At 54.5% G+C, this 286,665-nt stretch overlaps 1 protein-coding gene across 1 annotated transcript; it reads right to left on the bottom strand.

Annotated features, from left to right (window-relative positions):
* Nucleotides 1-42,510: 42,510 nt before the first annotated feature.
* On the bottom strand, nt 42,511-201,560 carry HDAC4 (histone deacetylase 4). The gene is made up of 27 exons (XM_065880195.1): nt 201,217-201,560; nt 190,126-190,253; nt 187,974-188,045; nt 149,898-150,142; nt 135,547-135,697; nt 126,774-126,894; nt 120,682-120,803; nt 113,405-113,536; nt 109,608-109,720; nt 105,638-105,754; nt 105,350-105,548; nt 100,973-101,196; nt 91,961-92,200; nt 88,981-89,167; nt 85,638-85,771; nt 82,881-82,986; nt 75,486-75,532; nt 71,568-71,675; nt 69,435-69,490; nt 67,749-67,836; nt 65,963-66,082; nt 65,141-65,238; nt 55,838-55,956; nt 54,272-54,405; nt 44,189-44,273; nt 43,049-43,190; nt 42,511-42,550 (listed from the first exon to the last, which is right to left on the bottom strand). The coding sequence occupies exons 1-27, from the start codon at nt 201,558-201,560 to the stop codon at nt 42,511-42,513; spliced, it is 3,672 nt and encodes a 1,223-aa protein (XP_065736267.1).
* Between the last annotated feature and the right edge of the window lie 85,105 nt (nt 201,561-286,665).

The raw sequence follows: 286,665 nt of genomic DNA on the forward strand, positions 1-286,665 counted from the left end.
CTGAGGCTTGGTGCTTAGTGAGGACCCGTAGGTATGGCCAAGTACTTGTAGGTACTGCCAGCTGCTGCGGGGTAGGTTGGGCGCAGCTGGGGACTTGTGGGGACCGCCGGGTACAGGTGGGTACTGCCCGCGGCCATTCGCGGGGGCGGCTTCCAAGATGATTGTAAAGGCAGCGCACTTGTCAGGAGGCCAAGCTTGGTCCCCGTAGAAGCAGCTTCGTTCACCCTGTCAGGGAGCCGGTGCTGGGCAGGCACCTGAGGCGTCAGCCCCCGGCATCATGCATCTTCTCAAAGTGATGTATCTGAGCATCACCCAGGGTATTTCAGACCCTCTCCTCTACACCAGATGCCACATGGAGCACAGTTCTGGTGGACGTTCCCCTAAAAGCAGGGGAGGTCAGTCCTTGTTCAGAAGTGCAGGGCAAGCCTTATGCTGCATCCCTGGGAGGCTGTCCCGGCTCACCACGGGGCACCAAAGGTTCTGAGAAGCCCTTCAACCAGTACCATAAACCCCTTCAGTGAGCAAACCTGTGTGAGTAAGAAAACTGTTAACCACCCAGTGGACCAGTGTTTCAGGGAACCCCAGTTTGAGAAGCCCTGGTCTGGATCATCTACCTTTCTCAGGGGAGAACAAATCATTTCATATGTTTGGGGAAATTCTTTAGAAGACCAGGCAGTGGAGGGTGATAAGTAGATTCACAATTACAGTGGGCATGACGTCATCTGACCAATGGCTCCTTCCCCGAGCTTAGTGCCTTCCTCTAGTATATACATCCGTTCACAATGATTTCACCCATAAAGAGAGCAGGGAGGAGGCAGAGAGAGAGAAGACGCTGTTGAGAAGGTGAGATTGCACGTCCTCGTGGAGAGACCTGATAGCCACGGGAGGGTCGACGGTTCTCTCAAGCCCCGTGTCTTCTCCGGCAACGTCTTCCTCAGGCCCCACCTGCCCGAGTCACACAGGTACCCACGCCAGTTACACAGTCTCGTGTACTCAGTGAGAACCTCACCGTTGCTCTCCCCTCCGCTGGGAAATCTGCCCTCTCCTCTAGTAAAATTCCACATTCAGATTGTTCTCAGGGACCAGAATCAAGTCGGATCTGCCCCCCAGGTCCCCACTCATCCAGCTGCCCCTACCGCTGCCCCGAGCCCAAGGCCTGCCCTCCAGCTGGCTGTCTGGTAGGTGGGGAGTCAGGACGTGTACACCCAGAACATCAACGCCAAGTTCATCACCGTGCAAGACAAAAGGAAATCTGGGGAGGCTGGAGGGAGGATGCCCAGGTGAGCCTGGGATGAGGCGGCCTTGGGCTGGGCCTGGGCTGTGGCCCTTTGGAGATGGCCGTTCCGGGCAGAGGGAAGAGGCCCAGCCTGAGGTGGAAGGAGGGTCCCGGGGAGGGGCGGGGGTGGGGAGCCCATGGCAGGGTGGCTGCCGGCTGGAGGACCAATGAAGTTGGAAAGGAGGTTGATGTCCTGGTGATGGTCAGCCAGGCTCAGAACCCACAGCCCCTAGGCTTCCGACCAGGGGGTGACCTGAGGCTGCCCCGGGTTACCCCCCTGGGTCACAGGTTCCTTAAGGTGCTGAGCCTGGTGTGGCGGTGCTCACAGAGCCCCAGCTCCTCCATGTGTCAGGGAAGGACCTTGGGATGGAGAGCGGCCGATCCTCGCTACTCCTGGGGATGACCACCTTGGGCCGGGGCAAGCCAGCAGGGAGTTGGGGGTCCAGGGAAACCGGGGGGGAGTTGGGAGGCTGGAGCAAGCCAGGGGGGAGTTAGGGGTCCAGGGAAACAGGTGAATTGAGTTGGGGGGAGTCCGGGGAAACTGGGGGGAGTCGGGGCCCCAGCTCAGAGGTTCTGCGTGACCCATCTGGCCACCCTGCGTTTCCTGATGACGAGGTGAGCCAGCCGCAGACGAGGCTCTGAAGTGACCCCTTTGCCATTTCCTCGCAGGAGCGGCTCTTCCCAGCCAACGCAGGTTAGTTAATCTTGAATCATTTTAATGTGCTCAGTGAAGTATTTCCACCTTTGGGATTTGGACGATTCATAAGAGACAGAACTCTCCCCTCTACAAAGAAGAGCTGTGCATTAAGCATTTGACTTATGGGGGCAAATCCAAACATACATAATTTTTCTGCTAAAATTGGGGATGGAGGAGGAACATACGTGACCTCAAAGTTGCTTTATTTTCTTCCTCAAGGACAGACATTTATTTGGCTTTTTTTAAAGTCTCTTTTAAAAACTGATGGGAAATGTGTATGTATGTAAAGCTTCAATGAAAAGTTGAAAAAGGTCGGGGGGTGAGGCATGGAAACAACTCAGATCTCCAGCACTAAAGGAAATTTTACACAGCTTGTAGTGTATGCGTGCAAAGGTGTGCCACGCAGTCCTTAAAAAGGACCAGGGTGTTTACTAGAACCGGATAAACAGCGTCACGAAATAAGGGTGAACACAAACATACCATACATAGCAGTATAGCCTGGGGCTCTTCAGTCCCTGTGCCGGGACCACAGCGGGTCCTCGGCATGACCTCAGGGATGACCTTTCTAGTGGGGGCGGGGCACGACACGTGGCTGCGGCTGCCTGTCCCCTGCCGCCCTCAGCAGCTTGTGTGCGTTGATCCTCTCAAGGCTTCTCTTTAAGAAATGTGTCCCTCCCTGGGGGAAATGATTTTCAGCCCCTGCTGCTTGGCAGAGAAGCACTGGGCTTGTGTGCAGAGACCCGAGCTCCAATGTCATGTGACCCGTGACATGGGCTGGGTCACTGCCCCAAGGAGCCTCTGTTCTGGCGTGGCAGTGGGAAATGGTGTTGAGTGCAGGGTCCCAGGGGTAGGGACATGTCGCAACCATAGACCGAGGAACCCCTTCATACTGACAGCAGCTTGAAGAATTGGGGATGGGGCAGCTTGGAGACTGAGGAGACAGGAAGGGTGTCTCCGAGTGGGAGCAGAGGGGCAGATCCGGGCTGTGTCTGGTGCAGAGGGACAAAATGGGTCGAAGGTACCAGACAGAGGCTCGTCGAACTGAACCACACTGGCAGCCGGCGCTCTCCAGTGACGGCGTGGGGCCCAGGAAGCACGTGGACCTGCTGCTGGGAGTGTGGACTCGGGGATTCAACAAGGCAGAACGGCCATCTCTGTGGATTTGAACTCCGTCCCTCCGGTGAGCATGGCAGGCCTCCAAGCCCTGGCCCTCGGGTTACCGTGATAACCCCGGAAACGGATGTGCGGGGAGGGGACAACTTGTGTCATCTCTGTGCACAGCACCTGCCACACGTGGATGGACGGTAGTGATGCTGTGTCTAGTCCTTAGAGGAAGAGAGACCACAGGCGAGGTGCGTCCTGGGAGGGGCGAGGGTCACCGGTGGCGAAGGGGCGAAGGTGAGTGCTGTCCCCCTTTACCTCTCCCTGCATGGGGCCCCGCACATTCCTCCTCCTGGCACAAGGCTACAGCGCGCTTGCAAGCTGACAAGGGTTTTTGTGACCACCTAGAGGGGTGGGATAGGGAGGGTGGGAGGGAGACGCGAGAGGGCGGGGATATGGGGATATATGTATACGTATAGCTGATTCACTTTGTTATACAGCAGAAACTAACACACCATCGTAAAGCAATTATACTCCAATAAAGATGTTAAACAAAATAAAATCAAACAAACCCTGAAACTTCTTTTCCCCCCTCCTCCCTCCCAGCGGAAGAGCCCAGGGCCCTCGCTGAGTCCCTGCAGCCTCCCGCCCACCCTCCACCTGCCACACGTTGTCTCCCATGCCTTCCTGTGCTTCTCCCCCATCCTCCCTCCCCAAGGGGGCGTCTTGGCCCTGGCCTGGCCTGTTGCTTTTCTGAGAGGATGTCAGAAATCTGGCCCCAGGTCCCGGCAGCCTCCCTTGTTGCCTGCCCTGCCGACGCCAGCATCCCTCCCCGTCGCGAACATCTGGCTGTATCTGCAGGGCTGAGTGCGGGCTAGCTTGCATTCCAGGCGACTACCGCCCCAGCCAGGGTGGACCCCAGCCCCCAGTACTTGGCCTGACCCTGAAGTTCAGCCGTGGGAGACGCTGCTGCCCACACGCCCACCTCGCCCCATTTATCCCCATCCTGCACGGTTCCCATCCAATCAGACAGCTGCCCTCGACTCTCCAGAGCTGTTGCAGGGCGCCGGAGTCTGTTCGGGCCGTGAGGTAATCGCTTGGACGGCAGATCCAAGTCTGATGCTTGCCAGTATCGACCCTGCAAACAGGTCAGGACATTGCAAGGCTCCCTCGGGAAGCCATCCCTCTGCAGGAGGACTTCCCAGGAGCAAAGGGTGCGGTGGTGGGGGCCCTGCAGAGGCCCTGGGATAGGCCTGAGCTGCGACGGTCACCGGTTGCCCTCCGACGGGCCCCCCTGAGCATTCCGGGAGGGCGCTGGGCCTCAGGGCCTTGGACAGCTCCTGCTGCCCCTCCGGGGTGACCGGGCTGCCCCCGCACCCAGGCTCCCAGAAGGATGTGACCCCGAGCTGAATGGGCCCCCATGGTCGACAGCTTGACCCTCTAAGGGGAGACGTGAGCGTCCATCGGAGATGAGTGAATCACCGCACAGGAGAGGCCAGGGGCCAGATTCAAAACCGGACCGCATCTGCCCCCATGCACCACGTGGGGAGGGGTCAGAGCACCAAGTGTCTGTCCGAGCTCTTCCCGGGTCCTGCCTCTCCTAAGGGCACTCCCAGCCCACAAGGAGAAGAAACAGAGACTCAGACAGACCACCGACCCAGGGATGCTTCCCCAACCAGCAGCCAGGTGAGGCTGGCAGGGTGTGCTTCTGCTGTAGACAGGGTGGGGCTGGGCAGCGAGAGGAGGGCGCGCAGGTGGGCGAGGGGATGGAGAGGACAGTGCAGGTCTGGACACACAGCTGTCCTTCCTTGGGGACCCCCACACGGACCCCTCCCTGGGGACAAGCCACCTCCAAAGGCCCAGGATAGGGCTGGGGGACCTGAGGGACCCCTCGCTGTGGATGTGGGTGAAGGCAGCGCTCACCCCTCCCAGGGAAGCTGAGTAACCTTTTGGGGATGCCCCCAATCCCCCCTGCCAAGCTCCATGGGCTTTGATGCAAACATGCATCTCCTGCTGGGAAGGTCACAGCCTCACAGGCACACACGTGCAGTCACACACATGCACACGTGCATACGCGTGCAGCACTGCCACGTACAACCACATGCATGCACACGTGCTCACACAAGCACGCTCTTCAGAACGGTACCCTTCCCAGAGAGCAAACCTTTTCAAGTCAAAGCCCCACGCCCACCCCGTCCTCCCACCTTCCTGCCTCCTTCCCACTCTGATTTACCGCCCCCAAGACGGCTCCCCGCAGAGTGTGAGGAAGCCCAGACTCCCCAGATTTCCTCGTGGATTTCACTTCCTTGCCAGCAAAGTTCAGGGTTGGGTCAGATGCTTCCCCTCGGCACCGTGAGCTGAGTTTTCCCAGCCCCCTACCCATCCAGGTCTGGGTGTCCCTCTGGGGGAGGCACAGCCTACTAGGGGAGGGTCCCAGTGCTGAGGGCAGTGGTGGCACACCCTGAGTGGTGGCCTCTGTACAGTGCCACATCCCCTGCATAGATTGCAGTGGAGTCCCGCGTCCTCACGTGTGGTGCGCCCCGGCGGACGCCGAGTGTAGTGGGCAGGGAAGGTGGGGGGCTGTCCATCGGTGAGTCATTCAGCAAACGTTTCTGGAGCCTCTTCTGTGTCAGCCCAGGCTGGATACTGGGCATGAAGATGGACAGGACAGCATGGCCCTGACCTCGTGGGGCGTGAGGTCTCTGCCTGGACCGCCCGTGCCGGCCCCTGCCTGCCTTTCTCCACAGGGCGGCCGCCCGGGCTCTGTTCTTCCCGCAGCCGGTGGCTCCTTGGGCTGGACGTGTCGTGAGGGCAGGCCCCGCGTCCGCCTCTGCACAGATGTTTGTGGCCCCCAGTGCGCTCTGGTCTCAGCAAGCACTGCCATTCCCGGTGGGAGATTTTTTCCCAGAAAAGTCCTCGGAGGTAGAATCTGAGAGCTCTTTGGTGACAGAGACGATCTCCAGCTGGTTGTGGGTCAGTTGGATTTTGCAGGTGAACTTGGTCAAGCACTATTTAGGGTCTAGCCCCAGCCCTGCCATCACCTCAGCTTACCAGCCGTGCCATCACCTCAGCTTACCAGCCCTGCCATCACCTCAGCTTACCAGCCCTGCCATCACCTCAGCTTAACACTGGTTGTTTTGAATGAACAACATTTTTTCTTATTAAAAAGCAAGATGCATTTATTGTAGAAATTTTAAGAAGCACGATTAGATAAGCAAAAATGAAAACACTCAAATATACTAATAAACTCACCATGCAGAGGTAAACAATGGTAACTTAAAAATAATTTTTTCTTAATGGTAACTTTTTTTTTTTTTTTTTTTTTTTCTTTTGCGGTACGCGGGCCTCTCACTGTTGTGGCCTCTGCCGTTGCGGAGCACAGGCTCCGGACGCACAGGCTCAGTGGCCATGGCTCATGGGCCCAGCCGCTCCACGGCATATGGGATCTTCCCGGACCGGGGCACGAACCCGTGTCCCCTGCATCGGCAGGCGGACTCTCAACCACTGCGCCACCAGGGAAGCCCAATGGTAACATTTTGATGATTACACTTTCAAACTTTTGTCAATATGGAAATCACTAGCTATCTTGACACTCCCTCCATATCATATATTTCTGTAAAACTGACATTTTGTTGGATATTTAACCTGCTTTGTTTTTTTACTAATAGAAGCAAACTTCCTTGTAAGTGGATTGTAGTCCACGTCCTCCGTTATTTCCTTGAGTAATATTCTAGGTGTTGGCGTCACTGGGCTTCTGGTGCCCTTTTCTGTAAACGTCTGGCGTCGCACCATATGCCCCCCAGCCTCGCATTCACGAGAGGAGGCTGGAACACCTTCGTAAGGTGGGAGGATTATTTTTCCTTATTTTTCAAGAGCTGAGGACTGTATTTCCACAATACAAGGCTCATGGCCAAGGCCCTGGTGGGTGATACACCCAGGAAGAGAACCCCTGTTTCCCCAAGAGCAGAGGAAAGAGCGTCCCCTAGAGACAGTGGGCTGTGTCCACGTGTCCACTGCCTCCTCCCCGAACCCCAGTGAAATGACGGAAGAGTGCTCGAAATAAGAGCCAGCCCATGGCTAGGCTGGGAAAATCTCCCCTCCCAGGGTTGGAGAGGGGAAACAAGAGTGGATGAGACCCACCTGGAAAAGAATTGATCCAAGTTGACCAGCTGACGGTGCCTGGAAGGCAGCTTCTCCGTGAGGCCCAGGAGCCCCAGGAACTACTCTGCAGGGCCACCCCCTGAGCATGGGAGATGCAGGGCTCAGCGGTCAGACCACACGGGCTGGAATATGGCACTTGGGGAGGCAGGGTAGGTGTGGGGTTTGCACCCCCGGGAGGGCCCTGAGGCTGAGAGCAGAGGGGAGCTGAGCCCCAGGGACTCGAGGACCACCCACCAGCAGGAAGAGGTGGGCCCACCAGGGGCTGCCTCTCAGAGACCCTCTTTCTGCCTCCATCCCAGGGCCCTCCTCCTATGTCTCAAGGCCGGGGGACGCCCCTCCCTTCTGCCTAATCCGGGGCCTGGTCTCTTCTGGCCCTTGGACAGCTTTTCAGCTTAGACATGGTTTTCTCTGCCGTCGATGGCTGTACTTTTTACAAGCTTATAAAAGTCCTCCAGGATTGCTAGTGCACACAGAGATGTGTAGAGAACAACGAGCTGTGAGGACACGTGGGTGTCGGGCCCAGTTTGGCTCCCGCCCCGGCCCAGTGACTCATGTAGAGCATCGCTGGACCACCCGGAATCTGGTCTCGTCACCGAGGCGACAGCTTCCTGCCTGCCTCCGCGATCGCATGGGAGGGGCGAGGGGGGATGGAGGGGTGCAGCCCTGGGGCCCCACCCGCTGCCCTCCAGGACCCAGGGACTGACCTATGGTTTGGGGGTTCGTTCCTGCTGCCCACTTTCCTCTCTCTCCTGAAAATATTCCGAATGCAGATGTCCTACGTTTGTGTGCATGTCTTACAAACACAAAAAGCCAAACTTGGGAAGGAAAAACGTTTGAAATCCTACCATTTACAGTTCAACTTTGCCTTTTTCATTCACAGACTTTGCTTGAAGCACGTCAGCACCACCAAATCAACCTGTTTCGGCCGATGAGGTCTCCCCAAAATAACCGAGTGTGCCCAGCGTTCACCGAGGGAGGCGGGGGGCGGGGCCGTGGAGACTCACCATCTACTTCCAGCCCGTTCCCTGGGTCAACAAGGGACCGTCACTCGTGGCCAGCCGACGGTGTTATGGGGGGTGGGGAGCACAGCCCTTGGTCCAGAGGCCCCAGTACTGCCCACAGAGTCAGGAGCCCCGCTCCCCAGAGCCCCACAGCCGTGGCCATGAGCCGTTCACCCTGAGGTTGGACAAAACGAAGAGTAAGCCGTGGGTGCTTTGTCAGCTTTTGTTCTGACTGTGATATTTCGGTCCCCAGGGGATTGGCGATTTTAAAATGCTGGGGGCTTCCCTGGTGGCACGGTGGTTGAGAGTCCGCCTGCCGATGCAGGGGACGCGAGTTCGTGCCCCGGTCCAGGAGGATCCCACAGGCTGTGGAGCGACTGGGCCCATGAGCCATAGTCGCTGAGCCTGTGCGTCCGGAGCCTGTGCTCCGCAACAGGAGAGGCTGCAACAGTGAGGTGCCCGCGTACCGCAAAAAAAAAAAAAAAAAAAAAAAAAACAGAACAAAAAAAAATATGCTGGTCTTTCATCATATACAGTTTGAGAAGCACTCGTTTGAAATACGGTAAATAATAACAGAATCAACCCCAGTAACAGTAATAGTATCCTGTGCACTTGAGATGCCCATCTTTGGCAGAGCATCTACCTCGGTGGGCATAGCGGGTGAAGAAATCCATCTAGCTTATTTCTCGTAGCGTCGTGGAGACGTTGCCCTGAATCCACTGATTCACCAGTAGATAATGCCCCTTCTTGGTTTTATCAATGATGATTTATAAAGACAAATTCGACACTTGGATAAAAAATAATTTTTACATTTCAAAGAACAAGATGACAAACCAGTAGACACGAGCTCTCGAGGGGTACTGGGCGCCTCCTGCCGGGGGGCTCCCCTCTGCATGTTCTCCTGTGGTGGGGGTCAAGGCTTCCCTTCTAGGAAGGAGGTGCACTCGCTGTCTGCACCATCTTCCCCTCTTCCCCAAATCTTGTGGCAAAATGGCTGTGGAAAGCTGTCAGGTTGGTGCTAAAATATTGGATGGTTCGGATAAGTTGTCTGAGCTGAGACCTGGGTGGCAGGACACTGCAGCCGTGCACTGTGTGGGGAAGCGAGGTCCCTGCGGGGCGTCTGGGCAGTGCAAGCAGACAAGGGGAGGCCACTTAGGAGATGGGGGCAGACACACTGCTGATGGGGGAGGCTGGCTTGGACAAGGGCACTGGCGGAGATGGAGAGAAAATCTACTTCCAGAAACATTTATGAATCACTCCCCAGTTGTGCAACCCTGTGCTGTGACTCTGGGGGGTACAAGATAATTACAAAATGCCAAGAGTATTAGTCTTGTTTCTACGTTAAGTAATTTCTTTCCTTTCCCTCTTTCTTGTTTTAAACCCAAAGCCCAAGAACAATGAACTAAGACCTTAAGGTCTCTGTGGGTCATCCTGGAGGCTTCCAGGGAAAAGGGGCAAAGCTAGTTTCCCTTTTTGCTTTGACTGCTAGGAAGCTCAGGCCAAAATCTGCAACCTCCACCCTCACCCCCAGCAACTGTACAGGGACACAAAGTGTTCATTCTGGACTCTGTTTGGACTCTTGTCTTCGTCCTTTTCTCTTATTTATTCCCTTCACCCCGATTTCACTCCCAGCATCCATGTTCTTGGCTTGCAGTGTCAATACAGTCCGGGGAGGGAGGTGGAGACATTGCTCAGGACCCCGTGGCAGCCTTGGCTTCCCTCCCTCACTGCATGAGGATGTGGTGCCGAGTTCAATTCAAGGGCCAGGGTGCTCGATGTTTGAATCCTGTGAACTGTCACCTAGTTTCGTCCAAATGGTGATTGGCGCCAAGTCTGAAGGGCGGTGGGGGCAGGAAAATCCCACCTTTTCTCAACTCCAGCAGCCGTACCTGTGCGGCCAGCGTGGGCCCCGAGGGGAGCCCAGTCCTGGGGGCCCCTGTCTGGGCAGGGTTCCTCATCCTCCGTGGAGCAACCAGAGCTCAGAGCAGGGGCGCGGCTGCGCTGTCTTCTCTCAACCCCAAACCCATCCCGGCTGCCGGGCAGGGTCGGGGAACCACCTCTGCATCTGTGCATTGGGACAGGGCATATATATATATATATATTTTTTGGCAGTATGTGGGCCTCTCACCGTTGCGGCCTCTCCCATTGCAGAGCACAGGCTCCGGACGCGCAGGTTCAGCGGCCGTGGCTCACGGGCCCAGCCGCTCTGCGGCATGTGGGATCTTCCCGGACCGGGGCACGAACCTGTGTCCCCTGCATCGGCAGGTGGACTCTCAACCACTGTGCCACCAGGGAAGCCCCAAGACAGGGCATACTGATGACTATGAGCTCTTGTCCCTCAGCTCAAATGGAGTCCTGAGGGGAACCCCAGCTCCGGGTGAGGGGACTTTCACCACCAGCGCAGTTTCATCAGAAAACTGATCTGGCCACCCAGAGCCCGCGGGAAGGATGCTCGGCCGCTTCCAGCCCTCGGAGATTGTGCGAGGGACAGACACCCTCATCTTTCCCCATCACCGGGTCCTGCTTCATGGTCCCAGCAGTGCCTGGTGGCCGGCAGAGAGCGTAGGCTGCCCGGGGTGTCCACAAAGCTGGCCTGCCGTTTAAAGCCTTTCACCTCCGTGCGACTATGCCTGGGAGACGGCCGTGTGCATGCATGAGTCTGTCCCTGACCTTGAGTGACTGGGCCTTCCCGCCTGCTCTGGCCCCACTGGTCCTGGCCACGGAACACGGCTGCAGCCTCGGCTACACAGGCTAATTTTTGGTCACAGGATCTGAGATAAGAATACATCCTGTAAGATTGTGAAGCTCAGTTCTATAAAGCTTCAGAGTATTTGCTGTCTTGTGTGTTATTTGGGAACTGGTTTTGTCTCACCCCCTAACTGAAGCTTTGTAAATGCCCAGGAATTCCTTGGGGTCTTGCTAAGATGCTGTGTCTGTGTGAGGTGTGGTCCCCAATCTCTTGCTGCAGACACACCTATTACAGCTATTAATCTCCACGCCCTGAGGGTACGTTATGTGAGAAGAAATGGGTCCTTAACTTTGGCACAAACCTATAACCTATCGAATAGAAAGAAACCCACGTCTCTAAGTTAATTGCTGGTCATAAAATCTTATCTTAAGAATTATGTTTATGATCCACACTTATAATCATCTCAGATAAATAGAGCAAGTTTTACACAAATAAATGGAGCCATTTCACTGAGAAGTTTAATGACTTTTCTCCCTCAACGTTTCCACAGTGAGTCATGTGATGGCAAACTGAGTCAAGAGGAATTTTGCTGAATCAAGGCTTTACCCAGATAATATTCATCATGATACAGACCTGTTAACACTCTCAGGCATTCCCAAAACAAGAATTTACAGGCAGCTGTAAAAGGCGGGCGGGAAACCCAGACCCCCTGTTTGCAGCGTCATTCACAGCCACATTCTGAAAGACCTGCTGGTTCCCCCGCTGGTGTTGCTCAGTACCTGCCCCTGCAACGGCAGCACCCGGGCCTGCCTGCTCCACGGCCCAGCAGGGAGACGGCTTAGAGGGCCCGGAGCTGCTGCCCAGGGCAGCGGCCCAGCCAGGGTGGCCCACCACCTAGCACCAGGAACCCCAAGGGCACCGCCTCTCACAGCTGGCGTCGTGGCCGTGTGAGGTCTGCCCCGCAGTGTCCTGCCGTTGGGCAAAGACAGAGGCTCTTCCCGTTGCCCTCTTTGACTTCGTCTCGCCGCAGATGGAGAAAGAGACAGGAGGGTTCCGTTGACCAGCTCTGCTCGGGAAACCTGCCGATTTCAGAGCCCCCCGCCCGGCCAGGCCTTATCAGCTGATCTTCCATGAAGTGAGGTCCTCCGAGGTCTCCCGGCTCATCTGGAGGGGAGCGGGGAGGGGAAGGACACAGCAGCTTTACGCAGCTTCCTGTGCTTTTCATAAAAGAAAAAAATCATCTCCATCTCCATCTGTTTTCTTTTTCAGATAAAATCTATTTTAGGACAGAAGTATGCGCTCCACTTTACCACGCTCGCCTCCCCAGCGTTTGGACGTGGCCTCCTCTGTGGGTGGCTGCAGCTGTGGCCCGTCTGTCCCTCCAGCGCGCTCAGAGCCGGGCAGGGGGTCAGTCCCAGGGAGCGCGGCCCGCGCAGGCGAGCCCAGGAACGGTCATAAATAAAAGTGCGAGAGCCCTCACAGGTGGCCTGCGCTGTCCAGGGCCCCTGCCCCCAAATCCCCACGGACTCCGGGACCCCCGTGAGCTCCCAGGGCTTTGTCTGGACTGATGAATCCCCCAGCAGGGGTGTCCCACGGGGCGGCGCCCTGAGGCTGGGGGCGGCACCGGGAGCTTCCGATGGGCACCACTTCCTGCACCAGCACATTCACCTCGTGACTCCAGAGCAGAGGAGGTCAGGGGTCAGGGCCTCTGGTGAAACAGAATCTAAGTCGCGTCACTGTCTTAGGGCTTCTCAACAAGAGCGATGGGGTCCCTGTCATTCCAGGCCTGAGGTCTGGTGGTTCTTCTGGCCCACGATTCTCAGACAGAGGCTGGTCACACACGCAGAGCTTCAGGACACGTTTGCCTACAGCTGAGGTGGTCACACATCCCTGGGGGCTGCAAGAGAGCTCTGTGTGTGACCAGCCCGGGTGCTCTTCACTGGTGCACCAGGCCCTTTCCCAGTTACACCATCCTGTCCCCACCACCATGGCCTCGGAGCATCATAGCACAGCAAACCCTGTCTGCTGGGCTGCCGTGAACTGAAATCAGCCGCAACCCCTCCGGGTAGCGTGGCCTGAAATCCAGCTGCCCTGAGTAGAGGGGCTTAAAGCAAATGTTAAGTCAACGTTGGCGATAGGAAGAAAAATATATAGCTAAATACATGAGAAAAGAAAAAAAATTCTTCCAGCCCATTTCTAGCAATAAGGACACACATTTTCTCAGACAGTATATTAAGGCATTTCTGGGGTCTTCCCTGGAGGTCGTCAGCCCGCAGGAACTCTGGTGTGGGAACAGGAGGGCTGGAGGCCCCGGTGCAAACCCTCCTGGGGAGGCCCCTCTGTCCATTTCTATTCTCGCCCGGAACACACGGAGCCTGACGGCGCCTCACCGAGTTCAAGTGTGATTCGAGGTGGTGTGTTTTGAAATATTGGCAGGATTTTTAGGGCACTAGGAAAAACCAGGAAAAGTAAAAATAACAAAGGGTTTAGAATAAGTTACAGAGAGAAAAGAAAGAAGTGGCCTGAGCTACCCAGAATAAGTGTCTCTCTCTGATAATGGAAAGAGCTGGAATGCCCCGCCCTGTAGCCCCCGCCAGGCCAGCCTGGGTCTTGGTCTCCGCACAGACGCCCAGAGGGCCGGTCACGGGCTAGAAGTTCTCAGCATCGTCAGGATGACCTTCCCCGGGGGTGAGAAGAGAATTTTCTCCTGTAGGAAACTGATTCAATTCAGGACCCACTTCTAGGCCTCAGTGTCAGGAGCCACGTCAGCCCCACCCTGGCTGCCATCGTCAGTACCTCTGGGTCTGAGTTTCCCGGCAAACTTGGCATTTCTCGACTTCTCAGCCTTGCGTGCCGCCCCACCGCGCCCTGCCCAGCTCCCCACGCGGCCACCGCATGCAGTGAGGTCCTGCCGGCCAGGTGGCCGCACAGCGGGTCCCTGCAGGTGGCCCTCGGCGGGCCTGGCAGGCCCTGGCTGCACATGGTGAGGACGCCAGGCCACCAGGCCACCAGGCCCAGCCCTCCTCGTCACCCCAGGAGAGTTTTCGTCTTCTAGGATGACAGTTGGAAGCAGATGCTTCTCCAAACGGGGGAAGGGCCACGGCAGGCCCTGTGTGCCACGCCCCTGTTCTTGTCGGGGGTGGGGGGACCCTGCAGGGCCCAGGGCTGCACTCAGGCGGGCCCAGGGGCACAGACTCCCAGGTGGGCACAGGCTTGCACGCGGCGGGGCCCGCGGCTCCACCCTCAGGTGTCTTCTCCTGGCCTCTGGGCTCTGTCCCTCCCTGTCCCCTCCCTGGTCCCAGTGTGTCTGGAGCCTCCCAGCTCCAAGCCGGCCTCATGATCGCTCCGCGTGGCTTTTTCAGTGCCTGACTCAGCCCTCGGCTCTCCATTGCCAAACTCTGCCGCTCGTCACCGCGAGCCAGGCTGGGGAAGTCACGGGGACAGGGCTGCTGGTCAGGGCATCAGAAGACTGTCCTCAGGACGCGGGAGCGCGGTGTGCAGGACCTGCAGACTCCGGGCAAGCGGCAGGAGGCGGCCCCAGAGACAGCGAGCAAGGTCCCCACGCAGCCCAGCCTGTGCTCCTTGCTCATCGCCACCCGCCCCCAGGCTCCTCTCAAGCCACAGCTGCTGCCTGCTGGCCCAGAGCCCGCTTGCCCACATCGACAATTCTCAGCGCCCCTGCCTTCCCCAGCCAACGGCCCTCCAACCACCCCTTCCTTTGGGAATCATGGGCAAGGGCTTGCCCGGCGCCCACCAAAGTAAGACACACTCACCGTCCTCCAGGAAGTTGTTTCTCAAAGAGAAATGAGCAAATAATTGCAGAGGCTGAATAACTGCCAACGTAATGCCACGTGAGCAGGGAAACCTATCATTTGGAGCAGTACTGTCCACAGACCCCTCCGTGTCCTGTCCCTGTAGCGTCCAGTGTGGCCGCCACTAGCCACATGCCGCGGGGGGCTGAGATGTGGCCTGTGTGACCGAGGAGCTGGGTCTTCCAGTTAATTTGGATTTAAATTAAGTGTCACTCCAGTTAATTTGGATTTAAATTAAATAGCCTCATGTAGCCAGTGGCCACCATATGGGACAAAGCAAGCCCTAGGGGATCCACGGACAATGCCACCAAAACGTCAGAATCAAGACATTTTCAAATACGAGATTGTTTAAAAAGCGACCAGCTGTTAAGATGCTGGGAATGCCGCTCTTGGAGAGTGCGGCATTCCTCTTGTCCACACTGCCGGGGTGACCTCACTGAGAGGAAACCTGTCAGATGGGGGTGCCGCTGTGGGAGTGGGCCTTTGCCCCAGACAGGCAAAACCTTCCAGCCAGTGATTAAAGACGGAGCCCCAAACCACTCCAAGGAAGCACCGCACACCTCGAATTTGGAAACCTAAGCACAGACACTCACCCCAATATTATGAAGGGTGTGCGACCATGCCCCGGCCCATCTGGGTGATCTGAAGGTGGAGGAGACCAGATCGAGAGCTGAGAGCTGCCTTCCCTTCATCCTGGCCACGCTGCTCCAGGAGGTCCAAGGTGCTGATCACAGAGGTTTGAGACTGCAGGGTTCAGGAATGCATATCACAGGGGTTTGGGATGCGAGGTGCAGGGTGTGGCCACCATTTGGGGCAGGGAGGCATTTGTTTAACGCGTAAATACTTGGTTAATGTTTCCCGGAAGCATTGTTCTGCATAGAATGACTTTGTCAATAAACTCTCATCACCAACCCCACTTTCTGAAGAGCCACAGCGCAGAGGATGAGATCGAGACCCCTGGGCTCAGAGGTTTTGCCAGGTGCCAGTGTAACCTCGGGCTGTGCTTCCAAAGTCTCACCTGTGAAACGGGGTGGTGACGGTGACACCTGCTCCAGGACAGGTGACAGCACAGGACGAGGGGGTGCTGGACAGCTCCCCGAGCGTGGTGAACAGGGGTGGGGTGGGGAAGGTCTCCATGAGCCGCCTGTGCCGTGGTGTTTCTACACTGGGGTGGTGCTGAGCCAACAGCAAAGGAAGGGGGTGGTCCCCACGCCTGGATGAGGGATGTTGCACTGCCAGCAGAGGCCCCCGGGGAGGGGCTCCATCCCCTGCGAGCCTCCACATCTCCCTGGGCAGACCGGGGTTGGGGTGAGATTCCCCTGGGGAGTGAGGCCTGGGCTGTGAGCCCAGCACCTGGGTTTGGAAGTGCCAGACCCTTGTGTTACAGCACCTCGCATGTGTTCTCTGCTTCCTGGGTCAGGGGTCCCGGCTGGGCAGCCTCCTGGGACCCAGGCCACTTGAGGATGGACTCAGAGCCGGTGAGCCTGAGGTCCAGCTTGGAACATGAGACTTGAGCCATAAGCATCTCATTCTTAGTATGGGCTTTCTTCCTCCTGGAAAGACCCAAGCGGTTTTGGTCCCCGCCTTGAACTCTGACAGACTCCCCAGTAACACGAAATCCCCCGTCACCATGAAAAATGAGACTGGATCTTCTAATTAACTGAAGTAAGCATTCACTCAGCGACAGAGTCTAGAAAAACTAAAACAGAGGTTCTGTTCTGATGTTGATCTTACGGAGTTTTCTTTTATAGTGTGATTTATTTTCATTGAGGTATACTTTTTGCACCATAGAATTCGTAAGTGTACAGTTCAATAATTTTCAGTAAATTTATAGAGCTGTGCAACCATCGCCACAATCCAATTTTAAAACATTTCCATCACCCCAGACCACAACGTTCTCCCATGCCTGTTGGCAGCCAATCTCTGCCCCAACACCTAGCTCCAGGCAAATACTGTTACGTGCTCTGTCACCATAGACTTGCCTCTCTGACATTTTATATGAATGGACTCATACAATGCTTTTTAATATAATTTTTATTGGATCTATAATTGATTTACAATGTTGTGTTAGTTTCAGGTGTACAGCAAAGTGAATCAGTTATACATACACATATACCCACCCTTTTTTAGATTCTTTTCCCATAGAAGTCATTACAGAGTATCGAGTAGAGTTCCCTGTGCTATGCGCCGGGCCTTATTATTACCTATTTTATATACGGTAGTGTGAATATGCCAACCCCTCACGCAATGCTTTTACCAAGCCTAGTGGTCTTGACATTCATCTATGCTCTCATGTATCAGTACTTTGTTCCTTTTATTCCATTGTACGAATACACCACATTTCGTTTGTTCAGTCGCCAGCTAGTGGACACTTGGATCCTTTTCAGTCTCTTATGAATAATGCCATTTTGAACATTCTCATACAAGTTCTTGTGAGGACCTGCGTTTTCATTTCTTTGGGGTGTTGTATTAGCCTGCTTTGGCTGTTATAACAAATACCACAGACCGGTTGGCTTGCAAACAACAAACATTTATTTCTCACAGTTCTGGAGGCTGGAAGTCCAAGTTCAGGGTGCAGGCAGATTCAGTGTCTGGTGGGGGCCTGCTTCCTGGTGCATAGACGGCTGTCTTCTCGCTGTGTCCACACATGGTGGAGGGGGCCAGGGAGCTCTCTGGGGTCCCTTTTGAAAAGGCACTAATCTCATTCATGACCTACCCACTTCCCAAAGCCCCAACTCCTAATACCATCACCTTGGGAGTTAGGATTGCAACATATGAATTTTGCGGGGACTCGAACTTTCAGGAGATAGCGGGTAGATACCTACGGAGACTCAATTCTCAACATTTTGGAGAGCTGCCAACCTGTTTTCCATAGTGGAAACATTTGGCATTCCCACAGGCCATGAACTAGGCTCCCAGTTCCTCCACATTCCGCTCATCACTTAGCATGGTCTGTCCCTTTGACGGCAGCCGTTCTAGCAGATGTGAAGGGACCATCACTGTGGTTTGGTTGCATTAACCTTCACGTCTAATGAGTCCGAGCATCTCTTCATGGGCTTCTTAGCCATTTGTACGTCTTCTTTGGTGAAATAGCTATTTATGTTTTTCACCCATCTTTAATTGAAGTCTTTATCTTCTTAGTGAATTGTAAAAGTTCTTTATATATCCTGCAGACAAGTCCTTTACCAGATACATAATTTCTAAGTAATTTTTCCCTGTCCGCGGCTTGTCTCTTCCTTTTCGTGATGATGTCTTATGACCTGCAAAAGTTTTTAATCTTGATGAAGTTCAATTTATCACTTTATTTCATAGATCATGCTTTTAGCATCGAGATTAAGAATGCTTTGCCTAAGCGAAACTCCCAAAGATTTTCTCCTGTGTTTCCCTCCCGGAGTTTTAAGTCAGGTCTACGATCCACTTGGAGTTAATTTTTGTGGATGTTGAGTGATAAGGGCCTAAATTCATCTTTTTTGCCTATGGATATCCAATTGCCCCAGCGCTTTTGTTGAGAAGACTCTTTTCCCTATTGATTTTCCTTAGCGCTTTTGATGAAAATGAAGTGACCATAAGTGTAAGCATTTATTCATGAACTCTTAATTTTTGTTCCATTGATCTATGTCCACCCTATGCCAATAGCATATAGCCATGATTACTGTGGCTTTAGAGAAAGCTTTAAAATCCTCCTTTAAATATAAACTCTCCTTTTGTTCTTCTGTTTCAAAATTGTTTTGGATATTCTGAGTCCTTTGCATTTCCAAGTAAATTTTATGGTCATATGGTCAGTTTGCCAATTTCTACCAAAAAATTCTGCTGGGATATCTATAAGGTTTAATTGACTATAAATCAATTTAGGGAGAAGTAAAATCTTGAGGATCTTGAGTCTTCCAATCCCTAAATATGGAATATTTCTCCAATTATCTAGATCTTCTTTAATTTCTTTCAGCAATATTTTAGTTTACAATGTAAAAGACTTGCCCTTCCTTTGTTGAATTCATTCCTAAATGTCCGTATTCCTTTTTGACACAATTGTGAATGGAATTATTTTCTTTACTTCATTTTTTATTGTTTGTTGCTAGTATATAGAAATAAAAATATTTTTGTATGTTGATCTTATATCCAATAACCTTACTGAACTCACTGATCAGATTTATTAGTTTTTGTGGATTCAGTAGGATTTTCTACCATGTCATCTTGAATAAAGACAGTTTTACTTCTTCCTTTTAATCTAGATGCATTCAATTTTTTTTCTAGCCTTATTTCATAAGCTAGAACCTCTAGGAAAGGTTAAATAAGCATAGAGTGAGTGGACATCCTTGCTTTTTTCCCAATCCTGTGTGGAAAGCATTCAGTCTCCCACCATTAAGTATAATATTTGCTGTAGGATTTTTTAGTATCCTGTCTAGGAATGAGGGAGTTTCTTTCTATTCCTTGTTTGTTGAGAATTTTTATCATAAACGGCTATTGGATTGTGTCAAAGGTTTTGTCTGTGTATATTGAGATGACCATGTGTTTTTTCCCCTTTGTTAATGTGATATATTACTGTGTTGGAAAAACTCACTGCTTCCCTTTACATACTCACACAGAACACTTCTGTGACTAGATGTGTAGGTTTTCCACACTTCAAGCAGTTCTGTGACACTAGCTGGGTGCCCTACAACTTAATTCAATTCTGACACTAACCTGAATTAGACCCCACAGGTCAAGGGCTCAGTCCTGAAAGACTGACTGCCCCCCCCCCACTTCACATTCCAACTGCAAGTCCAGGTTGTCACCTGTGCTTCTGACCGACTGGCTGTAAATCGGGGCTCACACGACATCCTCCTCAGATACAATAACTTGCTGGAACAGCTCATGGAACTCAGGGAAACACTTATGTTCACCAGTTTATTATAAAGAATGTGATAAAGGATACAGGTGAATATCCAGAGAGTAGAGATGCACAGGGCGAGATATGGGGCCTCCACGCCCTCTCCAGGTGGGCCACCCTCCCCATATCTCCACGTGTTCAGCAGGATTTGCAGGGAGCCTTCATGAACACAGGCACGATCGCTTATTAATGCAATTTCCAGCCCCTCTTCCCTCTCCAGAGAATGGGGCAGGGAGCAGAAAGTAATAAACTTCTGACATGGCTTGGTCTTTCTGGTGACCGACCCCCATTCAAGAGCTACCTCATTAAAACAAAAGATGTGCCTATCATCCAGGAAATTCCAAGGGATTTAAGAGCTCTGTGTCAGACACTTCTATCGCTTAGGAAATGACAAGGGTTTGAGGAGCTGTGTGTCAGGAAGTAGGGTCAAAGATCAAAAATTAGCAGGAACCGAGGGTGAAGACCAATTTATGTATTTCTTACATTCCGCAATTACGTTAATTGATCTTCAAATGTGAAACCAACCTTGCATTCTTGGGATAAATGTCACTTGGTCATGGTGCAGAATCCTTTCTACATGTTGCTGGATACAGTTTGCTGATGTCTTGTTAAAGATCTCGGTATCTATGTCAGTGAATGTTATTGGTCTATAGTCTCCTTTTCTTGTGATATCTTTGCTTGGTTTCTATACGAGAGTAATACTGGCCTCATTTCCCAACAGAGTCTATGAGGAATTCGTACGTTTCTTTGTTCAATATTTGATGAGATTCACCAGTGAAGCCATGAGTTTGGGCTTTTTTGTGGGAAGCTCTGTAATTACTAATTCTTTTAAAGAATTTTGCTATAGGATTATTCAGTATGAGTGAATTTTAACTTTTTGGGGGGTAACTTCCTTTAAGGTTTTAATGTTGGTGGTATGAAGTGGGGTGTTTTTGAGAAATTATAAACGTACAGTAAATAAGTAAATAAATATGACAAATATTCTTTCCCATTAACCAGAATATTATACTGTTAACATTTATTCATATTTGTTTCCAATAAAAACCAGGAGAGAAAAGAATTTCAACAATACGCTAATTATGTTGATAAATGAAGGTAAGCATACAAAATAATGCTGAGTCAGTTAAACTAAACACAAAAAAAGCACATATGCACTTCTGGGAATCACTCAAAATATACGTACCACAGGGATACAAAAGAGTGCTGGGGGGTGTTACCAGGAGAAGAGAAACAGAAAAGCCTTCACAGGAGGTGGAGCAACAATTTAAAAATATCAGGAACCCTAAAGATGAGACAGACATATTTTTTGCATGGCTGATTGGCTGAATCCCAAGACTGTCTGGACGGTTAGGGGATTTTCAAAAGGCAGACTGCACATTCCTGTATTTTGAAGTGCATGGAAGCAAAGCCCTGCTCTAGGAAGGAGCCCTGCTTCAAATGTGTCACTGGTTTGCTCCTCAAGACTTCTGCCAAAGTTTGAAAGTAGTCGGGCAAGAGATTGTAGTATAAAACCTCCAACTGTGGAGGATAGGCTGAATTCCATGTCCACCCCCAAGTCTCTCTGGGCAGGGAAACGGGTTTGTTATTCTCATAGTCCAAAGCTCAGAAGCATCGCCTCTCAAAACACTGCAACCAGAGGTAAACTGAAGCTACCTAAAGCTGTAGTCTAGCCCTGACCCACCTCGATTCTTAAGGACATATGGTGAACAGAGAAAAGGAGGCGCTCTCTCGGGAGAAAAAAAACACCGATCTCAAATTCTGTGGTTCTTTGACATACAGTGTCCAGAAACAATCACAGCTTAGGAAACAGATAAAGAAACAGGAAAATGGCATCACAATCAAGAGAACAAACAGCCAATAGAAGCAGACCCTCAGGCAATCTAAAATCAATGGTAGAATTTAGACAAGAAATTTAGTATAACTACATTCAAGAAAATAGATGGACAAATGTATAGAAAATATTGAGAAACTTGAGAAAGGAATTTTCCAAAGCCACAGCAAACTGGGAGGCAAGGAATGGTGAAAAGAGTCAGGATAAAAAAGTTCCAAGGAAACCAACAGTTGCTTGCCTTTCTCCTGCAGCTGGACCTGTGGAACTCTACCCCAGTCCTGTTGACGCCCCTGCTTCTGGATGTGAGTGAGGCCTGTCTCCACACTCCTAGAAGCCCTTTGGTTCCCAGGATGCTGCAGGTACACTCACTGCCCCGCTTGTGCCTGACCCACCAGGGCTGACCCATTACCTCTGCCGCGTCCCATCCTGCAACTGAAACAGTCTGCGACCTGGGACTGGGGACCCTTTGCTGCAGGGCTTGCACCTGGACAAATGTCCCCTCTCCTCCAGCAACAAAATACAAAGAGACTATAAGGGACTAAAACTAAATGCACACATGAGCAGTGGGGACAAATTATGGACGAGAAGATACAAGAAGACCGAAAACCCAACTGCTACTTCTGAAGAGCCAGGAGCAAAAATAAGGTACTGGGAGCAAAAATGGTTCTACGCATGCACCCTGCACTCAACACCACCGAAGGGGTGGGCAAACCACCTAAGCTGCCCCTCCCACCTCTACCCTCGCCCCATATAAGGAACCAGCTCACGCCCCCCTCCTCCCAGGGAGCAGCAAGGGAACCTGTTACTTGTTTTCTCTCCCCCTCTGCTGCAGCAGGGGCCCCAATAAAGCCTTGCCTGAATTTCCCATCTGACCTCTGATCAATTTCTATTGATTAAGGAGGCCAAGAACCCGGGTCAGTAATATAATCACATCCATGCCTTCCCCCGGCCAGAGGCTCTTTCCACGGGGCATCTGTGTCCTTCCCTTTTCCTCTTCTTGGCTGAATCCGTCTCCCAGAGAACCAAACTCCTATTTCATAACAAGCCCGAACTGTATTTCCCATATGGTTACCACCATGCCCTGGAAAACTGCCCTTCCCAGAGTCCCTTACAGCTGGCGTTCTGGACTCAGTTTAGACGCAGCTCGATTCAAGGGCTCTGGTTGGACTGCGAAGGCAGATGTGGCCACTGCAGGCAAGGCTGGCAAACGTGTGTGTCCTGGTGGCCGGATCCCACGTCCTGGTGTCTGGAGACCAGCTTTGTGGGCACAAAAGGCAAACATGGTGAGGGTCGTAGCAAATGGCGGTGGGTTCCTGGACTCTGGGTCTTGGCTTCAGTGGTGGGACACCTATATCGCCTGTGTGAGCAGACGCCCACATTCACTGCTCCAGCCCTCGGTGATTTTTAAATCCTTACAGCCTAGGCTGAATCCCTTTCTGCTCCAAATGCCGGAAGCGATTTATTTGAACCTGCCGGTTGCTGCATCCCCTGTGAAGAATTGTCTGGAAAATCCCACGCTCATTTCTGCTTACCTACCATCGACCAAACTTAGTCTCAGGGCCACAGCTATCTGGTGGGAAATGGGTATCTGTGGCCCTGAATACAGTCAAGGTTCTGTTTCTAAGGAGGGGATGGGGGCAGATGATTTTAAAATAGGCAACAAGCCTTGGCCACCGAGTCCCAGCTGGTTCACCCCCTTCCGAGTCTGGTCAGCAGACCCGCGGCTGAGGGCATCTCTGAGGTCAACCTCAAGGTTTGTCCTCTTGCCTATTCTGTTTTTTTTGGGTTTTTTTTTTTAAATCAAAACCTTGAATGAAGACATTCAAAAAGCTGTTTACTAAATGTCCAGGTGGCAAGATCAGTAACAGTTGGAAAATGGAATTGAGAGTCCGGAAAGTGTTGACTGACCGCCATGGGGGCCTGTAACCAGAAGCTGAAACCTTAGGGGATGTGGAGTAGATCCCGCATTTAGTCAATCTCCCAGCAGAGCAGGGTCTGTGGTCGCGGGCTCTCCCTCTGCTGGCTGCTTGGGGACCCGGGCTGGCCAGCAACCCCTTGGGGGTCAGTTTCCTCACAGCTGCAGGGAGGGGTTTATTGGTTTCGGGAGCTGCCGTAACAAATGGCCACAGACTTAGTGGCTTACAGCAATAGGAATTTACTCTCTCACAGTTCTGGAGGCCAGAGGTCCTAAATCAAGCTGTCACAGGGCCACACGTGTGTGAAAACTCTGAGGGAGGGTCCTTCCTTCCTCTTCAGTTTCTGGTGGCTCCAGGTGGCCACCTTGCTCCAGTCTCTGCCCGTCTACATGTGGCCTCCCTGGGTGCTTTCTCTGTGAGTCTCTTATAGGGACACCTGTCATCGGATTTAGGGCCCACCCAGTTAATCCGGAATGAGTTCATGTTGAGATCCTTAATTTAGTTACATCTACAAAGACTGTTTTCTCAAACAGTGTCACATCTACTGGTTCCATGGAGTACCTTTTTGCTAGCAGCTCACGAAAAGGGGTGTAGACAATAGAGTCTGCAGCTGAAGAGGAAAACGTGTCAAGCGCCTGACACAATATGTACTTGTGCCTAGGACTCCCCCCACCAAGCCTCCACAGCTCTGTAAAGACTGACTGATCCCCACTATTTGGGGGGCGCCAGTGATACAAAGTTCCACCGTATAAAGTTCTATTTGAAGTTTAGGACTTATTAATAATCGGTGTCAAGAAGCTGTGAGGATTTTAAAGTCTTCTGGCTCCAAAGGAGCTGATGGGGAGCTGCGAGCATCCAGATGGGGCAGAGTCGGCGTCCCCTGCTCTGGAGCCAGCGGGCAGCCCTGGGACCGGAAGCAGCTCTGCGGCTGAAAACCGGGCGCTGGAATTCAGTCTCCCAGCCTCTTGGAGGCCCAGTTTGTCCTTCTGTAAAGACGAACGCCCACTTCTTCGGGCCCTTGCTACTTTTAATTGAGTCAAATATCAAAATGGGTAGTGTAGTTCCTGGAGTATTGTAAACCCCCAATAAACAGCAGCTCTTACTACAATCATCGGGTTGAAATCATAGACACACAGGGTCCCCGAGGGAAGGCCCGCTTGGGGTCAGGTGTGCAGGGACCAGGCTATTTGCGGATTCTGGGCGCTGGGCATTCGTCTCCCAGGATGGCGGCCCCGGGGGACCCGTGGGCACGGTGCTCATGCCTCTCGCCGACCTCCCCGGGCTTCCGGCCGCCAGCCTCCTGGTTCCCTTACTCCCTGAGCTGACTGGGCACTGGCCCGGGATCGCGCCCTCCTGCTTGCTGTCCCCAGGGCTCCTGGAGCCCGAGGCTCTGTGGGTGCCTGACTCTGCCCTTCTTTTTCTCACTCCGAGCACATCTCACCCTCCGGCACACAGACAGGTACCTTTTTAGGTGTTGTGTCTGCCTTCCCGTCCCCGCCGGCATGTGAGCCCTGCCATGCCCGTCTCTCCTGTCCACGCGACAGGGCCCGGCATGCGGCCGGCACCCGGTACCTTCATACAGAGCGAGGGAAGGCAGAATTCATGGCTGAGCTGCGGGGCGACCGGCAACAGAGCCGTTATGGGGGCCGGGGCCACTGTCAGCCCTGCGTCTGGAAGAGCGCCTGGGGGGTCTTGCTGCCCGGAACTCAACGGCTGCTCCCTTGGGTGGTGGGCTCTACCTGGGTCTCCCAGCAGAGCAGGGGACGTTAGGAGAACCCCACCAAAGCACCCTAAGCCTCCCCACCAGGGAGAAGCGTGTCACTTTTTAAGTTGGCTTTTTCCCTGGGATATCGGGGGTGGCTTGTGATGTCTCGCAAGCTGCTCCACTGTCACGTCCAGCATCTAACCAGGGTCAGGGCTCAGGCCTGGGGGGCGAGGTGGGGCGGGGCGGGGCGGGGCGGGCCGTCTGGGTGGTGCTGCAGTTCCGGGAATCACCACCAGGTGGCGCTGGAAATGGCAAGGCTCCCCACCCCACCCCACCCCCACGCAGCCTGGGCTGCTGGGAGGGGGTCCCTGCAAGCCACAACTCTCCTCACTGCCCCGTGCACCGCAGCCTCCTCTCCTTTGCGGTGCCCTTTGGTGGTGATGCCTCCCCAAATCTCAGAAAGCCTCCCCTGTTGCCGCCCTCTTGCCCCACGGCCCCCAGCCCCTGGGGGGAGAGAAGCCTTGAGAAAACAGCCCCTCCCCGCCGGCTCCTGGCTGGGACTTCTGCACATCCAGCAGATTACGTTAACAGCGTGCGAAAGTGTCTTTCACACTCGGTCAAAGAGACTGGACACAGTTAATTACGGAAACCTGTCTGGGGTCGACCTTAATCTCCACGTCCCCAAGGCCCCAGGACTGCTCTGCTTCCGCAGGCACGCGTTCCGGGGCGGGGGAGGGCGAGGGTCGGGTGGGAGCTGGAGGTCAGCAGAGCCCGACCCAGGGAGGGGCTGTGGCTTCCGGGGGAAGCAGCGGAGAGGGGGCTCCGTCCCTCCAGCACTGGACGGGCCCGGGGGTGTCTTGTAGGCCCCCGTGCCACGCGGTCCGGAAAGGGCCCAACAGACGGCGGCATCGCGTTGCCCCCCAGGAAGGCCTCCTCTCCTCGTGCACCGGTGTTTGCAGGACTCTCTACAGGGCCTTGCGGGGGTCAGCGTGCCCGTTCCTCTCCTGGCGGCACAGACACGTGCATCGCTGGCGACCCGGCAGCATCCCGGGTCCTGGATCTCTGCCTGGTTTCCCTGTCTGACCCACAGCAGGGGCTGAGGCACACCCATCCCCGAGGACGGGGCGGGGTGTCCAGGGGCGGCCCCCCACCTGCCTCCCGGTGGTGTCTCGTCAGTACACACTCCTCTGGCTCACCTCTGGTTTCCCCTTCGTGTCACACAGGCCCAGCCCTCGTCCAGGGGACGTTATCTGACACCCCGCCCCACCCCGGGGCTTGGCGCTCCAAGGCACAGGGCGGCACCCACCTGTTCCCACCATCAGTCCAATCCAGCAGGCCCCCCGCAGGCTGCAGCTGGGTGGCCGTGCTGACCACGCAGGACGATGCGGGGCAGAGGGTCCCAGGCCGGGTGGGGAGGTGACACTTGTCTTCTGTGCCCCAAATACTCTGTGAACCCCTCCCACCTGTTGCATTCTGCTTGGATCTGGGGACATAGACCCATGGCCCAGCCCTGTACCCAGGCGCCCCTGGAGGGGTGGAGGACGGTCATCACCCTTCCTGTGGGGCCTCCAAGGAGGGGGACAGAGGCTTAGAATCGTCCTGAGATGCGGGGGGCTGCTGAAAGCCCCTTGCCCTCCCCCCAGAGAACACTGCACAAAATGTCAAGGGGGTCCCAAAGCTCCGAAGCCCCCAGACTCCCCGGGGGGACTCCAGGTCAAGAGCCCTGATGTAATGGACCCCCTCAGACGCTAACCCAGCTGTGCCAGTGGCCCCGGCTCTCCCACGAAGGCTCTGCCTGAGTCTCCCGGGGCTATGGTAACAAACTACCAGAAAACTGGGGGCTTCAAACAACCGACATTTATTCCCTCACAGTTTGTAAAGCAGAGAAGCCGGAAATCGAGGTGCCGGCAGGGCCACACTCCCTCCAAGGCTCTGGGGAGCGTCCTTCCTGCCTCTTCAGCGTCTGGGTCCCGAGCATCCCTTGGCTTGCGGCCGCATCACCCCAGTCTCTGCCTCTGTCTCCACGTGGCTTCTCCTCTGTCTCTGTGCACCTGTCATTGGGTTTAGAGCCACCTGAACGATCTGGGATGATCTTGTCTTGAGATCACTGGTACCAGGAATTAGGAGGTGGGCATCTCTTTCAGGGACCACCACTCACCCCACTGCTGCCTGTCTCAGGTCAGAAGGGGCTGCCCGCCAGGAATGAGTGTCTCCTGGCAAGTGCCGGGCAGTGTCCCAGCCCCACCCAGCTCAGGGCAGGGAGGGGCTGAAAGATGCTTAAGACTTGTGTGGAGCATTAGGGCTCAGCCTCAGGCCCGGGGGAAGCCGAGCCCAGCCTTCTGGGGCTGCCACGCCAAGAACCTGAGCGTCCAGTCCCCTCCCCAGAGGGTCTGGTGCAAGGTCTCCAGGGGAAATCAGAGGGCAGGACTCGGCCAGGGGTCACTGTCCCGACAGAGGAAGAAACGCCACCCTGAGGCTGGCGAACAGCCCCGCCCTCCCAGCCACCTCTGTGTCTCAGGAGAGTATTGGGGGAGGGGAAGGGAAGGCTTCGCAGAGGAAGCTCCACTTAAACTGGGGTTCAGGGGGAGAAGAGGGGTCACGGGAAGGTGGGGGAGGGGACGGCCATTCCTGGCGGAGGGCATAGCAGGGGCCATGAAGCAGAGCTTGCGCGGTGCCTTCCCGGAGGCCTTCCCGCAAGAGGGGGCAAGGTCCCGGGCTGATGGTCAGGGCAAGCTGGTGCCTGAGATTTTAGTGCGGCTCGTGTGTGAAAGCTTGTTCTGTGCTCAGGGACAGCCAACCAGGCCCCGGGCAGGATCCTCATTCTTCGGGGCTGCGTGGGCACTTGGACGGGACTCAGGAGGCCCTTCGGCCCAGGCAGCTGACAGCAAGCAGGGTGCCACTCGATGAAGCAGGAGGGCGAGCAGAGGTGCGGGCCGCCTCCCCCGGGCTCAGCTCACCTGTGTGTGCGTGCATGGGACGCCGGGGATGCCCGTTCTCGGTTCAGCACGCCCTCCTCACCGGCCCCTGCGCGGGCGATTCTGTCCTTCCTACCTGAGAGGCTTGACCGAGAGCAAGCGTCTTTCTGCTCTTGTTCTAAGATGTGCATTTGCCTTATTTCCACCTTCCTAAAATGCATCCTCCAGTTGGTACCACACCATGTGGCAGTGGCAACGTGGGTTCCCCAGAAAGCAGACCGGCGAGGCTGGATGTATGGGGAGGCGTGGGTGCCTGCACAGAGGGAGGGAGGGAAGGGGCGGCGCAGGGCCGGGCAGAGGGGGGACCCCAAGCTGTGATGAGGCCTCGACAAAGGCCTCAGCCACCCTCCAGCTCTGCGGCTGGACGGCCCTCTGCCCTGCCGGCCACTGGGCGAGGGGCTGCCTTCCATGGTCCCCCACAAACGGCCCCTGGTGCGGGCTGCGGGCTGCTGCAGGGCATGGGGACATGGTCCTTCCGTCCCGCAGGTGTCCGGGCGGCACCCATGTCACCTCCCCTCCAAGAACTGAGTTTAACCCCTTTAACCGTGTTGAGCAGCTTGTGAAAAAATGATGCTGCAGGACAGAGAAAATACTATGGGACAGAAACAACATTGGCGCCAGCCTCTTATTGCCGGTCTGTGCTCAGAGCTTTTACACCTCATCGAAGGTGGTCCTTACAGCGGTCTGCGCAACGGTCAGGCTGCCCCTCCCTGGACCTTGCGGCTGGGCGCCCTGATGCTCCCCGACAGCTGGCTTCTCTGGGGGGGTGGGCCCCAGGGTGGGCCCCTCCAGGGGCCTTCTGCACACAGGAGGGTGGGACGGGGATGCCCTTCTGGGCTTGGGGCGGAGCTTAGCGGAACGTGCTAAAAAATACTTTCCCTGCATTTTACGTTTTTCTCCGAACAGCTATCTCATTCCTTGAGGAAACTGCTCTGTGGGACAGAAGTTGGGAAAGATGGCTTTCAAATCAACCTTCATTCATGTAAATGAGGTGAATTCAGAGCACTGTGTACTCCTTTCCATCACAAAAGGGAAAAAGAACCATCCTCAGTGCACTGCTGGAGATGACCCCCTCCCTGTCCTCTTTGGATGCCAAGTTCAAAGGCACAGCTTGGCTTTCTTCATTAGGTTTATGCCAAATACAATGCTTTTTCCTTGCTTTTTCCACTCTCCAGCCCCAAAAGGCGCGCTCCTCGCGGTGGCCAGCAGTGACGGTCAGCCCAGCCCCGGTGGACGCCACCCACATGCCCAGCACCTAGGTACCAACCGGCTCCCAACTGTTAAATATTTCCAGGTGTTTCCAACTTTTCACTAAATAATGCTGAAGTGAGCATCTCCACACAGAAAACATTTTCTGTAATTAGATTTATGTCCCCGGGACCGAGTCCCAGGGTGAAATTACCAGGTCAAGGCGAGGTTCTGAGTAAATATTCTCCCGTTTGTCTGTAGCCGTGACCTTCCACCAGCAGCAGCCCGTGACCGGCCCAGGTCCACACACCCTCCTTTGAATGGACACACGCAGCCCACTCGCACCCACCTCCCGCCAGTGACGCTTCTCTTTCAGTGGGTTTTTAGGTTACTCACGGGGCTTCCTAGTTTTCTGTGTGGTTATTGAACAATTGTGTCTCATCTTCTGGGACTCGTCTGTTCATGATTTTTAAAAGAAAATTTGTATGAGTTCGCATAGATTGTAAACATTGAACCTTTGTTGTATTGGCTTCCTGGTTTGTTTGGTAAGTTCAGTGTCATTGGACTGGAAGGTTTTGTATTTTCTTTAGTCGCATTTATCAACGTTCTTCCTTTGTGATTTCTCATTTCTATCACTTCTTTTCATTACAGAAAAATTCAAAGAGACACGAGAGGAGAGTATAATGGGGACACCCATACTCCTGGCTGATCTCCCTTGACCCTCTCACCCACCTGGTCCCCTACACGTGGTGGGGTAACCGTGCAGACGGCCCTCGTCCTGAGAATCCCACGCTCTGGCTTACGTCCCCAGCCCTGCTTCCAACGAGCACACTCAGTGACTTTCAAACACGTTCAGTCCCGCCATCACTGCAGAGATGAAGATACACACCTGAACCTTCTTTCAAAACAGGTTTACGGCTCCATGTGGCAAATTTGATGCACCTGGATTTATTTTTAATCATTATTTTTTTAATACATTTATTTATTTATTTTTGGCTGCATTGGGTCTTCGTTGCTGTGTGCGGGCTTTCTCTAGTTGCGGCGAGCGGGGGCTACTCTTCGTCGTGGTGCACGAGCTTCTCATTGCGGTGGCTTCTCTTGTTGCGGAGCACGGGCTCTAGCCGCGTGGGCTTCAGTAGTTGTGGCTTGTGGACTCAGTAGCTGCGGCTCGCAGGCTCTAGAGCTCAGGCTCAGTAGTTGTGGTGCACGGGCTTACTTGCTCCGCGGCACGTGGGATCTTCCCGGACCAGGGCTCGAACCCGTGTCCCCTGCATTGGCAGGCGGATTCTTAACCACTGCGCACCATGGAAGTCCTATTTAGATATATTGATACAAAATGGAAAAGTGGTTTTTCTCTGGGCAGCATAAGTAGTAACTCCAATCCAGTGCATTCACTACATTCGCTAATCTTTTTATTTTGAATTCATAAGAAATAGTTTGCACTTCTACCGCGGGATGGTCCTGAGTTCACACGTCTTATAACATATATTCCTGGACCTTGGCGGGTCTTGCCTCCTACTTGCCTTTCTCCAAGCTTTTTTTAAAATTTCTACTGGAGTGTAGTTGATTTACAGTGTTGTGTTAGTTTCAGGGGTACAGCAAAGTGAATCAGTTCTACATGCACATGTATCCAGTCCTTTTCAGATTCTTTTCCCATATAGGTCATTACAGAGGATTGAGTAGAGTTCCCTGTGCTGTACAGTAGGTCCTTATTAGTTATCTATTTTATATATAGCAGTGTGTATGTGTCAATCCCAATCTCCCACTTTATCCCTCCCCTCCCCTTCCCCCCCTGATATCCATAAGTTTGTTTTCTACATCTGTGACTCTATTTGTTTTGTAAATAAGTTCATTTGTACCATTTTTTTTAGATCCCACATATAAGCGACATCATACGATACTTGTCCTTCTCTGTCTGACTGACTTCTCTCAGTGTGACAGTCTCTAGGTCCCTCCATGTTGCTGCAAATGGCACTATTGCATTCTTTTTTATGGCTGAGTGATATTCCACTGCATCTATGGACCACATCTTCTTTATCCATTCCTCTGCCTTCTCCAAGTTTTGACTGCCATTCCTGGCTGTGAACTGCTCAGGGACTTGTAACCCCAGCTCTACCCCAGGCCACTTGAACTTACTGAGTCCCCACATGAAGGCAGGTGGGGCTGGCATCTTTCTATCAGGGTCTTGGCTTATTTAGGGGGTCCCGGCCTCTTCATTGTCAAAGCCCTTCTTCCAGGGGGAATCACAGGAGTGGAGGGGGAGGGGGAGGGATGGGAGTGGGGGAGGAGGGTCGGGGTTACAGCAGGAGGTGGGAGGAGGGCAGACGGAGGAGGAAAGAGGGAGAGGTGTGGATCCCACCCTCCCCATCAGTGCTGGGGGTCAGGCCTGCAAGTCAGAGCTGACCCCTCCCTGCCCGGGCAGCCCCCAGCCCCCAGGCCCACCCCCTCCCTGCCAGGGGACACTTTCAGCTCCTCCTCTCGGGGCCTCTGAACCCCATCCCTCTGCATCTCCAGTACCTGCCTCCAATGTCGTTGAGATCTTGACCTGAAGCCACATTAGCAATTGTGCTGTTAGGAAAGTACCGTGCGGCCGTAATTCCAGGTGTGGGCACAACTGCTGCTCTGAGAGCAGCGACTGAGAATCAGAAACAAGCCAGTTTCTCCTCACACGTCAGGAGCCGCCCCTTGACTGTGCGGACACAGAGCACTTGAGGGGCCACCTGCACACCTGCTCCTTTTACAGAGGAAACTGAGGTCCCGTGAGGTCAAAGGTCACACCCCCGTTCAAGGCCATCTCTGCCTGACCCCCCTTCCAGGCAAGAGATCTGGGAAGGTCAGCCGGGAAGGGGGAGGCCTAGAGGGACGTTCTCCTGGGAGGGATGGTGGGCTTTGCCCACACCTGGTCTGCACAAGAACACCTGGGCGCCTAGCATGGGCTCCACACGTGGGGCCTCGTGGGTAGATGACCTGAGCCCCCGGGGCCCCATGAGGAGGAAGGGTCTTCTCCTGGCTGGGCTTGTCCAGCAGGGAAACGGGGCACCTGGAGGTGGTGAGGTCTGTCCTTGGAGGCTCCGTGCAGAGGCTGGAGCTGTGGAGTTTCTGGTTCTGAGCTGAGCTGGGAGGCTGGACCCAGGGCGCTCTGTCTCTGGGGATTCTGTCCCTGATCCAATTTCAGCGAGGATGGCTGGGTGGGGGAAGGGGGAAGCCCAGGGCCCCATCCTTTCCCACTGGGGAGGGCAGAGAGTGCAAGGAGGAGTTTGGAGGCATCTGGGGGTGGAGGCCAGGACCCTTCCCTACACCCCACGGTGCCTCCCCTGCAGGGCGCTCCCACGGAGAACGACCGGCCCCAGACGTCCTCGCAACGAGTGTACAAGCCCTGGTCGAGACGCCGCAGTCAACGGTCCCCGTGGCGTCCATCCTGCTCCAAAGTCAGCTGTGGCCTGCGCGCCAGAGTGTGGTCCGGGGAGCAGAAAATGGGGATTCACACAAGAGGCTTGACGTGAGGACCGTCCTGCGTCCAGGTCCTCATGCTGCCTCTCGTGGATGTGCAAACTTGGGCAAAGTATTTGAACTTTCTGAGTCTCAGTTTCCTCGTGTGTACCCACCCAATGGTTCCTGGGGGATTAAGTCAATGCAGGCCCTGATCCGTGAGCCCTCGGTGAGGCGGGACCACCACCGAGGGTCCCATGTTGTGTGGGACCCATCGTCTCCAGGCTCAGGGACTCAGGGACTCCGGAGGGTGCTCTCTGTTAGAATAACTCACACCTTCACCTCCTAACTCCTTACATTTGGATTTCAGACTTTGTCATGACACCGTCTGGGTGGATGTTCGTCTGAAGTGGGCCAGCCTGGGGGGCGACGGTGACAACTCAGGTCACGCCCGTTGGCTCGGCGCTCAGGACGTCACAACGCCAAGCCCCGCACTGCGCTCTGGAGATAACCAGCCACCACGTTTTCCACGGAAATAATGCCTTTCACTTGGCAGAACTGTGCGGTCAGCCACATTCCTCCTTTGAGTGAAGTTGAGATGCCATGAGTTCGTGAGAGCTCGCGCTTCAAGCCTCGCGATGGCTGCTTCCCCGGAGCACCTCCCACTGCAAATGTCTGCGCGGCTGCAGCCAGCAGTTCTTGGAACTGTCAGAACAAGCCTCCTGATACTGTGGGAACCTCCTTCTCACCGGACTTGGCCCTGGCTAACCCACTTTCACGATGAGACCCAGAGTGAGAGCAGACAGAAAATACAGTGACCGCCCATGGTTCCTCTCTAAGCCTCTCCTGGTCTCTAACCACACGCCTGGCCGCTGCCCCTCACTCACTTCCCCCTCCCAGGCTGGCGGCTTCTCCTCCCCACCAGCCCCGCGGGGGTCGAAACAAAGACGGGGGTGTAGACCCCTTTTGTGTTGCCTCTTCGTCAGCACATCACCCTGAAACCGTGTGAGAGTCAACGATTCCCATGCTCTGGATGATTTTTCTTCATCGGTGACGACCCTGGAGAGCCCTGGTCTAACGGCTCTTTGAAACGCCCTTTGTGTTTCTGTGGTGATTTGGTCTAAGCAGCCTCCATCGGCATCATTGCTCCACGTGAGCAAATTCCCAGGAGGCTTTCCGTCCTGCTCCGTCTCGTCCTCGAGTCCCCAGTCCCTGGCCGGCAGGAGCCCACAGCCCTAGCTCTTGGCATCACCTGGTGGCTTCCTTTAGGGTCTGAGTACCTCTCTGCCCATCAGTATTGGGTGCCACGTCCTCTTCTGGGGATGGAACACGCCGGAGTGATTCCGGAAAGGGTGAGCGCCTCCGATTTGTTAGGGCATGGTGGTGACCGCCGCCCTCCTGTTGTCCTTGGTGGGCTGTGCCCACGCAGCCCCCAGCGGCCCCACACCTGACCTCGTACCTTTCCACCGACACAGAGGTCTCTCAGGTAGAGATACTAACCTTGTAGAAAAGCCCCCAGTGCCATGAGGTCGAGGGTACGGTGGTCCTGGCGAGGTTTATGGAGACTGGCCTGGGCTCCGTGGCAGAGGTGCAGTGTCTGTCAACACCCCTTCTCCCCCTGTAAAAACAGAGCCCGCCTTTCCAGGTTCACCTGCAGGGAAGACTGCGCTTCCCAGCCTACCTTGCAGCTGGGGGCAGCCACCTTCTGGCCCCGGGGATTAAGCAGAAATGGTGTGCGCGATGCCCGGGAAGTGTCCCAAGGAGCCATTCTGGGCTCTGGGGCAGGCCCTGGAAGCGCCTAGAAGCACCTGGGAGAGGTGTGGGCTGGCCCAGTGCCACCTGCCATATCCCGCCCCGGCCAGCAGGGATGCAGGGAGGGGAGAACAGGGCGATGTGGGCAGCAGCGCTTCTGGGGGTCTAAAAATGCCGCCTCTAACCTGGCCTCCCAGGTCTTGCAGGAAGGGTACTTGTCAAGAAGGGGGTTGTGGGGGGAGAAGATATTTTTATTGAATACTTTTGGAACTTGATTTATAACCTCAACTCACACATGTGAGTCTCCATTTGGACTCTTGCCTGAGGCTCTGCAAGTTACTGGTGGATGTGGTAGATCCCCAGGGATCCACCCATGCAGAGATTGGCTGTGTCGTCATGTATCACTTTGTCATGTATTCGACTGTCGGTTACTCGCCTTTGTTTCATCTCCAAGTGGCCTTTATTAATTGGGTCATTTGTAGAGACGTGGATGGATCTATAGACTGTCATACAGAGTGAAGTAAGTCAGAAAGACGAAAACAAATATTGTGTATTAACACATATATGTGGAACCTAGAAAAATGGTACAGGCACAAACAGAGACACAGATGTAGAGAACAAACGTATGGACACCAAGGGGGGAAAGTGGCTGTGGTCGGGGGTGGTGGTGGGATGAATTGGGAGATTGGGATTGACATGTATACACTAATATGTATAAAATGGACAACTAATAAAAACCTGCTGTATAAGAAAATACACAAATTCAAAAATTCAGAAAACCCCCCAAAACTTCATTAGCCTGAAGTCCCGACTCTGATTTCAGAGGGTGGCTGAATTCTTGTTGCTATTAAGGATGTGTCAGGAAATATAACACCCTAAAAGTGCACCCAAAAGGTTTAAGTGCGCCAACTTTCTTGGTCTTTTTAACTTGAAATGTTAGCTGTGTTTCACGAGAATCTGTTTAAAAGACGCTGAGTATTTAGATTAGAAAACGATTTGGTTGCAAACCCCAGTTTTTTTTACACACTCAAATATCAGATAAAGGGATTTGAATTGGCCTAAGAAACTGGGAACTCTGCACCCAGTTTAGTTTTTGTGTACAAATCCCAATACTTGCATGAATCAAAACGCACAGTTTCATCCCCGTTTTCCAAATTGGAGCTTGCACTTCCAGCAGAGAAATAAAACGTTACTTTTAAATTCAAACCAACGTAGTTTAACACATCGAAGGGTGTATTTTAAACAGGAATATTAAGTGCGTTTTAAAGTTAAACTTCAAGGCTTATACATTTATTTAAGCCACATAATATTACCCTTTAAACATTGCTTAAAATGTCCAGTATGAGTGAGGTACTGAACGGGAAAGTTTTCGTTTTGTAACTGTAACCTTTCGGTGCTTTTACTTTTTTCCTGTAAGCGCTGTAACCAACCGTAAAAAACAAGCCAGGAAACGAAACCAAAACGAGACAGTTGGAGGAGCTTCAACTTTGACGGGATCTCTGACGACATTAAGGAACGGTCCATTTTTGAAGCAGGATGTGGTATATTGTGTCCTGTTTAAGAAAACAGTCCTTATCTTCGAGGGATGTCTACTGAAATATATACAGGTGGGAGATGCGCTGTCGGGACTTGCTTCCAAGTCGCCCTGTTTGGGGGGAGAGGTACAGCCTACACGGATGTGGGAGTGTTTGCAGTGAATGAATAGGTGGGGGACACATAGGGTCTCAGTACTCTTCTTCCTGCTGCTCTCTATTTGGCCAAACTTCTGATCCAATCCATGCTGGTGGGAGTGAAAATCAGTAAACCGCTTTGGGGAGTGACTGTTCTGACTTAACAGAGCTGATACCAGGCAGGGCCAGCAACTCCTCTTGGAGAGACAGCCCCCATCGATACCCAGTGCAGTGTAGTTTGTGGAGGAGAAAAGGCAGCGGCAGCTTACACGCCTGTCACGTCAAGAGGGCTGGGTTGTGCATGTGGGGGACAGTCATGTAACGGAATAGCACGTGGCCCTTGTAATGAATGCCCTAGAGGTGTGTGCACAGAGGAGTTGAGTCCCAATAACACACTATGGGATGAAAAAGGCATTTACAGTAAATACTTGCACCATATGCACTAACTTCTACTTTTATGGAGATAAAATTATGCAGCAAAGATGCAAAAACATGGACAAGATGTCCACACACCAGTTTCAGGGAAGCGTTTACTCTGGGGAGGGAAGGGAAGGGAAGGGAAGGGAAAGGAAGGGAAGAGCACACTGGGCTGACCTTCATCCTCCATGTCTATTTGTGACGTTTACGGCAAAATGTGACCATGTGCCACGTGTGACGTGTGTCGTTCTCTCTCCTCAATGTGGTCGAGGTATTTAATGCTTTCAAAAGGCAAAAAATATCAGTGCTTTATAACACACATTAAAAAATAATTTTCAGATAAAATGATCCAAAAGATATGTTACAAAAAACCTACAGTGTGATAAAACTGAAGAAAAGCTGCCCTCAGGAATCTCCTTGCCCTAGAGCCGGAAACACTTTTTCAAGATTTCTTTTCATTTGCGTCTGTTTTAAAAAAGAGAATTCCTGTTAGAATAAGATCCTCTCATTTGGGGTAAATTAATAAATATATCCTCATAAAAATCAACTTAAGCATGAAAAGGCTCAAGTTACATTGGAGCTTCCTGTCTCTTCACATTGCCTGCATCAGTCAGCTACTGCTGCAATGATACTGCATAACAAATACCCCCAACTCATTGACTCCAACTCCTAGTTTCTTGCCCGGGGCAGCTCTGCTTGTGTCTGGAGGTGGCTGTGCTCCACAGGCCTCACGCTGGGGCTCAGGCAAGGGGGTCAGAGGCCCCTGGGCATTGCAGGCTGGGTTCCCAGAAAGCAGACCCTGGGTGGAGTCTGGTGAGCACTGTGCTTTTCAAGGCGTGTCCTTGGGGTCAACAGCTGAGAAAGGAGAGGAAGGGAACAGGACTTGACAGAGGGAGAGTCCAGCTGGGGGGCAGGCCGACCCCACCAGGAGTAGCTAGAGGGGCCCCTGAGTTGGGCCAAGGGGGCTGGACCCTTAACCCCACCCCCACCCCCATTATTAGTCACTGGACGTGGGGGCCTGGGAAGGGGTGTGAGCACCGGGGAAGTATGGTGGTCACCTGGGGGCGGCAGTGTTGCTGGGGGCCGTGTTTGCTGACTCACGGCCTCAGGGAGAGAGTGCCCGGCTGTGGGGAGGCCGGGCCTCCGGTCCCTTCCCTTCGGCCTCGTTCACCTACGAGGTCATTTCCACACCAGGATTTTGGGGAGAAAATAGTGCAAGGACTTGAATTATTGGACATTTAAGTGAAGACACTCCTGTAGGCCATCTGTACGGGTGGAGGGTGACAGGGCTGCAGATGGGCTGGGTCCCAGGAGCCACCCCCCGGGGTCCCCGGCACAGAGCCAGCGAGGATGAGAGCACACGGCAGAAACCACAGGTGGGAGGGCAATTAATGCTCTTTATTTACACCACAAGAGTGACAAGTCGTATGATGAGGTACAAACACTGGACTCCGGGTGAAGTGGAGTCGGCCGTCAGGGGAGGACACCTCAGTCGGTGAAAATCCACCCACAGAGAAGGAAACAAGAATGAGAAAACCAAGAACAAAACCTCCAACTCCACTGAGCAAAGGAAAGAACCACTGGGAGGTCCAGACAATCAGCGAACTGATTAAGTTACAGATGAGACAGGTCTCTGCTATCAGCGCGGCGCCTGCATTAGCGCCAACGGGCGTCGGGTGGGACAGGAAGTCGTCACCACTGCGTTTTCCACGACACCGTGAGGAGCTCTTGGGTGAATAGGGCCAACCCCCTCCTGTAGACATACGGTGACATGCTTGTCACTCTCGTAAATTGGAAAATAGCGCCTCCACTGTGGTGGAGCACACACACCAGAACAACAGAAACAAACACACTGTCTTTCTTTTTCCTTCAATAGGAGGCTTTTAATCGTGTCAAAGACAGAGTGGGCTGAGCTGGGAAAGCTCTGCTTCATTACGAGGAAGAAATGGTCTCCTCTCGATGCAAAGGATGATCCTAAACCGCAGCACAGCACAGTTCACGACGCTGCGTTGAAAGTGAATCTCGGCCACACGTGATCTGAAAGTCAGGAAAAGTCGGCAGCTGTGCGGAAACGGCCGCTGGGGCCTCGGGTTCCCCAGCAGAACCGACGGCCACCAGGGCTGGGGGTGGGGGGGCGGCGCTCGCCTTGCCCTGAGCAAGGAGAGAAGGGAAGACACCAAACGGAACAAATCCCTCTAAATCAACCCGAGAGAGACAGGCAGTTCACTTTGAATTCTGCGTAGTTTCCCTAAAACACTGTTTCCACATAAATACAATAAACTCTATTATTGGTATGTCACAAGTGCTAGATAAACTTTTTTCTTAATATGACAAATGTGTAAGTAGTCCTCTTTATTTTTCTTACATTAAAAAGTACAATTTCTTAAGAATAAGTTCAATAAGATGCAAACGTTCCCCCCTCCCTCACTCTCCTTCAAGGTTTTGTTTCGTTTTACAGAAAAATTCCCATCTTTTGTGTCTGCAAATGTCATGGGAGGGGAACAAAAAGGCATTTCTCTTCTTCCCCAAGCTGCCGCGTTTGGCGTGCAAAATCCGTATACAATATAAAGACATGCCGCTCGTAACAGCCCATGCAACCTCGGTGTAGGAAACTTAAAAAAATATATTCATATGTATTTATATATATATATTTATATATGTATCAATACCCATAAAACACGTGGGCCCAAAAGTCTACAAAAAGAAGAATGGAATGAACGCATGGCTGTGACCAGGAGAGAAGGAATGTTCTGATCGAAAATTAAAAACAAGGAATTCCATCGCAATGCTGCAAAAATCAGACCAGTACAAAACGGTCCTTCCTCTGGAAACAAACTTTGAAAAGAAGTAAAGAAAAACCCAAACACTTTGACAAAGTGGCCCTTCAGAACCGGAGGGGCGGCCAGTCCCAGGGGCTCGGGCACAGCCCAGGGACGGCCGCCTGCTGGTGGGGCTTGGGCGCCGCGTGGCGCGGCTGGAAGGCCCAAAGGCAGGGTGGCACCACGAGTCCCGGGGCATCACGGGGTTTCCCGCAAAGGGATATAAAGTGCTCACTTGCTGACCCCCGGCCAGTGCCCCCAAGGCCTCTGCAAAGGAACAAAAAGGCCAGAGGTCCAGGGACCACAGAGGGAAGGTGTGAGGGGCCCTCCCTGCGGCGGTGGGCCTGCGGGCACCCCAGGTGGGCCCTCCGCCATCTGCCCTGGACGGCTGGCCGTCGAGAAGGGCTGTGTCTTTAAAGAAAAGAAAAGGCTACACGGTACTGCTTTAAGCACGCCTGTGAAGCTGGAGTGAGCGGACAAATGACAACGCTCCCCCTACCGGGCCTTCTGCAGAGGAGGTCTCTGTTGAATGAGATTAGAAGTAAATCCCCCCAAAGATAACTTGGCCACCAGGGTCCGTGTTACCCACCACCTGTAAAGAATGCCAGATGAGATGTTCCTCCCCAGGAGCCACGGCTGGCGGTGGGGGTGGGGGGGGTCCCCGCAGTAAAAGGGGGCCGAGAAGGCCAGAAAAGCCGGCCGGCTGGGCCCTGCCACCGCTGTGGCCGCTGGGTGGATCCAGCTGCCCGCACGCTCCAGCACCCCCTGCCAACTTGGGCCTCAGGGCAAAAGGCCAGGAGGGGAGAGAACATCAGACATGTCCCAAGGCCTTCCTGTCCCGCTCTCAACCACTGTCCCGAGTCTGACCGACAGCAGCCGGTGGTGACCAAGCCAGTCCAAGAATCTGGATTCTCTTGGTCCAAGTCTGGCTGCGTCAGAGTCTCTTTCAGAAGCTACCCTGTAAACGTTGCCGAACTTGAGACTTGGCTGGGGGCTCCCGGCTGCGGGCAAGCTGCACTGCACTCCCTCAACTCAGAACCTGACGTACACTTTGGAATGACACTTGGTGGCTTCAGGTGCTGGAAAATAAGTTACCAGTAAAAAGTGACTTTCAGTTACTGTCAAAGAGAAAGAGCAAAGGCTGGCGGTCCCGGTCAGGAGTCTGCCGTCCCTGCGGGCCCAGGCTCCTGGCAGCCACAGGCCCCAAGATCCAGGCCTCCCGGCCGGGGCCCTACCATGTGGCTGCAGCAAGAAGAACCCAGAATGGGTGCCGGGGCCCCCCAGCCCCACACGTTGCTGACATGCTTACAAGGTCTTTGGAAAAGTGAAATGAAGATTCTATCCTGACCATGTGGTCAGAGAAGTTTAAACAAAAGCTTTGAGAATGCTGACGGCCCATGGTGTCTGGCAAGCCCCCCCAACTCAGCGCTGCGATGATTCCCGCCCCCTCCCGGGCCCACGATGCGCAGACGGCAAGAAGGGCCCTGCACTCTACGTCCAGCCGAGGGACGGGGCCAGGGGAGCAGACCTCAGACCCTGCTGCACTTTTGGTGCTCACTCTGAAAATAAACTCTGTGCTCACTGTACAAAAATAAACAGAACGAAAATAATAAAGAAAGAAAACACCTTCCAAAGTTAAAAAGAAATGTACAAGCAAAAATTCAGAAAGGAAGAAGTTTAGATGTTATTACCATTCAGAAAACCGCTAAATGGTGAGAAAAAAATGTAAAATTCACAAAACAATGCTTATTCAGGATCTTTTTGTGAAAAATTCATACAAAATCAACAGCAAATTTATATTCTTTGCTAAAAAAACTCATTAGGTACACATGTGCATGGAGGCTTGGAGTGGGAAGGGGCTGGGTCAGAAAATAATTAAAATGAAAGTACAATCTTGCAGGGTAGTTGCCCCGTGGCGAATGTGTGATTGAAAGCTCTCCAATCTGGAGTTCAGAAATACATGAGCTTCAAACTAGATCCCTTTCCATAAGCACCTTGATAGCTAATTCACAAGTCGTTCATTCGCCAGGGACCTTTACAATTTGCATTTATTATATATATATACTTTTTCTATAAATGCATTATAAATATTTTATCAAGATTTCATAAGAATCAAGTTTCTTAGCTTGGAATACATTGGAATATATATTATACATATATATATTTATTTATACCTAAAATTTAAGCAATACTTCATGCTACTTGCTTTTAATAAAAAGCATTCCGATCGTAACACTGAAAGTGTGCCTAGGACATGCTTCACAACCAAATGGAGATGCTCAATTGTTATATGATGTACGAGAAAAGAACACTTTGGATTCATTTAAAATTTGTTGGACTTCAAAACCCCCAACAGTATTTGCCACTTTTTTGGAACTACCTCCATTTTTCAACAGCAATAAAGTGAAACAGGGTGGCAGGACCTCAGCCCTCCGGAGCTGCTGGCCATGGCCGGGCTGCTCGCGGAGGGCCCGGCCAGCACGCACCGGCCTCTGGTCCCACCGGCCACAGGGAACTGTCCCACCGACTCCTGCTGTTTATTTTTTCTTAAGGCATTGTTCCTCAGACTTCAGAAAACCCAGCCACAAAAATCCATCAGAGCAATAAAAAGAAAGGCACAAACGCGCATGTTCCACCGGCTTTGAGAAACCAAAGCCAGCTCCCGCGGGCTCACGTTTCTGTCTCGTCCAGTTTTTCTCCTTAAACGCTCGCCCACTCTGTGCCCCACCCCACTGTGCACCGCGGTGTTCGGAGGCCGGCCAGAGCCGTGGCGACTTTCTCTTAAAAAGAAATAAGCTACAGGATGAGTTGAGTGGTTTACACGGAGACTGTGGAATTGTGGGGAATCACCAAACCGTAAGCACCAGTTTTAATCAAGTTTGCTTTGTGTCGTGAGAGCTTTGATTTTCATTTTCTTTTTCTCGTGTCGTCTAGATCAGCAGCTCTGCCCCGAGCCACCACAGGCTTCCTTCCTCTGCGGCTTCCCTGGGGAGCCCAGAGCGCCTGTTTCCGCGTGTCCCTGTGTCCGCGCGTCCCGGCGTCTGTCCGGGTCCTGGCAGGCAGAGGGCCGCCCGCTGCCGCCGGCCCCGCCGCACCTGCGGGGCTCGGAGAAGGCCGTGGCAGGACGCAGGGCGACAGCAACTTTTCTTGGCGGAGCTTCAAGACGGAGACAAACGAACAAGAGAACCGCAGCCTCGGGCGCACCTACAGGGGGGGCTCCTCTTCCATGGGCTCCTCGTCCGGCCTGTGGGGCGGCCCCGGGGAGGGGGAGGGGGGAGGGGAAGGAAGGGGGAGGGGGGAGGGGAAGGAAGGGGGAGGGGGAGGGGAAGGAAGGGGGAGGGGGGAGGGGAAGGAGGGGAGGGGAGGGTGCAGGTGCATGGCAGTGGAGGAGAGAAGAGCAGACGGTGGGTGGGCGGAGATCCCCACCCATCAGGGCTGCTGCCACCCCGCTGCCCACCCCCCCTTTGACTCCTAGCTACCCCTGCCACGGTAAGTGTTCTGGGTCCAGATGCCCTTCGAGTGTTTCTGAGGGTCTTGCGCTCTGGAGAGAGGTGGCCATGCCATCCGGTCCTGGACTAGGGTGGGGACACCTGCCCGCCCTCCCTCCTTCCCTCCCGGCCCTGCTGAGCTTGGCAGGGCCTATGGGGAGAAACCACGTGCATCTGATGGCGCCCAGGAGCAAAGATCTGGGGGGGTCCGCAGACCACGTCAGTGCTCACGCCAGGGCAGTGCCCACGCTCACCTCTTCTCGGGGGCCTTCACGCCCACAGACAGTGAGGCCATGGCAGTAACAGTCTCAGCCTCTTCGTTCTCGCACTTCTGGGCCTCAACCAGAGAGTAGCCGGCGGTGGAGGCGAGCCTCTGCAGGGAGCGCCAGTACTGGCCTGCGGGAGGGCACGGTTACTCGCTTACGGGGCCGGCCAGCAGCCTCCCGCGCCCAGGGGCTCAAGCAGAACCCGTCACTGGCGACTTTAAAGCACCACTCTCTCCGGAGACAGAAGCCAGGGAATCACCTGGTTACAAACTCACAGAGGCTGGGGCTCTTCGGAAAAGCTTCTGCGTGGCCCGCAGACCCAAGCCCTCCAGAGGCAGCACGTCTGGGATGGGGGGCGGCCTCCCAGGAGGGCCCCTCCCTCGGGGTGCTGTGGCTGGCCGGGGGGCACTTCCCAACTCCTACCTGGAGCCACCGAGATGACGGGGGCGGGGGGGCAGTGCTGGGAGGGCCGGGGGTCCAGGCAGCCTCTCCCCCCATTGGGGAGGCTGGGGGGGAATGACCCCGAGGCCCGGAGCTTGAGGCCGCAGCAGGGAAAACCTGGCTTCCACCCACCCACACAGACAGTCTGACGACTGGGTCACCCCGAAGACCCAGGACAAGCAGCTGTGTGATGAGGGCAGGGCAGGAGTCCCTGCTGTGTGCCGGCCTCCTGGGCCCCCAGGCCGGCTGGGAAGGGGGCTGCACCCGGTGCTGGGTCTCTGCGGGCTGAGCGTCTCTGAGCTATGGGGTGGGATCCTCTGGTCCAGGGGTAGAGGCCAGACCCGAGGACACAGGCTCACACGCAAGTCCCAGCCCTGCCAGCTGGGGACCCAGAGCAAGTGACCTCACAGACTCCTTGAGCCTCAGTTCTTTAACCCCCTAAAGCGGAGCCGATGACATGACTGTAGCAGGTTGTGGGGAAATGAATGGGGGTAAAACGAAGAGTCTCTGCCAGCTCGTTGCATTCTAGCTGAACGCAAGTCCCTGTCATGTCGGCCTGGGGAAGCAGCTGGCAGTGAGAGAGACAGAAGGCCAGGGGTGGGAGATGGGGCCACGGAGTCCTCCCTCCTCCCTTGGGTCTCTCCCCCAGGAGGGTCTCCCAGCTGAGCACCGGACCAGGCCACTTACTGTGGATTTCAATGACCTTCTCCATCGACCGGACAGCGTTCGCATTGGGTCTCTGCTGTAAAACCTTTTCTGGGAGAGGATCAAGCTGGAGAAAAAAAGAAGCATACATACTGAATTAATATCAGTATAATCCCCGCGTGTGTTAAGATGGGATGTCCAGAGTCAGCGTCTTTCTAAAGCGTACTTGCTAACTGAGTAAACAAAACAGCTTTAAGAAGCCAAATGTGGTTTTGGCATTTATTATAGAAATTTTTTACAAAAATAGATTTATTTTCCTTAAGGTATTTTTCTTAGGAGGCTGTCAGGTATATTTGTGGGTTCCTCTGTGAGCAGAACGACGGATGGTGTCCACAAGTGCCTGGTACAGAAAGGCAGCAACTTGGCCTCCACTGTTGATACCACAGCATAACATCAGGGGACACATTATTACTTTCTGGAAATATCAGTTTCATATTCCCTATAAATAAGGGTTTTACTAATAGTGCTTGAATATCCCCCATCCAGGGTTTTCTTCCAATAATGGGGAAAAAGGTAAGCGGAAGGGAGCGCGCAGCATCTCAGCGAGGGAACCTATGCTCCGAGTTCCTCCTCAAGTCCCGCAGCAGATGTTGTCAGAAGGCACGCACGCGCCCGCCCGTCAGCAGCCACAGAACCGCCCAAAACGTGGGATGAAATAGCTCACAAATATGGTAACAGTGTAAACAACAGGACAAGCCTACAAAACTGGGGGAGACCTGCTGGGTTCTGGGACAAAGCTGGGGATGCCCGGGGAGGTCAGATAACGGGGGACAGGTCCTGGGCTGTGCACGCCTGGCCGTGATGACCACCGCCCCGCCAGGGATGAGTGGACAGAGCAGGCGCGCACGGACCACAGGCCCCACCAGTGCTCGAGGGACGCGTGTATCCCCAAGCCAGGCCGCCAGTTAGCACTGCCAGTTCACTTCTAGGAAGCATGGATTCCCAATCACAAAAATCACAAGACACACAAGTAAGCGAGCATGAACTTGGGTCAGGAAGAACAGACAAGGTCTCTAATACCTCGCTCCAATAAAGGGAAGCAGGCTCCTTGGAGAAATGGCTTGCTCCAGGGCTGGGGCGGGGAAGATGCAGGGTGAGCCTGGAGCACCCTGAACGCAGAGGGTAGGGAAGGACGCGCTCAAAGACAAAACAGCGGGCGTGTCAAAGGGACACACGCGGGGCCGAGGGGAAATGAAGTACGTACAGGTATTGAATTATATCTCAGAATGTAAACTTAATATCCACTAGTCCATACTGGCGGGATAAGTGACTGAGTAAACAAACAAACAGCGAGAAGAGATGCATCTTCCTTAAGAGGGATTCCAAGTAACTTATGTGCACACCCTGCCTCTGCGAGGTGGAGCCTGCCACCTGCCACCCTGCCCCCTCCTGTCCGAGCTGAGGAGTCCATTGAAGAGTCCACGTGGGAAGAGGAAACACGGAAGCTCGCTGCAGACGCCTGACCAGCACACTCTAACTCAGCGCCCACGTCAGCTCCCGTGGAGGTGAACCACGTGGACGGCACCACGTGGACGGGAAGGGCGCCTGACCACGGGGTCTTCCTCCTCCAGCCCCTCGCTCCAGTCCAGTCACGAGGGAGAGAATCAGACATTCTACAGAACACCTGGCCAGCCTGCCTCCAAGAATAACAGAAGATTGAGAAACTGTCATGGCCCAGAGGGGACTAAGGAGAAGGACCCTGAAACAGAAAAAGGGGAAAATGAGTGAAAGCTCCCTCCGTCCTGGAGTTTACTTAACGGTAATGTGCCAGGGTTGGTTTCTCAGTTGTGAGAAACGCCCCATGCTGAGTAAGACCGCAATAACAGAGGGGATTATTTGAGGGGTCTGCAGGGGCACGGGTGCAGCTCTGCAACATTCCTGTAAATCTGAAAGTATCCCCAAGTGAAAATTTGTTTTAAAAAATGAAGATTTAGATCCTCCAAGACCATAATTATTGAAATGATCAGCTTTAAACTATAAAGTAAGCATGTTTAATATATTAAAAATAAAAATAAGATACTACTGAATGGTGAAAGGACCAGAGATCACTGAAACTGAAACGCAATATTTGAGAGAAAGCCAAATGGAACTTCTAGAAATGAAAACATAATTTCCTAGAAATTAGGAACACAGTGAGACGAGCTGGAGAGAAAACTGGTAACCTGGAAGCAACAACTGAAGAAATGAGCCTGAACGCAGCCCAGAGACAAGGGACAGAAGGTCAATGTCCCCACGAGGCTGGGGGGTGGGGAACGAACGGTGCCGACAGCCGAGGATTTTCCGTGACTAACAGAGGCACCATCCCCAGGTGCACGTAAAACACAGACGGTTGGACAGGACGCGACACATGACAGTGGAATCCAGCCTTGTGCTATTTGCCAAAGGACACACCTGGAACACTGGAAGAAGGCTAAAAACCACACGTCAGGCACACCCGATAAAGAGGACGCCGGTGCACCACCTTACGTGTTTGGTACACCAGACTTCAGGAAAAAAACCATAACCGGACATAAAGAAGGTCACTACACGGTGATAAAAATTTCAACTCATCAAAAGGATACAGGATTTAAAATTTGTATATATTTAGTAAAACTGCTTTCAAATGTATGAAGTGAAAATGGACAGAACTAAAAGGAGAGATGGATGAATGTACCATCCTAGTAGGAGATTTTGACAGGTCTTCTTAGATCACGCAGACAAGCGGACAAAAATCAATAGGGAAAACCAAAGCATGAACAGCACAGTTAGCAAGGGTGGTTTCGTGGGAGTAAATGGAACACTCTGTAAAACAGACGAAGTCTCCACCAAGGATACCTGCCACCCAGACCCCCTTTTCTTAGCACAGTGCCATCTGTTAGATACTGGAAACAAAAAGAGAGTCACGAGCCCTATGGCTGGACATTGTAAACACACCCATCGTGGGTCAAAGAAGAAATCATAATAGAAATTATGAAATGCATAGAAATAAAAAATAATGAAAATGCCACACATCACAGTGCGTGAGATGCAGCTAAACACGGTGCTGGGGGACATTTATAACCTTCAAGGTACATATTGGAAAACAAGACTGAGAACTAAGAACTGAATTTAAGAAAGGAGCACAAGAACAGAGCAGCCCCAGAGAAAGAAGATAAGAAAATACACAGAAAGGGGCAGAAATACATTTTGAAAGAAAAAAAGATACTGTAGCTGAAAGCGGATTCTTTGAAATGACTAATGAAATCGACAAGCTCTGGCAGGGCGGATCAAGAATACTAAAGAGGGGCACGAATAACACACTAGGATAAGAAGCGCCACAACTACAGGAATAGCAGAGATGAAAGACAGTGAGAGGACAATTGCCAGTAATTCTGAAAACGTGGCTGATGTGGCAAAAATTCCCGGTAAAATGTAACTTTCCAAAATTAATTCAAGAAGGGACTAAAAATGACGAAATCAGCCACTTAAAATTTGCATCCACAGGAGACCCGTAGCCCAGGAGAGCCCTCCCAGCCAAGGAACAGATTATTCTGATCCTACACTCACTCTTCCAGAGAAGAGAAAAAGAGGGGACCCCCAACCTCCACGGGTCCATCCGCCCATCCATCCACCCATCCATCCAATTCCTCCCCCCAAGAATAAATTGGAAAAAGATGGTCTAATAGAAAAATGGGCAAAAGACACAAAGAGAAAGGCTGGGTGGTCAAGAGACATGTGAAAAGGTGCTTGGCCTCCAGGGCATGAGGACGCGATCCTCTACCACACCTGGTGCCGTGCCACCCTGCAGACTGGCAGGGATCAAACGTGAGACGCCGTGTCGCTGAGGTTCGTCTTCCACTGCTGAGGGCCCGCAGGACGAAGACCCTGATGCCACCTCGTAAACGTGGGACCCACCCGTCCCTCCACCAGGATCTGCCTCAGAGATGCAGCTGCCCTCCTGTCCCAGGAGACTGCACGGGCGTGACTCTCGGACGACCCGGTGAGTCCGGGGCCAGAGAGCAGATTCAGGAATGGAGCCTCCTGCTGTCCCCCACTGCCGGGCAGCCCCGTGAAGACGGGAGTGTCCCCGAGTGCCCTGGCCACCCTAGGCTGGGGGTGATGCGGGGCAGAGCCCAGGCCCCTCACGGGCACGGAGCTGGAGCAGAAAACACACCTTTTAGGTTCGGGGTCCTCACTGCAGCATAACTTGCTGTGTCCTGACTGTTATGGCCCAACTCTAATAGTCTGCTAGAATTTTAGTTTTACCAGTTTTAAGAAAAAACAATTCTTTAAAAAGTAACTCATTCCAAAAATCACCTATCACTTCGAGGCAGAGGGGTGTGTCAGAGCGTGGCACCAGGAATTTTCTCACATTACACCCAGGTCCTGCTGTTCCCCGTCCTGGGCGGGGATCCCCACGGCTCATGTCCCCAGCAGGACCCGCACGCGGCTGGCGGCTGGCCCTCCTCCCAGCACCCTCTGCCACGGTCACGTCCAGCGAGAACCTCGAGCCCACGTCTGCCCCCTCGCATTTCCACGGCGGCCCCTCGTCTCCAGCCGGCCCCGGGGCTTCGCACGCTCCCAGCCTTGACTTACAACAAAACGTCCGGGAAGCGGGGAGAATTCACATCTCAAAATATCAAAATCCCCTATTGCCTGGGATTTTATTCTTTAATTTTATAGATATTACTGAGCAGCCCAGTAAGAACCAACAGGGAACAAAACAGACAAACCTCCCCCCCGGCCTCACAGAGCGTCTTTCTAGTGGGAAACACAGAGCAGGGTCCCGGGTCTGCGGGGCGGGCGGGGGTGGGTGGTGATGCTCATGCAGGGGCCCGAGTGGAGATGGCAGGGAAGGGGTGGGGAGAGGAGGTCAGGCGTGCTGAGCGGGGTGGGGGCCGCAGAGTGACGCGGGGCAGAGGCGGGCGGCTTGCGGGGAGATCTGAAGGACAGAGAGGCGTCCAGCAGCCCCAGACGGAGAGCAAACAGGTGGCCGCAGCCCTGCTCGGCCAGAAGGAGCTGGTGGGAAGTCTGGTCCAGGCCGCTTGAGCTCAGAGAGCCGGGCCGTGTGCCCTCGCACGCCCGCCTTTGTCTGGAAGGCGCCAAGCTGGGGAACCTTCGAGGGCCTCCCCTGGGAGAGAAGAGGGGGCCGGCTGTGGACAACGTCGTGTCCTGAGCGACAGACAGGGAGCGCTCAGCCGCCCTGTGGCACGTGTACCTCGTGTGTTGGACGTCAGAATCAGACTGGAAAGGAGGCTTATCCGAAGCTCAGCCTTGAAGAAGCCGGCCTCGGGGGAAGTGGGCAAGAAAACACTCGGGGGGAACGTCCGAGCTCCAGGGCGAGGAAGCCCTGCACCCTCGGGTCGGACACACCGTCTGGGGCTTCGCTGGTCGTAGCAGGTGTGGAGACGGTTTCCTGCTCTGTAGTTTACAAGGGCCCACACCGCAAGTGGGAAGGATCACGAGGTTACAGCACCAAAGCAAACAGTCCTTAGGATATCCTGGAGAAAGCTAGGCCAGAGTCTGTGTTTTTCAGAATACACAGAACTCCACTTTGCTGGGAGTATCCGGGCCGGCCAGGAAACTGTGGGATGATGTAGGCCCAGGGCCCTGTCCTCAGGTGCACACGCCCCATTGCCCCCTCAGAGCCCCTCGGGGCAGCCACACAGCCGCCGTCCCAGCCCAGCAGTAACCTTCCCGCATCTCACAGCCCCGCTCCAGGTTCAGGCCCCCCGCCACTCCAGCAGGTGCCCCTGCCCTCCTTTCTTCTTAAGGAGAGAGAAGATGTCTAGCAGGGCCCCCTGTGGCTCTCCAGCTGACCCACACCCACTGCCCACAGGCCGGCTCTGCTGACCTGCTCTCCTCTGTGTCCGCGGACCCTCCGGACAGACGCACCTGCAGACTCTCTCCCACGTGAGAGTCAGAGCAGACAGGACCTGTGGGCCGTCCCTACCTGCGCGCCCGCATCTCCCCTCCTCTCTGTGGCCGTTTCCGCGGTCTCACCAGGGCTGTTGCCCAAGGTCCGTTTCCGGTCCTCCTCTTCCGCCCCAGTCCTCTGCCCTCAGCCTCAGTCCCAGCCTTCCTGCTGGCTCCCCTCGGGAGCGGCCGGGGGCCCCACCTGCTCACTCCCTGTGGCTTCAGTGCCCGCCAGATGCCCGCCAGCCCGAGCTCTCCCGTGGGCGCTCAGGAAGCACAGCGCCAGCCGGGGCCCAGCGGTGACACCCTCCCCCTAGAGGCGCCCGCCTCGGGGTTCCTGCAGGGCTGGGAGGTGGGTGCGGTGCCTGTCTGCCGGCTCAGGCTCCACGGCCTCGGCACTTTGAACTGCATCTGGTGACACTGCCAGACTCGGCAATTATCTGGGACCAGCGGGCATCACGTCCTCATCGCCCTTCTAGTGAAAACGCAAAGGCTTACGGGACGGGTCAGGTTGGCTCTCAGCACAGCGTTGAAAGAGCAAAGATAAACCATAAGGGGCTAAAGGTCGCGACTCCTTTCAGTAAGAGGTGAAAGGACTGAGACTCAGCGGACAGTGGAGGGCGCGCGCCCAGGACGACATCCCCAGGGCTCGGGAGGCAGGTTCAGGCCCCTCTCCTCAGCTCCTCTGTCCCTGCAGGGGGGCTGCTGTGAGGTGGGCACCCCTCCCGGTGGGGGGGGGGCCCTCGCCTGCAGAGGGCACAGGGCAGCTTCTCAAGGGGCGAGTGCCCGTCCTGTGGGAGAGGCAGGGGAACCAACCAGGGGACAGGCGGCCCACACCCCCGATGCAGCGCAGGCTCTGGCCTGGAAACTCGACTGGCGTGGTGGGCAGCCTGCTCCGTCGTCATGCTCCGGGGAAGCCGCTGGGTGCCACGGCTGACTTAGTCTAGTAACCAAATGCTCACGACACTTTCCGGGATGCGTCAGCCCTGCCCCCATAGCTGAGGAGGACACAGGCCCGGGTTCCCTCCCCCACTGCAGAGAACATCCTCTGTGTCTTTGCACTGACCTCCGGCCAGCCCACTGCTGGCCGGAGGTCAGTCTCACTGGTATTTTTGTCGCTGCTGAAATCCTCTTGAAAGAGAACAAGGCATTAAAAAAAAAAAAAAAAAAAAACAACCACAAGGGCCAAGCACTGTGAACACAGGAGTTTCTTGATGCCCGAGCCCCATAGTGAGAGCCCGGCCGTCAGCGCTGGACAAGTGGGGACATGGGCCAGAGCTCAGCGGCCCTGAGAGCTGCCCTGCTGCTGGGCTGGGTGGTCAGCGCCTCACCCCTACTCCCCGTGACCGTGATGGCCAGCCCCCTGTGGGCCCGGCTCCCTCGACTTTTAAGGACAGGGGCTCGGGCCCAGCTTCTGAACATCGGTGAGCTTGGGTCTGGGAGACTACGCGGAGAGGGGAGGCGGCTCACTGCCCTCACCTGGGCCACGCACCTGGGCCCGTGCACCCCGCAGGCGGCCACTGGGTGAGGTGTGCGCCAGTGAGCTGGAGCGAATGAGGGAGGAGAAGCCTGGCGGGCTGGAGGCGGACCACGGGCTCCGCGGCCCCCGTCTCACATACGCAGATGCTGCCGCTGCCCTCCGCACCCTCACAGCGCATGACGACGTGACAAAGGAGAGACATTCCTGCATGAAAGCCTTTTCCCCAAGGCTGCGGGTCACCTGGCCCCCCGCCGTGACCTTCTCCACTGATCGTGAACTTGGGCTGAATGAAAGGGTGGCATTTATCCCTGAAAAGCCACACGATTAAACAGAGAACTGGCCCCAAAGAAACCTCCCCTTGGGGTGACATGTAACGGCAGAAGTGACTACCCACCTGCCCAGGGCCCCTCCCTGGGCCCTGCCCAGCGGGCTCCCCGCAGGTCTGCATGGACCACGCACTTTGAGTAAGTGACATTTCACTGTCACTGTCACCGAGGGTTGCAAACGGCTGGAAGCTCAAACTATCCAACACAGTGACTCTGGAAGCAAGGCCGACCTTCAGCCCCAGCCCCGCAGGGGCCCCTCTGCTGTCCCCCCGCGGGCGGCCGGCTCCGGGGGCGGGCACGCCCAGCACAGGCCGTCGTCCGCAGCTGGCTGCCCCGGTATCAGCATCATCAAAGGCCGCGGGGCAGAGGGGTGAAGCGCCGTCCAACTTCCTGGCATTAAAAAGATTTTTAAGAGACCTTGATAAAACTAGTGCGTCCTGCTTTTTGATGTGTCTCAGTAAAAGAACATTTTCTTGCTAGAAGTGCAGGAACAGGCCTAGTTGAAAGCCGGGTTCTCTATTGTTATTGTAAAATAACTGGCTCTAAAAATCAAAAGGCTTCAGGATGGTTTGAATATATAAACCAGTTGCCTTCTACTGGTAAAATTTACGGGGGAGATTGCTTTAAACGAAGAGAGGAAAGGTGAAAAGCCGTGGACGCTTTGGGAAGCAAACGGGTATTTGCTGGGGAATACTCATGCGTGTGGCTAACCAGCCGACCGGGAAGGAGAGATGCCACCAGGACCTTGGATCCAGGACCTGTGACTTAGGTTAAAATGAACACCATCCATGACACACAAAGGTTGTCAGGGGAAAACGGACCCATCCCGGGTGCCCGTCCACTGGAGCCCACTGCCCACACCCCCGTTGCCAGCCAGCAGCCTGTCCTAGTGGACGGCCAGGGAGCCTGTGAGCTCAGGCCCGTGTCCCCACTTGTCCAGCGCTGACGGCCAGGCTCTCACTGTGGGGCTTGGGCATCAAGAAACTCCTGTGTTCACAGTGCTTGGATCTTGTGGTTGTTTGTTTTTTTAATGCCCCGTCCTCTTTCATCGTGAGCCCGGGCTGTGGACAGCCATGGGCAGGTGGTCGCACAGGCAGTGCCTCACAGGGAGGCGGGCCTGCGACTCTGGCCGCGGGTCCTACTCTCGGCCTCCGTGCCAGGGGTCCAGCCCTCCCTGTCCGCCCCTGAGCTCGGCCATCGGCAGTGCTGTTCCAGAAAGCACACACCTGTCCTAGGGCTGGACTTGGCCACCCCCACTGGGCACCAGGTAACCCTGACCCTGCTGGGAGAGCGTCCTTGCGCTTTGCGAACTGGAGAAGCCCCGTTTCGTCTGATGGGGTGAGGGAGGTGAGTCCCAGGGGTGGCACGAGAGCAGGGCTCACAGCTGTCTCTGGGTGTCCCTGCGTGGGCCCGGAGCCCCCCACGAGGCCCTCTGTGTCTGGAGAGCTTGGGCCCCGGGCACCTCCCTGCTACAGGCTGGGCCGGTGACCCAGGGCCCTTGGCCTGCGCTGCCCGAACACCAGTGGCTTCTCTCCTTGGACCTTCGTGGTGACACCACAGCACGCAGCAAGAGAAAGCCATGCCGTGGGCGGCCGGGCGGGAACGTCCCAGCTCCTTTGATGGGGTCAGGAGGTTGGTATGTGACCCCACGTCCAAAGGCCATGGATGGATTTAAAGTTTCAGGAAGGGCACATTTCTGAAATTCAAGGTGGAACCTACAAATCAGGCCCGTCACGAACTTGAGGTTCCCAGCAGCAACCCCGGCAGCACCTCGCCCGCCCTGTCCCGTCTCCCCGCGGCTAGGGGGCTTCCTCCACCAGGAGTACCGGTGGGCGTGAGAAGCCCCGGCCGGACCGCACGGCGCTCTGGGCTGGAATGCTCCCAGTGGCCCGCCCTCCCTCGAACCCTGAGAAGTGCTCCCTCCTGGTCCAGACCCGACCCCCTGAGCCCGGGACGTCAGGCCACAGCGCCGAGTCCAGCCCTGGGCGTCGCCCAAGGGTCAGAGCAGCAGGAGAGCCACAGTGAATCGGGGCCCCATGCCCCGGCCCCCGAGATGGCGTGGTGACTCCTCCCCCAGAACTTGCCTTAGAACGCCCCAGTGACCCGACCGTCCACGAGCAGGACACCAGTGAAGGCGTACTCCCCGTACCCCACACGTGAAGCTGAGCGCCTTTGAAAGACAGATCCTGAACCGTCTTCCCAAGAGAAACGGGTTCTGCCTTTCTGCCCACCTCCTTCTGGCCACAACCAGATGGTCTGGTCAGGCGTGTGACAGGCCTCCTAGGTGTGGGTGGCAGAGAGCGCACACACCGCGGGGACAGCTGAGCAGAGCAGCCCTGGCCCTGAGCCGCGTGGGCCCCGAGCCGCCGTCTCCTGTTCTCCTACCTCGTTTCCCAGCAAAGCAGAGACGCAGGCTTCCGAGGCGTCGCAAATGGCTGTGAGGTCGTGGCCCCCCTCCAGCGCCAGAACGATCCGGCCGCCAGCCAAGCCCATCAGCTGCTTCGTCAGGTACCCGAAACCTGCAAGGGAAACGGGATCCAAGTCGAGGGCAAGGCCGGGCCGCGGCGCCGACACCTGGCAGTGGATCAAAGCGTCCAGGAGTGCATCACATCCCACTGCAGAGGCCCAGGGGCTGGCGCACGGAGACACCTAATAGAAGCCAGGCCGGACTGTAATACACTCATTGAAGAACTGGGGTTTGGGATTCTTTCTGATCTCCTTGGGAATAGGAATTACGATTTCGGAGCTTTGATTTCACGATGCCGCAAACCATCCCGTTTGGGGGCGGGGAGGACCCCGGGGGGAGCCCCTCATCTCTCTCCTGCTGGAACCGTGGAGGCCAGGAGGCAAGAGCAGAGCAGGCAGCTGCTAGGCACAGCCACGTCCACCCCGGAGCCCGGGGGCTTCTGGGCAGCCGACGTGCCAGCACATGCGTGTGAGTGAGCACCAGCTCACACATCAGCACCACGTGTGCCCCTCCAGGGCTCTCGTACATCCGCGTCTGGGACACCTGGCTTTCATCGATAGCCGCAGTCCTTCCACCGCACCCATGTCATCCTCCCCCCGCAGAAGACGCCCGATGGGTAACGGTATTACCACCCTCGGCCAGAACAGTCTGACGTTTATTAGGGAGCCAGGGAAAACGAGGCTGCGGGACTAGCCCCGTCACAGGCTGGCCGTCGGCAGAGCGGGCCCGACGTCGGGCTCTGCTCCCTGGCACTTCTGCCCTCGGCCCGGTCACCTCGTCAGCCCCTCGCCCCCCCACCCCCGGGAGGTGGACTCCGAGAGGCTGCCCTTTGTTTCCGTCGTTCTTCTCACGCTCTCCCCGTGCCGGGTGAGGGACAGGCTCTCCTTCACCATCCGCACGTCGGCCAGCACAGGGCTCCCCGGGCCTCGCGTGAGTCGCCAGCACCGCGTCTAGGAGCCCCGGAAGAGCCCCAGGCACCTGGACCGCTGCGACACCCGGGGGGCCAGGCAGTGTGGCCGGCAGGGGCGGAGCTTTCATTTCTTTACAACTTGCTGTGACAGAGCAGAAGCAGAGGCCCTCCTCCCCTCCGACTCCGAAGTAAACGGGCTGCCAGCTACGCCCATCTTCCCGGGTTTGAGGGTCTCCCTTCCCACCCCCACCCACCCCACGTGGGAGGACAGGTCTCTCAGGAGCGCTGTGGACCCGGCCGCCAGCTGACACAGCACCAGCACGCGGGCCCCGCGCTGGCAGGCTGCACGACCTCTGGGCAGAGCCTCCCGCGGCAGCTTCCCGGTCTACGTGGGCTGTTCACCCCGCGTTCTATGGGGGCGCCAGTGTCGTGCTTTTGGTGAGATGTAAAATGGAGTTTCCTTCCGCTGCCACTGAAGAGGAAGTCTGGCGTGCCCAGCGCCTCTGACGTCTGATCCCCAAAACAGCAGCATCCCCCGCCCCATGCTCTTGGGTCACCCGCAAACCTGACTTACATTTGGCGGAGAGGTTGTAGCCTCCGAGGGGCGTGGGGTGGCCCTCCACGGCGTCGAAGCCCGATGACACCAGCACCACGTCTGGGGCAAACTCGTTGGCAATCGGCATGACCACAGTTCTGCGAAGGGCGGGAGGGGGTGACACAGCGTCAGCCGAGGGCGCAGCTGGGAGGGGACTGGACGGCCACCAACGCCAGCCGTCAGGGCCTCGAGGTCACCGCCCAGCACCGGGGACGCAGGGCTGCGTGGCTGAGCAGGGGCTCCTTCCACTGCCCCCTGCCCCGCACCAGGCCACACCGCGGCTACGGACGGCTGACCAAAGACCCACTGCTCGCGGGCCAGGGGGACGTGTTAGGCTAATTAAAAGAAATCTAACACAGAATCTCTAAAGGGAAAACCGATGACCAAATTTAAGAGGACTGACCAATAAGAAATCTAAACACAGAGAAGCTCAGCGGTTAAGTCACACTTGGGAAACAAGCAGAAGGGTCTACCTGAAAAGCGGGGGGAAAACGTCGTTAACACAATGCCCCTGCGCCCCCAGCTCGCAGCCTAATTGTACCGGCTCGTCCTGTAAATCACGCTTTCGCTGACACTGGAGAGACCCACGGCAAGTCAAGCGCTCGTGTCTGTGCCCTGAGCCGGCTTCACTGCGTCTGGAAAACCATCCCTGACTTCCCGTCTCCTTCCTGCCCCGTGCGGGTGGGGTGGGCAGATCACGGCGCGCGGCCTGGGTTCCAGGGCAGGCCAAGCAGGGCCACGTGGCTGCCGGCGCTGGCAGCCTCTGCCGACTCGGCCCCCCATCCCTGGCTGGAGGAGCCTGGGTATCGCACTGCGCGTCGGAAAGCCCTGCCTGCTGCCCTGAGCCACTGCACAGAGGGACTGCCCTCGTCCCGCAGCTCCCCCGGCACGTGAGCCCAGCTCGTCACCTCTGAGGCCCCCTCCCACCCCAGGTCTTCAGAGGCCTGCGTGGGAGGGCGTCAGCGCACTGGGCACGGCTGACGGTCCCCCGCCACGTGCTGAACTCCAGAGGGCACCATGGCCACAGGGTGCAGGGCGGCCCGTGAAAGCTCCCATAGGTTCTCGTTCAGCTTTTACTAAAGGGTGAGACTGCCACTCACGTTGGCAAAGTCAACCCCAGAAGACAACTTTGACCGAAGAAACAAAATGCTCAGAAGACTGAATGTTTCTCCATCCAGGAACTATTCTGAATGCAGCCCTGTTGAGGAGTTGCTCTGATTTCAGGTGGTGGAAGGGCCGAGAGCCCCAGAGAGCCACACACAGGTGAAGACCCAGCCGTCCTTCTCTGCAGGATCCGTGGTGCGGAGCCAGGATGCCCCGGCCCGGCTCCAGGGACCATGCACCACCTAGTGCTGGGAGACCCCAGGGGCGCTTCCCAGGGAACATCTGTCCTGCAATGGGTCAGGTGCTGGGAGAGTCTGCCATGAAGACCCGCACCGACTTCACACCTGGCACTTCGCCCACCAAGAAACCCACCTCCGGAACTAGGGAGTCACGGACCAGGTGGGCCTTTCGACATCTCCCTGCTTTTATTTTTCTTTCTTCTGAGGCTGCACCCAGTTCAGTTTCCTCCAGAACTGTCTCTGCACAGCCGATAAAAGCAGCTTCAAAGGACCCAGGCTCTGTGCCTCAGGGACCACACCCCGCTTTGGGGGACCAGGAACACGGCGTGTGACTCTAGACCAGGGGCTGGAAAGCATTCCTGCCAAGAGCTAGAGAGTATTTCCATCTTTGGGCCACGTGGTCTCAACACCACCCCTGTCACGGGAAAGCAGCCTCACATGACGCGTGAGCACATCGCCGTGGCTGTGTTCCAATAAAACTTTACTTAAAACACACATGCTGGGTGGTTGAGAGTCCGCCTGCTGATGCAGGGGACGCGGGTTCGTGCCCCGGTCCGGGAAGATCCCACATGCCACGGAGAGGCTGGGCCCGTGAGCCATGGCCACTGAGCCTGCGCGTCCGGAGCCTGTGCTCCGCAACGGGAGAGGCCACAACAGTGAGAGGCCCGCGTACCGCAAAAAAAAAAAAAAAAACAAAAAACACATGCTGGGACTCGGCCCATGGGCCGCAGTTTGCCAACCTCACTCCAGACTCCTGCCATTACAACTCTGGTAAAGTTCTACCACGCATGACAACAGCCCCAGCTTTTAATGTTTCTCTGTGCCACTGGGACGCTGTCACAAACGTTCCCAGAATCTGTAAACACAAAGTAGAGAAGAGCGCTGTCTTTTAAACACAGCATCTGGGTCAGAGCAGGCCTGGAGTACGGGGGCCGGAAGTGGGGAAGTTCCTGGTCCAGGCAGGGAGGAGGGAGAGAATGCCTCGGAGATCCAGGAAGAACTGCCCTCTTTCATCTCCACGCCCAGCAGATGTGGTCTGTCTTCCCAAAGGTACAGGCCACCGTCCGCCCGTGAGGACCTGGCGGGGCTCCTCCACAAGGACTTCATCATTCCAGGGAGGTGGTTTTCAATTATTTTAATGAAGTTCTTGTCACATAAACTTTGTCTTCAGGCCAGAGACCAGTTTCAGCCGTGTCTCGGTATGGATTTTAAAGCCAAGACCGTTTTTCAATGAAAACCACAGACATCTCAATGCAGACACCAGCTCATTCACCAAGAGCTTCGGCAGCCGTTTTGAAGCAAGTTCACGTTGGGGGGGGGGGGCTTTAGTTCTCTGCTTTGAAGTGTCGCTGAGCTATTGCATCTCTAATCCCCCCACAAAATTAAAAAAACAGCCCTGTTAGAATCATCATTAAAGGAAGTTAAAACCAAGAGGGTCTCTGGTGTCTGCTTGGTGTGTGGCTTCACCGCAAAGCCAGTCATAGCGAATTGTAAAGCACAGTTGATCCCATGTGTGGGTGTGTGGTAGGGTGTGTGGGTGTGTGTGTCCGTGTGTGTGTGCAGGGTGGCAGGTGTGGGTACATCGTCAGGCACGAGTGTAGGCAGCTGAGACAGCTGATGAACGTGTACACACATGCTCACTGCATTTCCCTGATTTGGGACCCTCTAGGTTGTAACCCCAAACGCTTGCTAAAGTAAGAAAATGTGAAATGGTGCTGTATGCCAGGCGTGTGCCGAGTGGGTCTCCAGCACTGATTTTCAGTGAGCCCTGAGCCCCGACAAATGTCACCTCCCCTCGACGGGACTTGGCCTCCTCGCAGGTGAGAGGAGGGCGGACGGCGGCCCTCCTGACAATCCCACCGGCCTGCCTTCTAAACCCTGCAGCATCGTCCCACCCAGGACCCTCGTGCCGGAGGGAAGCTGAAAGTGCACCACCAGTTACTAGGCTCTGCAGAGGAAATGGGGAACTGGCCTTCCATTTTATTTCTAGAATGACATTTTAAGGAACAGCTTAGCCTGAAAATAATAAGATGTGAGTATTTGCTGGAGGCCTTCTCTCAAACCACTGCTTTAAGGTGAGTGTGTCCATGGGGTCCTCTGTGGCCTTCTGCAGGGCAACCGAGGGCAGAGAGGGGTGGGCTGGGAGCTTCCCAGGGTAGCAGACCACTGACTGCCCGCTCACAAGGAGGCGAATGCGCCGATCCCCGAGAGAAGAGGTGGCCGGGTGCAGCCCTCCAAGTGGGGAAGCGGGGCGGAGAGGCTTGTAGGGACGAGCAGCATGTGTTCCAGAGCCTCTGCGCCCCTGGGGCTCATGCCGGGGGTGGAGCTCAGGTGGGCAGAGCCGTGCAACCCACATGTGCAGCTGCGGCCCGTCGCCCTCCTGAGGCCTCCTCTGGGCCCGCTCCTGGGGCCTCTGCTCCGGACACCACACTGTACCCGCCCCTCTGTCCTTAGCTCGCTGGCCGGGCCACACCTGCGGCCAGGTTGCCACGGGGAAAAGCTGGGCTGGGCGTCCGCTGAGGGGCAGGCTGGGCGACGGGGCGGATGTCTCTGACAAGCCAGTTCCTGCTCGAACCAGCCAGGGCCGCTCCGGGAAAGTGGCAGTGCCCGGTAGTGCTATGGGGCACTTACAGCTCCCAGAATCGTTTCTTCCAAGCCACCCTATAACCTCAGGTGATCAGATTATGGGGCGTACCAACATACCATCTCCAAAACCCACAGTGGAATCTAAATGCAAGAGCTGATTCAACAGTCTGCTTCAACTTCTAGAAAGAAAGGAGCTTTCGATTCATCCCCCAACCAGGGCCCTGCACAAAAGCCACCACACCTGTGGTCCGCACGCACTGGGGGCACACAGCCTGGCGTGGCCAGCGGGCCAAGGCGCTGTCTTTGGGGGCTGTGCTCACCCACGCCAGGGCCTCCACCAGAGCTGGGGTTCAGGCCGGGTCGCTGCCCCTGGGTCCCTGCTGCCCCTCCAAGTGCCCCGGAGGCATGGTCCATACACACTGGCCCCTGGAAGCTTCACCCACACAGGCCTCCTCCCTCACTGCTGTGCTTTCGGCTGGTCTCGCAGTTAAGCATCCCCAGCCGGGAGAGCGCCCGTGAGCTGGAAGCACCAGGCAGAGGCTACCAGCTGTGGCGGAACCTGGAATCCAGACCTGGTTTTTACAGGAGGCTGTGGCCTGGGTGGCGCCTGACAACACAGTTGCTATTCTGATCACTGAGAACTTCCTTTTGCTGTACGTTGTGCAGGTTCTTGCTTTGAGGGCCAGGGCGAGGTCAGGTGTGTTCCCTCTGGGATCTGGGATCTCCACACACCTGCACGGTGGGCGTGGCCTCTGAGCCTCCCTGCTTTGGGGTCCCCCGCGTCCCTTCAAGACCCCGTCCTCTCCACCAGGACCGCCTGGCGAGTGTCTGGAGCACCTGCTCGTCCAGCAGCTGAACTCTGCTGCGTGTCAGAATCAGAACCAAGACGGTGATGACGGGAACTCGGCGGCCCCGGCCTGGCCGCCCGTACGGCGATGCCACGGCCTGTCGGGACAGAGCTGGACCTGGCGGGCAGGCTGAAACCCGTCCACAGTGGACGCCGTCCCCGCTCCTGCCCCTCTAGGCCCGGCCGCCCTTGCCCACGGCCCCCCTCCCACTCCGGAGCTGCTGCCCCACAGGCCGTGGGTCTCCTCGCACTCGGCTCGCCCCGCCTCCACCTGCTGAGGTGGGGACGCTCCTCCCCCTGTCCCTGCAGCCTCCTGGAAGGGGGGGTGCATGCCTACTCCAGACCCTAATGCACCCTTGCCCCCTCCCGCCCCTGCGCTCCAGGTCCCTCCCGTCGCCCCCCAGGAGGCCCCGTGCCTGCCGAGCCTCCCGCCACTGCCAGGCACCATCCTCGGGCCTTCACACAGGTGGCACGGGGGCTCTCAGAGCATGCAGCCCCCCCCCCGCCACTGCTCCCTTAGTCCTCCAGCACCCCTTCCCTTCGTGTGCCCCGGGAACGAATGCCAGAGGCGGTGAGCCTGCCGAGGGGCCCACGACCCACCCCAGCCTGAGGAGCGGGTCTCTGCAGGGCCGGGCGGGACCTCGACGGGGGGCGACCCACCAGGCACCTCCTGGGCCTCTCCCGCCGCCCCACGGGGATGCTCACCTGCCCGCCTGCACCCCCAGCTCCTGTTCCCCAACCAGGTGCTCGGAAGTGCAGTCTTCGCTATCTCTTCTCTCCACAACCCTTTCGCTCCCGCACCCAGCACATTCTGTCCCCGCCCCATCCCCCCACAAGGCTGTCCTTCCTGGGTTGCCAGTGGCCGCCCAGCTGCCACACTGGGAACACTTTCCAGCTTTTTGCGTGAAAATCTGCTAAGGCTGAGCGTCCCGAGCCCCACCTGGAGCCCGCTCCTCCTGGCGTGCCCACCCTCCTCCCACGCCAGTGCCCTGAGACCTCGCTGGAACCCCCGCCCTACTCCCCGTCCCGGCCAGGTGCCCTCATCGTTCCTGGGCTCGCCTAGACGACCCAGCGTGGTCCCCCCACTCCCGGGACCAAGCCTGTCACCGAGCTGCTGCAAGACTGCTGGTGACCGTGCAGGCCAGGCCCTCGAAGGCTCCAGAACCGTCAGGGTCAGACAGGCGGGTTCCACCGTCAGGCCTGCTCCTGCAGGCACGTCACCCTCCCCGACACCCCATGCCGGCTCTTCCTCCGGGGCCTGGCCAGGAAGCTCCCTGACCTGCGGGCAGGTGTGAGCCCCACTCCATCATCACATGCTCGCCTCACCTGCTCGGGGCCCTGCCACCCACGAGGACGGTACCACGTGTGCCCCCTTTTATGCAGGTACAGTGACGGCTTGCTGAACACGGGATTGCGAAACTCTGAGTTTTTAGCTAATATTTTTTTGCTTCTAAAATCACTGCAGAATGTCCTCAGACAAACTCTCTACATAGGAAAAGACGTGGATGCCCTTAAAGAGATATAGAATTGCCTCTAGCAGTTTTCGAGTCAATATCTTCATAGCAGTGAGCGCTGGGCCCTCGGGGGCCCTTCCTCACGAAGGAAGATGAAGGTCAAAGGACCTTTCTGGAACAGATATGCCATCGTGAATGCAGCCAGTGCCACCAAACTGTACACTTGCACGTGGTTCAAACAATATGTTTTTTATATATTTTAGCACAACAGAAAAAAAAATGTGAAAAAAACCCAAAACATACCTTATGGAAGAAACAAAAGAGCCTCGACCTTCGTGCCAGGCTGGAAAGGTCAGGGTAGGTGAAAGGAACCTGCCCCGCTGCTCAGTTTAAAGGCAACTCTCACTCACTAAGAGATTAAAGCTTCCACTCTCGAATATCCAGCTTCACCGCCATCTCTGATAACCTTTATGATATCGCATTTAAACCCAATCTATGACCTAAGAGCACGAACAATCCCAGCTCCATCTCTGCACTGCCGGGCGGCAGGTAAGTGAGGGGTTAAGAAAAGGGCATCATTATCTCCTGGCCCGGAGGCCTCAGCCCTGCTCAGCAAACTTCAAAGCCGCTGGCCTGGCTGGTTTGAATTAAGGTTCCCTTTTCTCCTACAAGTCTCCAAGCCCAGGAGAAAGTGCCGCTGCCTCTGGATTTCATTAGGGGCAATTTTCTTATCTCTTCTTCATCTCGGGCTTGATCTCCTGAAATGCAACGAGGCAGGCGTGGGTCTGAGCACTCGAAAGCATGAAGGCACGCATGGCCTGGGCCCCCAGGGAGCGGGGCAGAAGGAGGGAAAACGGATCCTGACCCTCCTTCCCCCATCCGATCGATGCCCAGGGAACCATAAATTGTAAACTTCAAAGTGCTACTTTACATTAAAATCAATAAAAAAAAATCCTGAAACAATTTTCCTTTTCAAAGAGGCTATCTGAGCTTCACAAAGTTCATTTGCTAGGGTGTCATCGTGTACATGCTTGGCAGAAGACTACGATGGAATGTCAACAGAGACTCAGAGCGAAAGGTCCATCTCAAAGCTGGCGGGGTGGCGGGGTGCGGGGACCTCGAGGACCCGCCTCGCCTGCCCGCTGGGCCGGGCGCACACTGAGACAGACCCTGGGGGCCGATCCGGTCGGAACCTGGCCTGAAGGAAGAGAGAACCACCGTTCTTATCGCTTTAATCCACAGTTTAAAGAAAGCCCCTCCTTCTCTGCCTTCACCAGAATTCAGCGACACTGGGTCCCCCGAGGCCCCAGAGTTCACTCGGGCTCTATCTATGCCTCTTACACGGAGTCCAGACCCTTTACCTCTAAGGAAGCCCCCTAAGAGGGCCGGTTCTCCTGGGGGAGGTGACAAAGTGCTGGTGGCCGGAGGGCATCTCAGGACAGGCAGTGACAACCCCGGCCAGTGATGGTGGGTTCAGATTTCCTGAAGCTGCTACTTAACTGTGTACACGAGCAGCTTGCAGATGTGGTGTCCGTTTGGGGGAGTCCTTCTCCCCTAAATGAGGGAGGGCAAATGTCAACATTACATTGCATCTGATCAAGAGGAAGAACAAACAAAAAATTAAACCCCTGAGATCAGAGGAAAAAGTGGTCCAGGTGATGACCGGGGCAGGCCTTCTCAGGAGGTGATGGACTCCTATTTGCACAGACCAGTTTCATCGTCGAGCCGTTATTTCTATGAACTAAGCGGTTGCGGAAGAGGCCTCGTGTCGGCCGAGCCACCCTTGGGGCCAGGCCTTTGCCTCACCAGACCCGGACACCCACCCGGAGGCCGGGGACCAGGACCCAGTTTCCAGATGAGGAAAGCAGATGCTGCGAGGGGTCACGTGACCCAGGACCTCTGCTGCCCCCCGCCCCCCAGCACGAGGCAGGGTCCTCGGCCAAACTTTTACGGGTGTGTCCTTTGCTGGAATCTCACCCGCCAGACACGACACACTTGTGCTTACACGCACACGTGCACACGCACCCCCCCCCCCCACACACAACACAGGCGCACATGTGTCCACACAGAGGCGTGTGCATCACACATACACACGCCACACACGCCTGCACGCAGGACAGGAAGAGCACGTAGTCAAAGCGAAAGGGAGAAAAGTCCTCTGGAAGCTTCATGGGATTCCGACGCCTGGTGCAGACACGGTGCTTTTAACAAAGACTGAAAGTCTGTCGGCTTCACCACCAGACAGAGCTCTCCTCCTCCCGAAGGCCCCTGGGACTCACCCTTGGGCAGGTGCTGACCCGCAGGCTACTTGCTCCTCCTCCAGCGGGAGAAGGAGACCTGTGCTCTGAGCACCCATTTCTGGCCACAGGAATCCCTTCAATCGGCCCAGATCAAAGCAGAAATCACATTTGCTGACAAAGGCAAACACTGTGCTTTACAACATCCCCAGCAGCCCGAGTCTACCGGCCCAGCGTAACGTGAAGGAACCGGGATGAATGGGGAGTCGTCTCTCGATTTTTATGTCAGTAAAGGAGGGATATTTATTTCTGTTTCCCATTATCTCACAAAAGGTTTTTTGGAAGAAAAATTAGGAGATTATGAGTCCATTCAGATTCGAGCACCCGCTTTTCATTAACCTAACACTTTCTGACACCTTGCCTCGGTCTCCATCACCTTCTTACTGTTAAGACGTGAGACAGATTCCTGTTTTTCATTTAATGCACCAAGACAGGAACACTGCAGACAGAAGGTGAGAAGACAGACTTGAAGATGCCACCTTTGGCTTAAAGAGCAAACTGGGAGAAGCCCCAGAGCCCGTTCCTCCGAAACACGGAGACAGGAAGGTTGGTCCCTGCAGGTGCGTGCTCGCGGCGCTGAGGGCCCTGCCCGGGGACCGTGTCGGGGGTGGGGCGGGGGGGCAGGGCTTGCTCACGAAGGAAGATGAAGGTCAAAGGAAAACAGTAAACCCCGCAAGAGCTGGAGCCACCGTCGCCGGGGAATTCCCGATTGTTCCCTAAATGCCCCACATGGGGCAGGGAGCCGGGACTCTTACCTGAAGGCCGCCAAGTACTCTGCGTCTCCCATGGGGGGGTCAAGGCCGCCGGTGAAAGCCATGTTGACGTTGAAGCCCACGCCGGGCCCCGTGCCCACCTGCATGGAGGAGAGAGATGGGTGTCACAGACCATGACCCCGGTGGCCCTGCCGGTGCGCCCCTAGCCCGCCCGGGTCCCCAGGGCCCCGACACACTGCCTTCTACGATAGAGCATTTTCAGAGGCAGGGCCCCCGTCCCCCTCCACGGGTGGAGCGTGTGGGGCTGCCCTGACCAGGGGAGGGGCCAGCAATGTGCGCCCACAGGGCCCTGCAAGCAAGGCTGTCCTTCCCAACTTCCTTCCCAGAAGGAGACCCAGAGGCAGACGATCCTTTTTCCTTGGGCGGGATTCCCCACTGTCGGGGCCCCCTTGTTCAGAGTGTGGGGCTCCGCTGGGGCATCAGGGTGTCCCACAGGATCCTGTCACTCCGGGGCCCACCGTGTGGCACCGGACAGGTGAGAGGACGGCCCCCGCCCAAGGGACAAGACGAAAGGCGTGGCTTGGAGATGCGCTGTGACTGCACACAGCAGCCTCTCCTGCAGGACAAGGGCACCCCACTCTCACCGGTTCATAAATCCTGCAGTCTGTCTGGATTAGAACCAGAATGCTCTCCTGTTTCCCATCTGTACTTGGACAAGATAAAGCCCACGTGGGCACACGCGATGGAATCGAGGCTGACGGCTGCCCCCCATCCCCGCTGGGAGCCCTTGCTCTGCGTTGCAGGTGTGGCCACACCTGTTCTCACGCCCCCTCCAAGGCCAGCACGGGATGGAGCCCCGCTCACCTCGTCAGGTGCCCCGCTGCCTGGGAAGAAGTTCCCATCGTCGTAGCGGTGCAGCGAGATGTACAGCACGCTGGGGTCACTGTAGAAGGCCTGCTGGGTCCCGTTCCCATGGTGCACGTCCTGGAAGGGCGGGGGGTGGTGGTCAGGGGTGGGGGCTGACTCAGCGCAGGTGCCCTCGGGCCCTGGCTGATGAGCCCCGTAGCTCTGGGCCCTTGGGGCCCTGGGAAGAGAAGGAAGAGGCCCCAGGTGGCGTCCTCCTCGCCCGCGTGGCACCCCATGGGGCAGGTTTGGCGGGTGTCTCAGCTTCCCCGGAGGCCGCGATTTTCCAGGCAAAGTCATTTGATTAATTTCTTGTCACAGCCTGGCGGGTGACGGCCGGGGAGGTCGCTGACCACGGCCGCTCACCTGCTCCGCACCAGACCCTGGGGTACACGGGAGACCATCCCCGGGGTGGAGTGATGGGGGTGCCAGGGCCCAAACAGGAACGACAAACTGCTTCTCCGAATCACAGTGACCACGTGTTGAAACGACACAAGCGGGGTGACCCACTGCATACAGCGTGCACACTTGAGGGCTGCACACGAGTCTGTGATTTTAAACCCCGGGGAACTGCTTAGAATCCTTACCCTATTTATGAGAGCTATCTGTGCTCATTATAGAAAAGTGGAAGGACAGCTGTAAGTGAGGAACCAGCTGGATCCCACTGAGGCCCACCGCCGCCGAGGGGCGCACACCAGGGCCTTGTGCGCTGTTCCACGTGACAGCGGAGACCTTACACGTGGTTCTGCGACAGCACCAGACGGATCACCCACTTTCCGCAGTGCTTCAGGCACGCCCACCTTCTCCAGCACTCAGCTGTCACACGTGCCCAGCATCTCTGACTGCTCCACAAGGGGCGCTAAGGGAAGGGCCCCCTGGGGCCAAGGCACCGGCTGTGTGAACACTGGGCTCCGCAGTCCATGCTGTACGGCCGTGGCACCCAAGGGCCCCTTGACCAGTGCCCGCCGCCCGGAGCTTGGGGGTGTCCTGGGCTGTGTTTTGGTGTTTCTTTTCCCAAAGGAGAAGGACTTCGCAGCATAAAAGATAATCCCACCCAATGTACCTGATCTTTTTAACTAAAAAAAATGATGAAATAAATCTTAAATACCAAAGAGAATGTTCCCCCTGCCCCCTCCATATACGGCTTAAAAAAGAAGAAAAAAGTGAACACCTAGAATCCCCATCTCCAGCATAAGACTCCGTATACCTATTTTTGGAGTTCAGTTATTCTATAGCGTTTTTCATAGAGTTTACCTTTGAGGCAGTGGGATTGTCAGATGCGGCCCCTCCCATGGGAAAATGGGAAGGAGGTTAAACCAGTGTAAATTGGCTCCCCTCTGCAGAAGCAGGGAGGGCCTTTACGCCGGGAGTGACAGTGATGCAAAGCTGCTGCGTTGGCTCGGGGAGGGCGGGCCACACCCTTGATCCCTGTCGAGGCCCAGGCTCGACCCCTTCCTGCACTCCCGCCTCCCAGCGAGGTTTTGCAAGGATTGACCTTCGGCTGCTGCCCTCCGGCTGCTGCCCTCAACCACGGGCCTATTTCTAGACACTTCAGGAGCCGGGTTATTGGCAGGATCGGCTGGTTGAAGCTGTCAAACAGACTCCTAACAGGTTTGGGCTTTTACTTTCTGCATCTTTGAGGTAGTTTCCAGAAAGGTAAGGCCCCCAAATCCCATGGCCAGTGGAGATGGAAAAGCTCGCCTCCGCCTCCCACTGTCCGCGGGGGAGACAAGCACGGGCCACTCACCCAGTCCACCACGAGGGTCTTGGTCACACTCAACCTCTGCTGGAGAAGCTTGGCTGCGACAGCCACGGAATTGAAGTAGCAGAACCCCCTGGCAGGTGAGGATCAGGAGAAATAGAGACAAATTCCGGGCTCTGATTAGTTTTTATTCAACGTGCGATAGAACATTCTAGAATCCCACGAGGGTCTAAGAAGGCGGTTTGGAAACGTTAACTGATGCTGATCATTGACACACACACACGGTCCCTGTGTGCAGGCCGCCAGCGCTCCCAGGGTGAGAGAGTCCATCTCACTTTATGCCCCCAGGACGTCTCCCAGAACACGCACTGACTGACCTGTAGAGGCACCGAGGCCCACAGGACACGGAAGTTACTCATTTGACTTTCTCACCGCGCGTCTTTCCAGTCTAAGATGTATAACAGTGATTCTAGAGAGCCTCTGAGAGAACGGGAAAGACGAGCTGAGAAAGTGGGTCAAGTAAAAATGAAAATCTCCTAAACCTGAATTTCCCTTTGCCTGAATCACCAAGGAAAATGAGAAGCCTGGGTGGGTCTGTTTTCGGGCCGTAGGCTGCCCGGCGGGAAGCCTCGCGTCCCAGCAGCCACCGCCTCTCTGGCCGCGCTGGCCCCAGGACCGAACTGTGCGGTCTCTAAGAGCCTCCACGGACGTGTCCCTCCATATTCCATCTCGGTCCATCTGCGCCCACCCTTCAGAATATCTGACAGCTCAGAGTCGAATTAGAAAGGTGACCTCAGTGAAATGCCACAAACAATCAGCGCCCGCCCCTCAGTCACGTGGACCGTTCCGGGCCAGGAGTGACTGCACGGTGGTGACGACAGCTCCCTTTACGGTGAAGGGTCCCTTCCTGAAGCCCAGCCCCGACGCCCTCACTGGGGATTCGAGGCGGCCGAGGGCTCCGCCGCCCGTCGGCTGAAAGCCAGGCTCCCGGTCCAGCACTGCCCCCGCGCTTCCTGCGTCTCCCCACAGCTCTGTCTGCACCATCCGTGCTTCACCAGACGACAAACCAGCGCTCCTTCCCCCAGCCACCGCCCGTCCCCTCGTCCTGACGACCCACAACACGGTGTCTGTCGTCTCGGGGCCCGAGGGCGAGCCCCAGACATCACGCTCGCTGAGGGTTTTCTGCGTCCACTCCGCGCACAACTGCCTGGGTCAAGTCCTGTGACTGCCCCCGGGCGGCTCCTCCTCGACCAGGATGGACCCTGAATCCGCACGTCAACCCCGCCACCTCGGCCAGCTTCTCACGTGCACAGTCAGGGGTGTCTACAACCCGAAACACAGGCCAGAGAGCTGACCCCTGTGGTCGTGACCTTGGGACTTCAGCCTCGCGGTGCCAAGCCGTGAGCAGGTCAGCTGGAAGGCCACACGTGAGCAGACCTGAGGCCTGACTCTTAAAGCTCTAGAACAAGGAAGCACCACGAGAACTCCTTCTGGGGCAGCTGAAGTTCCCTCTCCCAGGCCTGACAACAAGACTCGCTTCTGCACACATGGCCTCCCATTCTGCACACCTCCACACGCTGCCCCCTGCATCTCTTCACCGGGACCAACCCTAACCAACTAGAGCTGCACGTACAGTTACGCCCCGCTGGACTGGCCTCTCGGGGACCGTGCATGGGCAGGCGCGAGAATGCCACAAGTCCCCTGCCCGACAGTGACCGCGTGTGTACTTACATGGGCGTGCTCTCCTCCGCATGGTGTCCTGGGGGGCGGACCACGGCAAAGCCATTCTACGCGCGACACCAAAAAGGAGACATGGGGACAAAAGATTGGTTTCAGGTCAGTGAGAAAAGGCAGAGTGTGCGTGAGGACACGGTTTCCAGCTGCCTTGCGGGCGCACAGACGTAGGGCAGGATACAGGGCTGGCTGTGAGCACTTCAAAGACATCTAGGTCCCTTCTCTGAACGAGCCCTGCTGGTTATCACAAATTACTAAGATAAAAGGTGAGTCCATCCCCGATTTTCTATCTTTGACAGCCTGCTGGCAAGGCTGGGGGCTGCTCAGCTGGGGAAGCAGGGCAGGAGTGGAAGGGGCACCGTGGCCCCCCTCTGATCATAACCAGCATCCCCAGGAAGCAACTTGACGGGAACCCTGGACGCAGATGAAACGGAGAAGGCTCGGCCGCTGCACAGATGCCGTGCCCTAGTTTGGCCTTAACGTGAATCTCTCTGCTGTCAGTGTAGCTCAGTTCCCAGGGGACTGAGCTACGCAGAAAACAATCACTAACGCTTAGAAAGAAAATCTCAGAGGCTGGAGAGGAGCTTCAGCCCCCACCCCTGCTTAGGACCCCTGAGTCACTTATGCTTTAAAAGAACCATCTGCAAACCATCCTGCAGCCACCATAATAAAAATGGTTTAGACCGGCACCCCGGGTCTCACAAGCGCAGGAAGCTGTGCGATCGAGGTCTGTAACAGAGACCCATGGGTCGCGGACCACGCTGACCGGGCGTGGGAAGTGTACCCAGCCGGCTGCAGAGACCAGCTCGCGGGGGGACGGGGGGACACACTTAGTGGGAGCCCTGCCTTGGCACGCTTGGCGCTGCCAACTATCTCCCCTCTCCTGCACAGGACCCAGCGCTGCGGTTCTGCATGGCGACATGGGCCCCAGGGGTCCCGTGCCCTGGGGGCCTTTGCATAGCAACCCCAAGGCTCTGTGCCCTTCCCGCGGAGCTGAGAGCTGACCGGCGGCGGGCAGCGATGGCGGGTGGCCTTCGGGTACGGTAGCAGGAGGAGGCCCGGGCACACACGTTTGCAGGGAAAAGGAAGCTCCGTGTCAGTGCCCCAAAGCAGCAGTAAAACTTATCAATTTCATTAAACCTCGACGTCTTTTTAATACCCGTGCAAAGAGATGGGGAGGCGTGTAAATAACCCGCGGGGCCGTCACCTCAAAGAAAACGACAGACAGTGGCTGTTGTCAGGGGCGGGATTTGAGCTTTCCCGTGAAACCGAGAACTCTGGAAAACTTGTATTCGGCCCAGCTCTTCCCAGCACTGAGAAGACCTTCCTGATGAGATGGGTGGTGACATTCACGGTTTCAAAGATTGGTGATGCTTTGGACACCGTATAATAAAATGTGTCAAGATTTGGAAGACCAACGTGATCCAGTGAGCCCCTATTTCCAAACAACTATGCACTGTGCAAACGTCAGGATGAATGACTGGCTCCACGTGCGAGGCTGACGGAATTTCTTGTACAGGAGGACAAGCTCGCTGATGCTGTTCTAGGGTCCACACTGCAACTCATCTTCAAGAAGCTGTCACTTGTTGAATTTTGGCAAAGCATCAAAGAAGAATGCCCACGATTATCTGGAAAAGCTATTAAAATACTCCCCCTTCCCCAGTTCTGCATCTGTGCGAGGCCAGACTTTCTTTGTGTGCTTCAACTAAAACAACACGTCACCAGACACGGAAGCAGAAGCAGGTGTGAGTCCAGCTGAGCGACTAAGCTCTTCTTATTATATTTAAATTAATAAATAGTTTAAAAGCCTCAGTTTTAAACTCTAATGAGTGGTCAAGGCTGATGACACAACTCATAAAGACAGAAGCTCTTTGGGATTTTTCAGCCACTGTAAGGATGTAGCCTGGTCCCGAGATCGAATCACTACACGTGTTTTCACAAGCGTGGGAAAAGTCCCCTTGGGTTCAACAGTGGTGACAGAGCTGGGTCCGCCCGTACTCCCCATCACAGCCACCAGGTGCCTGTCCAGAGGGGGAGCGAAACGGGCGGGCTGTCCCTCCCTCCCTCCCTCCTCCTCTCCCCCCACCGGGCTGTGTCCTCCCAGGACCCCTCCCGCTGGTCCGCACTGACCTTCAGTTCCCCTGTGGCCACCTTGAAGACCAGCTCCACCACGCAGCCCACGGCCAGGCGGGCTGCCCCTGACGAGTGGACCTCGTTCCATATGGTGTCACTGTCTACCTGTGAAGACATCAGGCCCGCAGTAAGGCCGGCGTCCTTGGTCAGAGTCACCCCCCATCGCGGCCGGGTGGCCGTGCAGCCAGGGGCCCCTGTGCTCTGCCTCTAAAACCAGAGCCTGCCCTCTCTCCTTGACCAATTACAGAACGTACCCAGCTCACATTCGGGCTTTTTTTTTTTTTTTTTTTTGAAGACATGCCAAAAAATACTGAACAGAGAAAGAACAGTGAATGCACCAAAAATAGCATGCCTGCGTTTTTACCCCTTTCTGAGGTGTCACTTCTTTTCTCAATTGCTCCAAAATACTCCATGCCAGGAGTCACGAGGTCAAGGTTACCTAGTTCCCTGCTTTTTCTAACTGCAACTGCAGCTGAGTTACACTCACAATTAGCAAGAGCAAACGTGGCAAGTGTTAGAATTAGAGGTCCCTCGGAACGATGACTCTATTTCATGCTGAGCTGAAGGAGAAGCCCCGTGTGTTTGACAGGAGTCGTTAACAGGGACGGCACGTGGAAGGGTGAGGGGAGGAGAATCCAGGCTCGTGGACACACGCCAGGGGGCTCAGCCCAGGGGATGGCACACCTGCCCAGGTAGCTGTTCCCCTTCAAAGAGAAAAACCTGTGTGTGGCACAAACCTGTCAGGTAACTTGTTTGTGTGCTGGTTTATTTACTTACACATTAGATATATTTTTTAAACTCTAGCTAACGTGGGCAGGAAGGCAGACACAGACTTGACGAGTCGGTTCTGCGGAGGCTGAGTCTCCCGTGGGAGCCTGGGGGGCAGGGAGCAGGGGCCACGATAAAGCAGGAGCCCCTGGTTCCAGGTCAAGGGTGCTGCCATCCCCAGGGCAGGGCAGCTGGCGCCTCGCCCGCACACACCTGGGACTCGCGTGCCCTTCCCGTGGGTGCCTGAGCCTAGAGAGGGTTCTGGGAAGCTGTGAGGAATAAGCCCTTCCACCTGCAGCGGAGTCGGCCGGGCCTGGGTGAGACCCTCCTTCCCATGGCAACCTCTTCCAAGCGCTGAACGCTCGGGGCGCCGGACACGGAGGCTGAGCCGCAGGTGAGGGCCCGGCACCCCCTCTCCGGCCCAGCCAGGGTCAGCGCCCAGGCCCCTGCCCACCTGACAAAGGCCCTGATCGTTACGTGGCGCGGATGGATTTCTTTCCATGAAGTCTTGGGGCTTCATCTTCAAAGCGAGATCATGTAAAATACATTTACGAGCAGCTCGAGCTATTTCCTGAGGAGTGTTATTCCGTGAGGGCTCTTCTTTTCAATGACCAAACCTCTGTGTTCTTTAAATAGCTTCCAAATGTCAGCAGAACGCTCTGTACTTAGCGCACATTCAACGTTCAAAGACCGGCTTCTGCTCTAAATAGTACTGCACCGTTCTTCACTGAAGTAGCCACTCAGCTAGAATATCCTGGACCAGTTGCTGCAGCCGAAGAACCAATTCAATAAAACCAAAGCGAGAGCTGGCAGGAGGGTCCGACCGGTTGCCTGGGCCTCGCGAGAGGCCGTACCCCTGAGCACCGAAGCGGGTTTGGGCAAAACTAGGCAGATTACTCCTCCTCCAAATGCAATGATTTGGGTTTTTAGGCTAAGTAACCGGAGCCAGGTGGGGAAAGGGACTGACCCTCCGTGTGCTCTGAAGGATCTCTGTGCTCTGCTCTCCTCCCGCATGACCCCAGGGTCCACAAGGTCCTGTAACATCGTGTCCAGGGTGAGGGACAGACCCCCAGCCCCACTGCAGTGTCTCCAGAGAACCTGACGGCACTTTCCACTGCTGCGGGGTCTCAGTCCCCCAGCTTCTGGCCACCAGCTCCCCAGGGACCAATGTGGGATGGTCGGGTTGGAGCCCCGAGTTCCACAAGTACGAGGCGGCCCTGCTTGGGGCACCCCCAAATACAGAAGCAGGAAACAAGGGAAAGAGCCACGGGCTACACTCCACAATCCCTCCAGCAAAGACGGAGACCAGGTGAAGACGGGGGTGGGGAGACCCCTTACAGAGATTTCAAGTGGACGCTCGGGGTGGCCACTCTGGGTGGGCCACGGACCTTAGAAGCCATGGCACTCGGGGTCCCCAGGGCCTACCAGGGCAGGGCTGGGAGGGAAATGCAATAATCAGGAGGTGAGCAAAACAGAAGTTTCTCTTATTTGGCTTGGGAAAAAAAGGTAAAACCATTTAAAAGCTCCATTACAGAATCTAGATGTTAATTCAAGTAGCTTCGGGGGAAGCAACGCACCCTCTCCTTCCCTGCTTCACCAGCCGACCTGCACCCTCCCAGCCACACCTGGGCCCCTGGGGTCTCCTCTGCTTCCCTGACAACACCCCGGGGGGCTGGCCCCCAGCTCTGGAAGGAGATTCAGAGGCCCAAGAGGGCTGCAGCTGCACCAGCGACATGGCGAGTCCACGCTGAGCCAGGCGGGAGGGCTGGCACTGCGATTCTCTGCCCTCCTATCGGGGCAGTTATAGAAAACGACTGAAAGGGAACAATCCCTTGAGGCGCCCTATGGTTCGCACTTCCCACTAATTATTCTGATGGGCTCCTCTCTCGACCGGGTTCGACTTGGCGAGATTTTCCACGTCTCCGTGTTCCAGAGCATTTTTGTGTCTGGATGTGGAGGGGGGCGCTGGTAGCCTGCTGGGGGCTGGATCTGGACTTCACACCGGGGAGGGGCCACCTGGCTCAAGGCCCCAGGCCCAGTACCCATTGCGCTTTCATTTGCAAACTATAAATCCTGCCTCGCACAGCATGCCGCTGCAGGGCAGTGCAAAGCCAAAGCCTTTTCAAGTCTGGCCAAAAATTCGCCCCGCATTAAGAGACTGCAGCCTCTTTACAGTACAAAATGCAATAACTCTAGGAGGCCCTGGTGGTGGTATGAACAAACGCCGTTTATGCTCTTTCTGACGGGATAATTTTCAAAGCAGCGATTTTTGTAAAGACTCAGGAAGAAAACAATTTTGTTTCATTTCCATAACGGAATCCAGACCCCGAGCTTCACCCTGCGCTCTGTCGTTACGCTCACATTCGGCTGAAGCGAGCTTCCAGCCGAGACGCCTTTGTTGTCCACTAGGTCCTCCGGCCTCTCCGTGACCGAGACCGGCTGCAGCACTTCCCGGGCTGGGGAGCTCCACGGCTAGCAGACTGGCCAGGAGGGGGCTGGTCCTTGCCCTCACCCTCCCTCATCCAGAGGACAGCAGGGGGCGGGGGGACAGCCCCTCCTGATTGAAGGAGCAGCTCTGGCTGCGCTGAGGTAGGGGTGGGTGCCCAGATGGGTTCTGCGCCCCCATCCCGGGCAGGGAAAGCCCAAGTTAAATCAAGATGCTGGTTCTCCTGCGTGTCTACCTGCCCAGGTCTGCTCAAGAGCTCCATCTCCCGGAGACGCAGCTCTACCCACCTCACGTGGCCCAGAAACCTCATGGTCAGAGCTGCACTTGGGGCTTCGGGTTGGAGCTGGGATATGGGATCAACACACACCCCGTGAGGTGATGGATTCACGACCTGAGCCGGGACGAGTGGACTGTTGCTCGGTGGGTCAGACGAGACAGGCCCACACACCAGATCCCGTTTCCTAAAGCCAGCCGTGGTGCCAGACGACCTTCCCCGGAGGAAGGTGCCCCAGACCCGCCATCAAAACGCTCACAGGCTCACAGGGCCTTTGAAGCCACACGTGTGAGCGGTGGGGCAGCCCCGCCCAGCAGGCCCTGTTTATGGAAAACACCTGGCAACAATTACCTGCTCTGCGATTTCTGTGACCACCAGGACCCTGAGAACAAACAGGACATTATTTACACATTAAAGAAATACTTACCCCGACACCACCGCAGGGCAGCCTGACAAACACCGATGTTAGCGAGCCTGCAGGGAGAAGGAGAGCCGAGGTCAGGTGGGCAGGGTCAGCCGGCGCCCCAGCCTGCAGGGAGCACGGCCCGGTGGTGCCTCAACAGCGCTCTGACACTTGTGGAGGATGCACAATGCGTCCCACGTACGCAGGGGCAAACGGTCTTCAAAGGTACCACTGTATCACCGTGTGGCCGGTGGTGGGTCCTGGGCTGAGCGGGCCCAGCCCCTGCGGAGCCCTTGCATTCTCCATGGCAACAGCCCACTCCTCACGGGGTGGGGAGACCCCCACGGAGGCTTCTGCTTCCAGCCCGAGCTGTGCACCTGGCAGGGAACCACCCTGAGCTCCCTGCCCCCGACACTGGCTCTCAGCTCTGAGCTCTGGCCGCCCTCCCCAGCTGTAAGCAAGAGAAAGAGGCCTGGGGTTAAACCCCCGGGGTGAGCTCTTTAGACACGGAGGGGTCTTTGGGGATATAACAGCAGCCCTCTCCCCATGTACAAGTGTTCCAAGTTCACTGGGACGGTGCACAGCTAAGAAACCACACAGCCTTGAACCTGGCCTAGGAAGGCCTGCCCGGGGCCCACGCTGCAGACACAAGGCCCCCGTCCCACGAGGCTCAGGCCTGCCTCGGTGACAAGAACGGGAACTGTCTTCTTCCTCAGTGTGATCCGGGTGCTGGCTGATGACTAGCCTAAAACCTGCCTGTCATGCAGGACCAGAGGGCGGCGCAGCCACCCAGCCCCCCTCCCCAGGCTGGTGGAGTGTGAAGCCCAGGCTCCAGCTGGCCGACCCCCCTTCAGGAGCTGCCCCCATCCGGGAGGGACTCTCTGTGCAGCCGGGTGCTCCCTGCCCCGCCTCCACCTCGCTCCCACTGCGACCCCCAGGCCTTTCCTGGCAGGTTCCACAGCCCAGCTTGGGAGCCTGCTTTCTGGACCTGGCAGAGCTGGGCCCGGTGCTGGGAGGGCTCACTCCCAACATTGCCCTCTCCCCAGCCCGAGCACCAGCTCTGCTTGGGTGGCCATGAGCTGCTCCCGGGGCCCCAGGAAGAAAGCAGGCCTTGGGTCACAGGGTCCAGATGGCTCACCAGGGGAGCAGCCCTGGTGAGGTCTGTGCCCACCTCATACCGGCTCCTGGCCTGGACCACACACTGTGGACCCTCCCCGTCATGCCCCATCCCCTCCGAGATGCCCGGACGGTGGGTCCTGCCCCGGGCCTGCCCTGCCTGCGCCCACGGCTCTCCTTCAGGTCACACCCACCCCCGCCCCGGCCGCCTGCATCCCTGTCTTCTGACTGTGGTTCCCCTGCCGTGCCTTCTGACTTCAGTTAAACTGATTCTCGCGGAGCCACGCAGCCTCTGGCCCCATCCCCGTGAGGCTGGGGGCACGCCTGCCTTCTCCTCCTTGTGCCACGACTGCAGGGGAATCAGCGGGTGCGCAGGTGGGTGGAGGGGCCGGCGGGCAGGGAAGTGATGTCCAAGGAGAGCAGCCCTGGGAGGGGCTTGCCAGGCCTGCCCTGAGCCCCCCGTGGGAGGTCCTGGGGCCGGAGGGACAGGGTGGGCTGCAGTGCATGACGGGGGGCGGGGGAGAGGGGAGCTGGCACCACGCTGTCCTGCAACAGATTCACCCAATGGCCTGAATCAGGGAGGGTGGCACCAGCCCCCCGTGCCCCCATTGGCCCTGCCCTTGACACGCGGCAGTGGCTCTAGGTGACCACGGGCTGGGAATGGCTTCCAGATGGTTCTCGTAACACTAACTATTCCAGCACACAGGAACGTGATGCTAGGGACGTAAGAGCTTTCTCCCAAAGAATCCAAGCGCCCGTGTGTGTGCATCCATGTACATCCATCAGTGTGTGTGTAAATATGAGTGAGAGGGGCTCTGCTGAGACTGGATTCCTGTGTTTGAAATTACAGACTGATGCATTAAAACCATAAATCATCTGAATATTTTGATTTTGCTCATTATCTGGCCAGGAAAGACCACAATGATAAAAAAGGTAGAGGATACCCTGAATTTGGACACAAGCCTGTGCTCGGATGGACAGCAGGGCAACAGGGAAGCTGTCCTGGCCCAGAGCTCCGGAGCGGCCCAGCGGTGGCCTCTCTGCACAGCTGGTCTCCCCCGGGCCCCGGCCGCCTCGGCCGAGGCCCCAGTTGGTCAGCGAGTCCCTCCCCCACTGGCGTCCTGTGTTGCGGGGCCACCACTGCCTAGGCCAGGTCACAAAATGTTCAAGCCGAGACACGGGGTCTGACGCTTGAGGGGCACCCTTGCTCTCCCAGTCCTGGCAGGTTAGCTGACAGGCAGGCTGGGGTGCGGACGGGCGCGGGGAAGATGCTGGCTTTCTTCCGCCGCTCCTGCTGCTATGCTGTGAGCAGAGGGTCGCCTAGTAACCCTTCACCTGAGCTGGGAGAGGCACTCATGAGGTGCTCTGCAGCCCTGGGTCCGCACTCCTCAGCCCCCAGGCCAGGCTCCCTCCCCAGGTCGCTGCCATCAGAAGATGAACCCTGACTTCCAGGAACACCTACGGTGGTGAACAGGTAGCTCCTGCAGCCCGGCCAAGCTGTGTCACTGCCCCACACTCACTACACAGGCCTCTTTGCACAAGGCTTGGAAATTTGTGGATTCAATTAAAGAGAGGAAGGGAGATCACCCAGTAGTGTTTAAACACCACATCAGGGTACTGTTAACATCATCAACTCGTACCATGTCTGGAATAGTCAGACTGATATACTGACGTTAGAACAACCATCAGAAATGTAAATAGGTCTCAAGTGGTAGGAAGGTATCTGCTTGGGCATCCCCACGGCAACGTGAGTAGACTTCACAACACAAAACTCAGTAGGAGAGAAAAAGGGAACAGAACGGGTTATACCATTATGGTAAATGGAACACACACTCACAATATGTGTGTTTGTGACAACACACTTGGCTCATAAAAGAAACACTAAATACACTCCCATGGCTGCCTATGGGCGGAGCGGGGTCTGAGATGGTGGACGAACACTTCAACAAAGAAGCCACGAGCAGCAGAGGGGCTTCCAGGGACGGAGATGCTGGATGAACTGAGGGGGATCCCCCACGTGGTCACGGACACGGCTTGGCGGGAGGAAGGCGCCGGCTCCCGGCTCACCCACCGTTTACTCTTCCCCAAGGACTCCCGGCTCCGGCGTCTCTCTCATTTCCGATCACCCGTCTTAAGCCCAGTTTGGAACCAGACTGGAAGCCTCACCCGTCCTCCTGGCGGGGAACCCGAGCCTCCGTGCCTGCAGGGAGACCATCCTCCCGTCACCTGATCCCCTGCCCCATGGAGCAGCGCATGCCTAGGAGACGGGCTTGCAGAAGGACTCCTGGCGGGCTGACCAGGGGAGGGATATGGAGCGTGCGTGGACCCTGGGCCACACGGCGCGTTCAGGGGAGGCCGGCTGCTCTCAGGGCTGAGGCCCCCGGATGCTCCTGGAGACTGCTAAGGCGGGGGCTACCGGTCCTGGGACCCACGGGCAGCCCCTCCCGTGCGGGAGAACGGTCCAGGAGCCGGGCTCTGCGTTTCCTGGGGGATCCCGGGGCCCTGCCGGACGTGCCGGCCTGAAGACCCTGCACTTGGCCCACTCGGCCCCTCCCTCCAAGCCCGCTGATCTCCCCCATCCACACCGTCCTTGTCCTTGATGCCTCCTTTCCACAAAGCCCTGCCTGGGCCCAGGCCAGACCCCGTCCTCTGGGCCCGGCCGGCGCTCTGTCTCATTTCTGGACATTCTTGCTCCGATCCACACCCCTCCCTGTGCCTTGGGCTCAGCCTCTGGGCTCTCCCGGGTGTCACCTGTCCTCCGGAGCCCTGGGCCCCTTCCTGGGGGCAGCCGGCTTAGACCTCCCTGCCCTCCCGAGTCCATGACTCTGGGTGTGGGCCCTGGGCACTCCCAACAAGCCCTCTCAGTTCAGAGGACACAGATGCGTTTTGGGGGCACCAAGTGGAGGACGTTGTACACTCTGAAGAGTCTATTCCGTATCTGTGTCCAGTCTGCATCGTAGACACCCCTCGGCCGAGGGAGAGAAGAGAGTAGCGTGCCCCCTTCCACTGGGAATGGGGACCCCCTCCTCGGGCCAGTCGCCCCCATACACCTCCTGGTTTCCTGTGTGTTATCCTAAACCACGTGGCCGAGCTTTGGAAAACCAAACTGAGTATCAGGGACGAACCTCGCTGAGTGAGGACACAGGGCCCTTGGGGGGCAGCAGTTCCCGGGACAGGAGCCGTAGGGTCTACTTCCCTGGAGTCCACGTGTGTCTGCAGAGCAGGGCTCACAACAGCCAGGGCACCTGGCTGGGCCAGGGACCAGGCCCGGGACGTGGCCGTGGGGGGAGCAGCTCTGGAGGTCTTCCTCGGCCCACTGTGACCACACCCACTCCCGGGGGCGGGCGAAGTGAGCCCCCAGCTGACCCAGGCAGCAGAGCCCGCGTGAGGAACAGGGGCTGCACGGCCAAGACAAGAGGAGACCCTGGGCAGGCTACCGCAGGTCCGGCTCGGTGGACACTTTGGTGGAGACAGCCCAACAGGAGGCCTCTCAGCCACACTGGTCCTGGCTGTCCTGGGGGCTTCCACATGGGGAACAGGTGGCCTTCTGACCTGCCTTCACCATCCTCGGGGGGGCCTCTGTGACTGACATGGCTTCGGTGTTTTTGTCCCCCCCATCCTCGGGGGGCCCTCTGTGACTGACATGGCTTCGGTGTTTTTGTCGCCCCCAGTTCACATGTTGGAACCCTTACTCTCAACGTGATATTAGGGGGTGGGGCCTTCGGCAGGTGATTAAGCCATAAAGATGGAGCCCTCGTGAATGGGGTTAGTGCCTTTATAAAAGAGACCCGGGAGAGCTCCCTCACCCCTCCCATCATGAGGACCCAGCAAAAGGCACCAGCTGTGAACCGGCAAGAGGCCCTCACCCACCATGCTGGCACCCTGAGCTCGCATGTCCAGCCTCGGGGCAGGGAGCAAGCCTGGACGTGCCCTGATTCACCCTCATACTTGACCAAGTCTGGCTGGGTGAAAACTTCAGGCTGGAAAGAACCTTCCCCCAGAACGGGCCAGGCGCTGCACTGCTACCGAGGGGCCTGACGTCGTCCTGGTTCCTGGCAGACCTGGTCCCCTCCCTGGAACATCGCAGCACCCTTGCATCTCGTCCCTGCGCTCTGAGATTTCCCAGCGGTGCTCCCTGGCAGGGTTCTCGCGGCCGGCGGCTGGTCCTCCGGTCCTGGAACCTTCTCGTGATCACCCCAGATGCTTTCCTTTCCTTTCCGTGTCCTCCGGAAGCCCCTGCTCCCTGGGCCCTGAGTGCGAGGAACGCTCCTTGGATTTTCTTCTTGTCTCCTGTCTCCTGGTTTCCAGCTCTGGTCACCTTCCTGCTCCACTTTCCGGGACCTTGACTCACCGTTCCTTCCAGCCCCAGGACTCGATTTCCATGACCATGTTTCACTTGACTCTCTGTTCTGTTTCTTCCCTTCTCTATGGCCCTTGCTCACGTTCTGTGGATGTGGAATCGCCCTCTTTAAGGACTTTAATGCTGTTCTTGGCTCTCTCTGCAGCGCCCCCCTCCGGTCCCCGCACCCACCCAGGAGTCTGGTCTCCAAGCTACTGCTGAGCACCTTCCAAGGTGCCGATAATCCTTGGTCTTCTGTTCGTGGCCCAGAGTGAGGACGTAAAGCCGGCGGAAGGTGCGGGGACACGGCGGGGACACGGTGGGGACATGGTGGCCTTCTGAACCATCAGCACCACGTCAAGGACCTTAGGGGGCCATCTGCTGCGGGGCCCCTGATGACAGCTTCCTTTGGGCTAGTCAGTCCCTGAAGGAGGTCCCCATCTCTGCCCGGGGCTAAAGGTCAGCGTGCCGGGAGCCCAGCATGGGGCGGGGGGTGGTGGCCTCACCGTGCTCTGTGCCTGTGTCTGTCCCAGCCCAGGGACCCTGTGCCTTTCTGTCCAGGGCTGTGGGGTTGGCAGGGCGTCGGGACAGAGGCCTCTCAGGCCCCTGTGGCCCGGTCCCCTGTCTGAGCCCCGCCTGTCCTGCACCCCGGGGCCAGGGCCCCTGCGGTCACTGTCCCTGGGCTGTCCGAGTCAGCGGGCGGAGGTGGGGGTGTCCGTCCCCGTGCCGCTCTGCAGCCCACTGCCTGGCACCGGCCGTCCAGCCCCGGGTCTCCTGCTCCTTCCCTGCCTCCCAGGTGCGAGGGTTTCTGTCTTTTAAAAGCCCTGTTGCTACACACGACCCCCACTCCCCCCAGGCCAGAGCCCGAGTGTCTCCTCGCGGCCTCCGCCACCCCAGCTCCCCGCTCTAGGGGGGCTCAGCGCCTACCGGGAGCACAGCAGAGGAGAAGACGTGCTCCCCGGGCGCGTGAATGAGTGAAGGGGAGCATGAGTGCCCGGGGAGGGAGCACGGCCGCGCTGCAGGATCCCCAGGAGGGTCAAGCCGGTCCAGCGCAGGGCTGGGCACAGAGATGACCTTCGCAACACCTGGCACGGAAACCAGAGGAAACAGCGCACAGCCCACCCCTTCCCCCCGCCACATCTGGGACCCCAGCGGCTGTGATTCCTAGGCCCCTGCTGCCTGCTTTGGCTCGGCTCAGGGAGGAGCCCCAGGGGGCTTCTCTCCCCAGGGGGCAAAGGCAGGGATGGGGAAGGAAACCCACGGTTGGCGACTGCCCCAGTTCCAGGCAGGGGGAGGGAATTACCCAGCAGCGGTCCTGCCCGGAGGGGGGAGGGCGCCTGCGCCCGGGAGCCTGGGGGACCCTGCCCTTCTGTCAGACCCCCCCTGCCTTATGGGGAGACTCTCACCACCTCCCAAAGCAGAAGATGCCTGTTAGGAAGTTCCTTCCGTCAGGCCCAGATCCCGCCCCCTCATCTGGGGGGCTGCCTGCCAAAGCCGAAGCCCCTGGCCCCCGGGGAGGAGGGGCCAGGTGTGGGGCGGGGGGCTCGGGTTGCCACGGTGCCCCCCCCCGAGCCTCGAAGTACGTCCCCCACACCGACTCCAGGCCCAGTGCGGGGTGGCCGGGTGGCCTCCAGCAACCCAGCTCTACTGTTTAACATTCTGCAAAACCACTGGTTCTCAGCCCATTTTCTCCCCAAGACACCGGACACAAAGCAAGAAACCCACTGCCCACGTGAATGCCGAGCGTGGAAATCTCTCCTCCGGCCCCTCACCTGAGAGCCTGGCCCGGGCACCACGGAGAAGGGTCATCCCTGCCCCAGCTGCCCGCACAGAGCCTGGTGGGCGACACGCGCCTGTGCGGCGGGGGGCATGCAGGTGGGGCGGGGCCTCGGGCGAGGGCAGGGCTGCAAGCAGCCTCGGCGGTAAAGGGAAAGAAGGCCTTGAAATACCTAGGAGTTTCTTACTGTCCAGTTTCTGCCTGTTGAGAGGGTTCGTGCCGTAGAGCAGGGCGTGCGCCTCCGAGTGCACCGTCTGCAGCTCCTCCAGGGTGGCCTTGCGTCCGCGGATGCACTGCGGGGACAGGACAAGACAGGCTACTGCAGGGGCGGGGCTCGGCAGAGAACCGGCACCCAGGAGGAGATGAAATTCTATACGGGCACGAGCACAAAATTATTTGGTTATTGTGAAATCCAAAGCAAACATCACCTGATGCGACATTTGAAAAATATTTAAGAAATATTTTACAGGGTTTGCACTTTAATTAAAACTTAGGAAAACGTTTTAAAAAAAGATCATTCCAGCCTTCAACGCTTTAACCTTCACAGTCACACAACTGATTTGGCATCAAATTACTGCTTGGTTTTCCAACTGCCGGGGTCTGGTCTTAAAAGAGAGACGAGCTGCCTGGGGGTGGACCTGCTCTCAGGAAGCGGGGGCCAGACCCCAGCTCCTTGGGCATCTCCGAGCCTTCCCGCGAGCCTGAGACGGCCCGCAGTCGTCTGACACCCCGATCTGCGTGTCCGTACGCATTTTTCTTCGGTTTGGAAATTCCTCAAATCTGGACGCCTCAGCTATTTTCAGATGTTCTCCAGAAATTATCTTGAGCTGAGCTACATTTACTTAACCTTTGAGAAGGAGGCTGGTTTGTGAAGCGGAATTCCAGTTGACACTTCTTTATACTTTCCGAGGGCCAGAGCGACACAGGAAGAGCCAACAGGACCCTGGGGGCCCAGGGGGAGCCCGTGGGCTCGCCGGGCTGGATGCACCCCCGTGCAGGGGCAGGCCAGGAGCTGTGCTCCCCCCGGGGACCTCCAGGGAGGCCCCAGAACCGCTCCTAACGGTCCACAGGCCTCCCAGCGACGCCTGCCGACGCAGGAGCACAGGGCAGGGGAACCGGAGGCCGGCTGTGACCGAGGCTTTGCCGGCCTGGTCTCCTCCTCGTGGAGGGGCCACGAGGCCGCAGAGAAGGTTGCCCACCCCGTGGAGTGAGGGGCGCTGGCCGGGAGGCCTGGGCACCGGGCGGTCGCCTGGTCCCTCTGCTTCTCCTCTGTCAGGGGCCCCTCCGACAACCTGTGTTCCCTCGGCCGAGGGAACATGTGTCACCCTCTGGACCTGCAGGTGCCCCGCATGGTGAGCGTCCCCGCACGTCGAGGGCACGCCTGGCCCTTCACCCCGGGTCTCCTCGGTACCCGGGGGCCCCTGCGGCCATCGGCGCCGGCCCTCAGTGCCAGGGGGCTGGACGAGCAGCTCGGTCTGCTCCCCTCGCCTCCGTCTCCTGCCTTGAAACTACCCTGGAGGCCCCGGGCCCGAGGGGACCCTCCTGGGGGCGAAGGAAGCGGCGCCTGGGAAGCGGGGTGGGGCGGTGGTCCTGCAGCGTAGGAGGAGGGTGCGTCCGCCAGGGCGATGCTGCCCCCCAGTGGTGCAGCCTCACGGGATCCGGGAGCAGGTGCCCAGGGCTCCAGCCCACAACCTCGGGGTCCCCCTCCTCTCCAGAGGGACTCCAGGACAGGATTCTGGACCCAGGCCCCATGCTTTCCCCTCCAAACACCATGTACCGCCATAAACTGGCAGAGGGATGGGGTCACGCAGGACAACTGACCTCAACTCCTAAATGCTGGCTTCTGGGGAAGGGGGGCTGGATGGGGGGCAGAGTGGGGTTCGGGCCACGCCCGCCCTCCAGACGGGCTGCTCCGGGCCTGGCCCAGGTGGCGCTGGGCTGTGAAGGACGGACACGGACGTTCTGCTCATCTACGGGGCTCTAGCTTTCCAGGGCCACCACGCCACCCTGCACCCCATCCCCGGCTTCACGGGGTTCCCAGTGTGTGGGGAGACAGCAGGCCCCCACTTGGTGGGCACGTGGGGGGCCGGCTGCCACTGTCCTAGAGGGCTCCTGGGAGGGGGTGCCACCTGCCCCGCTCCACGGAGGACGACGCTGTGGCGCCCACGGCCTGGAGCTCCCCCCACCCCCCTCCCCGTGCACCCACACAAACGGTCCTCTGTGTCCTCTCACCCCAGAGCTCAAGACCCTCCTGATGGCCGCATGCCAGGAAATGTCTCTCCCCCATCGGAAGGATGGAGGAGACTCAACGGTCCTTCCGCAGAGCCTTCCTGTCCTCATGGGCCTGGGGCCACCGCAACGGTGGGTGGGCAACGTGAGTCCCAGGCCCCGACGGGCCGGAACAGAGGCAGCTCAGCCCACCTTGTCGGCAGGCAGCATGGTCCCCTTGCCAGGCGGCTGGGACAGACGTGAGGGCCCGCCGCTCAGAGGGGTAGAGGCAGAGGCAGTGCTGTGCTTGGGAACCAACGCCAAGCAGACCAGACCGGCCCGCGCACCCTCCCTGCCTCGGGGGCCAGAGGCTCCCCACACCCAGAGGCTCCCCACACCTCTCAGAAAAATTCAAGTAAGAGAACTTCCAAGGGAAAGCCAACAGGATGACGGATCCCCCGGACCCCGCCCTTGCGGCAGAGGCCCTGGGACGGCCCGGCCGGCCCGGCCGTGTGACCCGGGTGCTGACGGGGAGCCTGGCTAGGGGCTGGCTTCCCAGAGAACAGGAGCGTGCGACAGGAGGTGCAGGACAGGAGAGCTCGGCATTCCTCCGGAAGCCAGGCCCGTGCGCCCGCCTGCAGGGCCCGTGTCCTCCCCCAGGCCCTCCCCCGCTCAAGCCCTGGCTCACTCGGCCGGCATGGGCTGCCCTCCTTGCTGCCCGCAGGGCTGGCCTTACCTCACATCTGCCTCGAAGGCCGGTCTCCTGCAGCCGGGACCAGATGCTCTGGATGCGCCCGGCGTGCTCTGGGTGGCTGTTGGTGTTCCCACAGGTGCACTGGTGCTTCAGCATCAGCGTGTCGTACACGAGGCCTGGGGCAGAGGTGGAGGCGGCCGCCATCAGATGAGCCCTCGGGTTCCTGGGCAGCTGCCCCCGCCCACCGCCCGCTCACGGCACTCGCCCAACGGTCAGAGTCCCCGCCACCCAGGGTGTGGAGGGAGCTGAGCGGCCTGCGGTGCGGGGGGCAGGCGGGGCAGGAAGAACCGAGAAGGCAGGCGGCCCGCCCCCAGGTCTCTCGGCTGTGAGCCCTGTGGCACTCACGTCCAGGGGACTGCGCTGACCCAGAAACAAGTGAGATTTTGGTCCAAAACTCGAGTCTGTCTGTCAGGGGACTTCTCTCTCGAGCGGTTCAACCTTGTGGACTGAGATCCGTCCAAGGTTCTTGGGGCCCAGAGGCTCAGTTCTGCCCTCAGAACTTTGCAGAGCAGCTGGACAGGCGCGTGGAGCTCACATACGCGCTCGCACACACACACGGACGCAAGCGCATTTAAAATCACCCTAGAAATGGACGTAAATGGAGGAGTCCAGGAACTCACACTCACTCCCCAGCTCTGCACTCTCCACTTGGGACAGTGCCGGAAGCTGTTCAAGCCTGAGGGTGCCCAGCACAAAGCCGGCCCAGCGGCGGGGTCCCCCTCAGGAGGGAAGTGCGGTAGCCTCACCGGCCTGGGCTCCACCGCAGGGAAGCGGTGGCCCTTCCAGCTGATCAAAGTGACTGATGTCACTTGGCAGCTGCGTGGAAGGTGGTGGAACCTTCATGTCTGGAGAAAGGGGAGGGGGGCGGGGGCGGGGGGGTGGGTCAGCCCCTGGTGACATCTGCCAGGAGGCAGCCCTGTTGTCCCCGACACAGCACAGTCACACATCTGGCCTCCCAGGGTTGGGACAGTGGGAAGGTGGCTGGGTGAGTGGACGCCCTGGCAGCCACCGGCACCTGTCACTAACACCTGCTTGTTCAGGTGGAGAAGGGAGGGAGCGCCAGGCAAAGAGCAGGGGCCGTGGAGTCAGAGGTCCATGGCCGCTCCTTCTCCATGTCTGATGCTGCCAAGTGGAGGCATTAGCACCAGCCTCCGGGGGAACGAGCTTCAAGGTGAGCCTGTTTCTACAGGTCCAGCTGGACACGGCAGTGCCCGAGCCTCCCCGCTCAGTCTCTTAGAAGTTGAGCTAATGGGAGTCAGTCCCCTTGCATTGGAGGGATTCTGGGTCCACCAGCAAAACTGAGCGGTGGGGCGGGGGAGAGTGGGGTTGGACTTCTGGTAAAAAAGCAGTAGGACAGGGGCAGGTTTACAGTCAGTGCGCTAACGAGGGTGTGCCTGGTAGCGCGTAACAGATGCACACACACGGCTATGTGGACGGCACAGACGTATGTATGTGCACAGCCCAGGGGCCCATCAGTGCCACGACACGGCCACCCGCCCCTCCACAGCGTCGTCGTAGTGATAAAATCGCCTCCTGACGTTTACTGGCCACGAGGCCAGGAGCTTCAAGGTGATGCCACTGTCATCCCCCTTCACAGATGGGAAACGGCAGCAGAGCCGGTCTGCAGAGTGAGCGGGAAGCGGCCAGCATGCTGGGCAGACACGCGTGGGCTCGGAAGATGCCAAGAATGGCCGACAGCAGTGCAGGGCCCCCAGAGTCCTGGCTTCGTGAAATGCACAACGTCTGTGTCTACCTGTCTGTCTGGCTACGCGCAGAAACACCCCAGGAGATGTGACCTGAACGCCGACAATGGCTCCTCCGGGGGGCAGGGTTGGGGCACCCGTTAGCTTCTCAGGTTTCCATCACATGTGCTTTTTTTTTTTTTTTAAGTATTTATTTATTTATTTGGCAGCACCGGTTCTTAGTTGCGGCACGTGGGATCTTAGTTCCCTGACCGGGGATAGAACCAGGGCCCCTGCCTTGGGAGCGCGGTGTCTTAGCCACTGGACCGCCAGGGAACTCCCATGTGTGCTTTCTTACAGTGATATGCACTGTTTTATACATTAAAGAAAAACTGATAACGAAGACAAACTGAGGAGGTCCATCAACAGAGCAGGGTCCAGCGGCCGGGCCGCTGCTGGTGACGTCATGCCGGCCCGCAGGCTCCCTGGTGGGACTGCTGACCGCCCAGGGGGCACATCTGACACGGGATCGTTTCCACTGTGGTCCTGGGGTCTGTCATGGGAGCTGCGCCCTTCTAACAGTGGACCTACCTCAGCCAATGGCCAGGGACTCACACTTTTAAAGAGTCACCGCTGATTCTATTTGTGATACTTGGCAGTTTTCTGGTTTTCTTTCTGCAAAGCAAGAACTTAACTTCTGGATATACTGACTATGGACCTTTTCTCTGAATGTGAGCGGTATCCTGAGACCTGACAGAGAGAACACGGCCACGTCTGCACATCCCAGCGTGCAGAACAACAGGGCGTTTTACGAGAACTGTTTGGAGGAGGACGAAACTGTTGTGTATTTAGATAACTTTGCCTTAACGTGCCACTAAGAAGAAATATGCAATGAGATGAAAACAGTGTGAGGCGCTATCCCGGCCACCCTCCCGTCCCAGGCCGGGTGCAGCAGGGTGGAGGCTGCCCCGGGAGCAGCCTCGGCCCGACAGCGAGGCCAGTGCCTCAGACCCTGGTGGACGCCTCACTCGGCTACCGTTCTCAGCCCTGACTTGCGGGGAGCGCCTTTCAGGCGCAGGCAGAGAGTCCTGCCCGCAGACTTCTCCCCGGCCGGGCGGGGCAGCGAGGCAGCACAGGTGGAGACAGCTCGGTGCACAGAGCAAGCGTCCAAGGGCTGGCCGAGCCCTGCTCTCCCGCGATGCGCAAACACTGCACGGGGTCACCTGGGCCTCACAGGCGAGGTCCTGGCCGAGCGCTCAGTTCGAGGTCGGGAAGGATGCGAAAGGGCAAGGTCGCTGCCCTGCTGACCGCGGACAGGAAGCCGCCCGGCCCGCACAGGCCCGCGGACGGGCTGTTCTCTGGAGACTATGATTCTCCGGGGAAGAGAAGGCGGGCTTCTGGGCTCAGGACAGAGCCCCAGGGTCACAGAATGGGGTGAGGGGAGCCCCAGGGAGAGCTCCATCCGGTGCCCCCAGCCCGGGCTAAGCCGAGGGCAAAGGTCGGGCCAGGTGTGAGGGGTGTGAGCCCTGCAGGAGGCGGGGGGTGCTGAGCCGCACCCTCTGGCCCGCGCAGGCCCCGCAGTGGCGCCTCCCGCCCCCTCACGTCTGCCCAGGCCGCAGCCCCGACCCCCTGCCCCACGTTACCTGTGGTGAACCGCGGCTTGGTCGGGGGCTCCTGCACAGACATGGGGAAGGTGGCGGACGCGGGGGAGGACTGCGCTCGGGACAGAGGCCGGTGGCCGCCGAAGGACACGGGGATGCCGGCTGCCTCCATTGACGCCTGGTAGCTCCTCAGCTGGTGGACCCGTTGCTGCTCCAGGAGGAGGGCTTGCTGGGGGAGAGGAGACGAGAGCCATTTTTGTTGCCTCCAGGCAGCTCCTGCCCCTGGCTGGAGGGCTACGTGTGTCTCCTCCTCCCAAGTCGCTCATCCACCCGGCCCTTGGCCCTCGGGTGGCACCGGATGGACAGCCTGCGCTGGCCCCGACCAGACCGGACATCCCCGTGGGAAGACAGACCATCAGCGGAGACGCCCGGCGAGCCCGGTCAGGGCTGACAGGGAGGCCCGGCCCAGCCAGGGGGCTGCGGGGGGTCCCTGAGGAGGTGGCGCCCAGGGAGGCAGGGCGGCCGGGCAGAGGGTGCTCGGGGTGGGGCTCGGAGGTGTGAAGAAAGGCACTGGTGCAGGAAGCCACGCCGATGGGGCTCGACAGCACTCCCGGCCGGTCTGGTTTCGACCAGGACCACATGGTCTGCACGCCAGAAACTTGGATGAAAAGCACATCACGGCGAAAATGCGACTTCTTCTCCATCCCCAACCTCTTCCCTCTCCTGGTCTCACACGTCCTCATGCCAGGACGGGAAGGATGGCTGAGGCAGAGACGGCCAGGGCCCAGCAGTCTGGGTGTGGGTGCACCTCTCCGAGGCCTGGACCTAGAGCGCAATCCCCTGGACCCCGCTTTAGCCAAAAATAACCAGAGTAAAAGTGGGTGAGTTAAACACACACTTTACAAGCTTCTTTTTCACAGAAGGTATCTTCCATGTGAAGAACGGGCTTCTGTGAGAATGCCAAAAGGTCCGAAAGCAGGAAGTTTGCAAACCAAAGGGCCTCCGCCGGATGAGGCTCTAGGGCTCGGAAGCAGGGAAGCCACAGCCCCTCGGCTGAAGCTGGACAGGCCCCCCCATCACCCCTTCCCTGCTCTGGACTGAGCCAGCGGACAAGCACACACAGGAAGACGCCACGGGGACCGGGGGCTGGGTGGGAGAGAGGCGCTACGCCCACGGGGAGGTGGGGTGCTGGATCTGGGGTGGAGTCAGGGGAGTGGTGGAGGTGCCAGCACTGCGGGCGGCCGCCCAGCCCCTGCCAGAAGCGCGGGGAGCGGGGGGCTTCCTCCCTGGGCGGCCACGGAGGGGAGGGCAGGACACCCTGTTCAGAGGTGCTGGAGAAAGCAGGGCTCCTGGGCGACTGCAGGCTCCACGGCCAGCCCTGCCTCTGTTCCCGGGGGAAACGCTGTCCTTTGGGAAGCGCGGGCCCCGGTGAGGAGCAGATCCCCGGACGAGGGCCCAGGGCTGTGCCGCGGCCCTGGGGGCGGCCTCTGTCCGGGCTCCTGGCCTCCTGCCTTTACGAAGCAGAGTGGAGAGGAGAGAGCCCGGAGCCCCTCCCAGGCGCTTCCTCCCCTTCTGCTGACAGGGCGCCCAGTCTCTCCAGATACGAGCCGCCTACAGAACGTGGTGCCCGTCTTAAGCTGAGACCTGCATATTGTTGCGTGTGCACCAAGCTCCCCCGAGAGGGGCTCTGCTTGTGGTTCCCCAAAGCATACAGAAAGCAGGCGTTTCTGATAACTGTCTCAGGCTTGGAGTACAACGAGGATAATTTTCCTTAGTGAACGCTGGCCACTTTATCATTGACAAGACACTAGCCCTAAACAATTGTCGAAACACCTTCCAATTTCATACTAGCGTACGAACAGCAAGCTGAATTGCAGTTATAATGAGAGGCTGGCTTCCTTCAAAAACGTGCGAGGCCCACGCCCCCCAGCACTGGAACGAGGCCCCAGCTCAAGCCCCGTCACCTGCAGGAGTCTGCACAGCACAAAAGACAGCGGCTTCCTCCTGCTGGGACCTCCCTGTTTTCATTAAGTGTTGGTTCCCGTGCACTTTGCAGAGTGGTGTTTGGCGCTGAGGCTGTGGCCCGAGAGAGGAGACCGGCTGCCCTCCGAATAACAAATAAGAAAAGCAACACAGCGCCAGCCGCCTGCGGTGCCTGCCCCGGCGTGTGGAGCCGGCAGAGGGCTGAGCTGCGGCCTGTGCGGGGTCTCCAGAGAAACCTATGAGCTAATCCCGTGTGTCACCTCCTGCCCCAGTCCAGATGCCCCCGGGTGGGCAGACGAGCAGCAGAGGCGCCTGGCCTGGGCTGCCGGGCCAGAGGAGGAGCTTGGCTGGGCAGCTGGCACCAGGCCCAGCAAGGAGGGGGTGGGCAAGCCGGGGCCCTGCACCTCGGGTGCTGAGCTCCAGCATCGATGAAGGACACGATTAGATATTAGATTCCACTCCTCAGATGCCCTGGGCCGGATTCCGACTTGCTGGCCGGCCATGCTAGCGTTTCCCTGACCTGGCAGTTTTCCTTTTCGCTCAAAGTCAATGAACCATCCCTCAGATTTAGTCATCAGTCTTGTGAGTTTGCTCATTGCACGTCACTGCCAGGGAACCTGACCCGCTCTGGATACCCGCGCCAGGCTGCTGCGTAGCACCTGTAAGGCTGGTCGCTGGTGGCTTCTTGGCCCCCGAGGTCCCGGCTCCTGATCGGATGCCGCCTAGCTTTCTGATCAGTTAACGAACCAGCCTCCCTCCCCACGTGTATGCTGATCCCACCAGCACTTGCATCCGTGTTCAGCTACAGCCTGTGAACCTGAAGGAAAAGCATCCCTAAGGAGTTCAGGGCCTGTGCTTAGCCAGAAAGCAGGCGCATAAGTGCCCACAGCGGGCAAAGGGCCAGTGTCCCTGGGGGTGACCCGCTATAACACAGACGTCGCACCACACCTCCCTCCCGCATCGCCAGGCAGACGGGGCCTGGGCGGCGGTGTGGAGGAGGGCACCGCCCCCGGGGTCCGGCCCTGCTCAGCGGGGTCACCTGTCTGAACAGCAGCTCCTGCTCGGTAGGCTGCCGCTGGCCCGGTGCCACGTCGTCCTCATCGCTCTCTACGGGCTCCTGCTTCACCTGCACCCCGGCCAGCGTGTGCGCCTCCTTCGGCCCTGAGGGCCGGTCCAGGAACGGCTCCTCCAGGAGGGCCTGGTGCTCGCGCAGCTCCTCCTCAGTCTCCTCGGGGTGGCTCTCGGGCTGCCGGGCCGGCTCGCTCGCTTTGGGGATGATCTGCAACACAGAGGGTAGGGACGGAGCTCGGTGTGACATGGGCGAGGTCGCAGGACGGGAGAGGGCTGGTCACGAAGCCCACACCTCAGAGACACAGGGGCCGGCCTCTGAGGGCGCTGTAACACCCACACGCACCCACACCCACACGCATGCGCGCGCACACACACACACACACGCACCCACACCCACACGCACGCGCACACACACACACACACACACACACACACACACAGGTGCTGGGTGCTGTCCGAGGTGCTGAGAAAGGACACAGCCCGGCATTTGGTACCTGCTCTTAAGCACGTGTGTGCCTGGCACAGAGAAGTGCAATGCAAGTTACAGGTGTGGACACACGTCCACACCTGGGCGTGAAGAGGGAGGCCTCCTTCCTTCGCGGTCACAGCTGCTGGGAGAAACCTCGCCCGTGCCCCTCCCCTGCCACCTCAAGAACACGTGCGTCCCGGACGCCGTGATGACCCTGCCTGCCAGCCCCCGACGGGACACACGTGGCTCCCCTGCTCTCCCCTGGCCTCTGCGCCCACTCACGCCTCGCTGTCCGGTCTGCCCTGGGCCTGCTGCCCGGACACCACGCTCTTCAGCAGTGCAGTCCTTTCTCTGCTGAAGGTTCCACACACCGGTAACTCCCAGACGCAGGTGCCCGGCCCAGGCCTCGCTCCTCATCCCCAGACCTACCGCCCGACAGCCTGGTAAGCATCCTGGCTCAACACAGACACCCGGGGCACCGGCTCTCACTGGCCCTCCGCCTTCCGTGCCTGCCCAGCACTGCCCATCTCATGTCTCTGGAGAGCACACTTCTCTCCATCCTCACGCTCTGCTCCCGTCCTGCACTGGGCAGCCTGCATCTCCTGCTAGATCACAGACACGGCCTTCTGAGGCCCCTCTCCCGTCCACCTCCGTGTGGCGGTGACAGTGGGCTCTCAACGTGCCACCACCCTGCCTAAGCCCCTGCAACTCTTCCTCTCCTCCTTACTTTGCTCCTCTGCCGTCGGCCCCGCTCACCCTCCCCTCCAACCACGCCATGGCCATCCTGACATCACTGCAGTTTCCTCCCAACGGGCTCCCCATGGCTTCCCTCCCTCCCGGACACCCCTGGGCTGACGCCTCGACACCCCTCAGACCTCCAGTCTTCTCTGGGAGGCGTCCTTTGGCCTTCCGGGTGGGGGCTGGGTGATGCTTATCTGCGTCCGCACCCCCAGGCTTTTCCAGCCACAGGAGTCATTGCAGCTCTGCCGCTGCCGTTTACACGGCCGCCTGACCTGCAGCCTGCAGTTCAGGTGAGGGTAGGGGCCACTGCTGACTTACCCACGGGGCACGTGGTAATTATCCATTAAATGTTCACCTGAACGACTGGGTAAGTGAATGAGCCGTCCGGGGAGTGGGAGGGTCAAGGTGGAAAGTGAGCAAGGCCAGCACACCGGGGGCCGCAGGACAGCAAGGGCCGGCCCGACGGGGACGAGGCGGGGACCTGGCCCGGCGTGCGGGGGACCAGCAGACGCACAGCCCAGAAGTAGGCGCTGTGGTCGGCCAGCCCGCCAGGGCCTGGGAGGACAAGGGCCTGCCCTAGCCGCTGCGACGTGGGGGGGACAGGGCCATGCAGCAGCAAGGGGGCAGCATGTCCAGGCCCGGGACACCGCAGAGGGAGGGCCGTCCAGGATGGCGCCCTGGGTCTCGGGTGACGACGCTGCCGCCCCAGGCATGGGGGCCAGAAGACAGACAGGTGCTGGGGGCACAGAGGTCTCGGCCGTGCCCAGCCTGAGGGGAAGTGGTGAGCTGGGAGGAAGCTGAGAAAGAGGAACAGACGCGGGGGCCCCTCCTCGGACGCGGGGCCCCCTCCTCTGACGCGGGGGCCCTCCTCTGACGCGGGGCCCCCTCCTCTGACGCGGGGCCCCCTCCTCTGACGCGGGGCCCTCTCCTCTGACGCGGGGCCCCCTCCTCTGACGCGGGGCCCCCTCCTCTGACGCGGGGGCCCTCCTCTGACGCGGGGCCCCCTCCTCTGACGCGGGGCCCCCTCCTCTGACGCGGGGGCCCTCCTCTGACGCGGGGCCCCCTCCTCGGACGCGGGGGCCCTCCTCTGACGCGGGGCCCTCTCCTCTGACGCGGGGCCCTCTCCTCTGACGCGGGGCCCCCTCCTCTGACGCGGGGGCCCTCCTCTGACGCGGGGCCCCCCCCTCTGACGCGGGGGCCCTCCTCTGACGCGGGGCCCTCTCCTCTGACGCGGGGCCCCCTCCTCTGACGCGGGGCCCCCTCCTCTGACGCGGGGCCCTCTCCTCTGACGCGGGGCCCCCTCCTCTGACGCGGGGCCCCCTCCTCTGACGCGGGGGCCCTCCTCTGACGCGGGGGCCCTCCTCTGACGCGGGGCCCCCTCCTCTGACGCGGGGCCCCCTCCTCTGACGCGGGGGCCCTCCTCTGACGCGGGGCCCTCTCCTCTGACGCGGGGCCCCCTCCTCTGACGCGGGGCCCCCTCCTCGGACGCGGGGCCCCCTCCTCTGACGCGGGGCCCCCTCCTCTGACGTGGGGCCCCCTCCTCTGACGCGGGGCCCCCTCCTCTGACGCGGGGGCCCTCCTCTGACGCGGGGCCCCCTCCTCTGACGCGGGGCCCCCTCCTCTGACGCGGGGCCCCCTCCTCTGACGCGGGGCCCTCTCCTCTGACGCGGGGCCCCCTCCTCTGACGCGGGGCCCCCTCCTCTGACGCGGGGCCCCCTCCTCTGACGCGGGGCCCCCTCCTCTGACGCGGGGCCCCCTCCTCTGACGCGGGGCCCCCTCCTCTGACACGGGGACTCGGGCACAACGAATGTCTCAGAGCAAATTAATAACTGAACTGCTTGACTTTCTGTAAACTGTGAAAGAACGCGCCCCAAATTTCAAAGCCCCAAGCCTGAAGGTCGCTCTCCATGCACGATCTGTCCATTCGCTGTGGGAAAGGAGTCAATGGGGCAGATGTGACTGGTGTCGGGGCTTTAAGGAGACGTGAAGCTCTCAAAAGCCCCTGTTTAGGTCCCTGCCATGCGAGAGATCTGCCCTGCAGGGGAGAATGAATCTTGTCACCACTCCTGACTCTGTTTCTAGAAGGAAACCGAGGTCTTCAAGGAAGCCTAATGTTTTCTCGTCCTGGGCGTTTGTATTTTAAAAAGTCCTTACAGAGCCGCCTGTGCCCTCACCCACACCTGGATGCAGTGAAGCCTGGCCCATGAGGGATGGATTCGGGACACCTGTGCCAGTGCTGGTATTCCATTAGCTTGTAACCAGCCAGGGGTCAGCTGTACCCGGCGGGTACCAGGGCTCAGCCCCAGAGGAAGACTGAGCTATAGATGCCCTCCTCAGCACCTGCCTTACTTTGCTGAGAAAATAGAGTTTTGATTGGGCTAGGGGTGTCTTTGATGTGATCATCCTTTAAGTCGTTTGTAATGAACACTGTAAAAGAAAGCAACCTATGAAAGCCAAGCCGTGGGGACCCCAGGCCCTTTCTTTACATCTGCCCATGGCAGCTTCTCATCAGAAAGTTCCAGTCCAGCCGGAACAAGGTGGCCAGAGCTCCGGGAGCAGGTCAGCGCCGCTTCAGCAGAAGGCGATGGGGTGAGTGGAGAGAAAGCTGGGGTGGGAGGGTGCTGGCTGGCAGACAAGCTCAAAACTCTATTTTGAGTAAACAATCCGCCAACCTCACATCCAGGTGCTTCGACAGATTTCTCACCGTGGTTCATCAAAAAAAAAAAAGTGTTTTGAAAGTCTGTTTCTGATGATTTTGAGATCTGTCAATCCCATCTGCTTCCCACACACCTGGAGTCCGCGAGGCCCCGTGATGAACTTCGTGCCTGGACAGAGTCCACTCGGGGCCAGACTGTGCCTGCCCCCCACCTGCCCCTCCACTGGGGCTGGGTTGAGGCATGGAGGACCCATCTCTGCCGGAAGAGGGCGCTGGGCCTCTCCTGGGCCCCGGCATGTCCGCAGGTGCCTCGAAACCTCAGCAAATGGCATTGTAAGCCTTGGCTTTAGGACCCACGGGGTCAAAGCTCTCTCGTTTCCGCTGTCCCCCAGGGCCTGGCGCAGAGTCTGATAGGTAACAGGGTGGGGTTTGTGGGAGGTTTATTGAGCGTGGGGCCTGAGAAGGTGGCTGGGGAACAGACCCGGTGAGAGGACGCCACGGCAGAGGGATGGGGAGGGAAACAGGAAGGGGGGACAGCAGCCAGGATGGATATGGGAGTGGCCAAGGCCCCTTGCGATGCACTGGAGGGCAAGGGTGTGAAAGAATTGGCAACAATGGACAGTGGGGTGGAGGTCAGGGAGAGGGACCCGGGGACATGGATGGGGGCGTGGACAGCAGGGGGCGGGCATGGGGATGGGGGCTCCCAACACCATGGACTTCACCCTCCAGATGAAGGTCCCGGAGGTGCTTTCTCAGAGCGGGTGGCAACCTCCTCTCCGCTCCGTGGAAAGATCCCAAAGGGTCAGGGGACTGCCTGCGGGGAAATGACCCTTGGGGGCTCAGCCAGGAGGGGGCCGAAGGTCAGCAGAGAGTTGGGTCCTGGCACAGTGAGGGGAGGGCGGGGCAGATGGAAAACGGAAGCGGGGAGCACAGATGCTCCAGGCCAGGCTCACGGAGGGAGCCCGGGCGGCTGAGGGCCGGGGAGTGGGTACTTCGGGGGAGGTGGGGACGCCACGTAGACAGAGGGGGCAGGAGAGAGGCTCCCGCAGGGGAGGCCGAGGGGGAGGGCGGGGCCCCTGCAGGGGACTTAGAGAAGCAAGGTCTCTGTCGGGAGGGAGGCTGTGGCGCCGTGGCCCGAGGGTGGCCTGCAGGGGGGTCACCCGGAAGCTGCGCCTGGTCCTGAGGACGCCAGGCCTGCTCCAGGCCCTACGGCAGGCGGCCCCTGAGGGGGTAAGTATATCCGGGGACGCAGTGGAGGTGGAGGCCCCGGGAGCAGCGACCGAAGGGTAGAGGGTCCTCGTCGTCCGGGAGGAAACGGGGTTATGACAAAGCTGAGAACATGGTCACCGAGGAGACAAGGAGAGCAGCCACGGGAAGGTGCACTCAGTGGACAGAAGCTCAGTCCTCGCTCTCTTCCTGCACTTTCCTTTCAACTCCAAAACTACAGCACGGTTTCGAGAACAGTGCAAGATACTCCACATGCCCTTTGCCTGGACGTCAGCAGACGGCGGCCATGGAAACAGGCAGAGGCCGCCTGTCCTTCTGCTGACCTACCGCGGGCTGGCGGGCTGCCGGACCCAGCTGGCAGACGTGTCAGCACGACGCTCTCCCCAGAACCCAGGGGAAACCGTCCACCGTGGGGCTTTGAGGGACGGGCTTAGCAACCATATCTGCTGTGTATACAGATGAATACAGATGAAAAATACAGATGAATTCAGTACCTGTACCCAGCGTGTCACGTGTGAACTTGGTAACTGTGTATGATCCTGGTGACCTGTATTTAAGTTTCCTCTATTGTTCCAATAACGCCACTCGTGGCCTTTTTGGTCTGATTTGGGTCCAGCTACAGGTGAAAATTTGTCTTCAGGTGTCCTGTACAAGGCTGACATTTCGGGAGAGTCCACGTACTCTGTAAAGTGCCCTGGAGGTGGAGGAGGGCTGCCCCCTCAGGAGAGACGTGGGCGGTGCCCCCCGCGGGGCCCGCAGGGCCCTCGGGTCGGGCATGTGTCCGTCGGCGTGGAGCCGGGCCATCGGGGGTTGGGGTGGTGTGATCGTGTTGACTGTGGACGTCAGTGCAAGGTCTGTGGGCTGTGTTCTACTTCTTTCCATGAATGACGGGCATAGGGGTCCAAGGGCTGGATGTGCAAGCCTCGGAGGTTTCCACGTGCGTCCTCTGTCCCGTGTGGTGGGGTTCCTGCCCCCAGCCCAGGCACATGCACCCTCGCCTCGCAGGTCGGCCTGGGTGAGGAGTGTCCCCGCCCTTCCCCCTGCAGCTTCACTGTCAGGGATCCCAGGGGCACGACCCCCATCCCTGCAGCCCGTCCTGGCAGGGCCTGGCAGGATGCAGCACCTCTCGGGGGGCGGAAACTCCACACTGGGGTGGGGAGGAGGGCTGTCCCCATGTGGCGGCCTCCCTGTGACGCCGAGAGGCCTGCCACACACCCGCCAGGGGTCTTCTCTCAGCAGTGACGCCGGTGTGTGTGCAGCCAGTCTCCTTGGGCCACGGCCACAGACAGAGGTCTGTTTCTCTCCCTGTCCATCTGTGAAACGCAGCTCTGCATCCACAGGTTGGGCGGGTCACTCAGCAGATCTGGCTCCGTGAGAGGAAGGAAGGCTCACTGCGGGTGAGTGCGACAGCGGAGACGTTGGTGGTGATGCCGCAGCAGATGGGACAAACGCATCAGCTCTTTGCCTCCCAAAGACCCTTAGGATCTCGGGAGCACCCTCTCATCAATTAAGCGAGAACAGACGTAAGCCATGTTTATAACAAGAAGCTTCTAAAAGCCAGACTAGAGTTCAGGGCCCAGACCTAACTGGTGAGCAGGTCAGTATGTAAAGGTCATTGGATACACTCACCATTAGACACCCAAACAAACGAGGCCCAGTTTTCGTATTCACAATGGAGGCTGAACAAGCAGTGAAGCACGCAAGGAATGGCTGCAATCCCGGTGCACGCTGGCCAGGGCTGCAGGGAGCTGGCTCAGGGGCCATCAGGGTACGAGCCCCCCTGAGATGAAGGGCAGAAACGTCAGTGCTGGCGGTACTAGATATGACTGTCAGCTCCCTGAGCATCCCAGGAGAACAGCGCACAAACACTTCAGTCAACTGTCGTTCGCTACGGCAAATCGATCACAGAGCAAAATCCAGGGGGATCAGCCAGCTTCTGAATCACTCTGTGAAGAATGCAGCACACACGATAGGTGTTTCCTGTCTTCCTAAAACCTCCTACACGCCCATCACTCGGTTCATGACGTAGTGCAATTAAGAAGCCGGTTGGGGGCTTCCCTGGTGGCGCAGTGGGTGAGAGTCCGCCTGCCGATGCGGGGGACGCGGGTTCGCGCCCCGGTCCGGGAAGATCCCACATGCCACGGAGCGGCTGGGCCCGTGAGCCATGGCCGCCGAGCCTGCGCATCCGGAGCCTGCGCTCCGCAACGGGAGAGGCCACAGCAGCGAGAGGCCCGCGTACCGCAAAAAAAAAAAGAAGCCCGTCGGTATTAGGAAGGTGACGTGAAGTGCCTTTGACGCTTTTGACACTTGGTGATGCCCCGCTCGCCCACCCTGATCAGGTGCCTTTCCTGCCCGAGTGGGGGACTGGCTTCAGGGGCCCCTCCCACTACTGACACGGCCCTGTGCTGCCTGCTAGGAAAGCCCGCGCGGCCAAGGGGGCTCCGGGGCGGGGCTGGCGAGCCTGTGTCCCAGCGCCTGGCGGGCAGCAGGGGTCTGGGCTTGGCCTGCCCTGAGCGTCTGTCTGGCCTCATCCCTGGAGAGGGCGGGGTCCCTCCTCACCTCTCCACCTTGCACCTGCCGGGCACGTCCCACCTGCTGGGCACCTAAACACATGACCCTACCCTCGTCCCTAGGCCCCTCCCGTCCCTGACCCTTCCATCCCCCAGGGAAACAGACAGAGGCCTACGCACATCTGACAAGTGGAGCACAGGTGACCCACCAGAAAAGGGGAAATGACGGGTGAGCTTTCACGGGAAGCAGACACGTCCATAATCAGGGCTCGCCGCCCCCAATCTGCCAGCGTTCTCACGTTTCCTTCAGAAAATGCCCAAAGTTGCCTCCTATCACCTCAACCTCTTATTTTTTTAACAGCTTTATTGAGATGTAATTCATATAGCATAAAATTCACGCCCTTTAAATTGTATCACACAGTGGTTTTAAGTATATTTACAGAGTTATGCAACCGTCACCATAAGCTGCTTTTAGAACGTTTCCACGCTTTCATAAAGAAACGTCGCACCCCCAGCCCCTGGTGACCACCAAGCTACTTTCTGTCTGCCTGTTCTGGACGTTTCACGTGAATGCAATCACGCACCATGTGTTTATTAGTCTTTTGTGCCTGGCCCTTTTCACTCAGCACCACGTTTTGGGGTTTACCCACGTGTGGCCTGTGTCAGCGCTTCTTCCCTCTTTGTGGCTGAGCAACGTCCCGTCGTACGGACGTGCCACGCTGTTTATCACGCACCGTGCGATGGGCACGGGGGCTGCCCCCTGCCCACCCATCCGGAGCAGCGCTGCTGTGAGTGCCCGTGGCCAGGCCCTTGCCCTGAGTTCTCCCGGACAGATGCCCCTGAGCTGCCGGGCAACGTGGTCGCTCCACGGTTAACCTTCGGAGGAACCGCTGGACCACGTTCCGAAGTGGCTCGTCTCCTCTGACAGAAAGAGGCTTCACTTCGAATGTAAGCATTAGAAACGAGCCACTCAGAGCTGCTGCTCCTCCGTTTCCATAACCAGCAGGGCCCCGCTAACCTTGCCGCTGCTTCCCGCTGAAAGGGGGCCGGGAGTGACCGTCCAGACCGTGGAGGGATGCAGACCTCTGGGCAGGAGCCCTTCCGACGAGGCTGCTGCAACAGGTGGGCAGGGCACGGGTGCCGAGGGGCTCGGAACCCATGCTTTGGGGGCCCCGTGCCTCCGTTGGGGCCTCTCTGCTGCGGGTCTGCTTAAGAGGGTTAAGTGTCCTTAAGAGACCCCAGAGAGAACCGTGCGGGCCAAGTAGAATAAGCCCCCGGGAAAGAGACACTTCACGCGCACAGCGCGCTGCAGCCGCGCCCAAGCCCGCAGCCGCGCCCAAGCCCGCAGCCCCGCCCAAGCCCGCAGCCCCGCCTCACCTTGCCGAGGTGCAGCTGCGGCTGCTGCAGGTGCTGCTTGTGCTTCTCCAGGAACTGCTGATGCTGCTGCTGGACCACCAGGTGCTGCAGCGCCTGCGCGCTCTGGGGCAGCGGCGCCGACTGCGTGCGGCCCAGCGGGCGGTGCTGCCGCAGCTTGTGCACCGACGGGGACACGCGCTCCGCCCCCACCAGGGGCTGCGCGTGCAGGGGCAGCGCTCCCAGGCCTGCAAGATAGCGGTCTGAAGAGAATACAGGGGGGAGAGGCAGCAGAGGGGAGGGGAGAGGGCCGTTGAGTGACTGTCGGAGGCCGGCGGTCCGGCACCGCCTCCCTGCAGCCCGCCGGGCCTGCTCTAAGCTTGGGCTTCAGGGCAGAGGCCTTCCATCATCTGGTCCCCGGACAACCAGGTCCAGGCCGTAAACGAGAATGGTCCCGGCACAAACGCCCTCAGAGGGGGCCCAGGTCCGGCTGAGGAAGGGGCCAGGGTTCTGGTGGCTCCAGAGTGTCCTGCAAGAGCAGGCTCCTCCCCGACAGCCCACAGAACCAGGGTCTGAGGATCGGTGGTCCCTAGGGATCAAACCATCTTAAAGTTCTCTTAAAGCATAGATTTTATACACACAGAGGGCATTAACACTTTAAAAACTCCTGACGCACATTGCCAAAATCTCTTTCTATGAATTTCTGGAAAGCTTTTGCTACCAGCTGATAGGAAAAGGGCAGCTTGGCCGCACCCGTGCCTGGACTAAGTTTTTCAGTTAAGAATCTATATTGACGGGACAGGGTCTTGTTTGAATCTGTGTTTGAATCTTGTTTTAAAATGCAACCTCTTCACACAAAACCCAGGAAGGTAAACGTTTTTCCTCCTGTATTCCTTTGTATTCCAACCATCAGTATTTTTTTTTAAATGAGTTTTGATTGATTTTTATTTATTTATTTTTGGCTGCGTTGGGTCTTTGTTGCTGTGCGCGGGCTTTCTCTAGTTGCGGCGAGCGGGGTCTACTCTGTTGCGGTGCACGGGCTTCTCATTGCGGTGGCTTCTCTTGTTGCAGAGCATGGGCTCTAGGGCACGTGGGCTTCAGCAGTTGTGGCGCACGCGCTCAGTAGTTGTGGCGCACGGGCTTAGTTGCTCTGCGGCATGTGGGATCTTCCCGGACCAGGGCTCGAACCCGTGTCCCCTGCATTGGCAGGCAGATTCTTAACCACTGCGCCACCAGGGAAGTCCCAGTATTTTTTTCTTTTACAAATTGTTGGTTTAGATTAGTTTACCATTTTTCCCCGGTTCCACGGGCAAAAGGGTATAACGAACCCATCCCAGGCCACCTGAGTGTCTGTTCCCTGGCACCTGAACAACATCTAAGCATCACTCAGGCAGACTATGACCCCAGATCAGGGTGTCTGATCAGGAGAAACAGCAGGTAAACTGACACACCAGCTCTCGGCTTCCCAGAGAGGCTGGCTCCCGCGACGGGGCACCTGCCCGAGGCGGCCCTGCTGACAGGTGGGTGGCTCCTGCCCTCCCCCCAGGGTCTCCAAAGCCAGGGGGGCTGTGTTGCCATGTTTAGTCGAGCCTGAGACTCCCGGTGGGTATGGACTCTCAGTCTTTTCCTGGTCCCTTCAGGGGGGCTATTTCTGAATTAAAAATACTACTTTGTGCCAACAGGAAAAAACCCCTCAGCCCTAGCAAAACTGTCCCTTGTTACCTTTTCAAAAAGTTAATCAACCACAGTTCCCTAAGCCACCATCTCTTTTTATCCAAACCAGTAGTTTTCTGGAAAGGTAAGTTATCTTAAACTTTACCGTCTGCTTGGCTACTAAGTTAAAGTGAATAACTCAAAATGTATTCGAGATAGAATAGAATCGTTCTCTCCCCAGCTTTCTAGAAAAGTTTTTCAAAAAAGAACGGCATCATTGTAAAGAAGGTCTTTCAGAATTCATCAGTTGTTGATGTAGGTATTGTGGAGGATTAAACCATTTCACGGAGATAAGGACACCAGCCACGCAACGCTGCATTTATGGGATTAAAAGGCTACTTAGTTACTGAAAAGGTCCCTTCTTGGAAAACATCCCTTGTTGTTTTTAAAGCTCCTGTGGACCCCCAAGAATGAGGGTGTAACAGGTGATGGGACAGCAGAGCCCTGCGCTGGGGTCATCTGGGCCGACCCCACATCATATCCCGCAGAGAAGCTTCTCTCGCTTCTAGAGGAGGGAATACTAATTCCATGGAGATCTGATGTCCGGTTGGACACAGGCTCAGGAACAAGGAGCACAAGTGGGCCAGCGAGGCTGGGACTCCGGTTCCTGCTGCCGCTGCGGGTTCTCCAGGGCTCCCCTCTCTCTGATCTGGGCCTCCAGCAGCTTGACGACAGTGCAGACGCCTGCCTTCACCGGGCGACGCCTCCCAGAGGACACAGGCCGCGGTCCCCGCGGGGCTGTGGGCGTGTGCTGACGGTGGAGAGGCCTTACGCACCCCGACACGGGCGATGCTTGGGTTGGACACGGAGCTGCCCGGGGCGCAGGCCTTTCGGGCTGGAGCCCAGTTTTGTTCTGCCTCCGTTCCTCACCTGTCACCCCCATCCCACTCACCCCAAATTTGACTCCAGTGCCCCTGGAGGGTAAAACTGTGGGGCTACCATGCTCGGGGACAAGTGCAGTGATCAGCATCACTGAAAACTGGACACCCTGACCTTCCAGTAGCAAAGCCGTCAGCTGGCAGCCAGTTTCCGGTTCAGAACCTAAAGATGACCCCTTACATCATTAACGAGAGTTTCTGAGGATAACTCAAAAGCAGTTGTTTTTCAGTATATGTTGTAAAACTTTCAAGCATGAGGGCACAGTATAAATTAGGATCAAATTCTGTCCTGGATGACCAGCTGCCTGCAGAGGCCGGCTGGGTTGGGCGGGGAGAGGGCCCAGGCTGCCCCGCCCACAGGGACCTGCTTCTGAGTATTTGTGAAATGATGCGGTTCTAGCTCTGACACTGTCTGTCTGTCCATAGTGACCCCCAGCGAGCGGGCAGGTCTGTGGGCCGACCACTGGGGAACCTCAGGGAACCTGCCAGGGGCAAACCTGCAAATGACCCTTCTGCTCAGACACCCCTCCTGGCACATGGCTCCATCGCAGAAATGTCTACTGTGTACCTTCTGGCATCAAACACCGCGGGGGGTGGCAAGGTCGTAGGAAAGCCCAGCGTCTGTTCTCCGGGGGGAAGGAAGAATGCCCAGAAAATGCCCGCACAGAGTGCCCGGGAGGAGGGCCGGGGGGCACCGGAGTGGGGCCTGATGCAGAGGAAGGGCTCTGAGAAAAGGGCGGTGGGTGCGGAAGGCGCCGTGCGGGCCCTGCCAGTGCTGGGCGAGCGGCACCCCGCGTGCTGCGGGGGAGGAGAGAGGGAGGCCCACGCAGGCTGCTTCCACGCCGAGAGCTGGGGCTACGCGCCACGCCGGAGCTGTTCGACAGAGCTTCCTGGGCTGACGGAGTGTTCCGCGTTCCTACTGCCCCACAGCCAGTGGCCACGTGAGCATCGGATGAATTGCGTGTGGGACTCCCCGTCAGATCTCTCCCTCTGCTGTTAGCCTTCAGTTTCAATGTGGTGGCCACGCTGGCACAGCTCTGGACCCTGGCAGGGCTTCCCGGGCCTTCCTACGAGTGTAGGGTGACTCCAGAGATCCCAGGATCAGGGAGGGGGCGGGGAAGGGCCCACAAGACCCCCAGGAAGGACAGACAGGCCAGCAGGGAAGTGAGGGAGAGAGCGAGGTTGAAGGTTAAAAACAATGAAAGACCGAGAGTCACCACCACAACCAGAGCACCTAACAGCTGAGGAGGGAGTGAGGTCAGGGCCGCCCCGCTGATACTCAGGGCTCAGGAGGCCCCTGTAAAACCCAGGGAGGAAGCTGAACACCCCGCTGGGTGGTGCCTGGACCCGGGGTGATGACCCTACGGCAGGGCCCCCTCATTTCATGGCGAGCCCCACGCACGCCGTCACTCGGAAAGTAACACTTTTACACTGCTGTTGCTAGGCGAATTTCATAGCCAAGCTATTATTTTCTAAATATAACCACCCCTTAGATGGGGCACATTAACGAAAATGTTACTGCTAATAGAAACCCGCTGCCCGCCAGAGCCAGCCCTGGGCTTCCATCACGTGTCCGACGACCCAAAGGGCAGACCCATGAGAGGGGCCGCCAGCCCGCTCTCGGGAAATGAACCAGAAGGTGTGTCTGACGCTCCTGCTTCCACGCACCTGGCTCTGTGAGTGGACTCGGTCCATCCAGCCACAGCCCGGCATGCGAGGGGCAAGTCCAGAAGTTCTGGGGGGGACAAGCCACCCCGCCATCCCTCCCGGGAAGCCCACGACGGCCTGACGCGGCCTGCAGCACGCTCACCTGTGACGAGGGGCGTCTGCGCGGGCGGCTGCTCCAGGAGGACCACGTGCTGCAGAAGGGAGCTGGGAGTCGCCCCCGAGTCGCGCTCCAGGGGTGCGGTGCCCAGGTAGGGGGTGAGGTGGGTGCCGGGGAAGAGGGAGATGCGTTGCTGGAGGGCCGGGAGGGCCAGTCTCTCGGCCTCCTGCTGGCTGGCCGCCCCCTGGAGAGGCATAACCAGGCTCCCGGGGTCAGGGGCCTGGGACGGCCACCCCGCGCCACCGCCACCCAGACCCGTGGGCACCCACTTACCGCGGAGGGGCCGGTGGCGGGAAGTCCCAGCGTGATGTTGGGCAGGGACGGTGACGTGTACAGGGGCAGCGGGCCCACCGAGCCTTCTCGCGTCACGAGTCTGTGTGCCAGGCCGGTCTGGGAACAGAGCACACAGGGCCATCACACAGGCTCTGCACTGCCAAGCCCGGGTGACACTTGCCAAGGGAAACGACCACAGAAAACACTTTGCGGCAGACCACACCCAGTTTTGAGATCCCCGGTACAGAAATCTATTAACGAGGACAGCACGGGGGCGAACACGGCATTCAAAGCAGGCCACAAGCACTGCAGCCTGATTCACAATCCTTCACTCTCTTGTTTTGTTCTTATTCAATTCACTCATCGTTGTAAACTATCAGAATAAAATCTAGGACAATATATTTAAAAATATATTCTTAGAGTCGGGAATGTCTTTCCAAACATATCATGAGAAGTAGAAACCAGAGAAGAAAATATTGATTAAAAAAGAAATCCCGGGCTTCCCCGGTGGTGCAGTGGTTGGGAGTCTGCCTGCCGATGCAGGGGACGCGGGTTCGTGCCCCGGTCCGGGAAGATCCCACATGCCGCGGAGCGGCTGGGCCCGTGAGCCATGGCCGCTGAGCCTGCGCGTCCGGAGCCTGTGCTCCGCAACGGGAGAGGCCACAGCGGTGAGAGGCCCGCGTACCGCAAAAAAAAAAAAAAAAAAAAAAAAAGAAATCCCGTCACATAAAGGGCAAATAATGGTCACAACAAGGTTGGCAACGTATAGTAGAGACAAAGACCAATATATAAAGGACATGCAAATCAAACAAGTAGTGAGAAATGACAAAGAAGAACCCGTATGGAGAAAAAAACTCACAGAAAAGAAATACTCAACATCATCAGTAATCTAAAAACATACCTAAAAATCTAAAAACATTTAAAAACCTATCCAGTTGGCAAAGATTTTCAAATACGACTACAGCACCTTGACCCAGAGAAACAGAAACACACTGCTGGCTGGCTCATAAATTGGTGTGCTCCTTCTGCAGGACAATTTGGCAATCCGTGTCAAAAGCCTTAAAACCGGACCTAACCTTAAATCCTAAAATCCCACTCCACCCTCAGGATGCACCCTTAGGAGATAAAGCTGAACGCACACAGACTTGGCCACAGGAGCGCTCTCTGCAGCAGCGTCCACGCTGTGCTACAGCGTGTCAGAGGATAAATCCATGAGGGCATGTTTACACGTGGGGACGTTCAGGTTGGAAAAATCTTGTGGATGACTTGGGAACTTATTTATCACGTGTGGTTAAGTACCAGTCCCCGAGGACTTGAATTGCTGTCGTATTTCACATCTTTTTGCTTCTAGAATGAAGGTTCTTTGCTAAAAGGACACTGTCCTATTCACACGGTATCCTCCCTCACTAGACGCCCAGTGACGTGTGCGGGGCCAAGGGCACAGGAAGAAGAGGCCGAGAAGGTGGTTGCCGTGACGCTGGCTGGTGGTGTCATGGGAAATAACACTAGCGACGGACATCTAACCAATTCTCTCCTAGCTCTTCTTACATGGACTATATAATTAAGGATGAGAAGCATTTTGGGTGCTTTAAAATTTCATTTGCAAGGTTAAAAAAAAAAACATGAGCTGCAAGTTGTCACAAGTTATTGTAAACAAACAATGGCAGGCCACCTGTAGCCCCGGCTGGAAAGTCCGTCAGAGGACTGGGCGATTACCACCCCAGGGCATGTGCGCAGGTATTCGGTGCTTTGCAGAATTTCCTAGGTGGCTTAATGGTGTCATACTTGGTGTTACTTGGAAACACACACACGCACGTGATAAACTCCGTCCTCATGCTCTAAGGGCAGAGCAGGAAGGACCGGCGTTCTTCACCTGGGAGGGAAGTTAGTGCATCTTCCCCAGAGAGATGGCTGCGGCCACCTTTAGTTCATTCACATATTCAATTGTACAGTAATGATTAAAGGGCTACTTTAAAAAGTAGCCCTTTTTCTAGATACAAAAAAAATCAGCAAGCTATGATTTAGAGAAAGTGATTGAGATTGCCAAGGAAAGCACGATTTTGTTCCTGGATTTGTCCAGGAACAAAATAAGCAAACATTTAATGCTTGAAAGTTGTCATTTCCTCTCTATAACCAAGGCTTTTTTTTTTTTTTTTTAACCTGGTTTATTTTTAGAACTAAAGCAGCCTTCTGGGAATTGCCTGGTATGTCGATTTGTCTGCATTTCCGGTGCCAGCCATCTCCATCTGCCCTAGGACGTGCTTCTCAGCTGCCCAGCTGCCCAGAAAGGCCAGGGCCAGGGCAGCATGCCCTCTGCACGCCCCCGAATCACACCCGGCTTTCGGCATCGGCTGAATGTCTTCCCCTGGAGAGAGGCTGTCCAAGGGTCAGGGGAGCCCTGCTTCCTCCATGTAGGCGGGGCGGGGGAGGTGTGGAGGATGCTGAGAGTCCCTCAGTCAAGCAGGGAAAGGGGGCGCCGGGCCAGTGGGCCTCGCTCCCGCATGAGCACCCCTCCTCACCTCTGGACTGGAGAAGGGGAGCAGACAGAATGGAGGTCTCAGAGAGAATGTCCAGTTCTAACTATACTTGAAATCCACAAAGGACATCCATTTGTGATCAAATTTTCGAAGACTACCCCCATGATTACAATGAATATCTAATGTAAAACAGGAAAACTGCACTCTTTACGTTTCTTGTGACTCCTCTGACATCTATTAACCTGCAGTAGCTTAATTTACATTAACATGTGATTTGTAAAAATTAACACATAATTTAAACTGGCATCCGCCCAAATAAGGCATCTCTACAATATGAACCATTAGGTACATAACTGCCCGTTTTAGATAAAATCAGGATCTACGACAGCTATTGACAAGCCACACCCAGCATTCACATCTCACTCCAGGTAGCGATTTCTAGGCCAAGTTCTAAGGCTAATTACAGGTAGACCTCAGCTGTGAACTCAGTCTCACAGAGAAGCGTTGTTAAAACTTTTAATAATGTAAACAAGTATTTAAACCGGTAGGTTGAAATGCACAGGTAATAAAAGAAGTAGCACATAAAGGAAAAGAATAAAAGAAAATGGGGACTCGGCAGGCTAGAGGCAGTAACACAAAATCATTTCCAGCAGTCATCTTAGTTTCTAAAAATCTGCTTATACCTTAAGTGTCTAGAAACTGGAAATGAAAATGGAGTGGACACGTGTGCCTGTGTCCTCCAACTAAGACTTGTCAACCCTCTGGAAGGGCAGGACTCATTTCTAAATACTTAAGGAAGAAAGTAAATATCAGTATTTGATAAATTATAGCCTCCTGTACGTTGGAAGGAACGTAAAAAACCTCATGAGAACCTTGCAGTCAATAGGACTGTCTGAGCAGGAAGGACACGGCACCGCTGGCTCAGTCCAGGGAAACGAGGTGTGCAGCCGGCTCCCCAGCAGTCGCCCCCGCCCTCGGGCCCCTGATACCGGTCGGCACCTGCCCATCCCAGTGGGCACGGGAGAGACGACTGGAAGCCGGCCCTTGTGGGGGAGGGTGCCTGGCACAGGGCTGGCACAAGGCAGGAGCTCCAGAGACACTTGTGGGATGAGCCGGGGGAGAGAAAGTGAATAAGGAGGGAAATGAATGCATATGGAGCAAAGGTTCTGGAACCTCCGGCCCGGAACATGGCCCTGACCGAGGTCTGGTCAAGGGCACGACCTGCAGCCAGCCTTGGGGCCCCTCCACCTGGCCGGAGCAGCCCCCCAGAGAGAGCTCTCCCGGAACTCTCTCTGCACCCACATCCCTCTCAACCTGTAGCGCACCTGGGGTCTGACCGGCAGAGGTGAGGGTCGCTGACCCCTGTGGTCAGAGGCTCCTGGTTCCTGAGACGCTTCTGAAATGCTGCCCCTGACAGTCAAGATTGAAGGGCAGCTGGAAACTGCTCTTTGGAGCCAAAAAACCAGACGTGGACAGGAGCGCTGGGCACTGACCTCGGTCGGGATGCTGGGGACAGCAGGCGCGATCCCATTCTCCGCGCTGGCATTCCCAGAGCTGTTGTTGGGTGAGCTGGGTGCGGAGCCCGGGGCGCTGCTGCAGGCCGAGTCTGGGGGTGGGAGAGACACCTGTGAGCCTGACTCAGGTCAGGCAAGGACACAGCTTCCGAGGCCCTGAGCTGTGCTGACCGCCTGTCCTCAAAGCTGCACTTCTGCTTTGAGCTGGCTGACGGCAGAAGTCCCAGCAAGAAAGAACAGGACCACGGTCCCCAAACAAGGGCCATGGAGCTAATTCCTTGCTCTCTGTTTCGCTAGCGACCCCTTGTGAGCTTCGCAAGCCTGTGGCTCGTGGAGGCCCCACTGGCACCTTCAAAGCTGTGCACACACAACTTTATTCCCCTTTTGAAAAGTCTCAGGATGATCGTAAACCCAGAAAAAGAGGCCCTGGACACTTGCTGGTATTCTAACAACAAAAGGCAAGAAAACACAGAGGCCGAAGGACTGTGAACGGGGAAGGTCAGATTCACTGTACTTGCTTATAGAGCCCCCTCGGTCAACATTTGCTTTGAGCTAATCTTTGCATTTTTCAAACATCCAAGGAAGAGCACAGCTGGTGGCTTCTGTCATTGATCAGGGTTATCTGAAAACTCACCCCAAGACACTCTCCAGGTAGCTGTGACGGGGGGAGTGGCCCCAGCCCACGCATCGGGGCTGGGACCGAGGCGGCCGTGTGTCCCAGCCGGGTCTGCCCCTCAATCCCCAAGGAGCCACTGTTGCTGTGTGTGCAAACACGTGACGTAATGGGAGGGTCTTGTTTGGCTGAACGCTGTTTATCAATGGCAGCCTCTGGTTAAAACCTTCCAGAGGGAGCCAGCCTGAGCCACTTGCCTTTCCCTCCTGAGTACTCACTGACCACGGCACTGCTGACTTAAGACTCTGCCCTGATCTGGGCTCCCAGGCTCGAGGAGGGGAGGCCTGGGCCACCTGCCTAAGCTGGCACGCCGGGGGTGCTCAGCGGGCCACCCTCCAGCGCATGAGACCACGGAGCTGCCCGTGGGGCCTGGTGGACTCTGAAGCCTGGTTCCGGCCGAACTCAGGGTAACAGTGCGAAGCCTGAGGGTGCTGGTGTGGATGGCAGTGCCCATACCCCAGCGCCCAACCCCACAGGCCCGGCTCACTTGGGGAAGGAGACCTGACCCTAAGGGCACATGCACGACCCCCTCAACCCAGGGGACCGTGAGCGCTCTCATCCTCTCCACCGAGCAGCTGTCCCCCTGGGGACACCCTGGCAGCAAGTGGCCCTGTCCACTCGAGGGCCCGCCCCGCCCTCGGGGGCACTGATGGTGAACTCAGGCCCCGGCTCCCCTCCCTCCTCCCACCAGATCCAGAGCCTGGTCTCCGCCCAGTGAAGTCACATTCACACGCGCCCCCCTGACCGGGCTGGCAGGTGTCACACTTCACGCGTGAAGACAGGGCTTGCTTCCCCGACCCCCACGGCAGCCATCCCCCTGCCTCGGACGCCCACATGGTGAGGCCCTCCCACCTTCCTTTAAGCGGGCCTGTGTCAGCAGCTTCGGCAGATAAACTCTCCCAGGTGTGTGTGCGAAAGCACAACAACTTCCGGGGGCAATAAAAATATATATACTATCTCTCCAACCTTTCACCCGTTTTCAACTCGAGAACGTTGATTATTTTTTCATTCCACTTCAAGGAATCTGGTCTAAGAAAATAAATATAAATGCGTAACCGTCACGGTATTCTTTGTATCAGCACGATGGAATACCATTAAAGGTGCCAGAAAGTGTAGTGACTAACGTCAAGGGAGAAAGGATTCAAGTGTACACAGGGCGTGTGACAAATGCACAGAAGAAGGACTGGAAGGAAATATGCTCAGGTGTTAACGGCAATTTTCTCTGGATAGTGTTGGAGGGGCAGCTGATTCCCTCGTTTGCTTTCCCTAATGGGCACGGCTTTGACGAGGGACTGGGAACAGGCAGAGTGACGCTGCCACGTCCCAGGACCTGTCTCACCATCATCTCAGTGCCACCTCTGGCCCCCGTCTCACCGCCGTCCCCCTGTACCAGCCGGTGGAGCTGCTTCGGCGACGCTGTGCACCTCTCCTGCTCAGGAACCTTCACCACCTCCCCAGTACCCCGGGGGAGGTGCCCCCGCTCTCTCTGGGAGCCTCCCTGCCTGGAACTCCTTATTTTCCAGTCTTGGGGAAAGCCAGCTCTGCTCAGAGCATCCTGCCTCTCCAGCCGCCGGGAGGTGTGCTGGCCGGGAAATCCATCCCTCATCTCTGTGCTGCCTGCATTCACCCGTCAAGCTTCCCCGGGCCCGGCGTGGCCTCCACTGCTGCCCTGCCCCGCTGCCTTCGTGGTGCCCTCTTTGGGTAACACAGCCCAGGGCCAAGCTGGGGCCGCGTGTGGTGCGTTAGCTGCCCCGCACGTGACATCTGGGCTCTGGAGTTAGACTGGAAGCTCCCTGGAGGTGAGAACGCAGCTCACCATTTTGGTGCCCAGCCCGGTCCTGACACAGTCACAGGCTGACAGCACGGACGCCAGAGCCGGCGCTCAGAAAGAAGCCGCAGGGGACTGCGTCCCACCAGAGGCGGGACTGGAAATAGACGCAGGGGCCCGCTGTCCGCGGCCTGGCGTCCCCCAGAGAGACGAGGCCCACGTGTGGTGAGACACACGCTCTAACTCATTCGAGGCCCGAGTCTGAACAGAATCCCCCAGGCAGAGGACCTTGAGGTGACCCTTCCCTGATCTCTCTACCAGAATGAGCACGCGATGACAAAGATGGGCCCCCGGGCATGAGGCCTCAGGCTCCGCTTCACACAAACCCATGAAGTCCAGAGGCAGACCCTCGGACTAGGGGTTTCAGCCCCGGGCACTCCGGCTCTCATCCCATCCCAGACCCTGGACTCAAATCTGAGGGTGAGGTTCCCGGCCCCTCACCAGCACCAGCACCCAGGAGCCCCTCCTCCTTCCCCGGGAACTTGACCCTGAAGGACGCTGCCGAGAGCCCTGGTTTTCCCACCGAACCCTGCACTTGGTGCAAACATGGTCCCGCCCCTCCTGTTACCAGGCCGCCTGAGCAGCCCCTTTGTCCCGTGATTTTAGGGCTGGTGGATGTGCGCCCTCTGGAAGTGGGGTGCACGCCCAGGAAGTGAGGTGCGCCCTAGGGACTGGGGTGTATGTCGGGAAGTGGGGTGCATCCCAGGACGAGGCTCTGCCTGGTGGGTGTGCTCCCCCGAGTCGGCCGCTAGGTGGGGGCCGAGAGCAGTGCGTGAACGGAGACCCGGAAACTCCCAAGCTCCCTCCTCCTTCCCCCGCCCCTGTCCGTCCCACTCTTCCCAGGAAGATTCTTACGCTTTCCAGCGGTTCAGACACTGTTTAATGGGCAGTGGGGCAGGGAGGAAACGTGGCATTCACCACTGAGAGGGCAGGATCAGTTAAAACCCCACCTTCGGAGAAGCCTCCACTTAAAATTCCTGAAAGTCTCCTGTGACGTCAGGAGGTCTGACTGCTCTCACCTGCCCGGCTGGGTCAAGGTCGGCTGGGTCAAGGTCGGGAACAGGACACGCCGTACAGGGATAGGGACGGGCCTGAGACCCCCTGCTGGGGTGCCAACCGTGGCCCTGGGACTCCAGGGGCTGGCACTGCGGGCACTAGAGCCCTTGGGGCAGGGGGCGGGCGGCGATGGGGACATGCGCAGAGGCAGGTTTCGGTGCTGAAGGGACAGCGCACAGGAGAGCCTCTCAGAGGGCAGCCGGGTTTGCGCGAACATACCTGTGACATCCAAAGGACGCTTTTTCAGAGCCGTGACCACTGGCCCATCTTTCCTGCGTAACAGGGGGCTGCTCCGTCTTTCAGCCACTTTCTGCTTTAGCCTGGAGCGTAATTTCAGATTGGGTTCAGATGCTGCATGGAAAGGAGACACCATTACAAGCAGGCAGACACAACTGGGGTCACGGTTATCTCGTGGGCAGTGTAAGAATATGCTCATTGGGTAAATATTAGCTTAACACAGATGCACTGTTCCAGGCTGGAGCAAGGCGGCAACCTGAGGCCTCGGGCAGAAGACGTCCAGCCCCATCCATCAGTCCAAACACTGACGCAAATGCACCTGACGCCTTTAGCGACCTGTCTGCGGACAGAGGGTTATATACATGTTGGAGCGGCCACTGCATTTACAAGTAGCTGGGAGGAAACCCGGCCATCGGGGATGGTTTTGGGGCTCTGGGCCACGAATGTTACTATTACCCCTACATTACAGACTTTCCCGTTCACCTGAGAATAACAAATTCCTCCCTCACGTAACAGACCAGGAACCAGCTGCCCACTCGAGCTCCCGGCCACCGAGAGGGTGCTAAGGTCAACCCGTCCCGGCGAGAGGCTTAGCCATGCTGCCTGCAGGTGTTCGCCTGACCCCTGGGCACAGGTGCTTAGGCTTGGTTTGGTTTTGGTTAACAGCTCTGCTTGTGTGCGTGGAGCCCTTTGCAAACCCGCATCTTTAAGCCCACGGTGGTCCCAGCCTCTGCGCCTGGAGCCCAGACACTCCCGCCCGCGGGCCAGTCCAGTCCCACATTGGGGGTGGGCCGTCTTGGGAAGAGGGCAGCCTCACACAGCCGGGCCCTCCCGGTGGCCTCCAGACACAGGAAGGCGGCTCGGGAGTCCAGGGCAGTGGTAAGACCACCACCCAGGAGACACATGTGTTCCGAGGCTTTACTCAACTACATTCAAGCTTCTACTACTTGTGGATTTGCAAACTGGAGAGTTTTTACCTTTTGTTTTTGTTTTTAATCAGCTACCCTGCTGTTTTTAATCTTTCTGGAACAGGAAGTTTACTGCTGTCTAGAGCAACAAGCAACATAACCAAATGCCCCCCAGAATCGGACGTAAGCTGGTTTGGGTTATAAGAACCGGGCCATGTGTGTGTCTCACGGCCACTGTGACTCTGCCCTTTGTGGAGCACAGCAGGCAGGGCTGGGGGTCCCAGCTGCCGGGTGACCCTGAAGGAGGCTGGGAGGCAAAGGACGGTTGCTCTGTGGATCTTGGGAAAAGGAGAGAAGCCAGGCCCCCTAAACGACGCTCCCCAGAGAAATCAAAGATGGGCAAGGAAGGTGCCAGCCCTTCCCAGAGGCTCAACCTGCTCTGGAGGCACTGTTTCTGGGAGAGACACCCTCTGCTTTGCAGCATATTTGTGTATAAAGCAAGGTTCCCTGGCAAGACTTTCATGTCGAAAGATAGAAAGGATCCAACTACAAAGCAGCCTTCCCCACCCGCTAGAGGATCCACTTCTATTGTTTTTGATACTATTTTTACATTGTTGAGATAACTGTAGATTCACATTTCATTTGTTTCTATTTCTACACTGAGTTTCTTACTTTATCATTATTTAAAAAGAAAAAAGAAAGCCCAAACCCCACCAGATTAACAGGCAAGGAAACAACAACTCTCTTCCTACTAAGATCTCAGCTGAACCGACACAGGGTTTCCACAAACACATGTCCGGCCCGGGGACGGAAGCTGCTCCTGAGATCCAGGGCAGTGCAGCGCCCACAAAAGGGAGCGCGCGGCCCCCGGCCCCAGTGGGCGCCCCTTTCAGGGGCACTGAGGTCAGTCTGTCTGGAAGCAACACTGCCGTGTCCTGACATCACGCCCAGCAGCGAGTGAGGAAAGCAGAGGCTGAGCCACCAAGGTGCCCAGCACATGGCGGGGGCAGTGGCACAGAATTCAGAGAGTGTGTGTGCTTAGAGCTGCCCTTTTTGGAATCCTGAAAGGACAGTGAAGGACGCTTCAAACAAAGGTGAAAGAGCGGAAAGGAGATATCTGAAGGAGAAGTTGAGACATCTGAAAATTGGGAGTAAAAAGGCCCGACATCAAATTAACAGAAACACCAGGAGAGGACAGAGCAAATGGAGCAGGGAAAATCACTGGCAAAGTAACTGGAGGTGTGCTGCTCCATCAGAGGAGACCCAGTGCCCAAAAGGGGTCAGCGTGGGCTCGCTGTGGCCTGCAGCCCCTCGCTGGGGGGTGTCCGGAAAGGTTTCAGAGCTGCAGGGCCCAAGGGTCTACCTTGTGAGCAGTGTCGGGTTCTGCAGGGGCCACTCCCGGGGCGAGATGAGGACCTGAAAGTCCTGAAGGAAAGTGGCTTCTAGACCCAACACATCATGCATCACGTGGGAGCCAGAATAAGTGCATTTACCAGCATGTGAGGACTCAAAACACTCACAGTCCACGCGCCATTTCTCAGAAAGCTTGTTAGAGCTGCACAACCAAGATGAAGGAGACCACACACTAAGGAGCACGTGGAGTCCAGGGAAGAGAGGCCGAGGCTCCCAGGACACCGTGCAGCGGGGCCCAGGGGCCGCGGGGGGCCTCCGGGCTGGAGCAGAGCTGCGGACTACCTGCCCTGGAAGAGCAGCTCCCCCATCTGCCAAAGCGTGGGGGTGAATTGAAAGCAAGTACAGGGACACATGGGGAATACAGCCAACGTTTTATAGTAACGACAAACGGAATATGACCTTTAAAAACTGTCCAGTGCACAATACTGTACATCAACGGTACCTCAATTAAGAAACAACAACAACCCAGGCACACAGGAAAGTAAGCAAATGAAAGGGTTGGGGCAGGGCTGGGCAGGGTGGGTCAGCTGCTTCCCGAGTGAGCCTGTGCGGCTCTTTGATTTATGGACATTTATTTCCCTCGATAACAATAAAAAGAGAACTCTAGAAAGACAAAAGACAGACTAGAATACTAAAATTTTTTGTAGCATACATGACAGAGACAGGATTGGTATGAACGTATAAAGCAACAAGGAAAAAAAAAACCAGCTGACAGAAAAGCGATTGGGTGAGCTGCCTTTGAACACTGGACATTTAGGGCCCCTCCCTGTGTGACCGGTATGGTTGCAGACGCTGGGCACGGGGGGTGGACAAGAGAGACACGGTCTGGCCGGCACCCCTGCCGCCTGGCTCAGGGGCGTCGGCCACTCTGCACCGTGGGAGCACGGCAGAGGGGTTCTGCAACACAGCACCTAGCTTACTCCCCGGGAGGGAAGATGGAAAGTAAACAGACACCCAAACCCCACTAGCGATGACAGAACTGCTCTTTGAAACATCAGAGACATTGTGACTTCCGCACCCATCACACCTGCTCGAGTGACCCCACGAGTGACGTGGGGGAGGGGCCTCTCCTAAGCGGCTGGCAGGGCCCCGCGTGCTCGGCTCTTTACGCTACACACACTCATTTGAACTGGCAGCTCCATTTTCAGGAGTCTATCCTACAAAAACAGTGAGCAAAGGGACCTATATCTGTGGGCAAAATAAAAACTAGAAAACTGTTACAACTGCTGTAATCTTCGCATGTTGGTATAATATAGAAAAAGGTTCTGCTCTTGATACATTGAAATGGAGTGGTACCCACGATACAGTGTTAACTGAAAAATAAAGTTGCAGCCAAAGGGCAAAGCAGGTGTTTTTCTTGACAAAGAGACTGTCCGTACACACCACACACACACACACACACACAGACGCACACCCTACACACAGGCATAGACCACATCTGCGCAGAGAGATGCCGAACCCGTAACGGGAGCTGTCTCTGGGGGGTAACACGCACACGTGTGCATTCTACTTAAGTCCTAATTTGTCGTACGCATGCCTTCCTTCTGGGAGTTTTTAATTAACAAAGCACTCTACTTGATGCTTAGGACTGGTATTTTCCTACACCCTCTTTCCTACTCAGTAGTTTCAACGGCGTATTTCAGGTGGCCGTCAAGCTCAGGTATATCTGAAAAAGATTCGTTCAAGGTCTCACTTCTCAAGTGAGGAGGAGTCCAAGTTTGATAGAAATCAAAGTTTGAAGCGAGGCCCTTCTCAGCGTAAACACTGCCTAGTACGTGACCATACTCGCCATCTCTGCAAGTTTCCTCGGAAAAGCACAACAAAGCCTTTTTGAAAACCTTCTGAGCACTTTCACACCTACTGTTTAATGAGCACAAAGTTGATGGAAGACAGCCCAGTACAAAAGCCCCGTGCGGGGGCCGGAAGCGGAGGGGGCCCGGCAGGGCCAGGCACTGTGGAGTGAACCCCCTTCTCCCTGCCCGGGCAGCTCAGAAAGGGCCGATTCCCTGGCCCGGCCCTGAGCAACAGCCGCAGGGCATCTACCACCCCGTACCTGACGCATATAAAAGACACCCAGGTACAACTATGCACGGTGCGGGCGTTGCCCACCACTGCCCAGGCCACCAGGATGCCACGGGTTCCGCAAACTGCAACAGAACAACACATGGACCATGCGGCGACCGGCCCCTTCCCAAACTGCAGAGACGCCCATCACGTGTGACAAAGGCGGCCATGACCTCCTCCCTGGTGACCTCGACCCACGCTACACGTGGACGTAAAATAAACTGGTACAACGACTGTTCAGCTCACCAGGAGGCAGGGAGAGCTTCGCGTACGCACTGACACACGCGGCCACAGTGATCAGAGACACCCCGCTCTCCACCGGCTACTGCATGCCGCCTTGCCTCCGGCAGACCCTTGTCAGGCGGTGGAGGCCCTGCTGGGGTGCAGGCTGAGGAGTGGGGCCAGGGCCTCTGCTGAGACCTGAGACGGGGCCTCGGTCCACTCCATCTGTACTGGGGTGAAAACCTAGCTTTGCCCTCCACGTGCCCGGGGCCCCTCCCTGGCCGGGCCCCGCAGGCAGAACCTGACGTCCACCCTGGGCCTGGACCCTGCCGTTCACCTCCTCTGGCGGGACTGGAGGAGGCTGAGGACTGTGGCCCGTCCCCCCCGCCTGCCACACCAGCTCAGGGCCCGGCACCCAGGAAGCACCTGGCCACTGCTCGCTCACTAATCGCAGGGAAGACACAGGCGGGTTGGCAGCCGTTGCATGGGCTCGGGCACGTGGCACTGCCTTGGAGTGAGCGCACCCCCTGCAGGCTAAGTGCCAGGAACCCAGAGGACCCTGGCTTACTGTCCTGTGACCCGGCAAGGCACCCAGTGCGAGTGTCCACCCAGGGGCCACTGCCAGCCCTGGGCTGGTAACAGACACATGGCTCCTTGCAGACCTGGACTCTGTCCCCTGGGGCCATCAAGGAACCACTGGGACGGCAGTCGCTGACAGCGGGGCCGTAAAGGCTTACTGAGGGGCCTTCAGTGCCTGGATTGGGTAAAATGGGCCACAGGTATGCCCCATGCTCACTCTACAAACCGGACCCTGCCACCCCCGAGGGAATGCTGACAGGGAAGGGCTGGGGAGGGGCTGGAGGGCGTGGCTCCGTGTCCCTGGTGGCCTCACTAGAGGCTGTGCGCATAGCCCACGAGCGGCCAAATCCTCCCTTCTGCTCCTGACCCCCACCCGCCCCCCGACCTGCCCTCTGAGGCAGCAGCGCCACAACGGATACACCCCTGAAGTGGGCACTGCGGCCCCATTTCACAGATGTGCAAACTCGCTCGGCGAGGCTGTCTGCCAAGGACACTGGACGGTGAGGGCCAGGCTGACTGCAAAGCCGTCCCTCGTGAAGCAGGGCGGCTTCAGCCAGCGATGGAGAGAAACCCGTCACGTTTCCCGTATCTCAGCAACCAACCAATGTTTCCTGTGAACAGCTGCTTCCCTCGGGGAAAGGGACAGGTGTGCTCTCCAGAGAGGAAGGGCCCTGAGGGAGGTGGACGGCTCCGCCCGGCGGCCAGGAGCCCAGTTCTCCGCGTCCTCCGGAGTCTGCTGCTCCAGGGGCCGTGGGCACCACACCTGCCACGCCCAGGGCGGGAGGAAGCACGGTGCGCCCAGTGTACCCACTTTACTGATGAGAGACTGAGGCCAGGAGAGCCTCAGTTATCTGTCCTGGGGCACGGAGCTGCAAACTGGGCGGGAGAGACCCGCCAGGCTGCAGGATCACCGCCCACTCGCTCAGAGCCCTGCTACCCCGGCTGCACTCCCGCTAGGGCCAGGCTTCCTGGGGCAGGCGCGGCCTTTGTCTCCTCGCCCAGGGTCTTTCCAAGCACAGGCCCCCCGTTTTGCTGATGGGAGCGTGGCTGATCTCAGCCCCAGGCTCCAGAAGGGGGGTGTGGAGGGCAACCTGGGGGAGCCGGCCTGGGTGCCGACAGACGCCCCTTTCTACGGAGCCCGCAGGCTCTCAGGGTGAAGCCCACCACGCCCTTCTTGGGGGACCATGGGTGACAGCCATGCACTCGAACTGGAGAGAAGAGGACAGAAGCTGTGCTTTCACCTTGGATGAAACCCCGCCCACGTGGGCAGACGCCTCCCCTCTGACACGGGGGGGCGGGGTGGGGGGGCCTCTGCCGACCCACTGCACCCTGGGGCCCCTGCCCCCCACACCTGTGCTAGGGTCAAGTCCACGGAGGCTGAGCTGAACTCCCCCTCCCTTCACCTCCGGCTCCCTTTCAGGCTTTGCTACACCATGTGCTCTCCGGGGCGCAGCTCTGCCCCCCGAGAGGCCCCACGTCTTCTGTCCTTAGGACAGAGCGGCAGGGGAGCCTCCGGCCCTGCTCCCAATACCTCATCCCCAGGGTGAAGAAGCTGATTTAGAGCGTTTCTGTCCAGAATGGACCAAAATCCTTTGGAGGAAACAAAATTCGTCTTCACGAAGAAAAAGCTGTGTCGCACATTCCCATTCCGTGAAGCAGGCGCCCGGCATCTCCCACGCGGCCCTGCGGCCGTGGGCTCCACCTGCCACCTCTGAGACCAGGGCAGCTGGCCCTCCGCAGCCCAGGCCCTCACTTCTCGGGGGCAAAGCTTCCGGAAACACCTCTCCTCCGGCCCCTGGCCTTCTGGCCGCCCTAACGCATGGCCCACGGCCCGTCTGATTTTTCTTAAAAGGCGTTGCCGCTTAAACCACCACCGCTAGGAGGAAATCCAAGCGCCCTGGGAGCCCTGCTTGTGTCTGACACGCTTATCCTTCTGGTCCGTGAGGGAACTGCTGACGTAACCTGAGACGCGCACCTGAGGGGCCTCCCAGGACACGGTGAGCTCCCTCCTCGTACAGGTTTCCCTCCCCGCCCGGGACCCCCCTCCCCGCCCGCTGCAGCCCCTGCACCGACCTGTCTTTCTGAGAGGAAAGTCATCTTTGGCGTCGTACACGCCCAGGACCGGGTGGCTGTAGGAGACCGACGCCCCGCTCTGGGGCGGGGAGCTCTGGTCCAGGGAGCTGTGCTGCGTCTTCCTGCAGAGAACGGGCAGGACAGAGGCTTAGTGACCCGCATGCACGGGCACACATGGCCGTGCAGAGGGAGCGCGCACGGGAGCCCTGCACAGGTCCCCACGACGCCGGTCCTTCCTCTGACGCGCCAGCCCAGCTCGCAGCCGGCCTCCTGGGCAGACTGGCCTCCTCTCTGGGGCAAGACTGAAACGACACAAAACCAACACTGAACAAGCGAACAGACGCCGACCGCAGCCTCCCGTGCCGGGCCCTCGGCGCCGGGGACAGCAGGCCGGCACGACCGCATGCCCGTGGTCCCGGTGCCTGGGCTCTGCACAGCCTCTTCCTCTCGGGTGTCTCCTGACCGGGTCTGTTCTCAGGCTGGTGGGGGTGGGGGTTGTCACCACTGGCCACAGAGGGGCCGGTCCTCAGGACACAGGGGACAGAGGGAGACAGGTGGGCTCCAGGTGCAAGGGACACAGGTGTGACGGACGCAGCTGAGACCTGGCGGGGGACTTCGGGGACAGTGCTGGTGACGTCCGGTTCTTGAGGGCAGGAGCCACGTGGGGACTTCCCTTCAGCAGAAGTGCCTTCACGGGGACGGTGGCCCCAGCCATCTCCCCTTCCTTGGGGAGGGAGGGGTTGGCGGCAACACCTCTGCCCTGGGAGCTGATTCATGAAATGTACTTGCTTTATGAGGAGCCGGGCACAACGCAAAATCCTTGAAATGGCTGGACAGGGGCGGCCGCCAGGAGGAGGCTGAATGTGGGGATCAGACCTCGGGAAGAGGAGGGTGCCGGCCGCGCCTGACCGTCAGCAAACGTTCTGGGGGTGCGGCTGCCTCTGCTCGGCCTCACTGGAGGCTCAGAAGGTGTAATGAATTCTGTGAGTCTTTAAACTGTGTAATCTGCTTAATGACTTGAAACGAACTTGCCAACTTACTTATGTGGAATTTGTTAGACTATTTATTTGAATACACAGTACTCCACATGTACGCACCTGGTGTTATTTGAATTAAGAATGTGAGCACTTAAATGCTTACAGGTGGATATTTAAATATTTGCGAGCAAACCGGTGCAGAGAACGTGGTGATCACGGAGCCCAATCCCAGGATCCCAGCTGGCAGCATCATGGGAAGCGCCCAGAGAGCCCCGGAGAACCGCCCTGCCAGGCTGCGCACCCCCTCTGCCCAGGGCACAGCACCTCCCAATCGGGACGCATGTCAAGGGGGCCAGGGCCGGGGACCAGGGCCGGACCGGCCACCCTCATGCTGGCTGTGCCCTCTTCGTGTCGTGCCGCCAGGCCTCACCTCGGGGGTCCACCCTTGCACAACCCCATTAGAGGTCTGAGGGCAACTCTCTCTGCATCTGACATCTTCAGGCCACATCCTCCAGGGAGCATGGCCTTGGCCAGTTCCAAACCTCTCCTTCAGTGCCAAGTTCTAACCTGGGAAAGAGTTCACTTTCTCCTTCATAAGAAACATGGAAAGGCCTGGGTGTGTATTACATGATTTAAAAAAATAGACAATTATGATTAATAAAATATTATAGGTAATAATAACTCTTATAGTTATACTTTAATAGTAGAGTTTGTTTGTAATTAAGCCAGAAGTAGGAGAAGCTATTTGTTTAAGATCTAATAGATTTTCTCTTCTGATTTGATCTCTTGAGTTGCTGTCAGTATTCAAATCCTCACTTTCTTGTCCAGCCTTAAAATGAGCTAGAACAGGAGGCAGCTGGCATGAATCTGCCTGTGTGCTGGCCTGAGAGCTCTCAGCAGACCTGCTCTGCGTCGTCCAAGAGAGTGTGGCCCAGAGTAGGCAGCCGGACTGATCCAGCTGGTACCAGCGCGGATGGATCCAGACGTCAAGAGGGACGCATGTCACGCACAGCAGCCTGGCTTCCCCAAACCGCGCAAAACCGAGGGAAACCAACTCATCACTAGATGCCCCGCGCTCAGGGCTCCCAAGGAAAACACAGGCCACCTGCTCTCTGGGGGTGGGGGGGCACCCGTCCCTCATCACACAGCCCAGGGCTCACACCTGCCCCCAGCAAGCAAGAGTCTGGACGTGTGAGCCAACGCCAAGTCCTGTCTCTGGCTGCACGCACACTTACACACACACACACACACACACACACACACACACACCCCACCCTTGTACCCCGGGGGCAGAACCTGAATTGCCTCTCTTGTGTCTAACTCAGCCCCAACCAGAATCGTCTTCCAGGTTTTCAACCCTTCATTCCCGCCAGGGGAGGAAGCAGCCAGGGTGTGTCTCTGCTGTGACCCTGGCTGATGGGAGGGGCACCTTGTCTTAAAGACAATCCTCCCTGATGAAGATGGAAAAACAAATATGCCTTGTTTTCTTTCTAAACGTTCCTGATTGTAATACAGAATAAAGCTAAACACAAATTCGGCCATGTCAATTCTATCAACCATTGGCCTTTCCTATTACCTCAGATTTATGCAGGTGATTTAAAATAAATACAGCTTGTAATCACTCACACCAGCACTGTCCAAAGGACGTAACACCAGCTACAATTAAAAATTCAATTTAAATGCAATTTAAAATTCTCTCACAGACATGTGCACACGAGCCAAAAGGAAGCAGTGAAGTCAACTTCAGTGTTCTCCTTAACCCAATTTATCCCAAATCCTATCATTTCAACACATAATCAATCTAAAAAGTATTAATGAAATAGTCCCCGTTCTTTTTTCCCACGAGGCTCTGAGATCCGGCGTGTCTGACATTCACAGCTTGTCTCAATCCGAACAGCTCGCTTCAACGCCCTGGAGCCCACGTGGCTGGTGGCTGCCCCAAGGACAGCCACCACAGTCTCACACGATGAGCTTAAAGCTGGGGGTTTTCACACGTGTACACCGTGGAACCACCACGCCAGTAACAATACAGAGCAGCGCCACCTTCACAGAAGGCCCACTGCCCTCTGGCAAGGGATCTCCACCCCCAGCCCCTGCCGCCTGGCTTCCTGTCACTACAGCTCAGCTGTGCTGACCCTAGAACTGCTGGCAAAGGCATCGCAAGGCACAGACTCTGCGTCTTCGACCAAGCTTAACGTTTCTAGGTGTTGGCGGGCAGCCCTGGGCCTCGCTGAGCAGCAGACCAGGGAGTGGGTGCCCCTGTGTTTCACCACTCACCTGCTGGCGGGCACTCAGCTGCTTCCATTCTCTGGCGATAATGAATAAAGCTGCTATGACCACGGGGACACAAGTCTTTGCCCGGATGGAAGACTTTACTTCTCTTGGAGGAACACCTAGGAGCGTGGCCAGGTCATGAGGTGGGAGTATGTTTACCTTCATAGGAAACTGCCCCGGTGGCTGTGCCACTTCAATCCCCACTGGCCACGTGTAGGGGTCCAGGGCCTCCACGCTTTGGCCAACACTGGGTTTGTTCAATTTCAAACCCACTGGGTGTGAGGGGGCATCTTGCTGTGCACTGCATTTCCCGGATGACTCACCATCTTTTCATGTGCTTACTGACCATTTGCATCTTTATTTTGTGAGGTATCGGGTCATGTCTTTTGCCCATACTTTTTCAGGAGGTTGCCTGTTTTTTTTGTTATTGAGTTGTAGGAGGTCTTTATATGTTTTGGATCAAGTGCCCTGTCAGATACATGCATTGCGAATATTTTCTTCCTGCCTGCGCCCTGCCTTTTTATTTTCTTAAGGGTGGCTTTCAAAGAGTGAAAAGTTTTACATTTTGATTAAGTTTATGTTTTTTGGTTTATGGTTGAAGATTTTAGTGTTTTAAGAAGTCTCTGCCTACCTCTTCCCCAAGGTCATGAAAACTTTTTCCTATGTTTCCTTCTGGAAGTTTTAACAACTTAGCTTTTACGTTCAGGTCCATGACACTTAAGCTGACTGTCATGTGTGGCACGAAGCCAGGGTCAAGGTTCTTCCCTTATCAAGATTGGTTTTTTGCTGGATTGCTTTTCCAGCAAAGTTTTGCCTTCATGCAGCAAGTGAATGTGGTCCATGATCTGGTTCGGTTTTGGGTGACAAAACGAGAAAGGTGCCAAACCCAACGCAAACAAACCCATCCCCGGCTGACTCCGCTGAGACGAGTCCTTCCCCACTGCAGCCTGCACGGCCCAGTCCCCTGGGGAAGAGGGAGCTCCCCACCCAACGCTGGACGCGGGCAAGCAAGCCTCCGCCAGGTCTCAGCCGCCCTGCTCACCAGGGAGCGCGTGTCAGCCCCTTCTGGCACCCTGCCCCCAGGCCTAGCCACCCTGCATGCCCCCACCTGCCCCTCTCGGCTCCCAGGTGCTCCTTGCTGACCCCTCCTCCCCGAAGCCCTTTCTCCCTTCCAACCTCTTGGCACGGGCAGCTCAGCGGAGACCACCCCTCCCCGGCAGCCGCCAGCACTTTCCCATCCTGCGGGCTCCGTCCTCCCCGTCACGTACAAGCACATCATCACGGCCTCTACTCCTGCCAGCCTGAACACCTTGCCCCACCACTCACGGGGTGTCCTGGCACTGGCTGCCCCGATCTCTTCACGTCACTGTGGCCACTGTCCGAAGACCCCAGTGTGGTCAACCATGACCTCTGCTCTCACCCCCCAACCTCCTTTGGGCCCACAGCGCTCTTACCGCTGCTCCCGAAGCCTCCCAGCTGGTCTCCCCTCCCCAGGATAGGCCCTCTCCTGAAACGGCTCCTGGCACTTCCAGACCCTCGGATCCCATCCCCTCCCCCATGGAGGATCTAGGAGCACCTCCTCACCCCTGCCCTACCGGCTACTGCTGGGCGGTCCCCGCGTCCTCCCCCGCCTGCCCAGCCGGCTTCTCCTCCCTCCCTCCCTAACCCGCTTCGCTGCAGGGCATCTGCCCGGCAACCTCCCCCAAAGGGGGAAATGGAGCTTTCCCACTGCAACACCCAGGGGGCTGTCACTAGCGGGGGAGACCACGGATCGGTGCCACCACATCGTGGGGTCCCCAGGTGTGCTGCCCCAGAACTCTCCATCGCTCTGGGGCACATGGCTGCTATGTATGGCTTTTCGGGGACCACCGCTGCCGCCTCTGCTCTGGGCGAGTCGTGCCACTGGCTGAACAGCACGAACGACAGCCTGCTCGTGTGAGTGCGGCCTGAGGGGCTGCAGACACTCAGAGCAGAGATGGCCCCGGAACAGAAATGCCTTTCATGCTTATACCACGATAGCCAGCGTCATCTACTGAAACAAATGGGTTCATTCCAGTGGGATCTGGCGGTGTTTTAGCAGAACTGCTGCCCATCTGGGGGCTCCAGAAGAGCTACATTCTCCCCCAATGAATTAACGATGATCACATTTTCATTTATGAAAACTGCCCTGTGAGGTTTCTTCTAGAACAGAAAAAAGCCCTTGAAAAGTTGTAGAAAAGTAGAGTCAAAGCGAAAATCTGAGGCACCTTTGACCATGGTTTAAAGCCACATAACTTTGTCACTCCGCTTCCAACTCGGCATGTGTCAACTACCAGCCCTGCTGAGCCGCGCACAGGCCCAGAGGAAAGGCCCCCGGCACACGCGCATCCTCGCCACAAAGTGAAAGACCTCTTTGGCTTTCAGTTCTGAGCACGAACAAGGCACTTTGTGGTCTCTGTCCATTAAGCGGGCCCTGGGAGAGGGTTCTTAGTATAAAAACAATGAAAAGACCACAGGTGCTTTTGACTTGCCTGGGAATCAATAACACACCGGGTAGAAATTCGGGAGGTGCCTACGGACGATTTAGACCAGAGTTCCTTTTTAAGAGGTTCTTTCTGTGGCCAAAGAACTGCGTGAGAAGCCAAGAATAATGGGTAGGCACTGGCCCCACGAACGTCTCTTTAAGGTTTGTTTAAAGACAGACCCCCTCTGCACCTGGACGACGCTGGTCTGACCACATGTGCTGCTGGTTCACGGAGTTTCTAATTCCACGCCCTCCAGGGTGAAGAACTGAGCACCACTCCGGTCCACCCCCAGACCCCGTGCACCCGGGCGCAGGGGAGACCCGGCCCCTCCACTTACCCATACCAGTAGCGAGGGTCACTGGACATGCAGTGGTTCAGGTTCCGGTGGGCCAGCGCCTTCTTTTTATTGAGGACAAACTCCTGTAGCTTCATCTTCACTTCTGTGCTGGCCACAGCACCTGGCACGGGAGAAAGCAGAGGCGGGTGATTCGAGGCTCTGCCCCAGGGGACCCTGAACCACGTGCCAGGAAAGGCAGGACAGGGATGGAGAGGGTGGGATTCCCATTCAGGACGCTGCCGACGCCAGAGAGCATCTCAAGGAAAAGAGACAGATAGGAGGGCTTGAAGGAAGAGATCTTCTTCCCAGGAGTATTTTACGTAATTGCATCCTATTTAAAATGCAGCACAAAATCCTATTGTAACCTAACACGAACCCACTGCTGAAGGGAGTTCTAATACTCTTTCATAGAAGGAGGTCCTGAACTAGGCAGAGCAGCAGGGTGGTTTCTTTCTCGCTGCAGCAAGAAGGGACAGAGCCTCAGAGAAAAGGTGCCTGCGACCCGTGTGACAGGGATGAGGCGTGCCTCCCGGGACCTGGGCAGAGGGCAGGGGCAGGGCAGCTGGGGCCCTTTCCAGCCCTGTCAGGGGATGTTCCTGCTCTTTCCAGCCTACAGCCACCTACTGAGACAAAGCGCATTTCACCAAGTCGGACTAAAGCTGAAATCTTGGGTTCTGTGTTTTTTTTCTGGTGGTCGTACCGGTTGTTCACAGCCCCGTTAGAGAAAACTGGCCAATTTGAGAAACAGACACACACAACTAAAGTCCAAGCCCACCACGCTGACTCAAGGTCTGCCGGCACCTCATCTGTTTTCTTCAGAGCTGCAATCAGACTCCAGGGCACTTCGGACCCATTCTTCCATTAGAGACGGTGGTGAGTGTTTTCCCTGTTGTCACACAGAATTCAAACAGCATTTGTAATGGTGGGAAAACGCTTCACGAGGTGAGCGATGCAGAGTTTACAAAACCCTTTCCCAACCGGGAGACATTTTTAGACATTTCCTTTTGTTGTTCTTGTTAGAAACCATGTCGTGTCAACATTTATAAGTAAATATCATCCCCCACGCTTAGGATTATGTCCTCTGAAGAGATGAGCAAAATGCCTACATCCAACAAAACAATATTAACAGCCCCTGAAGCACCTCCTAAGTTGTTTTCCAAAATGCCTCTATACATGACCACCAAGTGCAACCCCATTGGCCACAGACCAGGAGCAGGTAGCCTGTGTCTCTATCAGTACCCGGGAGTACCACCTGACCCTGTGTCTCTATCAGTACCCAGGAGTACCACCTGACCCTGTGTCTCTATCAGTACCCGGGAGTACCACCAGACCCACGTCTCTATCAGTACCCGGGAGTACCACCAGACCCTGTGTCTCTATCAGTACCCGGGAGTACTACTTGCTGCAAATGAGAAGACCGACTGGTTCCCTCTGCCAGGCCCTTGATAACCCCGGGGACGTACACTGGTTCTCCTCTCCAGTGATGTACCTTTACGTCCTTGGCTCGCTTTTCTTTCAGAGTCTTCCCGCTGTGGGTCTGTGTGTACACTTTAAATGTGCAGCCTTTAGCGCGTGTGGCTTTTCTTCAGTAATACATTTACTGGCAGCCGCCACACGCTGGCGCGGCGCACTGAAGCCTCACACTAATGCTATAGGCGCCACGTGGCCCGGGGGTGGGGGTGGCGCTGAGGGTGGACAGCGCCAGGTGAGGCTGTTCGGATGCTCGGTCTCACCAGCGTCCTGGCTCTCGGCTCTGCGTTCTGCTTGCACACGCAAGGTCTGTCCTGGTCTCTCACTTCCCTTTGAAATGTGGGTTATATTCTGAAGCTGTGAGATAACAGAAAACAGTGGCCTCTGCCCTGGTCCAGGCACAGAAAGCTCCTAAAACGCTTGCAATCCCCTAAGGGATCAGACCATGAGCAGCATCTCTTGCTCTCGTGGGGCTCCTGGGTGGGGGATGGTCACCAGGAAGACCAAGCCTTGACGAGCAGCTTGGCATTCTCAGCTCCACCCTCACGCTCCAGAGTGGGGAGAGGGGCTGTAAGCGGAGTTAGTATTGATGATACCCACGCGAGGAAGCCTCCACAAAACCCAACCATACGCAGCTCAGAGAGCTTCCGGGTCGGTGAGCACATCTGCACTGGGAGGGGGACCCCGACCCCACGGAGACAGAGTCTCCTGTGCTTGGGACCCTCCCAGACCTCACCCTCGGTATCTCTTCATCTGGCTGTTCATCTTCCTATGGGACTGAGTCCTGAACCTGCGAGATCTGATGCTTGCTCTGGGGAGATAGTGTCAGAATTGAGTGAAACTGTAGGACACCCACCCGGTGTTGCAGAGAATTGCCTGTTATGGGGAAATCCTACACATGTCTGGTGACCAGAAGTGTCAGGAGTGAACTGCTCTGTGGGAGTGTGGTGTCTACGTAAGGCTAAAGGAGAAACACGAGACGGGAGAGCTGCATTTTTCCCAGCGCTGGAAGGAAGAGACTTAAGTTTTTCCTAATTCAGATGTTCCAGTGCTTGTTTTCATGGCATCTATTCTAGTTTATCCATTGTGATTTTCTTCCATTTCCTGGAAGCTTTGAATTTGATCTTTTCACTGGTTTGGGAAACAATCAGCTTCATTTTATCCTTGTTTTTCTGGTGGTGGCTTTTCATTCATTTAGTGGTTTTCGATTATTTTTTTTTCACATTTCACTCTGATGTATGAAATGAATTTTGGTGTATAAGACTCTACAGATATTTTGAGAAATTGCTCATAAATTGTTAACATCATTAGAGAAATATCTTTCTTGTCACCTTTATCCAATTCCAAATATAACTGTTACCATTCGCAAATTGAATTTCTGTCTGTCTATAAATAGGTCTACATTAAAGGCAGCATCCCACTGTGGCCGTTTCATGATGGACTTCAGGGTCAGGCAGAACAAACCCCTCGGAAACAGGGTCCTCCACGCTGCAGAGGGACCTGAACTAGACCAGCCAGGGAAGCACCAGGAAAGTGCCCTAAACCGAGTCCAGAGCACATCTGGAAGGGTCCGTCGGGACACACGGGCTTTTGTCTCAGGCCTTCTCGGCGTCCAAGGAGACAACTCATCATCTCTTGAGCAGGGAGGCTTGCCCGAGCTCCATGTGCTATGTGACGTTTGTGTGTGGGTGCACCAGGCAGTAGGCAGAGCAGCCCAGACCCAGCGTTACAGACCTGGCGACACCCAGCACAAAGGGCCACGGGAGTGGTGACCAGAGCAGGCGGTGGGAAGTGACTGGAGGTATAAACTCGCACCTCCGCTTCTGAGCAAGGCCCCTGGGTTCCCTCCAAATGCAGCCAGGGCTGGACTTGGACCGTCCTGAACACTTTCAGCCTGTCTGTCTCGTCTGAAAAATCACACTCAGGGAAACACTGAAATCTGTGTATAACGTGCCTGACACGCAGCCCCCTGGCATTCCTGACGGCCTCTCAGCCCCAGGCGGACACCTGACAAAATACGCAAAGTGTGGACCGTGTCACAACACAAAGTGCCCCCCAACCAGGGAATGGAGGGGGTGGTGTGGGAGGCAGGGGACAGGGGGCACAGAGGGCCCTTTACAGCAGGGAGTGGGCAAGGTAGGTTCAACCCCGCCAGGAAAGAAACGGGAGCCAGATGAGGGGCTTGGTGTCTGGCTCCAGTGCGCTGGCAGTGCGGGGACGGGGCAAGGTCAACGAGGTCAACACGACCCAGAGGGCCCGTCGGAGGAGCTGACCCTCAGGTCCTTCTGAAAGGACCGGAAGGAGTAAATGATGCAAAGCAGGACAAGAAGTAGGGTTCTCAGAGGGCAGGAGCCAGCAGGCTGGGGGTCAGCTGGCCCGACCTGCTCAGAAAGCCCCGTTGACGTGGATGCACCTTGCCCTGCAGAGCGAGCCACGATGAGGAAGAGCTCACTCTCCCTGCTTTGGCCACACCCCAGGCTCACACCATGGGCTCCTGAGCTCCAAGAAGGGACAAGGACAGACGCCCAGTTCCAGCAGGGAGGGCACGCACACGATAAATGCAGAGACGGGCAAGGGCAGCTGCCCTGTCCGGAGGGACGCTGGCCCATCCCTGGTGGGGGCTGAGGTAACTCCAAGGCACCTGCTGGGCTGGGAGGTGGACAGTACCCTTGTCCCCTGAACCGCCTGCAGGGCCCTCACAGGAGGAGGTGTGCCTGAGGGGTCCCCGGGCGGTCACGGACACACGTGGCCCTCAGCCAGCTCTAGGGTGGGTGAGTGCACCTTGCCAGGCTCTTATGGAGTCAGAAGAAAACAAACCCATGTCCCCAAACCCTGACTTCCTTCCCCATAAAATGACCCGGAAGTTTCCTCGACAGGGAGAGAATTCCCAAAGGCTGATTTTAATCCTCATCGTTCTAGTTATATACCCATCTCTCAAAAGCCTTCTTCACTTTAAATGAAAGTTCCAGCATCAACAAAACACCTTCAGTAAATGAACACCAAATGTTTCCATTTTTACTTAAAAAAATTAATTCCTGTTGATGATCATTTATTCATCCGACAGGCTTTACAGAGAACGTCCTGTGTGCCAGCACTGAACCAGCCAGCGGGGCTGGAGGTAAATAAAACCCACGGGGAGCAATCAGAGGACCAGCCCTGGAGGAAGCCCAGGAAGGGAAGGGGGATCTGGGCGGGGCCCACCTGCTGGGGACAGAGACCCAGGGGCTCAGCGGCCCCGGAGGCCCTGCAGCATGTGACGCCAGACCCGAGTGGGGACACATCTGCCAGGTTTGCGCCTCTGAGGAACATGCGACTTCCCCAGCAAACGGGGCAAAGAACTTCCCTTGGGGTCCGGTGTTCCATCTTTTATCTCCACCCTTCTGAGCCGTTTTTTAGATAAAGTGAACGACTTCCCTCAAGCAATGGCCCCTTCTTCCCCAACAGGCTGTACCTGTAACTAACAGTGAAAAACACAGTTGTATTAGTTCCAAACTGCCCAGAGGGCGAAGACTTGTCTTCCGTTGGATTTTTCCTTTCGATATGATTTAAAGACAGTGTATCATGGAGTCTTAAACACGGTTAATTTAAATAAAACTGATTGAAGATGAGTGTTCGTGCTGAACAAGATGAAAATTGCCATAAACTCTAAGAATTCACTGTTCTACCAAATCAATAGCATTAACTGGTATCAATAAGTACAAGAAGGGGCTTCCCTGGTGGCGCAGTGGCTGGGGGTCCGCCTGCCGATGCAGGGGACACGGGTTCGTGCCCCTGGTCCGGGAAGATCCCACGTGCCAAGGAGCGGCTGGGCCCGTGAGCCATGGCCGCTGAGCCTGCGCGTCCGGAGCCTGTGCTCCGCAACGGGAGAGGCCACAGCGGTGAGAGGCCCGCGTACCGCAAAAAAAAAAAAAAAAAGTACAAGAAAGCTGCAGAATTACTTAAAAGTACAGTAAATGTTAAGTGTAACAAAACTTTTGATTAAATATTCAAAAAGAAATTCATTTTTAAAAAGAACCCAAGAAACTAAACAACGGCAGCTCTGCACTGCCTTTTCAAACGCTTACAAAGTGGAGATGCCGAACGCCACGCGCGCGCTCCCCGCCCCACGCTCCGTAAGCTGAACAAACAAGACTCTCGTTCATCGGTGAGGCCCCACGCGCTCAGGAGCCCAAGCGGCGTCCAGCGCGCGGCCTGCCAGGCCTGCCTTCTCTCAAGGCCACACTCTGAGGGCTGCACAGCTGACGCAAGCATGCCAAGGACGCAACTGTACACAGTCCGTTATTAATAATAAAACCCGACCACCCAAACCCACAAGCTGAAAACCGCCAGGGCTGCCGCTGGGACCAGCTTGGAGGGGAGCAGAGAACATTCCTTCGCCCCGTCAAGGGCCTGCCCGGCAGGCAGCAGAAGTCATTTTTTACTTTAAACGTGTTTTCTGAAGTCAAATCTTTTCATATCTTGTGAGGCTGAAGACGTTATTTTTATTGGAACTTTCTGGCAAACTAGGAGGAGTTACTGTAGACCAAGCTGGTGAACGGGGGTTTGCTGGCACGCCGGGCGCACAGCAACTCGCCGATCCTAGCAATCTAAACCCTCCATCCTCTGTAAACAAGCATTCCCTCGTTCCAAAGAAAAGCACGTGGAGGAGGCACACTGAGGGGAGGGCAAGGAACAGGGGTCGGGCAGGGAGCGGGGCCACGTCAGGGGCCAGGTGCACGGGGCTCAGCAGGTGTGCCTGAGCTCTGGACCCCACGCACCACCCTGCCCGCAGCAGAGCCCCTCCCAAGGGCACCTGTGAGGACCGGGGTGCTGTCGTCCACGGGGCAGCTTCTATGGAAGCCACAGAGGGAGACCACTGAGCCGCCAAGACGCTCAGGCCCCTAACCCGGAGAGAGGACGCTGACCCCGACCCTGGTTCTCAGCCTCCATCGCACCTTAGAGTCGTCCCAGGAGTTTTAGAAATGAGAGCACAGGCACCTGTCCTCTGCTCCAGATCAGTGCGTCACAACTGGGGGGCTGGTTCCTGACACCGTGTGCTACAGGCTCAGGTGTGGTCAGACCCTGGCCGCACCCTCAGCGCAAAGCAAGTGGTGGTGAGACCAGCTCGGCTGTGTGGACCAGCTGGGTAGGTGGCAGGCGGATGCCATGGGAGCCAGCAGGCCAGGGAGTGAGAGCCGTGAGTGTGATGGACCCCATCTGGCACATCAGCCCACTGCGGGGCCGCAAGGTGGCCCACAGACCAAGGTGCAAGCAATTCCGCTTCTCCTGATGCCTTTCTGTCCTCGTTTCTGGAATCTCGACTGTGGGCCATCACTGAGCCTGTACATCACCATCTCACCAAATTGTTGTGATCCAACGAGATGTACCATTCAGATTTAGTAATTACTTTCAAGTACTAATAGAAAAATTAGATTTCACGTGGAATAAAAACTCTCTTGACCTGCTTTCTAAATTGAAACTCTATCAGACAGTTAAAGTGAAAATACATTTAAAGTGTATTTACTTCAAGAGTGAAACGCTGTAGTAACTGTTGGCAAAGCTGTTAATTTTATGTATCAAAACAACTAAGAACGTACAAATACTGGGTTCAAGATGGCGGAGTAGAAGGACGTGCGCTCACTCCCTCTCGCGAGAGCACCGGAGTCACAACTAACTGCCGAACAGTCATCGACAGGAGGACACTGGAATCACCAGAAAAGACGCCCCACATCCAAGACAAAGGAGAAGGTGCAGTGAGACGGTAGGAGGGGCGCAATCACAGCAAAATCAAATCCCATAACCGCTGGGTGGGTGACTTACAAACTGGAGAACACTTATACCACAGAAGTCCACCCACGGGAGAGAAGGCTCTGAGCCCCACATCGGGCTTCCCAACCTGGGAGTCCGGCAATGGAGGAGGAATTCCCAGAGAATCAGACTTAGAAGGCTAGCGGGATTTGATTGCAGGGCTAACCATTTTCAGTAGTTGAGGATAAAGAATTTTGGAGGTTTTTCGAGGTTAATATGTACTGGTAGGGGGCTTCCCTGGTGGCACAGCGGTTAAGAATCTGCCTGCCAATGCAGAGGACACGGGTTCGAGCCCTGGTCTGGGAAGATCCCACACGCCACGGAGCAACTAAGCCCGTGCGCCACAACTACTGAGCCTGCGCGTCTGGAACCCGTGCTCCGCGATGGTAGAGGCCACGACAGTGAGAGGCCCGCGCACCGCAATGAAGAGTGGCCCCCGCTCGCCGCAACTGGAGAAAGCCCTAGCGCAGAAACGAAGACCCAACACAGCCAAAAATAAATAAATAAATAAATATGTACTGGCAAAGGGCCTAAAGACTTCTGTTTTTACTCACGGGCATAGGCAGAGTAAATCACCATACGGTCGCGACATCAAATCCCGGCACAGGAGGGAAATGCACATCCTGACTTACTGACGCAGGATTAACAGGGGGCCAGCGTGTTCACCTGAGCTCTGAGGTCCCGGGCAGAAAGGACCAGAGCCTGGGGATGTGAGAATGGGTTCACTCGCCCCCCTTAGGTCCTGGGTGTATCGCTGCAAACGACAAACTACCAAAACAAAGAGGCCCAAATACACACGAGGGAGTGTTTGTTCAGCCACAACCTGGGAGGGACACGGCACCCTGCGGGTGGAATGCCGAACCGCGTCCATCCTTTCGTGCGAGCCCCAGGCTCTCTGCCCAGTGCTGACATGGGGAATTCCGTCTAATTTTCAAAGGGGGAACGGCATCCAGAGGAGTCCCCTGGCTAAGATCCAGTTGGGTGCCTCCTGGAGGATAACAGACCAGGCTGGTCTTCGCACAAGCGCGGCCGCAATGGAAAGCAAAAACTGGGGTCAAAGGGCAAACGTGCAACCTGAGAGGTGGGTCATCGCGTCTCCTCTCGGCCAAGGGGCGTCCTAGCAGCTGCCACCTGGTGTTGGGTGCTCACTGACGCCCTCAAAACAAAACAACTTTGAAGAAGGTAAGGCTGAACACACAGGTGAGGCTCACTATGCGTCTGGGATGCTTTAGGGTTCTTAGCATTTTTTCAGCCCACTAGGGGTCTGCAAACATTCCTGCAAATGCTTAAGTCAGACCCAAAGTGGGGCTGAACGCCCCCTGCAGCTCCCAAGTGAAGACAAAGCTGCGGACCAGCCCTGAAGCTGGGGCGCCCGGAAGCACAGCCCCGGGAGGGACACCAGCCAGGCGGCTCCTGCCCCGGCTCCGCTTCTGGGGCCTGGGCCGCGGGGCCGCGGGGAGAGCCGCCTGGCGAGGGTGCCCACGCCGCCAACCCGCCGGCTCCGCCGCGCACTCACTCTCTTTGCCTTTCTCCTTGTGCTTGAGCTGCTGCAGCTTCTGCTCCCGCTGCTGCTTCGCCAGCTCCTGCTCTTGGCGGTGTCTCTCCAGCTTCCGCTGATGCTCCAGCAGCTCCTGCTGGTGCTTCACGGCCAGCAGCTCCTGCTGTTGCTGCGGGCAGGGAGGGAGGAGACAGAGACGGTCAGAGCCTCGCCCCGAAGCAAGACGACGAGACAGACACACACGCGAGAAGGTCGGCAGAGGGCCAGCCCATCCCCGCGCCGCTGTGGCCGTGGGGACCTCGCGCCCTGCGCACGGCCCGCATCTCCAAGGAGGTCCCCTCGTTCAGTCTGTCCAGGAAGCAGGGCTGCTCGGGGATGTCTCCTAACCACTCCACGCTAAATACCAAAAATGAAAATAAAAATGACCGAATCGCTAGAAGAAAATACGCCTGAAGATTTGCGCGATCTCATACGTTGGGAATGCCTTTCGGGGGATGACGCAAAAGCGTACGAGATGGTGTGGCAGCTTCGGGAAATCGTTTGGCCCATCCTTACGAGGCTAAACACGCACCCACGCGAGACCTAGCAACCCCACGCCCACGACTGACCCAAGAGACGTGGAAACACATCTGCGCAAAGCCCTGCACGGGACTGTGCGTGGCAGCTGTGCGCACGGCAGCCCAGCCCGACACACCCCAGACGTCTCTCAGACGTGAACCCAGTGGCAGAAGTGTGTGTCTGTACGTGAGAATCCCACCCCGCAATGAAAACGAATAAACCGCACAAACGGGAAAAAACACGCATGGGCTGCAAGACAAGCGAAGCGAGCGGGTCCGGCGTCGACAGGGCTGTGGGATACGGGCCAGAGAAGAGTCAACATGCAAAGGGTCTATTCACACGAAGTTCTGGAACAGGAAATCCTAAGACGTCGTGATAAAAATCAGAAGAAGGCAGCTTCTTGGGTGAGGCAGGAAGACGAGGCAGGAGGGAGCTGTGTAGGGTGGGGACCGCCTGACAGAGACAGCATTTGCTCAGGTGCTCAGGACTGCCGAAGCGCAGCGGACAGACACTCAAGGCCCGTGCGTTTCGTCGTGTGTAAATGATATCACGTATTTTCAGAAATGACAGAATTGACAACATAAAAAGTTACCTTCGTAATAAATACTGTAAACACAATTAAAATATGCAAAAGAGGAGCGAGGAAGCCTCTGTGCAGTGTTCGCAGCACGTGGTAAGTTACTAAGGCTACGGTGAGCGGCCCCTGAGGTGAGCAAAACGACCAAGAGGGTCACCGAAAGGTGGTTCAAAATAAATGGGGGACAAGGGCTCAAGCTCACCAGCAATCAAATCCCGCTGTCCCTTACTGCACTGGAAAAGGTGAGAAAGCACAAGCCGGCCAGTGTGGACCGGGGCTGTGGGAAGAGGCTCAATTAAGCCGACACGCCGGACACCGGTTTTCCTCAAACCTCGACCAGCAGAAGCCCCTGGGGGGTGGTCTGTGCTGCCTCCTCCCGCCCCACGGCTCCCCCATCCCCGTGTCTGCCCCCTCGCTCTCTCTCGCTGTCTGTCTCTGTCCCCCTCTCTGCCCATCCCTCTCTCTCTCTCTCTCTGTCTCTGTCCCCCTCTCTGCCTATCCCTCTCTCTCTTGCTGTCTGTCTCTGTCCCCCTCTCTGCCTACCCCTCGCTCTCCCTCTCAGTCTGTCTCTGTCCCCCTCTCTGCCTATCCCTCTCTCTCCCTTTCAGTCTGTCTCTGTCCCCCTCTCTGCCTAGCCCTCGCTCTCCCTCTGTCTCCCTGCACCTGCCCCTCGCTCTGCCTGTCTCCCACCCCCACCTGCCCCCACTCTCCAGGGCTCCGGCCACGCACACTTGCCACCATGGAAGGACCTGAGGGCCTGAGTGGGGTCAGCCTGGCCGCCCACACCCTCCACCCCGGCCACCTGCATGGAGCCGCCCTCGTCCACGGCACCTTCCAGGGGGCCCCCCGTGTCCCCCTCGCTGCTGGGCAGGGCGGGCCCACCCCCTCCCTGTCCCCGGGTGGAGGGATGGGCTGGGGGGGGAGCCGGCAATCTGTCACCCAAGAGGCCCTGGGACTCTCCGTCGAGAACGCTTCACCGACGAGCGAGCTCCCTGTCATGGACCACGTGTGTGAGACACAGCACGACTGGCTTTGTGGCCACTCCCGGGGACCGCGGCAGACACCTCCTTGCGGCCCCGCTGGCCCACGTGGGAGCCTCCGCAGACGGCATGGCCGGCCTCCCGGCCCTGCTGCAGTGGAAGGGACCTGAGAGCAGGGCCCCTACGGAGCCTGGTGGGCTGGTCAGACCTGTGCCCACACGCGCAGCAGGGGACCCACGGCCCTGCCCACAAGCCCTGCCGCGAAGGGGAGGGGGCTCCTTTCCAGCTGGGACCACAGGGACAGAATGGCAGAGAGGTGGCTGCAGCTAAGCCCAAAACCCGCGCAGGAGGGAGGGAGAGGGAGGCGGCCGCGGACCACCCAGAGGAGCCGGTGTCCGGACCCCGCGCAGCAGCTCGCACCTCCCGCGGGAGACTCTGCGCCATGCAGCAGGGCGCGCAGGGGCGTGGCCGCCAGGAGTGGGTGCACCCAGCTCAGCACCCACCCGTGGCGTCCCTGCACACTGAGTGCCGCTGCTGAGAGCTGTCTGTGGAAAACAAAATTACCTTCCCAACACCCGGCTTACAGGAACTCAGGGCAGGAAGAACGCTGCAGAGGCCTTGGGGGCGGCTGCATTCCAAGAGCAGATCTCCAAGCCAGCTTCCCGAGTTTGCAGTCAGTACAATCTGGTGTGACCCTGAGCTGAGCTTCGGTCCCTGTGCGTGTCCATAAGATCAGCTTAAGAACTTTGCTAATATATTTCAAAACAGTGGTGTTTTCTTCTCTTTTAAAAGGAAAACCGAATGACACCACTGGGACAAAGAGTAAATGAGGTGGGGCTAAACCATGTCCCTTGTTATCATTAGTTTTCTTCCAGGAGGCAGTACTCAGAGCTGCACTACCTGCTCTTCTCAGAACAGGGTCGCACACCGAGGAAGGTGCCTCTGCCAGAAGTACTTGTTGATCCGTATGGATTCAGAGAATCCTGCCTGGGGGCCCCATGGCTGTGTCTGTGGGCAAAGGCCCCTAGCGGCTGTCACCAGGCCACTGCCCACCACTCTGGGATTCCACCTGCGTGGCCAGCCTCCAGAGGCGGACAACTCAGAGGGCTGCCTGGTCAGGAAGCCAAGGCCGTGTCCTGAACAATGGATCTCGGAAGGAAGAACCTCGCCCCCTTGGTATTCCCTACATCCCCAGATTGCCTTAGGTACAGCCCCGGGTTCCCTTTCAGCTGCTCAGTGCTCATTTAATGTGTAAAGGAGGCGCAGGCAGAAAGGTCTCACGATATTTACTTTTCACCCAGAGCGCAGAAGGAAAGTGAGGTCTCTCAGCTGTCGTTACAAAGAGACTAGAAACAACCACCCCAGACCCCGAGGATTAAAGTTCACAGGATGACAAAACTCCCAGAAAAACGATATTGTCATTTGAGTGTTAATGAAAGGAGCAATTAGAAACCACAACTCTGATTCCCCAAAATGCCCCAGAGCACGACACTGTAGAAGCCTGGCATGGACAGCGTGGAGCCAGGACTGCTGTGGGGACACGGGGCTGCCACGGTGAAGTCCACGTCCACCTGGGACCGGAACCCGGAAGTTCTGTGCATCAAAGGCCCAACGGGCTTGCCGTGTAGGTTTTCCAAAGATGGTCAGGAAACGTCTAAGGCATCACATGGCCCACGATCTGAGGGGAGTGCAGGGCAGACCCGCTGACCCTCGGAGGCCACTTCTGATAGACAGCATCCTCTCCTGGGCGCTGACCTCCAGGCTCACCTGCTCCCTGGCCATGGTTTCTAGGGACCATCTGCGACTAAACTGTTCTTCCCTATGGGATCCTCAAAACGGAACCATGTCCATCTTTATCTCACTGGACTTCCTGGCTCAGATCGAAGAGGCACCCTCATTTCAGTACATGCAGAATCACTCTTCCCTCTGGCCTCATGGCACATCAGCGCTGTCAAAAGGTCCCCTGGATGTGCCACTCATGTTCCCACCCAAGTCTGGATACTCAAATGCCGCAAAGACAAAAAGGTCAGCCACCAACATGCCGGTCAGCAAGAGGAAGGCCGGCATCACAGACACCCGGCACTCTGGACGCTGCGGAAGCTGCGGACTGGACATGGCCGTGCACGCTGGGGGGAGGGGAGCGTGAAGGGGGAGGGGAGAAGTGATGGGTGAAAGTGGTCAAGGGAGAGCCTGGCCGGCCTCCCCTTCCTCTGCCCTCACCCCCCAGTCTCCATTCGTGTGACACGCGTTTTCCTCCCAGGTGGGGTGCCTTGGAAGCTGCATCCCCTTGACAGTGGCGGGTCCCCTCCGTCTGCAGGGTATCCTGGCTCCTTCCCTCCATGGGCTCACCACCACCGGGCCACACTTCCTGTGGCGGCTCAGGGCTGACTGAAGACTCAGGCTGTGTCTGAGCCCGTCCTCTCTCCGCAGAGGGGAGGTCTGAGCGAGCCCGTGAGGGCCCCGGGCCAGATCAAAGCCCGTGTATTTATCAGCAGGCGCCAGTGAGGAAGAATGAGATGAAAACCATGTCGCAAGCCAACGCAAGGGATGGCTTTCTTCGTAGAGCAAACGTCCGCAGCCGCCACCTCTGGAGATACACACAACGACCCTCCTCTTCTACAGCTGCAGGCAGCCCACAGCACAGAGGGCACCGCCAAAGGTGAGCAGGACGCCTTACAAAGCACGACACTCTCGTGGGCCACGAATGCCTGGTGGCAAAGGAAAAGCCGGGCCCAGCGTGGCAGCCCGAGGGGCCATCGATGCCCCCTGGGGCAGCAGGTCAGACAAGGCCATCCACCTGCCCGTAAACAACTTCCTAGAAACCCAGAGTGCCGGGTTTATGAGCAATTCCTGCCGTAAGCCCGTTAATTAGGCACAGACAGGCTCAGGGATGACGCAGGGCTTCTGGCTGCCACGCGCTTTCCCAGGTACCAGGGTTATGGCAACCTAAGTGCGTCCTGCAGGCTCATTAAAAGTTGCCTCAGGTGACCCGGAAGCCGGGGCCCCAGGTAACATCTCTCCAGCTACCTGGGACAGGTAATAAAGAGAGTAAACATGATGGCCTGGCTCCCAGGGCCATAAAACCAGGCTCCTTTCAATGTTATCCTTTTCCCTTCAAGGAAAAGAGTCACATGCTCAACTAAATAGCTCTTAGAGCTCTCTCCCGTCCACGGAGACAGCACAAATCACACCGACAGACTTCACACACACACACACACACACACACACACACACACACTCACGTACGTATAAAAATTCAGCCTCACTAGTAAAAAAGGACATGCAAATAAAAGAGTAGAAATCGCTTTTAGCTTTTGCCCATTAGACTGGAAATACCCTGCGAGGCCTGGGAAAGGGACACCCAGGCTGAACACAGAGTTGGAAGGAGCAGGAACTCTTCTGGGGGGCGACCCGGTTAGACCCTTTAAAATGTGTAATGCGCACACAGTAGTTTTCATCTGAAGCGGTTTATTCTGAGGAGACCTGCCCAAAGGATGGGGCCTGCAGTCGGGTCCACAAGCAGGAACTGTGGAAGATGAGCCCCCGTCTCCCAGGACGGCACCTGCCAGACAGACGTGTCAGGACAGGTTCCCGCCGTGCTGTGTAGACGGGGAGGCTGCAGCGCCAGGGTCACAGGATTCAGCCCCGACTCTGGACTCTGGCTGCTTCGGAGCCACAGCGGGCGTGGCATCCACGCCAGGAGCATCCCCAGGCTCCTCGCCCACTCACAGCCCGTGAACCCACGGGCTCCTGGTGCCGGCAGGACGGACCCGTCTAAAACCCCGCCCAGCGCAGGGGTTCTTCATGGGGTGATGAGAATGGTTTGGTACCAGACAGTGGTGATGGTTGTACCATATTGTAAATGTGCTAAATGTCATTGAATTGTACACTTTAAAATGGTCAAGTGATGAGCTTTATGTTAAATGAATTTTACCACAATGAAAAAAATGAGTAAGGGAAAAACTAAGTATTTTCCGTAAAGAAAAGGGAAAGAAAACGAGCAGCCACTTCTCTCTGGGCTCCGTCGGGTCAGGAGGACCACAGCCCTGAGACTGAGGACGAGCAAGGTCCCCGTGTGTGTGCCCCGGGCCCTCGGGGTCCCTGGACGGCCGCTGGGGACGAAGGCGGAGCCTGGTTCTCCTCCACGCTCCCCGCATCCTACCTGACGGGCCCCAGGAGAGAGCAGCCTGCGTCGGCAAAGGGAACGGGCAAACTCACCTGCGATGAAAATGATGAGAACCCTGCTGGGCACTAGAAAACTACAAAATAGCTCAGGTGGTGATTCAACCGTGTCCAGCGCCGACCCTGCCAGCAACCTCTTCCAGGAGAAAAAGGCCAGGCCTCTCCACACAGGACCCAGGAAAGGCCTTTTGTCCTTGGGGAGTCACCTGCCCGGGAGTGCGGCTGCCTGACCTCACACCACAGGAAAATGGTTACAGGCCTGGAGAGGGTGCCTACCATGCAACCCCAAGGGAGTCCCCAGCACAGGGAGGAGAGGCCCGGCTTTGCCTAGCTCTCCTGCAAGCCTCACACCCAGGGCAAGCCCTCACCCAGGGTCCAGCCTCAGCCACACAACCGCAGTCCGTGGCGTGGGCAGGGGCCCCTGGTGCACGTGCTGTCACAGATAACTTTCCAAGATCCCAACATGGTTACAGAAGTTTTAGTCAATGCATGGAAACAAAAAGGGAGGAAACAATTATAATTTGCAGATGACATTACTGTCTACTTAGAAAACATGAAATAACCAATTACAAATTTCTTAGGACTAAGAAGAAAATTCTAGACATTGGTTGGCTAACAAATAATAATGAAATCAAGGGCTCTACACTGACAGTGACCAAGTAGAGAATAAAATGAAGAAACATTCTATGCATAACAGGAGAAAATAGATAAAATACCCAAGAATAATTAAATATAAAATCTACACCCCTTATATGAAGAAAATAAGACGAGACTTTTCGTAAGGACAGAAGAAGCCTCAAATCACAGGTGGTAATTCCATATTCCTGGATTAGACAGTTAACAGTAGAAAGTTCTAGTACACGTCCTGCTGATTTATTAACTTGCGGCAACTTCCATTAAGCTTCCAGAGCAACTTTGGGGGACGTTATGAGAAAGGGTTCCGATGCTCACCTGGAAAAATGAAAGCTCACCCGGAGACAAGCCGAGGGAGTTAAAAATGAAGAACAAATGTGTGGGGAGTGGAGACCTGCACGGTCGGATCCTGAAACATGAGCACAGGCTCCTGCTGACACAGGCTGGGGCTGGTACGAGGAACAGAGGGGGCCGGAGACAGGCTCGGCCAGATAAACACGCGCTGATTATGGGACAGAGCTGGCATCTTTTAAATCGTTAAGAAAACTGCTTTGCTTCGTGAATGAGGCGAGGCCAAGCAGATAACTGACAAAACATAATGGACGTTGAAATAACGCCAACTTATAAAGAACACTCATACACTGATGAGAAAAAGGCAAGCATTGCAACAGAAAAACAGCAAAGAAAACGATCATTGGTAGAAGAAATGCAGTAAGCGGATAGCAATATGGCGAAACCACAATCAAGAAACTGCAGGCACGACGTGGGACAGAATCAAAACAGAACGTGAACAAGTTCCACTAACGCATCAGACTGCGGGGTCAGCCCTGGCCCCTCTCCTCTGGGAGGGCAGTCACGGATCGGCCAGCCCGCTGTGTGCGGACCGTGGAAGAGGGAAAACGCGGGGGTGGGTAGCGACCCGCGCAGCAGGCTGTGGGTGGGAGGGAGGGTGCCCTGCAGCGCCCCGCAGAGGCAGCTACCACCTAGGACAGGTCAGTGAGTGCTGGCTGCCATGGTTACTGCTGCCTTACTATTCTGCTCTCGGAATAAGCAAGGGGGGTGTGTGTGTGAGAGACAGAGAGACAGAGAGAGACAGGGAGACAGAGAGACACATGCACACCCAGGACCTGGTGTAGCTTTTGGAAAGAAACATGGCAAGAAATAAAAGCCACAGAAAAGGACTTATCCTGGGTCAGCAATACCATTTCTGTTTTGTTTAGACAAAGGCATATGATTCATGAACGAGGACGCTAAAAACAGAAGAAAAACTGGAAATGACCTTAATGTTCAACTCTTCAACTATTAGCACTTATTTGAATTCATTGTAAGACTACAATAAAACCATTAAAATCATGCTTTTGAAGTGTATGTAATGGTAAAGGGAAATGTTAACGATAAATAAAAACCGCACGTCAGTATAATCCCAATTCCATAAAACTACAGATACACACACGCACAATGTACATAATACAAGGTTACGGGAATCCACTACAAAATGCAATAGCTTTCCTAGCTAACAGCGCTGGAATCACATCTTCTCTGTGATTTGCAATTATCCGATAATTAACGTTAATGACTGTGGCGATCAGAAAGAGATCATGATGAAAACATCCTTGTAAATAACGACACTGTCTGGGACGCAAACAGCAGGGCCCTGCTCCTCTCTGGTACACAAGCCTTGGGGAGTCTGGGGGCCCGGGACCTTCCCCCTCCTCCTCCCGTTTACCTACGCAGGTGTTCCTCCCGGGGTGCAGGAGGCTCCAGGGAGATCTGTGGGGAGGACGCTGTGAGCAAACGGTTAATGAGGAGGTCAGACGTGTGGGTGAGCGTGGCTGAGTGGACACAGGCGTTCACTCCCACTCCTCCCGGAACCACGAAGAGGAACGGCGCTTTTTAGGAGACACGGATTCACAGGAACAAAGCCTGCAGGAAGGACTGGAGAGCAGGTTTGTCGTCAGAACTCTGGAGATGACACCCGGCAGCACCCCAGAGGCACAGCCCAGACGGCACGGTCAGCGTCGCGTTCTACTCCATCCGTGAAATGGAATACTCGATACATTCCCAATACAAAATTGTCAGTATTTGCCAAATAGCAAAAAAACCACACATTTATGGAAACATCACTGCCGTGGACGGAGGTCAAGGGGCGGCATGCCTGAACCCAGAACCTTCAGAAGGTGGCCAAGGGATTCTGGCTTGCACGGAGGGCTCCCAGCGTGCAGACCCACAGCCCTGTCGCCTTCCTCCTCTCTTCACGGTGCACCCCCACTTCTCACTGTCCCCCTACCCGAGCCCTCTTCATGTGCACCCAACTCTTGTCAAAATCACTGTTACCACGCCCTCTCCCGCCTTCCCTGGACTAGGGTGAGGATCCCTCCTGGAGAAGAGGACTGTGCTCCAGGCCGGGTCTGTCACAGCCCTGCAGTAGCCATTCCTCTGGGTGCATTCCCATACGAGCTCTCACCCTGACCTTCAGACTTGCCTTGGCCAGCGAGGTAAGAGCATCCATGACTTACATGGAGGCTTAAACCACTCTTGCCCTCTTGCTGAGCTTGGAACTCAGAAAGCAGCACATAATCCAGCTGCCAAGCACCAGACTGGAAGTGAGGCTACTGTAGGAAGCACTATATTTGGGGTAGTTTGTTATGCAGCCAAAGCTGACTGAGACACTCACGTAACAGATTCTTTGTGGTCTTATAAAATAGTGGCCATCACCACTCAAGCAGGAAGGACTTTGTGCTGGCTTATATGCTGTAATTGTTTTCCTTTTTGCAAAAAGCAAATATTTAAACCATTGATCCTGATCTAGAGGTATAACAGATTCATATTTCAGATACTTTGAAATGCAAAAATCATGTTACTACATCATTATACTTAAAGATAGTCTGCAGTACGAGACTGAAACTGTAGCCATGATCACCAGCGTTTGCCCACAGTGAGAAGAGCTTACAGGTTTCTCAAACTGTGGGACTGGATTTGCACTGGAACATAGGGAGCTCAGCCAATAGGAAGGGAGGAAATCGCTAACTCCAGGGAAAGCTAAGAGCTGTATCAGAGAGGTCATGAAGCCATTGCATGGTGTGTGTCGGCAACAGGCACCCACACAGACACAAGAATGGAGCCCCTGCTGGTTCTTTAATCAGAAGGATGGTCTCAGTATATGAAGCACCCGAAAAGCGGCAGTGTATGTGTGTGTGTGGGGGGGGGGGGCGGGGATGGTGGGCGAAAGCCTAGTCTCTCCAGCAAGTGGGAAATAATCACCCCATGGGATCTTTAATGCAAGGACGAAGCAGACCATCTACAAACTTCTACTGGCAGAAGCCGGCAGAGACCTGGGGCTGGGGAGTCAGATGGGAGAGCAGGGAGGGACAGCTTCTGCTTGTTTACACTGTACTACATTTCCATTAGAAACACTGGAAATAGGGATTCCCTTGATAACATTTTAAAACAATTCAAAATGACACACAACAAACCCCCAAAGCAGCAAATCTAGGTAATGCTACATTTGCCAGGTGATCACCTAGGCAATCCCAGCTGACATAAACACCCACGGACACCACACTCACTACTCTCACAGCCCTGGGCCTCAGTGATCATGCTGCCAGGACCCCATTCTGGGGAGAAGAAAACTAACTGTGCAGGACAGAAAGGGGAACGGGGCTCCTGAATCAGCCATGACCAACAAAGACTGCATCTAGTACAAGTGCAACACTGAGTGTCGAAACCCTAGGAAAGATCTTCTTTACCCAGGGTTAACAATTTGAGTTACATTTTAAAAATTATTCCCTTTTAAACTATAAAATCCTACTCAAATTCACTGATGATTTAATGACACTAATTGGACTGTGTGCTCCAGAAATCCGTCTGACAAACACCAGTGCCAAACGTCACTGACAATATGATCCCTTGTGAAGAGCGTAAATCATCAAAGCAGAAGCCGACTGACGGGATGATACAGTTACCATAGTTCAAATGGCTTCAGACGAATGAGCTCCATTTTAAGTGGAGAAACAACAAACGATTAAAATGCAGAGAGCATGTAACCTTGAGATGCTTCCTGAGCTGCGTTTCTGGGGCTCCCACCATCTCTGGGAGCACCCAGCCTGTGGGTCAGGGGGAGCTCGGGGTACCCCTGACTTTCGAGCCCTCTCTGCGCAGTCTGCAGGTGGACCCAGGAGGGAGACTCTGTTCCATCTCAAAGAGGTGACACAAACTCCTGGAACACCAGATGAGGAGAGAAACTGGGGGTCAGGGAGAAAAAGCCCCCCCCAGGCCGAGGCCCCAGGACAGCGGGAAGCCCGGTCTCGCCCTGAGGGGGAAGCACCAACCGGGCTCAAGCAGTGATCCTAATGTTTCTTGCTGATTTGTGCAACCCCTCACATACGAGAGGTCGCTGATATCGCAATTTCTCATTTTTTTCTTGTAGAAGCTACAGACTCAACCAACACAGACACGAGAACATAAGCAACTAGCGTCTTCCTTAACCCTGGTCAGCACAAAACCCACCATCGCCAGTTTCCGGTACAGTCTCTCAATCAGGGGCTGTTTGAGTGAGGACGAGGGTGCGAGGGGGAGTGAAAACAGAGAGAGAAGTGCGAATCCCGAGTTCCTTCTTTAGCCAGGCGCCGTGCCGGGCCCGCAGATGCCAGAGGTGGGTGGCTGCCCGCTACCAGGTAGGCACGTGGATGGGTGACCTACGGGGGGGAGGGGCACACACAGGGCTCCACCTCCCAAGATGAAGGGCAGTGTGGGCCCCCTGGTCACCAGGAGCCCAGTTAAAGGGGGGCGTATCTGAGAGGACCGGAAAGACACAAGACTGCAGTGATCCTTCAGGCTTCTGAGATGAGATCAAGATACGGGGCAGTTGCGCTTCCCTGGTGGCGCAGTGGTTGAGAGTCCGCCTGCCGATGCAGGGGACACGGGTTCGTGACCCGGTCCGGGAGGATCCCACATGCTGCGGAGCGGCTGGGCCCGTGAGCCACGGCCGCTGAGCCTGCGCGTCCGGAGCCTGTGCTCCGCTACGGGAGAGGCCACAAGAGTGAGAGGCCCGCGTACCGCAAAAAAAAAAAAAAAAAAAAAAAAAAAAGATACGGGGCAGTGAGGGCCAAAGTCCAAAACGCCGGCTGGCGAGGAAGTCCGCTCCGCGTGGGCGAGCAGCGCTACTGGTCGGGAGAGAGCCAAGGATGAGCTTCTAAATTGCTTTTAGGGGTCACAGAAATGTGAGGCTGCAGCTTCAAAGACAAAAGGAAAGGGGCGGCCTGTGGGGGGGGCTTCTGTCAGTACTGAAAGGCAGGCACCTTGTCTGGCGCTGCTCAGAGCCAGACCCCTCGGGGCGGGGCCTCAGCGGGAAGCCCCACCCCCGTCCCGGCCCCCCCATCCCCACCCCCGCCGCATCCCCGTTTCCCCTGCACCGCCCAGAGCAGCAGCAGTGAGCAAGGCGCTGGCTTCCCCACCGGCAGGGCAGGTCCAGGCTGCATCCCACAACGCATCCCACGGGGCTTCCCTCTCCTCCCAACAGCCAGGGGGAGCGGGCGCTTCGCATCAGGGGAGCAAAGCGCATCGCGCTCGCTCTCACGGACCCTCGACCACTCCACCCCAAACTCAAGAGCGCTTATTGAACAGCAGAGGACCACGATGGCCGCGGGGGCGTCTCCACGGAGACAGGTGACCTCTCAGGCAGGAGGACTCGCTGGCTCAGAACGCTACAAGCAAAGCCATGAGGCCTGGACTTCCAGCAGCTCTGGACAGTGTTCTCTCCTTGGTTTGTCCACTGCCAACCTCAGAAGGCCCACGGGGTCAGGGCAAAAGGCAGCAGTGGCAGCAACAAAACTGCCAAGACCCACGGCCTCGGGTGCAGCTCTCAGCTGGCCAGAGGCAGAAAGAGACAGTGCGCGGTTACTCTGCATGGCGCCAGGTGCAGGCTGACGAGGAAGCCAAGGCCGGCCTCGGCGACGTCCAGCCGTAGGTGGTGTTGGTCTCTATGGAAAGGGCATCTCAGAAGCATGTGGGCTTTTAATTCTCCAGATCCCTGCTGTCCAATCCAGTAGCCACTAACCACATGTGGCTGCAGTGCAGCTGGTCCAGACGGAGATGTGCTCCACGTGTCTCGTCTGCGATGGTCCACTAAGACTTAGCGTGAACAAAACTACTTATATGGATCACAGGTTGAAATAATATTTTAGAAATATGAGGTTAAATAGAATACGTTAAAGTTAGCTTCGCCTGTGCAGCCAGGTTCCCGGTGACCCCAGAGGTCCCTGCCTCCTGGTACTCACCCCTTGTCTGGGCCCCTCCTGGGAGGGCTGGTCGTATGACAGTAGAATAAGGTAGCAGAGGGTTGGGGGCTGTCACTTCCAAGATTTGACCGGAAGACACCGAGGCCGCCTTCTTGGACACCTGGATCTTGGGTGTCCACTTTGGGGAAGCTGCTGTTAGAGGCCCACGTGAGGAGGACCTGAGGCCTCCGGCCCACCACCGCAGGAGTCCGCTGGGAAGTGGGTCCTGCGGCCCCACCCAGCCCTCAGCCCTGACTGGCAGCTCAGCAGCACCTCGCGAGAGACCCTGAGGCACAGCCAGCAGTGAGGCTGCTCCTGGATTCCTGACCCCCGGAAGCCATCAGATAGTTCACGTTTGTTATTTTACCCAGCTCAAAAGCTTCTGGGTAATTGGTTACATAGCAATAAGTAACTTACACAGCTGGTTTCTTTTGCTGTTTTAAGGTGGCTACAGAAAATGTAAAATTACCTATATAATTTTAATATATATACATCTCTATTGGACAGCACTGCTCTCCACGTTCCCAAGTACAGTGAGCACACCTTATGGTCACAGATGTCATAACTGGTCCCTCAACCACATGACGTGACTTCTCTATGCATCACTAATGCATGTTTCTTTCTAATAGGTTGACTTTTGAAGTCTGAGATCAGATTAAGTAAATGCAGAGAGTGTGTACCAAAAAACAACCTATGTTAGTGTTTTTCTTATTCCATTTAAATGAAAAGTAAATATTAATATCTTTTTCAAATCATAAAGAGTCAGTGGGAAAAATGAAGAGTGGACAGACAAGTCCCAAGAAGAAAATAAAGATGATTTGCAAACACGGGTGTTTCTCCTTGCCAGTAATGTTGCTATTAATGGACATACCTTATCTTTGTAGATGAAGTCCGATGATAAGCATTTCCCCTAATTTAAGCACGCTTCTACAGCCTGACTTTAAATGCTGTTCCCACCATTGGCCACATCTGCCCCAGTTTACTCAACCAGTGCCCAAGTGCTGGACACGCAGGTATTAACTGCACAGCGAGGAATAGGGCTGGGTGTCAATCTCAGCGCTACGGCTGGTTATCAGGGACGGTCCTTACTCGCTCGGGAACCCCGGGGCCACAAAGAGCGCGCAGACTCTGAGGGATCCCGGGGGCGGACGGCAGGCGACTTACTTTGATGTGCTCGTGGAGCTGGGCTTCGTGCTGCCGGGACAGCTGCTCGTGCTGCCTCTGGAACTCAGCGATGAGGATCTGCCTCTGGAGCTGCTGCTTCTGCTTGAGGGCCAGGAGCTCCTGCTGCAGCTGCTGCTCCCGGATGCCGGGCTCCGTCGCGGGCAGCGGAAACTGGTGGTCCAGGCGCAGGTCCATGGGCACCGCCGGGGGGGCCACCGGCAAAGGCAGCGCCGAGGCCACATCCACTGCGGGACAGAGCACAGCACAGAGCGCTGGTCACCTTGGAGCCCCCAGCCCCACCCACCCTCGCAGAGAGCTGCCGCCAACAGTCGGGGTGCCCACACGCGGAGGGCCACTGTACGCTTTGGACGCCTCTGCACCCCCTCCCTCAACAGGCTCAAAAGGCACGACCCGGAGGCCTTTTGAGGTTTCTATCCCTCGGGCCAAAATCAGTGGACGTTTGGACCAGGACACACACTCCTGCAAACTCTCTTCCCTCCACCCGACCCTCCACGAAGGGGCCCCTGCTCTCTCAAAGGACCTTGCTGCAGCCCCAGCAGCCTTTTCTGACATCCTTTTTGAAAGTCGACGAAGAGAAAAAGCAAGAAAAAGGCTCTAAAGAGCACTGAACACCCATAAGTAGAGAGGCAAATTGCCCATGCTTTTCTTCTCCTTTTCACAAAGACACAGAAGAGTTGTATGCAGGAACCACAGGACAGTGTGTGCCACTTAAGTGGTCCAGACGGACGCTCCGGACGGGGAGAGCGTTTCCATGGTGAAGCGAGCGCCCTCTGGAAAACAGGTTTACCGGCTGCAGCCAATAAGACGCTCCCCCGGCTCGCCCGCACAGCTTGCGCATCAGGGTTACGTGCTTCTGCGCTTTGCCAGGAAACGGACTGTCTTCACTGCACTGATGTATGGCCGAGAAAGAGCCACAAGTGACTCTGATTAGAAACAGAAGCTGAATCGATCTTAAGGCTTACAAATCAATACCAAATTAAAGTGAGAAAAAGAATGCGGAAAGCGAGCCTTAAATTACGGACCTCACAAAATAACCCGACGTGGGTGCTCCTACCGTGACAGGACAGCATGTGAAAAGCCGAGGGGCGCCGGCGGGGAGCCCCTTACTTCCTGCGAGGCTCCTGTGCTGCTTCCCCTCCTCGCAGATGAGCGCCCCGGGCGCTCCTCGTACAGAGAGGAGGGAAGACAGCCCAGCACCGAGGCCCATGGTCCCTGTCCCTTCCAAAAAGTCCCCCTCACAACCTGCTCTGGGCTCACGCAACGGCACAGACCAGACCCGGGGACCGGAGGCTGGGGCCTCGCCCTCTGGGGGGCTCAGGGCTCCAGTGGGAGCCCAGACTCAACACTCACGGGCCCCGCCAATGCCAGCCCCTCACCACCTGGCACGGGGCCTCATCCTAGCACCTCTGCCTAGACCCTCTGCGGGTCAGGCCTTGCGACAGACACACCTGGCCTCGTCCTGGGGGCTCCCTAAGTGAGCGTGGGCCACTCACAGGCCGGACATAACCCAGTCCCTCAGGAAGTCTGTGCCCCACAGTCCATAGATTCTGGAAAAACAGCCCATAAGTGGAACAACCCCTCAGGAGAGGGAATTTCTGTGGTCACTGCCAGGCGGCAGGTCCCATGCCGACCATCCTTCTGATGAGCGAGGCGAGGTGGGGCGAGGCCCAGGCGAAGCCCTGGGTTCTAACCCCCGAGCTGACTCCCTGAGCCCTGGAGTCCTGGACTGGAACGTGGCCTCACACCTGCAGGGCCGCTCACCTTGGAAGAGTGCAGGACGCTGCTTGGGACAGAGCGGGGCCCTGGCTCTGGGGCTGAAGTCACTGTCTCTCCCACCCCCGGGACCAAGCCCTGGCCTCCACCCCAGGCCCCCAGAGCCTGGAGCAGCTTCCATGCAAGGAATGCCTGGGACCTGGCCACAGGGAATGGAGAAAAATCCTCAATATTCAAGCAGTTTCAGAAAATATTTAATTCTCCTCTTTGAAGCCCTAACAAGCCTGGGATAAATACCAGCTGACTGTTTTTCTTCGGTTTCTTCCCCAAACTTTTAAAATGTATGTATTTCTGTTTTTCTAGTGGGGTATGAGGCTTGATGTGTGGCGAGGTCTTTATTTGATATTTACGTGAGAAAAATCTGCACAAATGAACTTTTGGTGAACAGGCCTGGGGACCGGTGGATCCCACCAACCTCCTTTACCAGCTGGTAAAGACTGGCTTTTATTCATTTCCTTTTTCTTCTTTTTTGATCATTTTTATCATGTAATATAAGAAAATGGAAAAAGAGTGCAAACAACACCAGTTTTATAAAACCTCAATCAATATTTTCCCCCATCTGCTTCAGACGTTCTTTTAAGGAACACAATACTATGGAGGGCAAGGAGGAGGGCTCAGGAAAGAGACTTAGAGAAAAGAGAAAGTGACCTGACGTCTTAAAGGAAATTCAGTTCATGTTTTTCTTTCTCCGGTGGGGAGAGGTGGTATGTATTACCCTGCTTTCACTGATGAAAGTACTGAATGCTTCCTGAAAAACATTGTAACTGTGAATGATGGCAGATTTTTCCAGTTCCCTTTCTGCATCCACAGATGGGCTCAAAAAGTTTTTCTACTAACCGGTTAACCCACCTAGTTCCTTCATGGATTACAGGTGAGTTACTTAGCAGACCTCCTCAGGTTAGTTGGCCTTTGCTTTCTTTTTGGTCTGCGTAGGGTCTTTATTGCTACGTGTGGGCTTTTCTCTCTAGTTGTGGCGACCGGGGGCTACTCTTTGTTGCCGTGCGCAAGCTTCTCACTGTGGTGGCTTCTCTTGTTGCGGACCACGGGCTCAAGACCCGCGGGCTCAGTAGTTGCGGCACACGGGCCCCAGAGCACGCGGGCTTCAGTAGTTGGGGTGCATGAGCTCAGTAGTTGCGGCGTGCGGGCTTCAGTAGTTGTGGCGTGCTGGCTCAGTAGCTGTGGCTCGCAGGCTCTAGAGCACAGGTTCAGTAGTTGTGGCACATGGGCTTAGTTGCTCCGCGGCATGTGGGATCTTCCCGGACCAGGGCTCGAACCCGTGTCCCCTGCACTGGCAGGTGGATTCTTAACCACTGCGCCACCAGGGAAGTCCCAGTTGGCCTTTGCTTTCTAAGGATAAACCCGACTCTTGGTCTTCCTGGGTTACACACAGACAGACAGACACACACACACACACACACACACACACAAAGACGCCGATGCCTTCAGCCTGTGACCGTTTCATTACGCACATTTGAATCCATAGTCCTAGGTGAGACTGGCCTGCGGTGTCTCTTACACTCTGCTTGTCTAGTCAGGGAGCGGAATTTTAGCTTAAGAAAATAACCACAGAGAATCTGTGAAATAACCATATTGCCTGCATTTTGTAGCAGTATCATCTCACTTGCCCTGACAGCAGGGGTGGTCAGACGTGGTCCCCGCTCATGTGACGTGCCATGGTGACCTAAGACACTATGTAGGAACAAGGCCATCCCCACGATGCTGGGCAGGAGACGACCCATCCACCGCTCACTGTCGCACCCCCTCCCTACTTCTGATTCTTCCTAGGCGGGGTCAGGAGGACCATCAGAAATGTCTAGTAGTTATAACGTCTTCAGAAACTGAACACAGGGCTTCCCTGGTGGCACAGTGGTTGAGTCCGCCTGCCGATGCAGGGGACGCGGGTTCGTGCCCCGATCCGGGAAGATTCCACATGCCGCGGAGCGGCTGGGCCCGTGAGCCATGGCCACTGAGCCTGCACGTCCGGAGCCTGGGCTCTGCAACGGGAGAGGCCACAGCAGTGAGAGGCCCGCGTACCGCAAAAAAAAAAAAACACTGAACATAAAACAACTTTAAGGGATCCTTTTTATTGACTCCAAAAATAAGATGGGCCAAACGTTTCTAAGTATGTGTTCACGTACTGCGGAAACACTCCTGCTCTGTGCTGGGCACTGGCCCGTGGCAGGTCTGATGTGAAGACAGGCAGGAGGGGGCAGTGGGGCCGATGGAAGGCCTGGGGAAGGGTTCACACCTTCCCCAGGTGTGAGGACGGGGCTGCATCTCTGAGGCGGGAGGGGCGCTGGGGGTGAAAGAGGTGGGGCGGTGGCCACAGGGGCAGTGCGGGAGGACCCGCGGATGGCTGGGCAGGACCAGGCCCTGTGGATGGGGCGGCAGGGCGGGGAGGGGAGTCACACCCACCACCCGCCAGCTGAGCCTCGCTTTGTTTACTGCGCCTTTTCTCAGCCTCCTCTGTGTCTGGAGACGTAGGGAACCTTAGAAGGAAACACCCCCTGGTCATGCCACAGACACCGGAGCGGATGCACCCTGGGGGTGGGCACGCAGGGTGGCGAGGAGACCCCCCCACCCCGGCAAGCCCCTTCTGCCCGCAGTGAACAGACAGAAGGGAACAGGGGGGCACGGGGGGCGGGGGGCACGTGCTGTCCTCGGCCCAAGGCATCCCTGTTCTCACCACGTTCCCTCCACATTTACTGTGAGAAAGGGATGCAGGTCCTGCCTGGGTTGACCCTTTTGAGGTTCCACATGAAACTTCATTCTTCCGCTAGAGAAAGTCAAAGCAGAGCAAAGAGAACGCAAAGCTAGACATCCCCTCCGTCAGACGCACCGCGACCAGCTCCTGCCATTTCTTCACACTGCGTTTACAGACACGCAGACCAACACTGCAACTTACACGAGGCCGGGGGACCCAGGCAAGGTCCTCCTCCCGCTTCGCGAGCCCAGCCTCGGGAAGCCAGGCGGGTGGGGAAGTGGCCGCGCGGTCCCCAGGCCTGGCCTGAGCGCCAGCTGCGGCATCAGACCCACAGTCCCCATTCATTCCCATCGCTGGCGGGTGCGTCAAAAATGACTCGGACTATTTCTGTATCAAAAACTCTCTGAAATGCCATGAGTTCCCAACAGAAGCTGCTGGTGCTTTTGACCCAAAGAGCCCTGAAGAAACAATGAAAGCTTCTCTACTTAAAGAATGCAGCATCAAGACAAAAAAGCCTGTATTCTCATGAATATTTTATGGCACAGTAGAAAATTGCTTTTATAGGTTGCGCCTTGAGAAACATATTAATACAGTCAGACTCATGACGTTAGTAAAAGCACAAAGGCTATATTCAGAGTTTCAATAAGAAATGGCTACGCCTGGGCTGTGAATTATAAGTTCTCAATCAGAAATAGAAAAAATCTGCTAGTCTCTATTTTTTTTAAATAAATGATCAGAAAAAAAGAAGGACACTGTAATTTTCCATTACATGGGTTGGGTCCTCTTTTCATAACACCATTTCATGTCATCATATAGATAGGAAAGAAAGAGAAGGACTGTTCTTTAGAAAACAGGGCTGACGTTTAGGGTCTGTTCAAGTAAAGAACGACTCATTCAAATCTAGGGGACAATAAAAGATATTTCATCCACGGAGCCACGGTTTCCCCTTACCATGACGTTTGTCTGCGTGTGTGAGGGTTAGGGAGAGGAAAGACTGCAGGGGGCGGCGGAGGAAGAGAAAGAAAGGGATGGGTATATAGGAAACGTAGAACTGAGTTCAAAATATTTTCATCTTTTATGGTGAAATGTGTCACACACCCTGGAGAACAGAAGGGTTAAGGGTGACACAGTCACCCCTCCACCTCAACCAGAACCAGAGCATCGCCCTCCGTGCCCCACACATCACATGCCTTTGCCCCCAGCAACATTCTGACTTTGTTCTGCATCCCCGCTTTTCTTTCTGGTTATAACATCTACAGATGTATCCCTAAACATGTGTCCTCCACGTGACCGCGGCGAGTACAGGAGCAGTGGGATGGGAGGTGACAAAGGTTCCCAGGAAAAGACAGAGTCGCAGTTCAGGCTGCCTTCAGCTTCTAGGACAGGTGACAAAAAAGAGCTCTGTCCGGGAGAGGTCAAGAGTGACCCCCGGGACACCAAGGGCCACCCCCAGTGCAGCACCCGGTGGGGCTGTCTGCGGGCCAGCACTGCCCTGTGTCCTGCCGCTGCTCCGCCCAGGCTGTCCTCCTCGCAGGAGGCCCCACAGAGAGACCTGCCTCGCCTGGTAAGTAAGGCCGGAGGGCAGGCAGGTCCTCACAGGTCAGCCCCCCTTCCCACACCTGCCCCGGCGTCTGCTGAGCTCTGGTCCAGCCGGGCGGCCCAGAATCTCCTGCAGAGTCGCCCTCTGAGGCCGGCCCCCTCACCCATCCCACTGGTCTCTGTCCCAGCGTCGATCACCTGATCCCTTTACCCCACTCTTCATTCTTCTTTCTCGGTTCATTCTTTTTCTACAGGAACTCAGGCTCCAAGAGGGTCTTGAAAAATGAGGCACGTGAGGTTTCACGTCTGAAGAAGCACTTACTTCCCTGTCAACGTCATCAGTACCTGGGCTGTGTACAGAATTGCAGCCTGGAAGTCACCTTCTCCGGGGCGGTGAAGGCAGCAATCCACGGCCTTGCTCTCCACACTGTCATTAGAAAAGCACGGAGCGGCTCTGGCTCTGGACCCTTTGTGCTTGCCCTTTCTTCTGGATGTTCAGAAGCCCATCTCCCTGTCCTCAGTGTTCTGAGATTGGAGAAGCAGGTGGCCTGCTGAGGCTCTTCCCTCCTCCACCGTGGGGGGGCACGCAGCTGGCCTGCTCAGTTTCTCCAGTCGCGGGGAATTTCCTTGAGTTACTGGGTTGGGCAAAAAGTTTGTCTAGGTTTTTCCGTAAGATGTTATGGATGTTTTGTTCACCTCCTTGTTTCTGTTTTCCCCTTCCGAAACTTCTTGGGTGGTAAATCTCCCGGAACAATGCTCTGATTTTCTCTTTCACTCTCTCCTATTTTCCTTTTCTGTGTCCAGTGCTCAACTTTATTCGAGATTTCTTTAAACGTATACTGTAAGCTTTTCACAGAGTTTTGCATATTTTCTGCAGATGTGTCCCTGAGTACGAGTGGAGGCATGAACCCTAGCTGGAAGCTGGGGGCAGAGAGGGGTTCTCAACGCTGAGCTTCGCTGGACGGTGTGGGGAGCTGGCCTTACTCAGGACGCACCAGGCACCCTGGTTCGAGGCTCAGGCGCCCAGCACAGCGGGGCACCTGCTTCTCTGCCAGCCTGCATTCCACCTGGCCCAGCCCCCTTTTGCTCCTGTCCCAGAGGGCGCAGGACATGCGGCTGCTCTTCGAGGATGCTGTGGCATCTATCCCCCGGGGCTCTTGGTTGCACTGACAGGAGGCCCGGAATCTGGCTTTTTCTGCCCAAACTGCCAAATCGGTTAAGACTTATGGCTCTACTTTCCAACTTTCGGACTGTTGGTGATGTTTCCTTTTCTGTTCCCCCAACTTTGTGAGCTGATGACATCTCTCTGGAATGTATATTTTTATGTTTTAGGGAAAAATTTCAAAAACACACAAAGGCAGAGAGAACAGTATAATCAACTCCCAAGGATCCATCAGCCACCTGCCACCTCATGGCCAACCTCTTCTTCTCACACCCGCCGGCGGCACTTCCTTCTAGATCATCCGGAAGCCTATACCAGCCAGCCCAGCATGTTATCCATAAGGCCTTCGGTATCTCTAAATGAACTCTTAAAAAACACAGTCGAGGGCTTCCCTGGTGGCGCAGTGGTTGAGAGTCTGCCTGCCGATGCAGGGGACACGGGTTCGTGCCCCGGTCTGGGAAGATCCCACATGCTGCAGAACGGCTAAGCCCGTGAGCCATGGCCGCTGAGCCTGCGCGTCCGGAGCCTGTGCTCCGCAACGGGAGAGGCCACAACAGTGAGAGGACCGCACCGCAAAAAACAAAACAAAACAAAACAAACAAACAAAAAAACACAGTCGAATACCATCAACCTACCCAAAACAAATTAACAACTCCATGACATTATCAAATAGCCAGAAGGTATTCCCATTTTTTTAGAGAGTCTCATACACATTTTTGAAACTTTATTCAAATCAAAACCCAATTAAGGTCCATTCACTGCAATTGGCTGATATACCCTTTGAATTCTTTTTAATCTAAAGGTCCCCCACCTTCTCCCTCACCCCTGCACCCTCCAGCTGATGGGCTGAAGACACTGGTCACCCGTCCTGTGCCGACTCAGCCTGAGGTGTAGATTCCCTGGGAGCTGGAAGGGGGTCTGAAGGCCCAGAGGATGCAGCTCTGGTTGCTATCAGGGCCGCCTTCCTGGAGAGGTCCTGTGCCCCTCGGGCTCCTGTGATGTCTTCACTGTTGTAAACAGGGCTTTTCTAGCTCCATCCACCCCTCTTGATTTGCTAGCTACATTACTTCTATAGTGAGAAAGGGTCCCAAGTCAACTATCTTGTTATTCTCACAAAGGGTTTTTAGAAGAAAGGCAGGGCGAGCGCTTGATTCTCTTCCTTTATTTGTCCATTTTTAAAAAGAACAAGCTGGCCCTGTAGCATGTTGCACGTGTGATCAGGGAGGAGGGTTTTGGTTCTCGGGACCACGGTGAACTAAGCCTCTGTACTCCTGTCCTAAGGCTGCCGTGTCACTGTGAGTCCACAGGCCGCCCGGGAGCAGCTCTCTCTGCAGTTGAGACAAGGTGTCCTGGGCTCTCCCTGCACTTCCTGGGCCCCACAAGGAAACAGGCGTGTCTCCAAGGATAGCTGGGTCCCTTCAGTGGGAAACAGTAGAGACCATCATCTAGGCTTCGGGGTGACATGGTTTATAACGAGTATACCTTTACTGGCACTTTTGTGAATTTCAGAAGTGAGTGAAATTAGATACACGTGTTCAACCTGTCATCTCACCGCGGAACTCTGGGTGCATAATTTATTAAAAATATCATTCAAAAGGGCTGAACAGTCACAATCAAGTTCCATTCAAAATACTGATTTATATGCAATATCATTCCCCAAAGGTGCTCTTAACTGAATTACAATTATTCTATTTAACTGTGTGTGTGTGTGAAGGGAAATGAGGTACAGAAGTGCTTTTTAATGTGAACATTTAAAAGTATTCTGCAGGGAATGTAGAAACACAAGTGACCCCCACTTCAGCTTCTTACGCAGATAAGCATGTATCTCATGTCTTTTTGCCTCCTTTAGGTGTACATAAGCAATGCCAAAGAGATAACTTATGCGAACAACCCACTATCATATAAATTATACTTGAAACATAAAGATAAAAAATATTATGGTACAAGAACAGGTTGTTACGTTTTACATTGTTTTGTTTTCAGTTGAGATCAAAATGTAAAGAAAGAAATAAACGGATAAATACATGGAAGTATTTATACGTGTACATATAGGAAGGTTGTTTTAATCTGGTCTGGGGCAGGGAGAGAGATGTGACACACATCTATTAAACATAACCCTCTGAGGGCTTCCCTGGTGGCGCAGTGGTTGGGGGTCCGCCTGCTGATGCCGGGGATGCGGGTTCGTGCCCCGGTCCGGGAGGATCCTGTGTGCGGGCGGAGCGGCTGGGCCCGTGGGCCATGGCCGCTGGGCCTGCGCGTCCGGAGCCTGTGCTCCGCGACGGGAGAGGCCGCGGCAGTGAGAGGCCCACGTACCGCAAAAAAAAACAAAAACAAAAACAAAAAACCCTCTGAGCCGTGTTTTCTGTGCACGCGGTTTCCTTGAACACATCTAGACGTCAAGAAGGGAGCGGCCCTGGCTTACCCATGCTTCTGCCTTCCAGACAAGAAGGGAGTTGATCCCTCTTCAAAAGCAAGGAGAAATATACCGGAGCAGGGCACGGGGTCCTCCAAGCTGGAGGTAGGAGGGGATGTCTGGGGCAGGCACACCTCCCCCCGCTTCCTCCAGGTCAGTAAAAACATCACGACGGGATCACAGTCCTGTGGGCTGCTGGCCTGGGCTCACTTAATGTGTGAACAGGCACACTGTAGGATATGGATGGATACCAGCGTTATCCCCATTTGACAGGTGGCGAAACTGAAGTTCGGGGACTCTAAGTGACTTGCTCGAGGCCACACAGCAAATGTCACCGGCAGACTCCAAAATGGATGCTAACCACAGGTACCCCAACAGTGACACAATGCAGAGCAGGGAGAGCTGGGGGCCCGCAGGTCACCCTGGGGTGGTGGTTCTCATCTCAGGCTGGGCGGCGTAAGCAGCTTGGGGACTTGGAAACAACAGGGCCCGGGCCCTGCTCAGCTACAGTGCACGGCATCCCTGGGGGCTCCAGCAGCTCTCGGGCGATCAGGACCCCCTGCGGCCCGAGAACCGCCCCCACCGCTCCGGAGCTCTGAGACCGCCTCCCACACCGGCGGGCCTGCTGACCCCTGGCCTCCACGCCCACGGCTCCGGCTTTGGACTCCGTCCTGACCACAGGCCGGGTGTCCCCCACGATCGCCGGCTCACTCTAGCACCCTGCAGTCCAGTGCTGTCCACGGGAGAAAACTCTACTTTTTCTGAAGAGCTCCTGGGGCTGGGGCAGCCACAAGAATCAGCTCTGTGAGCTTCTTCTCACGGCCGAGACAATGGCCCCAAAGGCACAGCCAGGCCGGGTCTGCACCACCCAACCGGCACCAGGAAACAGGCTGAAAAGCACCGCCGAGCCCAACGCGGCCTGCTGAGCAGAGGCAGAGACCGAAAATCCCGGAAATCTTCTCTTCACTGCTAAAAAGATAAAGCCACCACGAACACCAGGGCGATGTTTCATACCAGTCTCTTCACCTAAGTCAGATTTCACCACCACCCACTCATACCACGCCCCCGAGCGACAAGTTTTCAAAGTGCTTCTCCCTGGCAGAGAGTCCAAGGCCGTCAATACCCTGAGGCCTGGCCTCCCAGTCAGTGCCTCCACCAGGGGGGTCTTTCCCACAGCCACTTCGATCCTCCCTGGAGGTCCCCGCTGGGCTGCCCTGAGTGTCGGCAGACACCAGCGAGAACACCACAAGCCACCATGGGGGTAGCAGAGCGGGAGGTGGGACTGTTCGTGGAAACCAGCTCTGCGGCCTCCACTTCCAGGCACCAGGGAGGTGTTTCCAAGTAAAGCTAGTGAGAGAAATCCAGTCCAGGCCCCCTGCGTCAGCGGCTCCTGGGGCCCGCGGCACACAAACTTGGTCCCTCAAACATCCAGTGTGGGTCAGAGCGCGAGGACACGATCACACACGCAGCAGGGGGGCGGGGCCGGTGCGAGTTCAAATCCTACCGGGGGACCAGCAGGCACGTGGCCGGGGCCATGCGTGTGGCCCAGTGTCCCTCATGGGGCCAGGATGCAGCCTCGAGCCTGGAGGTCTCTGTCGCAGGGGCCGCGCAAACGCAGGGAGAAGAGCCCGGGGCGGCTGACGCAGCGGGATGGGCGTCCAGGCAAGGCGGGCGGAGCTGAGCCCATCCTGCCTCCCGGGCGGGCTCCTGAACACCTTTCCCCCAAAAGTGGGCCCAGAAAGTGCTTTTCACTGAGGGTAGTGAAGACCCAAGGTGAAGCCTTGCGGTCAGGATGTGGGAGAGACCCCCACAAGGGCGCCAGCTCACCCTCGGCATCCCCACAAGTGACAACTGAAGACAGAGGTCACGGACGTGCGTGAGGACACGTGCCCACGGCGCCCGGGCTCGGGCTCCCGGCAGCCCAGACGTGAGGCCCCAGAGAACAAGCCCGCTGGCCTCCGCCACCAGCACTGTCCACTCTGCAGTCCTCAGGGCACCAAGCCCTGCCCTGGAGGGTCCAGCCCTCGGGCCGCTCAGCCTTACAGAAGCTTCCAGGAGCTCCCACAGAGCGAGGAGAGAAGAGGGGAGGAGACCCGGGCCCGGCGTCAGGTTGGATCAGCCAGCGCTACAGCCTTGCCCTCCCAGGCCGCAGGGCCCACAGGGCCCACCAGGCAGACTCTGCCCCCTGCCCCCAGAACACGAGGACGGGATCCAGGAGTGTCACCGTCTGAGGGAAGCGCGCTTCGCTTGCAGGCACGGGGCAGCAGCAGGGGCCAGCGACCTAAGGACGAAAATTCTCCTTCTCACGTGAACAGGAACTTCCCTTTGTGATGATCAGGTTAATTTTAGCAAAATCAACTGTAGATTCATAAAGGATAAAAACAGAGGGCTGAACGTGCTGAGATACTGGAAAACTCCATTTTGGGCCTTCACCAGCAGTGAAGATGCCTGATTGGAAACCTTGGTAACGAGGGGTCACACTGTGAGGACCCCAAAGGGAAGCAACCGCAGCCTCTTCTCCCTCTCCTAGAAATACAAACCCACAAGGGTCCTTTGGGTCCTCGGCTGGAAACCCCGTCAACTGAAACAGACTTGGGGTTTGCAAACAAACAGACTGGGGCTGACAGTCCCAGGACTGTCTGCAAAGGGCGGGCAGTGTGGTCACCCACGTGGAGGACAGTGGCCTAAACACTGGGAGGAAAAGGAAAGACGGGAGCCGTCCTCCATCCTCCCTGGCTGTGACCCCGTGGGGGGGCCTCACCCAGGTCTCCGCATCCCTCCAACGCCAGGAACGCAGAGTCAGGCCTGCAGGGAGCAGCCCGCCGCCTGCCCGTTTCCAGTGGCGCTGGCCCAGCCCCGGCCCGGCCTCTGCTCCGCCAACTTGCTGTGTTCACAGCAGCACAGGTGAGGGGTCCCTGGGTGCCCGCAGACACGGAGCCAAAATGGATTCTCAGCTTCAGGTGTTGTGAACAGGACGCAGAGACACGCCAGCTTTATGAGGCACCGAAGAACGAGAACGCATCTACTTAATGCAGAGGGAGAAACAAGGCCTCAAGGCCGGGTGCTGATCCCATAGCAGTGGCTGACAAGGAGTTAGGTCAGATCTTCCCTCCCCCCTCCCACACTCGCTTCTCTTCCTTTGTCAAAGAAATAAAAAGCTCTTTGTAGGATAGGAGCACATAGGGAAGAGAAGTAAGACACCAGGGCAGAATCTAGGTGATGTCAATGTTTCTGTTTCAATCAGACCGTCATTTCAGTGAGGCCCCTGCTCCTCTCCTTCCTCACTCACTGCACCCACACCAGCCCCCCATCCTCCAGCCCAGCTCCCCAACCCAGCAGGGAGGTCAGAGCTGCAATTCAGGCCCGGTGTCGGTTCCAAAGTGTGGGCCCCCGACTGACTGTGAAGGTCAGAGGTCAGACCTCAGAGGCAGCATATGAAGACAGATGGCTGAGCATTTCCAGGACTGGTGGGAGACAGGGAAGGCACAAGCAAGCGGGGAAACAAACCAATAAGGGCAACAATCCAGACAATTTCAAAGTGGAACCACAGACACTAGAGAGAAAGGTCAGCAGACCTGAGGACGAGCGAGGCTGCCTGACAAGGGACGCACAGAAACAGCCAGAAAACAGTGAACCAGCTCTGAGCGTGCAGAGAGACGCCTGCCAAGCTAGAACTACGTGCTCGGGGAAACTGCGATCCAGGTTGAACGCAGGGGCTTCCCTGGTGGCGCAGTGGTTAAGAGTCTGCCTGCCGATGCAGGGGACACGGGTTCGACCCTGGTCCGGGAAGATCCCACATGCCGCGGAGCGGCTGGGCCCGTGTGCCACAACTACTGAGCCTGCGCTCTAGAGCCCCCGAGCCACAACTGCTGAACCTGTGTGCCACAACTACTGAGCCTGCACTCTAGAGCCCGTGAGCCACAGCTACTGAAGCCCGTGTGCCTAGAGCCTGTGCTTCGCAAGAAGAGAAGCCACCGCACTGAGAAGCCCACGCACTGCAACTTGGAGTAGCCCCCGCTCACCGCAGCTAGAGAAAGCCTGCGCGCAACGAAGACCCAACGCAGCCAAAAATAAATAAATAAAATAAAGTTTAAAAAAATTATATATATATAAAAGAAAGAGTGAATGCAGAACATGCACAGATGGAGGCAGATCAAAGACCAAGACAGGTTACAGACTCGCCGACAAGCCTTTGGTTAAGAGAAAAGCCCACAGAACGTCTGAGATGAGGGAGAGAAGATGAGTGCAGAGTGTGACAAACCCGAAGCTGAGTCCAGACGAACAGGCAGGAGACGGGTAAGAGCATCTAACTTGGGAGCTGAACTGACAGTGAAAACCGTGGCTGGTGGGGAGGGAGGAGAGCATCCGGGGGCCCCGGGACACCTGCCCGCCGTGGGCGCCGGCGTAACGGTTCACGCTTAACTGCTGGGGACAGAGGGGAGGCCTCCCAAAGCAGTGGCTGGGCACGGCAAGATCAATAAAAAGATTTTAAGGAGAAAACAAGACACGTGGCTGCTAACCTCCCCCCACCCCACTCCCGAGTTGGGTCCTCCTGGTGGACGTACACAACTGCATCTAGAGTCGGGCCCAAAATACTCATACCTGAATCGGATCAAACCTCCAGCTCTAACCACCAACGTACAGGAAACACAGGCAACAGAGGTCCATTTTAAATGACAAGACGGGGATGAAATCAAGCAGAACCTAGAACACAGGGAAACCCTACAGGACAAACAACCCAGTATCTTCAGAGATAAACTGCAAAGGTCAAAAAAGGGAGGGGAGACACAGATGAACTGGAGACAGACCAGTCACCATGCATGAGCATGAAATGGACCCCAAGTCAAACAGTAAACTAAAGAAGCACATGTTTTATTAAACACCATCAGGGTGAATGGAAAAGAGGACGTGGTATTTAAATACAGTGGAATATTAACCATAAGAAAGAATAAAATCTTGACATTTGTGAAAACATGGATGGACCTAGAGGGTATTACTATGCTAAATGAAATAAGTCAGACAGAGAAAGGCAAAAATACCGTATGATTTCACATATGTGAAATCTAAAAAACAAAACAAATGAACAAACATAACAAAGAGATTCACAGATACAAGAACAGACTGGTGGGTGCAAGAGGGGAGGGAGTTAGGGACGTGAGGGAAACAGGTGAGGGAGTTACGGGTCTGAACTTCCAGGTTCAAAATGAACAGGTCACAGGGTTGTAACGTACAGCACAGGGAACAGAGTCAGCAAGACTGCAATATCTTTCTATGGTGGCAGATGGTGACATCTTTTAATGTCTAGAAATACCGAATCGCTATGTGGTGTACCTGGAACCGACACAGTGCTGTATGTCGATTCCACTTCAATTAAAACACACACACACACACACACACACACACACACACACACACACCCCAGGGACATATAAATACTAGGTGAACATTGAATAAAATTTAAGAATTGCTGACCTTGTTTAAACATGAAAATGGCATTGTACTTACGTTGAAAACAAAGAGTCCCTACCTTTTAGGGAGACAGGTAGGTACTGGGATAGTTACAGATGATACGATACAATGAGTGGGATTTGATTCAAAATGACTGTGAGGGTAGAGGTGGAGGGGTGAGGTGGGACACAGATAAAACACAGCTGGACACGACCCGACCCTGCTAAGTTCGCTGATAAGACCCTGAGGGCTCCTTCTACTAGTCTCTCCACTTCTAAGTGTGTCTAAGATTTTTTATGATACAAAGTTAAAAAAAATTTTTTAATTACATTTCTAAATATCTTCTGTGTCAAAGAAGAAATCCTAACAACCACTTAAAAATAATTAGAATCGAAAGATAATGGAAAAAGTACATATAATAAGTTGAAGGGTTCTGCTCTTACTATATTTAGAGGAAAACTGATAACCTTAAACGATTATATTTGACAATAATGAGGATACAATTAGTAAGCTAGATAGATGTATCTTCAGAAAAAACACTAGAACGAATCCTAGGAAACAGAGGGAAGGAGATAATAAACACATAAATAAATGGAAAATGTTCATTACACTCATACATACCAACACAATAAGAAATTGGTTCTTTGAAAAGACCAACAAAATAGATAACCTTCTAAGAAGAGTGATTTAGAAAATGAGAGAAAAGCACAAACTTAAAACATTAGGAATTTAAAAGGTCACCAAAGTTCAGATATGGCAGAAATTGAAAAGACTCAAACAACTTCAGGCCAATCAATTTTAAAACCTACATAAAATAGATACATTTCTAGAAAAACGTAACTTTTCCAAGTTGACAAAAAATAGAAAATACAGCAACTCTATAATCATAAACTAAAGTGAAACAATACTTGAAAATCTTTCCACACAGATCACATTAGAGACAGTATTACCAACCATTGGACTAACTGATCATTCAATTTTAAACAAAACTTTCAAGAGAACAGAGAAATAAAGAGAACTCCCGGCTCATCCTGTGAGGCTAGTGCAAAACCTTGCTACAAAAACCAAAGACAGTATAAAAAAGAAAAATTACAGTCCTGGTCATGAATACAGCCACAAAATTCCCAAATGAATTATTAGCAAGCTTGATCTAGCAGTCTATAAAAAAGATAAGAGACTAAAATAAGCAGTATTTTAAAATGAGAAATGCAACATCTACACAGAACGTCTATGAATGTAATTCACTGAATTAATCATCCTCATAATAGAAATAAGTATAATATAAACTCCAACAACTATAAAAGCCCTCAGCAAACTACGAACAAAAGAGAACTTCTTTAATCTGCAAAAGAGGATCTATTAAAAAAACACGGCAGACTGGTGCCGGGGCGCTCATTTAGCGTGCGCGCCCTAAGCTTTGGGGCTGAGCTAGCGTCTTGGGTTTTCTCTTATTTCTCCTTGCTTTTTGACTTTCTCCGGTCGCTGGTGTCTCCGACTTTCGATATGCCGTCTTCTTTGCTGGGCTCGGCAATGCCGGCCTCCACGTCACAGCCCTGCAGGAAGCTTTAGAAAATGCCGGGTGGCTCATGGACCATCAGTTGCAAGGAGACTGCATGTACCCAGACCTTTCCCATCTGCTCATGGGGTCTGCCCCAAATAATCCCACTGTTTCTGGCATGTCAGATATGGTTTATCCCCTACGAGGACCTGGTTTGCTGTCAGCACCCCAACCTGCCAGAGATCAGTTCCACTCAAAGACTTCTTCTCCCACCTGAACTTGTTGAACGGTTTGGACATATCCTATTACTTTGTATGTCCTGTTACTTTGTAGGTAACTCTTTAAAACATTTAAAAATTGGTATCCTCATTATTATAATTCTAGTTTTGTGTTTAATTAGTGTATAAGTTCATATAAGGGTTTTATTTAAAATGCATTTACGTATGTGGCTAGTTTGCCACGTGCCTAGAATATTTCATGTAAAATTGAATGTTGAAAATTGTCACATTTTAATTGTTTGGGGACACTGAGGAGAGCAAATTGCTTACAAGCAACTCCGCATTTTTAGATGATATATGGCAAGGCATTACTTTCTAATTAAGTGCTATACAGGGAAGTTTTTACTACCACGCCTTTTCAGTTCAAAGACCCATGATGTTTGTTTTTATTTTTTCCTGTACTTGAACATTTTAAAACTGAGTAGTGGCTCTGAAAATGTTTAAAACAAATCTGCAAGTCTCTGGTGTGTTTGTATACTTACTGGTGTCTTAGAATTGAAGTTGATAAGTCATTGTCTGTCTAAGGATTACAGCAAGAATCCATATCTAAGGCTACAAGAAACTGAAGTATTGATACTAATGCCATCTTCATAGACTGAGAAGTTAGATGAGTTTTCTTATCCTCTAAAAGTTAGATTTTATTTGTTTTTCTTAAAGGGTGGCATACCCTGTAAAAGGACTATATTTATCTTTCTTTGCTAGGAAGCTTTTCTGAAGAGCAGTCTGTAACTCTCTTAATAAAGACATCGAGATGCTATATAAAAATTTAATCTGAGACTTTTAAAAGTATGTTAATCTGTTCAGGGTGAAAGGGCTTCATATTTCAAAATAGTGTGATTTAGAAAAAGAAAAGAAATGAAACATTAGGGAAAATGCTTATAAAATAAATAGAAAAACTAGTAAAATCTAATCTATATTTTCCCTAAAATTTTCATTGTTTCTCTGAGACTTTGTAAAATAGTGTTATTAAATAAATAATACATCCTATCATATACCCAAAAAAAACCCGCAGCAAATATTGCTTTTAATGGTGAACCTTGACCGAGACAAGAGTCCAGGCAACACCACCGCAGAGGAGCTGGCTGATGGGGGAATAATGCAAGCAGAGAGGCAAGACACACCACCACGCCTCACAGACGCTATGATCAAAATATAGAACTCTTCTCCCGTTAAAAAACAAAAAAGAATTACAGAGAAGTTAATGAGGTCATTTAACAAAGTGCTGGGTAAGGTCAACATACAGAAAAACCCACCTACATTTCAATATTAATGCAACAAGTAGAGAATCCCAGTATTTTAAAAAGTACAAAGTAACAAGAATTATATGTAACAAAAGATAGAAGAGACCTTTATGGATAAAAAATTATAAAAGATTACTGATAGATATTTTAAATGACCGAAGGACAAGAAGACTCACTACCATAAAGATATCAGTTCTCTTCAAACTGATGTATTTCGTGAACTTGAGAAGGTGATTCTCAAACGATATAGGAGAACAAGCCCGAAGCAGTCAGAGCAGTCCTGAAGAAGATGGTGTGAGTCCTCCACACATGACTATGGGAAAGACGGGGTATCCCATGTTTCTTACGGAAAGAAGATGGAACTCATTCCTACTCACACTGTACACCAAAACTAATTCCACATGGATTAACACTCGAATGTGAAAAAGGCAAAAGTTTAAAACTTTTTGAAGACACTCTTTGGAAAATATCCTCATGACCTTGGAAAGAAAAACTCAAGATACAAAACGTGCTCACCACAAAAGAAACAACCGCTCGCGTTGACTACATTTACATTGAGAATTTCTGCTCAAAGGCAGAAATAGAGACACAGATGTAGAGAACAAACGTATGGACACCAAGGGGGGAAATCGGGGGCGGGGGGGGTGGGGGTGGGATGAATTGGGAGATTGGGATTGACAATATATACACTAATATGTATAAAATAGATAACTAATAAGAACCTGCTGTATAAAAAATAATAAAATAAGATGTGGAAAAAAAAAAGAATTTCTGCTCATTAGACGCTGTTTAAAAGTGCAAGTCTGAGTCCTGAAGAAGGTGGTCCACACTGTATATAACTGACAAAGTACCTGACAAAGGACTTGGCTCTATAACATATACGTAACTCCTACAAGTCAGTACAAGAAAGATCAAAGAGAAATGGCAAAAAGGACAAGTAGGCTTTTCACAGAAGAAGGGCTCTTAGTGGCTGAAAAAAAATAGGTTAAAATGCAGGACCCCATCAGTAATGCAGGAGAGGCAATCAGACCACCGTGAAATGGGAGACGGACATCCACCCCATTCTGGAGCTATCAAGTGTCAGAAAGGCTACAGATGAGGACGGACTTTCTGGAAGCTCATCAGCTTTCTCTTATAATGCTGAAACTTGGGCCTATGACCCACTCCCAGGCATACCCACGCTTGAAAAATCCCTGCCTGTGTGTACCAAGACAATAGCGCAAGAATTGTCATTACAGCACTACTAAGTGGAAACAGCCCAAAGAGCCATCAACAGATCAGCTGTGGGATATTAAGAGTGTGTAAGTGTATTTAGCAGTGAAAATGAATGATTTACAGCCAAAAAAGAAATGATGTCATGAGTCTTGGAAACAATACTGAATTTTTTTTAAAAAAAAGCAAGCTGCAGAAGACTGTATCAGTATGATGGCACTTTTAAAAATCTCAGAAAAAGTAAACCTAAACAGGATGCTGTTTAAGGAAGCAGGCATATATGGCAAAGTAGTTTCTAAAAGAAAGTAAGTTAAAAAAAAAAAAAAACTCAACTGCATCCCTAAATAAATAAATAAATGAAAGCAAGTCGGTGACAAACACAAAACTGAAAACAGGTTTCTGCTAGTGGCGAACGGCCGACCGCACATCCCGGCACTCGTTACTGGGCCTGCAAGGAAAAGGGCCACCACGTGTGTGTGGTTGGCAATGGGGGTGCCCCCTTGGGGGAGATGAGCCCAGTGGAAACCAGCCCAAGACAACGTCTCTCTCCACTTTTCACCACGTGTGATCATAGAGGACCAAATGACAGTCCGCAATTCTATCGCCCTGACTTCTTAGGAACAGAGGGCATTCAGCAGGCCCATTTACACAATGGTCACCAGGATTCCTAGCTGGAAGGAGGCTGGGCCAAGGGGCTGGAACCTCCCCAGTGGAAACCAACCCTTGTTCGTGGAGCCTTGGAAGGAGGCACAAGACAGGGCACATTCCTTTAATGCCTTATGTTGCACTAACCCCATCACAGAACCTTTAAATCACATTCCACAAGTCCCGAACCTCCTTTATAAAATACTTAAATACATCCTCAAGAAAGGGGGCAGGCATTGGCTGTTAAGATCTATTTATACATTTCTTCAAAGGAGGAGATGAAGAAATCGTAACTGCTACATGATTAGGAATTAGAAACACGACTGTGTGATGAAACCCTCCAGCTTTAATCCCCTAAAACCACTTGCTCCCCAAAGAATTCATTAAAATTCCACTTTAGATTGACCTACTCAAAACTAATTTTAAGTGGAAATTCTTGACAGAAGGAAATATACTGTTTCTTCCATCTTTTTTTTAATGGTATAAACACGGAATCGGTGCCCTCACAATACAAAATCACTAAGGAGCACAAGATCCAGCTTCCCGGAAGCTGGAAATAATTAAGGAAAGCTCTGTCCTCCCCGAGGGCCCGGCCTTGCTGCTTCTCCCAGAGGGCTCAAAGTCCCTTTTCTAAGAGTGACAGCCCCCGGGGACGTTTATTGAGCTGTGGGACGCTCCTCGGCCCCTGACACATTCCCCAGAATCTGGCATCTTAAAACATCTTCGAGGACTTTTCTTTCAAATACAAGCAAAGGAAACCCCCCCCCGAACAAGCAGACAGAAGGTGGTGACAGCGAGCATTGCTGACTGGCCCTGTGGGGAGCAGGTACGTTCTCCGTGGCACCAGATTCAGGGTGAAGATAAAAAGCGGTCCATTCCCCTCAGCAAGGGATTTCATCAAATCGTTGCACAGAGTCTAGGGTCCTTTTAAACAACATCTCCTTTGCAGATGAAAAGTGCTCGTAAAGACTTCGGAAAGTTCCTCCAGGGACCAGTGAGGATGTGGGGAGACAGCTTTTCATTGTTTCATGGATGTTTTAACTTTGAAGCCCAGCAACAAGTGTGTTCAAAAAGAAATGGATAAAAGTGATTGTGAACTGGGGTGTTTAAACTTTCTGGAGTGTTATGTGGAGTCCAATTAATCTTCAACTTAAACTGTCAAAGTACAAATTTAAAGGGTCTCTACACTCACCACCTCCTGGCTCAGCTGAGGCTGGGGCTCATTCTCGACATTCAAAGAGCTGCATGCTGTGAAGGACACAGCCTGATGGCGCCCAACCCACCCCCTCCCTCCGAAACTTCCACCCCAGGGACAGCAAAAAGACATCAATCTTTCCCCCAAGCCCCGTCCCTCAAGGAGACCACAGCCATAGAGTTCTTGAAGCTGGGAAGGGACCTGGCTGACCAGGGACTTCTGAGGCTGGGGAAGGTCAGGGTCCAGTCACCTCTGGCCACCACAGCCCGCCCGCCACACACGGGGACTGTTGCTCACCACCCCCCAGAGAAGCTCCCCGCTGAGGGCAGGAGCTGGGTGCCGGCCTAAAACGGGGCACTCCAAGCTGATTCACCGAGGGTTGGCGCGGGGGCCACGCGGGGACCCGCAGGAAGGAGTTGAGAGGGTGCTGTCCAGGTAAAAGGATCAGGCCAAGACGAAGGACAGCAGGTCCTGGCTTCTGAGACACTAGGAAACGGCGAGGCCCTGCCCATCACCTGGGCAGGGAGGCAGCCAGTCCATCAGCCCTGCTGGCTTGTGGGAGACTCACCGTGAGCTGTGGGCCAGCCCCGAACGTGAAGACAGAGCAGCCAACCAAAACAAGGCTCCACGAGCCTTTCCGTGCTCACCGTCTGCTGCCCCTCACCCGCCCCCGAGAAGGCAGGAGCGTTCACGTGGCTCCCCGTGGTCCCTCCAGAACCCGGAGCGGTGCCAGGAAGAGGGAGGTGGGGGTGACCAGGGCGAGGGAGGGCCTGGCCCTGCTCACCAGCCCCCGAGCCGTACAAGGACTTCCTGCCAAGCTGGGGCCGGGCGTGGGAGGGGCCCATGGCCACCGCATCACAGACAGATGCCGCTCACCTGGCCCAGACGCTGTGGACTCAGCCAGGGCGAGTTTAGAAAGAACACATGGTACCGGAAAATCCAAGTCGACAGTACCGGCCAAGTGTAGGCATGTGAGAAAGCACAAGGTGAGAATGAGGGGCCGGCCACCCGCTGCCTGCTCTCTGAAGCTGGCTACCGGATCAACCCCAGCCAGGGGCCCGACTCTCCGGAGGAAGGTCCCCCTCAGGCAAGGCCCCTGCTGCAGCTGCAGCCGCTGGGTCCTGGAGACCATCTATTTCTCCTCCGAAGAGCCAGGACAAGACAAGAGCCCCAGACCAGCCCGGCCAAAGCAGGAAGAGAGCCCCGACCGGCCGGCCGGCTGACCGGACCAGCGTCCTCCTACAGCGCTCTCACCGAGGGGCCACACTGCAGCTGCCCCGGCTCAGCAATGGCGATCAAAGAGTCCCTAAATCTTAGTTCATCAGAAGTCACCGAGAATAAACGGGAGTGGAACAGCCTCTCTGGAAGGCAATTTGGGGATGTGCATGAAAATCCCTAAATAAATATTTACACCCTTGACTCCACTCATAAAAATTATGATCTATCCACAGCATGCACCCAAATTTATTTTAAATACATAATCCTAATTGTTCAAACGGTCAAATACATAAACTCTTAAGTATTTACATATACTTCTGATTATATTCTGTATAGTTTATGCATTTCAGTTAGGACCACGTTACGCACAGTTTCACCTTAGCGGTCATGCGAACGCTTCCCACATCACTGCATATAGAAATACACATATATGTTTATATATATATATATATATATATATACACACACATATACATATATATGTAATATTTATATTGAAAATTCCGTTCAAGAACAAAAATGGAATATTCTCATTTACTTTCCTAGAGGAGAAAAGAAAAAAGGGAAAAGTTTCCAAAACACGTTGGCTCTAAATGATTAGATTTTACTCACATTGCCCTGAGAAGAAACAGTACTGATGACATGGCATTTGCTGAGCACTTACACCTGCGCATCCCGGGCGCCTGGACAGGGCAGTGCCAGGCTGCCCTGGTCGAGGTGCTCTGACGCCCACACGTGCTGCGCCCCCCGCCCACCGATAATCAAGCCTTCCGAAGATGAAGGCTCTCTTAGTCTGGTTCTTAAATTTGATGGGTCTCCTCAGCAGGGGCAGAGCCTGCACATGAAGCAAGGTCTGTCCGGGCACCTACATCCTCAACAACTTCTAAATGCCACCATCCCTGGTTTGGCAGAAGAGAAGTGAGCAGAAAAAGACTTGTTTAAACAAGGGTTCCATTTCAGGCCATTTTCCCCTAGCCCTGGCATGTCATCCTCGTGAGGGGTTCATTGACAGCTCTCCTCATAAAAATGGAACCGCTTGGCCACCTTGAGGACTTGGGGGCAACCACCAGACAAACCCGAGGCCATGGCAGAGACCAGGCCCATCCTCAGCCAAGGTCACTGGCCTCAGAGTGGGGACGGGAACACACCTGTGTGGACGGGAACACACCTGTGTGGCCCTGGAGGCTGAGACCAGCCCAGTACTGGCAGGGGGAGGGTTCCCAGCAGCTGACAGCATCACTGCGGAGAGCAAGGGGTCCTGCCCACCCCTCAGTGAGGACCAAAATGACGCGATCTTTAGACCCTATTGGTAGAAACCTTAGGTTGAACTTAAAATTCCTTACATTTTAAAAGGAAAGTCATAAAACAAACCAAGATGTGGGAGAAGAAACTTAATGTATTCATTTTCTCACCCTTCTTAGTGGTCAACAATTACCATTTTAAGGTTAAGAAATCAGTAAATGATAGGTAGTAAGCATATTATTATATGTTATAAAGAGAATCACCTGAACTAAGAATAACACTGTAACTAACAAAATCAGAAAGCGAGCAAGCAAAGAGGCCAGAGATCCTGCAGTTTACTGATGATCTGAGCTCTTACGAGGGACTCACAAACACTGCCAGAAGTTGCCATATCAAGAAACAGCCACAGAGCTAAATATATGGGCTTATAAACGGTCCCGGAGTAAGATGTGGAAAGAGGATACAGCCTCCCAAGTGACCAAAAGGACAACACAACTACTGACACTAAACCAAAGAAAAGGCCAGAAAACCCACCAACAAGAAGCCCCGAACCAGAAGCGCTGAATACAGAAAATAGAACATAAAAACTGGATGAAAAGCTTAGAACTAAATACATCTGTTGTGTCACCAAATGTAAATGGGATCTGTTCACACAAAGGTGATCAGATTAGGTAAAAAACAAAACGGAACCGTTACTGTCTACATAGAAAGCAACCAGAACACAACGGGCAAACAGTAACCGAAAGAAATCTGAGGTCAAACTCTCAGTATCACAAAGATCAAATCTAAAGCAAATGCTACACAAGATAAGGGCCATGCAGTTTACCTTAGATAAGAGTGTCCTGGAGATGCGTGCTTTCTAATAAAAGACAACACAGAGAATGCAGAGAAATAAGAAGAAAGGGACAGAAACACAGAATTAGCCGTTGATTTGAACTTGCTGCGGTACACTTGACAACAGTGTCATGCCGAGGATTTGAAAAACACGACGAACGCTTCGGCTAAGCTACACTTCAAATGCTGCACAATGAAAGAATTTATGCTTTCTTCTTCAGACCCCCCACCAAGCACTTGCGAAAATCAGTGCCACATAAACACAGAGAGTTTCCAAATACGTACACAAACACCCAACGTACAGGCCGCAGTCCCTGAGCACACTGCAACAGAATCAGAAATGAATAAAACCAGAAGAAAAACAGAAGTCCAACTATAGGAAAACAGAACACCTTTCTCCTGAATACTCCAAATCCAAAATGAAAGCGAAGAAACTTTATAAAGATAATGAGCACATCACCTGTTGAAAATTTCAGAATCTGCTCACAGTGAGCTCAGAGGCTTAATTCACAGTCTTGGGCACTTGCGTCGTTGTTTTAAAAAGGAACGGAAACAAACAAATTAAGTATTGGACTCAGAAAGTTAGAAAAAGAACTCAAAAATTAAGCCATATGTTGTTCAAGAAAAAAGAGGAAGAAGATAATAAAGCTTAAAAAAATTAAAGGAGTGACTGAGTCAGGAAACAGGAAATCCATGGAATGGCTAAAACCCGCCATGGAACAAAGTTTGCCTGTGCTTCCTGGGGGCAAAAACACAGGGATGACAGTTGAAGGAGGCTTCACAAACAAAACGAAAACAACCCTTTCGTTATGAAAACCTTCAAAGACACACAAAATCAGAGAGGGCTATCGCGAACACCCTCGTATACAGCTTTAACAAGTAATCAAGATTTTGTTTCATCTATTAACATCCATTTTTTGGGGGAACTGCATGGAATAAAATATCTCAACTTTAAACTGATAAAAGATGGCAAAGAATGAGTCATTTTTTAAAAAAACAGATTTTTCTCATTAACATTACGAAGTGAAAAAGTAAGTGTAGATTCACAGGACGTTGCAAAGCTAGCACTGAGCGGGTCCCAAGCATCCTTCAAGCAGGCTCACTTCCAGCTGCATTTCAGTGTGAGCTGAGAGCAGGACACGGGAATACTTCGAACTGAACAACAGCCATTTCCATACACTGTTAGGACTGCTTGAAATGTACGATAAACTCAAAACTCTTATTTTCAGCCAAACTTCACTGGTGGAGAGCCGCCTCTATACTGCCCACCAACTTGGTTTGATTCTCTTCTGGCGCGTGTTTTTCCAAAGGTCCTATTAAATGACAAGCTGAAACTACTACTGAAGTTGTTACGAGCTTGGAAGAGACAGAGCTTTCCTTAACAGGTCCCTTAAATGGCTTTTTCTCCAGAGTAATAAATACACTGTGACAACAATGCAGAAAGCGTTCCAAACCTGAGTCTACAGAAAATAAAGTGACTTAGACGTAAACGTGGCTCTACACGTGCAGCCCTCCCGGGCCCCAGTGACCCCTCCTCTCCCGGGTGGTTCTAAGAGGACCCGTAATTCTGCTTCAGGAACACATCCATCATGTCGCTGCAATTTTCCTGGCTTTCCTGAAGCCCGTGATGTTCTTTTCATGGAATCTGGTACGCATAACGGGGCAGGCCATCTGCACTCCTGTGCTCTGTGATTTCAGATGAAGCCAAGTGTTAGATCCCCCCCCCCCACTCCCTATTTCAGAACTTCTCCTTAAAGCTCTTTGGAAAATCCTTGGACTGTTTCTAATTTGTTCTGTATCCCCCAAGAAGAGAAACTGTCTTTGGGAAATATTTGCAAGCTCCAATGGAGCAAGAGCTGTAAATAAAAGCCTGGCGTGCAGTTGGGAACTTGGCTTTCGAGAAGCGCACAAATGGCTTCCGGGAAACTGTAAATAGAAACAGGCCTGCCCGCTGCAAAGCACGGGAGACGCGCTGTAAGTTCTCACGCACAGAAGCAGGCACCAAAGACAAGCGCGGCCCCTGGAAAAAGCGCTGGACGGAGCAGTGTAATTTTATGAACGGGTGTTACTGAGAGCTCTAAGATTATACAACTACAACGCAAAGGCAATAAAATAGAAACAATAGCAGAATACCCAAGGTCTCATCACTGAGCACCTATTAAAAGCACACCCCCTGGTATTATCCCCTTTGGCCCCCGTGACCCCACGCTGGGGCCCCCGTGGTGACAGGATACACAGATGGGGGACCCAGGCTGGAGAGTCATCAGCACCTTGCCCAGGTCGCTCAGGCAGTAACTGCACACCTGGGTTCAATCCGGTCGCACCGCTGCAGCCCCTGCACACCTCCACAACCTGCCCACACCTTGGGCCCGGGCTGTGCTCGCCCCAGCATAACTCACAAGTTACTCTCTGAAAGCCATTTTGCTTACCCTAAGCCCCATGGCTAAAAACACATTATCTGAAAGTTAAAAATAGCTCCAGTGGTCCAGGAAGGCCACAGATCTCCTTTGCAATCGTCCTTGCCGTTTCAGTTACGCAAGGTCAAGTTTACATGATGCAAAGAAGAAAGCATTTCAGAATTTCCGTCTTAGCAACCTCCAGACGTTTGGTTATGTAGTTCACCTAACAGCTGGGCTGCAGTAGGAACCAATATTACTTAATAGCAACAGCTGAAATATTTAAAAATAGAAGGTGTTTCTTCCACTTGGCAGAAGGAGGAGAGAGGGCAGCAGAGGGCGGCCTGAAGCGGGGCTGCGTTTCTGAAGGTGAGCATCCCCCCGGGGCTTTCTGGAAACCAATGTGCTCAACGAGGACTGCAGCATCCTTTCAGGGCTCTGTGGGTCACGGGGGGCAGGAAGGAGGCCAGGTTCAGACTGTAGTGTGTAGAAGGAATACCTGGCATGCTCGTCAAAAAGTCAGGCACTTAACGTACGTGCAGGGAGGTCGGGAAAGTGACTTAGCCTCTGCAGCTACTACCGCCGGTCATGGACGGAGGGCCAGCAGCGCCAGGCAAGCTCCCCGTTACCATCGCTACCGCCGTGACTACAGCCAGCACCAGCGAGCCAGTGCGGGGACCCAAGCTCTGCTACGGAAGGCTGCGGGTGGCCTGTTCCACAACGTGGACCCTCACTCACCTCACCCCAGAGCAGGAGCTCCCAGTTAGGAGAACTCCACCCAGCAAGCATGACGTGGGGAGAAACGCACTGGTACCTCTAAGAGATCATGGCCTGTAGGACAACATTATAAACAATGTCCAGGACACAGACGGTGCAGGGAGAACCACGCCCTCGGGAGACTTCATTTCCACACTGTCTCGACGCCGATGACTCAAGATTCTCAAAGATGCTCAGCCCCAGCCCCAGTCCCCTCCCGCGCTGGGGCGCAGAGTCCCTTTTCAACACGCCCATGTCCCACACCAGCCCTCACCTTCGCCCACGGGCAGCTTCGTGTTCCCCACCTCAATTCACAGCAACTCCGCCACCCAGACGCTCAAAGACGAAACGCTGTGGGACCTGGGACCCTTTGCTGCAGTGCTGGCACCTGGACACACCTCTCCCTGAGCCACAAAATACAAAAAAACTATATGGGACTAAAAATAACGGCATGCCTGGGCAGTTGGGGCAAATCATGAACAGAAAGATACAAAAGACCAAAAAACCCAGCCGTCACTTCTGAACAGCCCAGGAGCAAAAGCCGGGTACTGGGCAGGCCCCCTGCACACACCACCACCAAAGGGGTGGGCAGACCACCTAAGCCACGCCTCCCGCCTGACCCCATATAAGGAACCAGCTCACGCCCCCTCCCCCCAGGGAGCAGCAAGGGAACCTGGTACTTATTCTCCCTCCCTGCCTGCTGCAGCAGGGGCCCCAATAAAGCCTGGCCTGAATTTCTCGTCCAGCCTCCAGTCAATTTCTATTGATTGGGGAAGGCCGCGAGCCCTGGTCAGTGTCACCTGGAGTTACTGTCCGCTCCTCTGCATCCCTCCCAGCTCACCTGCCACCTCAGGAAATCTCGCTTACTTCTAAACAGCTCTAGACTCGGAGCAGTTTCAGCCCGCCCACTGTGTCCACGCCAACTCACTGTCTTTACTGGTCGTCTTCTGCTCCCTCCACTCTGATTTGAGCTCCACAAACACAGGGATCTTTGCTTTATTCATAAACACATGCATCCCAAGCGCCAAGGGAGGTGATGGGCGCCTAGAAGGGCTGATCCCTACGAAAGAGTGAGCGAGTGAGCCCAAAGCCTGCCTTGACAGGGAGGCCTTCCCTGACCACTTCATTTAAAACTGCAGAAACCCAGCTCCACAAGAACTCAGCTGTCCTTAATTGCTTCTCCTTCCCCACAGCATGGGTCACCTTCTAGCATCGTCTGGCGTTCCACATCATCTCCTGCCACCAAGTTGGATTTAATGAGCATATTCAGAATCCTGCATCTGACAACTAGAGGATACAACTCTTCTAAAGCACATATTGAAGAGTCATCAACACGGGCCATAAGGCAAGTCTCAAACAAGTTCAAAGGCTTAGTAATCTCTAAGCATGACACAGTATATTAGAAATCAATAACAAAAAGATTACTTGAAAAAGTCTGTACTTCCAGATGAAAAACACTTCTAAATATCTCGTTTTTTCAAAGGAAAAAGAATCATCAAACACGTTTTCAAGAGGCTACAAATTAACTACTATAAACTAGAACTTGAATACTACAAATAGAAGTTACCAAAGCATTTCCATTTGTCTCCAGAGAGAACCACAGAACCTTAAATGCTTACAGCAAGAGGAGGAAAGGCTAACAATTAACGTGCTAAATGTTCAACCTAAGAATTTAGTACAAGAACATCCACATAAACCCCTCCACCAAAAAAAGCAGAATGGAAATAAGAACAGGAATGAAAGGAGGAAAAATAAATGTACACGAGTATCACCAGAGGCAGAAGCTGGTTCTTTGAAAGATGACTGAAACAGACAAAGCTGGACCAGACTGACAGAGTGTCCCCGGCTCCGACAACACCAGGTCTGCGTGTACCCTGTCCCGCTAGAAACACAGGCGGTGGGTGGAGGGCAGGCTTGCTCAGGGAAAGACGGACACGGCCAGCTGCTGGACACCGCAGCCTCCCCACCCCTCCGCAGGATTCCCGGGCTGACCATGCACAGCGTGCTCAGTGGGCACCGGTGGGACCGAAAGGAGGACCAGCCCCCTCCCCTTGGGCTCCTGACTCAACCAGCAATACTCCCTCTGCTTCTCCCCGTCTGCCCCGACCAGGCACCACTGCCCAAGGACACCTGGTCAGACCCCAGCCCCACCATGGCGCTTGGGAGCCAGCCTGCCAGGGACACAGAGGGCCAGGGCTTGGGTCTAACGGCTGCTGGACGGTACGAGTTGCTGTGAGGTTTCTCCTTAAACGACCACACTTTACCCTCCTAGGGGGCAGGCTGTTGGCAGGGCTGAATGATACAGCATGTTAAATGTGACCACTTTCCCAGAAACAATAACAGCCATGGACGAGAGTTAACAAGAGTTGTCTTCCTGACCCTGCGGAGACACAGTTAAGCACTTTTAGACACATTTAAGGGGTTCCCAGACTCTGGATAGATCTCATTCACACCGCGTCACCCTGAAGTACAGAACACAGAACGTGGTAACAAAGAGACAAAAAGATAAAAAGTGCTCTGCCCGCAAATGATGTGCTCACGCGTCCAGACCTTCCTGGCATCCGTGATGCTTCCAGCGCACAAACAGAGCAAAATTCTGAGCTGGAAAAATCCTGTATCTTCCGCCTAAAAAGCATTTTCAAATACACCATGAGGACATTAAGGTTTAATGCTTTATTTTCTGTATCAACACATATCTTAGGGTCACCACTGCCGGTACCACATTTATTCCTATAAGATGGAGAAACGGGGAGTCGCCGACCTCAGCCCATTGGGCTCGTGCGGACATGTGGCCAGCTTCAGGCGCAACTGAGCACGCGAGACACTTCCCAGCCAGCCTCCGAGGGCCCGCCACGCCGTAACCCGTAAATGTTTGCTTCTCGTGGTTCCTGTTCCCTCCTTCAGGCCCCACAGCAAGCTCCTTCTGACTCTCCGCGTCTATGGCAACAATCACAAAACAAACTTAATGGGGTGCGACAGCTGGTGATAAACATAAATAACCCAAACAATCTAATTTCCACCCTGGTTGGGAAGGCCTTCATCCTCCTCCCTCACGTGCTGAGGGTACCGAAAGGACACAGCTGGGGAACCAGGCCACCGCCACGCGGGGCAGAGTGGGCCTCGGTCGGGTGCCAGGGGTGAGCTCGGCCAGCCAGCCCGTTACGGGGCACCTGAGAGGCACAGGCGGGGCATTTCTGGTGGAAGATGGCAGACCAAACACCATCATGTATCCCCACTCCTCCAGAGCCCACTAAAAAAAATCACCAACACAACTGCAGATAAAAGGCAAATGAGAGAGAACAAAGTTCCACGAGAAAAAGCATGTGTGAATAAGGGGTACCTACCTCACCAGATGTAAGAAGCCGAATCACAGCGCCCCGAGGCTCAGGAGTGGCCGCACCAGGACCCCCGGCGCAGGGGATGGACCTGTTCCGGAGCACAGAGGTCCCCAGACCCCTGCGCGCCCCACAAAGCAGGAGACTCATCTTCCGGGAAGGGCGAGGGAGCTGCAGTGACAGCGCTGCTCGCCGGCTGCGGGCGGCCTGGGTCACGCCTCCCAGCGGGGTGACCAGGCTGACCAGCCCCACGGAAGACGTGTCAGAGCAGGGCGCGGAGCCCCGGCTGCCAGCACCCCCGAACCCCCGAGGGCCCCCAGCCTCTGGTGCTCTGTCCTAAACACGAGTGGACAGGCCAGGAAAACCGTCACCGTGGAAGGCAGAGCCCAGGCGGACAGACAACGGCACCCGGGTAGCAACCCGCTGCTCAGGAAGAAGGGCAGCCCCACTGCCCAGACGGCCCTCAGGGTGGAAGGCAGGCCTCGGGCAGACAAGGGAACCGGGCCTCGGTGTCCGGAGGGAAAGCTGTTTCCAAACCCATAATCGCACCCCCTGGTTTGGTGAGATTTGAGTGAACATAACAGGGAAACACAAGGAAGAAGAAGAAAGGAGAAAGTAGGAAAAGAGAAAAGCAACAGAGACAGAGCCCAGCCGGTCCCTCAGGCTCCTGGCACATTCAGAGCGGATAGCTCCACAGAAGCCCAGACAATGCAGACCATGTAACAGGCGCAGCTCTGTGCCCCGACGGGCTCGCAGCTGCAGGAACCCACACAGCTCCCAGCCTCGGGGCCCTTGCGACCGACTGTTAAGGCCAAAGGCAGTGAGTGACAGCAGGAAGAACGAGGGACGGGGGCTGGATTTACGGTACATGAAGCAGAAACGTGAGGAGGGCTTGGCTTGCTCTCGTCTGCAAACACCATCCAGAGGCACAGGACCCAAAACTTTGTCCCATTAAGAACTACCGGGGGGATAATCCATTTCCTAGTGGGTAAATTCCACCGCCAGTGAAGTTATCAGAGTCAAGAGGGCAGAGGCCTCTGAGCGGGAGCGGGCTGGTGCCGAGGCCTGAGTCCCGAAGCTACAGCCTCTGTCCCTCTCCTCTGGAGCTCAGTCCCCAGGCAGAAGGGTGGTTCCTGGGAGCACTTCCTCAGCCCTGGGTCCTGAGGGCCGGCGCTGCCACTCCGGTTGAACTGCTGAGGTTCTCGCGGCCACAAATCAAACCCACACGTGCACCTGCACAGCTGTCGGCAGAGAGGCGGGGACTGCCAGCTCATCCGCGGCGACGCGAGTCCTCTCTCCGTGGGCCAGACCCACGTGCCAGGCTCAGCATTAAAGATGGATACGTCAGCATTAAACACTGAGTAGGTCCGGGAGCTCGACGTAGCAAAAAAGCAGGCAGACTTCTAACTTGGTAACACACAGCATTCAAAGAAAAGCCTTAGCAGATGTGGGTCCTCATTCTCAACAGAACTCCAAGCATCTTTGTTGTTAGGCTTCTCTACACCGGCTGGTTTTGCTTCGTTTTAAACAGCAGTCCTAGGGGCCACCACAAAGGCCTCTGGGCTGGTTGGGGGTGGCGGTCACGCTGGAGGGATCAGCAGAGCCGGGGCGGTGGGCGGGCAGACCGCAGGGTACCAGCGAGGCGGAGCGCGGTGAAACAGAAGAGGGACAGACAGCATCGCGGGGCCTCGCGTGTGCCAGATGCCCGCCTGCTTCCCGGGCGCCCGATGCCTCTGCCAGGCCGAGCAGCCACATGACGCCAGCCAGGCAGCCCAGGCTCCGAGGAAGTGCCACCAGCTCAAGGCCACACGGCCAAGGGGAGGCAGGCAGATCCTGCTGCCCGGCCCCCAGGCCTTGCGGTAGCTCTGCTGGGCCCAGCCCTGCCCCTGCCCTCACTTCTCCTAACACGGAGCCCCGAGTGGGGGGGCAGGGGTGGAGCTCTCGGCAACGGGGTGAGGAGGAGAAGGAACGGGACAAAGAGACAGCCTGCGTCTGTACCACGTGCGATGCTGCCCCTGGCTGGCACGGCGGCGTTCCCAGACAGAGGCGCTGCCCGCGGGCGCTCACCAATCTGGTGGGAGAGGGGACAGGTGCGGGGGCTGGGAGTGAAGCAAGTGGCCAGAGAGAAAACGGGGAGGCTCTGAAGACTCCCAGGAGGACAGCCCGGGAGACCAGGAGGGGCTGGGGAAGGGGCGCTGGGGAAGGGCAGCCTTGGGAATTCTGCGTGGTGATGGGGAACCTGGAAGCTGGGGATGGATCCCTGGGCGTGACACCTGGGGAACAAGGCGGTGACACAGGTGGACAGTGCAGGACGGCGCCCCCTGGTCCAGAAACACTCTTGGCTGTAAATCTACCTGTTCCCCCAGGCGACCCTGAGGCGTTTCCAAACAGCTCATAGATGCACGCGGCAAGGCAGGGCCTCCACGGCCGGGGCTGTGATGACACTCGGGCTCTGAAGCCACGTGGGCTACAGACGCCTAAACCTGGCCTTTAAGTCATGACGACTCACCAGGCCCGCACGTGAACTTGAAGGAGAGAAGTGGGAAAATTCTCAACCTTTGTTTAAACTTAAGCAAACAAACTATCGGAATCTTTTTCTAATTTTTCAAACTGTTGGATTTTACTTTATGTCTTTGCGTTCTATATTTTCATTTTCCTCCACAAATTAAAAGAAGCTCATAGGAAAAGCAAGGCAGGCAACCTCTGGCTTGAGCACGTGCTCTGTGCCCCGCTGAGCGCCTGCCCGCTCTCTGCTGCAGCCAGAGGGGAGCCAGCCTGCGGGCCAGCGGGGAGCTGTCACCCAGCGATGGGCCCCTGGCCTGCAGAGAAGAGCAATGTGCAGAGGCGGGCCTGGCCCCAGAACGAGGAGACCAAGGTCCGCTCCCCTCCTGGTGTGCAGCAGGTGGCAGACTTAGGGGCCCCCAAAGGTGGTCCATGACTCTTTACTGTGCTACATCTCAACCCCAGAAACCCAGCTTTGCATGAAAAACACACAGAGGAGGATCCGGTGAGAAGTAAGACAAGTAAGGTTTGACGGGGGATTTATGATCACCGTGATGAACCGCTTCCTGTGCGATGAAGGGGCATCTCCTGCAGCCTCCCCCGAGGTCACGTGTGTCCTCACACTGGCGTCTGCTTCGCATTCTCTCTCGCCAAACCAAACCGTACAACAAGAATAACACGACATGCCCGGGAGGCGTGGTAAGTTTCAGGCCCCCGCTAACCTCAGGTAGCTCCTGTTCCAAAATTCGAGGACGGTCAAGCCGTTCAATAACCCCTTTGACAGTGCAGTGGTCAAATACTCTGTAAGATTTGGGAATCCGTGGCTAGAGCCAAACCTCACTTTTTAAAAATTAGTTTGGATAAGTTCTCTAGAGTTGGGGTCGTTTCTTCAAGTTTCCAGAATTTTCTTTTAAAAATTCCACCCCTGTTATACAGCCTTGAAAGAAAACCTCGATAACTCTGACTGAAACCCACGTTTACGATGAGGGCGATGGAGCCCGTAGCAGAGGCTCCTCTCTAGTCAACACCCCATCCTTAAAGCCCCGCTGGTCCAGAGGTCCCCAGCATTCTCCAAAGTGATCTTTTGCTCCAGCGGCACCCCTGGAGAGCAGAAATGGGTCCCTGCCCCGTAAATGACACGCCGGGTGACCCTGGGGAAGCGGCCCTGCCACTCGCCTCTGGCGGGGAACAGGCAGGAAGGGCGTGGGGCCCTGCAGCAGGCCACCACAGTGGGCGCCTCGACATGCCTCCTGCTGCCCCTCAGGGCTGCTTTCCTCCCCCTTCCTCCCGGGCACTGAGGCTTCTCCTCCAGCCGCTTCACTCCACCCAGGCGCTGAGCACCTACACTGTCCAGCTCCGAGGGAGCTCAACTTCCAGGTCTGGAACCAGCATCCTACATACTCACTACAATGTCTCTTTTCTATACTAAACATGCCTTGCTTTTATAATCAGGGAAAAAGTATGTTCCTTCCCAAAAAAGTCAAAGGGATTCAGAAATGAAGGACTGAAGTGTTTTTCAAGTCCCCTGGCACAGGCAGGTGCGTGATCTCTCTCCTAGAGGGCCACCTCTCACCTCTTCCTCTGCCCTCAAGCCCCACCATCTCTCCCGGCCGAACTCTGAGCTTCCAGGGAACCCTCCACGGCTCCCGCCACCCTGTCTGCGCCCCCAAGTCCCCACCCAGGAAGGAAAAGGACAACTTCCCAGGAAGGGTGAAATGGTGTACCCTCATTCATAACTGTGACACTCCATTTAGTCCAAAAAAAAATGAAGATATAAGATGCACGCATAGAACGAGAGTAATGAAGGAGGTGTTGCAACTAAGTGGTAGGCAAATGGTTGTTATGTCTTCCCTCTTTTATAACAGAACTATTACACAGCGAAAAACTTTAAAACAAGAAAAAAAGAAACACAAAAAGAAGAGAAGGCTTGTCTGCATATAAAAAGTTAAGGGGGAAGGTGGAGGAATCAGAATGAATCCAAAATAAAGAGCATTTTAGCCTGTTCCTTCTACAAGACAAACTTTTCTAGTAAGAGATATTCTTGTAGGAATTACCTCAAGTCTCAAGTCAAAATGGCCCCAAAACAGAAGGTATGAATAGTGCTTTTTTATTTGAAGTAAGACCTCACAAGGACTAACGTATTTAAAGAGAACCATTATCAGAAAGTCGGTTGAGCGCGCTGCCATGCATGGCCAGGAACAGACGAGAAATGAGCAGAGATCCAGGAGGGGAGGGCCACGTGGGCACTCCTCCACGCACAGCAAAAGCTGTACATTCAAAGGAACAAGCTCCCGTGGTGAATGTCTGAGTGATTCCTGCAAATTATACGCATGTATCAGTTTGTTTTTGGACCGCCGAGGGTCAAAAGAGTACTTAAGATTAAACTCAATGGTTGGAAAATGTGCAACAGCAAACTGGGATCGACATAAAAATACATCTAAAAATGTTTCCACTCCCATATCATAAAAATGTGGCTTTACAGAAATCGTTGTACTAATTTTCAAATTATTACGTAAGCTGAGATTCACGTTTCTTTGTAGAAGGTAATTTACAGTGGTTGGAACGACCAAAAATGGAGTGTTAAGAATGCCCTCCACTTCAGCAGCTTCTAAGGCTCCGCTCACGGAGAAGCCTCCGCAGCCGGCTTGGGGAGCGCAGCCCCGTGTACACCCCTCCTTCCGCTGCCGGCTGCTCACGGGCATCGCGCCCCCCAGGAGAGTCACCCTGAAAACACTGACCCCCGACGACACCAGCAAGCACAGCCTCATCCTCTGACTCTGACCCATGGACTCTGGAGGTGCAGCGTTACTGGCTCCAATTTCACCGGGGCCCCCTCCCCGATATGCCGTCTCTCAGGTGGGGCGCCTCCCCCAAAAGAAGAGAAGGGGTGTAACAGACCCCAGGGGCTGTCCTAGCCTCTGAACACCGGCACTGTCACAGCCACGTCCCATGCGTGTTCAGTACCCGCACCCAGGACATTAAGAGATGACATTTCTCCAGGAACTACTAAAAATCAGACACGTAGACTTGATCTCTAAGAATCCTGCAGAGTCGGCATTATTATCCCGTCTAGGAAATAAAACCGAGAGACTCGGCGGCTTGCCTAGAGTCACACGGTCAGTGGGTCACCAGGATTCCAGGTCCCATCCGTCCAGGACTGCAGTCCATGGTCGGTCTGTACGCGGAGCTGGGAAGCCCATACGAAGTCTCAACCAGCAGGGTGCGCTTCTCAAGCCAGAAAACGAACTTGAAGCCCACCCACTTTCTGGTTCACTTGGAAACCACCTTTTCACAGTCTATCAAGCTACTGAAAAGCTTCTTCCTCCATCCCACACTGGGCGAGCACCAGGAAACTGTCTGAAAATGCCCAAGCTACACAAGGCACTGGCAAAATGAACTCAAGAGAAAGGGAAATCAGCACTGCTTCCCTTGCTGGGGCCAAAATGATCTTCAGCTGCTGTTTCCAAGCCCTCTCCCCGGCCCTGCCCCCAGCGTCCTCGGTTAACAAGTAACCTGCTCCACGGGTGGGTGGAGGGTGAGGGAGAGGCGTGAGCACCCCTGCAGGAGGCCGGAGCGCCGGCACCTTCTAGGAGCACCGCAGACAAACAACCCGAGCTTCGCGTCTGGGGAGACGCCAAAATGATCCTTGGCAGGCTTCAGAGAATCTCTATGCAAAGAAAGAAATCTCTTCTTTGACACTTCCAGCCCTGCCTCAAGCTTTGATTTCCTTTTAAGAGGATGGGGAAGGTGAGGCGATGGGTGGGTCAGCTGGGGGCCGGGGCAGAGGCAGGCATCTATGTGCCCCCCGTCTCTGCCAGGCCTGCCCACGGAGAGAGCGGGCAGAGGGGGGACAGGAAGGCTGGGGTTCAGGAGGTGCCGCGAGGAAAAAACCACAGAGACGGAGGCCTCAGGACACGGCAAAGGCAAGGGGCCAGCAGTGTCGCCCTCAAAACGCCGGCTTAAGAGCGTATGTGGAACACTGACAACGGTTCCCTTCCATACACCCTAGGCCTTCACGAGGCTCGTTTTAGCCTCAATAAGGCGAAGGAGCCCATGAAGAACGGCATCCGGGCTCCGAGTTGAAATCCTGGAGGACAGTAGATGGAGGGTTAGTGTTGTACAAAAAGAGAGGGCCGTATGGATTCGGAAGACATTGCCTAGGGCATGGTACTTAGGAATATCATATACGGAATGAGAGGTTTCTAATCACGGCTGATGCTTTTTCGTCAGTTACACATGGAACGCTGCTTAGGAGACATCACTGACTTACTTTCCCCCGAGGAGCCTGGGGCCCTGGACCCAGCGTGACTTGCCCTGCAGTGTCCCCAGCTCAAGCTCAGCACTCTTCCCCCGGACTCTTGTACAGCTCAGGGCCTGGAGTTAGACCCAAAACAAGCAGTTCTTACCTTTGGGAAGGACACACCCCATCGGAGCTCAAGACAGAAAAAAGGCCCTGCGTGTCTGTGCCACTTACTTAAGAAGCATTAAGCGAAGCCCACTACATTTCCAAAACCAGTGGCCTGTTTTTACCCCAGGAAAGAGCAGCCAACTTCCGTGGACCTGAGACCCCACCCCTTTCTCTCCAGAGCCCCCCAGGACAGCGGAGACCCAAACACCCCTTCGGTGGCGCCTGGTGCGCAGCAGGGCTGGGCGTGCCGACTTACCCGAGCCTGGCATGTGGTTCACGCGGGCAGGGTTGAGCAGCTCCACCGGCTGGTCTCGGCCAGAAAGTCCATCTGGAGGACAGAGAAAGCATTTGGCTTCAGAAACTGCTCGCATCTCAATTAAAATACTTTACACTCCTGGCCTGCAAGGAGCACTTCCTTGCAAACAATGGAAGTGCACGTGTCCTTCTCACTTTTAAAGGAGACCACCGGTGTCATTTTTATTTGCGGAGTCAGAAAATAAAAGACCCTTTGTCGAACATCCCAACGGTCCCCATCTCGAAAATGGCAAACACCAATTCCTGGCCTGAGGGCGTCTGGCCGAGCTGCTGTGTTTTTACTTCTTTTCAGCAGCTACCTGATACCACTCAGCGTTTCCGCAGAGACCACAAGCAGTAAGATGAAGACAGAAGAGTTACTCATCCTCTTCCCAGATATGGACCCGTGGCCCGAGGGCCACAGAGACACAGCCCCCGGAGGCTCCGGCGGCGAGAGCAGCCGTGGCTGTTGCCCGCTTGCGGGACAGTCAAGGAAACTAAGACAAACAAACCCGCTCTTAGGAAGACACTGGGCCAGGTTCTCACAATGGAACGAATCGTTTCTTCCAGGTCCACCTTTCGATCGTGTTCTGACTGCAAAGATGGCACCGAAACCACACCCCACCTCCACCTGGCACAGGCTGCCTTTAGACCACATTCCCTCAGACACACAAGAAGGAAACTTCGGCAAAACTTGCAGGAATCACACTTTTGGTGTAAAATTGGCTTCTGACACCTGGTGTGAACGCCCGCAGGGACAAGCGCGTCATTACTGACGCTGACGTGTGGTCGGTCACACTCATTACTGATTTTTACGGAGAAAGCACTGGTTTCCCAGAGCAGCCATCGGCCCCCCCTCGGGCCGACTTGCAAATCATGACAAAAACACTTAAGAGCACAGGTCTACTGACTCTGTACTAAAACTTTGTTTTTTGCCCCAAATGGACAGCACCTCAGGCAGACTTCGAATGCAGTGTTCCATGACGCATGTGTGTCTTCGGAGACGTTCAAAGTCCAAGGACGAGAACAATGACCCCGAGGAGATCCCAAAGCGTCTCCTGAGAACTGCAGACCCTCCCAAGGAAGCGGGGAGGCCTGTGAGCCGCGCTCCCACACCCTCGGGGAAAACGAGCTGCTCCCGTGCGGTGCCCGGCCATGCGGGGACTCAAACGCTGGGATCTGGGGTCTCCTCTCCACAGCCAGCCACCCCTCCCCCATTCTGGCAGCTCACAAGACACTGGGCATATGTGGGGTTAGGACAGTCCAGGCTCCCCGAGGCAGGACGAGGACTGGGGGCCACACTCACGCCCGGAAGCAGACCAGGCTCGACCGTCTGCACCAAGGCTTCTCTCCAGGCATACGACCCGCCCTGACATGGTCTGACGCTGACCTGCGGGCCTAATGCCATGTCCTGTGAGCCCCTCAGAAAGGGGTCTCAAGGGCTTCCCTGGTGGCGCAGTGGTTGAGAGTCCGCCTGCCGATGCAGGGGACGCGGGTTCATGCCCCGGTCCTGGAAGATCCCACATGCCGCGGAGCGGCTGGGCCCGTGAGCCATGGCCGCTGAGCCTGCGCGTCCGGAGCCTGTGCTCCGCGACGGGAGAGGCCACAACAGTGAGAGGCCCGCGTACCGCAAAAAAAAAAAGAGAAAGGGGCCTCAAGACAGTGACAGAAAGCACTTTCAAGCCTTTTTTTCTGAACGTGAATAAGTGAAATGAAAATTTCATTTTCAGAACTAAAAGATTCATAAAAGTCTAAACGTATTTTTAAAAATCCTAATCCCACAGTAAATACTTTCAGAAACACCAAAAATCGCTTTTGAAAATCCTAGTCCTGCCGCCATTTTCTGAGGGCAGGGCCAGGAGCTGGGTGCTAGAGGGCCACCCTGCCGGCCCTGCAGCCGCGTCTGAGCAAGCCCAGGGCGTTCTCTCTGGTGCCACCACACCTGGCGTGTCCCCCCCAAACCGTCACCTCCTCCGTGTCCACCCTGAGCTTCCCCCTAGCCAAAGTTCTAGAACCAGACACAGTTTAGAAACCCAGAAACCAGCACAGCTGCCTCGTTTGGCAAATGAGGAAATTCCAGCTTCCGGGCCGGAGCAGTAGTGCTGGGCCTGCACCCCGGCTCGTGTGAAGGCCTTTCTGGAGTCTGGAGCGAGCGGCTCGTGTCTGCCCCAAGCCCTGCAGGTCCACCTGCTCCAGAGCTACACGCCCGATGATGCCCGATAACACGCGACTTTCAGCCACGCTGAAGCGGGAAGACGCGTCAAGGAGCGAGAGCCCGTGATGTTGGGTGCGCCACCAGCAGCCCGTGCCCGTCCCTCGCCCTGCTCCTCTGCAGACCCCACCCCACCACCCTGACGCCCCCAGCACACCGCACGTTCCTCACTCTGAATGGAGGATCACAGGAGCCAAAACGTAAGAGGTCTTTTCACAGAAGGCAGTAGATAGAACGGCACTGGGCAGAAACCTGAACCAAGAAGGGACTGGGCACCGGGAGACGAGGCCCAGAGAAGGGAAGATAACACCAGGCCTCCCAGTCCCGGCCCTGGAGTCTCCCGCTGGCTGGTCTGGGTGCTCGAGGCTGGCAGGCCCAGGTGTGTGGCCCCGGGCACGTGGTGAGGACCCTGACATCACAGGGCGAAGACCCAGGCTGAGAACACGGAGGCGTGCAGGGCCCTCTCGATTCCCTGGAGGATTCAGATCTAAACATGGAGAGAAGATATACCAAGTCCACGGACACCCGTAGCAGGGCTCTGCGCGGCAGGGGCTGCTCAGCACGTACACGACAGTTTTAGGCACGAACGTCAGCTGTGGGGACAGATGTGACGCAGCATTGCTGCTCCGTGTCACGGGGACCAGAGCTGGTGACAAATACCACCGAGGGCCTTACACATCCAATTCCGTATCACAGGGCTCACAAAACAAACCTGAGGCTGTGCAGCTGGACGAAACCCCAGGACAGAGCAGGGATAGAGAAACTGCGTTTGAAGGCGCAGGGGCTACAAGGGCCAGGGAAGAGGGCTTAGAGCCCAGACGTAAGCGCCGCCAGCACGTGACCACGTAGCCACGGAGCAAAGAGCAGCCAAGAAAGCAACGCAAGGAACCGAGGAGAAGGAATGGGAGCACGACCTCCTCTCGGCCCGCGAAACACCCCTGCAAGCAGGTTTCCGCCCTAATCTCTCTCCACTGTAGAGTCTAATTTTGGAAACATCGCTGGATGGGACTGCGGTACTTCGTGTCCTCAAGTGGCATTTTATTTGGCGCAGGGAGCTGGCGGAGGAGCACACATGCAGAAGGGAAGCAGGGAGCACGAGGGTCCTCCGTGTCTCCCTCACCACGTGACTCTTCCGTGAGTGAGCACAACGCACACGGTGGCACACGGGACGGCAGCGGACACGTGATCACGCTCGCACAGAAACCGCACGGCCCATTTAGAGACGATGGGGTCCAACTTAAAAGCAACGCTTGGCTGTAATTCAGTGTGATGGGCAGGGGGTATCTCTAACTAGAATCGTAGCCTTTGGAGCCAAAGGAACCTAACTCCCAACTCTTCTGGCCTATTCCCCGCCTTTGCACATGGGAAAGCAGCCCTGCAGGGCTGAGCAATGTCCGCGAGATCATGTACTTAGCACCCCAGAACCTGGCTCCGTCGCAACTAGGCCAGACATAAGCCTGAACTGGGCCTTGTACTCTGTACTCTGGTACTCAGCCAGACCTGTGCCGTTCAACCAGGCCTTCCAGTCACCAAGACCGAGTCCCCCCACCCAACGCCAAAGAATTTGCCCTCATCTGGATTAAGAAAGAAAGAGAGGAAAGAAAGTCGAGAAAGATAGGAAAACAGCAGGAAAAAAAGACAAGAAAGTGGGGGAGAAAAAGAAATGAAAGCATATCATAGTTGTAATTCCCCACTTTTCAGGTTCAATCTTCTAAAATTTCTAGAAAACAGCAAAAGAGTTCATAGAATCTTCTCTGGAAGAAGAGGTAAGTGACAATATTAACAATATTATTCTCCCAATCCATGAACATGGAATATCACTTCATTTCATTTCTCTCAAAAATGTTTTCGAATTTTGAGTGCAGAGATCTTGAACACCTTTAGATTTATTACCAGACATTTGATGTTTTAAGTAAAATATTATAGAGAGTATTTTCAAAGTCAGTTTCTGTCTGCTGATATACAGAAATACAATCAAGTTTTATATATTGGCTTGGTGCTATAGCATCTGGTTAAACTCATATTCATTATAATCGCTTACCTGAAGTTAGTTTGAATTTTCTACATGCAGAATCACGTCACCTACGATAATGACAGTTTGTTCTTCCTCTCCAGACCTGATGCTTTTTAATTCTTTTTCTTGCCTTGTTCTACAGCTCACATCTGTGGTACATTATCGAATGCAAATAGCAAAAGAGGACACCCCTGTCTTGTTTCTGAACTTACTGGGAATGTTTTCAATACTTCACCTAGCGTAAGTATAACACTTGCTCTAAGTTTCTGACAGATAACTTTATTAAGTTAAGGAGAGCCCCTTCTATTTCTACTTTGCAAAGCCTACTTTAAAATCATGTATGTGTGCTTAACTTTAAGAAGCTTTTCTGTATCGATTCATATTGTCAAATAATTTCCCCTTTCATCTGGTAACTTCCTTTTCTCATGTCAAACCAACTTGCATTCCTGGGATAAACCGACTTGGTTGCGTCCAGTGAGTTCTGAGGCAAAGGAAAGGAACAAAGTCGTACAGATATAGGGGATTCGAGTGCGGCCTGAAATCTTTCCTACTTTTGATTCCAAAGAGTTGGAGCCCTAGCCATACATGCCAGCCTTAGTTCCACACTTGCTCTTTTGTCAGGTGCATAAAAGAGCTGGAAAATTAATATTATAAAACGTGCTTACTGGGGCTTGTTCGATGTAGGTCACCAAAATGAAATGGGGGTGACAAGGCTGCCTGTCCCCCACTTTATATGACAGCAGGGCACGCACACCTCATCCTTCTCACAGAGCTGTTTCCAGACCGGCGGCCGCGGAATCTTCGGTATTTGGCAGCAGTAATAACTCAAAGTCTTCATTCCAGCCCATTTTCCTGTCCCTTTCTATCATACAAGCCTTTTATTTTAGAACAGGTGTGGATTTACAGAAAAATTTTAAAAGTACAGAGTGTCCTCACATACTCTGCACCCTGCTTCCCCTGTGATGAACACCTCACATTAGTATGTCTGGGGTGTCGTTAACTGAAGTCCATGCTTCGCTCAGGTTTCCTTGGCTGTCCCCTAGTGCCCTCTTGCCGTCCCAGGACCCCACCCAGGACCCCGCAGGACATTTAGTCGTCACCTCCCCTCAGCCTCCTCTGGGCCGTGACGGTTCCTCAGACGTTCCTTGTTTTTGATGACCTTGGCAGTTAAGGAGTGCAGGTCAGGTGGTTTGTCGAATGCCCCTCAATTGGGACTGTCTGATGTGCTCCTGATTGGACTAGGGTTGTGTGTTTAGCAAGAAGACCACGGAGGGGAAGTGCCCCGTCCATCCTGTGGTACCACATCCCACCAACATGGCGCATCCCACTGATGTTGACCTTGATCACCTGGCAGAGGTGTGTCCATCAGGTCTCTGCACAGTAAGACCTGTGGCATTCTTTCCACATGACATTCTTTGGAAGAAAGCCACTACACACTGCCCACACTTGTAAAAAGGCCCGAGCTTTCCTTGCCGCAAGACTTCTCAGGAGTTAGTACGAGTGGACCTGCTCCCAAGGAGGTAGCGGGAACACCAGGGACAGAGGGCAGCCCAGTTTTGGGTCCCAAGGGAGGAAGCAGAAGCCCAGGTGCAGAGGGGCAGGGCTCAGCCAGAACTGCAGCTGGTGCTCAGGGGGGCGGGCGGGAGGCCAGGCCCTCGGTCTGCATTCCCCAGACTCATCTTTGAAGGTTTGTGTGAGAATTAATTCTTATCTTGAGGGCTTCCCGGGGCCTGAGGAGAAGCTGGAATATTTTCTCGCAGTAAGAATGATGGTATGCCTCCCCTTCACCCCGTGTCCTCTCCCCTCTGATCTGTCGTGAATTCAGACCTTATAGAGAACTTGCCAGAAGGTCTGCAAAGGAAAGGGGGTTCCTCCCTAACAGATGTCTGAGTCTGGGTTTTCCCTCTGCCGCCCGGATCCTTAAGGCTCCTGTACGTCTGGGATGAGGGTCTGGAGGGTGAGGTGGCCCCGTTTCCTGGACACGGAGCCTCAGCCGAGAAGCAGGAGGCTTTCACATCTGGAGCCGCACGTGGGCCAGGCCTGGGGAGACCAATGCTGGGGGGCGGAGGCACTGAGCTCCCCTCAATTTGGGGCCACTTCGAGGGCTGATCCTGCAGGGCGGAAGCCCCGGGTCCCTACACACTAACTTAAGGAGAAAAGGCAGAATTCCTGCGGTGGTGATATTTGCGTTGCTGTGTGTGTGCTACTATAAAACTTGATGGAGAACAGTATGGAGGTTCCTTAAAAAGCTAAAAATAGAACTACCATACGAGCCAGCCATCCCCCTACGGGGCATATACCCTGAGAAAACCGTAATCCAAAAAGAGTCATGTAGGGCTTCCCTGGTGGTGCAGTGGTTAAGAATCCCCCTGCCAATGCAGGGGACATGAGTTCGAGCCCTGGTCCGGGAAGATCCTACATGCTGCGGAGCAGCTAAGCCCGTGTGCCACGACTACTGAGCCTGCGCTCTAGAGCCCGTGAGCCACAACTACTGAAGCCCACGTGCCACAACTACTGAAGCCCACGTGCCTAGAGCCTGTGCTCTGCAACAAGAGAAGCCACCGCAATAAGAAGCCCACACACCGCAACGAAGAGTGGCCCCCGCTCGCCGCAACTAGAGAAAGCCCGCACGCAACAATGAAGACCCAACACAGCCATAAATAAATAAATTTAAAAAAATATATATATGTATATTTTTTTTAAAAAAAGAGTCATGTACCCCAATGTTCATTGCAGCTCTATTTACAATAGCCAGGACATGGAAGCAATCTAAGTGTCCATCGACAGATGAATGGATAAAGAAGATGTGGCACATATATACAATGGAATACTACTCAGCCATAAAAAGAAACGAAATTGAGTTATTTGTAGTGAGGTGGATGGACCTAGAGTCTGTCATACAGAGTGAAGTAAGTCAGAAAGAGAAAAACAAATACCGTATGCTAACACATATATATATGGAATATAAGGAAAAAAAAAAACCTGGTTCTGAAGAACCTAGGGGCAGGACGGGAATAAAGACACAAACCTACTAGAAAATGGACTTGAGGACATGGGAGGGGGAAGAATAAGCTGGTACGAAGTGAGAGAGTGGCAGGGACATATAGACACTACCAAACGTAAAACAGATAGCTAGTGGGAAGCAGCCGCATAGCACAGGGAGATCAGCTCGGTGATTTGTGACCGCCTGGAGCGGTGGGATAGGGAGGGTGGGAGGGAGATGCGAGAGTGAGGAGATATGGGGATATATGTATATGCATAGCTGACTCACTTTGTTATAAAGCAGAAACTAACACGCCATTGTAAAGCAATTATACTCCAATAAAGATGTTAATAAACTAATTAATTAATTAATTTTAAAAACCCTCGATGGAAAAAAAGTTTTTTAAAAATCGGTTACCCTTTATAAGAAGGACGGAAAAGTGCGCAGTTCTCGCGCCTGGTGAAAGGCGCTGACCCTGCCTGAATGAAGATGGAAAGGACCAGCCAGCTGCTCGGAGGCCTGGCCGCCAGGATGGGAGCACAGGGCAGGGTCTGCAGGCCAGGCTCGCCCGCTGACCCCCAGCTGGGGCCCTCCCACGTCATGTGAGTCTGTGCAGAGCTCTCGGGGGTGTCCCAGGACACTCAGGTGAGGCCAGCATTCCCTGCACCAGACCTGTGGACCTGTGGAACCCTCCTATTGGAAGCTTGACCCTCTTGTTCATTTAAATCATAAAAGGGGGCTCAGTACACTGAAATGTCACAAACGGAAATGATTCATCAGGTCAGCAAAATACATTCCCCCAGAGCCCTTCCCCTGACACCGCAGGGGGTCTCAAACTCCCCCTCCCCGGTACCTGGCCTCCCTCCCCTCTGCTTCCCGCACGTCCTTTGCTGAAGGGCCCCCCATCCCTCTGGCATCCTCCACCCTCCTGCAGAGCCACATCCAACAAAGCCCCCGCCTGACAGATACGGGCACCACTCAGGTGCTGCATATACTCGGGCAGACCAGACGGGCACCTCCCCTGTGAGTTCCGCTAAGAGCCTCCCCATCTCAATCCATTAAATGTTTCTTTTCCTCATCATGCAAGCTGTGGAAAAATAGAAAAGTTCTATAATAAAGCTTGTGTGTGCCCATTAATATGAATTAAACTTTAATGAGCCGAGTGTCGTGGATTCCTGAGGCACGCACGTCCATACAGTTGACGTGTGTTTATCAGAGAAAATGAAAATGGAAGCTAGACCCCTTTTCTCTAGGCAACACTTTTCCTTCAGGAAAATCAGGCAGACTTTGCGAAGGTCAGGGCTGATCTTCGAGGTTTTCTTGTCCTTCCCCTGGAAATCAAATCTAGCTCCAGCTACTAGTTTATAGGAAATATGTGTTTAAAGGAACAGGTTCAAAGGCCCCAGGAGGCTCTGATCAGTCAGGTGTGGAAGGACAAAATCGAAGGGCAAAAGCCCCAGCTCCTTGGGACGGGTATAAATACTGCAGAGCCGTCCCTCAGTCCCGAGGCTCGCATCCTGATTTGAACAAATGACAGTACCGAGACTTTTTTAAAGACAACGAGCAAAAATGGAACACAGCTTGGGTATAAGATGATAGTTGGGAATTATTATTCATTTTGTTGCGTGTGACAATGGGATTGTACCTGTTAGAAACACACACTGAAGTATTTATGGGAAAATGGTGTGGCATCTGGGGCTTGTTTTAAATTCTCCAGGGGATAAAGCTTGGAGAGGGGGGACCTGATGAAGTGGGACTGGTCAGAAAGCTCAGCGTTTCTATGGGCGCAGGGGATCTCACTATATGGACTACAGTTCATCTTTTTTAAAAAAATTTTTCATGATAAGGGTTTTCGAGAGATGCCAAGACAAGCCCCTCTCTTCCTGTTCCTAAGCATCCGTCCTCGCTTCACATCCACCAGCTCATCAGTCTAACTAGTTCTCTCAGTAACATTCCTAACAACCTCCAGTTTATTACCAGCCCCTAGCTGTGCAAGCAAGCAAACCCTCCCGGCTCACGTTCAACTCAACAGATGGGTCCTGAGCATCTGAGATGTGACCATGGGCAGGACACAGGCCCCAGCTGGTGTCAGGCAGAACTCAGCCCCGGCGAGGGTGGACCGGCCCTCTCCGATTTGAGATACGACCCACAGACCGGAAAGCTCTGGTAGTGAGGAAGGACACACAGCGAGTGTGACCACGGGCCACCAGGAGGGGCCTGGACCACAGCTGCCCGGGGCGGAGCAGGCTCTTTCCGGTCCCCAGGTCCCAGGTCCAGCTCGGAGCTGCACCACGGGAAGGAGCGAGGGCCAGGGAGGGATATGCGAGGGAGCGAGTTAAGAAAACAGCTTCGCGGGTGGGCAGCGCTGGAGCCCAGGCCGCTGTGCCCTGGGAGGCCAGACAAAGGCCGGCTCTGTTCTCCCTGGTCCCGGGCAGCCTTTCCTGAGGGGAGTTTCTCAGCTGCCTTTCAGATGGTCCTCCAGGGACGGTCTGCCCCTCCTCCCCCCTCCCTAGTGAGCTGACAGCTCTCAGCTGTCCCCATCCCGTGGCCCGGCCCAGCTCAACCGTTAATAAGAGACTTAGAAAATCAGGAGAAAATGTCCTTGCCCGCCTTTGAAAACAGATCCATCTCTGCTCCAGAGACGCTGTCCATCTGCCCCCTGGGGAGGACATAACTGAGTGAGTCATTCCAAAGCTGTTGGTACAGCTCTGGAGACGCAGGAGGGGAAAGAACCTCGGATGCAAAAGGTGCAGATTTCTCACCCGACTCTGTGTAACAAATAATGGACCACAGAAATCCCACGGGAGCCCCGCACGAGAGCACGCAGTGAACCCGCATCTCTGCGCTGACGCAAACTAGCTTTCTGGACAGATACCCCCGGCTCACATCAGTAACAACGAGAAGTAGCATAGTTACCGGCAAAGGCTGAAAACTAGCTCTGAAGCCCACTTGTCCATAACCACGCTTCCTCTGGTTGCTCAGACCAACCCACACGCCTGTGAAAACCCACGGGCAATCCCACCACCACTGTTTTCTGCCGCTGTCCTACCTTCTGAACCAACACCTGTTAACTGTCGAGCAGTCTAGTGAGCAAAGCTCCCACCTGAGTTCATCCCCTCACAGACAGAGCAGACCTCTCCCGGGAAGGAGGCCACATGGCCCCGGGGGACTCGGGGTCAGACAGGCCTGGCTTCCCCAACACGCAAAGCTTCATTAGTGATCATGTCATTTCAACCCAGCCTCAGTTTCCTCATGTGTTCAGTGGAGAGGTAAACTGACACAGGAGCAGATAAAATAAAGTAAATAAAGAAAAAGATACAAAATGTGCCCCTCGCACCACATCTGTTCCTCTGTGATGCTAGCGGGCAGTCCCGCCTGCACAGAGAACGCACATCTCATCCCACAGCAAGACACCTGATGGGGCAAAGCATCTCCTGAAACTGTGAGTCCGCCACTAAAACCACTGGCTGGATGACCAGCTCCCCGCACACTTTCCACACTGCTGAGCATTAAAGATTAGCTGAGAGGTGTTTGTGGTGAAGTGACAGGAAGCCGGAAAAGAGGTACATGTTCGTAAGCAGCTCATGAGAAATGAGTCACCAACTCAAAACAATAAACCCCAAACAGCCACTCGGAACAAGTCCGCACAGGCAAGCTCACTCACAGTGTGGCTAGAGAGCGTTTGCGGGGCGCGTGCCCCGGAGGCCCAGGCAACATGGACACCCGAGCTGCGGCCCTGCTCACCCTCCCGGCCACGTCGGACTCGAAAGCACTGCTAGTTCTTTGTCTCGAAAAAGGGCTCCTTCGCCTTTTCCCTTTACCGCAATGGGAGGGCCCAGAGGGACTGAGAGAGGCCGGACTGACGCAGCAGCAGCTGCCCCAGGGACACGCGGCCCTCGCGTCCCCCCGGCCGACGTCTGCTGACGTGTGCGGCGGCCACAGCACCTTGGGTGGAGAGACTTTCTCCCCAGCTCTCTTTAGGACGATATGTAGTGTGGATATAGTTCATTGTTTCTAAACCACTGTTCTGGCCAGCTCCTCAACACCATCGGTCAAGTTTGCCTTCTAACTTAGAAATAACAGCTAACCAGTAACAGGCACGGATTAGGGGGTCAGGTACCCGTCCAAGTCCTTCATTCACATCAGCTCGGTCAGTCCTCACCAGGAAACGAATGGCATAAATACTATTATTGTCCGCATTTTAAAGATGAAGAAAGGCAGCAAGAGAGATGGTGACGGTTGTCTTGATCAAGGTCAGGAAGTTCTGCCTCTAAGCGCTGACCCACCAAGCCACAAGGTCCAAATCACATCACTCAGTCATTCAGCAAATTTTACTGAACGAGTTACGGAGAGATTGTCCTCATTCCCGGGGATACAGCCTCGAGCGACATCGAGTTCCAGCACCCCAAACTGCCACTAGTGAAGAGGATGTGACACACGTAAACAGGTCGTGTGGGATCATGTGCTGAGCGGGATGTGATGGGGGTTATTCCTCAGATAGGTCCTTGGGAGGTGGAGACATCTGAGCAGTGCCTGAATGGCAGGTGAGAAGCAGCCGTGTAAACTATCCCAAGAGCATCCTAGGCATGGGGACAGCACGTGCAAAGGCCCTGAGGTGGAACAAACTTGGTGGGTCCCAGGCAGTGGAGCTGAGTAACCGGGTCTCAGTGAGAGAGACAGGGTCAGGGGGGCCCCAGGCCTGGAGGAAGAGAGTATTAACCAGGGCCAGGAGGGACAGAAGCAGGAAGAAGAGCTTGGAGGCTGTCTCTGAGGCCTGGAGGAGAACGGTGGCCACGGAGCTGGGAGCAACGGTCTGATTGGCGATCTATTTTGAAGGTGATCCGTCAGGACTTCCGGCTGGATGGGAGGCGGGTGGCTGGAAGGCAAGGCCCCTCTCGGAGCATGAAGGACACAGAGGGGACTGCGGTGGGCTCACGCGTGCGGGGGGAAGAGGCGGGAGACGATGAACACAGATCGCTGGCCTTGCTGGCTCTAAGAGACCTACTTTGAAGAGCAAACAGAACTTCGAAACCCCCTCTGCTCCTTTCTTTATGACTTTCTCAGAAAAAAAGAAAAGTTCAGGATTTGTCAGTGGCTCAAAATTCAAGTTAATAAATATCCTCGTGTGGTTTATTCCACTCATTTTGCCGGTTTGTAAGTTTCCCGTCCTTAGCAGCATCTCTACTGCTGTGCTAATTTCTGCCATCCAGACTCTCAGCATCTTGGGTGGGGCTGCAGCCTTCTGAACTACTAAGTTCTCTAGCTGAGCTGCTAAAGAAATAAAAAAAGAACTGGATATTACATGACACCTACCCCACCCAGAAGTCTTTTGTCAGGAAACGGTTCTTAAAATACATACCAGCGGAGAAAGTATGTTTCATGGGTCTTGCTGGTTTTAGTTTCTCTCGCGCCTTTCTGAAATGCACAATCCTACAGAGACTCTTCATTTTAGAACTTAACCCTCGTCTGCAGGACGAGGCCCGGCCGTGCCCTGTGGCCGAGCAGGCGTCCGCCAGGGCAGCCCGAGCACGGGCCACCGTGAGGACGCTGCACGCTGCCCACCGGGCCGCACGTACGGCCTCCGGTTACGTGGACCGCCCTGGCTTAGCTCCATTTCTCTGGTCAGCACACCGCCAGGAGCCCAGTGTGCTCCGGGCCCCGCCTCAGGTGCTGGCAGCCCCGTGCTGACGGGAGGCCTGCCCGCAAGGACCGCGGGCCACGGAGGAGACGTGCAACTCGTGACACCATTTCACCCTCGGCACCCAGGTCTCCAGAGACCCTGGGCCTCCTCACCAGAACCAGCGGGGTGACAGTGAATTGGAGATTGGGCAGTTGTGACCAGACACTCGTGTCGTGTGGCCCGAGAACCGCCCGCCCTCCCGGCGGCTGTCGGGGCAGCTCCGCATGGTGGCTGCCTGTCCCCACTGCCAGCCCCCAGGAGCTCCATCAGGCACCGAACAGAATGCACTCGGATTGCAGGCGTGGCGGGGCAGCACCACAAGTCCTTCCCGATGGTTCCGGGGCTCATGCTCAGCACTGACGTGTGACCCTCCACCAGGAAAAGGGAAAATCTCAAGGGCGCCGGCCCTGAGGTGGCCGGGAAAGAAGCCTCCTCCCCGACGCTGCCCTGCTCTGCGGCCCCGGACGGGAAGGGGCCTAACACCCGACTGTCACGTTCGGGCGGGCCCTGCTGCCGGAGGTCACGGCCAAAAGAAGACAGCAGACGACTGGCTCGTGAGTGGCGCCAGGAGAAAAGCTGCCGGATCTGGGACTGGGAAACAGGCTTCCTCCGTCCACATGGTACCCCCTCCACCCCTCCCCCGTGCACCCCACATCGCATCTCAACTGACAAGTGCAGCCGAAGAGCCTGCAATGGGCCTCCTCACGGGCACGCGGTCCTTCTGGAGCGTGGAGCTCACAGATGTGCCAGCGGTGAGTGGACGCCGGCTGAGGGGCCACCGTGGAGGGCGGGGGGCCTGCAACATGAGCTTTGACCCGTCTCAGGAAGCTCGGCTTTCTCTCATTTCCGTACTACCTAATAACATACAGCACGTTGTTCTTAAAGTTAGATCCACCGTCTTAACTTTTTAAAAGATAACTTCACAGAGACAAGAGCTGGGCACACAAATCACGCCCTGCAGATACACAGCTGTCAGTCAGCATCTTAGCTGATGTGCAGAGAGCCTTCCGGTCTCCCAGGCAGGTTCGTGCAGCCGCAGCCCCACCGTCACCTGCTCCACGCCTCGCACGTGCCCCTCGTAGCCTAGAGGACGGGCTCCCACTGCACGAGGCGGCCGGTTATTCAAAGGTGTCCACGCACGCAAGAGAATTTCACCATTACTATCTAATGCAAAAACACCCCAGCACACCCCTTCCTCCAACAAAACTAGCTTTCCTGGGTCCTCTGAAAAGATGGTAGACAAGCCGTAGAAATCACTGTTACATTTTTGTTACACGCAATATGGATATACTCTACAGAGCACAGCTTCCCCCACGTCAAGACGAACTAACCCTTATCATTATTCCTCTTATAACCATTTTCATACAACACAAACTTCAGTTTCTAAAAATACACTGATTACACTCTATCGTGTTCTATTTAACCTTCTAAAAATAGAGGTACTGACAGGAGCAGCAATTTGCTGTGAGATGTGAACTGCGCTGATGTCAGTGACAGGATACGGGTTTCTGTCCTTTGCATTCTTTTCAGCCTGTGGTTTCCGCGCGATTGCCAGGGAGTCCCGGGCACCCTGGTGGCTGGCACCGAGGTTCTGACTGTGAGTGTAGAGACCGGGCACCAAAGCCCAGATCTGCTCCTGGGTGCCCCTGACCTCACACCAACAACCTGACCTCATTTTCCACATCTGTAAAATTGGTGAATGGCTTCACCTCCCAGGACTGACAGGATGCGACGAGGCTCCCCGAGTAAAGCACCCCTGACTGACACCGGCTCACAGGAACATGTGCCTCAGACACCCCCGCCAAGGGAGTAAGCCCTCCTGCCCTCTCTCCCGGCAGCAGGCTCGTTAGTTCCCAGGACATTCAGCAGTAACTACGGAGGAAAATCGAAAGGCACAAGGGAAGAGCAGAACAGGAGGGAAGCTCTTGCTCCCAGGGCTCCAGGGTCCCGTGCAGTCCTTCTTGGGCGGGTCCAGTGCCCTGTAGAGTCCTTCTTGGACGGCCCAGGGGCCTGTGTAGCCCACCTCCCCTCCCCCTTCTCCTCCAAAGCACAGACGTGGCCCCAGAGGCCACACTGGAAAAGTAGCAGACTGTTTTCCAATTGCCAGTGTGCTAAAAATGGCTGTTTTAAACAACCTGCCAAACTTTGAAAGCTTTATAGTTCTAAGAACAGATATATCCAAAATTTTAGACGACAATCCCTTAACTTCCCTGTTCGGTAACAGAGTAATTTTTTTTTTTTTTTTTTTGCGGTATGCGGGCCTCTCACTGTTGCAGCCTCTCCCCTTGCGGAGCACAGGCTCCGGACGCGCAGGCCCAGCCAGCCACGGCTCGTGGGCCCAGCCGCTCCGCAGCACGTGGGATCCTCCCGGACCGGGGCACGAACCCTTGTCCCCTGCATCGGCAGGCGGACTCTCAACCACTGCGCCACCAGGGAAGCCCTGTAACGGAGTAATTTTTGAATGAAGAAAAAAGTAGAAGCAAAGCATTTCTCTCCTCCCTCCCCGCCACAGACATGCAGAGCAGAGTAACCAGGTCTGAGCGAGAGAGACAGGGTCAGGGGGGCACTGACCCTGTGTCTCTCACTCTTGCAGAGAACTATCCAGATTCTTCCCTATGAGCAAATGACCGGTTAATGCTCTGCTGGCCCTTGGTTTTGAAACTGCACAGCCCAGACTGGGACTTGAACCCACGGTCTTTTACCTGAGCTCACACACGTAGTCTCATAGTCTCAGGACTTAAGGACTTAAGCTCAGGTTCTTGAGGTCTCGTCGCAGCAAGAATTCAGTGAGAGACTAAGTGATAAGGTAAGAAGTGGATTTATTTAGAGAGAGGCACATTCCATAGGCAGAGTGTGGTCTGTCTCAGAAGGCGAGAGGCCCCGAAATATGGGGCGGCTAGTTTTTATGGGCTGGATAATTTCACAGGCTAACGAGTGGGAGGATTATGCCGACTACCCCGGAGAAGGGGCAGGGATTTCCAGGAACTGGGCCACCACCTGCGTTTTTGGCCTTTTTTGGTCATGGAGCCTGTGGGTGTGTCATTAGATGCTGAGCGCATGGTGAGGCTCAAGGTTACGGGAAGCTGAATCCTCCGCCGTCCTGGACCCAGTTGGTTCTAACCAGTTTTTATCGTGTCCTGCGGCTGTGTCATTCTTTTAAAGGTTGTGCCCTGCCCCCTGCCCTCCTCTTTCAGTTTCAGGATGAACAGCCCCGGAGGCTCCACCTGGCTAGGCCACCCACACCTCACACCCCGCAGCGAGCGTCCTGAGCACCCGCAGCAGGTAGAGTAAAGCGAGAGCTTGAGGCTCATTTCCATCCCCAAGGTTTACCTCTTTTCCGGATTACGCTGAATTGATGACATAGCTTAATCTTCTCATGAGATATTATGAGTCTTGGAACAGTTATTTCCTGTCAAAGTGCAACTCAGATGAGAAATCATGTACACTCCCCCCATCCCGTATTAGTTTGCTGACAGTGAGTAGAATCGTGGAGAGAAGGAAATCTGTAGAAATTACACCAACCCCCCCCCCCCCCGCAAGAAAAGCAGCCTTTCTTAATCTATAACCAATTTCTTTGGTTCTTATACCTATATAGACAGATTATGTCCAACTTAGGCATGACAGCAATCTGTAATGAAAATCAGCACCATTAGGTGGGTACTCGGTTTATCACTGATCGATCATTAAAGTAACCACAGACAATGAGAAAGAAGGGCAAACCTTTTAGCTCAACTGCAGGAAAGAGGAACTGGAGAACAATAGTGGTCAAATCCGGGCTGCTTGGTTGATGTTCTGAACTAACAGGGACACCTGTGGCAAAAACCAATTTCACGCTTTGGGAAACATAGATACCACTAGCGTCCAAAGTACAGAGTTGAACAATATACAAAATTAATCACAACCTCAGGCTCCTGAGCCTTGCTAGACTTAAGTCATCCAGAGGATTATATATAATTCTCGGATTACCTCAGAAGAAACAGCACTGGGCTGAGAGCTAACTTTTCGACCAAAAAAGCCAGACGACAATAAAATACCTTAAAACTGCTGAGGGAAATACACGTCACCTACAGTTCTATACCCAGCTAAACTACCACTCAAGAAAAAGACATCTTCTGTCAAACAAAACCTGAGAATACTTACCACGAGGAAACCATTGCTGAAATAACAACGAATGCGTTATTTCAGACAGAAGGAAGCCGTTTCCAAAGTGAAAGAGTAAGATGCTAGGAGTAAGGGTAAGGTAAAACACTATTAACGTGTAGGTCGATACAGATAAGGACTGAATACTAAGTTAATACAAACCATCATATAGTTACTGAGACTACTTTCATTATGGGCAATACTGTTTCCTCAAACTTTTGCTTCAGTACCTCTGTGTATGTGTGTTTCAAAGCCACTGCCTAAAACACCTAGTTGGTTTCCTCTTAAGAATGATGAAAATCCTAAAAATAAACAAGGTTCCCTCTTCACTTTAACAGGGTCGGAAACTCGTGGCCAAATTTTAGTTTGTTTTTGAATAATTACGCAGGGCTTAAAACATGCATTTCTGGGCTCTCCTACTCTTTGAGAGGCCATTATTTGTCCTTTGCTCTGATTTCTTTACCTTTATTCATACAGCCCTCCTGAGTGAAATAAGAATTAACTATAGCTATCCTTGAAATTGCACTGACGAGGTCCCAAAGCACTCCACACACCAATCGTCTGGCTTTTTCTCACTACAAAGAGGAGGCAGCCAGGGAAATAAGGCCCCGTTTGGGTAACTCTTTACAAAACTCTTTGCAGAGGCTGTTTAGTAGCACTGAGAACAAGGTAACAGCTCATCAGTCCGACTTTAAACACAAAAAGCTACCAAGAATGTGACTGACGGCAATCGATGCGGTGTTCCACCTGACACCGTATTTGCATGTTGGAGAGCCCTTCTCTGAAATCAGCTACGCTTGTGCAAAAGCAACTCTTTGTGAGACATAATCAGCAAAAGATTGCTTATCCTTTGCTACACTCAGAAATTAGGAAGAGGTAGCCAGCTCTTGGAAAAGGATAAACCGCTTTATGCAAATACTTTTGCAAAGGCTCTCTATTAATGCAAATATTATGTTTGTCTTTTATTTGAATGCAAACAGCATCTGTTTTGCACAGTCAATGCATCGCTTTGTAGTTTGTGCTGAGCGACTCAAGTGTGTTCCAGCTGCTTTTTTTAGAGTTTGAAACAGATTTCGTCACAAAAGGAAGTGCACTGAAGAGTGCAGAAAGCAAGCAAGTGTGGTGCGGATCCTGAGGAGACACCTTCACTTTTAAGGCAAGAGAGAAACAAATCCAAGAATGAATTCCGGAATTTACTTCTGGAACGGTTTGGCTTTGTGGGTGGGATTTTCCTCTTTAATAGTTTTGACTAAGGAAGAAATTAGGATTGCCTCTGATAAATTCCTTTGTTGGGAAAATATACTCAGAAGACCAACACATGTTGGAAAGGAACAACTCGGTGGCATAAGGCTGCCATCAGGGCACCGAACCCAGAACCAAGGCTGGTCTCCGCGGAACGCGCTGACCTTACCCGCTGCATTCCCCTCACGCAACGAGGGTGGTGATGAGGAAGGCTCCTTGCCAACATGGCCATCCTAACAACACTGGATTAATTGTCTGCCTCTGCCACAAAATCAAGAGCTCCTAAGAGGGGTGAAAAGTCGACAGTTCTTTTGTTTTTAATCCATGACCCTAAAACAATGACCAGTTCAGTACGGGTAGAGACCGGATGGATGGGTGAGTGGATGGGTGAGTGAGTGGATGGGTGTGCGGATGAATCATGCTATAAATGAGGAAACAAATAATAAGAAATAACTGACCTGAGATCCTTCAGATTTCAAATAGATTCAACTTCCAGATCTCTACCCAACCAACAGCACCTGGAAAGAGTGTGACCTCAAACATTAATAACACTAATTTTACCATCCATTGGTATGGAATGCAGATATATTACCAATCACATCCATTAGACCAATATCTTCATGGGATGGGCTGTGGAAGAAGGGGGAGAGCCTTGATACCTTCAGATGCCCCTCAAAATAAACATCTACTCTCGCATGAACTTGCCATTAAAACCCCAAAATACCTCTTTGGACAGATAACTCTAAACCTCCTAACAATCCCTTTACTAATTAACTTAGTTATTAATTACATTTCAAATTGACTAATTTCCCCAGATACACCGCTAAACATCTTCTGCTATTCATGCCTGCCTCTAATTCGTATAGGAAGACATCTGTTTTTGACAAAATACACTCTGAGCATCAATATTTGATGGATAAACATGCTTTCTCCAAAAAAACGCAAGTTGCAAGATAAGGTGAAACAGGTCATTTGACCAAGTTTCAACACAGACGACAACCAGAAAAACTGAAGCTGTGCAGAGAGGAAAAACTGCCTTCAAATGCCTGTGTTAGGGCCCATCCAAGGGTTTATGAACGAACAGCAAATCAAACTCAAGGAAAGTGAAAGGAAATAATAAAGAGCAAAAATTAATGAAATAGAAAAGAGATACAAACCCTTAGGATTAACAAAACAAAAAACTGGTGCTTTAAAAAGACTAATAGAATAGAAAGACCTCTAGTGAGAATGATAAAAAGAGAAGATTTTGCTTGTCACAACCGGGAAAGGGGAATTCTACTGGCACCTAGTGGGTAGATTGAGACTGGCTGCTAAATATCCTATAATGTGCAGGACAGCACCTCCAAACAAAAGAATTAACTGCCCCAAATGACAACAGCGCCAAGACGAAGAAACTCTGCTCTACCTCTTACAGATATTAAAAAGGTTAACAGGAGGATCTTATAAAAATCTTTATGCAAATACTGATTAAAATTAAAAACTGCTTGAAAAACACAACCTACCAAAGCTGACATCTGAAGAAATAGAAGACCTAAATAGTCCAATTTCTTTCAAAGAAATATAATCTGGAATTTAAAACTGCCTCACAAAGAAAACTCCAGACAGAGATGACTTCACCCAAAAGTTCTATCAAGCTTTCAATTAAGAAATACTTCCGGGCTTCCCTGGTGGCGCAGCGATTGAGAATCTGCCTGCTAACGCAGGGGACACGGGTTCGAGCCCTGGCCTGGGAGGACCCCACGTGCCACAGAGCAACTAGGCTAGTGAGCCACAACTACTGAGCCTGCGCGTCTGGAGCCTGTGCTCCGCAACAAGAGAGGCCCGCGCACCGCGATGAAGAGTGACCCCCGCTTGCCACAACTAGAGAAAGCCCTCGCATAGAAACGAAGCCCCAACACAGCAACACTTAATTAATTAATTAAAAACTCCTACCCCCGACATCTTCTAAAAAAAAAAAAAGAAAGAAATACTTCCAATGTTACACAGAGCCATTCAGAGAAAATAAAGAAAGGAAACAATTCTCAACTTTTTCATGAGACAGCATTACCTTGATATCAAAAATTGACAAGAAAAATATTACAAGTTAAACATATTCATTAACACAAGAGCAAAAATCATAAAATATTAGCAAACTAATATACTAAAAGATGCAGTATAGAAAGGATACTACTACACCTTGGTCAATGTGAATTCAGTTCGGAAATGAAGGGTTGGTTTAATTTTTAAAAATTAGTATAATTAACCACATTAACAAAATAAAGAAGAAAATTTATATCACCTCAACAGAGAGAAAAGAAGCATTTGATAAAATTCAACATACATTTATGGGGGGGAAAAAAAACCCTCACAGGAGATTAGGAACAGAAAGCACAACACTGATTTGATAATGGGTCCTTAGGAAAAAAACAGAGAAGAACCACAGCAATATCATGTCAACTGTGATACAAGGAAAGTTTTCCTTTGAGGTCTAGAACCAGAGGAGGACAACCGCTATTCAGGCAGTAGCAGTGCTCCTGGCCAATGCACTGAGGCAGGAAAAAGAAATGAAAGACATAAGAAATGGAAAGGAAAAATAAAACTGCCATTGTTTGCAATCAGCATGTAGAAAATTCCGAAGAATTTACAGATGCTACTAGAATTCAACAAGGTCAGTCAAAGGTCAGTATACAAAAATTTTTTATTTCTGCATAAAAATAGAAAATAAAATTTACTAATAGTTACCAATATAATAGCATCAACTAGCTAGGAATAAATCTAACAAAAGTTGTGGATGAACTCTGTGCACAAAATAAGGGAACAAGGCTGAAGAACACGGGAGACCGAGGGGACAGGTCACTCCTCTGGTTCTGGGCCTCCTTGCTCAGACATTTACCATGATCCCCCCACCCTGCCTGGCCTCGCCTGAATCCTTCCCTCCTCCTAATCCATTTAAACACTCTGGCCAGTGTAATCTTTCTAAAACAATAGCTTGAGCACTCTTTGACCACGGCCCACGGTACATACGTTTCTAGGTGCAGCCCTGGTCCCGAGGTCCGAGTGCCCGGCACACCCAGCAGAGGTGTGGCCAGGCCCAGGCGGCATGCAGGGGCCACACGAGAATACCCCCAGTCACATGTGCAGGAGAAAGACTCTGGGGCCTGCCCTCACACACTAAGGCACCTGGACCGTTTCCAGAACCGGCCCAGCAACCCTTGGATGGGCTGGTGTCTTGGGTAAGCAGGAGCGTCCGGCCCAGCAGGGGCTCCCCCACTGCAGGGCAGTCAGTGCACCCACTCCTGAGACGCTCTGGGAGCCTCTGTGCCCCACGGAAGGCCACACGTAAGCCCCCAGGGAAGCCAAGACCTGGGAGGGGCTCAGGTGAAGACACCTGAGCCCGAAGGATTGCGAACTCGCCCTGCAGACGGACCGCCTGGCACACACTGCCACAGTCACTGCGGGAATCCGTATCCAACATATAAAATGCTACATTTCTTCAGTGTCTGTTCACTGTCTGGGCTCCAGCCTCTGTGCCCAGAAATCAGAGCTGTTCCGACGACACAGGGGCCCTGATGTCTGCTTGATGGAATGCCAGGCCCACCACTCAGCCCGCCGAGAAGCTCACTGCCTGCTCCGTGCAGCAAGGGCCACGGTGCAGAGCAGGGAGCTCCCCAGGCAGGGTGGCTCCTGGCACTGATACGCCAGTGTCCTGCTGGGTCTGGTGGATCCACTGCGGGAGGACAGGGGAGCTGGCGGACGGCAGCCAGGGAAGGAAGGCCCCATGCACGCAGCTCACGAGGAACTGCCGAGGGTACGTTCTCGAAGGACACACGGGGCCAGCAGGATCCGGAGGGCCTTGGATGGCATCAGCCACCTGCGAAGGGATTTACCAGAGGCTGGGGAGGAGAGGAGGTGGACACTGCACGCGCTCTGTCCCTGGGACACGAACCATGAGCTGGTGTCTGGCCTGGGTCACCCAGTGCTCAGCTGGGCATCACCCAATCTACCGTGGCTGCCCAGGGCCCCCGAGGAGGGCTGGGTGAAGGGCAGGTGAGGATACACGGCCCTGGCGAGGAAGAGCTGTTCACTTCACCGATTCACACAGGGCAGCTGGGGGCGGGAGGAGGGTGTCAACCCAGCCCGGCCTGAGGTCCCTCCTGGCGCCCACCTTCCCAAAGCCCACACGCCGTGGGAGCTCCCTGAAGCGCTCTGGGACAGGGGGAAAGGAAGCCGGTTCCGCAGCGCAGTCACCTCCGTCCATTCGGCCAGAAGTCTGGAGCATCGCGAAGGTGAAATCAGGCTTTGGTTTTAAACGTAAGCACAGGCATTTCCAAACACAATTTACATTTATGAGGGTGCCGAGAGGGTATGGGGGCAGACGATGGGTTTCCTTCGGTTGGTTTTCCAGTGTCTGCAAGGGCAGTGCTAATGCAAGCGTCCTCGTGGAAGTCACTCAGCAGACGCGGTGGTCTATCCTGGAAAAAGAAACGTGGTGTCCACTGCACCACGGGGCGGCCAACCACACGTGACTCACCAAGAACACGCCCTGCGGCTGGACGAAGGCTCCATCCCATTCAGCCAGCAGAGGACCTTTGCGCCCAGCACCGTTCTTACACACCTGCCCCAGCCTGCAGAGGAGCAGGACGGTGCTGGCGCCACGGTTGTGAGACTCAATCAGCATTTCTCAGCGGGACCCTTGGGTTCCTTTGTATGTACCTCTGTCCCCGTTCACCCCCCAGAAGAGAGGGGGCACAGTTTCCAGGCCTGGCAGGCTCTCTCTCCTAAGAGGGCTGTGCTGTGCTGCAGGTCCACGTGGGGACCCAGGGACTGCCCGTCACCCTTGGTGGGGCGCTGTGGCCATACCTCCCCTTTCCTTACTTCCTACAGACGTGACACTGACCGGGACACCCCCATGCTGACTGCAGCAACATGTTTTTCTTTTGTCCACAAGCTGGAAACTTCCTCAGAACTTTCCAGGTTCAGAGAAGCCCTCTGCTACCACACGGCAGGTCAGAGGCCAAATATGGGCGCTAAGGCACAGGCCACAGAGGTGGTCAGGGCTGGGGCCTGGCAGCCAAGGCCCCACGGAAGCCAAGGGCTGGGAGTGAGTCCTGGGCCCCCTGGACCGCCTGCCTGCATCACCCAAGGAAAGGACGCCACTGTCCCAGGTCAGCCTGTGCACTAGCACACAGCCACCTGACCCTAGGTGACAAGAGGTCCTCCGCACAAAGTATGCTGCCCCCAGGGTCAAGCACGCCTCTCAGAAAAAAAAAAAAAAAAAAATCACAGCTTCTAAAAACACTCCTTCATAAAAGGAACCGTGAAATGCTTCCTTTTCAAACTTGTGATTTCTCAGCAAATACAACAGACTTTCTTATCAGGAAATCACTCTGAGACCAACAATGGGTGTGGTTTCAAAAAAAAAAAAAAAAAAAATCACTCCTCCCAAGAAGCCAAGGGCTCACGCTTCACGCTCAGAAACTCAGAAACAGGCCTTCCAAAAACAAAGCCAGCCAAGCAGCTCTGCTCTCCCGGGTGCCTTCAGGGTACAGCAAGGGCAGCCCTAGTCGGGATGAGTGACGGCTGACTGGGCAGCTACCTGCTTCTGGGTCTTTGTCCCCATCTGGACAAGTTGTCCCGCCCTTGCTTGCGGCACCCAGACACCCTCCAGGTCAGAGCTGAACCCTCACAGGGAAGCTGATCAAGTCTGCGGTGCACCAGGGCCCGATGGCTCCACCAGGGGCACCGGGCCGTGTCCCAGCGCCGCCCAGGGTTCCACAGCACAGCAGTTAGCAGAGACTTCCTGACCCCTCAGGATGCCATGGAGGCAGCTACAGTCTCTAACTGTTCCCAGAAGGGCTCCACACACGATGGCAGCTATAGAGAGAGTCTTTTACTCACAAAACTAACCGCACCGGAAATGTCAAACCACAGCTCCGTAGCGCTCACTTCCTCAGGAGGAGTGCGGGAAGGGTGTGAGTGGCCAAGGGGACCATGAGGGCTCTCACACGAAAGGGCCTGCGCACAAGCAGCCCCCCGCCTCCATGTGGTTGCTGCAGGGCTACAGGGATGAGGTCCTGCGGAGGAAGCAGACGGCGGCCCCTCCCCGGAGCCTCCGCCTCTGCACACAGGCCCCCTGCACTGTCCTCGCCAAGGACCAGGGACCGCTCTAGGTCAGCTGGTCACTTTTCCACACAAAGTCTGCTGTTACTCATTGTTTCCAGCGTCTTGATTCTTAGACAGTAACTCCTCATGTTCCTAACGTGTAGTCTTTCAAATGCCACCTCACCTAAGAATAAAGATGTTTCCCTAAAAAGACAAAGATCATCAAACATTTTAAAAACTGCACAGCAAACTACAAGCTCTACTTGAATTCCATACATTAATCAGCCTTTTCTCCAACTCCTGTCTAATTAAAGTCAAAAGTTTATCAAAGTAGTCAGGAAATATCTATTTGATTGTCATTTTTAAGTTTACCTAACCTTTCACTCGTTCCCTCTCCTTTCGAGGCACGAACAGGCACCGGGTGGAGGTGGCCAGGCCAGGCTCCTGACTGCCCACCCTAGGCCTGAGCCTCTCGGGGACGGGCAAGGGGCCTGCAGACAAGCCAAGAGGTCACAGAGACTGGAAGAGGTTTAGAATTTCTCGAGCTAAGTGTGATTTTGAAAAGATGTTGAGTCAACATGCTGCATGTCAGGAACAAAGATACTCATCAGAAAAGTGAACACATTTCTCTCCCTGAGTCTGACTTATCACAAAGAGGAATCAAAATACTTCATCCGTGTTTACTTTTACCAAGCGTTCCACAAACAAACATGCCTTATCTGGGAACAGCGTGGGGTACGGCCCCACCCCCGTCATCAAGAAGCACCTGGAGGCCTTGGGAAGGCAGGGGTCCCCAGGGTGGCCAGTAGACCGCCCAGCGTCCTGTCAGAGGCAAGGCCCCTCTTGAGGCTGCGACAGAAGAGGGAACAGGATTTCCCAGGAAACCACATCACCTGGGGCAGGACAGCGGAACTTCTCTTTGCTTTTTCATCTTCATCAGCCAAGAGCAGATCAGACAAAAGTGGGGAAAATGAGAGGCTCTGGGAGGAGACAAGCGTCCGGCTTCGCGCAGAGGCCAGTGGGGACCCCAGGGCACTGGGGCCCTGACAGGCTTGGGGCCGAGGGGCCGAGCAGGGGAAGGCCCAGGACCGCCGCAGCAGCCCCCAAAGACAGAGCAGGCAGACGCGAGCTCTGCAGCTGGGAAGGAAAGAGGGAAGGGGCTGGCTCAGGGGAGCTGAGGGCCAGTCACGTCCACGGCCGAGCTTAAAGCAAAACTCTGCCCTAAGCCGCTGCCTGCGGAAAACGTCAATTAGAAAACACCCCCGACGTGCACGCCAACACTTAACTCAGGAACAGATGAAAGGCATCCATGCACCCTCACCACCCATCCGGGCCAACAGACGGACGCCGACACGGCCGGCAGCTGCGGGCGGCATCCACGTGCCCTCCCGGGGCCGGGCGGCCTCCGGGCCTGGGACGCTTGGGCCGGTGACAGCAGGACGACGCCCTCCCGCTGGCTCAGGAGGGAGACAGTCTCTCCCGCGGCTCGGCCGCTGTGATGCCCTCCAGCCCTACCAACCCACCACGTGCTCAGAAGACGGGCCACTGGACTGTGGATGGGCAACGCAGGAAGACGACTCTAAGCGGGGACACCTGCGGACAAGCACGCGGTCATCGCGACAGCGCGCTGTCCCCGCTCCATGTGCGAGGAGGAGCCGGTGGCCACGGGCTCGGCCCCTTCCTGCCGCTTCCCGCGTGGCCCAGCAGGACTGGCCGAGGCTTCCTGGACACATGCCCCAGACCTGTCCTCTCCCCTTAAAGGAGGCCCTGACACAAAACGCAAACAGGTGACTTCAAGAAAAGAGCTCGTTCCCTACGGTGGCCCTGGAGGCCACAGTCACACTGCCTCCCAGGAGCCCGGACACCCGCAGGGCAGCCAACGAGGAACCTGGTCCCAGAGGTGGCACCATCGGCTGGGACGCAGCCTCCCCAGGGCACCCACGCCAACACCTTGCTGCCTGTCCCACATCAGTAAGTGTGAAAACAAACGGAGAATCGAAGCGGAAATGCACGGATGCTGACGACAGCACAGTGGGGACGGGGAGGGAATTCTCGGCGAGTCCAAGGGACCATCAGTAGTAGCCTCAACGGGACTGGGCAGTTGTCCCCCGTGTGCCCCACTGGAAAGGGAAGGGTGAGCCGACGACGCGCAAAAACTCAGAAAATACTGCAGTGGAACAGCTGAGCACAGAGATAAAGAAAAGAAGGAGAGTCGTTGAAAACGGGAATCGAGATTAAGTACTAAGCTGTTGGGGGCTAAGAAACTAAACATTTACACCTTAATTAGGGATTGAACCAAGCTCCCCGTCCCAAACATGTAAGTTCCGCTTATACTCAAAATTTTTATAATGTATTATGCATGCAAATAGAGAACCATCTGTATATTTTAAATCACTAAAACAGTCACTTAATACGAAGAAGTTAGCCAGCCAGCTGACAGATTATCATGGACGTGAACACTGCCCGTGAGCTGTCCAGGCACATTTTAAGCGGCTTAGAGTTCAGACCAATACATACACAGACCTTGGAAAAGCTAAGTATAGAGTAAATTACGTACGGGTAGGCTAGCTTTTGGCAAGGAAAATGCAAAGGGACCCTTCCTCACTGTGAAACATGGTGAATATTTGGATTAATACTAAGTAGACCCTAATTAGTTACGTCGCTCAAAAAAAGTTGCGAACCAAAGGATTGGGTTTACCCGATGAAGACACGTAGCTCTTTACTTTCTCATCAAACTGTATCTGAAGGAAATGAAAGATCCAGAATTTAACCTAGTAAAAAGCTGATGTTTGGTATGTTTTGTTTTCAGACGGTCAGAGAAGAAGCAGCCGATCCGGAAGTTACCCACATTTCACAAGCTGCTACGTGTCAAACACTGTCACTTTCCGAGTGGCCCGGAATACCCAACAGGATTGAAAAGCAGTTCAGAAAACGCCCCCTTTTTGGGGTGACTGTTCACAAGGCCAACAGCTTCCATCCCCGACAGCGAGTCCTCCTGACTCTCGGGCAGAGGCTGCCATCACCCCCGTTTTCCAGACATGAAGCCTGGGTGGGTGGCCGAGGCTGGTGACAATGAGAGACTGGGGGCCAGGTGTGCACCCCCCAGGCAGGTCAGAGCCCCTACTCCCAGCCTCGCCTCTCAGGATGCCCGTCTCCCCATGTGGAGCTCCGAAGGCTCTGTGCCCCACAATTAAACTTCCAACCGGGGGAAGTAGCCATCTGTACAGAACACAGGGCCTTCAGAATGCTTTGGAATTTTTGTGTGGGCAGAGAAGGAACCTCTCTAATGCTGGGATATTCAGCAAGACCAGCAATGCTGATCTCAATGAAAATTCACAACTGATGCCAAATTCCAACCAACTGTGCGCAGGAACGATGAAAAACCACGGTCGAAAAAAATCAGCAAAGAACCTCGGTTCTCTCTGTGAAACTCCAATTTACTTGGCCATTTTCCCGTGGACATTCAATTAAAAACAACTGTGGGAAAGAGAATCATGGTTAGAACGCAGCAGAACCCAGCAAGGCAATGAAAAAAGCATCTCTCAAAACAGCCAGAGAAGCCTTTCAGCATTTACATGTGACACAAGCAGAAAGTCAGGAGCCCTGAGAGGGGGCCTCCACACCATCACTGTCTATCCCATTCGACTATAATAAACAGCTTTGATATGACACCAAAAACACAAAAAGAAAATAAACTGGACCTCACTGAAATTAAAACCTTGTGCTTCAAAACTTGTGCATCCAGAAAATGAAAAAAACAGCCCACAGAATATTTGTAAAGCATTTATCTGATAAAGGAGTTTATATATGCTAGATAGATATATCTAGAATATATACAAAACCCTCACCTCTCAGCAATAGAAAGCCCAATTAAAAAAACTGGCAAAGGGGCTTCCCTGGTGGCGCAGTGGTTGAGAGTCCGCCTGCCGATGCAGGGGACGCGGGTTCGTGCCCCGGTCCGGGAAGATCCCACATGCCGCGGAGCGGCTGGGCCCGTGAGCCACGGCCGCTGAGCCTGTGTGTCCGGAGCTTGTGCTCCGCAACGGAGAGGCCACAACAGTGAGAGGCCTGCGTACCGCTAAAAAAAATAAAATAAAATAAAATAAATAAATAAATTTTAAAAAACTGGCAAAGAATTGGAATAGACATTTCTCCAAGGAGGATATAGAAATGGCCAATAAGTCCATGAAAAAATACTCAACATCATTAGTCACCAGAGAAACTCACGTCAAAACTACAATGAGATACCACCTCACACCCAGTAGGCTGACTAGAGTCAGAAAGTCAGACAACAACCAGAGTTGGTCGGGATGTGAGGCCATCAAAGCCCTCACACGGCTGATGGGAATGGAAAGTGGTGGGAAACAGTCTGCAGTGCCCCAAACAGTTAAACATAAAGTTATCACCTGATCCAGCAATTCCACTCCTAGGCATATTTCCACGACAAAACATAACATATATCCATGCAAAAGCCTGTACAAGAACGCTCACAATTATTCACAACAGCCAAAATGTAGGAACAAATGCCCATCAGCAGATGATCAAACTAGAGCACCGGAAAGGGGTGAGAAGTGATACAGGCTACAGCTGGGGGACCGACCTGAAACACGCTAGTAAGTCAGACACAGAAAGACCGCACACTGTATTAGCCCAGTTAAATGAAATGCCCAGCACAGACACATGTGTAGAGACAGAAAGTAGACTGATGGTTGCCCAGGGCTGGCGAGGGGTCGGGAGGAAGGGGGAGACACTGCTAACGGGCAGCAGGATCTAACACGGCTGTGCTGACGGCTGCACAGCCCCGCGGACACACTGAAAACTACGTGAACCCGGCTCGACAGAGTTCGAGTTACATCAGTAAGTCAGTCAATGTCTCCCCCTCCCTGTCCTTGTTAGTCACGAGGCAAAAAGCCCCGTCCTTCGGCCCCAGGAGCACTTCCCTTTTATTATAGTTCACCCGGAGGCCCGGGACCCCAGCTGCAGCTCCGGCCTCGGTCTCCCCGCACCAGGAGGCCTGCCTGGCGCTGGATGGAGAGGCTGGCGGAGCCCAGGCCCCCGCAGAGCCCTGCAGCCAGCACAGCATGAGCCGGGGCCCCAGGAGCTTCCGGCTCCTCCCGGGTCCCCCGGGGCACCCACCCCTCCTGCCTGTTCCGGCTTCCAGACTGGACCCCTGGGCTGCCAGAAACAGGGACAGGGACACGCTGTGGGCACCACAGGGTACAAGCAGTGACGTCCCACCTGGGGACACTCAACAGGACAACCAGCCAGTTTCTTCAACGAATCAACTTCAAGGAGAAAGAGAGAGGGAGAGAGACCACAGGTGGACCTCAGTTAACACTTACCTGAACAACAACCAGGAAAACAATCTTCTGAGACAATCAGGGATTTTAAACAGTGACTATCTGACAGCATTAAAGCATCAGGGTTTCAGCTGAGAAAATGGTATGAGGGTCACATGTCATAAAGGGTCCTAATCTTTTAAGACATATGAATGACAGCCGGGGGAGGGAGACAGGCCACACACGAGCAAGACTGGCCTGGCGGTGGTTGTGGAGACGTGGGGTGGCCACCTGGCCATTCATGCGTCTGTTTTCTTTTACTTTTGTAAATGTTGGAAACTTTACATGATAAACAAACAGAAAGATGCCTGATGGAAGGGCTGGGTTTGGACTCAGGTGTTCCTCTGCTCTGCTTCCTGGCCATTGCTGATTGGCTGTTGGCAGGTTCCTGCAGATGCAAACCTGAGCTCCGGGTATGGGAAGGTCACCCTCTCTAAGCCGGTCCAGAGAGAAGCTTCAGAAGACGCTGCCCCCGGGAGCACTGCCGTGTTCCTCTCCTTCTCTGGAGCCGTCACACCTGAGCACATTTCCGGCCGCTGCCAAAGGGGGCAGAACCCAGGGTCAGCTCCGCGTGCGCGGGGGGCCCCACCTCCCTCTAAGGGCAGAGAGACAGGATTCTCTCTGGGCGATGCCATGCTGGGAAGCAGGGCAGGGCACGTGCTCCCAAGATGCGACTCAAGCTGGGAGTAGCCAGGAACGAGGACGTCAGCTACAGTTTAAACTACAAGAATAATAACCTTTACGGTAAAAATGAGAACCTCACGTGCCTACTTCAAACAAAACAAAACTCACCGAGCCAAGCCAGGAAACCGGCGATGCCACGGGCCTCACCCCAGCGGGCCCTGGACACAGGGCTTCCTTGTGGGCACAGGACACCCAGCTGCTGGGCGACTCCACGAGGGCAGACCTCCACCCAGGGGCTGCTCTGCAAGGTTCTGAGTCCCCGAGGTGCAGACCAAAGCCCCCTGCTGTCCCACGGTCTCCCAGGGCCGTGGGGCCCTGCCCCTCCCCGTTCTGGAAGAGTCCCTCCACCAGGTGCATCAAGGGCGGGGAGCAGTCACAGCCCCCCTTTTTTTTTTTTAATTTTTATTTGATGTTGGAGTCTAGTTGATTTACTATGGCATGTTAGTTTCAGGTATGCAGCAAAGTGATCCAGTTATACATAGGACAGCTCTTTTTAATTAAGCCTTCCTTACGAGGAATCTTTTCAAAGAGCCGCGTTCTAAAATCATTCTGTGACAAAGAAGAGGCTGCCGTTCTCCCTGGAACTGTCAACATTCCCGGAACCGTGACCCTCTCCCGCGGCCGCAGGATCACCAGGAGGAAACCAGCAAAGGGCAGAGACAGCCCGATCACCGCTGCGGGGAAGGGGCCGGGTGGGGGGGAGGGGGCGGTGACCACAGGGCCAGCGGGGCGGGGGGGGGGGGGGGGGGCGGCCCCCTGAGGCTGTCCCTGGCCAGTGTCCCCGCGCTGGATGCCCAGCTGCCAGCAAAGCCTCGCTCGCTGCTGCTTCCTTCACATGTGGTTTGATTGACGCAAATCAAGAGGCAAGCGGGTGATTCATAACTGTCCGAGCCCAGGGCGCACACAGACGGGGCAGGCACAGGAGCCTGCTGAGTCACTGAGAAGCGTCCCGGTCCAGGAGGTGCTGCCGGTTTGAACTTCCACGTGGATGCGTGCATTCGGCTTCTGAGAGTGTGACAGGGCGGCTGTGCGGAGCACAGAGGAAGCATCGCCAGCCTCTGCCCCGCAGCGGACAGCAGGGCAGGGGGGACAGCGACCACCAGGCCCGGGCCTGCCCGGCTGCGCACGCATGTCCCTGTGCGGGGCACTGGTGCCCTTCTACGCCAGCTCCAGCCCCAGGCTCCCCGGTACCTGCAGCCCCTGGTCCCACTTCCCAGCGCCACGGGTGCCACACACACCTGGGAGGGCGACGAGGCAGCATGGAAAGCCAGGACCCTGTCTTCCAGAAGCTCAGTGAGGTGAAGAGCTGGGGGCCCCAGAAATCCCCCCCGAGATGCCAAGGGCTACCCCGAGGGGCCACGTAAGGGGCGGGGAAGATGCAGCCGCTGCTGCCTGCCTCGCTTGGGAAACGTCCCAGAGGAGAGGAGGCTTGACGAATAAGCAGGAACCTACCAGGTGACAGGTGGGCAAGCTCCTTCCGAGCACACGGAGCAGCACGTGCGAGAGGCTCAGAGAGCAGGGATGGGGGCCCCGCAGGGTGGCAGGGTGGCAGACGGGGCTGGAGGGCCACACGCACTCATGAGGGACCCTGGATGCCCTCCTCCGCAGGTGGGGAGAACCAGGGACGGGCCCGACACAGGAAGCCACCCAACCCGATGCTGGGAAGGTCACGGTGGTGGCAACTCAGAGAACACCAGAGACGGCAGACCAGGGGGCAGAGGCTGCGCCAGTCCCATGTAGACGGGGAGGCCTGACCCGCAGCACTGAGGGGGGCCGGAAGAGGAGGAGAAGGCGTGAAAAACGTCTATTAGCAAGGAAACCAAGTCAGCTGTACTGCCCGGGTCTGCCCTGCTTCCTGCATCCTCTCCCCTCCGTCTCTGGGGCAGGGCTATCAGATCACAGCTCTGCTCACCTGGACCCCAGGTCTCTAGTGCAGCAGGACCAGGAGGGAAAGGCAGCCCGAGGGTTCTGCACGTCCGACGGGCGCTGCCATCTCAGAGGCCCTGGTGGCCCCCACAAGGCCATGGGCGCCTCCCCCAAACTGATTCATGACTGATGGAGAGAGAAGGCCCTCCAGCTGGAAGTGAGGCCGCTCCATGGACACGGTCCTGCCGCAGAAGGGAACTGAGGAACAAAGCCTGGGAAGGGCAGAGTGGGCCTGGGGCCTAAAACCATCAGTGCACCGTCAGGCCTGAGGGCCGTCTCCACTCTCGCAACTTCTTCCACCAGCTCACAGGACACCCCAACCCTGACCAGAACCCCTGCACACACGCCCCGCTGGTACTTGGGGACACGTTCAGGAGTCAGCTCTGCGGTGCCCTCCTGCTTCTCTGCGGCCCGTAGGCAGCGACCCCCGGCCCCGGGGCCCCCGTCTGCCCCTGCAGACGCACGGGACTCCGCACTGACGGCATTCTCGGCCATCCTTCCTCGCCGTTCGGGGCGCCATGAAAGCAGGGCCCGGGTGCCGCCACCTTGGTGTCGCCATGCTGCCCCTCGCCAGGCACAGCAGGGGCTGCACAACTGCTGGAGGAGAAACAGAAGAAGCCGCACAGAACTTCCTCTGCGTGGTTAGCGGACAACCAAGCTCCAGCCGCTGACAGCCCACCTCCAGCATCTCGGCTGTTCGAGCTCCCCCAGAGAACGGGCACGGCAACTTCTTTCCTGTTTCCTGTCCCCTTCGGCCTTCCCACAGACACAGGGGTGGGACCAATGCGGGGAGGGGAGGTAGGCGGGGGGGGGGGTCCTCCAGTCCGACCCAAGTGGGCACAGGGGCTACACCCTCGGCGGGGGGGAGGGGGGGCAGGCCAAGCGGAAAAGAGCGCATTTAAGGTCTCTGAAACGTTGACATCTCCAGCACAACTGTGACCCACCTCGGGCCCCATCACACATCCAAAGGCAAATTTCTTAACATCCTTTATGAAATTTTATGAAATGCTCCAAAGCAGGGACCTCTTTCTGGGGGCGTTTCTGCATGCCCACCGGGCCTGTTCGGGCACCTTAAGAGACCCCCAGGGGCACGCAGCCAGCCCGGCCTGAGCACCCTGGCCCACTGCTCCCACCAGCGCTGGGTCCTCGGACAGAAGGCCCCGCTGTTTTCCCACAGCAATGCCATCAGGCCAGGACGGCCTGAAGTAACGCTAGCACTCGGGCTCTCCAGTCTGGAGGACGCAGAATAAATACGACAACTCTTCTCCCAACAGGCCCACCTCCACACCCAGCTCCCCGCTGGCCGAGGCCACCTGGAGGCTGCGGGGTTTCTGAGAAATCAGTGTGCGCTCACCACCGGCTGCAGACCGTTACGTCTTCAAACCCTCCACAACAGATGGGAAAGAAAGAAAAAACAGATCAGCAAGAGAGGGTCAGGCCCAGGGGCCAGGAAGGGCACGGCTCAGTTAACTCTGCGTGAGCTCTTGGCCGGGAAGGAGGCGGGGGGGGGGTCCCCAAGAAAAGCTGTCTCTGCGACCAGAAGCATTTAAAAAACACTTGACAATCTAATTTGCAAAGAAAAAGAAAAATGCTTAAGTACAGAGACATATCTCGTAACACGTACCAAAGTAACTCACCAGGCTTGCTTCAACTTACCTTCTAAGAAGGTTCTAGACCCTTCCTCAAACACTTAGGCAGCATTCTTCCGCTTTAAACAGAAAAGGCCATGATTCAGGATCAACTGCAGAAACCCGACAAGAAGGGCGGAGCAGGTGTGAGGCCACACACCCCCCGAGGCAGGGAAAGAGGCCCAGAGGTGCCTTCACGACAGTAACGGCCCACCTGCACTGGGGCTCTCCTCCAGATTACAGGACTCTGATCTCAGAACCTTGTCACAATTCAAAAATAGCCTTTACTTGCAAAAACAAAGTCATGATTTGCAGTCCCCCATGAGACCTGCCCCTTCGAGGCCCAAGCCTGAGATCTGTGCCTACAGAGGTGGTGAAAATACCCAGTGACTGAAAAAGTGAACTATTAATGATTCGGTGAACAGACTGTCTACACAGCAACAAGCTACAAGCTTATACTCAATCCCCTAAGCCTCATAATAAACGTCCGAGGTGGGTCTTATTATACCCATCTTACAGATGAGGAAAGTCGAGGCTCAGAGAAACTAAGTAATACTCCCAATAGCTAAGCTGGGGTTCAGACCTGGTCTTGCTGACTCCAAAGCCAGTCCTGCTCACTGTTCCAGCAGAAACTGCAGTCCCCTACCGCAGATGGAACACAGAGGGAGATGGCCCAACCAGAGGGTGGGGCGTGGCCAGCACAAGGAGGAGCGAGCTTGAAAAAGAAACAGCAGCAGCAGCAGCAAAAGCAGCACATCTCCAGTGCAGCCCCCATGTGCCGGACAAAGGCTTCCTGCGAGCAGGTGACACGTAGGACCTGAAATCGGCCAGGCAGCCGGGCTGCAGGGGAGAAATGGGAAGACCCCGAAATGAAGGTGTGTCTCCACTCTCAGAGCCGGGGTGCGTAACTGACCAGCGGTATTCACTCTCGGGGAGAGGGCCAGGCCCTCTCGCGGCGTTGCTCCACACTTTGTGGAGGGCTGTTTACAAATGTTTTCAAAGAAACCAAAAGCTGTGAGTGCAGCGCTTCTGAGTTTCCCTCCCCACGTTTCAGAACCACTAACGATGGTCCGTGGAGAGTGGGCGGTCCCCACTCAGGAGTGGCTCACTGTTACATGCACCCAAAGGGGAGAGGACCCTGGGACCATCTCCCCAAAGCACCCTTATCTCCAAGAACTCTGGGATTCCCAGCTTGTCAGCTAAGGAACTGGCCACACCGTGACGAAAGTTCTTACACACCTGAGACACAGCCGGCTCTGCTTTGTCAACCCTGGAAAACGTGTTGGTCCAAAAAAAAAAAAAAAAACAAGGCATCCGGACATTTTTCTTTTGTTTTTATGTTTTTGTTTTTGTTTTTTTGCGGTACGCGGGCCTCTTACTGTTGTGGCCTCTCCCGTTGCGGAGCACAGGCTCCAGATGCACAGGCTCAGCGGCCATGGCTCACGGGCCCAGCCGCTCCGCGGCATGTGGGATCCTCCTGGACCAGAGCACAAACCCGCGTCCCCGGCATCGGCAGGCGGACTCTCAACCACTGCGCCACCAGGGAAGCCCTGGAAATTTTTACTTTACATCCTCTCCTTTGTGATCATGCCAATAACCCCCGAGGCTGGGACAAAGGCCAGAGGCTAGCGTGCCATGCCCTCCTGAGACGCTCAGCCAAAGAAAGCTGGCCTCGGACCCTAAACGCCTTTGTCCCACGTCCCCAGGATGTGGAAGGGCACAGAGCCGCTTCTGGGCAGCAGCCTGGGCGAGCATCACTAAGCCAAGCCCGCTGGTCCCTCCGAGAGGTGAGAGCACATGACAGATGACACAGGCACCACCTACAGTGGCCCGACAAGGTGGCCTCACAGTAAAGAGGAGGGGCATGACCCAAGAGGCATCCCCCAAGGTGCCCACTGTTACCAGTGACTACCCGAGTCCTCCAAGTTTTGTCCCTCTGTGTGTGTGTGTGTGTGTGTGTGTGTGTGTGTGTGTGTGTGATGTTTTAAAAAGGCATGCTTTCACTCACAGGAGCGGTCCACGTGCACACAGGCCCAGTGGCGGCAGCTGAGGGCATGGGACACTCGCAGCCCGGAGCCCACGCTCCGGAAACTGATGGTAAACGAATGAGTCGAGATGATCACAGGGGGCAGACAGCCCCTGGGAAGTGGGCTACAGGGGAGCAGGTAGGGGTGCGGCTAGGGAGGCGTCTCTAGGAGCTGAGATTCAAGCTAAAACCTGAATGCAGGTGAGTCCTCAGGTGTCCCTGAAGTCAGGAGGGAAGGGGTTCCAGGCAGCCAGGGAGAAGGCCCCGAGGCCGGGAGTGCTGGGTTCCCCAGCAGCAGGGAGCCCGGTGTCTGGAGCGGGGCAGGCAGGCTGGAGTGACAGCCCTCGCCAGGGCGAGGCCCGGGAAGTCCCCGAGGCCATGTGAGAAGGGGCTTGACCACACCTGGGAATCTGCCATACACACAGAGGACCCGAGGGCAGGTCAGAGAGCAATGCACCCAATAACCGGGAAGCATGGTCTTCAGCACCAGGCACCTCTGTTTGTGTGTCTCAGTGCACTTGGCCGCAAGGTCCCGTGATTTCAGTTTTACGAGGGCCGTGCTGGGCAGTTGGCTCTCGAGAGACGGCGGGGGCAGCACCTGGCCATCCCCCCCACCCCGGAGAGAAAGGGATGGAGGAGGAGCCCCAGGAAGGGGGCACCGAGTGCACCTCGGGGTCGGGGAAAGAGAAAGACGAGAGGCGTCTCCTGGACTCACAGCCTGAACACCTGGGCTGGGGACGGGGGCTCCACGGGGACGCTCCTGCCGCGGTGTGGCCGCAACTGCACACCAAAACTCATGTAAACTGTCCAACTATACCAACACCTCTCGGTGTCCACTCTCCCCTCCTCCTTGTCGTGGGCCGACCAATGGAGGGGGACCAGAAAGGAGTCCCCAGGAGTGGGCTGCTGTAGTCAGGGGGCTGGAGACCCTGAAGGTGACGTCAGGGAGCTGACAGGGAATGGCAGACGAGGAACCCCCCTGGGGGCACAGCTGGGTGCACTCTCCGTGGACGTGGCCTGAGCATCCTGGGTTCCCCGGATGCAGCGTTAGTGACGACTAATGAACCGCAGGGATACGTTATCATTAAGCGAAGTCCATGCTTCGCTCAGGTTTCCTTGGCTGTCCCCTAGTGCTCTCTTGCTGTCCCAGAACCCCACCCAGGACCCCGCATGACATTCAGTCATCATCTCCCCTCAGCCTCCTCTGGGCTGTGATGGTTCCTAGCATGTTCCTTGTTTTTGATGACCTTGGCAGTGGAGGAGTACGGGTCAGGTGGTTTGTGGAATGTCCCTCTGTTGGGACCGTCTGATGTGTTCCTGATCGGACCGGGGCTGACCACGGAGGCGAGTGCCTGGTCCTGACGGCATACCAAGGATGGATACACGATCACTGCGACTTTCAAAAACCAGAATGTAAATAAAAATACTAAGTGTCAAAACCTGTTGGCTGCACGTCACGCTGTATTTCAAGGACACACGTGACTTATCATGAGAGGAAGGCTGAGAATTAGTGAGCATACTCCATGGCAGAAGTTAGATAAAGAACACAGACAATACCCAGAGCAAGGAGGAAGGGGACGAGAGCAGAAATGGTAAAACCTATTACTAACAGCTACGCAAGTCAAGTGTCAAAAGTTGGTTCTTAAAAACTTAACAAAGATGAATCAAAAAGAAGGTTATATAATGTTTGAAATGAAAAAGGGTACATAACTACAGATCCAGCAGAGATTCAAAAAGATAAGAAAGTATCACTGAAAAACTCCATGACTATAAACATGAAAATTTCGATGAAATGGACAAATTGCTAAAAAATGAATTAACACCATAAGAATGAGGCACTCAGACTACTAGTAACTATTAAAGACATTACAACCAGCAGGTAAAAATCAACCGACTGAGAAACATGAGCCCCAAGTACTCCGAGATAAATTATTCTGAACTTTCAAGGAATAACTCATTCTAGTCTTATACAAACTCTTCCAGAGGGTGAAAAAGCATTTGACATTAAAAATGGAAAATTACAGGCCAATACAACTCAAGAACACAGAAAAAAATCCTAAAGTACTACTAAGCCTGATGCAGCCAGGTATGAAAACAACAGTATTTACCAAAATCAAGGTGGACATATTGCAAGAAGTCAAGGGACGTTTGACAGTCAAAAATCTGTAGGTGTAATTCAACACATTGAAAAATTAAAGGGGGAACCATGCGATCATCACAGTAGGTTCAGTGAAAGCACTCAGCTCCAGAAACACAGTCATCCATCCTGAAAAGGGAAATCTACAAAAACCTATGGCAACCGTCACTCAAATTGGGAAATGTCAGAAGCCTTCCCTTTAAATGTCAAGGACAACAGAAGGAAGACCAGTGTTTCTGCTCCCGTTTGAGGCTGAACTGGGATCCTCAGCCAGCACAGGCAGACAAGGAAAATAAATACAGTCACTAGAAGAAACAGGCAGAACGGTCATCTGCCTTCACCCACTGGACACAGGAGCCCGTGAGGACCTGGAATGACGTCCCAAGGTCACCCTGCCCACAAGGGGGGCCCGGGACTGCCAACCCTGAGCCGGCTCTGCCCGGCCTCTGAGAACGCCCCCTTCCTACACTCAGTTCCCTGCTCCCAGCAGGGGTGCACAAATCCGCACTAACGCCTGCTGTGTAACCATCCTTCAGATTACTCCAAAACCCATCCTCTCCGGGTTCACCACTTGTGATTTTTAAAAAGCATCCATCTTTATTCAGCATCGTAGCTTTAAGTAAAGTGAGCAGGGCTCTGTCAGCTACAGAGAAGGCGTGTTGTTTTCTAATCAGAGCACCCCAAACAGAAAAAGCTATCAAGAGTTAAAAACACAAGTTTACACTTATCGACACAGTCTCTTAATTTAAAATCTCAAACGTATCAACGACTTTTACTAAATTTAATTCATCATTTATTTTCCAAATGAGAGCTAACATTTTCCAAATTATCAGACCTGCCTCGTACGCACTTCCCTACCTTCTGAGTCAACTTCTCAACTATAACAACGTCAGACTATGGGGACACCCAGCGCCACGGACGTGGGACACGTAGGACCCACGAGCTGCCCGTTTCACCGGGCGAAGGGCAGCGGGTGGTAAAGGGATGAGCCGGAGCCTTCGATGTCACCCAGAAAGTAACTGGAGGGACCAGGACAAAGGACCTGGACGACGGATCTCCAGAGCGCACAGAAGGCCAGGCAGGCAGGGCAGGCTGCAGCAATGGAGGGCAGCGCCCGCCAACACACACACACACACACACACACACACACACACACACACACACACGACTACATTAGTCACCAGGCTGTTTCTGCACAGCCACTGGGGACGGGAGGGGCGGGAGGAGGAACCACATCATTCATTCAGCCATTATTCATTGTTCAGGGAGGACTGGGGTCGAGTTTTTTACTTCAAGGGTTTTATTCAGTCACGACTGATGGAAACAGGAAAGAAGCAACTCAGAAGTCCCACTTACACCTGGTGGTGTCACACAGGACAGGGCCAACCCCATGTTCTAATAGCACTTCCACGTGGAAAGTCATGTTCCGAACAAAGAAAAAGCCCAACAGAATCATCCCAAGGCCCTGCTGGACACAGTTCTTATTGTGAAGCCTATTTCAAGAAGGCTGTAGGTCATCGCCGCCTGCCAGAGCTGGCCCGAGCCGGCCGGGGCCAACTGCGGGGCGGGGCGGGGCAGGGCGTGGGCCAGGCCCCAACAGCTGTGACACCAACCGGGCCTGCTGAAAATAGCTGGGTGTTTGTTTATGTCGCCTGTGCTGAGAGCGAGCCTCGTAGCCCCTGGTGGGGGGGAGCGGGGCGGAGGCGGGGCTTGCCGGGGCGAGGGGTCTGGGGGGACACGCAGCCAACGGCGGGGACTTCGGGATGCGTCACCAGATGCGTCCGTGTCGCGAGAGAAGGGCTCAGGAAACGACGGAATTCAACCGCTGCTTTCCGGAACCGTGGGCCCGGGTGCCAGCGTGCAGTAAGGTGCGGGCGGCCCGAAGCCAGCCTGCCGCTGCTGAGACCTTGCAAGTGAAAACAGCTCCAAAGGACAACCTGCAATTAACACGGGAACAATTATCTTCCTAATTTAGGTTAATGTCTGCTTCACAGCACTGGTTGGCAGGTGGGGAGGCAGCCCTGGAGACATCTATGTGGGTGCTTTTCGCTTTGTTCTTCCAAGTCCACACATCTTAAATGTCGTAAGGAAGATTTCCAAAACCCGCCAGCACCTTCTAGAAAAGGACCTGACTCGGGCTAGCAGCGTCTGCATGAGAAGAGCTCCTACTGGCACTGCTCAGTCCTCGGTCTGCAGCACCCCAAAGGATCCCTGGGCAGGAGTCTGCTCTCAGGGCCCAGGCCAGCCCTGGAGGGCAGGAGGGGCCGGACTCCCACTGCAGTGGGGCAGGCGGGCAGGGCCTTGGACGCGGGCACTGGGTGGGTCCAGGAGCACCGCAGGACCTTTCCTGCAGGGCCTCAGCACAGGCACGGCGAGGCCCAGAGGGCCCTGCCGGCCACGCGGTAAACCAAGCGCTCCGGCCACTCTTCCGTGGTGAGAACACAAACCCTTTCAGCGCTTGTTGTTTGTTCGAGCCGTGACGCAGAGGCTGTCAGAGCACCTGGGATGAGGAGGGTGGTGGACGGTAAACACCACCAGCCCGGGGCCGCGCGGAGGGGCAGTAAGCCAAAGCATCTGAGGGGCCGCCTGGACCAGGCACCCCCCCGCACTGAAGCAGAGCGGCCCGGTCTGGCAGGGTCTGAGGGGCACAGCTCCCCGCCCCCTTATTTCAAATGCTTATCTTTAGTTCCGGAGGAGCAAATAACAGGATCCCACCTGTTGAGTAAAATAACGGGTTGGTCAAATACTGTGTGTAATTCAGGACCACCCTGCTTTTCCACTCACTGGTAGCAGTGGCTTGTGGGGGTAGGCAGGGAACATACTGGTTCTGTTTTTTTCTTTCTTTATTGGAAATAGGGGGAGGACGGAGGCAAGCTCCCGGGAGCCAGGGGCCATGATTCCTAGGGATTTGGGGAGGGCAGCCTCCTTTAAAAGCCAGCCCATCAGCACTGAGAGCAGAGCCCACTCAGGACCCTCGGCAGGAAGTGAACTTTCCAACTTCAGTTACCATCCAAACAACAAACAGGAGGCCCACTACACACAGTTTTACCTTTTTTTTTTTAATAAAAAGGAGCTGCACATCCGTCTAGAAAGAGAACGGGGCTGCCCACCTGGCCAGTGGCAGCTCCCTGGTGTCCTGGGGTCCCGTGCTTCCCAGGAAATGCTGGTCCTGAGGTCAGCACCAGTCAGCCTCGGAAGTGGCTTCTTTCTTTGTGCTTCCTTCTTCTCAGTCCACCCTCAGACCCACTCTTCCCAGACAGTGTCCCTGGAGAGGGCCAGGGGCTCCCTGGGCTACAGGCTCCCTGAAATAACAGACTGGCGCAGGCTCTTTCAGAAGGAGCTCTGCTGGGTTTTAGACTCCAGGGCATGCCTTCCCGGCCAGATTTTCAGGTGATCAAGTGTAAACATCCTGTAAGACCCTGGGTTCCAGAAAACCCCATTTGATAAGTGCTGCCCTGCCCTCTCCAGGTGGATGCGAACCCCTGGGGGCAGCTCCCATCAACCATGGGGGAGGCGCAGGTAGGGTCCCCAACTGGCGGGCACACAGAAAAGCGGGGCCGGGTGGGACCTCAGACACAGGGGCCTTGGCCGCTCAAGCAGTGCGGCCCTACCTCTGCACTCAAAGCGGGTAAGACTAGCCCAGGCAGGGCAGGACCTGATGACGGCCGAGGTATGGAAGGACCACGTAGAGGCAGAGGGTCAAGACGAAGCTGCGGAGGTGCATGAGGCCACCAGGGCACTCCCGTGAAAGGCTGGCCCCATCCCTCCTCCTGAAGTGGCCCTCCGCCCAGCTGCCCTTCCCTCGGGCCCCCAACCCGCCCTGAGACGCCCAGACACAGGGTTCGGGCGTGTGTCCTAACGCGTCTGAGTGGACGTCGTCGTGAACACCTTGAAGGCAAGGACACTGGCTCCATCCTTCCCCAGAAGACCTCAGTGGGAAAACACGGAGTTACAAGCACTTGCCAAGCAGCTGCTAGGGCCCCGGCAGCTAAAGGTAACAGGAAAGCACCAGGTCTTCCAGGCACAGCAGGAAAAAGGAATGCAAGTTTACTAGAAGCTGTTTCTGGAAAGAGCTGGGCCACTCGACGGGTCCCCTTCCCCTCCCCCACCCTCCACGTTCCGCCACACGCAGAGCAGACTCCTCTCAAATGCAGGGGTTTGGGGTCACATTTATGTGCTCTGTCGCCCCCCTCCGACTCAGACGAGGACCACTAAACACACGGGGACCACCCGACGGGAGGTGAGCGAGGCCGAGGCTGGGGGCAGGCCAGTCACGGGGGGCCCGTCCCTGCTTCCAGGGGGCGACGGCAACCTGCCCATCGGCTCTGCATTTCGGAAGGGTTCTCCGGCAGCCGTGGGAGGGGATGGTGGGAAATCCAGAATCTCTGTGCCTCCCGGTTGAGAGGCGGTGGTAGCCATGGCACAGAAAAGGCAGAGGGAGGAAACAGATTTTCAGGAGAAGGACAGCTACATTTGGGAAACTGATGAAATGTTAAGAGTGGAGATAAAGGGAAGGGTCTGATCAGGCCAGGTTCTGGTGGGTGGGACTGTCTTTCCTCGGGGCGGAGGGACGGAGAGGGGGGTGGTGAGAACAATGGTGGGGAACAATTAGGGACATAGAGCTGTGACCATGGGCGCCCCAAAGCCCACCACAGGCGAGGATCGGGCCAGGTGCAGGGCTGGACACGGAAGGGAGAGGCCAGGGAGCGGCCAGGGCTGAGCCTGCCTGGGAGCAGGGGCAGGAGAGGGCAGGTGGGCAACAGCCTCAGAGGTGGCTCTGCTCCGGCCTCAGCTCCTGCGTGTCTTCCTCAGGGACACCGTGGGCATCACTGCTCAGTCCTGGTGACACTGGGCACCAGGGCAGGGGGCCAGAAAAGCTCTGCTCCGGTTCTTATTTCACAATCAACCTCCAAGACTCTCCACGTCCAACAGCGGAGAAAGCGTCAGGCCGGCTCCGGGACGACACCCAACGGCACAACTCGCAGCCCCGACCATTCTCAAAGCGCGCCCATGCCACACGGAGACATCGTCACAGCAATGTGTGAGCGTGCCCATGCCACACAGAGACACCGTCACAGCAATGTGTGAGCGCGCCCATGCCACACGGAGACACCGTCACAGCAATGTGTGAGCGCGCCCATGCCACACGGAGACACCGTCACAGCAATGTGTGAGCGTAAGGTGCACGCTAGCAAAACTGTTCAGTCATCAAGAAGCCAGCCTGTGGAAACACCGGCACACAAGGAGGACGCAAGAGAAGGGACTGGGAAAAGCCGTGCCCACGTGCTCGCAGCGCTGACCAGCGGGGACCGGGTCAGGAGAGGACGGTGAGGGACCTTCCTCCCCGTCTGCAAATACTTTTACCCTCTTACAAATTTCCTAAAATAAACAGTTCCCACCTTTACGGTTAGAAGAGAACAAAGCATCGTTGTTTTTTCACAGAGAATGCACTTGTCATAATTATTTTATAATTTGCTGCTTCCTTTCACGCTTGTACTTGCCTAAAGCTTTTCTGTCTTGTGTTTAGTTTACTGTTCCTGTTGAGTTTCATTTTATTTCTTAAAAAAAAATGTCCTCGCCCAAACCAACAGCAACAAGAAGTCACTACGGACGATTTTCCTGCATGAACAGACACCTGTACTCCTAAGGCCACCTTCCTTCCAAACCAGGTAGGGAGCCGTGCAGGAACCGGGAACCCAGTGACCTACATTCTCTTTCTAAGACACGTCCCTGCTCGGCCGCAAACTCGCACTTCTCTTACAGTGGCTTCTCATGAGGCCCCTGGCTCCAACCTTGCTCTCAAGTCAGAGACAGGGACTGGAGCTCACAAGCACGGACCCTGATCTCACACGAGAGAGACCCGAGGACATGAGCACCCTCGTGCCCCATTCTACAGATGACATCACTGAGGCCCAAAGAGGCTGGGGGCTGCCCCAGGTGCCCGGGCGGGGAAGGACAGCAGCCTTGCGGGAGCCTAGGCGTGGGGACGCCAGCACCTGCCCCGGGCACTCCGTTGGCACAGACGGAAAGGAAGCACGTCCGCAGATACGTGTCACACGCACACACAAGCACACACGGCACGCTCGGCCACAGGTGTGCCTCGGGCACGGAGGTCTCACTGTCCCACGGAGGAGCCTTCCTCCTCAGCCCCGGTGCAGGGTCCCTGCCTCACAGCCACGCAAGGCAGGCACGCTCAGGCCCCATCCCGGAGCACCACTGCCCACTGGTTTCTCCTGGTTTCACTGGTTACTGTCTCTGTATGTTAAACACAGATAGCCGGCTGAGTGCTGACACTCAGCTTCTAAGGGTCACCACTTTTCCTGGGGCCTCAGACACCCTGCAGGGCTTCCTGGGATCAGGGTCACAGCACTGGCTGGCATTGACAAGAATCCTCACTCTTGTTTTAAGACTTTGATAGCATTTTTCTGATCATCTCTGGCTCTTTTTCTTGAACATCAGTCATTAAAAAAGAAACCTGGGCAGGACTTACCGATCCACCTGGGGACAGTGAAATGGATGTTTGTCACACACCAGACTCTGTAGATGAGCTTCATGGGGCCAGGGTGGGTCGAGGGTGGAGCACAGGAATCAGTGTTCTGTACCTAAACGGAGGGGCCTTTGGTAGCAGATACATCAGGAAAATACTGGATGAATGGTGAAACCCACTCACCAGGCCTAAATCAGACGATTTCTTGGAACTGTATGCTCTAATTTCCCCTGACATTCAATATTTGATTATTCTTGTCAAAGAAACGAAACAGTGATCTCGATGGAACGTTCCAAAAGATGTTCCCTGGGGCACAGGCAAAAAAAAAAAGAACAAAATTCTCACTTGTGTTTATTTTTATATTTTAAAAAAGGAATTAGCTTTACGTTACTTAGCATAAAGGCTGAGCTGTGCCCTCACCTGGGTCCCTGTCAAGGACATGGGGAGGGGCCCCTGGAAGCCAGGATGGGAGCATCGGATGCCCTCTGGGCCTGGGTCCCCTCCCGGCCTCAGGGGCCTGACCAAGCTGCACTGTTAGCTCTGCAGGAACCAGGGTCCAGGATGAGCAAGCAGGGGGGCATCTGCCCCCGCAAACTCCCCATGAGCGGCAGGCACTTTCCCCAACCTCTGAAATGGGGACTGGGGCATCCAGAGCTCCGTGGACACAGTGGTCTGCTCAGAGAATGGGCCTCTGAAGAAGAACACCACCCTGCCCGGAGGGCTGTGCCTGGCGCCCCTGGCCTCTGGGGAGCCACAAACCAACCTCATTCATGATGTGAGCTCAGCGCAGGGGCTCAGGGGACCAGAGCTCGGGGTGAGGACCCCCTTCTGCGACTTGGGGCACGGCAGGGTCACGAGCTGACCCGCAGGTGAAGCTCTCGGCCTTTGTCTCTGGCTGGGTCACTGATGTCGTCGTTCCCGACACGGGACAGCCCAGTGTTGAGACAGAGGCTCCGGAGTTGAGGCCCAGACTCTGCTGGTCAGTGCACGCGACCACGAGCCCTCGGTCCCTGCGCTGTGCCTGCAGCTCCCCTACCTAGAGCGCAGCACCTTCGCCTGGACCGCTTCCTCATCAGCTGACAAGCCTCTGCGGCGCCAGGTCACGCGAGCATCACCCAGACCCTCCCCACCGAAATCCCGCTACACCTCGGAGACACCGGCCACTGTGGCTCCAGGCCTCGCTCGGGACAGTGCCTCCCTGCTCAAGCCCACCGGACACAGGCTGGGCCAAGCCTGCTCAGGCTGCCCCACCTCAGATGCCACAGACACAGAAGGAGACCTTCGAGAGGCTGTGTTCCTCCTGCCAGAACGCTGGAGAAAGCTGAGACCCACTGAGTGACGGCTCATTCTCAACACAGAAAGGTCAAAGGTCTTCTCCCAACCAAGGCACGGCCGTGGGCCCATCTCACAGCCACCACAAGGCCCACCATCGTGACCACTGCCACTATGCGTGCGTCTACCCCACAGCACTGCCGTCGTAAGAAGATGCTGTAAAAAGACAGGGATTAGGAAAATATGGAAGAGAGACCTGTGCATCCCGGATTTAAGTCTGCTGAAACCATCATGGGTGAAGGTATTCAATACACTCACACAAGACATTCATATGATTAAAAAGACTCAGCAGACTAAAGCATAAACAAGAAACACCAAACCAAATACTCTTCCTCGCCAAACGCTTGGAGGACAGCAAGCCAGGGGCACGGCAGGATAATGCCTGGGCATTCCGGAAGCGGACAGGCTGGGACCCAATCCAGGCTTCGTGACTGGTTTGGCTGGTCCCCTGGACAAGCTGCGGCTGGCAGACCCCCGGGCATCACGAGGGAGGAGACAGCGGCCTCCGGGGCCCGACTCACAGTCGGGACCCATAGACACGACAGCCCTTGCATCTCAGGGGAGACCCGGGGCCTCTTCAGCTCAAGCCTGTACACCCTGCAGACCCGCTAGAGCCGAAGCCCTTTTGTCATCACTGTCCCTCGAGCTGACGAGTCTCCGCGTGCCAGGTGCTTTACAGGAGACTCCTCGTTTATCTGCACAGCGCGTCCTTGTTCTGAACTCTGCTTTATCTAAATCCCAGCGAGCAGCACAGGGATGGGCAACGCAGACACTCGGCCACGTTTGACAAAGCCCTGAATTCACAGTCGCAGCTCACGTACCTGGAGCCGACAACGGCGAGGTCATCACACTTCACCTACAGGGGCTGTGGATACGGCACTTACCTTAATGAAGCAGAACGTCCATCTCAGAGTTATTTTCATGCGATTGCTGAGAACCTCGCACAGACCTAACCGTGTCACACGATGAATAACATGATTTACTCAAAAAAAAAAAAAGAGACTGTGTCAGGAAAATCCCCTTCTTTGTCAAATATTTAAAAATCGGGATTGGGTAGCAGCCTGCCACCGTGAAGTCTCCACACACCAAAACATCAATGCCAACACATCAATGATCCTTTTTTTTTTTTTTCTTTCAACGGTAGAAAGAACAGCTACCACCCAGCACAGCTATTTCGGGCAGGGACATCGAATGGCGCCACAGAAGCACAACAGGGGCTAGAAGTTATCTCAACAGCTTGAGAAAAACACGTGCGTGGTCTGATCCCAGGCAGACGCTCTGGGGATCAGAAACGAGAAGAGGCGAGCGGGGCTGGAGGGTGCCCCTGGCCACACGTGCGCAAGGCGAGGACGGCTGCACGTATTTACCGGCACTGACGTTTCAGTACGCTGATGGCCAGCGTTTACTTACCGGCCAAGTCACTTCCAAACGTCCACACAGCAGCAGCAGATGAATCCCTGAGGGACCGAGGGGCCCAGGGTGGGATCATGGAGTGGGTCTGTCTACACTGAGGGCTCCCTGTGAGTTTCCAGACCCTGGCCTGAGCAAGCCCATCTGGACACCTGTCGGCCGGCGTGTCCAATCCCACCCTGCTCGAGCTGCATGCTCCCGGCTGTAACCCGAGAGGGACGCACCGGCCAAGCCAGACCAGTGACGGGACACAGCTGAGGATGGAGCAGATGGGAGGGGAGGGGACCCACCGGGGGGAGGGGACAGAAGAGTGGGTGATGCCACCTCGGGGCTTCCGCAGTTGTGTCCTGTGAACTCCTCCCCAGTTCCACCAGTGACCCCCCGGTTTCTGTTGCACCACTGAGGCCAGATGAACCCCCGCCCCAGAAGGGTGTGGGTGGCCCTCTCGGCAGCACGGGACTTCCACCGCCCCACCTTCCACACAGCCTCGAGAAGGGGCCGAAATTCAGTGACCGCTGCCTGGGCCGCTCCTGTCAAAAGCGTCCCATTCCCACACAAGCACCCTCTTTTTTTATCCCCACCAGGAAATTCAAAAGGAGTAAGCCTTGCACCTTTAAATAGATGCACAAAGCCCTCAGCCTGGAGCCTTCCTCAGTGCTGGACTATGGGAGCCACCAGCCACATGGGGCGACCTACACGGAAATCAACTACAATGAAATAAGATGCAAGACTGGCTCCTCGGTCGTACTGGCCACATCAGAGGTGCTTGACGGCCACACGTGGCTCGTGGCCTCCATTGCGGAGCTGAGGTCACCCCACCACACAGATGTCCCTGATCAGAGGCCCGAGGAGGGCTCTTCTTTACAAAGCTGTCTTTGTACCAGTGTCTTTCCTCTTCCTCCAGGTGAGCACAAAAAAACCCTCCCAAGAGGACTCGACTCTGTGTCAGCAAACGTGGATTAATCCGACTGAGTTTTCCTGCCAAATGGACGTGAAAACACAGTGGGACCAGCACACCTTTGGCGCCCAGCGAAGCTCTGGGAGCTGCCACCGTACCCAATCCCTCTCCAGTCCTTACAGAGCTTTCCAGACGGCCCTTTCCCCCTCCTCCCTTTTCATGACTGCACCCTGCTTGATGGTGGGAGAAATGAGGCATGGGAAAAGCACAAAGCCCACTTTCCTCATCCAACCCATCTGCACCCGGGCTGTCCCAGGACTGCAGGGCCCAGTCTCCACAAGCAAGGGCCCTCGCTCTGGGCATCCCTCTGTCCTGGGAGCACCCCTCTAGGGCTGCGCCTGTCTCTTCCCAGCCCGAGGGCAGAACCAGCCCCTGCACCTGAGCCCCTCAGGCAGACACCCAGCAGCCCTCGTGGGAGGCGATCTGTCTCCTACCACCATTACCTACCAGCCGAAGGCACCCTCTGGAGAGAGGAGCCCTCCTGTCCCCGTGCCCTCATTCTGAAAAGTCAGCCCCCCTTCCAGCCTCTATCAGAAACGACCGTCGGCTCAGGGGTGTGTTCCTACGGTTTGTGAGTTTCTCATTCCTGCGGGATGTTCTTTCTGCCTGTTTGGCCCAAATGTGACCGTCCTCTAGCTGCTCTTAAAGTAGCCACGAGTCTCCAGGAGAGCAGCGGGCGACGCCACCCTGGGCCCTCCACACTGGCCGGCCCGCGCGTCTGGATCCTGCTGACGCTTCATCCATTTGTTTCCTCGTGAAAAATGTTGAGGAAGATGGAGTCATCGCCACTCTGCGACTGCAGGTGACGCTGCTGGACGAAGCATCTGACCGGGGCTCGTCCCTCCGGCAGGACGGGATGATCCCAGTGTCTGTGAACATGCCCACCGGTGCTTCCCCAGAGGGTCCCGCTGAGTGTTTAGGACAAGAAGGCTGGTACCCCAAGCAGGGAGAGAGAAGGAGCCCGAGCCATGGCCACGGAGACAGAGGGGTCCTGATGGGGCACCTGGAGGCCAGGGCAGCGGCGGGGGCGGGGACCCTCCTCAGTGTGGGGGACGCCGGCCAGGCCTGTCCCCCAGTGTGAGGCCCAGCCCTGGGGACAGGAGCGAGGACAGACATGAGGTGGGCTGAGGACTGGGCTCCCAGGAAGCCACCAGGGCTTGACAACTGGAAAGAACTGTTTCTTTCTTTTTATCTATTCTAATGATTTATTTTTGTCTTTCTGTAGTGCCTGGTTAACGTTTCACTTCCTCTCATCGAGACCTGTCCTCCACTGGAAAGGGAAATAGTTCCCATCCTTTTGCAATCAATGCCAAACAACTCTGGCGGGGCCCGTGGGGTGTGGGGCCCGAGGGGTGAGGGGTCCTGGGCTGTGGTGCCCGGGGGTGCAGGGCCCTGGGCTGAGGGGTCCTGGGCTGTGGTGCCCTGGGGTGCGGGGCCCTGGGCTGAGGTGCCCTGGGGTGCGGGGCCCTGGGCTGTGGTGCCCTGGGCTGTGGCGCCCTGGGGTGTAGTGCCCTGGGGTGCGGGGCGCTGGGCTGAGGGGTCCTGGGCTGTGGTGCCCTGGGGTGCGGGGCCCTGGGGTGCAGGCCCTGGGGTGCAGGGCCCTGGGCTGAGGGGCCCTGGGGTGCGGGGCCCTGGGCTGAGATGCCCTGGGGTGCGGGCCCTGGGGTGCGGGCCAGCCTCTCCTAAGCACACCGGGAACTGGACAAGCAGTGGTGAGCCCGCGTTTGCTCTTCTGTTTATTTTCTCACTCCAGCTGTTTTGCTTTGTTCACCTCTTGAAATCGCTTGTCATCATAATGTTTTCAGCTTTTTTAACTCACAGTTGAGAAAACCAACCCGTTGAGTCACTGCCTCCACGATCTTCTCATCAAGTGAAAGCTTCCAGTCGGCCCCGAACGCCATCCGAGTTACTGGTGCAAATGGCTCATCTGTAAACTGCATACTGGAGCCCCCAGAGGCCTCGTTCCTCATTCTACAAAAGAAGCTTCAGCAGCTGCGTGTCCGTCACAGAAGCGGGACCTGCACTCACCCAGCCTCCGGGGCAGGCCCGGGCCCCAGAGTTTCTGCCGGGAACTCTGGAAGCGCCCCCAGCGCCCCGATACCCAAGGCCCCCTTCCCCTGGTGTCACCATCAAAGTCCAGCATCAAGCCCCCATCGCGCACTCACTAAGGACGCGTGCGCCTCTGAGTCCGAGGCCTCGCAGGCCCTCCCTGCCCCGCTCCCACCTCGGCCCCTCCCTCACTGAAGCACCCAAGGTGGGCACAGCCCGCCGCTGCGACCAGATGGCCTGCACCCCAGCCCAGCCGCCCCATAGGTGACAGCTGGCCTCAGCCAAGTCTGCCACCTGAGCTTGCCTCACACGTGAATGGGATCACTGCAGCAAAGGCACACGGTGGGGCCGGAGGCCTCAATCCCCGCGGCCCGGCAGGAGCCCGCCAGCCCAGCACCTGGCCCAGGAACTTCAGTACCTGCTGTGAGGATCACACAAGCTAAGCCATGTACACTGGCCGTGAGCATGAAGTGACACTTGGTGGTGGCCCGGTGTCACTTTCGTTATTAATAATTTGAAAAAGCAGATTAACGCACCAGGGCCGGCTTAACTCTCAGGGCCGCCGTGAAGCTCAGATGGAATAACATGACATACGGGAAAACATCATAAAAACTCAGGATGAATTAACTGTTCAAGTCCTTTAAACTTCCCGCTCCTTCTAAAGGCTGTTTTAAAAGGGGAGCTGGGCCAAAGGCAGAGTTTTGCACAGAGGACGATGTCCCCCTTTGCCAGGCCCCGTAAACACTGGGTCCCAACAGGAGGCCCCAGGAGTCAGGAGCCCACTGGGCTGCTCTCGTGTCTGCCGACACAGGGGATGACTGTTTCCTAAACCATCTAATAGGGACCAGGAAGGACAGTGAGCGCCTCCACCCTCAAGCGGGAACAGGATTCCAAGTGTCATCTTCTAAATTAGCAAAAAAGAAAAGAAAAAAAAAACGTATAAAAATGCAAATGACTTGGAGGCAAGGTCTTCAGGGTGAGACCCCCTGGCCCAGCAAGAGGCGTTCGGGGTGGTCGGCCGGGGCATGGCAGGGCCTGGCCTGCAGCCCTCTTCTTAGCAAGACCTTCGCGTGGGGCAGCACACGCTGAAGGCAGTAAGGGGTCCTTCGATCAAGGGCGACGATAAATCAATCTGATGGCGTGAACACAGCCACGTTCATCTGACTGTTAGTTTGCTATGTTTGCTAACTGCGATGACAATAACCGAGTAGTTGGTTCTCACGCGTGCTGCAGTCTGTCGGTTTCTCCACGCGGGGGCAGATACACGGTACACAGGCAGGCGACACAGTAGGTGGCAAACCTTCGTCCTCATTACGTTTTCGGGGTGATGGCAGGAACATTCCTCACTCCTTCCTCCCAACAGCTGTGCTGCGCCCGCCTCGGTCTATGTCCGCTTTCCTGGGGAGTCTGAGCGCCCCCCAAAGGCCCTACCGTGGGAGCATCCTCCCCCCCGCACCGCAGCCGGTGGCAGGACGACCCTGCTTCTGCCCCTTTCTCTGGAGAAACCGCTCTGTCAGAGCCTGGAAAGGGGCAAGGAGCTTTCTCACTTTTATTTTTGTTTCTTTTGTATATATGACACTATTTCTGCATGATCTATTTTCAAATGAGAATTCCAAAATAACTTCTAGAAGTTTCCAGATTGGTAGGCAGAATAAATAAAAACTTCGTTTGGTTTTCAATCGTGTTCAAATTATTTGCATATGTACAGCTTAGTTTCATTTAGTTACTAAATTCTAGCCACATCCCTAGACAAAAATGGACCCATGAAACCTTTATCTCCAAATTTAACTATATTTATAGACACACACACACTTGAATTTGTACAGACGAATCTTCAGCAAACACTTCTCTGATGCCCTCTTATCTAAACACATTTGGGGACACAGCTGTCACTGCCCTCAGGCTGACCCTGCAGGCAGCAGCTATACAGAAATATGCAGATGAATGAACAACTGTGGGTAAACGCGACGGGACAGTGATTCCCCACAGCGGAAATTATCCGTAGTGTTCTGGACTGCCCAGCTTACTGCGTAAGGATTCAAATAATTATTTGGGGATTCAAGATCTCAGAATGCTGCCGACTGCGGTCAGTCTTGCTTCTAGAAATTGACAATGGGCCTGGGGTCACAGGGACCCCAGTTCTTCCCCGGGAACTCTCTTTTCTGAATAACCCCCGGGTTTCCACTTGTTTTCCTCGTCTCCCATCTCTTCACGCATGAGAAGGCAGGGGAAGCTCAGCACTCGGGGTGACTCCCAGGGCCCATCGGTCAGATGTGAGCCGCTGACCCGGGTCCCGAGGTCAGCGGCTGTAGCTGCGGAGCCGACTTCCCGATGGGCACGAGGACCTCGGAGGCCGCCCTGGCCAGGCTGCTCACTGAGTGTCTCCGCGAGGCACTGAGCGCTCGACTAACACCTGCTCCCGTGGGACACGCGCTCCCGTGGGACACGCGCTCCCGTGGGACACGCGCTCCCGTGAGACACGCGCTCCCGTGGGACACGCGCCTGGGCCCCGCACTCGGCCTGTCTTACAGCCACCGGGGCCACTCTGACCGCACTCCAGCATCGCAGCCTTCACGATTCCACGCAAAACGTAAGCTGGAAAACATGCTCTTCACTTGCCGTAGGACATCATGGCAGGGTCCCGGCCCCCAGGAGTCCCCACGGGCCCGGCTGACAGCGGGACAGCAGGACCCAGGCCCTCGGGCACAGCACAGCCTGGCCCCAGTGCCCTCCTGGCTTTAAATGGTGACTAGGGGGTGGGGGTGGGCAGTGAGAGCCAAGGCAGGGCCCCCATCCCCTAGACGACAACTGGGGACCCAGCCTTGCTTCCCACAGAGCCCCGCCCTGGGCCGGGACTGTTCAGTGAGAGGACCTTCTGGAAGGGGCTCCTGAGAAGCACGGGATGTCACGAGCCCGGCGTGACGGGGGCGGCAGGGGCCACAGGGGCTGCAGGACAGGGGGTGGGCCTGTCCGTGTCCTCAAGTCCATGCTCCAGCCATCGACACCGCAGAGAACCCTCCAAGGGCCGAGCTGTCAGGGTGCCCCTTTGCAGGCCCGGCACCGGCACAGTCTGCTTTCTTTTGGCCTCAGGTGCTCAGAAGGGTCTGGAACCCTGACACGAAGGAGGAGAAGGGCCCTGGGCACAGCCCGGGTCCCGGAATGGGCTCCATACCCTCGGCCAGGCGGGGGCTTTGCCCAGAACCCTCCGAGCAACAGGGCTACTTTTAGAAATATGAAGAAGGGGTCGCATTTAGAAAAAAAGCCCCACAGAGCCCGAGGCCAAGATGACAGCGGCCTCCCAGTGATGCCCAGGGCCACTGCTGGGACCCGGGGTGAGGAGCCTGCGAGGGCAGAGGGCTGGACAGCCAGGTACTGGGACCCAGGGTCAGAAGGACACGTCCTCCGCATCACTTGGGCCGCCCCCGCTCACATCTACAAAACGCACACCACTGTTCCGCAGCCCCATCACCACCCGTGATGCTAAACATGCTTTTCTAGACGGTCAAAGGGCAACTCCTGCTCGAGACAATGATTTTAGGAGAAGTTCTACTTACTGAGATAATTTTCTGACAACCACATCTGGACGGCCAAACGCGTTCGGTGGATTGTTTTTTTCAAGTTCTCTTTTAGAACAAGCAAAATGGAATAAGGATGTTCGAGTGTTTTACACTTTCTTCCCAGGACCTAGATTTAGGAATTGCTGCCCGCTCTTCTACAGCATCCCACTTCGTCAACATCAGGATTCCTGCCCTCATTTCTGACGTTCACACGCAGACAGCATGGAAGGCTCCGCTGCAGGTGCCCAGTGAGGCCCCTCGGCCACCCGGATGCAAGTGGCCGCACAATCCAGGCCCTACCTGGGAGGACCCTGCTGTGAGACGGCCCGGGGGCAAGCCATTCACCCCCTCTGAGCCTCAGTTTCCTCATCTGTGAAATGGGGGTCATAAAAGCACAGATCTCCCTCGACTGTCAACGAGGTTATGTCCTGATAAGCCCATCCTATGTTGAAAATATCGTCAGTTGAAAATGCATTTACCACCCCTGACCTACTGACCATCACAGCTTAGCCTCCTACCTTAAAGGTGCTCAGAAGGCTTACATCAGCCTACAGTCGGGCGAAACCACTGGACACCAAGCCTGTTTCACAGTAAAGTGCTGGCTGTCTCGTGATTTATTGAACACTGCCCTGAGAGTGAAAAACAGAACAGCTGTCAGCGTGTCGGCTGTTCACCTGGTGATCACGGGGCCGACGGGGAGGTGCACCGCCCGGCGTCACGAGAGGGGATCGGGCCACGTACCACTGCCCAGGAGAAATGCAAAACCCCAAATTCAAAGTACGGTTTCTACCGAACCCGAACCACTTTCACACCATCGTAAAGTCGACAAGACCACCGGCACCTAATTTTATAGGTGTTTTGAGGACTATGTAAGCAATTTCAACACACCTAGCACAACCCAGCACCCAGAAAGCGCTCTAAACACCAGCTGTCATTTTATAGATGCGAACGTGAGGACCCAGAGGGGAGTCCGTGCTCAGGACTAGAAGCAGCGACCCCTCTGTGCCTCAGGGGGACGGTTCCCTGGACACAGTGCAACGCTGTAACCTGAGCGCCACTCAGCACGGATTTTCCTAATGAGAGTGTAACACTTCCATGAGGCTTTAAAGCAGCCCAGGAGGGAAGCTCACAGCCAAGAACCCCAGGCTTGTTTCCAGAGGGTCTTCATAGAGAATTCTCAAACCTGCTGATCTCTCTGGAAGACGAACTTTCAGAAAACACCAATAACAGAGGTATTCCTGGTTGTTAGGCAAGAGTAAAAAACCACCATCCACGCCAGCCATCACTTCCAGCGGGGGAGGCTCTACACTTCTGATCCAGGTGAGTTTGCTCTTCATATTTCACAAGGGCAAAGGTCCGTGTCCACGGTGCGGGCCAGGTGGAGGTGGTCAGCAAAGCCTCTGGGTGTCCGGGAGGGACCAGGCCGGGCAGGGACTGCCACCAAGACACCCAGAGTTGGACCCCTGAGCCCCCCTGCCCCGAGAGCCCCCGGCTGCCAGAGCACCCCCCAGCCTGCTCCCCACCAGGCTCTCTAGCCCCTTCCCAGCCAGAGGCGGACGTCCTCCACTCTCAGACCCAAGCTGGGCCTGAGCACGTGAAGGCCGCTCACCCCTTGACGGGTCTCATCGTTCCAAGCGGATCCCAGGGAGCGAGTCGCCGGGTCTCCCAGAACTGTTGTCACAAAACTGCTCGTGGGAAGCCCTTCAAGAGCTTCTCAAGAAAGAGTTAACCACATGGAGTCTGTACGGTACCTGCCGCCAGGGCCTTTCTTTAGAGCCCAGGATCCCCTCCAGAGCCGGTCCTCCCAGGGCACCGGGCCTGGGTCGGAGGAGAGAACGCGAGCGGTGCCGCCGCGCTCCCTGGCGAGGAATTCGCGGCTCCGCCCAACATCTGGTTTCTATTTCATACCCGTGCTGTCACATTACATAACAAGCAGATGATACGCGGGGTCACTGCGGACTCGGCCGGCACGCCATTTACACTCGGCCCGCAGCCACCAGACCGTGGCTGGCACTGAGGCCGCACATCCCACCCGAACCCTGCGCGTCCCAGATGAACCCCGCGCATCCCAGCCGAACCCCGCACACCCTGCTGAAAACCACACCGCCTGGCCAGCGCTGGGGCTGAAGGGATTTCAGATCTCACTCTCCTCGCTGCGGCAGGGACCTCGGACGTAACTAGGGAAGAGCTACTTCAAGGGCAACATCCCACAGGCCACGGGCACGGTTTAGCTGTAAGACAGGCACTGCCCCGGGAAGCCTGGGGCTGGCTAAGGAGAGGCCCTGAGCCCCAAGGTCAGAGCGGGCTGAACTTCACCAGCAGCGCTGGCCCTCTGCCCCCACCTGCCCCCGGCTCCTGGGTAGTGTCGTATGAGAGCGTTGGACGCAGCCGCTGGCCTGAGCCGGTGGGCGGGTCCCCGGGGGGCACTACTGGTGTCTGACTTCCGGCTTCATCCCCGCAGGCCTCTCTCTCCAGGAGGTTGAGCCTGGGCGGGGCCACCAGGCAGACCTCAGGGCAAAGGCGACGGTCACTGGTATCTGCCACCACGCACTACGCAAACAGCCACCGAGAGAGAAGGAATCCCCACCCGGTCGCACTGCGAACACATCCCACGATCGTCTCTGCAAGAGACGTCAACGGTGTTTACCTACGTTTAAAAAAATCACACAGGCATGGGATGAACTGTCTGCCTCCTAATATTTCTTCCAGTTCAAGAAGAGTAAATTCTATTTTACAAAGAAAAAAAACAGAATCTCCCAGAGTGGGACGGGTGCTGGGCAGCCGGAGGCCAGAGCTAGGTAGCCTCCCCCAGGGCGCTCTGCACACCTGGGCGCCAGGACGCCCGTGCTGGCACTCAGCAGCCTCCGCGGCATGTGAGTAAGGATGACTGCAGCCATCAGCACACTGGCTTTGCCCTGTGCTGCAACGCTTGGCACAGGCGCACCGGGCAGCATGTGTCACGGGTCACACAGAGAGCAGCATGAAGCGTCCTCACAGGCGTCAGCTGTCTCTGTCCACAGACATCTAACACCCAGGGCTGCTTGGGAACATCCGGGAAATGGACAAGCCTGAGTGTTACCAGCAAGCTGAAAATGACAGACTCTCGAAATGGAAGACACTGTGGACCGAGGGCCTGGGGAGAACGGAAGCCCCCGACCCGTGCGTCCAGGGCTGGGCTCTGTGCTACTGCACAGTAAGGGACAGAGGGGCGCCCGACGGGAGAGGACAGCCCAGGCCCTCAAGGTCACACGCGAGACTCAGCTTTTACAGAACTTCATGCTTGTATTTTAAACTGCATTTTCATGCAGAAGTCCCCTGCTGAGACTCTGTAACACAGCACAGATGATGAAGCAGCAGCTTCCCCCTGGGTGATGTGCTGGGGGAGCTCTGGGCCAGGGCCAGCCAGGTCCCACAGGTGCTCTGGGCCTCCCCGCAGGACCCAGAGCTCAGAGAGAAGATGCCGTGGTTCCCGCAAGCGCTAAACTAACGTGGCGGGGAGACAGACAGAGAAGTCACGAAAATCAAAACCAGATATTCTCAGCCAACATTGGAGGGAGCTCAGCAATAAGGTAAAATCATCGTCATCAAAGGCACCACGATGCCAGTGCCCACTGCTGGCCTGACGCTCGGTCACGGCAAAGGAGGCCACGCAGGGCGCCAGGCGGACAAGGGCTGGACACCAGACCTGTCGGGCAAGCCCGCGACGCAGAGGGGCCCGGGGCTGGGGGCCGCTTAGCAGGGCCTCAGCCGTCACCCCCTCCTAAGCGACCTCAGGGCCAGGGTCGCGACCCCTGACCTGGTCTCCAGTCCACGAGGGGCCAACAAGGAGGACGCTGTCAGCACAGCTAAGAGACACCACCGTCCCTCCCGCAAAGAGCCCTGAGGGACCTGCAGGCCCATCTCCTCAGACTGTGCACGCCCTGCGTGGAACGCAGCCACTGAGGGATCAAGCCCACGCTTCACATTTTGCCCTTTCTTCCTCAATTATCTGAAGGAAGGCCAAAGCCAGATGGTAAAATCCTGGAGTAAAAAATGTCCCCCACTGTCCTCACTCTACAGCGAACACTAGACAGTTACTTAGTTTTTATAAGAAAAATGAACCGCTCTACTACCACGCGGGAAAACCAAATTCATTCTTTTCTTTGTGTGTCCAACTAAATTAAAGCCTTCATGTTCACCTTCCATAAAAAAGGAAAACAGGGCTTCCCTGGTGGCACAGTGGTTGAGAGTCCGCCTGCCGATGCAGGGGACGCGGGTTCGTGCCCCGGTCCGGGAAGATCCCACGCGCCGCGGAGCGGCTGGGCCCGTGAGCCATGGCCGCTGAGCCTGCGCTCCGCAGCGGGAGAGGCCACAGCAGTGAGAGGCCCGCATACCGCAAAAAAAAAAAAAAAAAAAAAGGAAAACAGCCCCTAAACAAGGACCATGGCGCTTCACCAACACGGCCCAAGGACGTGCAGCTATTTCCTGTGACCGCCCCGGGCACCCTCCCCGCGGCAGCAGACAACAGGGGTCGGTGCTGGCCCATCACTCTGGCCCCCAGAACGTGGCCTGGCCACATGGAAAGAGGGCTTCAGTGGAGGGCACGCCCTTGGTGCCGGGCCCAGGCTGACGCGAGCAGTGACCTTGGGCAAACCGAGTCCTTCCAGGCTTCATGTGTAGAATGAAGCTTTACGGTCCCTCCTGGCTCTGAACTTCGAGGAGGGATGCTCTGATGGTCCCCTGTGCTCCTCTCTCTGGCCCGCACGTTCTCCCCTCCAATGGGGGTTGGGGGCAAGGAGCCAAGGAGGAAATGTCCTGGGAAGCTGGGGGTGGGTGGCCCAGCACAGGGGGTGCCCGAGGGCCGGGACTAAAAAAGAAGCTGATGGTAAGAAGTTCCCTTGCTCAGGCTTGACCTCTGTACGTGGGAATGTGGAGAGGTCGCAGGTCAGAAGCTCTGCCCCATCATCCAGGCCCAGCCTCTCCCTCTGACCAGCAGACAGATGTGCTGAGCACCAGAGTCTGGCTTCTGCTTGGATTCACTCTGTATTTTTAACTATACTCTGAATGGAAAGACATGAAAGTACTTGACAAAACCAGCCGATGTCAATGTCCCTGCAGCAGTCAGTGACTAATTTTAGCAGCGGAAAGGCAAAGGTCTTAGAACCCAAGAGATGATCACCCCCTGGCAACGTCCTCCTCTCCGAGAATGTAAATAAAGGCCAGGACAGCTCACCCCGGGCCCATTCTCCACGTCAGAGTGTGACATTAAACAGAACTTTGACAGAGCAGCTTGGACCCTTCCTAAAACTATCAGGAGGCCGACAACAGCAGTTATTGGCGGTTCTCCACGTCACATAACAGCATCCCGCACCCCAGATCTTCCAGGCTCTCCACCTGAAATCACGCACAAAGTGTGTTTCTTGTGAAAATAAGTGCCCTCGAAAGAAAGCCAGCTGAGGGCAATGGGGACAGAGCCGGGAGTGAGAGAAGCCTCTGTGTCCCGCCAGGTGGCAGATGGCTCTCTGAAGTCTGCATCCAGCTGAGCTGGCAGGAGAGCGAGGAAGGCCCTCTGAGGGCAGGAACTCACGGGAGGGTGAGCGGAGAGGGAGGGAAGGGTGTGGAGCCGAGGGCACGTCCTGAAGCTGCCCTAAGGCCACCTGCCCCAGCTGCAGCTCGCTGGGTCACTGTTCAAGGTCCCCAGGGCCAGGAGAACAAGCTGGGGGTCCGAGCAGTAGGGAGTGAGGCTGAAGCTCCCCTTTAGGGATGTGTCCACGCCTGGGCCTGATGCTGGCTGGGAGGCGGCAAATCTAGAAAGAAGACTCCCTGGGAATCCATAATCACAGACCACCTCATGAGGGGTTGAGGGGGAATCCAGATAACCCCAAGACCTGACAAACACCATGGCAACTGCATCCCGAAGTGCCTCTCAGGTGGGGCCACCGCGGCTGTTACTAACCCCGGCACCAGACACACGTCCTCCCTGGCTAAGCATGCTATCTAGCAACCCCGAAAGAACATCTGTAAAAAGTTATATGGGCGTAAAGTCACAATCGAAAATCACAATGCAGGGAAAAAACCCAGGCAGTGGGACAAACTGCAATCATGGGAAAATCTAACATGACCACCATGTCATCTCAACAGCAGGCCTGAGGAAACAAACAGGGTCATCCAAGGGTCACAGTGGAGAAAGTGACCATCCAGGACCATCACTCAGTAGCGGCACGACCCTGGGTCCCATAACCTCTCTGTGCCTCTGTTTCTCATCTGCCAAAGAGCGATGGTAACAGCTGAAGCTCCCCCCGGAGAAACGTGTAAGGGGTAAAGGAGATCATCACTGATGTTCTCTATTTATCATTAACTATTATTACTAATACAAAACATGGCCAGGCATATTTGAAAACAATCTAAATAGAACTTGTAGAAATAAAAACTGATAATTAAAACAAAATGAATGAGTTAAATAATCCATTAGATAGAGCTGAAGAGAGAATTGGAGAATAGTAAACCAGCACTGAGAAAATAAATGGGAATGCAGCACAGAGAGACAAGGAGACGAAAGGTGTGCGAGGCTGGGGGCTGAAGGGCAGGGGGAGGCGAGCTATCACACTTCTGATCCAGGAGGAAGAAGAGGACACACAGGCCAAGTGCACGAGGACTGCGAGAGCATCCTAGGAAGCCCCTGTGCTCGAGACAGCACGGGGCTGGTACCTCTGGCAGACAGAGAGCAGGACATCCAGAAGGAGGCCCAGGGCTCATGGAGCTCCAGTGCAGGACAAGCTGGCATCTCAACCACTGCACAAAGAGGGGCTGTTTATCAACGGTGGCCACCCGGGAAAAGATAACATTAGATCCGAACGAAGCACATACAAGAGCAAGCTCCACGCGGATCAGGGACCTACCTGCCGAGGATGGGACAGACAAGCCCCAGAAGAAGACGTGGTGGGAACAGAGGAAGGCCTTCTAATTGCAACTCAAAATCCGGATGCAGTTGAAAAAAAAACAAACTTGATAAGTTTGAACCACTGCGGGGGGGGGGGGGGGGGGGGGGAGTGGGGGGGGGTGGAGGGGTTGGAGGAGGTTTATAGGGCAAAAGCACAAAGAATATGAAGAATTCACCCTAAAGAATTCAAAAAGTAACTGACAAACTGAGAGAAATTACTTGCAGTCTCTCTCACTGATAAAAGCTAATACCCCTTCCGTATAAAGAACTCTTAAAAATTGTGGGAACAAAGGCCAAATTCCTGACAGAAAACCAGGCGGAAGGCGTAAAGACAGAAAAGGCCTCTCACTGAGACCCCTCTCCTATCTATCAGATTGCCAAAAAGTAACATCCTCTGCTCTCCGCTGTGTGGGAACAGGCAGCTCGCACCGCTGCTCCTGGGGATGCACGTTCCCTGCGCCCGCTTCACCCCGGAAGGCATAGCAAATTCTATTAAAATTGCGTATCTGCTTTTTTGACAGCAATCACTTCTGTACACGAAGTGGACAACAGGGCAGTGCATGAGCACCAGGTCCCTCGGGGAGCACAGTCCTCCAGGGCGATGCTGGCCCCCACCTTGGTGCCTGACGCAGGAAGCCAGGGGCACACAGGCACGCACGGTGCAGGGAACGGGGAGGAGCTCCGTGGAGGGAGGGGGTGGATTCCAGGACACGCTCTGGGGTGGAAAAGCCAAGCGCCAGAGAGCTACCTGTAGGATGTCCGCTTTGTGTAAGGAAGAAGGCAAAATAAAGTCCATTAATTTGCTCATTTGTCCAGAAGGGCAACGTGGGAGGGCAAGGGGTGGCGGTGGGGCGGGGCGGTGGATGGGGGGGAGGGGGAGGGGAGGGGAGGGGGGAGGCAGGGACGCAGGCACCGGGCGGGGAACCACATTCATGTTTTACGTATGCAGAAGTAAAAATAAAACCCAAAAAATCTCTAAAATGAAATACGGGCAGAAACACGTGAACCAAACCACATTGCAAATGAACAAGATAACCACCCTGGGCCCGGGGAGGGGCGGGTAAGAACCATGCCACGTAGCTTCGGGATGTGGTATTTGGACAGTACTCGGACTCTACACCCTAAACAAGTACTGGACTCTAGGTAGTGGGTGTCCTTCTCACAAAGGCATAGATGAGCAGTTTCTTCCTGAGCATTTCGGGACTGAATAACTAAGTAAATCTACCGTGCAGACTGGGAGCTACCCTTCCCAGTGTCGGAGTAGGGAGTGACGGATACGGCGAAGGGCAGTTGAGGGGCCTCGCGAGGCTGGAGTGGAAGCAGGGCTGGGGGCTCATGGAGCTCTAGGTGGTGTGTGGCGTGCGCGTGCCCGTGCGTGCACAGACATCCACGTCCTAGCTCCGTCCGCTGGGCGGCCGAGGACCAGTGAGCACATCCAGCACGCAGGGCTTGCTTCCTAAATAGCAGCCCCTGAAAAGAGACACCAGGCCTCCTTGGAGAATCAGCTGCCTCCCGGGCAGGGGCAGGGAAGGCTCAGGGAGAGATGAGAACATCTTACTGTATCACAGACAGTAAGAGGGGCTCAAAAGTGCTGGGGGTCTGACAGGGGAGCCAGCACGGGAGGCTCCCATCAGCCCAACCAGGACGATCCGGGCACCAAAAGAGATCATGATAACAAAGGGTAACAATGAGAACAAACCCAGTTAATAAAACAGTCCATTAGTCCAAACTAACGTAAATAAATAAGTAAACCAATAAGAAAGGAGAGTTTCTTTTTACAGGAAAAAAGCCAACTACTGAATTAACAAGAATGACAGGACTAGAAAATCACCAAGACTACCATCATCACAATCCCAACTTCGGGCAAGAATCCTCACCAGATACCGAAACCAGGGGTCACTGAATGCATGTAGGACTCTCTTGACATCTAGGACATCGTTAGGACAACTGGCAAAATAGGAATCGGACCTCTGCGGAGACAACACTGTTGTATGGTTGGTAGTTTTCTGAGGCTGACTGCTGTGCTGAGCAGCTGATGACGGGCTGCCCTTGTTTCTGGGCAATAGATTAGTTGGGGGGTGGGGGGAAGGGTGTCATCCCAACCACTAACTTTTAAATGATTCTGGAAAAAAAATTATTTTAAAAAATATAAACGTATACAGTAATTCTCTGTACTATTCTTGCAGCTTTTAAGTTTGAAATTACAGCAAAATTAAAAGTTAAAAGGACAAACAGAAAAAGTTAAGGGCTAAAATGTTCCCAGAATTTTTCAAAGACACTCATCTCCACATTCAGCAAGTCAAAAAATATCAAGACGGATAAATGAAAACGCTTAGTGGAAATGCAGAACACACTTAGAAGACTTCGATCATAAAAGCACCAAGAGAAGTAGCGGATTCCTACAAAGAAGACACGAATGTGGGCAGGGAACTTTAAACAGTGACAGTGGAATTCAGTGGGCCGACAATATTTTCAAAGTGCTGGGAAAAACAACTGTCCACTTAGAAGCGTCCACCTGCCATAGCAGACCACTGTGCTGGGGAAATAATGCCATTTCAGACAGACAGAAAATGACAGAATTTACTGCTGCAGGAACTTCTAAAGAAACTTCTAAAGGATGTTACTTTCAGCAGAGTAAGATCAAAAAAGAAGAAATGGTATGCAAATAAAATAAATATAAGATTAAAATTAAGAAGCTGTATTCATCAAGAAAGACCACAGAGTAAAAGGACAAGACATCTGTAAAAAGCAACATACACATGTAACCATGTCTCTGTTACAATACACGTGCACACACAGACACACAGAACAGACACACACAGAAAGATCGGTTTTACAGATGAATAAGAAAAGAGAACAAACAACTGAACAGAAGAATAGGGACTTCAAATCAGAAGCTACAAATGCCCAAAACAAGATGCCCAGGTTCACTGGCAATCTAGGGCAAGCACGGTGAGATCCAGTTTCATGAGCCGTCTGGCAGGAGGCCATGGTGGGGGTCAGGGAAAGAGGACGCTGTGCAGCATGCTGGGGACGGACTGGCATCGTGACCCAGCATCCCGTTCCCAGGGAGGGACCCTCAAAAGACCCTGCAGGTGTGTGCCGGAAAACACTGAGGAGGATGTTACCATGCCATGATTGAAGGCAGCAACACCCCAAGGCCAGCTGCGGGGCCATCCTTAGGAAAATCAGTAAGTGGTGAAAACTCAGAAAATGGATTTGCTCAGCACCAGTGAAAATTACTCGGTTTCAGCTACATGCACAAACATGAATCAGTCTCCAAAACAGTTTTGTTTAAAAAAATCATAACGCATACAGTATGATTCCATTTACGTCAAGTTCAAAAACATGTAATAAAACTAAAGTCATGTTGTTGAGGAACACGTACATATACATTTTTTTAAAGCCAAGGAATGAGAAGCAAACACGTAAAAGCCCTGATGATGACCTCTACCTTACAGAGGGGAGTCAGCCCACTGCTCTTGGCTCTATTTTCTCCTTTAAATGATGCTCAATACATTCTTTAGTAGGTAAAATGTTTCATAATTAAAATTTAAAACGAATATGTGTGGAAAAAAATGTTAAAGGTACAACTGAAGTGGGCTAGAAAGTGATAAATCAATACAAAAAATAAAATTGGAGGGAATTACAGAGAATGGAATGCTGAACCCCACCAGCCCCTGACAGACGACATGGGTAGGACCAAATGGACCAAATATGGAAATAAGGAAATGTAATTTTTGAGACCCTTTTGCTACGCGGAAATCTGGAATTTTATGTAATCAAAACTATCCACTTTGTTGTCGAACTTTTAATTATTGGCAAATACAAAGTAGACTGATTATAGTGGGTTTCTTACAATCCATGAATGCACTGAGTCTTTGCAGGTTTTCTGTTAATCTGTTTTGGTTTTCACATCTTACTGAAATTGTCGACATCTCTACTGTATTGAATAGATGGCTGAGTACCCTGCTCTTGTTAGGACAAGGTCCTCTAGAGTTTCCCGCCATGAAGAAGGCTTGCTTCTGCTTTCAAATAATCCTTAACTATTTATACAAACTGCTTACTTCCTCCCAATTTGGGGATCTATTTTTGCATTCACTATGAAAACTGGAGTACTTATTTACCTCTTTTATTTTTTAAAGAACATTCTCCCGCATTTCCATGAATTCTGTACTTCCCTGTGTAGCAAAGCTCTTGCAACAGAACCCTTGCTGAGGGATAACTACAGAACGTGCTCTCGTATTCTTTCCCCCAATGTTCTGTGTAGGGTTCTCCGTCTCCGTTCGTAAGTACAATGTGCCTATAATTTTTGTTTCATTGCTCTCTCCAGCAGGTTCTAGAATTTAAGGCACTTACAGTTTCACAAAACTTGGTAACATTTCTCTAGGTTTAGAGGCAATCTTAAAGAGGGCTGACATCACATAACCATTGGGAAAATATTGAGTAATATCCTAAGTATTAGGTGCTTTCAAGAAACATTCAGGCGAACTAACATATATAAGGTGGATAAACAACAAGGTCCTACCGTAGAGCACACGGAACTGTCTTCAATATCCAGTGACAAACCATCCCGGAGAAGAATGTGAAAAAGAATGTCTACGTGTATAACTGAGTCACTCAACACAGCACTGTAAATCAACGAGACTTCAATAGAATTTTAAAAAAAGAAAAGAAACACTCAGTCGGGTCCTTTACCAGCGAGCCGCCGGCCCCCAGCACACGGTCATGGGCCCGTGAAGTCCAGGGAGGCTGTGCTTAAAGTTTCTGGGAGCACTGCAAATTCTCACTTTTACAAAAGGGAGAACACGTTCATTTACCGAGAGTGTTCCTATCTAAACTTCTTACTGGATGGACTTTCTTCTGTGCTCTCAGATTTCTCCCTGCTCTTCCCGTTTGCTCTCTTTACTGCTTTGGCACTTCGAACGCTGTTATTTGTCTCCAATGTGACTATATTCATTCTGACAGCTTGGGTTCAGAAGCAGCTTTCTAAAGATCCACGTGGGTCCACCGTCTTCCCTGAAGCTTTGCCTTTTTGCAAAGTGACAAAATGTTAAGTGAGGACAAAAAATCTAGCAAATTCATTCTTCATCAACTAGTATTTATTTATGGAATAAGCCATAATAATCTATAATTCAATGTAACATAAATATAATGCATGCACAGATAATCGATCCCTTCAAACAGCTACAAATCCTATTCAGCAGGGGCTCCTGTCACCCTCGAGACCGCCTGCCCACCCAGGCGGACCCCAGAAAAACCCTGACCTGCCAGGTCTGTGTACCACCCCCCATCCCCGCACAGGCACACACGTGCCCGCTAAGGTCAACACTTCCCCTTGACAGCCCAGCACACCTCCTCGGCCTCCTCAGGGCCTTAGGATCAGAACACCAAGGAGAAAGTCCTTTTAAGTGCCTTAAAAAAATATATGATTGTCCACACCAGATGGCTTAGCACAGCAGATCCCACAATTTCTAGTCTCAGGGCCCCTCCACCCTCTTAAAAACTATTCAGGACGCCAAAGAGCTTTCGTTTTGTGGTTGTACCCAACAATATTTACCATATTAGAAGTTAAAACTGAGAGTTTTTAAAAATATTTACCTAATTCATTTAAAAACAATGACGAACATCATTGAATGTTAACACAGATCGCCTCTTTTTAGGAAAAAAGAAGCGCCTTTTCCAAAACCGAAAACAACGGGTGTAAGGAGGCGGCGCCTGCAAACCCCTGCGGCATCGCTCAGGAGGGGAGCTGTCACCTCTGCTTCCGAGATCCGCGTGTTGTGACAGGTGTTTGGGTGGCAGCGATGCAGGAAACCACCTCGCAGAGACACGGCTGGAATAGGGGGAGCATCTCCGCGGCTCCGGGACAGCTGTGGGCGTGCTCGTCTGATGCTACGCGGAAGCCAGGCCCGGGCAGCGTGGCGACCGCAGGTGGGACACTGCCCTGGGCGAGCTCTGTGCACTTGGCCGTGCTCTTGACTACACCACAGCCCCGCACTGTGTCTGCGACGTCAGGACTCATCCTGGGAGAGAGCTGCTTCTGTGAGGGCTTCCCAAGGTGACACGGGTCAGCAGACACCAAGTGGGGAACGCACGTGCTCCAGAACGACAATTTCCACTTGAAAGCTGAAATGTCATCATTGGCAGTTGTCTTCCTTAAAGTGACAGCCTAACTTCCTTCTAGAGGAAATATCTGGCAGGTCCTCAAGTCTGAAAAACCACCATTTATCTGTAAGTCGTTCTTTCCGGTAAGAATGGTGTCCCTTGAAAATAGTGGTTAGTTCAGCTGGCAACTGGCTCGCTGAGCCGATCATCGTACTTCCATCTGCAGAAGGGCTTTACACGCATGTCCCCTTCTTCACTCCGAATGTTCAAAAGACTGCACCTCCAGGGTAGAGACTCAGACACCACACAGAAGTGACAATCATCCTGCCTCATCAAGAATATTCCTAACTGAAACTGGCTCTTCCGTGCAATGCCTGGCGGGGAGGAAGCCCAGGGCTGTGCAGTGTCACCACCGTTGCTGCCCCCACCCCCCCACCAGCAGACACGTCAGCACAGTGAGAAGGAAAGCCACGTCTCAGAACTCTTGCAGGCCACCCCAAGGGGCTTGGGGACCCCTCTTCCCAGTTATTAAATAAAATGCTTTCAGGAAAACAGAAACAATAAGATCAATCTGGACGATCCTTTGAGAGGCTTGCTCTGTAGAAGGACCTCTGCTGGGTGCGAGGCAAGCTCACAGAGGCACAAAGCTCACTTCCCAACTTCGAGCATGTGCAGCCTGACACATCGTGCAGAAGCGGGGGAGGAAGGCCTGCGTCCACACCTCTCTCTCTCTGCCTCCTCCCCAGGCGGGACTGGAGGGGAAGGCAGATCTGGCAGGAGTGCGGAAAGCATCTGAAGGACAAGAGCTCGGGCCCAGTGCCAGAGAGGGACGTGCTCGGGGACAGCCAGGTCACACACTCACCGGGCCTGTGCAGGAAGAAACGCCCGCCTCCCGGGCAGGCTGAAGTGTCATAAAACTCAGTTTAAAAAGAAGGCAGGAACATGCATTGCTCTTAAAATGTTTCACTTATAAGAAACAGTGACAATTTCAGAACAAAATGAATTTTCTGTAGCCTCCCCTATAATCTAAGCTACAAAATGTCTATATGATTGGGGATGCATACACAATGGTGTGCATTTATTAAGCACTGACAAAGGCTGATGTAACTTTTTAAAGGCTAAGGACTAACACAATTGAAAGTGTGAAATTAGATGGAAGCTAAAAAAAAAAGGAAAAGAAATAGCTGTAGTGTAACAACAGGAAACTTTTGGTATCTGAGGAATATTTTCGGACAGAAAGTACTCAGAAGATCCTGAATTTAAAACCCAAATAGGACATGCAAAGCCCAAAATTTAACCACAATTAGCGGAAAGAAACACAGCCCGGAGGCACCCGACAAGAAAACCAATCCTGCTACAAATCACCACAGTGAAGAGAGAGATCAGCTCTGCACATTCTCAGAAACGGAAAGGTTAGTCGAAGAAGGAAAATGAAAGCCAAGAGGACATAACACCTTGGGTCTTTAAATAGTTTCAACTAAATATAAGAACAGCCATATTGAAACTCATTTAAATAAAATAAATAAATCCTGTATAAATAAAGTTCCCTGTGGAGGCCGTTGCCATCGTGTGCTTGCCCTGGCAGGCACTGGGCAAGTCCAAGGGGTCTGTGTGTGTACCCCGCAGCTTCCCCGCCCAGCAGCCCACCTGCCATCGTGTACTGGCCACAAGCCCTGGGTCCCTGGGCAGATACCAATCAGATTCCATACGCGCAAACTGAGAAAGTGGCCTGCAGAGCCTCGATTCTGTGAGGCAATGGGTAACAGTTGGCGTCGGCAGCGAGCCTAAGCTGAACTCCGCCTCTTCTGTCTTCTCTATAAAGCTGTGTCAGCCATTCTCAAACACTCCATCCCTGGAGAGGTGGGCAAAACATAAGGCGGGTGGGAGGTGCGGATAAGGTGTGGACACAGGTACACAGTGGCAGGGATTGGAGCCGGAGAAGGAGAAATTGTAAATGTGGATATGACACCCCCGTTTAAGGAAAGCAAGATCTATACTGACCTGGGATTGTAGCTCAGGGTGCTTCCAAAGAAAAACTTTAAACAAGCCACGTCCTCTTCAACCAATGGTGCTGAAACAACCGGATATCCAAAAGACACAGAATGCAGCTGGACCCATACCTCACACCATATGCAAAAATGAACTCCAAATAGATCAAGGGCCTAAATATAAGAACTAAACCCATAAAACTCTTAGAAGAAAACGGGGAAAGCTTCACGATATTAGATTGGCAGTGGGAGCTTGGACGTGACAGAAAAAGGATGGGCAAGAAAAGAAAAAGATAGATAAATTGGACTGCATCAAAATTAAAAACTTTTGTGCATCAAAGGACACTCACTATACAGTGAAAAGACAGCCCACAGGATGGGAGGAAATATATGCAAAACATAAATCCAGAATATATGGAAAACTCCAACTCAACAACAAAATAACAAACCACTCAACTCAAAAAGGAACAAAGGACTTGAATCAACATTTCTCCAAAGGAGAGATACACATGGCCAAAAAGCACAGGAAAAGATGCTCGATTCATGAGACATCAAGGAAGTGCAAATTAGAAGCACGGTCAGACACCGCTTCACGTTACCAGAATGCTTACTGTCGACAAACAAACAAACCAACACACAAACCAAGAAGGAAAATAACAAATGTGGGGGAAATACGGAGAAACTGGAACCCTCTGGTATTGCTGGAGAGAACGTAAAATGATACAGTCACTGTTTGGAAAACAGTTCAGCGGTTTCTCAAAAGTTAAACAGAATTCCCATAGGACCCAGCAGTTCTATTCCTAGGTATCCACCCAAAAGATGCAGAAGCAGAGAGTCTGACAGACAGGTGCACATCAGTGTTCACAGCAGCACTATTCACGACAGCCCAAAAGTGGAAACAGCCCAAGTGTCCATCCATGGATGGATGGATAAACAAAATGTTATCGATACACACCATGCAATATTATTCAGCCTTTAAAAAGGCATGAAATTCTCACATATGGTACAACATGGATGAACCCTCAAAATACTATACCAAGTGAAGTAAACCAGACACGAAAGGGTAAATAATGTATGATTCCACCTGTATGGGATCCCCAGAACAGACAGATTCTTAGAGACAGAAAGCAGACCAGAGGTTATTGGGGCCGAAGAGGAGAAAGGAACGGAGAGTCACTGTTTATGGGGAAAGAGTTTCTGTTTGGGATGAGGAAAAAGTTCTGGAAACAGATGGTGGTCATGATCACACAATACTGTGAAGGCATTTCACGTCATGGAACTGTACACTTAAAAATGGTTCAAATGGTCAATTTTATGTTATTTATATTTCACAGCAATTAAAATACCATAGTGAACAAAGAAATTGGTATATCTGTTTTATGCATGTATACAGTCTATAGATAAAAAGACTGAAATAATAATACCCAAGCATCAAAAGAGAATAAGGGACCATTTTATTAACTGATATGAAATAATCTTCAGGATGTAACGAATGAACACAGCAAGGGGCTGGGGAAAGGAAACAGATGCAGTATTTTTTTTGACCTCTGTGATTTTCTCAAGAGCTCCTGGGCCTTGCCACTGGGCCTCCCCGAAGCCAGCAGCTTGCAGCCAGAGCACTGCATCCACAACACCGGAGGACACTCCCAACGGCCACCTGGGGCAGGTGAGCAGTCCGCACGCCAACCCCGACCACACGGAAGACACTCCCGGCTGTGTTCCTAGAGAGACACACGACACAAACCCAGAGGCACACACAAGACACAAAGAAAAAGGGCGACCACATCACTCACCCTGGTTCCTAGCAGCCTGCCCCTGTCTCTGGAGATCGCCACGCTTAACTCCAGCGACGCACTAACGCCCTTCCTGGGCAAATGTCTCCCAGCTCTGACGCGCGGAGCCCCAAGGAAGCCCACGCCAGCCCGCCAGTGTCCCTGAGCACACGGCCCAGCAGCAGCAGCCATCCCACTTGGGTGAGCTGATGCATAAATGAGGCTCAGAAGCATCTCCTCCTTCGCGAAGGGCCGGAGGACACAGCAGAGAAGGGTGGCCTTCCCCTCCTGCAGCGGAAGGCACACGGGGTTCCAGACGCCCCCCGGCTGCTCGGTGGGGCGTGGTGCTGGGGCAGCAAGACTCGACCCCGCTGCACACCTGGAACAGTGTCTTATCAGCGTTCCACACGTCAGTGTTACGGACACCTCGTCTTTGTTTTTCATTTACAGACCCTCCTTAAAAGCACGGTCCTTACCCCAGCTTGCGTGCACAGGCAGAAAACAAGCAGAAACTGAAGACCCTGAAATCAAGATTGGCTCAGCTTCTGGGCTGCTGTGGACGTGACCTCGGGGCTGCCGTTCTACCTAAGGGTGTCCTGCAGGGAACTGCGCCTGGCTCACAGGACGGGAATCAGGATACGGGGCCTGGACACAACTCCCCAGAGCGCACTCTGTGCCCCGCGGGGGCCTAGAGACCCACGGCCCAAGTTCAAGGGCAGGCCACACCCTGCCCACACCTGCCTCTGCTAGCAAGCATCCCACAGGCCGCCTGGGTGGCCAGCACTGCCTTCTTACTGCTTCACCTGCACGTCCACCACCCAGGGGCCCAGATGGCCCGTCACTTCTTCTCCTGAAGGTGAATGCAGGCCCACCCCAGGCCCGTCCACCAGACCCCTCACTGCACATCCCTCAGCGGCTGCCGCCTTCCCAAGCCATCCTCTCACGTGCCCACTAGGGATGCAAGCTCCCTGAAGACTTCCTGGAGGCCACGATTTTTGCATCGCCCACCTGTAGCAGGGCTCAAATACTATCGGCCAACTGCCCGAATCACCCATGAAAAAACTGGAGGCCCAAGCTCTTTCTTCTAGTAAGCCTGGAGGAGCCGTGACACAGACCCGAGCCCGCTAGCTAGTACTGGGGACTGGGGACAGCATTTCCTTTGTTTCCGGCCCCTTCTGATGACGCAGGAGGAGCACTGCCGGGGCGCCCCAGCTGAAAAGGGCTCCACAAAAAGAATACCAGGATGAACTGAGCCCAGGGACTCTCGGAAGATCTCTAGTGCCGATGAAAACGCCTTAGAGTGAGGTTTACAGAACGCTACAGGAAGCCTTAGGATCCGAAGGGTGAGGGTTTCCGAGAGGCTGAAACCTCACACACAGACGACCCACTGGAGGGAGGTAAATATTCCTGATGATGAAGCCATCGCGTCAATAAGACAGAAGAACGGGGTGAAGAAACACAAACATTCCAGTACATAAATCACATCTGTGCCCAGCACACACCTCAACAACAGAACGTGCGTCTGTGGAGCCTGGTGCCCTCGGAGAAAGGGCCTCGCCACGAGCACAGAGGTGCTGGCTCCTCTCCTCCAGCCGCCCCCCCTGCAGTTCCAACAGTGGCCTGAGCTGGCCGGGTGTCAGGAGCGGTGGCGTTGGGCTTGCTGTTTATGTCGGATCCAGACAACACAGGGTTCATGACGATTTACTGACGCAAGAGCTCCCCGACGCTGCGTGCCAGAAATTAATCAGGGGAGGAGGAATTCTTTTTAAGAAACCACTTGGCAGCCACTGCCCTGCCTGACGGGCTGAGCTCTTCTTCCAGGCCCCGGGCCGCCAGGGAGCAGCAGCCCACCCAGCACCCACAGGCCACAGGGTCACGCTTGGGTGGAGCTCACGGGCAGGGAAACCAAGGGCCCCGGCACCGGGTGGGGAGTCCTGCCGCATGGCTGGCCCTGCCCACCACTAGCCACTTCTCCCCAGACAGAAGCCAGGGCTGTGCACCGGCCCTCTCTGGGCCCAGGCCACTCCAGAAGGCCGCATCCTGACATCCAAGTAGACTGCTGTTGGCTGAGCAGAGCCTGCAGCAGGTTCTCCCATTCAGAGCTTGTCGTGTTGGCAAAATGCCTGTCTCAAGAGGTGGGTTTTACACTTAACAGTCCCTATCGCCAAAGAGAAAAACGTGCAGATACACACGTTTGGCCCTGGTCCCTGGTCTCAGTGCAGCAGGCCTTCCTGCGGGCCTGAGCGTCGTGCGCCCAGGCAGGCAGGGGGAGCAAGGCCACACCAGCCCCGTCCCGCGGACCTCTCTGTGCCCCTCCTCTCGCTGGGCTCCCTGGCAGCTCACAGCCCCTCTCTGTGCCGCCCGTCCCCGGGGACGGTTTGGTCCAGGCAGGCAGCTGGCTCTAGCTGGGGGACGGGAGGCCGCTGGCCTGACATGCAAACACCCTCGCTGGAATCTGCTTTGAGAAATGATGTCAGCTATTCTGAAGTCTCAAACATTAAAAGACACAGGGTATCTATGTTTATCAAAAAGGGCCTGAGTCTGACAAGGGTGACTAAAGTGAAACTTGCCAGATGCTCCGGGCTGGGCGCTGGGCCCCCGAGGGCTCTGGGTGCCCTGATGAGGACGACTGCTCCCATCCCGGGCACACCGGACCCCAGGCTGCACACCTGCCTCTGTTAATCCTCCCCCACCCCACCCCCGGGGCCAAAGCTTCTTCTCCGCAGGTCCTCAACCCTCAGAGAGGAGCCAAGCGCAGAGGGAGGGGCGCCAGCCACCCAGGGAGGGCCAGGGTCTGCGTCCCGCAGCCCACTGCCGGAGGCCACGCACAGAGCAGAGCGGAGCTGGCAGAAGGATGCTGTGAGGGCCTGAGTGCGGCGTACCGGGCCCTGACCCGGGCCCCCCTGTCACCCAAGGGCTGCCATCCTTCCGGCTGTGGTGGTGACACTGAGAGGGACAAGGGCAGCCAGGCCACTGCCGTGCTGCCACCAGAAGGCACCACCGCCCCTTCACGAACAAACGACCTACCAACTGCCAACCTCTCCAGCGAAGCCCCCCCGTGTCACGATGGCGTGTCACCTGCCACCATGGGCGCTGGCTTCGGCACCTCCCAGACCACACGTGGAGGCTTGTTTGTGGGGACTCCGGGGACCCGGACGAGGTACTCCAGGAGGCCATGGCAAGGGAGGAGTTCCCGTGCGAGAGCAGGAGCCACCTTGGCCAGCGGAAGTGGCACATCCCGCCTGGTTCCCAAGACCTGAACGAGGACCACAGGGGGCCCTCACCAGCAGCCCGGATACGGGCCTCAGCGCCCGTGCTGGGCATCCAGGGCTGCAGGAGGCCACCAGGAGGAGTGTAGCCACGCAGGTCTGCCTGGGCTCTGGCCCTCTGTGACCACCACACTCAGTCACCCTTCCAGGTGTCTGTCCTCCACCACAAAGTAGACACGGACTGCCATTAACCCCGAGGAGGGGCAAGGGTTCCCACGTCCGCTAATCCGCACTTGCTATCTCTAGGGAGGACTCGCTTTCCAGAAAGGCAAAATAACTGCTTGACTGCAACGCTGTTTGAGATGGTCATAGAGCCTCACCTCCTGCGGGGAGGAAAACGCTGGCTTCCTTAAAACTAGCACTCTGGGGCTTCCCTGGTGGCGCAGTGGTTGAGAGTCCGCCTGCCGATGCAGGGGACACGGGTTCGTGCCCCGGTCCGGGGGGATCCCGCATGCCGCGGAGCGGCTGGGCCCGTGGGCCATGGCCGCCGGGCCTGCGCGTCCGGAGTCTGTGCTCTGTAGCGGGAGAGGCCACAACAGTGAGAGGCCCGCAAACCGCAAAAAAAAAAAAAAAAAAAAAAGTAATAAAAAAAAAACTAGCACTCTGTAATTCAATTATTTGCAGGTAAAATCATATTTATTTTTAAGTGATTTAAATTAGCAACTGTAGGAATAAAATGTGCTTCTTTGTTATAAACCAAATGTTATAAACCAAACATGGCATTTATAACCTGACTATATTACATGAAAAGCATGGGTTACAAAACAGAAAAGGTAAATTTTAATGTGGAAAAGCAGATTCCACCCACAGCCTCCCCCGACCCCAAAAAGCCATTAAAGAAGAGAAGCTGTCTTACACCCCTGCCCCTACATATAAAATTTCCCAGGCAGTTATTTGCTGACCTGTGGCTTACTTCCAAACTTTCCAGCCTTGGCTGCCACGTGAATGTGAGAATCATGGAATCTCAGAGGCAGAAGGAACTAAAATATCATTTAATACCGCCCGCCGCCCCCCCCCCCCCCCCCCGCCTTGACACATGATGAAAAGGAGGCCAAGAGAGACCTGGTGCTGCATCTCAGCTCTGCTCTGCCGAGCGGGGAAACCACTGCTGGTATAGTCATAACATTAGTGGCATGAAAAGCAATGTCCTACAAAATATTTCTCAAGCTAAATCTAGAATGAATTTTTCATTCACATTGGAGGGAAAACAACTTGGTGAAAACCAAGGGGAGGAGGAGGAGAAGGCAGACTGGCAGGAAGGCGCTCACCGAGTGCGCTGCATTCAGATAGGGGCACTTGACATTTGTAAGGTGCGACATCCATCACCTCATAAAATATCCGAGGAGAAGTGCTACAAGAGCAGCTAGAGGCTGCAGGTATGTTTCAGTCCACTTTAAAATACGCCCAGCAGTTATTTCACTGAAATGTAAAGGTCAGCGCAAACCCGGACAGTCACCTGGGAAACCTTACACACATTACGTGGCACCGATAAGTAAACCTCATCTTCCACTTTGGCTACAACAAACTAGCTCATGTCGGGCCAACGCTGCCACAGACTGGTTAACGTGAAAAACATATGTAGGTACTATGAAGGCTTTGGAGTCAGAGAGCTACCAAGGCAGCCAGGACTTGACGGGCCAAAACAAGAGAGAGAAGGAAAGAGAGAGGAGGGCATATTTTGAGTCCATTTTCCCCCAGAGGCATTTGCTGACATATAAGTTTCCACCAGGAGGGTGAGAAGCCAACCCTGGGAAGTGAAATGGGTTCAGAGCCTGCCAAGGGGGATGGTTCACGTAAACACCCGGGGCTCCCCAGCTGAGATACTTACATACTAGGAGTAAGTACAAGGAGAAGACCGGCCCTCAGGGAAACTGAAATCAGACACTTCATAATAAAATGGTGGTTATTCCAACAAGGAAGTATAAAGTTCTAAATTTGCATGGGCTTAAAATAGCTTCAAAATACACAAAAGCAAAAACTGACAACTAAAATGAGAAATAATACCAATCCACAATTACGAAAAGGGATTTTAAAATATTCTCAGTAACTGAGAGAAAAAGCAGACAATAAAATCAGTAAAGTAACAGAAGACCTGAGCATCATGGTTAATAAATTTGACTTGACATACACAGAACGGACAAGCTTAATTGACATTATCCTCTTCAAATATATACAATATTTATAAAATTGACCATACAATGATAAAGCAAAATTCAAAGAATTTTCAAAAATCGAAATTATATACAGTAAATTCTGTGACCACAGTGAAATTAAAGTAGAAGTCAATAACAAAAGCAAAATACTAAGAAATTCACAGAAGTCTTAAATAAAGAAATAAAATAACCCATGGGTCAAAGAAGAAATCAGACGTTATTCTAAACCGAATTATAATGAAAAATGACATTTAAATACCTGTGCAACCCAGCAAAGTCACGCATAGGTGAAAATCATAATCTTAAGTGCATGTGTTACAAAAGAAGAAAATCTGAAGAAAAAATTCAATAACCTAAATATCTACCTCAATTAGCTAAAAGTAAAAGCAAAGTAAGCCCAGAGAATAAAAGGAAATAACAGCAATAAGATCAGAAATTGAGTTTTTAAAAATCCAGTAGAATCAAGAAAATCAAATATGGTTGTTTAAAAATATGAATACAACTATCCTAGCAAGTCCAGCGGGGAAAAAGAGAAAAAAAACAAATAAACAATATGAAAAAGATGTCAGTACAAATCCTACAAACAGTAAAAGATAACAAGAGAGTATTTTAAAAACTGTATCGATACATTTGAAATTTTAGATAGAATGAAAAAAATTCTGAGAATAACTAAACACATCAAAACTGACACGAGAAAAAATAGAAAATTTGAATAGTCCTACGTCAGTTGGCGGTGTAATTTACAAATCTTCCTACAAAGAAAATGCCAATGTAAGTTTGCCAGTGAGTTCTTCCAAATATTTAAAAAAAGAAATTAACAACATCAACCTTATATAAACTCTTCAAGAGAATCCAACAGGGGTCAGCAAACAATGGCCCGAATCAATCTGTGGCCTCATTTTGTACAATTTAGACTGGTTTTTACATTTTTAAATGATTGTTTAAAAAAAAAAAAAGAAGAAAAATAGGCAACAGAGACCATATGTGTTCCACAAAACCTAAAATATTTACCATCTGACTCTTTAAAGAAAAACTCTGCCAACTCTAGGAATAAAAAAGAGGATAATCTCATTCCATTTTAAGTGGCCAGTATAACCTTCATATTAAAACCTAACAGAGACATTTCAAGAAAAGAAAACCACAGGCCAATCTCACTCATGAATTTAGATGAAAAAAATTAAGCCAAATATAAGCAAAATGAATGCAGTAGTATAAAAGAAGAATAATATATTAGAACCAAGTTGGATTTACTAAGAAATGTACGGCTGGTTGACATTCAAAAAGCATTCAAGAAAAGTCATCACATTAATCAAACATAGGGGAAAAATCATTTGATTAACAGATGCAGAACAAAGTATGTTAAGTTGAACCAAATGAAAGTGCCATTTTTGTAGACTGAAAAAGATCAAATATCTGCACACCATATGGTGCAGCCTAATATTTTAACACCTACTCGTGAGAGAATGCAGCAAACTAGGAACAGAAGAGAACTGCGTTAGTCTGATAAAGACTATTATAGGAAACCTATAGCAAATTTCATACATAACCATGAAATGTTGCCAAATTTTCCCTTGATATTCTAATAAGACGTAGATGTTCACAATCACCAATTCTGTTTAACATTTGACTGAAGGTCCTAGACAATGCAATAAAGCAAGAAAAACACATAAAAATTTTAAAAATTAGCAACAAAAATAAAATGTCTACTATCCACAGACAGTATACATAAAAATCCCAAAGAATCTACAAACTAGTATAGTAATAAGCCAAGTCTAAAAGCTGTTTACAAAGTGGCTACACAAAAATTAATTGTATTTCTAAATACAAACAAAAAAAAATAAAAAATTTTAAAACGCATCCCAAAAAATGCCTAGAAGTAAATCTAACAAAAGAAATGAAAGAATTCTACACTGAAAACTACAAAAAATGTTACAGAAGAAATTAAAGAAGACCCAAACAAATAGAAAGCAATATCATATTCATGGATTGAAAGATTCAAATAAACTGATTTTATATGCAAATCAATGCAGTCCCAATCGAGATCCCAGTAGTTATTCTGTTGAAATTGAAAAGCTGATTTTAAAATTCATATGGAAATGCAGTGGGCCAAGAAAAACCAAGACAGTCTTTAAAATGATCAAAAAAAAAGCTGGAGGACGCACATTACCAGCTGTTATAACTAATTATAAAGCTCCATTAGTTATGACCATGTTCACTGGCACACAGATTAAGGCCAGGAACAGACCCAGATGTATGTTCGTGACTGAGGACAAGGTGGCATCACAGAGCAGTGGAGAAAGGATAGAGCTGTTTAACGAACTGCTGAGCCAACTGAATATCCAAATGGGAAAAGTAACCCTCAGTTATTACCACACATCGCATTTTTTTAAAACATCAATTCCAGGTAGGCCATAGATCCACCTGGTAAAACAAGCTTCTAGAAGATAATAGGCTATCTCCATGGCATTCAAGCAGGCATAAATAAAATGACCAGTCGTTGGACTGTGTTAAAATTAAGAACATCTGTTCATCGAAGAGCATCATTAAGAAAGTGAAGAGGCAACCCACAGACTTAGAGAAAACATCCAAGGAAATAACCAACAAAGGACTCATCTCTCTCCTATAAAAATAACTCCTACCAATCAGGAGAAAAAATATAGACAATCCAATTCTTTAAATGAGCAAAAAACTTAAAGAGGCACTTCGCCAGAAAGGATATCTAGCTGTTTGATACACATACGACAAGATATTCAGCAGCTTCGGTAATAGGGGAAATACGAGGTAAGTCACAGTGGCCAGAACAAAAAGTGATGAGCGTCCCAGGCACCAGCAAGGGTGCAGCCAGTGGGTCTCTCAGAGTGTAAACTGGTAGGAGAAATCTGTGAATCTGTTTGGCCCACACATACCTTAGCAAAAGAAATGTGGCCCAGCAGACACCCGAGAATGTATGTAACAGTAGCATTATATGTAAAAACCCCAGCCTGGAACCACCCAGGTGTCATCAACAATTGAATAGATCAATTGTGATCTGTTCATACACGGAAATGTTACACACCCATGTAAATGAACAAACAACCCTGGGTCACGTGACCTCAGTAAATCTCACAAACATATTGTTGAGAGAAAGAAGCCAGACAGAAAGAGTAAATGTTCTGTGGCTGCGTTAATATAAAGTTCAAAACCAGGAAAAACTAATCCAAGGTGTCAGAAGCTGGAAAGGAGATTCCCGGGGGCAGGGGAGGGGCCCCGTAAAGGCTGCTGGGCTGGGCTGCCGGGGTCCTCCTCTTCTCGCTCTGTGTAGCAGTCACAGGTGTCTTCCTCTTGTCATAATTCAAGCTAAGCACTGATGGTTTGTGCGTCTAGAAAAAGATGCCTATCACACTCCAGTAAAGTCCACTTAGGAATGGGAACCCTCAAGGCAGCACTGTCTGGGGCAGCAACAGTGGGAAGGCTGGAAACAAAACCCAGGTTCCACCAAGAGTGACTTGTTGAATGAATGATATCACATCCACGTACAACCATAAAAGAATAGGAAACTGGTGTGTACTAATTTAGAATAATCCCCCAATGAAAAAAATTTAAAAGCTGGGTGCCTAAGTATCTACAGTATACTATCATTCATAAATAGAGACTGAACAAGAGAGGATATGTACAGATTTGTTTATTTTAGCTCCAAGTTTATCAATAGACTTTGTTACAAATTGTGTAGACGGTACAGAGTTCCTATGTGCTCCACCAATAACCACTGCACTCAGCTTCTGCTGTTAGGAACAGCCGACACCACTATGGTACATCCTGTACTGATATATACATATATCCTTCACTGAAGTACAGTTGGCTCACAATGTTTCAGGTGTACAGCAAAGTGACGCAGTTACACATGTATACATATCTATTCTTTTTCAGATTATTTCCCCTTATAGGTTATTACAAGACACTGAATAGAGCTCCCTGTGCTATACAGTAGGTCCTTGTTGCTTATTTTACCAATAGTGGTGTGCATCTGTTACTCCCAAACTCCTAATTTATCCCTGCCCCCTCCTTCCCCCTCTGGTAACCGTGAGATCGTTGTCTGTGAGTCTGTTTCTGTTTTACAAATAAGGTCATCGGTACCACTTTTTTAGATTCCACATCTAAGTGACGTCGTAGGATACTCGTCTTTCTCGATCTGACTTACTTCACTTAGGGTGATTATCTCTAGGTCCATCCCTGTTGCTGCACATGGCATTATTCCATTCTTTATACTGATACAGGGTTATTAACTAAGGTCACCACTTGCTTCAGATCCCCTTGTCTCCCCTGATGTCTTTTCTCCACCCCAGGGTCCCACCCAGGACCCCACGCCGCATTTAGTCCTCAAGTCTCCTCAGGCTCCCCTGGGCGGTGACAGCTTCTCAGACGTCCCTCGTTTTCGATGGCCCTGACAGTCTCGCGGGGCTGGGCAGGTATTATCAGAAGGTACACCTCTGCTGGAAATGGATGTCTTTCTCATGCTGAGACTGGGTTTACAGGGCAGGAAGATCACACGGGTAAAGCGCCATTCTGCATATACACAAATGTATTTGAAATTCACAGCCTAGAACGAACACACCCTCATTCCACTGCACCAGCTGTACTGAACAGCGAGCTGTCACACAGAGAGCCCCGAGGGAGTGGGGCAAACAGCAATTCTCCGAAGACACTGCCATCAGGTGCACTTGGGGCCTCCACTGGCCTCAGCGGCACGATATACACTCCAGGTCTGGGGAGGCTGACAGTGTCCGCCGTGCCTGAACCGACGCCAGCACAACTCAGCGTTCCCCATCCCACCCCCCTCCCGCCTCCCCGTGCCGTCTCACCCACAGGAGCCTCATCAGTGGAAAACTCCACGGGAAGCTGGTTACCTGTCTTCTAGAGGGAAGAAATCAGGACTCATCAGAGTAAACAAAGTGAGGCCTAAGTTTGGCAGACAAGGAAAAAGCCAGTGCTTCCATCTTAACTACACATTTGGTGATTCGCAACCGAGTCAGACGGGCTGTGCCGGGTCTGCCGTCTCCTGGCTCGTCCTTTCCTGGGAGTCCCGACCTGCTTCCCAGAATGAGGATCAATGAGCAGCACATCCGCCGGCCGCCCAGAGCCAACTTCTGCTCCCAAACAGATGGCGACAGAGGAGACAGGACGCACCCCACGGCCCCGGCTTTCCAGGAACAGCACGAGCCCGGCAGGACAAGCGCTTCAGCTCAGGGCTGCAGACCCGGCCCCAGAGGAATACAAGAGCAGCTTGGACCCAGCCCAGGCTCGGGATAAGTGACAAATCACAAGAACGAGGAGTGCTGGCTTGTTTTCCTGCACTGCTATCTCTGCAGGGGGAAAGGAAAACGACAAAGGGGAGGGAACCGCTCAGATGTCTCATCCCAGGGGCCAGGCTTGGAGAGGAAGAACCAGAGATGGCCCTGCGTGACTCTGGCCCAGAAGTCCAAGGAGGGCTGCAGAAGGGCACGCCTCCACAGCACCCACGGCCTTGGGGAAGCTGCGTCTCCATCCCACCCACGACCAGGCGCCCAGCCTGCTCACAAAGGACAGCCAGGGGCCGAGGAGGAGCGGGGTGAAGTCTCAGCTCTCCGCGGGCTGGGCCACGCCCCCCAGCCACACACGTCTTACCTTGTTCCCCAAGCAAACTGCTCTGTGACCTCCCAGGACGCCTCCCGTGCAACCCAGAGCTGGTGTGTCCCAGAGGCCTGGAGGCTTCCTCTCCCTCACCTCCCTCTGCTTGGCCCATCACCCCTCCTCTCACCCGGGCAGGCCCCAGCTCCCACTGGAATTCCCACCCGGAATTCTGTGATTCTCCAGGCTGACCCTCAGCTGCCCACCCCTCCACAGGACTGGAGTAGACATCAAACAGCATGAACTTTCTAACCCATGTGCTGCCAAATAACACGGTCGCATTCGAAGTTCGAAGTCTGTTTGAATTTTGAATGCTTAGATGCAAAACCGGAAGTGAAATATCACTCTATAAAATATGAGACAACTTCATATTTTTTCGGGCGGTTTCCTAAATCTGTCGCAGCTGTCATGGGATGTCCCTGGATTTTGATGACTATAGTTCAGAAGTGACAGAGACCACTGCATTCAGTGAGATTCTGAGCCCAGTCCATCCAGAAGATTCCAGAAGCATCCAAAGCAAAAGGGAGACTCACCACGAAGAGCATTCAAAGCCACTGATGGCAGATTCTGGAGCAGGATTCTCGGGTCATGTGGGGCAGGCCTAGCAGCTCTTGCACCCGCCCAGGGTCTACCAGGAACTGAGTTTCAGCTCCCTAGTGGTAGAGTTTTGTTTCCAGCAAGAACGTACTGTGGACACACAGCTGCCTCTGCCCAGTGGCTACGCCAGCCTCCCCCTGCCCACCCCCAGTGCAGCCCAACCGTTTCAGAACTGGGAATTGTTGAGAAACGCTAGTATAATGCTCTCTCGGACAACTTAAGCAACTTGAGAATCGGGTCTAATTGCTTTTTTTCTCACAGATAATATTGACGTTGGAAACCATATGCCTCAGCCAGAGCAGACTCATCCCATAGGATCACACACACGGCTCAGAGCCCCCCAGAATCTCCTGGGAAAGTCATTAAAAACAGCAACTCCTTTGGAACTCCAATTGTTGATGCCGAATCCACGCCAATCGGTCACCACATCCACCCTTAACAGGAGCCGCGTAACGTCAAAAGAAATCAGAGCACCTACAAACATGAAGAAACACCCCGCCCCGTGGTTCTTGGGCACCAAGTCCTCTGGCCCCGCAGGGAGCTCAAAGAAAGCCCAGCTGAGAACCCAACAAGTCAGGTCTCCGTTCAGGCCAGGGCCACCTGGCCACGTGAGCTTCACCCTGGACAGAGGTGCTGGCCAGTCGAGCGTGAGGTATTGAGATGGGACAGGAAGGGACTGGAGGCCTGAACACGGAACAGACAAGAGTGGGAACCACGCCCCGGGTCCCCCTCTGCAGCACGTCCAGGGCCTGGGGTCTCCCAGCCCCACACAGCAGCTCGCCACCTGCCAGGCACTGCTGCTCCCCGACCTCCAGGACCCCTCCCGGCCCTCCCGTGAAAGCTGGCTGTGCCCGGCGAGGCCCCGAGAGGCCGACCTATGCCACTCACCTGCTAGTGGGGCCAGCCCTGCCTTTCCACGCCACCAGGAGAAAGAACGTTTTACAACAACGCTACGGATGATGGGGCAATAACAAAAGGGAACCAAATCCCAGAAGAGCAGACAGACAGCTGGACTGTTCTCAGAGGCCCAAGGCCCCCGTGGGGACGGCCGAACGGAACCCCTAGCCGGCCGCTCAGATCCCAGCTGGTGTGTTTCTTAAAGGCTGGGCTCCTTGGGACAGAAAACCCATAGTGGTGTCTCAGCGCTTCCAGGCCAGCTCCCCTGCGCACACAGTTCAGATTTGCCCTGTGTCCCTCCAGCCAGCAATGGCCTCGGCTCCTTACCTTCCCATTGGAGCTGATGAACTGGAGACAAACACCTCCCCCCAAAAAGTCTTCAAGGACACTGACACCCAAACCCGTATTTAGAAAAGAACCACCTTCCTGTGTTGAAGCATCACCTGCAAAGATGCAGGGTTCCCCACGACAAGGACCCCACTGATGAGGACACCCACGTGCAAATCCACCAGGCTGCAGCCACTCCGCGCCCACCGCCTCCACTCCAGAGCGTTAGACCCACAGCAAGGAGCCTACCGGAGAGGAAGGCCACTGCCGACCTGGTTCCCTCTTCAGCAGCCACGACTTCGTCCCTGTCGCTCGAAAAACGGGGCTCATCGACAGCTGACGGGTGTCCGTGGTCACCCGTCATCAATACCTCCGATGCGATGCTGACCTCCCCTTCTCCACCACCTTCCTCACCACCACGTCACCATCAGTGACTCGACTGAGACATGTACAGAGGCTCCAGCACCACAGAACACAAAGGTCCTCATCTCCGGCTTCTGCTAAAACTTCCCAGTGAAAACCTCTGCTCTCCATGCCTCCACCCTCCATGCCTGCCCAGCAGCTTCTCGAAGTTTCTAAAACCCCTTTCTGTGTACTGGCACCAAAGAAAGAGATCAATGAGCCCGCCTTCCTCCCGTCCCCTGATCCTTTCAGTGAGACTGAAATAAACAAAGCCGTCAGCTCCCCGGGCCCAGGCGTGACTGGTCTGGATGAAGAGCCACGTGGAGACTGCAGGTGTTTGGGCAAAGACTGAGGCACTGGGATGGGCGGCTGTTTGGGCACAAAAGAATAGCAAGCAGGTTTGCATTCTCTGTGTCAGACCCTGGTGGGGGGCGGAGCTGTAAGAAGCAGTCAATCAGACCCTGATTTGGATTAAATCAACATGAACGTGAAAATGAGCACAGGGAATTCTGAATCACACCGTTCAACACGGAGGAACTGCCACTAAGTACACTCAGCGTAACAGACGCGAACGGCTTAGAAAGGGCTCTTCGTACAACGTCTAGAAAACCGGTGTTAGGAACAGATTGCATGCAATTCTCTTAGAACTCCAACAGCATCACACAAATCCTACTGCATCAACAAGTCGATGAGAGACACAGTTGTAACGAAAGTCCAATTTCTACAAAGGACTGCCTAGGAAAATTCATAGACTGCACTTAAAAAGGAATCAACTTGGCTATGAATGCAAACAAGTCAAAATATTGACAGAACCTTTAGCCCTTGAAACGTGAGGCATTCTCTTGGCTTCCGCACCTTGAACAATTACATTGTAAGGAGCGATCTTCTACAAAATGGCCTAAGAGTTTAGAGTTTAAAAATATAAACTGCGTGGGGCTTCCCTGGTGGCACAGTGGTTGAGAATCCGCCTGCCAATGCAGGGGCCACTGGTTCGAGCCTCGGTCCAGGAAGATCCCACGTGCCGTGGAGCAACTAAGCCCGTGTGCCACAACTACTGAGCCTGCGCTCTAGAGCCCATGCGCCACAACTACCGAGCCCGCGTGCCGCAACTACTGAAGCCCACGCGCCTAGAGCCCATGCTCTGCAACAAGAGAAGCCACCGCAATGAGAAGCCCGCGCACCGCAACGAGAGAAGCCACCGCTCGCCGCAACTAGAGGAAGCCCGCGCACAGCAACGGAGACCCAACCCAGCCATAAATAAATAAATAAGTAATAAATAAATTTTAAAATAATAATAAATAAATTGCCATCAGTCACAAAAGCTCCCTCAGTGAAAGGTCTAAAGACAATCTCTTAACAATAACAAATCAAACAAGAATACAGAATAAGAGAGCACGTGTGAGCCCTGGGAGAACACAGTTACGAGCAGACAACAAATCCCCCAGGTAGTGGCCACTCAATAATTCCCATCAAGATGCTTACACCAATCTCACAGAACTCTTTACGAGTGCTATGGCAAAAGGAGTAAAAATAGGCATATGTAAGATATGCATGCATTTTAGTTTTTTAAAAATGTCACTTTTAAATAAGCCTCCCCACTACTTTTGAAAAGTATACAGTATTAGTAGAAGTCAGAAAAATGGTTATAACGTCGAACACTGCTGTTCATCTTAAAATCCCAAAAGCTCTGAAGCTGCGCTGCGGCCTGGATGGTTCCAGCTCCGAGTCAGGATCACTGCATTCAGGCAGCAGCAGCGGGAACCCCGGGCCGAGAAGGAGGAGAAGGGCCGGGGGGACACAGGGCCTGAAGTCCAACAGGACGAGGCCGCTGTTGGCCATCCCAGCTCACGACCCGAACAGACGGTCAGAAAACCCAGAACCTGACGCAGCCTCTAGGGAGTGGCCACCTCCCTGCCCACCTGGGCCGAGCACGCCCGGAGACCAGGCTCCGGCCGAGTCCATCCCTCCTATTTCCGCTTGTTTTGTGGGAAGCGGGGGGAAGGGGGGGCAAACATGACAATCCCACAGTCGGGTCTCTTTCCATCATACGCTGCTTAGTGCTCCCTCTCACAGGCCAGTATTCCCAGCACCTTACTAAGTGGGGCAAAGCAAACCCACGTAAAAACACAAGGCCAGGTGTGATTCTAGAAAGTTTACAGTCCTTTGCCTCATTTGATTTTTTTCTTGATCATTATAATTTTCCCAAAAGTGTCCATCTCTCATCATGGTCTCACGAAATACGCAAATAAAAGGCTCTTAGGTGGAAGTAACATGAGACGTTTCAACCAAAATCTCCCAAATTAACCTGGTCGGCCAGCCCCCCAGTCAGCTCTCAGGACTGGCAAAGAGAAGCTCAAAGAAGTTCAGAAATACGCTAGTGACATGCTGTGAGCACTGCAAACGCCAGGAAGTTCAGCCACGGCCAAGCCATGCACGTTTAAACCACGGGGACACAAAGCACGTGTCCCAGGAGGGCACAGAGCGCGCGCCTGGATGCGAGGCCCATACCCCTTCTCCACGCCAACAGGGTCTCGGAACCAAGAGGGGATGGGCCCGCGTGGACCTGGGTACAGCTGCCCCTCCTGGTCAGGACCCCGTCCCCAACGCACACCTCTCCACTCCCATCTCCCACCTCTGCCAGCCCAGCTCTCGCCTCCGGGCCCCTCTGGGGCATCTCAGCCTCTGTGCTCCACGGGGCAGGCGAGCTCCTGCCCTGCTCCCCACTCAGCTCACACGTCCCGACCTCACACACCCCTTCTGAGGGACCCCTGCCCCCCGGCCCATCCCCTCTTCACATGAACCACACCGTACCAAGGAGGCCGGCGCCTCCATCTGGCCTGGCCCAGGGACCCCACGCAAGTCAGCAGGATGAATTCTTAACTGGCCCGGCACGGCCAGCATCTGCCCAGCAGAGGGGCACACATCCCTCAAGGGAAGATGACTGATTCCAGTTCCAGGATGGCCTCTGAGTAGATACCTGGCCTTAGGCGGGGCACTGGATGGCAGTCAAGACTTGGTTCCTCATGGACAGAACAGGAATAACAGTGCTCTAGCTCACTTCCCAGGGCCGTCACGCAAAATGAATGAAATAACCCGTAAAGCACAATTCAGAACCAAGTCGCTATTCATTCTGGGCCCCTAAAAGCACAGCAGAGTTTGACTTGCAGTTAGAGAGTAACCGGTGTTGCTTCGTTACTATTATAAGCTTTAAACATCTACGGTTTTTTAAACAGAGCAGCCCCGGCCCTTCACAGCCCAGCGTCTGGGGGTGGCCGCCCAGCACCCACCTGTCCACCTTCCACCTGTCCCCACCGCTGGGCGCCTCAATCACGGCCTTTCTGTTCCGCCGACAAGCTGCGCTCGGTGGTTTCTTAATGATCCTGGTACGTGGCTTTCTATGTCAAATACATACCGGAGTTCATTCTTAAATTTCAATATCGTTAATCATCTAACATTCAGCATCTCAGAATTCAGAAATTTGCATTTCTACAATGGTGGCTTTGAAAAAAAGGACATAAATGCAAATGTTCCACAAACCGTATAAGAATTTTCAGAGAATTGCCAAAACAAACCATCAATGCTCCATTGACAGTGAATTTTCTGAGCTCTTCATAACGACTGAGTATTCGTGATTTTTAAAAGACAAAACACAATTTGAGAATTTTTTCTTAAAAAGGAGGTTGAAAAAGAAGTCGTTATGTCTCCATGATTTCCAGAACAAACCTTGACTGATTAAGACCCAGATAATGATGGCGTGGAGGATCCGGGGCCAAGACGACTCAAGGGCTGCGACTGCAGCGCGGGTGCCCGGAGGAGCCTGGGGGACGCTCGCAGACAGGAAACGCACAGGGTGTTTCTGAACCTGCCCTTGAGAAAGCAGAAGCGGGCGGTACCAGGGGCCCGCGAGTACCTCCCACCCCAGGGTCCATCTGAACAATGAGGCTCCCCGCCGTCCCCCCAAGACACCTGCATTCGGCACGACTTCGGGAACCCGGCTCCTCTCCCACTCTCCCCGCGCAGAACCCCAGGCCCGGCAGCCGCTGGGGACTCTCCATGCCTCCCAGAAATGTCATGAACAAGCTCTTCTCCAGCTGCTCCCCGTCTTCCGATGGGCGTGATCACAGCCTCCATCTCCTGGCCTCAGCTCCCAGGACTCTGCCGGCCGCACCTGCTGGCTCCACACCCCGCCTCCCGAAAGCCCAGGCCTGGGCCTCCCCGGGCCTTGTCCAAGGCCACTCCCGGCTCCCCAGCTCTCCTCCTGTGGCCCAGGGCCTCGCACAGGGTCCACGACCCACCCCCAGCAGCTCAGAATCAGTGTCTTCTTCGTGTTAATTGCAAGTCCTTAAAATTCACTTCTCCCCTTAAAACTTCGCAGTATTCCTGAAACACTGAATCCTTGCAAAGCACAATTTAAATGATATAAAAATGTGTCTTTCTGAGATCATTTCTATATTAAAATATAACACCCTTGGTGGCCAAACTGGTTGAAATAAACAGGCTCGAGATCCAACAAAGCAATACCAGGGCTCCGGCTCAGACCAGCGGAGGCCAAGAGCCTTCTCCTGGGAGACTTACAGGATTAGAACTTCACGAAGGCCTGAAGAAATCAAACTATGTTGAAACTCATTAATCACCAAGTTATTGTTGACACAGACTTTTTAGCTGCTTTTACGTGGACGGGGCATTTCAGATTGAAGAGGATACTAAGAAATCAGAGTATGGTCCAAATTAAAACACGGATCAGAAATATACAAGTTTCCCTCAAAATAGTTATCCTGTTTTTAACACGATACGTGCCTCTTACCAAGATACAGGGAGGGGTGGGGCACCTGAATGACAGTCAGCCAGCTCTCCGTCGAGTGCGTGGTTTGGATGCCCACAACACAGGTCCAGGAGGCTCCGTACGGGGCTCCCTAAGGCTCACAGTCCCTCCTCCAGACTTGCTCTAAGCAGAAACGTTACTGCAAAGAAGGTGAGTTGCACCGGGTGGGGTGGGAGTGGCAGAAAGGTGGCCGAGCGACAGCGTCTGGTTCTCCTGTAAGCCAGCCGAGGCCCCCATATCCTAGCACAGTCCAACCACAAGGAACTCTACCGTGTTCATCTGAGGAAAACAAAGGAAGAGGGAGCAACAAAGGAGCCCGTGTCTGTCCTGCCAGCGGACGCACGGACTGTCTACAGTCGCTCAGTCCGGCCGGGCACTCGGCTTCGAAGCTGAGGCCCTGCGTCCTAGTAGCCCCCGACCACTTGGGCACATCTCAGCAGGGAAAGGCTTGGAGTGCTGGGGTGGACGGGAAGCACAACATCTCAGAGGCTCTTTTCAGTCTTCCTGCTCTCAAAGAAGAGTTCTCTTAGACTCAGTCAAGCCAGGCCCTTTCCTCAGGCTGCACGCACCATTAGAAATAGTTATCCAGAGCAATAAAACCCAACAGTTAACAGTTTTACGTCAGAGAACCAGGGCCTGGCTCTGGCAAAGTTCAGAAAGAACGGCAATAAAATCATAATGCGTACCTCACCCAACACCAGAGGGAGTGTTCAAGGCAAACGGGGGAGAGAAAAATTCTACACATCAAATGAAAAGGTCGTTTTATCATCGGGCCGAAGCCAGCCGGCACTGCAAGCGTGAGAGGAGGGGCCCACAGCGGCTGGCCTCCCCCGGCCCGGCGCCGAGGGCCACACAGGAGCTGGCAGAGCCGCGGCTGGGACAAGGAGGCACCCAGGTGCCGCAGGGGGAGGGAGGGTGCGCGGCCAGGAGAGACGGGCACCGCACGTCCCAGGGATGCAGAGACTGAAACAGGACTCGTCTGCTCGGGCTGAAGACAAGACAGAGAACGGCGAGAAATGCCTGTTCAGAAGAGCGAATTGAACAAGTCAGTATTAATTAGTTCTCTTCCTCCCTCAAATCCACTAAAATGACAAAAGATAAACATAAACGTGAAGGGATTCGCAGCAAGGCTAGACAGTGGGAAAGCAGTAGCGTCAACTGACAAGAAACCTGGAGGAATTTCCTAGAAAATGTACATCCCAGGGGGCCCAAGTGATGGGAGAACCATCACTGGTGAGCAGACCGTCGCCCCAGGCTGGCAACGGTCTTGTGGAGGAGGGGGTGTGCAGACCCACAGCTCAGCCCAAAACGGCCCGGGGGAAGCGGCAGGGCAGCCAGGGGTGGAGGGCGACCGACCCGGCCAGCGTGCCAGACCCTCGTGGTGGCAGACACTGTTTGCAGTCCCTTGCTGCAGCTCCAGGGGCTGCTCGGGGAAGGAGAGCGGGCCCCTGAAGGAGAGCTTCGGGCCCCAAGCGCACCACTCCCTACATCAGAGGGAAGAGGAGGGAAGAGGCTCAGGCCACAAGGCAGCCCTGCCTCGCCAGCTCCACCCACTGAGAGAGACAGAGCTTCCAGCGTCAAGAACGACGCACACACACCAGGCAGGACACGACGGCAGTCAACAGCCACGGGTGAACTCCCCACGTGAGACACAGGACTCTGGGAAGGAGAAAAAAGCAAAACCCAACTAGATCTCTGCTGTTCACAGGGACCAGGCTTGTGAGGGTAAGAAAAGTGGGTGGAGAAGCGTTTCTCAGCCCAAAGAAACCAAGGGCAGAAATACTTTTAGGAGACTGATTAACTTTGGGGCGAAGAAACATGAAACAAAGAGAAATACATTGTATTTTGTTAAGAGAACAGGGAAATACGTTGTATTTTATTAAGAGACCAGGGCCACCAAGAGATAACAGTCATTAGTTTTTTAGCGCTGAAAAACACACTGGAATACATAAAGCCAAAAAACGGTCCATAAAATGGTCTTTTTGTAAAAAGAATATTACAAACTAGAATCATAATGGAAAGCACACATTTCTCTAGAAATCGAGGAGACAAAAAAGATAAAGCCATACTGATTTAGATAACTCAATTAACTTAATATGTATAGACAAAATAACATATAGAGAAAAAAATACACACATATACTCCTATGTATAAATATATTTGACACTTGAACAACACGGGATTGAACTGTGCAAACCACTTATGGTGGATTTTTTCATAGTAAGTACCACGCCATCCGTGATGGGTTGAATTCCCGGACAGGGAATTGCAGACACGGAGGAGCCAGCTGTGGATGCAGGGAGCTGACTATAAATTACACGTGGATATTCGACTGTGGACAGGCTCGGCACCCCTGACCCCTGTGCTGTTTGAGGGTCAACTGTATGTAATACTTATGAATGAGAAAACTTTACATACAGTATTGATGTATACATAGAGACTTCTTTAGACCAAAAAAAAAAAAAAACCAACAACAACAAGAAGAAAGAAAAAAATAAGGGAAAAAAGAGTACTCTTTCTCTTCAAATGCCCGGTGGCATGTACGAGATTTGATTACATCTATGGCAGCTCATGCAAAAACAGTGCACCCCCATGTGTACAGGAATGTAAATTCAAACAATAATTTCTCCCGAGACTGCTGACAAGAATGAAATAGACTGAATTCACCTAGTGCAGGTGCCAATGACGGAAAGTATCTATGTTCAAAAACTACAATTAAGAAAAGCTGAGGCAGAGTTTCTGGAGCAATTTGAGAGTAACCTTAGAAGTTTTACATGCACATGCCCACCAACCCAGCAATTCTACCTCTTGGAATTGATCCAGTGGAGATACTTATAGAAGTGTAAGTTCAAAATATATGTATATAATAATTGTTTGATGCCGGTTTGGGGCTGTTATAAATACTGCTGCAGCCACATACCACGTAAATATCCATCTTCGAGCTACCAAAAGTAAGTCCGTCTGATGCTCGAACTGCACTAAAACGGAAAAAATAAAACAGAGCCCCAGAGACAGAACGCTTACACTCTGTTAAAACTGACACACACACCCTACCTGTTCAGACACAGGAGAAAGGCATGTCCCCAACTCTGAGCGGGAGGGAGAGTCCACGGTCTACCTCACCCACTTCCATCCAGACTGCTGAATTCTGTTTGACACTTTGTATCAAGCAATACAGGAACGATTTAAATCAATAAAGCCTCTTCATACCTAAATATAACCGGGAATCCTGCTCTCGGGAGCTTCAGACAACTCTGATCGGGCCAAGGAGAGGGGTGTGAACGTGCGGGGGGCCAATCCCCAAGGGAGAGACCACACCAAGCCCCGCCCCTCTCTGCTGAGCCGGACCCCCAGCCGCACTGACGGATGCGGTGCCTCAAGGATGCCCTGCACCTGCCCAGGCAGACTCAGGACAACTGACAGCTAAGTGGCCCAAGGCCACGCTGCGCTGGACGGTGCGGCGGGACAAGGCAGGGCTCCCAGCTTGGTCGGAACGAGCACGGTGACTCTGCGACGGGGGAGACGGGGGAGGAGGAGCCCCGAACGCGTGTGTCCGCAACACGCTTCTGAAGCTGAGAGCCACGCAAACGTGGCTCCCGGCCCCATCTGGCCACTTACTAGCCCTGTGACCTGGAGCAAGTCACTTCGTCCCACCAGGTGGGAGACGTTTAGGGCCTAGTGAGGAGTCAATGCGCATAAGACGCTTAGTGCAGCGCCTAATAAAAAGCCTCGGGCACCAGGAGCGATGCCCCTTGGCCACCACTGATGGGCACCGATCGTGCTTCTTCTCAGAGTCGGACCAGAGGCCCTCCCACCCGCACGGCCCCCAAAAACAGAGCAGCCGGAGACGAAGACCGCAAGTGGACGCGTACCCGTCACCTCCCTGAAGCACCAGAGAAACGGGTGCCGCTCAAGTCGGCATGCAGGTCCGGGCCGAGGCTGGACCCCACGTCTCCGTGAGGCCCTCCTCAGCCTTCCGCCACTGAGACGAAGAGCAGCCTACTGTGCCCTCGGGGCCGTCGTAAACCGACGGCGGTCATGATGGAGGACCCAGTGGGAGACCCAGGACCAGCTGTGAGGGCAGCGCGTCCGCCAAGAGGACCCAGGGCCCCGCTTACCTGGATGGCTTTGGGAGCTCATTGCGAGCAGCGGCTTCTCCTTTAAGGGATTCAAAAGGGCTCAAAACTTCCACATGAACGGGTACTCCAAAGAGCCCCAGGGTCCCACCGGCACATACAAATCCAGCGACGCGCACGGCTGGTCCACGGCCACGAAAACTCCCCGTCTCGCCGACCACGTAGTGGGCCCAGTAATCCAAAGGAGGGCAGGGGTCTCCCCGGGCTCTCAGGAGACGACCTGTCTGGGGAGAGAAAGGGGAGGCTTCGGTTAGGAGGTGAAGGCCCCCCGGACACCACATGAAATCAATCATTCACACTCCACCCCCGTCTCTACCATGGATTGCTACAGCACTCACGTGGAACCATCACTTGAAAATTGTACAAACTACTTGGACGTTTTGTTAGTAAATGTATGTAAATACGTGTAACAGCGTATCTGTGGCACAACCTCGACACTGAGGACGGAAAACATTTTAAACAAGAAATCACTTTAAGCCCACTCCCCACACACACATTTTTTCATTTTCGCTATATCCCCGACTATTCCTATTTTACGTAGCGGCAATCTTAGAGTTTAAGTTTAAATTCAGCTTCCCTCACTTATACCCTAAATCATTCCCCAGGTTTCCATCTTCCTAATAACCATTTCCTCAATTTATTTCCATTTTCTGATCGTAAAAGTAAAACCTGCTCATCACAGGAAGTATTTAAAAAGTGATCCGTGATGCCGTGACACAGAGGCAAACACTTGGTAATACTGTGATGCATTTCCTTGCCGTCCTTCTTCTTCGCCTTTCGCCCATACTGGCTACTAGCCCTACTGCTGGACACCCTATTCCCTTTGCTGACACGACAGTCAGGCATTTTCCAATGTCATGAACAACTCCTGGTTAACAGCGCTTTGAAGGCCGTTTCCCTCTGCGTCTGTGACGGAGCTGCCTGCCGCCTCCCTGGGAGGACCTGCTCCTCCCCCACTCCAGGTGGCTCTGATGAGCTCTGCCAATCACAGGTCCGTCCCCAGATGGGAGGGTGGCACGTAACATAAGCCTAGCTCATCAAATCCTCTTCCCAAGACCACCCTCTTCCATAGATCACAGGCACCTAACAGAGGAGGAGCCCAAAGAAACCAGGGTACGAATTCCCACCGCCAAGCGTCTGCCTCTGTGGGATGGCGTCACCAGTGACTTTTTAAATATTTTGCTGTGATGAGCGTGTTTTCCTTTACAATCGGAATACAGAGATAAACTGAGGAAATGGTAATTATGAACGTCCTCCTACTGGCCTTGGCTCAGGGGTCCTCTGAGGCCTATCACCCGCTCCTTTAGTAGTGAGACAAATTCCTGTTCTTGATTATTCAAGGATTTTCTTTTTCCCCCTATTGCTTATAACCAAAGAACCCTAACCCATTCATCATGTAAAGGATTAAACCCCAATTATACGTTATCTATAATTCTGTGATTAATATCTTTCTGATTACTGTTCTATATCTGTCTATTTCCTTAGGAAACACAGTATCTTATTTATTTATCTCTTAAATGGACAAAGAAGATGTGGCATATATATATATGGAATAGTAGCCATAAAAGGTGAATGAAATAATGCCATTCGCAGCAACACGGATGAACCTAGAGATGATCCTACTAAGTGAAGTAAGTCAGAAAGACAAATATCATGTGACATCACTTATATGTGGAATCTAAACTATGACACGAACGAACTTATCTACAAAACAGAAACAGACGCACAGACATAGAGAACAAGTCGTTGCCAAGCAGGGGAGAGGGGAGGGATGGAGTGGGAGGCTGGGATTAGCAGATGAAAACTATTATATATAGAATGGATAAACAACAAGGTCCTACTGTATAGCACAGGGAACTATATTCAATATTCTGCGATAAACCGGAATGGAAAAGAACATGAAAAAGAATACATATATGTATAACTGAGTCACTTTGCTGTACAGCAGAAATTCATACAACATGGTAAATCAACTACACTTCAATAAAATTTTAGAAAAAAATGGAATTTTTATTCATCTCCTGATCAGAAAGGAACACCATTGTCTTGAAAGCAATGCAGATGGTATATTTTGCAAAAGCCTGCAAGCCTCGGATGGCTCTGTATCCTTCACACAAAAATCACAACTTGGCTGGGTATAAAAGTCTTGGATCACAAATATTTCTCCCTCAAAATCTTAGCCACTGCCCCACCCTCAGATACAGAAAACCCTGGCCCAGCAAAGCAGCACTTCCTTTCCAGGGAACCTTTGGGGCTGAGTTCTGAGGCTTTCTTCTGTCTGGATTCTGTGAGGATTTTTTTTTTTTACTTTAATCTTGAAATTCAAAAATGATGTCAGAAGATGTATGGTCAGTCTCTTTCCCTTTATTTTGTTCCAAACATGAACCTTTCAATACACACAGGTCTTTTTCTCTGCTCAGGAAAATGCTCTTCAATCACGTTTTGACAACTGTTTTGTTACGTTTGTTTTGTCATCTCCAGAGCTTCCCACACCGTCTGGCTGAAACCTCCCCATCGTATCTGGCCTCTCTCAGCACCGGCACATCGTCGTTTACTCTGCATCCCAAGAGGCTTCGCCAGTGTGTTCTCCACAGCACTGCTCCTAGTTTCCATGATATCCGTTTTATTCCTATGGCTTTTCATACAGATTTTGACTAAACCTTAAGCTCTTTGTTTCAAACGTTTCCCTTTACAGCTCATTCCATTATCTTTTCCTCTCAGCTGATTCCCTCCTCATGACCTTCTGTTCTGTTTGTCTTCCTAGTCAAAGTCTTTTCGAAATTTCTTTTTTCTGATTCTGACTATAAATTGTTTTCAGAGGTATATCTGTCTTCTGCCTTTCAGGATAGCTCCCTTTCCCCCACATTCTGGGATACCTTTTAAGACCCCATGGTGGGGATTATTTATTTATCCTCAAATAAGAATAGCTGTGGTCCAGGGACTTCCCAGGTGGTCCAGTGGTTAAGACTGCACTCCCAATGCAGGGGGCCCAGGTATGATCCCTGGTCAGGGAACTAGATCCCACATGCCACAACTAAAAAAAGATTCTGCATGCCACAACTAAAGATTCCGCAGGCCGCAACCGAAGACCCTGCGTGACGCAACTAAAAGACCTCACACACAGCAACAAAGATCCCATGTGCCGCAACTAAGACCCAGCACAGCCAAATAAATAAATATTAAAAAAAAAAAAAAAAAAAAAGAATAGCTGTGGTCCAGACCTGAGTTTTGCCCAAAGACTGTCCTCTGCTCCTACCCCCTCCTCTGTCTACTGCAATAGTGGCTAAAACGCTTCTCAGAGCCACCCCCTCTGCAGCTGACATGCACAGCCCAGAACCAAACGGCTAGTGTCCAGCAGGCTTTCACCTAGTGCGAGGCTGCCAGACTGAGACGGCTCTCTTCCCAGATGCAGACTGAACAGAACACAGAAGCTTCTGCTATAATACAATATATACGCTCCGGAAGAACCTCACACTCCAAAAACCTGCATACTAAAACTACCTGGGCTTATGAAAAAAAAAAAAGAAGGTTGGAGCAGACTATTCAAAACTGCAATTTAATAACCAGGGTACTACAAAAATCAACACTAACTCTAATGTTTAAAGTACCATAGTTTAAAAAAGGACATGTAAAATTCCTAATAAATAAAAAGTCCTTATAAAAGGTGGGAACGGTTTGATGAGAGAGGTTAAAAGGAAGAATTGAAGCTTCTGAGCTATGGAATCGGGGACAGAACATACAAAGATGGAGAAAACCGTGCAATAAGCATTTTCGAGAAGGCGCAATCCGCCGAAACAAGCAAGAGGCAGAGCTGAGGTGGTGGGAGGAAGGTGCACACAGACACAGGGCATCCCTCCAGGGTCACCACGTCCAGCCTGCGGGTGTCCTTAACGGTCAAACCCCGTTCCTTGATGGTAAGAAGCATCAATGAAGCAGGAAGAATCCAGTGTGACCCAGCTCGACTTCTGCATTACACTGACACCTCTCCCCCATGTACCAGTAGGACATGAGCTACTTCAAGTCATAAGAACATGCCTTGGGACTTCCCTGGCAGTCCAGCAGTTAAGACTCCACCTTCCAATGCAGGGGCTGTGGGTTCGATCCTTGGTAGGGGAGCTAAGATCCCACATGCCTCACAGCCAAAAAACTAAAACATAAAACAAAAGCAACACTGTAACAAATTCAACAAAGACTTTAAAAATGGTCCACACCAAAAAAAAAATCTTTAAAAAAAGAACATGCCTTGTTACAGGGCGGGATGTACATGAAAGAACCTATACAACCCCAGTGGGCTCATTTCCTACGGCTTAATATGTATAGACAAAGGACCACAGACTGAGCGGTTTAAAAACCACAGAAGTGTATCGTTCACAGTCTGGAGGCAAGAAAGTTTCGGAAGTCTGAAACCCAGGTGTCAGTGAGGCCGTCCCGAAGGCCGCGGGGAAACCCCTCCCGGCCTCCTCCAGCCTCCGGCAGTTGTGGGATCTTGGGCTGGCAGCTGCAGGGCTCCAACCCTGCTTTCTCCCGTGGGTCTGCCTCCACGCGGCCGTCTTCTTAGAAGGGCACAGTCACAGCGGGTTAGGGGCTCAACCGACTTCATCTTAACGAGTTACACCTGCAAAGACCCCATTCCCAAATGAGTTCACACTCTGAGGTACTGGGGGTCAGGATTTCAATACAACGTTTGGGTGGGGGGAGACACAATCCAACACCTAACGCCCAGTACGCACTGCACCCAGGCCTCTTCCCTGACAGGTCCCCTACCCGCCTCGCCAGCGCTGTGTGAACCCGGATGGTCCCAGAGAGGAATATGCCTCCGTCACTTCACAATCCCCTGCACCATAACCAGACCGCACTCCACGTAGGCCAGCTCCTCAGGGTGCTCTCAACACCGTGAGGCGGACAGGCACGGGGTCTGGAAAGCAGCCCCCTGCAGCATAGGGACGGACGCCCAGCGTCCTGGCTGGGTCAGCGGGTGACTCTGTAAGTCCCAGGGGAGACAGTGGGGCAGGGGATCTCCCTCTCAGCTCTCAGCTGAACCTCCAGCTGCATCATTTAGCCCAGTTCCTCCGACCTCAGCCACACCAGGTCTATCAGGAGACTCTGCACCCTGGGTCTCTGAGAGGAGCCATAAACTTCTGGTCAGTTGTTGGCTGGCAGTCCAGCTCACAGCTGAGAGCGCTGGCATGAGAGCCAAGGCCACCAGCATCCTGGGCTCCAGGTGTGAATCTCAGGTCACATTTTAATACGAACATGACCTTGAGCGAGCAGCCAGACCTCTCTCTGCCCCACCTCCTAACCTATGGGAATGGGGATGAGATGGGAAACAGCACTGTGACCATCACAGGAGCTGTAAGGACTAAATGCGTTAGCACGGGAGAAGCACCGCGACAGGGCTGGCACACGGTTAACATCCAAATACTAGCTATTGATCCGATCATTATTTATCTTAAACCAAAAGCTTCTAATAAAGTTTTGACAATTTCCCTGGGGACGGTCAGAATTCTGCTTCTAGTCAAAATAGAATAATACAGTCCAGATTTACTCTCCTACACGAAGCAGCTCCAACAGACAAAACACATGCAACTGTGGCTTCCAGACACTGGACATCAGGCATGTGACCCTTGAGGAGACACAAACATGATGAGCTGCCCAGTCGTCCCAGCTGACTGCTCGGAGACAGTTTCCAGGTACCAGTGCAGAGAGGACACAGAAAACATTTGAAGAAATAATGGC

Source organism: Phocoena phocoena, chromosome 7 (genome assembly GCF_963924675.1).
Source record: "Phocoena phocoena chromosome 7, mPhoPho1.1, whole genome shotgun sequence".
Lineage (NCBI taxonomy): Eukaryota > Metazoa > Chordata > Mammalia > Artiodactyla > Phocoenidae > Phocoena > Phocoena phocoena.

What these genes read in the sequence shown, in the direction of transcription:
- HDAC4 (XM_065880195.1), bottom strand. Translation starts at nt 201,560, where the DNA reads ATGCGATGTGGGGTGCACGGGGGAGGGGTGGAGGGGGTACCATGTGGA. An exon ending in AGGCCTTCACACGAGCCGGG is followed by an intron (nt 188,046 to 190,125) that starts GTGCAGGCCCAG and finishes TCTGTCCTCCAG; the next exon opens with ATGGACTTTCTGGCCGAGAC. An exon ending in GCCTTCGAGGCAGATGTGAG is followed by an intron (nt 82,987 to 85,637) that starts GTAAGGCCAGCC and finishes CTGTCCCCGCAG; the next exon opens with TGCATCCGCGGACGCAAGGC.